The sequence below is a fragment of the Zootermopsis nevadensis genome, unplaced genomic scaffold, assembly GCF_977971745.1.
Source record: "Zootermopsis nevadensis isolate Lab colony 2312 unplaced genomic scaffold, Znev_1.0 Znev_ptg000007l, whole genome shotgun sequence".
NCBI classification, from domain to species: domain Eukaryota; kingdom Metazoa; phylum Arthropoda; class Insecta; order Blattodea; family Termopsidae; genus Zootermopsis; species Zootermopsis nevadensis.
Window position 1 is genome coordinate 16153674 of NW_028259139.1, and position 275596 is coordinate 16429269.

Consider the following 275596-nt stretch of genomic DNA (forward strand, 5'->3'; position numbering starts at 1 on the left):
AGGCAAGGCAAGGTAAGGCAAGGCAAGGCAAGGCAAGGTAAGGAAAGGCAAGGCTAAGGCAAGGCCAGACAATTCAATTCAAGGCAATTCAAGGCATGGCAAAGCAAGGCAGGGCGGGGCACGGCGGGGCAGGTCAGTGCAGGGCCGGGCAGGGCAGGACAAGGCAAGGCATGGCGTGGCAGGGCAGGGCAGGGCTAGGCATTGCAAGGGAAGGCAAGGCAAGGAAAGGCAAGGCAGGCCAGGGGAGGGCAAGGCAAGGGAAGGCAGGGCAAGGCTAGGTGTTGTTATTCAAGGCAAATCAAGGCAAGGTAGGGCAAGGCAGCGCAAGGCATGGCAAGACAGGGCAAGGCAGGGCAAGGCAGGGCAAGGCAGGGCAGGACAGGACAAGGCAAGGCAACGAAAGGTAAGGCAAGGCAAGTCAAGGAACGGCAAGACAGGGCATGGCACTGCAGGGCAGAGCAGGGCAGGCAGGGCAGGGCAGTTCAGGGCAAGGCAGTTCAAGGCAAGGAAAGGCATGATAAGCCAAAATAATGCAGGGCTGGAGATTGCAGGGCGTTGAAGGACAGGGCAAGACAAAGAGAGGCAAGGCAAGGCAAGGCAAGGCAAGGCAAAGCAGATCAAGGCAAATCTAGGCAGGGCAGGGCAGGGCAAGGCAAGGTAAGGCGTGGCAGGGAAAGGCAGGGCAAGGCAAGGCAAAGCAAGGCGGGTCAAGGAAAGGCAATGCAATGCAAAGCAATGCAAGGCAAGGCAAGGCAGGGCAAGACAGGGCAAGGCAAGGCAAGGCAAGGCGTCACTAGCCAAGGCAAGGCGTGACTAACCAAGACAAGGCAAGGCGTGTCTAGACAAGGAAAGGCGTGGCTAGGCAAGCCAAGTCGTCGCTAGGCAAGGCAAGGCGTTTCTAGGCAAGGCTAGGCGTGGCTAGGCAAGGCAAATCAAGGCAATTCAGGGCAAAGCAGGGCAAGGCAGGGCAAGGAAAGGCAAGGCAAAGTAAGGCAAGGCAAGTCAAGGCGTGGCTAGGCAAGGCAGTTCAAGGCGTTGCTAGGAAAGGCAAGGCAAGGCAAGGCGTGGCTAGGCAATTCAAGGCGTGACTAAGCAAGACAAGGCAAGACGTGACTAGGCAAGTCAAGGCTTGGCTAGGCAACACAAGGCGTAGCCAGGCAAGGCAATTCGTGGCTAGGCAAGGCCATGCGTGGTTAGGAAAGGCAAGGCCTGCCTAGGTAAGGCAAGGGAAGGCTAGGCAAGGCAAGGCAAGGCGTGGCTAAAAAAGGCAAGGTGTGGGTACGCAATTCAAGGCAAGGCGTGGTTAGGCAAGGCAAGGCAAGGCAAAGCAAGGCAAGACAAGGCAAGTCAAAGCAATGCAAAGCAAGGCAAGGCATGGCAAGGCTAGGCAAGGTAAGGTAAGGCAAGGCTAGGCAAGGAAAGCAAGGCAAGGCAAGGCAAGGCGTGGCTAAAAAAGGCAAGGTGTGGGTACGCAATTCAAGGCAAGGCGTGGTTAGGCAAGGCAAGGCAAGGCAAAGCAAGGCAAGACAAGGCAAGCCAAGGTAATGCACGACAAGGCAGGGCATGGCAGGGCAGAGCAGATCAAGGGAGGACAGGGCAGGGCAGGGCAGGGCAGGTCAGGGCAAATCAGGGCAAGGCAAGGGAAGGCATGGTAGGTCAAGGCAAGGCAAGGCAGGGGAGTGCAGGGCGGTGCAGGGCAGGGCAAGAAAAAAAAGATGCAACGCTAGTTAAGGAAGGGCAAAGAATGGCAATGCAAGGCAAGGCAGTGCAAGTCAAGGGAAGGAAAGCCAAGGCAAGACACATCAAAGAAAGGCATGGCAAAGCAGAGCGGGGCAGGGCAATGTTTGTCAGGGCAGGTCATTGCAGGGCAAGGCAAGGCAAGGCGTGGCAGGGCAGAGCAGGGCAAGGCAGGGCAAGGCATGGCCACGCAAGGCGGGACAAGGCAAGGCAAGGCAAGGCAGGCCAGGTCAGGGCAAGGCAAGGCAAGGCAGGGCAAGGCAAGGCAAGGCAGGGCGAGGGCAGGGCAGGGCATATAATTCAGGGCAAGGCAAGGCAAGGCAAGGAAGGCCAAGTAAATGAAAGGCAGGGTAAGTAAGGGCAATGCATGGCAAGGCAATGCAAGGCAAGGCAAGGCAAGTAAAGGCAAGGCAAGGCAAGGCAAGGCAAGCCAGGCCAGGCCAGGGCAAGGCAAGGCAAGGCAGGGCAAGGCAGGGCAAGGCAGGGCAAGGCAGGGCAAGGCAGGGCACGGCTAGGCAAGGTAAGGTAAGGCAAGGCAAGGCAAGGCAAGGCTAGGCAAGTCAACGCAAGTCAAGGCTAGGCAAGGTAAGGCAAGACAAGGCAATGCAAGGAAAGGCAATTCAAGGCAAGGCGTGGCTAGGCAAGGCAAGGCGTGGCTAATCAAGGCAAAGCGTGGCTAGGCAAGGGAAGGCTTGGCTCGGCAAGTCAAGGCGCGACTAGGCAAGGCAAGGCGTGGCTAGGCAAGGCAAGGCAAGAGGTATTTAAGCATGGCAAGGCAATGTAAGGCAAGGCAAGGAAATGCAAGACAAGGCAATGCAAGGCAAGGCAAGGCCAGACTAGGCAAGGTAAAGAAAGGCAAGGCAAGGCAAGGCCAGACAAGGCAAGGCAAGGCAGGACAGGGCAGTGCATGGCAGGGCAGGGCAGAGCAAGGGAGGTCAGGGCAGGGCAGGTCATGGCAAGGGAAGGCAAGGCAATGCAAGGCAAGGCAATCAAGGCAAGGCAAGGCAAGGCTAGGCAGAGCAGGGCAGGGCAAGTCAGGGTAGGGCAGGGCATTGCAGTGCAGGGCAGGGCAGGGAAGGCAAGGCAAGGCAGTGTAGGTCAGGGCAGGGCAGGGCAAGGCGTGGTTAGGAAAGGCAAGGCGTGGCTACGTAATCAAGGTTTGGCTACGCAAGGCAAGGCAAGGGAGGGCAAATCAAGGCAAGGCAGGGCAGGGCAGGGCAAAGCAGGGAAAGGCAAGGCAAGGCAAATCAAGGCAAGGCAAGGCAAGGCAAGGAAAGGAAAGGCAAGGCAGTAAAGCACAAGGCAGGGCAATGCAGGGCAGGTCAGTGCAGGGCTTGGCAGGTCAGAGGAGAGCAGAACATAGCAGGGTAGGGGAAGGCAGGGCAAGGCAAGGCAAGGCAAGGAAAGGCAAGGCAAGGCAAGGCAATGCAAGGCAAGGCAAGGCAAGATAAGGCAAGGCAGGGCAGTGCAGTGTAGGGCAAATCAGGGCAAGGCAAAGCAAGGCAAAGCAAGGAAGGGCAGGGCACTTCGGGGCAGGGCAGTGCAGGGTACGGCAGGGCAGGGCAGGGCAGAGCATGGCAGGGCAGGGCAGGTCAAGGCAGGGCAGTGAAGATCAGGGCAGGCGAGTGCAGTGCAGGTCAGGGCAGGAAATGTCAGGGAAGGGCAGGGAAGTCAGGGCAAGGCATAGCAAGGAAGGCAAAGTTAATGCAAGGCAGATGAGTGCAAATCAGGGCAAGGCAGGGCAAGGCAGGGAAAGACAGGGCAAGGCAAGGCAAGGCAAGTTGTGGCTAGGCAAGGCAAGGAGTGGCTAGGCAAGGTAAGGCGTGGCTAGGCAAGGCAGGGAAAACAGGGCAAGGCAAGGCAAGGCAAGGCAAGTTGTGGCTAGGCAAGGCACGGAGTTGCTAGGCAAGGTAAGGCGTGGCTAGGCGAGGCAAGGGGTGCCTAAGCAAGGCAATTCAAGGCAAGGCAAGGCAAGTCGTGGCTAGGCAAGGCAAGGTGTGGCTAGACAAGCCAAGTCGTTGCTATGTAACGCAAGGCGGGGCTAGGCAAGGCTAGTCGTGACTAGGCAACGCTAGGCATGGCTAGGCAAGGCAATTCAAGGCAAGGCAGCTGAAGGCAGTGCAAGGCAGGACAAGGCATGGCAAAGCAGGGCAAGGCAAGGCAAAGCAAGGCGTGGCTAGGCAAGGCAAGGGAAGTCGTGGCTAGGCAAGGCAAGGCTTGACTCGGCAAGACAAGTCAAGGCAAGGCGTGGATAGGAAAGGAAAGGCGTGGATAGGAAAGGCATGGCGTGGCTAGGAAAGGCAAGGAGAGGCTAGGCAAGGCAAGGCAAGTCGTGGCTTGACAAGGCAAGGCAAGGCGTGGCTAGGCAAGGAAGGTAAGTCTTTTCTAGGCAAGGCAAGGCAAGGCAAGGCAGGGCAAGGCAGGGCAAGGTAGAGCAGGGCAGGGCAATGCAAGGCTAGGCAAGGAAGGCCAAGGCAAGTCAAGGCAGAGCAGGGGAGAGCAGTGCGGAACAGGGACGAAAAGGCAGGGCAAGTCAAGGCAAAGCAGAGCAGAAGAGAGCAGGGCGGGGCAGACAGGGCAGTGCATTGCAAAGCGGCAAGGCAAGACAAATAAAGAAAGGCAAGGCAAGGCAAGGCAGGTCAAGGTAAGGCAAGGCATGGCAAGGCAAGGCAAGGCAAGGCAAGGCAAGGCAAGGAAATTCAGGGCATGGCATTGCAGAGCATGGAATGGCAGGTCAGGGAAGAGCAAGGGTGGGCAAATCAAGGCAAGGCAAGACAAGGCTGGGCAAGGCAGGGCAAGGGCAGTGCAGGGCATTGAAGGCTAGGCAAGGAAAGGCAATTAAGGCCAAGGCAAGGCAAGGCAGGGCAGGGGAGGGCCGGGCGGGGCAGGGCAAAGAAGACAACGAGGGGCAAAGCAAATTCAAGGCAAGGCAAGGTAAAGAAAAGCAATGCAAGGCAAGGCAATGCAAGGCAAGGCAAGGCAAGTCAAGGCAAAGCTAGGCAGAGCAAGACAGGGCAGGGCAAATCAGGTCAAAGCAAGGCAATGCAAAGCAGGGCAATGCTAGGAAAAGCAAGGCAAGGCAAGGCAAGGCAGGGCAGGGCAGGGCAAATCAGAGCAAGGCAAATCAAGGCAAGGAAAGGCCAGGCAAGTCAAGGCCAGACAAGGAAAGGCAATTCTTTGCTAGGCAAGGCAAGGCAAGGCGTCTCTACTCAAGGCTAGGTGTGTCTAGGCAAGACTAGGCGTGGCTAGGCAAGGCTAGGCGTGTTTAGGCATGGCAAGTCTAGGTGTGGCTAGGCAAGGCAAAATAAGGCAAGGTAGGTCAAGGCAGGGCAAGGCAGGAAAAGCAGGGCAAGGCTATACAGAGCAGGGCAGGTCAGGGTAGGGCAGGGCATGGCAGTGCAGGGCAGGGCAGTGTAAGGCAGCGCAATACATTGCAAGGCAAGGCAAGGCAAATAAAAAGTAAGGAAAGGCAAGGCAAGGCAAGGCAAGGCAAGGCAGAGCAGGGCAGGGCAAGACGTGGTTAAGAAAGGCAAGTTGTGGCTATTCAAGGCAAGGCGTGGCTAGGCAAGGCAAGGCAAGCGGTGTCTAGGCAAGGCAAGGCAAGGCGTGGCTAGGCAAGGTAAGGCAAGGTGTGGCTTGGCAGAGCAGGGCAGAGCAGGGCATGGCAGTGCAGGGTTAGGCAGTGCAAGGCATTGCAAATCAGGGCAGGGCAGGGTAGGGCAGTGTAGGTCATTGCAGGGCAGGGCAGGTCATGGCAGTGCAGGGTAAGGCAGTGCAAGTCAGGGAAAAACATAGTGAGGCAAGACAAGGCTAGGCAAGGAAGGGCAAGGAAGGGCATTGCAAGGCAAGGCAATGCAAGGAAAGTCAAGGCAAGGCATGGCAAGTCTAGGCAAGGCAAGGTAAGGCAAGGCAAGGAAAGGCCAGGCAAGACATGACGAGACAAGGCTTGGCAGGAAAAGGCAAGGCAAAGCAAGGCGAGTCTAGGCAAGGCAAGGGAAGGCGTGGCTAGGAAAGGCAAGGCTTGACTTGGCAAGACTAGTCAAGGCGTGGCTAGGCAAGGCAAGCCGTGGCTAGGCAAGGCAAGGCGTAGCTAGGCAAGGCAAGGCAAGGCTTAGGTAGGCAAGGCGTGGCAAGGAAAGGCGTGGCTAGGAAAGGCAAGGCGTGGCTAGGCAAGCCTGGCGTGGATAAAAAAGGCAAAGCGTGGCTAGGAAAGGCAAGGAGAGGCTAGGCAAAGTAAGGCTAGGCAGGGCAGGACAGGGCAGGACAAACCAGGTAAAGGTAAGCCTAGGCAAGGCAAGGCAAGGCATGGCAAGGCAGGGCAGGGCACAGCAGGGCAGGGCTGGTCATGGCATTGCAGGGAAAGGCATTGCAAGGCAGGGCGAGGCAGGTCAGGGCATGACAGAGCAGTGTAGGTCAGGGCAGGCCAGGGCAGGGCGGGGCAAGGCAGGGCAGTGTAGGTCAGGGCAGGGGAGTGCAGGGCAGGGAAGGGCAAGGCAGGTCAATTCAGGGCAAGGCATGGCAAGGCAGATCAGGGCAGGCCAAGGCAGGGCAAGGCAAGGCAAGGCATGGCAAGGCAAGGCGTGGCTAGGAATGGCAATGCGTGGCTACGCAAGGCAAGGCGTGATTAGGAAAGGCAAGGCGTGTCTAGGTATGGCTAGGTGAGGCTACGCAACGTAAGGCTAGGGAAAGCAAGGCAAGGCAAGGCAAGGCAGGGCAGGGCAGGGCAAAGCAGGGAAAGGCAAGGCAAGGCAAGGCAAAGAAGGCAAGGCAAGGCAAGGAAAGGAAAGGCAATGCAGGGCAGCACAAGGTAGGGCAATGCAGGGCAGGTCAGTGCAGGGCACGGCAGGTCAGAGCAGGGCAGGACAGAAAAGTGTAGGGGAAAGCAGGGCCAGGCAAGTCAAGGCAAGGAAATGCAAGGCAAGGCAAGGCAAGGCAAGATAAGGCAAGGCAAGTTAAGGCAAGGCAAGGCAGGCAGTGCAGGGTAGGGCAAATCAGGGCAAGGCAAGGCAAGGCAAAGCAAGGAAGGGCAGGGCTCGGCGGGGCAGGGCAGTGCAGGGCAAGGCAGGGCAAGAAGGGCAATTCAGGGCCAGACATGGCAAGGCTGGTCAGGGCAGGGCAGGGCAGGGCAGGAAATGGCAGGGAAGGGCATGGAAAGCAGGGCAAGGCAAGGCAATGCAAGGAAGGCAAAGGCAAGGCAAGGCAGGGGAGTGCAGGGCAGGGGAAGGCAAAGCAATGCAGGAAAAGGCAGGCTAACGCAAGGCAAGGCAAGGCAAGTTGTGGCTAGGCAAGGCAAGGCTTGGCTAGGCAAGGCAAAGCGTGGTTAGGCAAGGCAACGGGTGGCTAGGCAAGGCAATTCAAGGCAAGGCAAGGCAAGTCGTGGCTAGGCAAGGCAAGGTGTGGCTAGACAAGCCAAGTCGTTGCTATGTAAGGAAGGCAAGGCGTGGCTAGGCAAGTCTAGGCGTGACTAGGCAAGGAAAGGCGTGGCTAGGCAAAGCAAGTCGTCGCTAGGTAAGGCAAGGCGTGGCTAGGCAAGGCAAGGCATGGCTAGGCAAGGCAATTCAAAGCAGGGCAGGTCAAGGCAGGGCAAGGCAGGGCAAGGCAGGGCAAGGAAAGGCATGGCAAGACAAGGCATTTCTAGGCAATGCAAGGGAAGTCGTGGCTAGGCAAGGCAAGGCTTGTCTCGGCAAGACAAGGCAAGGCATGGCGTGGCTAGGAAAGTCAAGGCGTGACTTGGCAAGTCAAGGCGTGGATCGGAAAGGCATGGCGTGGCTAGGAAAGGCAGGGAGAGGCTAGTCAAATCAAGGCAAGTCGTGGCTAGACAAGGCAAGGCAAGGCGTGGCTAGGCAAGGAAGGCAAGTCTTTTCTAGGCAAGGCAAGGCAAGGTAAGGCAGGGCAAGTCAGGGCAAGGTAGAGCAGGGCAGGGCAATGCACGGCAAGGCAAGGCAGGCCAAGGCAAGTCAAGGCAGGGCAGGGGAGGGCAGGGCGGAACAATGAGGAAAAGGCAGGGCAAGTCAAGGCAAAGCAGAGCAGGGGAGAGCAGGGCGGGAAAGGCAGGGCAGTGTATTGAAAAGCGGCAAGGCAAGACAAATAAAGCCAGGCAGGGCAAGGCAAGGCAGTTCAAGGTAAGGCAAGGCATGGCAAGGCAAGGCAAGGCAAGGCCTGGCAAAGCAAGGCAAGGAAAGTCAGGGCAGGGCAAGGCAGGGCAGGGCAGGGCATGGCATTGCAGGGCATGGCATGGCAAGTCAGAGAAGAGCAAGGGAGGGCAAAGCAAGGCAAGGCAAGGCAAGGCAGGGCAAGGCAGGGCAAGGAAAGTGCAGGGCATTGAAGGCAAGGCAAGGCAATTCGTGGCTAGGCAAAGCAAGGCAAGGCGTGGCTAGGCAAGGCAAGGAGTGTCTAGGCAAGAATAGGCGTGGCTAGGCAAGGCAAGGCGTGTTTAGGCATGGCAAGTCTAGGTGTGGCTAGGCAAGGCAAATGAAGGCAAGGTAGGGCATGGCAGGGCAAGGCAGGGCAAGGCAGGGCAAGGCAAGTCAGTGCAAGGCAAGGCAATCAAGGCAAGGCAAGGCTAGGCAGGGCAGGGCAGGTCAGGGTAGGTCAGGGCAATGCAATGCAAGGCAATGCAAGTCAAGGCATGGCAAGGCAAGGCAAGGCATGGCATCGCAAAGCAAGGCAGGACAGGGCACGGCGGGACAGGGCAGTGCAAGGCAGGGCAAGGCAAGCCAGGGCGTGGCAGGGCAGGGCAGGGCAAGGCAGGGCAAGGCAAGGCAAGGCAAGGCAAGGCAAGGCAAGGCAAGGCAAATTAAGGCAAGGCAAAGCATGGCAAGGCAAGGCAGGGTAGGGCAGGGCAAGGCAGGGTAGGGCAGGGTAAGGCAGGGCAAGGCAGGCAACGCAGGGCAACGCAGGGCAAAGCAAGGCAAGGCAAGGCAATGCAAGGCAAGGCAAGGCAAGGTAAGGCAAGGCAAGGCAAGGCGTGACTAGGCAAGGCAAGGGGTGTCTATTCAAGGCAAGGTGTGGCTAGGCAAGGCATGGCGTGGCTATTCAAGGCAAGGCAATGCGTGGCTAGACAATGCAAGTCAAAGCGTGGCTAGGCAAGGCAAGGCAAGGGAAGGCAAGGCAAGGCAAGGCAAGGTGAGGCATGGCAAGGAAAGGTGAGGCAAGGCAAGGCAAGGCAAGGCAAGGCAAGGCAAGGCAAGGCTAGGAAAGGCATGGCGTGGCTAGGCAAGTAAAGGCGTGGTTAGGAAAGGCAAGGCGTGGCTAGGTAAGGCTAGGAGATGCTAGACAAGGCAAAGCAAGGCGTGGCTAGGCAAGGCAAGGCAAATCTTGGCTAGGCAAGGCAAGGCAAGGCAAGGTAAGGCAAGGCAGGGCAGGGCAGGGCAAGGCAGGGTAAGGCAAGGCAACCTAAGTAAAGTCAAGGCAGGGAAAAGCAGGGCAAGGGCAGGGCAGGGCAGGGCATGGCAAAGCAACTCAAGGTAATGTAAGGCAAGGCAAGGCAATGCAAGGCAAGGCAAGGCAAGTCGCGTCTAGGCAAGGCAAGGCGTGGCTAAGCAAGGCAAGGCAAAATGTGTCTAGGCAATGCAGATCAAGGAAAGGCAATGCAAGGCAATGCAAGGCAGGGCAGGGTAGGGCAAATCAGGGCAAGGCAAGGAAATTCAGGGCAATTCAGGGCAGGGCAGTGTAAGTCAGGGCAGGGCAGGGCAAGGCAGGGCAAGGCAAGGTAAGGCAAGGTATGGCATAGCAAGACAAGGCCGGGCAGGGAAGTGTGGGGCGGAGCAAGGCAGGGCAAAACATAGAGAGGCAAGACAAGGCAAGGCAAGGAAAGGCAATGCAAGGCAAGGCAATGAAAGGCAAGTCAAGGCAAAGTAAGGCAAAGCAAGGCAGGGCAGGGCAGAGCAGGCAGGGCAGGGCAGGGCAAGGCAGGTCAAGGCAGAGCAAGGCATTGCAAAGCAGGACAGGGCAGAGCAAGGCAGGGAAAAGCAAGTCAAGGCAAGGCAGGTCAAGGCAGGGCAAGGGCAGGGCAGGGCAAGGCAAGGCAAGGCAAGGCAAGGCAAGGCAGGCCAGGGCAAGGCAAGGCAAGGCAGGGCAAGGCAGGGCAAGGAAGGCCAATGACAGGAAAGGCAGGGTAAGTAAGAGCAATGTAGGGCAAGGCAATTCAAGGCAATGCAAGGCAAAGCAAGGCAAGGCAGGCCAGGCCAGGGCAAGGCAAGGCAAGGCAGGGCAAGGCAGGACAAGGAAGGGAAAGGCAAGGCAAGGCTTGGCAGGGCAGGGCAGGGCAGTGAGTGGCAAGGCAAGGCAAGGCAAGGCGTGGCTAAGCAAGGCAAATCAAGGCAAAACAGGGCAAGCAGGGCAATTCAGGGCAATGCAAGGCAAGGCAAAGCAATTCGTGACTAGGTAAAGAAAGGCAAGGTGTGGCTAGGCAAGGGAAGGCGTGGCTACTCAAGACAAGGCAAGGCGTGGCTAGGCAAAGCAAGGCGTGGCTATGCAAGGCAAGGCGTGGCTAGGAAAGGCGTGACTAGGAAAGGCAAGGAAAAGCTTGGCTAGGCAAGGCAAAGAAATGCATGGCTAGGAAAGGCAATGCGTGGCTAGGAAATGCTAGGAGACGCTAGGCAGGGCAACGCAGGGCAATGGCAGGGCAGAGCAGGGTAAGGGCAGGGCAGGGCAAGGCAGGGCAAGGCAGAGCAAGGCAGGGCAAGGCAGGTCAGGGCAGAGCAAAGCAGGGCAAGGCAAGGCAAGGCAAGGCAAGGCAGGCAAGCCAGGGCAAGAGCAGGGCAGGGCATTGAAGGCAGGGCAAGGCAAGGCAAGGCAAGGCAAGGAAGGCCAAGGCAAGGCAAATCAGATCATTGGAGGCCCGGGCGCGGCAGAGCAAAGAAGACAAAGACTGGCAAACAAAGGCAAGGCAAGGCAGGGTAAGGAAGGGCAATGCAAGGCAAGGCAATGCAAGGCAAGGCAAGACTAGGCAGGCAGGACAGGGTAGGACAAATCAGGGCAAGTCAAGAAAAGGCAAGGCAAGGCAGTGCAAGGCTAGACAAAGCAAGACAATTCAATTCAAGGCAGTTCAGGGCAGGAAAATCAGTGCAAGGCAAGTCAATACAAGGCAAGGCAAGGCAAGTCTAGGCAAGGCAAGGCTAGGCAGGGCAGGACAGGGCAAGGCAAGCCAGGTAAAGTAAGGTAAGGCAAGGCAAGGCAAGGAATGGCAAGGCAGGGCAGGGCAAAGCAGGGCAAAGCAGGGCAGGGCAGGGCAGGGCAGTTCAGGGCAAGGCAGTTCAAGGCAAGGAAATGCATGATAGGCCAAAATAATGCAGGGCAGGAGAGTGCAGGGCGGTGGAGGGCAGGGCAAGACAAAGAGAGGCAAGGCAAGGCAAGGCAAGGCAAAGCAAAGCAGATCAAGGCAAATCTAGGCAGGGCAGGGCAGAACAAGGCAAGGCAAGGCGTGGCAGGGCAAGGCAGGGCAAGGCAAATCAAAGCAAGGCGGGGCAAGGAAGGGCAATGCAATGCAAAGCAATGCAAGTCAAGGCAAGGCAAGGCAATTCAAGGCATGGCAAAGTAAGGCAGGGCGGGGCAAGGCAATTCAAGGCAGGTCAGGGCAGGGCAAAGCAGGGAAAGGCAAGGCAAGGCAAGGCAAGGCAAAGAAGGCAAGGCAAGGAAAGGAAAGGAAATGCAGGGCAGCACAAAGCAGGGCAATGCAGGGCAGGTCAGTGCAGGGCACGGCAGGTCAGAGCAGGGCAGGACAGAAAAGTGTAGGGGAAGTTAGGGCAAGGCAAGGCAAGGCAAGGAAAGGCAAGGCAAGGCAAGGCAAGGCAAGGCAATTCAAGGCAAGATAAGGCACGGCAAGGCAATGCAAGACAGGGCAGTGCAGGTTAGGGCAAATCAGGGCAAGGCAAGACAAAGCAAAGCAAAGAAGGGCAGGGCACGGCGGGGCAGGGCAGTGCAGGGCATGGTAGGGCAGGGCAGGGCAGGGCAGAACAGGGCAGGGCATTACAGGGCAGGGCAGGGCAAGGCAGGCCAGTGTAGGTCAGGGCAGTGCAGGGCAGAGCATGGCAGGGCAGGCAGGACAGGTCAAGGCAGGGCAGTGAAGATCAGGGCAGGGGAGTGCAGGGCAGTGCAGGGCAAGCAGGGCACTTCAGGGTCAGGCATGGCAAGGCAGGTCAGGGCAGGGCAGGGCAGGGCAGGAAATTTCAGGGAAGGGCAGGAAAGGCAGAGCAAGGGAAGGCAAGGCAAGGAAGGCAAAGGCAAGGCAAGGCAAGGCAGGGGAGTGCAGGGCAGGGCAAGGCAGGGCAAGGCAGGGCAAGGCAGGGAAAGGCAGTGCAAGGCAAGGCAAAGCAAGTTGTAGCTAGGCAAGTCAAGGCGTGGCTAGGCAAGGCAAGGCATGGCTAGGCAAGGCAAGGCGTGGCTAGGCAAGGCAAGGGGTGGCTAGGCAAGGCAATTGAAGGCAAGGCAAAGCAAGGCAAGTCGTGGCTTGGCAAGGCAAGGTGTGGATAGACAAGCAAAGTCGTCGCTATGTAAGGCAAGGCGTGAGTAGGCAAGGCTAGGCGTGACTAGGTAAGGAAAGGCGTGGCTAGGCAAAGAAAGTCGTCGCTAGGTAAGGCAAGGCGTTGCTAGGCAAGGCTAGGCATGGCTAGGCAAGGCAGTTCAAGGCAAGGCCGGGCAAGGCAGGGCAAGGCAGGGAAAGGCAGGGCAAGGCAAGGCATGGCAAGGCAAGACAAGGCGTGGCTAGGAAATGCAAGGGAAGTCGTGGCTACGCAAGGCAAGGCTTGACTCGTCAAGACAAGGCAAGGCAAGGCGTGGCTAGGATAGGCGTGGCTAGGAAAGGCAAGGCGTGGCTAGGCAATGCAAGGCGTGCATAGGAAAGGCAAGGCGTGGCTAGGAAAAACAAGGAGATTCTAGGCAAGGCAAGGCCATTCTTGACTAGACAACGCAAGGCAAGGAGTGTCTAGGCAAGAAAGTCAAGTCTTTTCTAATCAAGGCAAGGCAAGGCAAGGCAGGGCAAGGCATAGCAAGGCAGAGCAGGGCTGGGCAATGCAAGGCAAGGCAAGGCAGGGCAGGGGAGGGCAGGGCGGAACAGGGAGGAAAAGGCACGGCAAGTCAAGGCAAAGCAGAGCAGGGGAGAACAGGGCGGGGCAGGCAAGGCAGTGCGTTGCAAAGCGGCAAGGCAAGACAAATAAAGAAAGGCAAGGCAAGTCAAGGCAGGTCAAGGTAAGGCAAGGCATGGCAAGGCAAGGCACGGCAAGGCCTGGCAAGGAAAGGCAAGGAAAGGCAGGGCAGGGCAAGGAAGGGCAGGGCAGGGCATGGCATTGCAGGGCATAGCATGGCAGGTCAGGGAAGAGCAAGGGCGGGCATAGCAAGGCAAGGCAAGTCAAGGCAGGGCAAGGCAGGGCAAGGGCAGTGCAGGGCATTGAAGGCAAGGCAAGGCAAGGCAAGGCAATAAAGGCCAAGGCAAGACAAGGCAGGGCAGGGGAGGGCCGGGCGGGGCAAGGCAAAGAACTTAACGAGAGGCAAAGCAAAGTCAAGGCAAGGCAGGGTAAGGAAAAGCAATGCAAGGCAAGGCAATGCAAGGCAAGGCAAGGCAAGGCAAGGCAAGGCAAGGCTAGACAGAGCAGGACAGGGCAGGGCAAATCAGGGCAAGGCAAGGCAAGGCAGGGCAAGGCTAGGCAAAGCAAGGCAAGGCAACGCAAAGCAGGGCATGGCAGGGCAAATCAAGGCAAGGAAAGGCCAGGCAAGTCAAGGCCGGACAAGGCAAGGCAATTCCTGGCTTGGCAAGGCAAGGCAAGGCGTGGCTAGGCAAGGCAAGGAGTGTCTAGGCAAGGCAAGGCATGTTTAAGCATGGAAGTCTAGGTGTGGCTAGGCAAGGAAAATGAAGGCAAGATAGGGCAAGGCAGGGCAAGGCAGGGCAAGGCAGGGCAGGGCAAGGCAAGGCAGGGCAAGGCAAGGCAATCAAGGCAATGCAAGGCAAGGCAAGGCTAGGCAGGGCAGGGCAGGTCAGGGTAGGGCAGGGCATGGCAGTGCAGGGCAGGGCAGGGCAAGGCAGCGCAATACATTTCAAGGCAAGGCAAGGCAAAGAAAGTAAGGAAAGGCAAGGCAAGGCAAGGCCAGGCAAGGCAAGGCAGAGCAGGGCAGGGCAAGACGTGGTTAAGGAAGGCAAGTTGTAGCTAGGCAAGGCAAGGCGTGGCTAGGCAAGGCAAGGGGTGGCTAGGCAAGGCAAGGCAAGGCAAGGCAAGACGTGGCTAGTCAAGGCAAGGCAAGGTGTGGCTGGCAGGGCATGGCAGTGCAGGATAAGGCAGTGCAAGGCAGGGCAAGGCAGGGCAGGGTAGGGCAGGGCAGTGTAGGTCATTGCAGGGCATGTCAGGGTATGGCAGTGTAGGGTAAGTCAGTGCAAGGCAGGGCAAGGCAGGGCAGGGCAGGGCAGTGTAGGTCAGGGCAGGGCAGGGCAGAACAGGGCAGGGATGGGAAGGGCAGGGCAGGCAGGTCAAGGCAGGGCAAGTCAAAGCAAGGCAATGTAGGCCATGGCAAGGCAAGGCAGGGCAGGGGAGTGCAGGGCAGATTAGGGCAAGGCACGGCAATGCAGGTCAGTGCAGTTCAAGGCAGGGCAAGGAAAGGCAAGTCAAAGCAAAGCAGGGCAGAGCAGGGAAGGCAGGGAAAGGCAAGGCAAGGCAAGGAAGGCAAAAGCAAGGCAGGACAGTGGAGTGCCGGGCGGTGCAAGGAAAAGTAGACAAAGAGAGGCAAAGCAAAGTCATGGCTAGGCAGGGCAAGGAAGGGCAGAGCAGGGCAAGGCAGAGCAAAGCAGGGCATGGCAGGCAAGGCATTGCAACGCAGGTCAAACCAAGGCAAAGCAAGGCAATGCAAGGTAAGGCAAGGAAAATTAAGGAAGGCAAGGCAGGGCTTGGCTAGGCAAGGCATGGGGTGCCTAGGCAAGGCAAGGTGTGGCTAGGCAAGAAAGTCAAAGGCATGGCAGGACAGGGGAGGGCCGGGCGGTACAGGGAAAAAAGACAAAGAAAGGCAAAGCAAAGGTAAGGCAAGGCATGGCAAGGAAGGGCAGAGCAGGGCAAGGCAAGGCAAGACAGAGCATGGCAGGCAAATCAAGGCAAGGCAGGTCAGGGCACGGAAATTGCAGGGCAGGGAAGGCGTGACTAAGCAAGACAAGGCAAGGCGTGGCTAGAAAGGCAAGGCGTGGTTAGGCAAGGCAAGTCGTCGCTAGGAAAGGCAAGGCGTTTCTAGGCAAGGCTAGGCGTGGCTAGGCAAGGCAAATCAAGGCAATTCAGGGCAAGGCAGGGCAAAGCAGGGCAAGGCAGGGCATGGCAGGGCAAGGCAAGGAAAGGCGTGGCAGGGCAGGGCAGGGCTAGGCTAGGCAAGGCAAGGCAAGGCAAAGCAAGGCAAGGCAAAGCAAGGCAAGGCAAGGCAGGGCTCGGCAGGGCAGGGTAAGGCAGGGCAAGGCAGGGCAAGGCAAGGCAAGGCTTGTCAGGGCAGGGCAGGGCATTGTTGGTCAGGACATTGCAGTGCAGGGCATGGCAGTGGAGGGTAAGGCAGTGTAATTCAGGGCAAGGCTGGGCAGAGCAGGGCATGGTAGTGTAGGTCATGGCAGGGCAGGGCAGGGCATGGCAGTGCAGGGCAGGGCAGGGAAGGGCAAGGCAAGGCAAGGCAAAGTAGGCCATGCCAAGGCAAGGCAGGGCAGGGGAGTGCAGTGCGGAGCAAGGCAGGGCAATACAAGGCAAGACAATGCAAGGAAAGGCAAGACAAGGCAAGTAAATGTAAGGCAGGGCAGGGCTGGGCAGAGCATTTCAAAGCAGGGCAGGTCTTGGCAAGGCCGGGCAGTGTAGGTCAGGGAGGGCAGGGCAGGGCAGGCAGGGCAAGGCAGGGCAAGTCAAGGCAAGGCAATGTAAGTCATGGCAATGCAAGGCAGGGCAAGGGAGTGCAGGGCAGGGCAGGGAAAGGCACGGCAAGGCAGGTCAGGGCAATTCAAGGCAGGGCAATGCAAGGCAAGGCAAGGCAAGGCGGAGCAGGGCAGAGCAATTGCAAGGCAGGGAAGGGTAGGGCAGGGCAGTGCAGGGAAGGCAGGGCCGGGCAAGGCAAGGCAAGGTAGCGAAGGCAAGGCAGGACAGGGGAATGACGGGCGGTGCAGGGAAAAGAAGACAAAAGAGGCAAAGCAAAGGCAAGGCCAGGCAGGCAAGGAAGGGCAAGGCAGGGCAGGGCAGGGCAGAGCAGGGCAAGGCAGGGCAAGGCAGGCAAGACAGGGCAACGCAGGGCAGAGCAAGGCAAGGCAAGGCAATGCTAGGCAAGGCAAGGCAAGGTAAGGCAAGGCAAGGCAGGGCGTGGCTAGGCAAGGCAAGGGGTGTCTATTCAAAACAAGGTGTGGCTAGGCAAGGCAAGGCGTGGCTATTCAAGGCAAGGCAATGCGTGGCTAGACACTGCAAGTCAAAGCTTGGCTAGGCAAGGCAAGGCAAGGCATTCAAGGTGAGGCAAGGCAAGGAAAGGTGAGGCAAGGCAAGGCAAGGCGTAGCTAGGAAAGGCATGGCGTGACTAGGTAAGGAAAGGCGTGGTTAGGAAAGGCAAGGCGTGGCTAGGTATGTCTAGGAGATGCTAGACAAGGCAAAGCAAGGCGTGGCTAGGCAAGGCAAGGCAAATCTTGGCTAGGCAAGGCAAGGCAAAGCAAGGTAAGGCAAGGCAGGGCAGGGCAGGGCAAGGCAGGGTAAGGCAAGGCAACGTAAGGAAAGTCAAGGCAGGGAAAGGCAGGGCAAGGGCAGGGCAGTGCAGGGCAGTGCAAAGCAAGGCAAGGTAAGGTAAGGCAAGGCAAGGCAATGCAAGGCAAGGCAAAATGTGTCTAGGCAATGCAGATCAATGAAAGGCAATGCAAGGCAATGCAAGGCAGGGCAGGGAAGGGCAAATCAGGTCAAGGCAAGGCAAGGCAGGGCAGTTCAGGGCAGGGCAGTGTAGGTCAGGGCAGGGCAGGGCAAGGCAAGGTAAGGCAAGGTATGGCATGGCAAGACAAGGCCGGGCAGGGAAGTGTGGGGCGGAGCAAGGCAGGGCAAAACATAGAGAGGCAAAACAAGGCAAGGCAAGAAAGGGCAATGCAAGGCAAGACAGTGCAAGGCAAGTCAAGGCAAAGCAAGGCAAAGCAAGGCAGGGCAGGGCAGAGCAGGCAGGGCAGGGCAGGGCAGGGCAAGGCAAAGCAAGGCATGGCAAAGCAGGACAGGGCAGAGCAAGGCAGAGAAAGGCAAGTCAAGGCAAGGCAAGGTAAGGCATGGTAGGCCAAGGCAAGGCAAGGCAGGCAGGGGAGTTCAAGGCAGGGCAAGGCAAGGCAAGGCAAGGCAATGCAAGGCAAGGCAAGGCAAGGCAAGGCAAGGCAAGGCAAGGCGTGGTTAGGAAAGGCAAGGCGTGGCTAGGTAAGGCAATGTGAGGCTACGCAAGGCAAGCCAAGGCAAGGCAAGGCAAGGCAAGGCAGGGCATTGCAGGGCAAAGCAGGGAAAGACAAGGCAAGGCAAGGCAAAGCAAGGCAATGCAAGGCAAGGCAAGGCAAGGCAAGGCAAGGAAAGGAAAAGGAAGGCAGGGCAGCACAGGTCAGGTCAATGTAGGGCAGGTCATTGCAGGGCACGGCAGGTCAGAGCAGGGCAGGACAGAGCAGGGTAGGGCAAGGCAGGACAAGGCAAGTCAAGGCAAGGAAAGGATAGGCAAGGCAAGGCAAGTCAAGGCAAGATAAGGCAATGCAAGGCATTCAGGGCAGGGCAAAATTGCAAATCAGGGCAAGGCAATACAAGGCAGCGCAGTTCAGGTCAGGGCAGTGTAGGTCAGGGCAGAGCAGGGCAAGGCAGGGCAAGTCAAGGTCAGGCAAGGTATGCCATGGCAAGACAAGGCCGAGCAGGGGAGTGTGGGGCGGAGCAAGGCAGGGCAAAACGTAGAGAGGCAAAACAAGGCAAGGCAATTAAGGGCAAGGAAGGGCAATGCAAGGCAAGTCAAGGCAATGCAAGGAAAGGCAAGGCAGGGCAGGGCAGAGCAGGCAGGGCAGGGCAAGTCAAGGCAGGGCAAGGCAGAGCAAGGCATGGCCAAGCAAGTCATGGCAGAGCGAGGCAGGGCAAGGCAAGGCAAGGCAGGGCAAGGCAGGGCAAGAAAGGCCAAGGGCAAGGCAGGGCATATAAGGCAGGGCATTCAAGGCAAGGCAAGGAAGGCCAAGGAAAGGCAACGCAGGGTAAGGAAGGGCAATGCAAGTCAAGGCAATGCAAGGCAAGGCAAGGCAAGACAAGGCAAGGCAATGCAAGGGTAGGCAGGGCAGGACAGAGCAGGGCAAATCTGGGCATGTCAAGGCAAGGCAAGGCAAGGCAAGGCAGGCCAGAGGAGGGCAAGGCAAGGCAAGGCAGGGCAAGGCAGGGCAAGGCAGGGCAAGGCAGGGCAAGGCAGGGAAAGGCAAGGCAATGCTTGGCAGGGCAGGGCAGGGCAGGGCAGTGCTTGGCAAGGCAAGGCGTGGCTAAGCAAAGCAAATCATAGCAAAGCAGGGCAAGCAGGGCAATTCAGGGCAAGACAAGGCAAGGCAAGGCAAGGCAATGCAATTCAAGGCTTGGCAAGGAAAAGCAAGGCAGGGTAGGGCACGGCGGGGCAGGGCAGGAAAAGGCAGGGCAAGGCAAGGCAAGGCAGAGCAGGGGAGAGCAGAGCAAGGCAGGGCAAGGCAAGGCAAAGCAATTCGGGGCAAGGAAGAGCAATGCAATGCAAGGCAATGCAAGTCAAGGCATGTCAAGGCAAGGCAAGGCAAGGCAAGGCAAGACAAAGCAAAGCGTGGCTAGGCAAGTCAAGGCAAGGTGTGGCTAGGTAAAGCAAGGCGTGGCTAGGCAAGACAAGGTAAGGCGTGGCTAGATAAAGCAAGGCGTGTCTCGGCAAGGCAAGGAGAGGCTAGGCAAGGCAAGGCAAAGGCGTGGCTAGGCAAGGCAAAGCGAGGCAAGGAAGGGCAATGCAAGGCAAGGCAATGCAAATCAAGGCAAGGCAAGACAAAGCGTGGCTAGGCAAGGCAAAGCGGGGCAAGGAAGGGCAATGCAAATCAAGGCAGGGCAGGGCACGGCGTGGCATATCAGTGCAGGGCAGGTCAAGGGCAAGGCAAGGCAAGGCGTGGCAGGGCAGGGCAAGGCAGGGCAAGGCAAGGAAAGGCAAGGCAAGGCAAGGCAAAGCACGGCAAGGCAAGGCAAGGCAAGGCTAGGCGAGGCAGGGCAGGGCAGGTCAGGGCAAGGCAGGGCATGCTCTGCAAGGCAGGGCAAGGCAAGGCAAGTCGTGGCAGGGCAGGGTAGGGCAGGGCAGAGCAGGACGTGGCAAGGCCAGGCAAGGCAAGGCGTGGCTAACTAAGGCAAATAAAGGCAAAGTAGAGCAAGCAGGGCAAGGCAGGGCAAGGCAAGACTAGGGAAGGCCAGGTAAAACAAGGCGTGGCTAGGCAAGGCAAGGCAAGGTGTGGCTAGGCAAGGGAAATCTTGACTAGGCAAGACAAGGCAAGGCGTGGTTAGGCAAAGAAAGGCTTGGCTAATCAAGGCAAGGCGTTTCTAGGCAATGCGTGGCTAGGAAAGGCAAGTTGTGGCTAGGTAAGGCAAGGAGAGTCTAGACAAGGCAAAGCAAGGCGTGGCTCCAAAAGGCAAGGCAAGGTGTGGCTAGGCAAGATAAGGCAAAGCGTGGCTAGGCAAGGCAAGGCAAAGCAAGGCAGGGAAGGGCAGGGCAGACCAATTCAGGGCAAGGCAAGGCAAGGCAAGTCAAGGCATGGCAAGGCAAAGCAAGGCAGGGAGTGGCAAGGAAAGGCAAGGTTTGCCTAGGCAAAGCAAGGCTAAGCGAGGCTAGGCAAGGCGTGGCTAAGAAAGGCAAAGCGTAGCTAGGAAAGGAAAGGCGTTGATAGGAAAGGCAAGGCGTGGCTAGGCAAGGCAAGGCGTGGCTAGGCAAGGCAAGGCTAAGCGTGGCTAGGCTAGGCGTGGCTAAGAAAGGCAAGGCGTTTCTAGGAAAGGAAAGGCGTTGATAGGAAAGGCTAGGCGTGGCTAGACAAGGCAAATCAATGCAATTCAGGGCAAGGCAGGGCAAGGGAGGGCAAGGCAAAGTAAGGCAAGGCAAGTCAAGGCGTGGCTAGGCAAGGCAAGGCGTGGCTAGGCAAGGCAAAGCATGACTAGGCAAGACAAGGCAAGGCGTGGCTAGGCAAGGCAAGGCGTGGCTTTGCAAGGCAAGGAGTAGCTAGGCAAGGCAATTCGTGGCTAGGTAATTCAAGTCGTGGCTAGGCAAAGCAAGGCGTGGTTAGGAAAGGCAATGCGTGGCTAGGTAAGGCAAGGAGAGGCTAGGCAAGGCAAGGCGTGGCTAGACAAGGCAAGGCGTGGGTACGCAAGGCAAGGCAAGGCGTGGCTAGGCAAGGCAAGGCAAGGCAAAGCAAGGCACGATAAGGCAAGTCAGGGCAATGCAAGGCAAGGCAAGGCAAGGAAAATCTTGTCTAAGCAAGGAAAGGCAAGGCAAGGTAAGGCAAGGAGGGCAGGGCAGGGCAATGCATGGCAAGGCAAGGCAACGTGAGGCAAGTCAAGGCAGGGCAAATCAGATCAAGGGCATGGCTGGGCAGGGTAAGGGCAGGTCAGGGCAGGTCAGGGATTGCAGGGCAAGGCAGGGCAAAACAAGGTAAGACAAAGCAAGGCAAGGCATGGCAAGGCAAGGCAAGGTAAGGCAAGGCAAGGTAAGGTAATGTAAGGCAAGGCAAGGCAAGGCGCGTCTAGGCAATGCAAGGCGTGGGTAGGCAAGGCAAGGCAAGAGGTGTCTAGGCAAGGCAAGTCAAGGCAAGGAAATGCAAGGCAAGAAATGAAAGGCAATCAAAACAAGGCAAGGCAAGGCAAGGCTAGGCAGGTCAGGGCAAGTCAGGGTAGGGTTGCGCATTGAAGGGCAGGGCAGAGCAAGGCAGGGCAAAGCAGGGCAAGGCAGGGCAAGGCAAGGCAACACAATGCAAGGCAAGGCAAGGCAAGGCAAGGTAAGGAATGGAAAGGCAAGGCAAGGCCAGGCAAGGCAAGGCAAGGCAGGGAAGGGCAGGGCCTGGCAGGGCAGGGCAGGGCAGGGCACGGCAGGGCAAGGCAAGGCAACGAAAGGCAACTCAAGGCAAGGCAATGCACGACAAGGCATGGCATGGGACTTCAGGGCAGTGCAGGGGAGGGCAGGGAAGTTCAGGGCACGTCAGGGCAAATCAGGGCAAGGCAAGGGAAGGCATGGTAGGCCAAGGCAAGGCAAGGTGAGGCAATGCAAGGCAATTCAACGCGTGGCTAGGCAAGGCAACGCGTGGCTAGGCAAGGCAAGGCTAAGCGTGGCTAAGCAAGGCGTGGCTAAGAAAGGCAAGGCGTGGCTAGGCAAGGAAAGGCGTGGTTAGGAAAAGCAAGGCGTGGCTAGGTAAGGCAAGGAGAGGCTAGACAAAGCAATTCAAAGCGTGACTAGACAAGGTAAGGCATTGCGTAGCTAGGCAAGGCAAGGTAAGGCTTTGCTAGGAAAGGCAAGGCAAGTCAAGCAAGGCGTGTCTAGGCAAGGCAAGGCGTTTCTAGTCAAGGCAAGGCGTGACTAGGCAAGGCATGGATAGGAAAGGCAAGGCGTGGCTAGCAAAGGCAAGGTGAGGCTAGGCAAAGCAAGGCTATGCGTGGCTAGACAATGCAAGGCAAGGCGTGGCTACTGAAGGAAGGCAAAGCGTGGCTAGGCAAGGCAAGGCAAGGGAAGGCAAGGCAGGGCCAGGCAGGCCAAAGCAGGGCAGGGCAGGGCAATGCAAGGCAAGGCAAGGCAGACCAAGGAAAGTCTAGGCCGAGCAGGGGAGGGCAGGGCGGGACAGGGCAGGAAAAGGCAGCTCAAGGCAAAACAAGGAAAGTCAGAGGAGAGGAGATCAGGGCGGGTCAGGGCAGGGCATTGCAAGGCAAGGCGGCAAGGCAAGACAAATAAAGCAATGCAAGGAAAGGCAAGGCAATCCAAGTCAGGGCAAGGTAAGGCAAGGCAAGGCAAGGCAAGGCAAGGCATTTCATTGCCAAGGCATGGCAAGGCAAGGCAGGGCAAGGCTAGGCAGGGCAAAGCAGGACAAGGCAAGGCAAGGAAAGGCAAGGCAAGGCAAGGCGTGGCTAGGCAAAGCAAGGCATGGCTAGGCAAGGTAAGGCTTGACTCAGCAAGGTAAGGCTTGACTCAGCAAGGCAAGGCGCGTCTAGGCAAGGCAGGCGTGGCTAGGCAATTCAAGGCAAGAGTTGTCAAGGCAAAGCAAGGCAAGGCAAATCATGACAAGGAAATGCAATTCAAGGCAAGGCAAGGTTAGGCAGGGCAATGCAGGGCAATTCAAGGCAACGCAAGGCAAGGCAATTCAAGGCAAGGCAATTCAAGGCAAGGCAAGGCAAGGTAGGGAAAGGCAAGGCAAAGCAAGGCCAGACAAGCAAGTCAAGGCAGGGCAGGGTAGGGCAGGGCAGGGCACGGCAGGGCAGGGCAGAGCAAGGGAGGGTAGGGAAGGGCAGGGCAGTTCAGGGCAAATCAGGACAAGGCAAGGGAAGGGATGGTAGGCCAAAGCAAGGCAGGGTAGGGCAGGGGAGAGCAGGGTGGGACATGGCAGGAAAAGGCAGGTCAAGGCAAGGCAATGCAGAGAAGGGGAGAGCAGGGCGGGTCAGGGCAGGGCATTGCATTGCAAGGCGGCAAGGCAAGACAAATAAAGCAATTCAAGGCAAGGCAATGCAGGGCAAGGTAAGGCATTTTAAAGCAAGGCAAGGCAAGGCCTGGCAAGGCAAGGCATGGCAAGTCAGGGCAGGGCAAGGCAGAGCAGAGCAGGGCATGGCAGTGCAGATCAAGGCAGGGCAGGGCAAAACATGTCAGTGTAGGTCAGGGCAGGGCATGGCAGGGCGGGGCAGGGCAGGGCAGAGCTAGGCAGGGCAGGGCCGGGCAGGGCAGGGCAGGGCAAGACAATGCAAGGTAAGGTAGGCCATGACAAGGCAAGGCTGGGCAGGGGAGTGCAGGGCGGAGAAAGTCAGGGCAAGACAAAGAGATTCAAGGCAAGGCAAGGCAGAGCAAGCAAGGACAAGGCAAATCAAGGCAGGGCAGGGCAGGGCAGAGCAGGGCAGGGCAGGGCAGTGCAGGGCAGGGCAAGGCAAGGCAGTGTAGGTCAGGGCAGTGCAGGGCAGGGCAGAGCATGGCACGGCAGGGCAGGGCAAGACAAGGCAGGGCAGTGTAGATCAGGGCAGTAGTGTGCAGGGCAGGGCAGGGCAAGGCAGGTCAATTCAGGGCCAGGCATGGCAAGGCAGGTCAGGGCAGAGCAGGGCAGAGAAGGAAGGGCAAGGCAAGGAATTCAAAGGCAAGGAAAGGCAAAGCAGGGGAGTACAGGGCAGGGAAAGGCAGGGCAAAGCAGGGAAAGGCAGGGCAAAGCAAGGCAAGGCAAGTTTTGGCTAGGCATGGCAAGGCAAATTGTGGCTAGGCAAGGCAAGGTGTGGCTAAGCTGTGCAGGGCAGGGCAGGGCAGTTCTAGGCAGGGCAGGGCAAGGAAAGGAAGGGCAGGGTAGTGCAGGACGGAGCAAGGCAGGGCAAAACAAAGAAGGCAGGGTAAGGCAAGGCAAGTCGAGGCAATTCAAGGCAAAGCAAAGCAAGTCAAGGCAAGGCAAGGCTGGGCAGGGCAGGGCATGGCAGTGCAGGGCAAAGCATTGCAAGGCAGGGCAAGGCAGGGCAGAGCATGACATGTCAGTGTAGGTCAGGGCAAGGCATGGCAGGGCAGGGCAGAGCTGGTCAGAGCAGGGCCGGGCAGGGCAGGGCAGGGCAGGGCAAGACAATGCAAGGCAAGGCAAGGCAAGGTAGGCCATGACAAGGCAAGGCTGGGCAGGGGAGTGCAGGGCGGAGCAAGTCAGGGCAAGACAAAGAGATTCAAGGCAAGGCAGAGCAAACAAGGGCAAGGCAAGGCAAGGCAGGGCAGGGCCGGTCAGGGCAGGGCAGGGCAGGGCAGTGCAGGGCAGCGGATGGCAAGGCATTGTAGGTCAGGGCAGGGCAGGGCAGGGCAGAGCATGGCATGGCAGGGCATGACAGGTCAAGGCAGTGCAGTGTAGAACAGGGCAGGGAAGGCAGGGCAAGGCAAGGAATTCAAAGGCAAGGAAAGGCAAAGCTGGGTGTGCATTGCAGGTCAAGGCAGGGCAAGGCAGTGAAAGGCAGAGCAAATCAAGGCAAGGCATGTTGTGGCTAGGCAAGGCAAGGGGTGGCTAGGCAAGGCAAGGCAAGACGTGGCTAGGCAAGGCAAGATGTGGCTAGACAAAGAAATTCGTCGCTATGTAAGGCAAGACGTGGCTAGGCATTCTAGGCGTGACTAGGCAAGGCAAGTCGTTGCTAGGTAAGGCAAGGCTTGGCTAGGCAAGGATAGGCATGGCTAGGCAAAGCAAATCAAGGCAAGGCAGGGCAATGCAGGGCAAGGCAGGGCAAGGCAGGGCAAGGCAGGGCAAGGCAGGGCAAGGCAGTGCAAGGCAGGGCAAGGCAGGGCAAGGCAGAGCAAGGCAAGGCAAGGCAAGGTGTGGCTAAGAAAGGTGTGGCTAGGAAAGGCAAGGAGTGGCGGAAAACTCAGGGCAGGTCAAGGCAAGGCAGAGCAGGGGAGAGAAGGACGGGGCAGGGCAGGGCAGTGCATTGCAAAGTAGCAATGCAAGACAAATAAAGAAAGGCAAGGCAATTCAAGGCAGGTCAATGTAAGGCAAGGCAAGGCAAGATAAAGTAAGGCAATGCCTGGCAAGGCAAGGCAAGGCAGGGCAGGGAAAGGCAGGGCACTGCAGAACATGGCAGGGCATGGCAGTGCAGGGCAAGGCATTGCAAGGCAGAGCAGTGTAGGTCAGGGCAGGGCAGGGCAGTGTAGGTCAGGGCAGGGCTCGGCAGGGCAGGGCAGGGATAGGCACGGCAGTGCAAGGCAAGGCAGGGCAGGGCAAGGCAGTGAAAGGCAAGGCAAGACAAGGTAGGACATGGCAAGGCAAAGTAAGGCTGGGCAGTACAGGACGGAGCAAGGCAGGGCAAGACAAAGAGAGGCAAGGAAAGGCAAGGCAAGGCAGATAAAGGAAGGGCAGTGCAAGGCAAAGCAATGCAAGGCAAGGCAAGGCAATGTAAGATAAGTCAAGGCAAGGCAACGCAGGGCATGGCAGGGCAGGGCAGGGCAGAGCAGGGTAGGGCAGAGCAGGGCAGGGCAAAGCAAGGCAGAGCAATGTAGGTCAGGGTAGGGCAGGGCAGGGCAAGGCGTGGCAGTGTAGGTCAGGGCATAGAAGGGCAAGGCAGGGCAATTCAGGGCAAGGCATGGCAAGTCAGGTCAGGGCAGGGCAAGGCAGGATTAGGCAAGGCAAGGCGTGGCTAGGAAAGACAATGCGTGGCTAGGAAATGCATGGCGTGGTTAAGAAAGGCAAGGCGTGGCTAGGTTAGGCAAGGTGAGGCTACGCAAGGCAAAGCAGGGAAAGGCAAGTCAAGGCAAGGCAAGGCAAAGCAAGGCAAGGCAAGGCAAGGCAAAGCATGGCTAGACAAGGCAAGGCAAGATGTGGCTAGGCAAGGCAATTCAAATCTTTGCTAGGCAAGGCAAGGATAAGCAAGGTAAGGCAAGGCAAAGCAATGCAAGGCGTGACTAGGCAAGGCAAGGAAAGGAAAGTCAAGGAAGGGCAGCACAGGCCACGGCAATGCAGGGCAGGTCAGTGCAGGGTAGGGCAAGGCAGGACAAGACAAGGCAAGGCAAAGCAAGGCAAGGTAAGGCAAGGCAAGTCAAGGGAAAGCAAGGCAAGGCAAGATAAGGCAAGACAAATCAAGGCAAGGCAATGCAAGGCAGGGCAGGGCAGGGTAGGGAAAATCAGGGCAAGGCAAGGCAAGGCAGGGCGGGGCAGGGCAGGGCAGGGTAGTGTAGGTCAGGGCAGTGCAGGGAAGGCAGGGCAAGGCAAGGCAAGGAAGGCAAAGACAAGGCAGGACAGGGAAGGGCCGGGCGGTGCAGGGAAAAGAAGACAAAGAGATGCAAAGCAAAGGCAAGGCAAGGCAGGGCAAGGAAGGGCAAGACAGGGTAGTGCAGGGCAGGGCATGGCAGTGGAGAGCAAGGCTTTGCAAGGCAGGGCAAGGCAGGGCATGACAGGTCAGTGTAGGTCAGGCCAGGACAGGGCACGACAGGGGAGTGCAGGGCGGAGCAAGTCAGGGCAAGACAAAGGGAGGCAAGGCAAGGCAGAGCAAGGAAGGGCAATACAAGGCAAGGCAATGCAAGGCAAGTCAAGGCAAGGCAAGGCAAAACAAGGCAAGGCAGGGCAGGGCTGGGCAGGGCAGGGCATAGGAGGGCAGGGCAGGGCAGGGCAAGGCATTGCAAGGCGGGGAATGGCAGGGCAGGGCCGGGCATGGCAGGGCAGGGCAGGGCAGGGCTAGGCAGGGCAGGGCAAGGCAAGGAAGGGCAGGGTAGTGCAGGACGGAGCAAGGCATTGCAAAACAAAGAGAGGCAAGGCAAGGCAAGGCAGATAAAGGAAGGGCAATGCAAGGCAAAGCAATGCAAGGCAAGTCATGGCAAGGAAAGGCAAGGCAAATCAAGTCAAGGCAAGGCAAGGCTGGGCAGGGCAGGGCAGGGCAGAGCAGGGCAGGGCAGGGCAAGACAGGGCAATGTAGGTCAGGGCAGGGCAGGTTAGGGCAGGGCAAGGCAAGGCAGTGTAGGTCATGGTATGGGACAGCAGGGCAGGGAATGGGAAGGCAGGGCATTTCAGGGCAAGGCATGGCAAGTCAGGTCAGGGCAGGGCAAGGCAGGGCAAAGCAAGGCAAGGCAAGGCAAGGCGTGGCTATGAAAGACAATGCGTGGCTAAGAAATGCAAGGCATGGCAAGGCAAGGCAAAGCATGGCTAGACAAGGCAAGGCTAGGCGTGGCTAGGCAACGCAAGGCAAGGCAAGGCAAATCTTGGCTAGGCAAGGCAAGGCAAAGCAAGGTAAGACAAGGTATGCCATGGCAAATCAAGGCAGGCAGGGAAGTGTGGGGCGGAGCAAGACAAGGCAAGGAAGGGCATGGAAGGGCAATGCAAGGCAAGGCAATGCAAGGCAAGTCAATTCAAGGCAAGGCAGGGCAGGGCAGGGGAGTGCAGGGAGGAGCAAGGCTGGGCAAGACAAAAATAGACAACGCAAGGCAAAGCAGAGCAATAAAGGGCAATGAAAGACAAGGCAATGCAAGGCATGGCAAGGCAAGGAAAGGCAAGGCAGGGCAGGGCTGGGCAGAACAGAGCAGGGCAAGGCAGGGCAGGTCAGGGCAAATCAAGGCAAGGCAAGGGAAATCATGGTAGGCCAAGGCAATGCAAGGTGAGGCAAGGCAAGGCAAGGCGTATCTAGGCAAGGCAAGGCGTGGCTAGGCAAGGCAAGACTAAGCGTGGCTAAGCAAGGCATGGCTAGGAAAGGCAAGCCATGGCTAGGCAAGTAAAGGCGTGGTTAGGAAAGGCAAGGCGTGGCTAGGTTAGGCAAGGAGAGGCTAGACAAAGCAACGCAAGGCGTGGCTAGAAATTTCAAGGCAAGGCGTGGCTAGGCAAGGCAAGGAAAGGCTTGGCTAGGAAAGGCAAAGCAAGGCAAGGTAAGGCAAGGCAGGGCAGGGGAGGGCAAGGCAGGGGAAAACAAGGTAAGGCAAGGCAATGCAAGGCAATTAAGGCAAGGCAAGGCAAGTCAAGGCAAGGAAATGGAAGGCAAGGCAAGGCAAAGCAAAGCTAAACAAGGTAAGGTAAGGCAAGGCAAGTCAAGGCAAGAGTAGGCAAGGCAATGCAAGGCAAGGCTAGGCAAGGCAAGGCAAGGCAAGGCGTGGGTAGGCAAGGCACGGCGTAGCTAGACAAGGCAAGGCAAGGTGTGGCTAGGCAAGGCAATGCAAAGCGTGGCTAGGCAAGTCAATGCAAGGCAAGGGAAGGCAGGGCAGGGCAGGGCAAGGCAGGGCAAGGCAGGGCACTATAGGGCAAGGCAGGGCAAGGCAGCGCAAGGCAGGATAAGGCAGGGCAAGCCAAGGTAAGGCTAGGTGTGACTAGCCAAGGCAAGGCGTGACTAGGCAAGACAAGACAAGGCATGGCTATGCAAAACAAGGTGTGGCTAGGCAAGGCTAGTCGTCGCTAGGCTAGGCAAGGCGTTTCTAGTCAAGGCTAGGCGTCGCTAGGCTAGGCAAGGCAAGGCGTCATTGCCAAAACAAGACATGGCGTGACTTGGCAAGACAAGGCGTAGCTAGGCAAGGCAATTCGTGGCTAGGAAAGGCGTGGCTAGGAAATGCAAGTCGTGGCTAGGCAAGGCAAGGCAAGGCGTGGTTAGGAAAGGCAAGGCGTGGCTAGGTAAAGCAAGGTGAGGCTAGGCAAGGCAAGGCAAGGCGTGTCTAGACAAAGCAAGTCAAGGCGTTGCTAAGCAAGGCAAGGCAAGGCAAGTCTAGGCAAGGTAAGGTAAGGCAAGGCACGGCAACACAAGGCACTGTTAGGCAAGGCAAGGCAAAGCAAGGTAGGCCATGGCAAGGCAAGGCAGTCAGGGGAGTGCATGGCGGAGCAAGGCAGGGCAAGACAAAGAGAGGCAAGGAAAGGAAAGGCAATGCAGATCAAGGAAGGGAAATGCAAGGCAAAGCAATGCAAGGCAAGGCAAGGCAGGGCAGGGCAAAGCAGGGAAAGGCAAGGCAAGGCAAAACAAGGCTAGGTAAAGCAAGGCAACTCAAGGTAAGGCAAGGAAAGAAAACGCAAGGCAGGGCAGCACAGGTCAGGGCAATGCAGGGCAGGTCAGTGCAGGACACGGCAGGTCAGAGCAGGGCAGGACAGAGCAGGGTAGGGCAAAGCAGGGCAAGGCAAGGCAAGGAAAGACAAGGCAAGGCAAGGCAAGATAAAACAAGGCAAGGCAAGGCAAAGCAAGGCAAAGCAAGGCAGGGCAGGGCATCGTAGGGCAATACAGGGCAAGGCAAGGCAAGGCAGAGCAGTTCAGGGCAGGGCAGTGTAGGTCAGGACAGGGCAGGGCAGGGCATGGCAGTGCAAGGCAAGGTAAGGCAAGGTATGCCATGGCAAGACAAGACAGGGCAGGGGAGTGTGGGACGGAACAAGGCATTGCAAGACATAGAGAGGCAAGACAAGGGAAGGCAAGGAAGGGCAAGGAAGGGCAATGCAAGACAAGGCAATGCAAGGCAAGTCAAGGCAAGGCAAGGCAAGGCATGGCAGGGCAGGGTAGAGAAGAGCAGGGCAGCCAGAACAAGGCAGAGTAAATCAGAGCATGGCATGGCAAGGCAGGTCAGGGCAGAGCAAGGCAGAGCAAGGCAAGGCAAGACAAGGCAGGGCAAGGCAAGGCAAGGCAAGGAAGGCCAAAGAAATTCAAGGCAGGATAAGGAAGGTCAATGCAAGGCAAGGCAATGCAAGCCAAGGCAAGTCAAGGCTAGGCAAGGCAAGGCAAGGCAAGGCTAGGCACGGCAGGACAGGGCTGGGCAAATCAGGGCAATCAAGGCAAGGCAAGGCCAGGCACATCAAGGCTAGGTAAAGCAAGACTAGGCAAGGCAAGGCCAGGCAAGGCAAGGCAGGGCAAATCAGTTCAAGGCAAGTCAAGGCACGGCAAGGCAAGGCTAGTCTAGGCAAGGCAAGGTAAGGCAAGGCAAGGAAAGGCCAGGCAAGACAAGGCCAGACAAGGCAAGGCGAGGCGTGGATAGGCAAGGCAAGGCGTGGCTAGGCAAGATTAGTCGTGGCTAGGCAAGGCAAGGCGTGTCAATTCATGGCAAGACTAGTTGTGGCTAGTCAAGGCAATTCAAGGCAAGGTAGGGCAAGGCAGGTCAAGGCAGGGCAAGGCAGGGCATGGCAGGGCAAGGCAGGGCAAGGAAGGGCAAAGCAAGGCAATGCAAGGCAAGGCAATTAAAGCAAGGCAAGGCAAGGCAGGGCATGTCAAAGTAGGGCAGGGCGTGGCAGTGCAGGGAAGTGCAGGGCAAGGCAGGGCAAGACAGGGCAAGGCAAGGCAACGCAAGGTAAGGCAAGGCAAGGCAATTAATTCAAAGGCAAGGAAAAGCAGAGCAGGGGAGTGCAGGGCAGGGCAAGGCAGGGCAAGGCAGGGCAAGGCAGGGCAAAGCAGGGAAAGGCAGGGCAAGGCAAGGCAAGGCAAGATGTGGCTAGGCAAGGCAAGGCGTGGCTAGGCAAGGCAGGGGGTAGCTAGGCAAGGCAAGGCAAGGCAAGGCAAGGCAAGACGTAGCTAGGCAAGATAAAGTGTGGCTAGACAAGGCAATTCGACGCTAGGTAAGGCAAGGCGTGACTAGGCAAGGAAAGGCGTGGCTAGGCAAGGCAAGTCGTCGCTAAGGAAAGGCAAGGCGTGGCTAGGCAAGGATAGGCAGGGCAAGGAACGGCAAGGGAAGGCAAGGCAGGGCAAGGCAGGGCAAGGCAAGGCAAGGCAAGGCAAGGCGTGGCTAGGGAAGGCAAGGCAAGGCAGAGCTGGAAAAGGCAGGGCATGGCAGGGCATGGCAATGCAGGGCAAGGCATTGCAAGGCAGGGCAAAGCAGGGCAGGGCAGGGCAGGACAGGGCAGTGTAGGTCAGGGAAGGGCAGGGCAGGGTAGGGCAAGGCTAGGCAGGGCAAGGCAAGGCAGGGCAAGGCAAGGCAGGGCAAGGCAGGGCAGGGCAAGGCAAGGCAAGGCAAGGAAGGCAAATTCAAGGCAGGACAGGGAAGGGCCGGACGTTGCAGGGAAAAGAAGACAAAGAGAGGCAAAGCAAAGGCAAGGCAAGGCAAGGCAAGGAAGGGCAAGGCAGGGCAGGTCAGGGTAAGACAGGGCAAGGCAGGCAAGTCAGGGCAACGCAGGCAAAGCAAGGCAAGGCAAGGCAATGCAAGGAAAGTCAAGGCAAGTTAAGGCAAGCAAGGCAGGGCGTGGCTAGGCAAGGCAAGGGGTACCTAGGCAAGGCAAGGTGTGGCTAGACAAGGTAAGGCGTGACTAGGCAAGGCAAGGCAATGCGTGGCTAGACAAGGCATGTCAATGCGTGGCTAGGCAAGGCAAGGCAACGCAAGGGAAGGCAAGGCAAGGCAGTGTAGGTCATGGTATGGGACAGCAGGGCAGGGAATGGGAAGGCAGGGCATTTCAGGGCAAGGCATGGCAAGTCAGGTCAGGGCAGGGCAAGGCAGGGCAAAGCAAGGCAAGGCAAGGCAAGGCGTGGCTATGAAAGACAATGCGTGACTAAGAAATGCAAGGCATGGCAAGGCAAGGCAAAGCATGGCTAGACAAGGCAAGGCTAGGCGTGGCTAGGCAACGCAAGGCAAGGCAAGGCAAATCTTGGCTAGGCAAGGCAAGGCAAAGCAAGGTAAGACAAGGTATGCCATGGCAAATCAAGGCAGGCAGGGAAGTGTGGGGCGGAGCAAGACAAGGCAAGGAAGGGCATGGAAGGGCAATGCAAGGCAAGGCAATGCAAGGCAAGTCAATTCAAGGCAAGGCAGGGCAGGGCAGGGGAGTGCAGGGAGGAGCAAGGCTGGGCAAGACAAAAATAGACAACGCAAGGCAAAGCAGAGCAATAAAGGGCAATGAAAGACAAGGCAATGCAAGGCATGGCAAGGCAAGGAAAGGCAAGGCAGGGCAGGGCTGGGCAGAACAGAGCAGGGCAAGGCAGGGCAGGTCAGGGCAAATCAAGGCAAGGTAAGGGAAGTCATGGTAGGCCAAGGCAATGCAAGGTGAGGCAAGGCAAGGCAAGGCGTATCTAGGCAAGGCAAGGCGTGGCTAGGCAAGGCAAGACTAAGCGTGGCTAAGCAAGGCATGGCTAGGAAAGGCAAGCCATGGCTAGGCAAGTAAAGGCGTGGTTAGGAAAGGCAAGGCGTGGCTAGGTTAGGCAAGGAGAGGCTAGACAAAGCAACGCAAGGCGTGGCTAGAAATTTCAAGGCAAGGCGTGGCTAGGCAAGGCAAGGAAAGGCTTGGCTAGGAAAGGCAAAGCAAGGCAAGGTAAGGCAAGGCAGGGCAGGGGAGGGCAAGGCAGGGGAAAACAAGGTAAGGCAAGGCAATGCAAGGCAATTAAGGCAAGGCAAGGCAAGTCAAGGCAAGGAAATGGAAGGCAAGGCAAGGCAAAGCAAAGCTAAACAAGGTAAGGTAAGGCAAGGCAAGTCAAGGCAAGAGTAGGCAAGGCAATGCAAGGCAAGGCTAGGCAAGGCAAGGCAAGGCAAGGCGTGGGTAGGCAAGGCACGGCGTAGCTAGACAAGGCAAGGCAAGGTGTGGCTAGGCAAGGCAATGCAAAGCGTGGCTAGGCAAGTCAATGCAAGGCAAGGGAAGGCAGGGCAGGGCAGGGCAAGGCAGGGCAAGGCAGGGCACTATAGGGCAAGGCAGGGCAAGGCAGCGCAAGGCAGGATAAGGCAGGGCAAGCCAAGGTAAGGCTAGGTGTGACTAGCCAAGGCAAGGCGTGACTAGGCAAGACAAGACAAGGCATGGCTATGCAAAACAAGGTGTGGCTAGGCAAGGCTAGTCGTCGCTAGGCTAGGCAAGGCGTTTCTAGTCAAGGCTAGGCGTCGCTAGGCTAGGCAAGGCAAGGCGTCATTGCCAAAACAAGACATGGCGTGGCTAGGCAAGGCAAGGCGTGACTTGGCAAGACAAGGCGTAGCTAGGCAAGGCAATTCGTGGCTAGGAAAGGCGTGGCTAGGAAATGCAAGTCGTGGCTAGGCAAGGCAAGGCGTGGTTAGGAAAGGCAAGGCGTGGCTAGGTAAAGCAAGGTGAGGCTAGGCAAGGCAAGGCAAGGCGTGTCTAGACAAAGCAAGTCAAGGCGTTGCTAAGCAAGGCAAGGCAAGGCAAGTCTAGGCAAGGTAAGGTAAGGCAAGGCACGGCAACACAAGGCACGGTTAGGCAAGGCAAGGCAAAGCAAGGTAGGCCATGGCAAGGCAAGGCAGTCAGGGGAGTGCATGGCGGAGCAAGGCAGGGCAAGACAAAGAGAGGCAAGGAAAGGAAAGGCAATGCAGATCAAGGAAGGGAAATGCAAGGCAAAGCAATGCAAGGCAAGGCAAGGCAGGGCAGGGCAAAGCAGGGAAAGGCAAGGCAAGGCAAAGCAAGGCTAGGTAAAGCAAGGCAACTCAAGGTAAGGCAAGGAAAGAAAACGCAAGGCAGGGCAGCACAGGTCAGGGCAATGCAGGGCAGGTCAGTGCAGGACACGGCAGGTCAGAGCAGGGCAGGACAGAGCAGGGTAGGGCAAAGCAGGGCAAGGCAAGGCAAGGAAAGACAAGGCAAGGCAAGGCAAGATAAAACAAGGCAAGGCAAGGCAAAGCAAGGCAAAGCAAGGCAGGGCAGGGCATCGTAGGGCAATACAGGGCAAGGCAAGGCAAGGCAGAGCAGTTCAGGGCAGGGCAGTGTAGGTCAGGACAGGGCAGGGCAGGGCATGGCAGTGCAAGGCAAGGTAAGGCAAGGTATGCCATGGCAAGACAAGACAGGGCAGGGGAGTGTGGGACGGAACAAGGCATTGCAAGACATAGAGAGGCAAGACAAGGGAAGGCAAGGAGGGGCAAGGAAGGGCAATGCAAGACAAGGCAATGCAAGGCAAGTCAAGGCAAGGCAAGGCAAGGCAAGGCAGGGCAGGGTAGAGAAGAGCAGGGCAGCCAGAACAAGGCAGAGTAAATCAGAGCATGGCATGGCAAGGCAGGTCAGGGCAGAGCAAGGCAGAGCAAGGCAAGGCAAGACAAGGCAGGGCAAGGCAAGGCAAGGCAAGGAAGGCCAAAGAAATTCAAGGCAGGATAAGGAAGGTCAATGCAAGGCAAGGCAATGCAAGCCAAGGCAAGTCAAGGCTAGGCAAGGCAAGGCAAGGCAAGGCTAGGCACGGCAGGACAGGGCTGGGCAAATCAGGGCAATCAAGGCAAGGCAAGGCCAGGCACATCAAGGCTAGGTAAAGCAAGACTAGGCAAGGCAAGGCCAGGCAAGGCAAGGCAGGGCAAATCAGTTCAAGGCAAGTCAAGGCACGGCAAGGCAAGGCTAGTCTAGGCAAGGCAAGGTAAGGCAAGGCAAGGAAAGGCCAGGCAAGACAAGGCCAGACAAGGCAAGGCGAGGCGTGGATAGGCAAGGCAAGGCGTGGCTAGGCAAGATTAGTCGTGGCTAGGCAAGGCAAGGCGTGTCAATTCATGGCAAGACTAGTTGTGGCTAGTCAAGGCAATTCAAGGCAAGGTAGGGCAAGGCAGGTCAAGGCAGGGCAAGGCAGGGCATGGCAGGGCAAGGCAGGGCAAGGAAGGGCAAAGCAAGGCAATGCAAGGCAAGGCAATTAAAGCAAGGCAAGGCAAGGCAGGGCATGTCAAAGTAGGGCAGGGCGTGGCAGTGCAGGGAAGTGCAGGGCAAGGCAGGGCAAGACAGGGCAAGGCAAGGCAAGGCGCGTCTAGGCAATGCAAGGCGTGGGTAGGCAAGGCAAGGCAAGAGGTGTCTAGGCAAGGCAAGTCAAGGCAAGGAAATGCAAGGCAAGAAATGAAAGGCAATCAAAACAAGGCAAGGCAAGGCAAGGCTAGGCAGGTCAGGGCAAGTCAGGGTAGGGTTGCGCATTGAAGGGCAGGGCAGAGCAAGGCAGGGCAAAGCAGGGCAAGGCAGGGCAAGGCAAGGCAACACAATGCAAGGCAAGGCAAGGCAAGGCAAGGTAAGGAATGGAAAGGCAAGGCAAGGCCAGGCAAGGCAAGGCAAGGCAGGGAAGGGCAGGGCCTGGCAGGGCAGGGCAGGGCAGGGCACGGCAGGGCAAGGCAAGGCAACGAAAGGCAACTCAAGGCAAGGCAATGCACGACAAGGCATGGCATGGGACTTCAGGGCAGTGCAGGGGAGGGCAGGGAAGTTCAGGGCACGTCAGGGCAAATCAGGGCAAGGCAAGGGAAGGCATGGTAGGCCAAGGCAAGGCAAGGTGAGGCAATGCAAGGCAATTCAACGCGTGGCTAGGCAAGGCAACGCGTGGCTAGGCAAGGCAAGGCTAAGCGTGGCTAAGCAAGGCGTGGCTAAGAAAGGCAAGGCGTGGCTAGGCAAGGAAAGGCGTGGTTAGGAAAAGCAAGGCGTGGCTAGGTAAGGCAAGGAGAGGCTAGACAAAGCAATTCAAAGCGTGACTAGACAAGGTAAGGCATTGCGTAGCTAGGCAAGGCAAGGTAAGGCTTTGCTAGGAAAGGCAAGGCAAGTCAAGCAAGGCGTGTCTAGGCAAGGCAAGGCGTTTCTAGTCAAGGCAAGGCGTGACTAGGCAAGGCATGGATAGGAAAGGCAAGGCGTGGCTAGCAAAGGCAAGGTGAGGCTAGGCAAAGCAAGGCTATGCGTGGCTAGACAATGCAAGGCAAGGCGTGGCTACTGAAGGAAGGCAAAGCGTGGCTAGGCAAGGCAAGGCAAGGGAAGGCAAGGCAGGGCCAGGCAGGCCAAAGCAGGGCAGGGCAGGGCAATGCAAGGCAAGGCAAGGCAGACCAAGGAAAGTCTAGGCCGAGCAGGGGAGGGCAGGGCGGGACAGGGCAGGAAAAGGCAGCTCAAGGCAAAACAAGGAAAGTCAGAGGAGAGGAGATCAGGGCGGGTCAGGGCAGGGCATTGCAAGGCAAGGCGGCAAGGCAAGACAAATAAAGCAATGCAAGGAAAGGCAAGGCAATCCAAGTCAGGGCAAGGTAAGGCAAGGCAAGGCAAGGCAAGGCAAGGCATTTCATTGCCAAGGCATGGCAAGGCAAGGCAGGGCAAGGCTAGGCAGGGCAAAGCAGGACAAGGCAAGGCAAGGAAAGGCAAGGCAAGGCAAGGCGTGGCTAGGCAAAGCAAGGCATGGCTAGGCAAGGTAAGGCTTGACTCAGCAAGGTAAGGCTTGACTCAGCAAGGCAAGGCGCGTCTAGGCAAGGCAGGCGTGGCTAGGCAATTCAAGGCAAGAGTTGTCAAGGCAAAGCAAGGCAAGGCAAATCATGACAAGGAAATGCAATTCAAGGCAAGGCAAGGTTAGGCAGGGCAATGCAGGGCAATTCAAGGCAACGCAAGGCAAGGCAATTCAAGGCAAGGCAATTCAAGGCAAGGCAAGGCAAGGTAGGGAAAGGCAAGGCAAAGCAAGGCCAGACAAGCAAGTCAAGGCAGGGCAGGGTAGGGCAGGGCAGGGCACGGCAGGGCAGGGCAGAGCAAGGGAGGGTAGGGAAGGGCAGGGCAGTTCAGGGCAAATCAGGACAAGGCAAGGGAAGGGATGGTAGGCCAAAGCAAGGCAGGGTAGGGCAGGGGAGAGCAGGGTGGGACATGGCAGGAAAAGGCAGGTCAAGGCAAGGCAATGCAGAGAAGGGGAGAGCAGGGCGGGTCAGGGCAGGGCATTGCATTGCAAGGCGGCAAGGCAAGACAAATAAAGCAATTCAAGGCAAGGCAATGCAGGGCAAGGTAAGGCATTTTAAAGCAAGGCAAGGCAAGGCCTGGCAAGGCAAGGCATGGCAAGTCAGGGCAGGGCAAGGCAGAGCAGAGCAGGGCATGGCAGTGCAGATCAAGGCAGGGCAGGGCAAAACATGTCAGTGTAGGTCAGGGCAGGGCATGGCAGGGCGGGGCAGGGCAGGGCAGAGCTAGGCAGGGCAGGGCCGGGCAGGGCAGGGCAGGGCAAGACAATGCAAGGTAAGGTAGGCCATGACAAGGCAAGGCTGGGCAGGGGAGTGCAGGGCGGAGAAAGTCAGGGCAAGACAAAGAGATTCAAGGCAAGGCAAGGCAGAGCAAGCAAGGACAAGGCAAATCAAGGCAGGGCAGGGCAGGGCAGAGCAGGGCAGGGCAGGGCAGTGCAGGGCAGGGCAAGGCAAGGCAGTGTAGGTCAGGGCAGTGCAGGGCAGGGCAGAGCATGGCACGGCAGGGCAGGGCAAGACAAGGCAGGGCAGTGTAGATCAGGGCAGTAGTGTGCAGGGCAGGGCAGGGCAAGGCAGGTCAATTCAGGGCCAGGCATGGCAAGGCAGGTCAGGGCAGAGCAGGGCAGAGAAGGAAGGGCAAGGCAAGGAATTCAAAGGCAAGGAAAGGCAAAGCAGGGGAGTACAGGGCAGGGAAAGGCAGGGCAAAGCAGGGAAAGGCAGGGCAAAGCAAGGCAAGGCAAGTTTTGGCTAGGCATGGCAAGGCAAATTGTGGCTAGGCAAGGCAAGGTGTGGCTAAGCTGTGCAGGGCAGGGCAGGGCAGTTCTAGGCAGGGCAGGGCAAGGAAAGGAAGGGCAGGGTAGTGCAGGACGGAGCAAGGCAGGGCAAAACAAAGAAGGCAGGGTAAGGCAAGGCAAGTCGAGGCAATTCAAGGCAAAGCAAAGCAAGTCAAGGCAAGGCAAGGCTGGGCAGGGCAGGGCATGGCAGTGCAGGGCAAAGCATTGCAAGGCAGGGCAAGGCAGGGCAGAGCATGACATGTCAGTGTAGGTCAGGGCAAGGCATGGCAGGGCAGGGCAGAGCTGGTCAGAGCAGGGCCGGGCAGGGCAGGGCAGGGCAGGGCAAGACAATGCAAGGCAAGGCAAGGCAAGGTAGGCCATGACAAGGCAAGGCTGGGCAGGGGAGTGCAGGGCGGAGCAAGTCAGGGCAAGACAAAGAGATTCAAGGCAAGGCAGAGCAAACAAGGGCAAGGCAAGGCAAGGCAGGGCAGGGCCGGTCAGGGCAGGGCAGGGCAGGGCAGTGCAGGGCAGCGGATGGCAAGGCATTGTAGGTCAGGGCAGGGCAGGGCAGGGCAGAGCATGGCATGGCAGGGCATGACAGGTCAAGGCAGTGCAGTGTAGAACAGGGCAGGGAAGGCAGGGCAAGGCAAGGAATTCAAAGGCAAGGAAAGGCAAAGCTGGGTGTGCATTGCAGGTCAAGGCAGGGCAAGGCAGTGAAAGGCAGAGCAAATCAAGGCAAGGCATGTTGTGGCTAGGCAAGGCAAGGGGTGGCTAGGCAAGGCAAGGCAAGACGTGGCTAGGCAAGGCAAGATGTGGCTAGACAAAGAAATTCGTCGCTATGTAAGGCAAGACGTGGCTAGGCATTCTAGGCGTGACTAGGCAAGGCAAGTCGTTGCTAGGTAAGGCAAGGCTTGGCTAGGCAAGGATAGGCATGGCTAGGCAAAGCAAATCAAGGCAAGGCAGGGCAATGCAGGGCAAGGCAGGGCAAGGCAGGGCAAGGCAGGGCAAGGCAGGGCAAGGCAGTGCAAGGCAGGGCAAGGCAGGGCAAGGCAGAGCAAGGCAAGGCAAGGCAAGGTGTGGCTAAGAAAGGTGTGGCTAGGAAAGGCAAGGAGTGGCGGAAAACTCAGGGCAGGTCAAGGCAAGGCAGAGCAGGGGAGAGAAGGACGGGGCAGGGCAGGGCAGTGCATTGCAAAGTAGCAATGCAAGACAAATAAAGAAAGGCAAGGCAATTCAAGGCAGGTCAATGTAAGGCAAGGCAAGGCAAGATAAAGTAAGGCAATGCCTGGCAAGGCAAGGCAAGGCAGGGCAGGGAAAGGCAGGGCACTGCAGAACATGGCAGGGCATGGCAGTGCAGGGCAAGGCATTGCAAGGCAGAGCAGTGTAGGTCAGGGCAGGGCAGGGCAGTGTAGGTCAGGGCAGGGCTCGGCAGGGCAGGGCAGGGATAGGCACGGCAGTGCAAGGCAAGGCAGGGCAGGGCAAGGCAGTGAAAGGCAAGGCAAGACAAGGTAGGACATGGCAAGGCAAAGTAAGGCTGGGCAGTACAGGACGGAGCAAGGCAGGGCAAGACAAAGAGAGGCAAGGAAAGGCAAGGCAAGGCAGATAAAGGAAGGGCAGTGCAAGGCAAAGCAATGCAAGGCAAGGCAAGGCAATGTAAGATAAGTCAAGGCAAGGCAACGCAGGGCATGGCAGGGCAGGGCAGGGCAGAGCAGGGTAGGGCAGAGCAGGGCAGGGCAAAGCAAGGCAGAGCAATGTAGGTCAGGGTAGGGCAGGGCAGGGCAAGGCGTGGCAGTGTAGGTCAGGGCATAGAAGGGCAAGGCAGGGCAATTCAGGGCAAGGCATGGCAAGTCAGGTCAGGGCAGGGCAAGGCAGGATTAGGCAAGGCAAGGCGTGGCTAGGAAAGACAATGCGTGGCTAGGAAATGCATGGCGTGGTTAAGAAAGGCAAGGCGTGGCTAGGTTAGGCAAGGTGAGGCTACGCAAGGCAAAGCAGGGAAAGGCAAGTCAAGGCAAGGCAAGGCAAAGCAAGGCAAGGCAAGGCAAGGCAAAGCATGGCTAGACAAGGCAAGGCAAGATGTGGCTAGGCAAGGCAATTCAAATCTTTGCTAGGCAAGGCAAGGATAAGCAAGGTAAGGCAAGGCAAAGCAATGCAAGGCGTGACTAGGCAAGGCAAGGAAAGGAAAGTCAAGGAAGGGCAGCACAGGCCACGGCAATGCAGGGCAGGTCAGTGCAGGGTAGGGCAAGGCAGGACAAGACAAGGCAAGGCAAAGCAAGGCAAGGTAAGGCAAGGCAAGTCAAGGGAAAGCAAGGCAAGGCAAGATAAGGCAAGACAAATCAAGGCAAGGCAATGCAAGGCAGGGCAGGGCAGGGTAGGGAAAATCAGGGCAAGGCAAGGCAAGGCAGGGCGGGGCAGGGCAGGGCAGGGTAGTGTAGGTCAGGGCAGTGCAGGGAAGGCAGGGCAAGGCAAGGCAAGGAAGGCAAAGACAAGGCAGGACAGGGAAGGGCCGGGCGGTGCAGGGAAAAGAAGACAAAGAGATGCAAAGCAAAGGCAAGGCAAGGCAGGGCAAGGAAGGGCAAGACAGGGTAGTGCAGGGCAGGGCATGGCAGTGGAGAGCAAGGCTTTGCAAGGCAGGGCAAGGCAGGGCATGACAGGTCAGTGTAGGTCAGGCCAGGACAGGGCACGACAGGGGAGTGCAGGGCGGAGCAAGTCAGGGCAAGACAAAGGGAGGCAAGGCAAGGCAGAGCAAGGAAGGGCAATACAAGGCAAGGCAATGCAAGGCAAGTCAAGGCAAGGCAAGGCAAAACAAGGCAAGGCAGGGCAGGGCTGGGCAGGGCAGGGCATAGGAGGGCAGGGCAGGGCAGGGCAAGGCATTGCAAGGCGGGGAATGGCAGGGCAGGGCCGGGCATGGCAGGGCAGGGCAGGGCAGGGCTAGGCAGGGCAGGGCAAGGCAAGGAAGGGCAGGGTAGTGCAGGACGGAGCAAGGCATTGCAAAACAAAGAGAGGCAAGGCAAGGCAAGGCAGATAAAGGAAGGGCAATGCAAGGCAAAGCAATGCAAGGCAAGTCATGGCAAGGAAAGGCAAGGCAAATCAAGTCAAGGCAAGGCAAGGCTGGGCAGGGCAGGGCAGGGCAGAGCAGGGCAGGGCAGGGCAAGACAGGGCAATGTAGGTCAGGGCAGGGCAGGTTAGGGCAGGGCAAGGCAAGGCAGTGTAGGTCATGGTATGGGACAGCAGGGCAGGGAATGGGAAGGCAGGGCATTTCAGGGCAAGGCATGGCAAGTCAGGTCAGGGCAGGGCAAGGCAGGGCAAAGCAAGGCAAGGCAAGGCAAGGCGTGGCTATGAAAGACAATGCGTGGCTAAGAAATGCAAGGCATGGCAAGGCAAGGCAAAGCATGGCTAGACAAGGCAAGGCTAGGCGTGGCTAGGCAACGCAAGGCAAGGCAAGGCAAATCTTGGCTAGGCAAGGCAAGGCAAAGCAAGGTAAGACAAGGTATGCCATGGCAAATCAAGGCAGGCAGGGAAGTGTGGGGCGGAGCAAGACAAGGCAAGGAAGGGCATGGAAGGGCAATGCAAGGCAAGGCAATGCAAGGCAAGTCAATTCAAGGCAAGGCAGGGCAGGGCAGGGGAGTGCAGGGAGGAGCAAGGCTGGGCAAGACAAAAATAGACAACGCAAGGCAAAGCAGAGCAATAAAGGGCAATGAAAGACAAGGCAATGCAAGGCATGGCAAGGCAAGGAAAGGCAAGGCAGGGCAGGGCTGGGCAGAACAGAGCAGGGCAAGGCAGGGCAGGTCAGGGCAAATCAAGGCAAGGCAAGGGAAATCATGGTAGGCCAAGGCAATGCAAGGTGAGGCAAGGCAAGGCAAGGCGTATCTAGGCAAGGCAAGGCGTGGCTAGGCAAGGCAAGACTAAGCGTGGCTAAGCAAGGCATGGCTAGGAAAGGCAAGCCATGGCTAGGCAAGTAAAGGCGTGGTTAGGAAAGGCAAGGCGTGGCTAGGTTAGGCAAGGAGAGGCTAGACAAAGCAACGCAAGGCGTGGCTAGAAATTTCAAGGCAAGGCGTGGCTAGGCAAGGCAAGGAAAGGCTTGGCTAGGAAAGGCAAAGCAAGGCAAGGTAAGGCAAGGCAGGGCAGGGGAGGGCAAGGCAGGGGAAAACAAGGTAAGGCAAGGCAATGCAAGGCAATTAAGGCAAGGCAAGGCAAGTCAAGGCAAGGAAATGGAAGGCAAGGCAAGGCAAAGCAAAGCTAAACAAGGTAAGGTAAGGCAAGGCAAGTCAAGGCAAGAGTAGGCAAGGCAATGCAAGGCAAGGCTAGGCAAGGCAAGGCAAGGCAAGGCGTGGGTAGGCAAGGCACGGCGTAGCTAGACAAGGCAAGGCAAGGTGTGGCTAGGCAAGGCAATGCAAAGCGTGGCTAGGCAAGTCAATGCAAGGCAAGGGAAGGCAGGGCAGGGCAGGGCAAGGCAGGGCAAGGCAGGGCACTATAGGGCAAGGCAGGGCAAGGCAGCGCAAGGCAGGATAAGGCAGGGCAAGCCAAGGTAAGGCTAGGTGTGACTAGCCAAGGCAAGGCGTGACTAGGCAAGACAAGACAAGGCATGGCTATGCAAAACAAGGTGTGGCTAGGCAAGGCTAGTCGTCGCTAGGCTAGGCAAGGCGTTTCTAGTCAAGGCTAGGCGTCGCTAGGCTAGGCAAGGCAAGGCGTCATTGCCAAAACAAGACATGGCGTGACTTGGCAAGACAAGGCGTAGCTAGGCAAGGCAATTCGTGGCTAGGAAAGGCGTGGCTAGGAAATGCAAGTCGTGGCTAGGCAAGGCAAGGCAAGGCGTGGTTAGGAAAGGCAAGGCGTGGCTAGGTAAAGCAAGGTGAGGCTAGGCAAGGCAAGGCAAGGCGTGTCTAGACAAAGCAAGTCAAGGCGTTGCTAAGCAAGGCAAGGCAAGGCAAGTCTAGGCAAGGTAAGGTAAGGCAAGGCACGGCAACACAAGGCACTGTTAGGCAAGGCAAGGCAAAGCAAGGTAGGCCATGGCAAGGCAAGGCAGTCAGGGGAGTGCATGGCGGAGCAAGGCAGGGCAAGACAAAGAGAGGCAAGGAAAGGAAAGGCAATGCAGATCAAGGAAGGGAAATGCAAGGCAAAGCAATGCAAGGCAAGGCAAGGCAGGGCAGGGCAAAGCAGGGAAAGGCAAGGCAAGGCAAAACAAGGCTAGGTAAAGCAAGGCAACTCAAGGTAAGGCAAGGAAAGAAAACGCAAGGCAGGGCAGCACAGGTCAGGGCAATGCAGGGCAGGTCAGTGCAGGACACGGCAGGTCAGAGCAGGGCAGGACAGAGCAGGGTAGGGCAAAGCAGGGCAAGGCAAGGCAAGGAAAGACAAGGCAAGGCAAGGCAAGATAAAACAAGGCAAGGCAAGGCAAAGCAAGGCAAAGCAAGGCAGGGCAGGGCATCGTAGGGCAATACAGGGCAAGGCAAGGCAAGGCAGAGCAGTTCAGGGCAGGGCAGTGTAGGTCAGGACAGGGCAGGGCAGGGCATGGCAGTGCAAGGCAAGGTAAGGCAAGGTATGCCATGGCAAGACAAGACAGGGCAGGGGAGTGTGGGACGGAACAAGGCATTGCAAGACATAGAGAGGCAAGACAAGGGAAGGCAAGGAAGGGCAAGGAAGGGCAATGCAAGACAAGGCAATGCAAGGCAAGTCAAGGCAAGGCAAGGCAAGGCATGGCAGGGCAGGGTAGAGAAGAGCAGGGCAGCCAGAACAAGGCAGAGTAAATCAGAGCATGGCATGGCAAGGCAGGTCAGGGCAGAGCAAGGCAGAGCAAGGCAAGGCAAGACAAGGCAGGGCAAGGCAAGGCAAGGCAAGGAAGGCCAAAGAAATTCAAGGCAGGATAAGGAAGGTCAATGCAAGGCAAGGCAATGCAAGCCAAGGCAAGTCAAGGCTAGGCAAGGCAAGGCAAGGCAAGGCTAGGCACGGCAGGACAGGGCTGGGCAAATCAGGGCAATCAAGGCAAGGCAAGGCCAGGCACATCAAGGCTAGGTAAAGCAAGACTAGGCAAGGCAAGGCCAGGCAAGGCAAGGCAGGGCAAATCAGTTCAAGGCAAGTCAAGGCACGGCAAGGCAAGGCTAGTCTAGGCAAGGCAAGGTAAGGCAAGGCAAGGAAAGGCCAGGCAAGACAAGGCCAGACAAGGCAAGGCGAGGCGTGGATAGGCAAGGCAAGGCGTGGCTAGGCAAGATTAGTCGTGGCTAGGCAAGGCAAGGCGTGTCAATTCATGGCAAGACTAGTTGTGGCTAGTCAAGGCAATTCAAGGCAAGGTAGGGCAAGGCAGGTCAAGGCAGGGCAAGGCAGGGCATGGCAGGGCAAGGCAGGGCAAGGAAGGGCAAAGCAAGGCAATGCAAGGCAAGGCAATTAAAGCAAGGCAAGGCAAGGCAGGGCATGTCAAAGTAGGGCAGGGCGTGGCAGTGCAGGGAAGTGCAGGGCAAGGCAGGGCAAGACAGGGCAAGGCAAGGCAACGCAAGGTAAGGCAAGGCAAGGCAATTAATTCAAAGGCAAGGAAAAGCAGAGCAGGGGAGTGCAGGGCAGGGCAAGGCAGGGCAAGGCAGGGCAAGGCAGGGCAAAGCAGGGAAAGGCAGGGCAAGGCAAGGCAAGGCAAGATGTGGCTAGGCAAGGCAAGGCGTGGCTAGGCAAGGCAGGGGGTAGCTAGGCAAGGCAAGGCAAGGCAAGGCAAGGCAAGACGTAGCTAGGCAAGATAAAGTGTGGCTAGACAAGGCAATTCGACGCTAGGTAAGGCAAGGCGTGACTAGGCAAGGAAAGGCGTGGCTAGGCAAGGCAAGTCGTCGCTAAGGAAAGGCAAGGCGTGGCTAGGCAAGGATAGGCAGGGCAAGGAACGGCAAGGGAAGGCAAGGCAGGGCAAGGCAGGGCAAGGCAAGGCAAGGCAAGGCAAGGCGTGGCTAGGGAAGGCAAGGCAAGGCAGAGCTGGAAAAGGCAGGGCATGGCAGGGCATGGCAATGCAGGGCAAGGCATTGCAAGGCAGGGCAAAGCAGGGCAGGGCAGGGCAGGACAGGGCAGTGTAGGTCAGGGAAGGGCAGGGCAGGGTAGGGCAAGGCTAGGCAGGGCAAGGCAAGGCAGGGCAAGGCAAGGCAGGGCAAGGCAGGGCAGGGCAAGGCAAGGCAAGGCAAGGAAGGCAAATTCAAGGCAGGACAGGGAAGGGCCGGACGTTGCAGGGAAAAGAAGACAAAGAGAGGCAAAGCAAAGGCAAGGCAAGGCAAGGCAAGGAAGGGCAAGGCAGGGCAGGTCAGGGTAAGACAGGGCAAGGCAGGCAAGTCAGGGCAACGCAGGCAAAGCAAGGCAAGGCAAGGCAATGCAAGGAAAGTCAAGGCAAGTTAAGGCAAGCAAGGCAGGGCGTGGCTAGGCAAGGCAAGGGGTACCTAGGCAAGGCAAGGTGTGGCTAGACAAGGTAAGGCGTGACTAGGCAAGGCAAGGCAATGCGTGGCTAGACAAGGCATGTCAATGCGTGGCTAGGCAAGGCAAGGCAACGCAAGGGAAGGCAAGGCAAGGCAGTGTAGGTCATGGTATGGGACAGCAGGGCAGGGAATGGGAAGGCAGGGCATTTCAGGGCAAGGCATGGCAAGTCAGGTCAGGGCAGGGCAAGGCAGGGCAAAGCAAGGCAAGGCAAGGCAAGGCGTGGCTATGAAAGACAATGCGTGACTAAGAAATGCAAGGCATGGCAAGGCAAGGCAAAGCATGGCTAGACAAGGCAAGGCTAGGCGTGGCTAGGCAACGCAAGGCAAGGCAAGGCAAATCTTGGCTAGGCAAGGCAAGGCAAAGCAAGGTAAGACAAGGTATGCCATGGCAAATCAAGGCAGGCAGGGAAGTGTGGGGCGGAGCAAGACAAGGCAAGGAAGGGCATGGAAGGGCAATGCAAGGCAAGGCAATGCAAGGCAAGTCAATTCAAGGCAAGGCAGGGCAGGGCAGGGGAGTGCAGGGAGGAGCAAGGCTGGGCAAGACAAAAATAGACAACGCAAGGCAAAGCAGAGCAATAAAGGGCAATGAAAGACAAGGCAATGCAAGGCATGGCAAGGCAAGGAAAGGCAAGGCAGGGCAGGGCTGGGCAGAACAGAGCAGGGCAAGGCAGGGCAGGTCAGGGCAAATCAAGGCAAGGTAAGGGAAGTCATGGTAGGCCAAGGCAATGCAAGGTGAGGCAAGGCAAGGCAAGGCGTATCTAGGCAAGGCAAGGCGTGGCTAGGCAAGGCAAGACTAAGCGTGGCTAAGCAAGGCATGGCTAGGAAAGGCAAGCCATGGCTAGGCAAGTAAAGGCGTGGTTAGGAAAGGCAAGGCGTGGCTAGGTTAGGCAAGGAGAGGCTAGACAAAGCAACGCAAGGCGTGGCTAGAAATTTCAAGGCAAGGCGTGGCTAGGCAAGGCAAGGAAAGGCTTGGCTAGGAAAGGCAAAGCAAGGCAAGGTAAGGCAAGGCAGGGCAGGGGAGGGCAAGGCAGGGGAAAACAAGGTAAGGCAAGGCAATGCAAGGCAATTAAGGCAAGGCAAGGCAAGTCAAGGCAAGGAAATGGAAGGCAAGGCAAGGCAAAGCAAAGCTAAACAAGGTAAGGTAAGGCAAGGCAAGTCAAGGCAAGAGTAGGCAAGGCAATGCAAGGCAAGGCTAGGCAAGGCAAGGCAAGGCAAGGCGTGGGTAGGCAAGGCACGGCGTAGCTAGACAAGGCAAGGCAAGGTGTGGCTAGGCAAGGCAATGCAAAGCGTGGCTAGGCAAGTCAATGCAAGGCAAGGGAAGGCAGGGCAGGGCAGGGCAAGGCAGGGCAAGGCAGGGCACTATAGGGCAAGGCAGGGCAAGGCAGCGCAAGGCAGGATAAGGCAGGGCAAGCCAAGGTAAGGCTAGGTGTGACTAGCCAAGGCAAGGCGTGACTAGGCAAGACAAGACAAGGCATGGCTATGCAAAACAAGGTGTGGCTAGGCAAGGCTAGTCGTCGCTAGGCTAGGCAAGGCGTTTCTAGTCAAGGCTAGGCGTCGCTAGGCTAGGCAAGGCAAGGCGTCATTGCCAAAACAAGACATGGCGTGGCTAGGCAAGGCAAGGCGTGACTTGGCAAGACAAGGCGTAGCTAGGCAAGGCAATTCGTGGCTAGGAAAGGCGTGGCTAGGAAATGCAAGTCGTGGCTAGGCAAGGCAAGGCGTGGTTAGGAAAGGCAAGGCGTGGCTAGGTAAAGCAAGGTGAGGCTAGGCAAGGCAAGGCAAGGCGTGTCTAGACAAAGCAAGTCAAGGCGTTGCTAAGCAAGGCAAGGCAAGGCAAGTCTAGGCAAGGTAAGGTAAGGCAAGGCACGGCAACACAAGGCACGGTTAGGCAAGGCAAGGCAAAGCAAGGTAGGCCATGGCAAGGCAAGGCAGTCAGGGGAGTGCATGGCGGAGCAAGGCAGGGCAAGACAAAGAGAGGCAAGGAAAGGAAAGGCAATGCAGATCAAGGAAGGGAAATGCAAGGCAAAGCAATGCAAGGCAAGGCAAGGCAGGGCAGGGCAAAGCAGGGAAAGGCAAGGCAAGGCAAAGCAAGGCTAGGTAAAGCAAGGCAACTCAAGGTAAGGCAAGGAAAGAAAACGCAAGGCAGGGCAGCACAGGTCAGGGCAATGCAGGGCAGGTCAGTGCAGGACACGGCAGGTCAGAGCAGGGCAGGACAGAGCAGGGTAGGGCAAAGCAGGGCAAGGCAAGGCAAGGAAAGACAAGGCAAGGCAAGGCAAGATAAAACAAGGCAAGGCAAGGCAAAGCAAGGCAAAGCAAGGCAGGGCAGGGCATCGTAGGGCAATACAGGGCAAGGCAAGGCAAGGCAGAGCAGTTCAGGGCAGGGCAGTGTAGGTCAGGACAGGGCAGGGCAGGGCATGGCAGTGCAAGGCAAGGTAAGGCAAGGTATGCCATGGCAAGACAAGACAGGGCAGGGGAGTGTGGGACGGAACAAGGCATTGCAAGACATAGAGAGGCAAGACAAGGGAAGGCAAGGAGGGGCAAGGAAGGGCAATGCAAGACAAGGCAATGCAAGGCAAGTCAAGGCAAGGCAAGGCAAGGCAAGGCAGGGCAGGGTAGAGAAGAGCAGGGCAGCCAGAACAAGGCAGAGTAAATCAGAGCATGGCATGGCAAGGCAGGTCAGGGCAGAGCAAGGCAGAGCAAGGCAAGGCAAGACAAGGCAGGGCAAGGCAAGGCAAGGCAAGGAAGGCCAAAGAAATTCAAGGCAGGATAAGGAAGGTCAATGCAAGGCAAGGCAATGCAAGCCAAGGCAAGTCAAGGCTAGGCAAGGCAAGGCAAGGCAAGGCTAGGCACGGCAGGACAGGGCTGGGCAAATCAGGGCAATCAAGGCAAGGCAAGGCCAGGCACATCAAGGCTAGGTAAAGCAAGACTAGGCAAGGCAAGGCCAGGCAAGGCAAGGCAGGGCAAATCAGTTCAAGGCAAGTCAAGGCACGGCAAGGCAAGGCTAGTCTAGGCAAGGCAAGGTAAGGCAAGGCAAGGAAAGGCCAGGCAAGACAAGGCCAGACAAGGCAAGGCGAGGCGTGGATAGGCAAGGCAAGGCGTGGCTAGGCAAGATTAGTCGTGGCTAGGCAAGGCAAGGCGTGTCAATTCATGGCAAGACTAGTTGTGGCTAGTCAAGGCAATTCAAGGCAAGGTAGGGCAAGGCAGGTCAAGGCAGGGCAAGGCAGGGCATGGCAGGGCAAGGCAGGGCAAGGAAGGGCAAAGCAAGGCAATGCAAGGCAAGGCAATTAAAGCAAGGCAAGGCAAGGCAGGGCATGTCAAAGTAGGGCAGGGCGTGGCAGTGCAGGGAAGTGCAGGGCAAGGCAGGGCAAGACAGGGCAAGGCAAGGCAACGCAAGGTAAGGCAAGGCAAGGCAATTAATTCAAAGGCAAGGAAAAGCAGAGCAGGGGAGTGCAGGGCAGGGCAAGGCAGGGCAAGGCAGGGCAAGGCAGGGCAAAGCAGGGAAAGGCAGGGCAAGGCAAGGCAAGGCAAGATGTGGCTAGGCAAGGCAAGGCGTGGCTAGGCAAGGCAGGGGGTAGCTAGGCAAGGCAAGGCAAGGCAAGGCAAGGCAAGACGTGGCTAGGCAAGATAAAGTGTGGCTAGACAAGGCAATTCGACGCTAGGTAAGGCAAGGCGTGACTAGGCAAGGAAAGGCGTGGCTAGGCAAGGCAAGTCGTCGCTAAGGAAAGGCAAGGCGTGGCTAGGCAAGGATAGGCAGGGCAAGGAACGGCAAGGGAAGGCAAGGCAGGGCAAGGCAGGGCAAGGCAAGGCAAGGCAAGGCAAGGCGTGGCTAGGGAAGGCAAGGCAAGGCAGAGCTGGAAAAGGCAGGGCAGGGCAGGGCATGGCAATGCAGGGCAAGGCATTGCAAGGCAGGGCAAAGCAGGGCAGGGCAGGGCAGGACAGGGCAGTGTAGGTCAGGGAAGGGCAGGGCAGGGTAGGGCAAGGCTAGGCAGGGCAAGGCAAGGCAGGGCAAGGCAAGGCAGGGCAAGGCAGGGCAGGGCAAGGCAAGGCAAGGCAAGGAAGGCAAATTCAAGGCAGGACAGGGAAGGGCCGGACGTTGCAGGGAAAAGAAGACAAAGAGAGGCAAACAAAGGCAAGGCAAGGCAGGGCAAGGAAGGGCAAGGCAGGGCAGGTCAGGGTAAGACAGGGCAAGGCAGGCAAGTCAGGGCAACGCAGGCAAAGCAAGGCAAGGCAAGGCAATGCAAGGCAAGTCAAGGCAAGTTAAGGCAAGCAAGGCAGGGCGTGGCTAGGCAAGGCAAGGGGTACCTAGGCAAGGCAAGGTGTGGCTAGACAAGGTAAGGCGTGACTAGGCAAGGCAAGGCAATGCGTGGCTAGACAAGGCATGTCAATGCGTGGCTAGGCAAGGCAAGGCAACGCAAGGGAAGGCAAGGCAAGGCAAGGCAATTCTTCGCTAGGCAAGGCAGGGCTTGGCTAGGCAAGACTAGGCGTGGCTAGGCAAGGCAAGGCGTGTTTAGGCATGGCAAGGCTAGGTGTGGCTAGGCGAACAAATCAAGGCAAGGTAGGGCAAGGAAGAGCAGGGGAAGGAAGGACGGGGCAGGGCAGGGCAGTGCATTGTAAAGCGGCAAGGCAAGACAAATAAAGAAAGGCAAGGCAAGGCAAGGCAGGTCAAGGTAAGACAAGGCAAAGCAAGGCAAGGCAATGCAAAGCCTGGCAAGGCAAGGCAAGGCAAGGCAGGGCAGTGAAAGGCAGGGCAGGTCAGGTCTTTGCAGTGCAGGGTAAGGCATTGCAAGGCAGGGCAGTTCAGGGCAGGGCAGTGTAGGTCAGGGCAGTGCAGGGCAGGGCAGGGCAGAGCAGGGCTAGGCAGGGCAGGGCAAGGCAAGGCAGGGCAAGGCAGGGGAGGGCAAGGCATGGCAAGATAGGCCATGGCAAGGCAAGGCAGGGCAGGGTAGTGCAGGGTAAGGTAGGGCAAGTCAGTTCAAGGCAACGCAGGGCAAGGCAAGGCAAGGCATGGTAGGCCAAAACATTGCAGGGCAGGAGAGTGCAGAGCGGTGCAGGGCAGTGCAAGACAAAGAGAGGTAAGGCAAGGCAAGGCAAGGCGGGACAAGAAAGGGCAATGCAAGTCAAGGCAAAGCAAGGCAAGGCAAGGCAAGGCAAAGCAAGGCAGGGCAGGGCACGGCGAGGCAGGGCAGTGCAGGGCACGGCAGGGCAGAGCAGGGCAGGGCAGGGAAAGGCAAGGCAAGGCTTGGCAGGGCAGGGCAGGGCAAGGCAGGGCAAGGCAGTTCAAGCAAGGCAAAGCGGGGCAAGGCAAGGCAAGGCAAATCAACACGTGGCTAGGCAAGGCAAGGCAAGGTGTGGCTAGGCAAGGGAAGGCGTGACTAGGCAAGACAAGGCAAGGCGTGGCTAGGCAAACAAGGCGTGTCTAGGCAAGGCAAGGAGAGGCTAGGCAAGGCAAGGCATGGCAAGGCAAAGCAAGGCAAGGCAAGGCAGTGCAGGGCAGGGCAGGGCAAGGCACAGCAGGGCAGGGCAAGGCAGTGCAAGGCAAGGCAAGGCTTGGCGGGGCAGGGCAGCACAGGGCATGGTTAGGCAATGTAAGGCAAGGCAACGCAAGGCAAAGCACGGCAAGGCAATTCAAGGCAAGGCAGGTCAGGGCAGGTCAGGGCAAGATAGGGCATGCAGGGCAAGGCAGGGCAAACAATGCAAGTCGTGGCAGAGCAGGGCAGGGCAGGGCGTGGCAAGGCAAGGCAAGGCGTGGCTAAGCAAGGCAAATCAAGGCAAAGCAGGGCAAGCAGGGCAAGGCAGGTTAAGGCAAGGCAAGGCAAGGCCAGGTAAAGCAAGGCGTGGCTAGGCAAGGCAAGACAAGGTGTGGCTAGGCAAGGGAAGGCGTGAGTAGGCAAGACAAGAGAAGGCGTGGCTAGGCATAGCAAGGCGTGGCCAATCAAGGCAATGCGTGGCTAGACAAGGCGTGGCTAGTTAAGGCAAGGCCTTACTAGGTAAGGGAAGGCCTTGCTAGGTAAGGCAAGGTGAGTCTAGGCAAGGCAAGGCAAGGCAGTCGTGGCTCGAAAAGGCAAGGCAAGGCGTGGCTAGGCAAGGCAAGGCAAGGCGTGGCTAGGCAATTCAAGGCAAGGCTCGGCAGGACAGGGCAGAGCAGGGCAAGGCAGGGCAAGACAGGGCAAGGCAGGCAAGGCAGGCAAGGCAGGCAACGCAGGGAAAAGCAAGGCAAGGCAAGGCAATCAAATCAATTTAAGGAATGACAAGGCAAGGCAGGTCGTGGCTAGGAAAGGCAAGGGTTGCCTAGGCAAGGCAAGGCGTTTCTAGGAAAGGCAAGGCGTGGCTAGGCAAGGCAAAGCAAGGGAAGGAAAGGCAAGGCAAGGCAAGATGAGCCAAGGCAAGGCAAGGTGAGGCAAGGCAAGGCAAGGCAAGTCAAGGCAAACAAGGCGTGGATAGGCAAGGCAAAGCGTGGCTAGGCAAGCCAAAACTAAACGTGGCTAGGCAAGGCGTTTCTAGGAAAGGCAAGGCGTGGCTAGGCAAGGAAAGGCGTGGATAGGAAAGGCAAGGCGTGGCTAGGTAAAACAAGGAGAGGTTAGACAAAGCAAGTCAAGGCAAATTAAGGCAAGGCAGGGCAGCGCAGGGTAAGGTAGGGCAAGGCAAGGCAAAGTAAGGCAAGTCAAGGCAGGGCAAGGCAGCGCAAGGGCAGGGCAGTTCAGGGCATTGCAGCACAGGTCATGGAAGGCAGGGCAAGGCAGGGCAAAACAAGTTAAGGCAAGGGAAGGCAAGGCATGGCAAGGCAAGGCAAGGCAAGGCAAGGCAAGTCACGGCAAGGCAAGGCAATGCAAGGCAAGGCAAGGCAAGGCAAGGCTAGGCAAGGTAAGGTAAGGGAAGGCAAGGCAAGACAAGCCTAGGCAAGGCAAGGCAAGGCAAGGCGTGGCTAGGCAAGGCAAATCAAGGCATGGCAGGGCATGGCTTGGCAGGGCAAGGCAGGGCAGTGCAGGGCAATGCAAGGCAAGGCAAGACAGGCCAAGACAAGGCAAGGCAGGGCAGGGGAGAGCAGGGCGGGACATGGCAGGGAAATGCAGGGCAAGGCAAGGCAAGGCAGAGCAGGGGTGATCAGGGCGGGGCAAGGCAGGCAGTGCATTGCAAGGCGGCAAGACAAGACAAATTAACTAAGGCAAGGCAAGGCAGGGCAAGGTAAGGCAATTCAAAGCAGGGCAAGGCAAGGGCTAGCAAGGCAAGACATGGCAAGGCAGGGCAGGGCAATTCAGATCAGGGCAGGGCTTGGCAGTGCAGGGACGGCATTGCAAGGCAGGGAAAGGCTGGGCAGGTCATGACAGGTAAGTGCAGGTCAGGGTAGGGCAGGGCTGGGAAGGGCAGGGCAGGGCATGACAGGGAAGTGCAGGTCAGGGCAAGGCAGGGCTGGGAAGGGCAGGGCAGGGCAAGGCAAGGAAAGGCAAGTTAGGCCATGGCAAGACAAGTTAGTGCAGGGGAGTGCAGGGCTTAGCAAATCAGGGCAAGACAAAGAGAGGCAAGGCAAGGCAAGGCAAGGCAGACCAAGGAAGGGCATTACAAGGCAAGGCAGGGCAGGGCAGGGCAGAGCAGGGCAGGGCAGGGCATGTCAAGCAGGCCAGTGGTGATCAGGGCAGGGGTGTGCAGGGCAGGGCAGCTCAATGCAAACCAAGGCAAGGCAGGCAATGGGCAGTCAAGATAGGGCAAGGGGAGGGCAGGGCGGAACAGGGCAGGAAAACTCAGAGCAAGTCAAGGCAAGGCAGAGCAGTGGAAGGAAGGACGGGGCAGGGCAGGGCAGTGCATTGCAATGCGGCAAGGCAAGACAAATAAAGAAAGGCAAGGCAAGGCAAGGCAAAGCCTGGCAAGGCAAGGCAAGGCAAGGCAGGGCAGGAAAGGCAGGGCAGGGCAGGGCATTGCAGTGCAGGGCAAGGCATTGCAAGGCAGGGCAAGGCAGGGCAGGGCAGTGTATTGCAGGGCACGGCAGGACAGGGCAGGGCAGAGCAGAGCTTTATCAGGTTAGGGCAAGGCAAGACAGGACAAGGCAAGGCAGGGCAAGGCAAGACAAGGCAAGGTAGGCCCTGGCAAAGTAAGGCAGGCCAGTGTAGTGCAGGACGGAGCAAGGCAGGGCATGGCAAAGAGAGGCAAGGAAAGGCAAGGCAAGGCTGATTAAGGAAGGGCAATGCAAGGCAAAGCAATGCAAGCCAAGGCAAGGCAAAGCAAGGCAAGGCAAGGTAAGTCAAGGCAAGGCAAGGCAGTTCACTGCAAGGCAGAGCAGTGTAGGGCAAGGCAGGGTAATGTAGGTCAGGGCAGGGCAGGGCAGGGCCATTCATGGCAGTGTAGGTCAGGGCAGAGCAGGGCAAGGCAAGGCAAGGCAGGACAAGGCAGGCAACGCAGGGCAACGCAGGCAAAGCAAGGCAAAGCAAGGTAATGCAAAGCAAGTCAAGGCAAGTTAAGGCAAGGCATGTTAGGGCGTGGCTAGGCAAAGCAAGGGGTGCCTAGGCAAGGCAAGGTGTGGCTAGCCATGGCAAGTCAAGGCGTTGGTAAGCAAGGCAAGACAAGGCAAGGCAAGGCCAGGCAGTGCAAGGGCATGGCAGGGCATATAAAGCAGGGCAAGTCAAGGCAAGGCAAGGAAGGCCAAGGAAAGGCAAGGCTTGATAAGGAAGGGCAATGCAAGGCAAGGCAATGCAAAGCAAGTCAAGGCAAAGCTAGGCAAGGCAAGGCAAGGCAAGGCCAAGCAGGGCAGGACAGGGCTGAGAAGGGCAGGGCAGAACAAGGCAGTGTAAGGCAGAGCAAGGCAGGGCAAGGCAAGGCAAGGCAAGGCAAGGCAAGGCAAGGAAGGCCAAGGAAAGGCAAAGCAGGATTAGGAAGGGCAATGCAAGGCAAGGCAAGGCTAGGCAGTTCAGAGCAAGGCAAGGTGAGTCAAGGCAAGGCAAGGCAAGGTGTTTCTAGGCAAGGCAAGGTGTGGCTAGGCAATTCAAGGCAAGGCTAAGCGTTGCTAGGCAAGGAGTGGCTAGCAAAGGCAAGGCTTGGCTATTCGAGGAAAGGCGTGGAAAGGAAAGGCTAGGCGTGGCTAGGAAAGGCAATGAGAGCCTAGACAAGGCAAGGCAAGGCGTGGCTAGACAAGGCAAGGCAAGGCAAGCTAAGGCAAGGCAGGGCAGGGCATGGCAAGGCAGGGAAGGCATGGCAAGGTAAGGCAAGTCAAGGCAAGGCAAAGCAGGGCAAGGGCAGAGCAGGGCAAGGCAGGTCAGGGAAGGCAGGGCAAGGCAGGGCAAGGCAAGGCAAGGCAAGTAAAGGCACGGCAATTCAAGGCAATGCAAGGCAAAGCAATGCAAGGCAAGGCGTGGCTAGGCAAGGCAAGGCAAAGCGTGGCTAGTCAAGGCAAAGCAAGGCAAGGCAGGGAAGGGCAGGGCAGGGCAAGGCAATGCAATGCGTCACTAGCCAAGGCATGGCGTGACTAAGCAAGACAAGGCAAGGCGTGTCTAGAAAAGGCAAGGCGTGGCTAGGCAAGGCATGTCGTCGCTAGGCAAGGCAAGGCGTTTCTAGGCAAGGCTAGGCGTGGCTAGGCAAGGCAAGGCGAGGCTAGGCAAGGCAAGACGTGGCTAGGAAAGGCAAGGCGTGTCTAGGCAAGACAAGGCAAGGCGTGGCTAGGCAAGGCAAGGCGTGGCTAGACAAGGCAAGGCGTAGCTAGGCAAGGCAATTCGTGGCTAGGCAAGGCGTGGCTAGGTAAGGGAAAGAGACGCTAGGCAAGGCAAGGCAAGGCGTGGCTAGACAAGGCAGCGCTTGGGTACGCAAGGCAAAGCAAGGCGTGGCTAGGCAAAGCAAGGCAACTCAAAGCAAGGCAAGACAAGGCAAGTCAAGGTAATGCAAGGCAAGGCAAGGCTAGGCAAGATAAGGTAAGGCAAGGCAAGGCAAGGCAAGGCTAGGCAAGGCAAGGCAAGTCAAAGCTAATCAAGGCAAGGCAAGACAAGCCAAGGCAAGGAAAGGAAAGGCAAGGCAATTCGTGGCTAGGCAAGGCAAGGCGTGCCTAGGCAAAGCAAGGCAAGAGGTGTCTAGGCAAGGCAAGGCAAGGCAAGGAAATGCAAGGCAATTCAATGCAAGGCAAGGCAATCAAGACAAGGCAAGGCAAGGCTAGGCTAGGCAGGGCAGGGCAGGTCAGGGTAGGGCAGGGCAAGGCAGTGCAGGGCAGGGAAGGGCAAGGCTGGGCAAGGCAGGACAAGGCAAGGCAACGCAAGTCAAGGCAAAGCAAGGCAAGGCAAGGTAAGGAAAGGCAATTCAAGGCAAGGCCAGACAAGGCAAGACAAGGCAGGGCAGGGAAGTGTAGGGCAGGGCAGGGCAGGGCAATGCAAGGCAACGAAAGGCAATCCAAGGCAAGGCAATGCACGGCAAGGAAGGGCATGGCAGGGCAGGGCAGAGCAAGGGAGGTCAGGGCAGGGCAGTTCAGGGCAAAACAGGGCAAGGCAAGGGAAGGCATGGTAGGCCAAGTCAAGGCAGGGCAGGGGAGTGCAGGGCAGGGCAAGACAAAAATATGCAAGGCATGGCAAAGTATGGCAATGCAAGGCAAGGCAATGCAAGTCAAGTCAAGGCAAGCCAAGGCAAAAAAAAGCAAGGAAAGGCAAAGCAGGGCAGGGTGGGGCAGGGCACTGTAGGTCAGGGCAGGGCAGGGCAGGGCAAGGCAATGCAAGGCGTGGCAGGGCAGAGCAGGGCAAGGCAGGGCAATGCAAGGCAAAGCAAGGCGGGGCAAGGAAAGGCAATGCAATGCAAGGCAATGCAAGTCAAGGCAAGGCAACGCAAAGCAAGGCAGGGCAGGGCACGGCGGGGCAGGGCACGGCGGGGCAGGGCAGGGCAGGGCAGGGCAGGGCAATGCAAGGCAAGGCAAGGCAGACCAAGGCAAATCTAGGCTGGGCAGGGAAGGGCAAGGCAGGGCAAGGCAAGTCAAGTTAGGTCAGGGCAGGGAAAGACTCGGCTAAGGAAGGTAAGTTGTGGCTAGGCAAGGCAAGGCGTGGCTAGGTAAGGCAAGGCAAGGCAAAGCAAGGCGTGGCTAGGCAAGGCAAGGCAAGTTGTGGCTATACAAGTCAAGGCGTGGATAAGTAACGCAAGGCGTGGCTAGGCAAGGCAAGACGTGGCTAGGCAAGGAAAGGCGTGGCAAGGCAAGGCAAGGCGTGGCTAGGCAAGGCAAGGCGTGGTTAGGGAAGGCAAGTCATCGCTAGGTAAGGCAAAGCATGGCTAGACAAGGCTAGGCGTGGCTAGGCAAGGAAAGGCGTGGCTAGGCAAGGCAAGGCGTGGCTAGGCAAGGCAAGGCGTGGCTAGGCAAGGCAAGTCGTCGCTAGGTAAGGCAAGGCGTGGCTAGGCAAGGCTAGGCGTGGCTAGGCAAGGCAAATTAAGGCAAGTCAGGGCAAGGCAGGGCAAGGCAACGCAAGGCATGGTGTAGCTAATCAAGGCAAGGAAGGCGTGGCTAGGCAAGGCAAATCAAGGCATGGCAGGGCAAGGCATGGCAGGGCAAGGCAGGGCAAGGCAGGGCAGTGCAGGGCAATGCAAGGCAAGGCAAGGCAGCCCAAGGCAAGGCATGGCACTGCAGAGGAGGGTCAGGGCGGGACATGGCAGGAAAAGGAAGGGCAAGGAAGAGCAGGGAAGAGCAGGGCGGGGCAGTGCAGGGCAGTTAATTGCAAGGCGGCAAGGCAAGACAAATAAAGCAAGGCAAGGCAAAACAAGGCAGTTCAAGGTAAGGTAATTCAAGGCAAGGTAAGGCAAGGCAGAGCAAGAAAGGGCAATGCAAGGAAAGACAATGCAAGGCAAGGCAAGGCAAGGAAAGGCAAGGTAGGGCAGGGCTGGACAAAGCAGAGCAGGGCAGGGCAGGTCTTAGCAAGTCAGGGCAATGCAGGTCAGAGAGGGCAGGGCAGGGCGCTCAGGGCAAGGCAGGGCAAGTCAAGGCAAGGCAATGTAGGCCATTGCAAGGCAAGGCATTGCAGGGAAGTGCAGGGCAGGGCAGGGCAAGGCACGGCAAGGTAGGTCAGGGCAGTTCAATTCAGGGCAAGGCAAGGCAAGTCAAGTCAAGACAGGGCAGGGCAATTGCACGGCAGGGAAAGGCAGGGCAGGGCAGTGCAGCGAAGGCAGGGCAATTCAAGGCAAGGCAAGGAAGGCAAAGGCAAGGCAGGACAAGGGAGGGCCGGGCGGTGCATTGAAAAGAAGACAAAGAGGGGCAAAGCAAAGGCAAGGCAACGCAGAAAACGCAGGGCAAAGCTAGGCAAGGCAAGGCAATGCAAGGCAAGGCAAGGCAAGGAAATTCAAGGGAAGGCAGGGCGTGGCTAGGCAAGGCAAGGAAAGGAATGGTAGGCCAAGGCAAGGCAAGGTTAGGCAAGGCAAGGAAAATCAAGGAAAGGCGTGGCTAGGCAGGGCAAGGCGTGTCCAGGCAAGGCAAGGCTAAGCGTGGCTAAGGAAGGCGTGGCTATGAAAGGGAAGGCGTGGCTAGGCAAGGAAAGAAGAGGCTAGACAAAGCAAGGCGAGGCGTAGCTAAACAAGGCAAGGCAAGGCGTGGTTAGGCAAGGCAAGGCAAGGCTTGGTTAGGAGAGGCAAGGGAAGGCAATGAAGGCAGGGCAGGGCAGGGCAGGAAGGTCAGGGAAGGCAGGGCAAGGCAGGGCAAGACAAGGTAAGGCAAGACAAGGCAAGGCATGGCAAGGCAAGGCAATTCAAGGCAAAGCTAGGCAAGGTAAGGAAATTCAAGGCTAGGCAAGGCAAGGCATGTCAAGGCAATGCAAGGAAAGGCAAGGCAAGGCGTGGCTAAGAAAGGCAAGGCGTGGCTAAGCAAGGCAAGGCGTGGCTATGCAAGGTAAGCCTTGGCTCGGCAAGTCAAGGCGCGTTTAGGCAAGGCAAGGCGTGGCTAGGCAAGGCAAGGCAAGAGGTGTCTAAGCAAGGCAAGGCAATGTAAGGCAAGGCAAGGAAATGCAAGACAAGGCAATGCAAGGCAAGGCAATCAAGGCAAGGCAAGGCAAGGCAAGGATAGGCAAGGCTGGGCAGGTCAGGGTAGGGCAGGGCAGGGCAGTGCATGGCATTGCAGGGCAAGGCAGGGCAAGGCAAGGCAACGCAAGGCAACGCAAGGCAAGGCAAGGCGTGGCTAGGCAAGGCAAGGCGTAGCTAGACAAGGCAAGGGAAAGCGTGGCTAGGCAAGGCAAGGCAAAGCGTGACTAGGCAAGCCAAGGCAAGGCAAGGCAAGGCAGGGTAGGGCAGGGCAAGGCAGGGTAGTGTAGGTCAGGGCTGGGGAGTGAAGGGCAAAGAAGGGCAAGGCAGGGCATTTCAGGGCAAGGCATGGCAAGGCAAGTAAGGGCAGGCAAGGCAGAGCAAGGCAAGGCAAGGCATGGCAAGGCAAGGCGTGGCTAGGAAAGGCAATGCGTGGCTAGGCAAGGCAAGGCGTGTTTAGGAAATGCAGGCGTGGCTAGGTAAGGTAAGGTGAAGCAATGCAAGGCAAGGCAAAGCAAGGCAAGGCAAAGCAAGGCAGGGCAGGGCAGGGCAAAGCAGGGAAAGGCAAGGCAAGGCAAGGAAAGGAAAGGCAAGGCAGGGCAGCACAGGGCAGGGCAATGCAGGGCAGGTCAGTGCAGGGCACGGCAGGTCAGAGCAGGGCAGGACAGAGCATGGTAGGGCAAGGCAGGGCAAGGCAAGGCAAGGTAAGGAAAGGCAAGGCAAGGCAAGGAAAGGCCAGGCAAGGCAAGGCAAGGCAATTCAAGATAAGGCAAGGCCAGGCAAGGAAGGCAAGGTAGGGTAGGTCAGGGTAGGGCAAATTAGGGCAAAGCAAGGCAAGGCAGGGCAAAGCAGGGCAGTGTAGGTCAGGTCAGGCTAGGGCAAGGCAGAGCAAGGCAAGATAAGACAAGGTATGCCATGGCCATGCAAGGAAGGTCAGGGGAGTGTGGGGCGGAGCAAGGCAAGGTAAGGAAGGGCAAGGAAGGGCAATGCAAGGCATGGCAATGCAAGGCAAGACAAGGCAAGGCAAGGCACGGTAGGGCAGAGCAGGGCAGGGCAGGGCAGGTCAAAGCAGAGCAGGGCAGAGCAGGGCAGAGCAAGGCATGGCATGACAGGTCAGGGAAGAGCAAGTCAGGGCCAAGCAAGGCAAGGCAATTCAAGGCAGGGCAAGGCAGGGCAAGGCCAGTGAAGGGCATTGAAGGCAAGGCAAGGCAAAGCAAGGCAATTAAGGCCAAGGCAAGGGAAGGCAGGGCAGGAGAGAACAATGCAAGGCAAGGCAATGCAAGGCAAGGCATGGCAAGGCAAGGCAAATCAAGGCTAGGCAGAGCAGGACAGGGCAGGGCAAGTCAGGGCAAGGCAAGGCAAGGCAAAGCAAGGCATGGCAGAGCAGGGCAGGTCAGGGCAGAGTAAGAAAAGTCAGGGCAGGGCAGGGTAAGTCAAGGCAGGGCACGACAAAACAAGGCAGAGCAGGGCAGGGCAGGGTGGGGCAGGGCAAGGCATTTCAGGGCATGGCAAGGCAAGGCACGGCAAGGCAAGGCAGGGCAAGGAATGGCAGGGCAAGACGAGGCACAGAAAGGCAAGGCAAAGCAGGGTAGGCAAGGCAGGGGAGGGCAGGGCAGGGCAGGGCAAGGCAAGGCAGGACAGGGCAGAATAGGGCAGGGCAGTTAAGTGCAGGGCAGTGTAGGGCAGGTCAGGTCAGGGCAATGTAAGACTGGGCGTGGCAGGGCAGGGCAGTGCAGGGTAAGGCAAGGCAGAGCAAGGTAGGGCAGAGCAAGGCAAGGCAGAGCAGGGAAGGGCAGGGCAGCGCAGGACAGAACAGGGCACGGCAGGGCACGGCAGGGCAAGGAAGGGAAGTCAGGGCAAGGCTGGGCATGGCAGGGCAAGGCGAGGCAAGCCAAGGCAAGGAAAATCAGAGCAGGGCAGGGCAGGGCAGAGCAAGGCAGGGCAGGGCAGGGAAGGGCAGGGCAGTGCAGGTCAGGACAGGGCACGGCAGGGCAAGGAAGAGAAGTCAGGGCAAGGCTGGGCATGGCAGGGCAAGGCGAGGCAAGTCAAGGCAAGGAAAATCAGAGCAGGGCAGGGCAGGGCAGAGCAAGGCAGGGCAGGGCAGGCCATGACAGGGCAAAGCAAGGCAGAGCAAGACAAGGCATGGCGAGGCAGGGTAGGGCAGGGCAAGGCAAGGCATGGTAAGACAATTCAAGTCAAAGCATGGCAAGGCAAGGGATGGCAGTTCAGGGCAGGGCAGGGCAAGTCTAGGCAAGGCAAGGCAATGCAGGGCAGTTTAGGGCAGGGCATGGCAGGGCAGGGCAAGTCTATGCAAGGCAAGGCAAGGCAAGGCAAAGCAGTTTAGGCCAGGCCAAGGCATGGCAGGGCAGGGCAATTCTAGGCAAGGCAAGGCAAGGCAAGGCAGGGCAGCTTAGGGCAGGCCAAGGCATGGCAGGGCAGGGCAAGACATGGCAGGGCAAGGCAAGGCATGGTAAGACAAAGCAAGTCGAGGCATAGAAAGGAAAAGGAAGGCAGGGCAGAGCAGGGCTGAGCAGGGCAGGGCAAGGTAGGCCAAAGCAAGGCAGAACAAACAGATCAGGGCAGGATAAGGCAGGATAAGGCAGGGCAAGGCAAGGCTGGGAAGGGCAGGTTAGATCAGGGAAGGGGAGGGCTGGGCAGGGCAATGTAAGACAGGGCAGGGTAATGTAAGTTAAAGCAGGGAAGGCAGAGCAAGAGAGGGCAAGGCAAGGCAAGACAAAGCAGAGCGGGTCAGGGCAAGGCAGGGCAAGGCAATGCAGGGCAAGACAAGGCAGGGCAGGGTAAGGCAGGGCAAGGCAATGCAGCTCAGTGCAGTGTAGGTCTGGGCAAGGCAGGGCAAAGAAGAGTAGGACAAGGCAGGGCAGGGCAGGGTAGGACAGGGCAGGGATTGCAGCGCAGGGCAAGGCAAAGAAATGCAATACAATGAGTGGCCTTGTTCTACCTTGTCCTGCTTTGCCTTACTCTGCCCTCCTCTGTCCTGCCCTGCCCCGACCTCCCCTGCATTGACCTTCCCTGTGCTGCCCTGCCTTGCCTTTCCTTTCCTTGCCTTGCCTTGCCTTGCCTTGCCTTGCCCTGCCTTGCTCCGCCCACACTCCCCTGCCCTGCCTTGCCTTCCCATGGCCTACCTTGCCATGCCTTGTCTTGCCCTGCCCAGCCCTGCCCTTCCATGCCGTGCCCTGACCTGCCCTGACCTACAATGCCCTGCCCTGCTCTTTCCTGCCAGCCCTGCCTTGCCTTGCCTTCCATTGCCTTGCTTTATCTTGCCTTGCATTGTCTTGCCTTACCTTTCCTTTCCTTACCTTGCCTTGCCTTGCTCTGCCTTGCCCTGCCCTGCTCTATCCTGCCCTGCTCTGCCCTGCCGTTCCCTTCCCTGCATTGTCCTGCAATGCGCTGCTCTGCCTTGTCTTTCCTTTCCTTGCCTTGCCTTGCCTTGCCTTCCCTTGATTTGCCTTGCCTTGCCTTACTTTGCCTTGCCTAGCCCTGCTTTGCCCTTTCTTGCCTTGCCTTGCCTTGCCTTGCTTTGACTTTCCTTGCCTAGTCACGTCTTGCCTTGCCTTCTCTAGCCACGCCTTGCCTTGCCTTGCCTAGCCTCAACTTGACTTACCTAGCCACGCCTTGCCTTTCCTAACCACGCCTTGCCTTGCCCTGCCTTCCCTGCACTGCCCTGCCCTGCCCTTCCCTGGCCTGCAATTGACCTACTCTGCCCTGACTTACCTTGACTTGCCTTGCCTTGTCCTGCATTGAACTGCCCTGACATGCCTAGCCGTGCATTGCCCTGCCCTGCTCTGCCCAGCCATGCTCTGCCTTGCCTTTCCTTGCCTTACCTAGCCTTGCATTGCCTGGCCTTGCATTGCCCTGCCTTGACTGTTTGCCCTGACCTGCCCTTCCTGACCTACACTGCCCTGCCTTGCCAAGACCTGCCCTGCCCTGCCCTTCTCTGCTTTGCCCTGCTCTGCCCAGCCCTGCCCTGCCTTACCTTTCCTTTCCTTGCCTTGCCTTGCATTGCCCTTTCTTTATTTGCCTTGCCTTGCCTTGCCTCTCTTTGCCTTGCCCAGAATTGCTCCGCCCTGCACTCCCCTGCCCTGCCTTGCGTTGGCATGGCCTTCTTTGCCTTGCAATGCCTTGCCTTGCCTTGCTTTGCCTAGCCTTGCCCTGCCTTGCTTTGCCTTGCCTTGCCCTGACTTGCCCTGCCCTGTCCTGCTCTGCCTAGCCTTGATTTGCCTTGCCTTGCCTTGCCTTGCCTTGCATTGCCTTGCCTTGCATTGTTCTCTCCTGCCCTGCCTTCCCTTGCCTTGGCCTTAATTGCCTTGCTTTGCCTTGCCTTGCCTTCAATGCCCTTCACTGGCCTTGCCCTGCCTTGCCCTGCCTTGAATTGCCTTGCCTTGCTTGGCCCTGCCTTGCTCTTCCCTGACCTGTCATGCCATGCCTTGCTCTGCCCTGCTCTGCCCTGCTCTGCCTTGACCTGCCCTGCCCTGCCCTGTTCTGCCCTACCGTGCCTTGCCTTGCCTTGTCTTGCCTTGCATTGCCATGCCTTGCATTGCCCTTCCTTGCCCTTCCTTACCTTGCCTTGCTCCGCCCCACACTCCCCTGACCTTCCTTGCCTTGCCATGGCACACCTTGTCTTATCTTGCCTTGCTCTGCCTTGCCCTAGCCTGACCTGACCTACACTGCCCTGCTTTGCCCTGCCTTGCCTTGCTTTGCCCTAATTTGCCCTACCATGACCTACCCTACCTTGCCTTCCTTGCCTGGCCTTGCCTTATCTTGAATTGCCTTGCCTTGCATTGCCTGGCCTTTCCTTGCCTTGCCTTGCCTTTCCTTACCTTGCCTTGCCTTGCCCTGCCTTGCCCTACCATGCTCTGTCCTGCCCTGCTCTGACCTGCCGTGCCCTGCACTGACCTGCCCTGCATTGCCCTGCAGTGTGCTGCCCTGCCTTGCCTTTCCTTGCCTTGCCTTGTCTTGACTTTCCCTGCTTTGCCCTGCCCTGCCCTGCCTTGCTTTGCCTTGCCTTGCTTTGCCTTGCCTTGCATTGCTTCACCTTACCTTACCTAGCCACGCCTGCATTTCCTAAAGACGCCTTGCCTTGCCTAGCCACGCATTGCCTTTCCTAGCCACGCCTTGCCTTGCCATGCCTTGCCTTGCCTTGCCCTGCCTTGCCCTGCCCTTACTTGCCTTGCCATGCCTTGCCCTGAAATGCCCTGCCTTGCCCTTCTTTGCCCTTCACTCCCCTGCCCTGACCTACACTGCCCTGCCTTGCCCTGCCCTACCCTGCCTTGCCTTGCCTTGCCTTGGCTTGCCTAGCCACGCTTTGCCTTGCCTTGCCTAGCCACGCTTTGCCGTGCCTTGTCTAGCTACGCCTTGCCTTGCCTAGCCACGCCTTGCCTTGCCTTGCGTTGCCTTGCGTTGCCTTGCCTTGCCCTGCCTTGCCCTGCAATGCCATGCACTGCCCTGCCCTGCCCTACCCTGACCTGCCCAGCCTTGCATATCCTTGAATTGCCTTGCCTTGCCTTGATTGCCTTGCCTTGCATTGCCTTGTCTTGCATTTCCTTGCCTTGCCTTACATTGCCTTGCCTTGCTTAGACACCTCTTGCCTTGCCTTCCCTAGCCACGCCTTGCCTTGCCTAAACCCGCCTTGACTTGCCGAGCCAAGCCTTACCTTGCATAGCCACGCCTTGCCTTGCTTAGCCACGCCTTGCCTTTCTTAGCCACGCCTTGCCTTGCCTTTCCTTGCATTGCCTTGACAAGGCAAATCAAGGCTAGGCAGAGCAGGACAGGGCAGGGCAGGTCAGGGCAAGGCAGGGCAGTGTAAGTCAAGGCAGGGCAGGGCAGGGCAGGCAGGGCAAGGCAGGGCAAGTCAAGGCAAGTTAATGTAGGCCATGGCAAGGCAAAGCAAGGCGTGGCTAGGCAAGGCGAGGCAAGGTGTTGCTAGACAAAGGAATTCGTGTCCTGGCAAGACAAGGCAAGGCGTGGCTAGGCAAGGCAAGGCTTGACTAGGCAAGGCAAGGCGTGGCTAGGCAAGGCGTGGCTAGGTTAAGGCGTGGATAGGAAAAAGAGGGCGTGGCTAGCAAAGGCATGGAGAAGCTAGGCAACGCAAGGTAAGGCGTGGCTAAATAAGGCAAGGCGAGGCGTGTCTAGGCAAGGAAGGCAAAGCGTGACTAGGCAAGGCAATGCAAGGCAAGGCAGGGCAAGGCAGGGCAAGGCAGGGCAGGGCAGGGCAATGCAAGGCAAGAAAAGACAGGCAAAGGCAAGGCTAATTAGGACAGGGGATGGCAGGGCGGGACAGGGCAGGATAAAGCAGGGCAAGGCAAGGCAAGGCAGAGAAGGAGAGACCAGGGCGAGGCAGGGCAGGGCAGTGCAGGGCAAGGCGGCAAGGCAAGACAAATAAAGCAAGGCAAGGAAAGGCAAGGCAAGGCAAGGCAGGGCAAGGTAAGGCAAGGCAAGGCAAAGCAAGGCAAGGCAAGGCAAAGCAAGGCAAGGCAAGGCAAGGCTGGGCAGGGCAAGGCAGGACAGGGCAGGGAATGACAGTGCATTGCAAGGCAGTGCAAGGCAGGGCAAGGCAGGCTGGGCAGGGCAGGGCAGGTCATGGGAGGGCAGGGAAGTTCAGAGATGTTTAGTTCAGGGCAGGGCTGGGCAGGGCAAAGCTGGGCAGGGCAGGGCAAGGCAGGGCAAGGCAAGGCAAGGCAAGGTAGTCCATGGCAAGGCAAGGCAAGGCAGGGCAAGGTAAGGCAAGTCAAGGCAAAGCAAGGCAAGGCAAGGCAAGGCATGGCAAGGCAAGGCAAGGCAAGGCAAGGCATGGCAAGGCAAGGCAAGGCAGGCTGTGCAGGGCAGGGCAGGGCAGGGCATGGGAGGGCAGGGAAGGGCAGGGATGTTTAGGTCAGGGCAGGGCTGGGCAGGGCAAAGCTGGGCTGGGCATGGCAAGGCATGGCAAGACAGGGCAAGGAAAGGCAAGGCAATGCGTCACTAGCCAAGGAATGGCGTGACTAAGCAAGAGCCCTGCCCTGTCCTGCACTGTTCTCCCCTGCCTTGCAATTCCCTGCCTTGCCTTGTCTTGCCTAGCCTTGCCTTGCCTTTCTTGTCTTGCCTTACCTTGCCTTGCTTTGCCGTGCCTTGTCTTGCCTTGCTTTGCCTTTCCCTGTCAGGCAGCGCCCTGCATTTCCCTGCCCTGCCCTGCCCTTCCTTGGTCTGCCTTGCCTTGCTATATCTGCACGCCGATGTATGTTGATACAGAATTGAGAGCTTTTCATAGCTGAAAACAAAAAAAATGACAACACTTGCCTTGCCTTGCTTGTCTTGCTTAGCCACGCCTTGCCTTGCCTTGTCTAGCCACGCCTTGCCTTGCCTTGCCTAGCCTCTCCTTGCCTTTCCTAGCCACGCCTTGCCTTACCTAGCCTCTCCTTGCCTTACCTAGCCACGCCTTGCCTTTCCTAGCCACGCTTTGCTTTTCCTAGCCACGCCTTGCCTTGCCTTGCCTTGCATTGCATTGCCTTGCCTTGCATTGCAATTCCTTGCCCTGCGTTGCCTTTCCTTGGCCTTCCTTGCCTTGCCTTGCCTTGCCCTGCCTTATATGCCCTGCCCTGCCCTTGCCCTGCCTTGCCCTGCCTTGCCTTGCCTTGCCTTGCCCTGCCTTGCTCAGCCCTGACATGCTTTGCCATGCCTTAACTTGCCTTGCATCTCTTTGCCTTATCCTGCTCTGCACCGCCCTGCACTCACCTGCCCTGCCATGCCTTGGCCTACCATGCATTCCCTTGCCTTGCCCTGATTTGCTCTGCCCTGCCCTGCCCTGCCCTCCCTTGCTCTGCCCTACCCTGAAATGCACTGCCGTGCCGTGCATTGCCTTTCCTTGCCTTTCGTTGCCTTGCCTTGCCCTGCCCTGCCCTGCCCTATCCTGCCTTGCCTTGCCTTGTCTGGCCTTGCCTTAGCCTTGCCATTCCTTATCTTGCCTTGCCTTGCCTTGCCTTGCCTTGCGTTGCCTTACCTTGCCCTGCCTTGCCTGCCTTGCCTGCCCTGCCCTGCAATGCCCCGCCCTGCCCTACCCAAACCTGAACTGCCCTGCCTATCCTTGCCATGCCTTGCCTTGCCTTGATTGCCTTTCCTTGCATTGCCTTGTCTTGCATTTCCTTGGTTGCCTTACATTGCCTTGCCTTGCCTAAACACCTCTTGCCTTGCCTTGCCTAGCAACGCCTTGCCTTGCCTAGACGCGCCTTGACTTGCCGAGCCAAGCCTTACCTTGCCTAGCCACGCCTTGCCTTGCCTAGCCACGCCTTGCCTTTCCTAGCCACGCCTTGCCTTGCCTTGACTTTCCTTGAATTGCCTTGTCTTGCCTTGCCTTGCCTAGCCATGCCTTGCCTTGCCTAGCAACGCCTTGCCTTGCCTTGACTTTCCTTGAATTGCCTTGACTTGCCTTGCCCTGCCCTGCACTGCCATACCCTGACTTACCCTGACCTGCACTGCCCTGCCTAGCCTTGCCTTGCCTTGATTGCCTTGCCTTGCACTTCCTTGCCTTGCCCTGCCTTGCCCTACCTTGCCTTCATTTGCCTTGCCTAGCCACACCTAGACTTGCCATGCCTAAACACGCCTTGCCTTGCCTAGCCACGCCTAGTCTTGCCTAGACACACCTTGCCTTGCCTAGCCACGCCTTGCCTTGCTTTGTCTAGCCACGACTAGGCCTTGCCTTGCCTTCAATGCCCTGCACTGCCCTTGCCCTGCCTTGCCCTGCCTTGCCTTGCCTTGCCTTGCTTTGCCCTCCTTTGCTCTTCCCTGACCTGCCATGCCATGCCCTGCAATGCCATGCCCTGCCCTGCCCTGCCCTGCCCTGCCTTGCCCTGCACTGACTTTCCTTGCCTTGCCTTGCCAGGCCTTGCCTTGCCTTGCCTTGCCTTGCTTTGCCTTGAATTGCCATGCCTTGCCTTACCTTGACCTGCCTTGCCTTGCCCTGCCTTTCTTTATTTGTCTTGCCTTGCCGCTTTGCAATGCACTGCCCCGCCTTCCCCGCCCTGCTCTCCAATGCTCTGCTTTGCCTTGATTTGTCCTGCCTTTTCCTCCCTATTCCGCCCTGCCCTTCCCTGCCCTGCCTTGACTTGCCTTGGCCTGCCTTGCCTTGCCTTGCATTGCCCTGCCCTGCTCTGACTGCCGTGCCCTACACTGACCTGCCCTGTATTGCCCTGCCTTGTGTTGCCCTGCATTGCCTTTCCTTTCCTTGCCTTGCCTTGCCTTCTTTGCCTTGCCTTGCCTTGCCTTGCCTTGCCTTGCCTTTCCCTGCTTTCCCCTGTCCTGCCCTGCCTTGCCTTGCCTTGCCTTGCCTTGCCTTCCCTTGCCTTGCCTTGCGTAGCCTCACCTTGCCTTACCTAGACACGCCTTGACTTTAATAACCACGCCTTGCTTTGCCTAGCCCGCATTGCCTTGCATTGCCTTTCCTTGCCTTGCCTTGCCTTGCCTTTCCCTGCTTTGCCCTGCCCTGCCCTGCCTTGCTTTGCCTTGCCTTGCTTTGCCTTGCCTTGCATTGCTTCACCTTACCTTACCTAGCCACACCTGCATTTCCTAAAGACGCCTTGCCTTGCCTAGCCACGCATTGCCTTTCCTAGCCACGCCTTGCCTTGCCATGCCTTGCCTTGCTTTGCCCTGCCTTGCCCTGCCCTTACTTGCCTTGCCATGCCTTGCCTTGCCTTGCCCTACCTTGGACTGCCCTGATCTGCCTTGCCATGCCTTGCCCTGAATTGCCCTGACTTGCCCTTCCCTGCCCTGCACTCCCCTGCCCTGACCTACACTGCCCTGCCTTGCCGCGCCCTGCCCTGGAATGCCCTGACCGACACTGACCTGTCATGCCCTAACCTGCCTCGCCCTGCCTTGCAATGCCTTGCCCTGCAATGCCATGCCCTGCCCTGCCCTGCTTTGCCCTGCCCTGAATTGCCATGCCTTGCCTTGCTTTACTTTTACCTGGTTTGCCCTGCCCTGTCCTCCCCTGCCACGCCTTGCCTAGCTACGCCTTGCCTTGCCTTGCCTAGCTACGCCTTGCCTTGCCTAGCCACAGCTTGCCTTGCCTAGCCACGCTTTGACGAGTCTTGCCAAGTCAAGCCTTGCCTTTCCTAGCCACGCCTCCCCTTCCCTTGCCTTGCCACGCCTTGCTTTGCCTTGCCTTGAATGACTTTTCCTGCCTTGCCTTGTCTGGTCATGTCTTGCCTGGGCTTTCCTTACCTTGCCTTACCTTGCCTTGGCTGGACTTGCCTTGCCTTGCCTTGAATTGACTTGCCTTGCACTGATTTTCCTACCCTGAACTGCCTTGCCTTGCCTTGCCTTGTCTTGCTTTGTCTAGCCTTGCCCTGCCTTGCCTTGCCTTGTCTTGCCTTGCCCTGATTTGCCCTGCCCTGTACTGTTCTGCCTAGTCTTGCCTTGCCTTGCCTTGCCTTGCCTTGCCTTGCTTTGCCTTGCCTTGTATTGCCCTTCCTTACCCTGCCTTGCCTTGCCTTTGCTTTGCCCCTCATTGTCTTCTTTGCTCTGCCCCGCCCGGCCCTCCAATGACCTGCCTTGAATTGCCTTGGCCTTCCTTGCCTTGCCTTGCCTTGCCCTGCCTTCAATGCCCTGCCCTGCCCTTGCCCTGCCTTGCCTCCCTTGCCTTGGCTTGCATTGCCTTGCCCTGCCTTGCTCTGCCATGACCTGCCTTGCCCTGCTTTGCTCTGCCTTGCCCTGCCTTGCCCTGCCTTGCCCTGCCCTGCTCTTCCCTGCCCTTGTCCTGCCATACACTGAATAGCCTCTCCTAGCTTTTCCTAGCCACGAGTTGCCTTTCTTTGCCTAGTCACGAATTGCTTTGCCTTGCCTTGCCTTGCCATGCCCTGCCCTGAACTGCCTTGCCTTGCGTTGCCTTTCCTTGTCTTGCTTTGTCTAGCCTTGCCCTGCCTTGCCCTTATTTGCCCTGCCCTATCCTGCCCTGACTAGTATTGCCTTGCCTTGCCTTGCCTTGCCTTGCCTTGCCTTGCCTTGCTTTGCCTTGCCTTGCATTGCCCTTCCTTACCCTGCCTTGCCTTGCCTTCGCTTTGCCTTTCTTTGTCTTCTTTGCTCTGCCCCGCCCGGCCCTCCAATGACCTGCCTTGCCTTGCCTTGGAATTCCTTGCCTTGCCTTGCCTTGCCCTGCCTTCAATGCCCTGCCCTGCCCTTGCCCTGCCTTGTCTGCCTTGCCTTGCCTTGCCTTGCCTTGCCCTGCCTTGCTCTGCTCTGACCTGCCTTGCGTTGCCTTGCCCTGCCATGCACTGCCCTGCCCTGCCCTAACGTGACCTGTCCTACCCTGCCTAGCCTTGCCTTGCGTTGCCTTGCCATGATTGCCTTTGCCTTGCATTGCCTTGCCTTGCATTTCCTTGCCATGCTTTGCTTGCCTTGTCTTGCCTAGACACATCTTGCCTTGCCTTGCCTAGCCAAGCATTGCCTTGCCTAGACGCGCCTTGCCTTGCCGAGCCAAGCCTTACCTTGCCTAGTACGCCTTGCTTTCCCTAGCCACGCCTTGCCTTGCCTAGCCACGCCTTGCCTTGCATTGCCTTTCCTTGCCTTGCCTTGTCTTGCCTTGCCTTGCCTTACCGTGCCTTGCCTTGTCTAGCCACGCCTTGCCTAGCCTTGTCTAGCCTCTCCTTGCCTCACCTATCCACGCCTTGCCTTTCCTATCAACGCCTTTTCTTGCCTAGCCACGCCTTGCCTTTCCTAGCCACGCCTTGCCTAGCAACGCTTAGAATTGCTTTGCCTAGCCACGCCTTGCCTTGCCTAGCCACGCCTTGCCTTGCCTTGCCTTGCCTGACATTGCCTTGCCTTGCATCATCTTGCCTTGCCTTCCCTTGCCTAGCCACGCCTTGCCTTGCCTAATCACGCCTTGCCTTGCCTAGGCAAAGATTGCCTTTCCTAGCCACGCCCTGCCTTGCCTTGCCTTGCCTTAACTTGCCTTGATTGCCTTGCCTTGCCTTGCCTTGCCTTGCCTTGATTTGCCCTGCGCTGCCCTGCCTTGCCTGCCTTGATCTGCCTTGCCATGCCTTGCCCTGCTCTGCCCTGCTCTGCCTTGACCTTCCTTGACCTGCCTTGACTTGCTTTGCCTTGCCTTGCCTTGCCTTGCCCTGCCTTGCCCTACCCTGACCTGCATTTCCGTGCCTTGCCCTGCCCTGCCCTGCACTCCCCTGCCCTGCCTTGCCTTGCCATGAGCTTCATTGCCTTGCCTTGACTTGCCCTACCTTGCCCTGCCTGCCCTGCCCTGCCCTGCCATGTCCTACACTGACCTGCTTTGCCCTGACATGCCCTGCCCTGCTCTTCTCTGCCCTGCCCTGCTCTGCCCTACCCTGCCCTGCCTTGCCTTGCCTTGCCTTGCCTTACCTTGCCCTGCCTTGCCTTGCCTTGCCTTTCCTTGCCTTGCTTTATTTGTCTTGCTTGGCCGCCTTGCCCTGCACTACCCTGCCCTGCCACGCCCTGCTCTCCCCTGCTCTGCCTTGCCTTGCCTTGCCTTGCCCTGCCTTTTCCTGCCATGCCCCGCCGTGCACTACACTGCCTTGCTTTTCCTTGCCTTGCCTTGCCTCGCCTTGACTTGACTTGCATTGCTTTGCATTCCATTGCCCTTCCTTGCACCGCCTTGCGTTGCCTTGCTTCGCCCTGCCTTGCCCTGCTCTGCCCTGCCACGCCTTGCCTTGCTTGCCCTGACCTGCCCTGCACTGACCTGCACTGCCCTGCCCCGCCCTGCCCTGCTTTGCCTTGCCTTTCCTTGCCTTGACTTGCCTTGGCTTGCCTTGCCTTGACTTGCCTTCCCCGCCCTGCCATGCTTTGCTTTGCCTTTCATTGCCTTCCCTTGCTTTGGCTTGCCTTGTCTTGACTTGCATTGCCCAGCCTTGCATTGCCATTTCTTACCCTGCCTTGCGTCTCTTTGTCTTGCCCTGCCCTGCACCGCCCTGCACTCCCCTGCCCTGCCTAGCCTTGCCTTGCCTAGCCTCTCCTTGAATTTCCTAGCCACGCTTTGCCTTTCCTATCCACGCTTTGCCTTGCCTAGCCACGCCTTGCCTTTCCTAGCCACGCCTTTCCTTCCCACGCCTTGCATAGCTACGCATTGCCTTGCCTTGCCTAGCTACGCCTTGCCTTGCCTAGCCACGGCTTGCCTTGCCTAGCCACGGCTTGACTTGTCTTGCCGAGTCAAGCCTTGCCTTTCCTAGCCACGCCTTCCCTTGACTAGCCTAGCCACGCCTTGCTTTGTCTTGCCTTGCCTTGCCTTTTCCTGCCTTGCCTTGTCTGGTCATGTCTTGCCTGGCCTTTCCTTGCCTTGCCTTACCTTGCCTTGCCTTGAATTGACTTGCCTTGCACTGATTTGCCCTGCCCTGAACTGCCTTGCCTTGCCTTTCCTTGCCTTGTCTTGCTTTGTCTAGCCTTGCCTGCCTTGCCTTGCCTTGACTTGTCTTGCCCTGATTTGCCGTGCCCTATCCAGCCCTGCCTAGTATTGCCTTGCCTTGCCTTGCCTTACCTTGCCTTGCCTTGCCTTGCCTTGCCTTGCCTTGCCTTGCCTTGCATTGCCCTTCCTTACCCTGCCTGGCCTTGCCTTTGCTTTGCCCATCTTTGTCTTCTTTGCTCTGCCCCGCCCGGCTCTCCAATGACCTGCCTTGCCTTGCCTTGGCCTTCCTTGCCTTGCCTTGCCTTGCCCTTCCTTCAATGCCCTGACCTGCCATTGCCCTGACCTGCCTTGCCATGCCTTGCTCTGCTTGCCCTGCCTCACCCTTCCCTGCCCTGCCCTGCTCTGCCCTTCCCTTGCCCTGGCATGCCCAGCCTAGCCTCTCCTAGCCTTTCCTAGCCACGCCTTGCCTCTCCTCTCCACGCCTTGCCTTGCCGAGCCATGCCTTTTTTGCCTTGCCTAGCCACGCTTTTCCTTGCCTTGGCTAGCCACGCCTTGCCTTCCCTTGCCAAGCCTCTCCTTGCCTTACCTAGCCACGCCTTGCCTTTCCTAGCCACGCCTTCCCTAGCAAAGCCTTGCCTTGCTTAGCCACGCCTGCTTTGGCTAGACACGCCTTGCCTTGTCTTGCCTAGACACGCCTACCCTTGCCTAGCCTCACCTTGCCTTTCCTTGCCTAGCCACGCCTTGCTTTGCCTTGCCTTGCCTTGCCTTGCCTTGCCCTGAATTGCCCTGCTTGCCCTCCTATGCCTTGATTTGCCTTTCTTAGCCACGCCTTGCCTTGCCTTGCCTTGCCACGCACTGCCCTGCCTTGCCCTGCCAAGCATTGCCTTGCCTTTCCCTTCCTTGCCCAGCCCTGCCCTGCCTTGCCCTGCCTTGCCCTGCGTTGCTTTGCCTTGCCCTGCCTTGGCCTGCTTTGTCTTGCCTTGCCTTGCCTTGCCTTGCCTTGCCTTGCCATGCCTTGAATTGCATTGCCTTGCCTTGCATTGCCCTTACTTACCCTGCCTTGCCTTTCCTTGTCCTTCCTTGTCTTGCCTTGCCTTGCCCTGCCTTATATGCCCTGCTCTGCCCTGCCTTGCCTTGACTTACCTTTCCCTGCCTTGCTCTGCCTTGCCCTGCCTGCTCTGCCCTGCCCTGCCTTGCCTTGCCTTGCCTTGCCTTGACTTGCCTTGAATTGCCTTGCCTTGCATTGCCCTTCCTTGCCTAGCCTTGTCTTGCCTCTCTATGTTTTGCCTTGCCTTGCACTGCCTTACCCTGCACTGCCATGCCCTGCCCTGCCCTGCAATGACCTACACTGCCCTGCTCTGCCCTGCCCTGCCCTGGCCTGCCCTGCCCTGCTCTGCCTTGCCCTGCCTTTCACTGCCTTACCCTGCACTGCCATGCCCTCCCCTGCCCTGCCCTGCCAAGCCACAACTTGCCTTGCCTTGCCTTGCCTAGCCACGCCTTGCCTTGCCTTGCCTTGCCTTGCCTAGCCACCGCTTGCCTTGCCTTGCCTAGCCACGCCTTGCCTTGCCTAGCCACAACATGCTTTCCTTAACCACGTCTTGCCCTGCCCTGCTCTGCCTTGCCTTGCCTGGCCTTGCCTTGCCTTGCCTTTCCTTACTTTCCTTTGCCTTGCCTTGCCTTCCAATGTATTGCGCTGCCTTGCTCTGCCCTGCCCTGCACTGCCATGCCCTGACCTAACCCTGACCTGCCCTGCCCTGCCTAGCCTTGCCCTGCCTTGTCCTGCCTTGCCCAGCCTTGCCCTACCATACCTTCATTTGCCTTGCCTAACCACACCTAGACTTGCCATGCCTAAACACGCCTTGCCTTGCTTAGCCACGCCTAGTCTTGCCAAGACACTCCTTGCCTTGCCTAGAGAAGCCTTGCCTTGCCTTGCCTAGCCACCAATTGCCTTTCCTTGTCTGGCCTTGACTTGCCTGGACTTTCCTTGCCTTGAGTTGCCTTGCTTTGCCTTGCCATGCCTTGCCTTAACTTAACCTGCCTTGCCTTGCCTTGCCTTTCTTTATTTGTCTTGCTTTGCCGCTTTGCAATGCACTGCTCTGCCTGCCCCGCCCTGCTCTCCCCTGCTCTGCTTTGCCTTGACTTGCACTGCCTTTTCCTTCCTGTGCCGCACTGCCCTACCCTGCCCTGCCTTGACTTGCCTTGGCCTGCCTTGCCTTGCCTTGCATTGCCCTGCCCTGCTCTGCCTTGCCCTGCCTTGCCCTGCCTTGCCTTGCCTTGCCTTTCTTAGAAAAGACTTGCCTTCCTTGCCTAGCCACGCCTTGAATTGCCTTGTGTAGCCACGACTTGCCTTGCCTTGCCTAGCCTCTCCTTGCCTTTCCTAGCCACGCCATGCCTTTCCTATCCACGCCTTGCCTTGCCTAGCCACGCCTTTCCTAGCCACGCCTTGCCTTGCCTTGTCTTGCCGAGTCAAGACTTGCCTTGCCTAGCCACGACTTCCCTTGCATTGCCTAGCCACGTTTTGTCTTGCCTTGCCTTGCCTTGCCTTGCCCTGCCTTGCCTTGCCTTGCCCTGCCTTGCCTTGAATTGCCTTGCCTAGCCATGCCTAGCCTTGCCTAGCCCCGCCTTGCCTTACCTAGCGACGACTTGCTTTGCCTAGCCACGCCTTTCCTTGCCTAGTCACGCCTAGCCTTGCCTAGCCACGAATTGCTTTACATAGCGACGACTTGGCTTGTCTAGTCACACCTTGCCTTGCCTAGCCACGATTTGCCTTGCCTTGCCTTGCCTTGAATTGCCTTGCCTAGCCACCCCTTGCATTGCTCAGCCACGCCTTGCCTTGCCTAGGCACGCCTTGCCTTGAATAGCCACAACTTGCCTTGCATTGCCTTGCCTTGCCCTGCCTTTCCCTGCATTGACCTGCCTTCCCCTGCCCTGCACTCCCCTGCCTTGCCTTGTCTTTGCCTTCCTTGACTTGCCTTGGCTTGAACTGCCTTCACTGCTCTTCCCTGCCATTTTATGCCCTGCCCTGCCCTGCCCTGCCCTGCCTTGCCATGCTTGGCCCTAAATTTCCCTGCTTGCCCTGCAATACTCTACAGTCCCCTGAACTGATCTTCACTGCCCTGCCTTGACTTGCCTTGCCCTGCCTTGCCCTACCCTGCTCTGTCCTGCCCTGCTCTGACCTGCCGTGCCTTGCACTGATCTGCCCTGCATTGCCCTGCCTTGACCTGCCCTGCCTTGCCTTGACTTGCCAGGACTTGCCTTGCCTTGCCTTATTTTGACCTGCCTTGATTTGCCTTGCCTTGCCTTGCCTTGCCTTGCCTTTCTTTATATGTCTTGCCTTGCAGCTTTGCATTTCACTGCCCCGCCCTGCACTCCCTTGCTCTGCCTTGCCTTGCCTTGGACTGCCTTGCCTTGCCTAGCCTCTCCTTGCCTTTCCTAGAAACGCCTTGCCTTTCCTATCCACGCCTTGCCTTGCCTAGCTATGCCTTGCTTTGTCTTGCCTAGCCACGCTTTGCCTTACCTTGTCTAACCACGCCTTGCCTTGCCTAGCCTCTCCTTGTCTTACCTAGCCACGCCTTGCCTTTCCAAGCTACGCCTTGCCTAGCCACGCCTTGCCTTGCCTAGCCACGCCTTGCCTTGTCTTGCCTAGACATGCCTTCCCTTGCCTAGCCACATCTTGAATTGCCTTGCCTAGCCACGCCTTGTTTGCCTTGCCTTGCCTTGTCTTGTCTTGCCCTGAATTGCCCTGCTTGGCCTGCTTTGCCTTGATTTGCCTTGCTTAGCCACGCCTTGCCTTTCTTTGCCTCGCCACTCCCTGCCCTTCCCTGCCCTGCCAAGCATTGCCTTGCCTTGCCCTTCCTTGCCCTCCCTTGCCCTGCCTTGCCCTGCTCTGCCCTGCCTTGCCCTTACTTGCCCTGCCTTGCCTTGCCTTTGCTTTGCCTCTCTTTGTCTTCTTTTCCCTGCACCGCCCGGCCCTCCCCTGTCCTGCCTTGCCTTTGCCTTCCTTGCCTTGCCTTGCCTTGCCCTGCCTTCCCTGCACTGCCCTGCCCTGCCCTTCCCTGCCGTGCCCTGCCTTGCCTTGACTTGCCTGCCATGCCCTGCATTGCCCTGCAATGCCCTGCTCTGCCCTTCCTTGCCCTGCCTTGCCTTGCCTTTAGTTTGTCTCTCTTTGTCTTCTTTTCCCTGTACCTCCCGGCCCTCCCCTGTCCTACCTTGCCTTTGACTTCCTTGCCTAGCCACACCTTGCCTTGCCTAGGCACCAGATGCCTTGCCTAGTCACGCCTTGCCTTGCCTTGCCTTACCTTGCCTTGCCTTGCCTTGCATTGCCTTGCCTTGCCTTGCTTTGACTTGCGTTGCCCTGCCTTGCTTGTCTTGACTGCGATGCCCTGCCATGCCCTGCCTTGCCCTACTCTGCCCTTCCTTGCCCTGCGTTGCCTTGCCTTTGCTTTGCCTCTCTTTGCCTTCTTTTCCCTGCACCGCTCGGCCCTCCCCTGTCCTGCCTTGCCTTTGCCTACCTTGCCTTGCCTTGCCTTGCCCTGCCTTCCCTGCACTGCCCTGCCCTGCCCATCCCTGCCCTGCAATTTCCCTGCCCTTCCCTGAATTGCCTTGACTTGCCTTTCCTTGCCCTGCCTTGAACTACCCTGACCTGCCTTGCCGTGCCTTGCCCTTGCCTTCCCTGCACTCCCTTGCCCTTCCTTGCCTTGCCATGGCCTACATTGCCTTGCCTTGACTTGTCCTGCCCTGCCCTGACCTACACTGAACTGCCCTGCCCTGCCCTGCCCTGACTTGTCCTGCCTTGCCCTGCCTTACCCTGCACTGCCATGCCCTGCCCTGCCCTGAAATGACCTACACTGCCCTGCCCTGCCCTGCCCTGCCCTGCCTTGCCCTGCCTTGCACTGCCTTACCCTGCTCTGCCATGCCCTGCCCTGCCAAGTGAAACCTTGCCTTGCCTTGCCTAGCCATGCTTTGCCTTGCCTAGCCAACCCTTGCCTTGACTTGCCTAGCCACGCCTTGCATTGCCTAGCCACAACTTGCCTGCCTTAACCACGTCTTGCCCTGCCCTGCTCTGCCTTGCCTTGCCTAGCTTTGAATTGCCTTGCATTTCAAAGCATTCCTTTGCCTTGCCTTGCATTGTCTAGCAATGTATTGATCTGCCTTGCCCTGCCCTGCCTTGCACTGCTATGCTCTGCCCTACCCTGACCTGCCCTGCCCTTCCTAGTCTTGCCTTGAATTGCCCTGCCTTGCCCTGCCTTGCCCTGCCTTGCCCTGCCTTGCCCTACCTTGCCTTCATTTGCCTTGCCTAGCCAAACCTAGCCTTGCCATGCCTAAACACGCCTTGCCTTGCCTTGCCTAGCCACGCCTAGTCTTGCCTAGACACTCCTTGCCTTGCCTAGCCACGCCTTGCCTTGCCTTGACTAGCCACGAATTGCTTTGCCTTGTCTGGCCTTGACTTGCCTGGCCTTTCCTTGCCTTGATTTGCCTTGCTCTGATTTGCCCTGCCCTGCCCTGCCTTGCCTTGCCTTACCTTGCTTTGCCTAGCCTTGCCCTGCCTTGCCTTGCCTTGCCTTGACCTGCCCTGATTTGCACTGCCCTGTCCTGCTCTGCCTAGCATTGCTTTGCTTGCCTTTCCTTGCCTTGCCTTGCATTGCCTTGCCTTGCATTGCTTTTCCTTACCCTGCCTTGCCTTGCCTTTGCTTTGCCTCTCGTTGTCTTCTTTGCCCTGCCCCGACCGGCCCTCCCCTGCCCTGCCTTGCTTTGCCTTGGCCTTAATTGCCTTTCCCTGCCTTGCTCTGCCTTGCATTGCTTTGCCCTGCCTTGCTCTTCCCTGACCTGCTATGCCATGATTTGCTCTGCCTTGCCCTGCCTTGACCTGCCCTTCCCTGCCCTGCTCTGTACTGAACTGCTTTGCCTTGCCTTGCCTTGCATTGCCTTGCCTTGCATTGCCCTTCATTCACGTTCCTTGCCTTGCCTTGCTCCGCCCCACACTCCCATGCCCTGCCTTGCCTTGCCATAGCATAACTTGCCTTACCTTGCCTTACCCTGATTTGCCCTGCCCTGCCTTGACCTACTCTGCCGTGCCCTGCCCTGCCGTGCCCTGCCTTGCCTTGCCTTGCCCTGCCCTGTGCTGCCCTGAATTGCCTTTCCTTTCCTTTCCTTGCCTTGCCTTGCTATGCCATGCCTTGCCTTGCCTTGCATTGCTTTGCCTTGCCTTGCCTTGCCTTTCCCTGCTTTGTCCTGCCCTGCCCTGCCTTGCCTTGACTTTCCTTGCGTAGCCTCACTTTGCCTTACCTAGCCACGCATTGTCTTTCCTTAGCCACGCCTTGCCTTGCCCTGCCCTGACCTACCTTGCCATGATTTGCCCTGAATTGCTCTGCCTTGCCCTTCCCTGCCCTACAATCCCCTGCCCTGACCTACACTGCCATGTCTTGTCCTGCCCTGCCCTGCCCTGACCTGACCTGCACTGCCCTGCATTGCCCTGCCCTGCCCTGCTCTGCCCTTCCCTTCTTTGCCTTGCATTGCCTTGCCTTGTCTTGCCTTGCCTTGCATTATTTTTCCTTGAAATGCCCTTTCTTGATCTCCTTTGCCTTGCCTTTCCTTGCCTCTCTTTTTCTTGCCCTGCCTTGCTCCGCCCTGCACTACCCTGCTCTGCCTTCCCTTGCCATGGACTACCTTGCCTTGCCTTGCCCTGCCCTGCTTTGCCTTGCCCTGCCCTGCCCTGCCTAGCCCTGCCCTGCCCTGCCCTGGCCTGCCCTGGCCTGCCCTGCCCTGCCCTGACCTAAACTGTTCTGCCCTGCTTTGCACTGCCTTGCAAATCCCTGCCCTGCACTGCCATGCCCTGCTCTGCCCTGCCTTGACTTTCCTTGCCTTGCCTTGACAGGCCTTGCCTTGCCTTGCCTTACCATGCCTTGACTTACCTTGACCTTCCTTGCCTTGCCTTGCCTTTTTTATTTGTCTTGCGTTGCCGCTTTGCAATGCACTGCCCTGCCTACCCGCCCTGCTCTCCCCAGCTCTGCCTTGCCTTGACTTGCCCTGCCTTTTCCTCCCTATTCCACCCTGAACTCCCCTGCCCTGCCTTGACTTGCCTTGGCCTGCCTTGCCTTGCCTTGCATTGCCCTGCCATGCTCTGCCTTGCCCTGCCTTGCCTTGCCTTGCCATGAATTTCCTTGCCTAGAAAATACTTGCCTTCCTTGCCTAGCCGCGCCTTGCCTTGCCTTGTCTAGCCACGACTTGCCTTGCCTTGCCTAGCCACTCCTTGCCTTTCCTATCCACGGCTTGCTTTGCCTAGCCACGCCTTGGCTTTCCTACCCTCGCCTTTCCTACACACGCCTTGCCTTGCCTTGTCTTGCCGAGTCAAGCTTTACCTTGCCTAGCCACGACTTCCCTTGCCTTGCCTAGCCACGCCTTGCCTTGCCTTGCCTTGCCCTGCCTTGCCCTGCCTTGCCCTGCCTTGCCCTGCCTTGAGCTGCGTTGCCTTGAATTGCCTTGCCTAGCCATGCCTAGCCATGCCTAACCACGCCTTGCCTTAACTAGCGACGACTTGCTTTGCCTAGCCACGCCTTTCTTTGAATAGTCACGCCTTGCCTTGCCTAGCCACGCCTTGCCTTACATAGCAAAGACTTGGCTTGTCTAGCCACACCTTGCCTTGCCTAGCCACGACTTGACTTGCCTTGCCTTGCCTTGAATTGCCTTGCCTAGGCACCCCTTGCCTTGTCTAGCCACGCCTTACCTTGCCTAGCCACTCCTTGCCTTGCCTAGCCACAACTTGCTTTGCCTTGCCTTGCTTTGCCTTGCCTTACCTTGCCTTGCCCTGTCTTTCCCTTCCTTGCCCTGCTTTGCCCTGCCTTGCCCTGTTTTGCACACCCCTGCCTTGCATTGCCTTGCCTAGAAAAGCCTTGCCTTCTTTAAATAGCCATGGCTTGCCTTCCTTGCTTTGCCTTGCCTTGCCCTGCCTTCCCTGCCCTTCACTGACATTTCCTGCCCTGACCTACCCTGCCCTGCCCTGACCTGTTTTGCCATGCCTGGCCCCGAATTGCCCTGCTTGCCCTGCACTGCCCTGCACTCCCCTGCCCTGATCTTCACTGCCCTGCCTTGACCTGCCCTGCCCTGCCATGCTCTGCCTTGCCCTGCCCTGCTCTGACCTACACTGCCCTGCCCTGCCTGCCTTGCCGTACCCTGCACTGCCCTGCCCCGCCGTGCCCTGCCCTTCCTTGCTTTGCCTTGCTTTGCCTTGCCCTGATTTGCCCTACCCTGCACTGCCCTGCCTTGCCTTATTTTGCCTTGCCTTGCCTTGCCTTGCATTGCCTTGCCTTGCCTTGAATTGCCCTGCCCTGCTCTGCCTTGCCCTGCCTTGCCCTGCCTTGCAATGCCTTGCCTTGCCTTGCCTTGCCTAGAAAAGCCTTGCCTTCTTTAAATAGCCATGGCTTGCCTTGCCTTGTCTAGCCACGACTTGCCTTGCCTTGCCTAGCATCTCCTTGCCTTTCCTAGCCACGCCTTGCCTTTCCTATCCACGCCTTGCCTTGCCTAGCCACGCCTTGCCTTTCCTAGCCACGCCTTGCCTTACCTTGTCTTGCCGAGTCAAGCCTTACCTTTCCTAGCCACGACTACCCTTGCCTTGCCTAGCCACGCCTTGCCTTGCCTTGCTTTGCCCTGCCTTGCCCTGCCTTGCCCTGCCTTGCCCTGCCTTGCCCTGCCTTGCCCTGCCTTGCCCTGCCTTGCCCTGCCTTGCCATGCCTTGCCCTGCCTTGCCTTGATTTGCCTTGCCTAACCATTCCTAGCCTTGCCTAGGCACGCCTTGCCTTACCTAGCGACGACTTGCCTTGCCTAGCCACGCCTTTCCTTGCCTAGTCACGCCTAGCCTTGCCTAACCACGCCTTGCCTTACCTAGCGACGACTTGCCTTGTCTAGCCACACCTTGCCTTGCCAAGCCACGCCTTGCCTTAACTTGCCTTGTCTTGCCTAGCCATGCCTTGCCTTGCCTAGCCACGCCTTGCCTAGCCTAGCCACAACTTGCCTTGCCTTGCCATGCCTTCCTCTGCCTTTCCGTGCCTTGCCCTAACTTGCCCAACCTTTCCCTGAACTGCACTCCCCTGCCTTGCTTTGCCTTTGCCTTACTTGCCTTACCTTGCCCTGCCCTGCCTTCCTTGCCCTTTCCTGCCCTGCCCTAACCTGACCTGCCTTGCCATGCCTGGCCCTGAATTGCCCTGCCCTGCCCTGCACTCCCCTGCCCTGATATATACTGCCCTGCCTTGACCTGCCCTGCCCTGGCCTGCCATGCTCTGCCCTGCCCTGACCTACACTGCCTTGCCGTCCCTGTTCTACCGTGCCCTGCCCTGCTCCCCTGCCCTGCCGTTACCTGCACTGCCCGTCCCCGCCGTGCCTTGCCCTGCCATGCTTTGCCTTGCCTTGCCTTGCCCTGATTTGCCCTACCCTGCCCCGCCGTGCCTTGCCCTGCCTTGCCTTATCTTGCCTTGCCTTGCCTTGCATTGCCTTGCCTTGCCTTGCCTTTCCTTGCCTTGACTTGCCTTGCCCTGCCTTCCCCTACCCTGCTCTGTCCTGCTCTGCTATGACCTGCCAAGCCCTGCACTGACCTGCCCTGCTTTACCCCTTCCTTGTGCTGCCTTGCCTTGCCTTTCCTTTCCTTGCCTTGCCTTGCCTTGATTTGCATTGCCTTGCCTTGCCTTTCCCTGCTTTGCCCTGCCCTGCCCTGCCTTGCCTTGATTTGCCCTCCCTTGCCTTGCCTTGCGTAGCCTCACCTTGATTACCTAGCCACGCCTTGTCTTTCCTAACCACGCCTTGCCTTTCCTAACCACGCCTTGCCTTTATTAGCCACGCATTGCCTTTCCTAGCCACGTATTGCCTTGCCCTGCCCTGGCCTGCCCTGGCCTGCCCTGGCCTGCCCTGACCTAAACTGCCCTGTCATGCCCTGCCCTGCCTCGCCCTGCCTTGCAATGAATTGCCCTGCACTGCCATGCCCTGCCCTGCCCTGCCTTGCCCTGCCTTGCATTGCCACGCCTTTCCTTGCCTAGCCTCGCCTTGCCTTGCCTAGCCACGCCTTGCCTTGCCTAACCACGCTTTGAATTGTCTAGCCACACCTTCCCTTTACTTGCCTAGGAACGCCTTGTCTTGCCTTGCCTTGCCTAGCCACGCCTTGCCTTGCCTAGCCACAACTTGCTTTCGTTAGCCGAGTCTTGCCCTGCCCTGACCTGCCTTGCCTTGCCTTGCCCTGCCTTGCACTGCCTTGCCCTTTCCTGCCCTGCCTAGAGTTGCCTTGGTCTGCCTTGCCTTGCCTTGCATTGCCCTGCCCTGCCCTGACTTGCCCTGCCTTGCCCTGAATTGCCTTGCCTTGCCTTGCCTAGCAACGCTTTGCCTTTCTTGACTAGCCACGCCTTGCCTTGCTTTGTCTAGCCACGCCTTACCTTGCCTTGCCTAGCCTCTCCTTGCCTTGCCTAGCCACGCCTTGCCTTGCCTTGCCTTTCCTTGCATTGCCTTGTCTTGCCTAGAATTGCCTAGCCTTGACTTGCGTTGCCTTGCCTAGACTTGCCTTGCCTTGCCTTGAATTACCTTACATTGCCTAGCCTTGCCTTGCCTTGCCTTGCATTGCCTTGCCTTGCCTTGTCTTGCCTTGCATTGTCTTGCCTTACATTGCTTAGCCACGCCTTGCCTTGCATTGCTTACCCACGAATAGACTTGCCTTGTCTAGTTACGTCTTGCCTTGCCTTCCTAGCCTCTCCTTGCCTTACCTAGCCACGCCTTGCCTTTCCTAACCACGCCTTGCCTTGCCTAGCCACGTCTTGCATTTCCTAACCACGCCTTGCCTAGCCACGAATTGCCTTGCCTAGCTACGCCTTGCCTAGCCTAGCCACGCCTTACCTTGCATAGCCACGCCTTGCCTTGTCTTGCCTAGTCACGCCTGGCCTTGCCTAACCACGCCATGCCTTGCCTTGCCTTGCCTGCTTTGCCCTGCCTTGCTCTGCCTTGACTTGCCTTGCCTTGCCTTGACTTGCTTTGCTTGTCTTGCAATGTAATGTAATGTAAGGTAACGTAAGGTGATGTAATGTAAGGCAAATCAAGGCATGTGAAGTCAAGTAAAAGCAAGGCAAGGCAAGGCAAGGCAATGTTAGGCAAGGCCAGGCACGGCAAGGCAAGGGAAGGCAATGCAAGGAAATTTTAGGAGCGGCAAAAGAAGGCAAGGCAGGGCAAGTCAAGGCAAGGTAACGCAAGCCAAGTCAAGGCAATTCAAGACATAATATAACAACACACAAAATTGCATGTAACTTACATAATATTAAACGGACAAAAGTGCTACTTTTAACCATTGAATATCTAAAACCTAACATATATGTTTATAATAATTCGAAACAATTCCCTTCAACTTTATGAACCACCATTTGAGGCAATTTTTGGACGACGTGTTATGTAAGGGTAGACTAATGTTTTGAATTTTGCGTACTGAGCCGTGTGACAATAAATACTGTTTATATTTTAAAGTTTGTACGTTCATTTGAAAGGATGACGATGTTCAAAGAATATCATGCATGATTTCCTTAAAGAATAGTGTTTTATATAAAAGGGATTAATATGATAAGACTTCTTAAAACAACCGTCAAAACTCATGTCTGTCTCTAGACTACATTGCATTGTATATATTCACACTCATCTTTGTAACTTCGATAATCCTCGTCGAAGTCTAAGATAGCTGCACGCCAATATTGTTTGTATTTTAACGTTTGTACGTAATTTTGAAAGGAAAACTGTATTCGAGGTATATCATAATTGATCATCTCAAAAGAATAGTGTTTTTAATTTAAAACATGTATATGATAAGACGTCTTCTAACAACTATCAAATCCTATGTCGGTCTGTAAATAAAATTGCATGGTATATATTCACACATATCTTTGTAACTGCGATATTCTTCAACGTAACATATGGTCGCTGTGCGGCGATGTTCATTGATGCAGAATTGTGAGCTTTTTCAGATCAGAAAAAGGGAAAAATAACAACACACTAATTTGCCTGTAACTTAAATAATATTAAACGGATAAACTGTTTACTTGAAAGAAATGAATATCTAACCCTAATGTATATGTTTATAAAAATTGGAAACATTTCCCGTCGACATTACGAAACACCATTTCTGACAGTTTTTCGAAGATCTGAAATATACTGGTGAACTAATGTTTTGAATTTTTCGTTCTGAGCTGTGTCCACAAACTACTGTTTGTATTTTAACGTTTGTATGTTATCTTGAAAGGATTACATTGTTCAAGGAACATCATGCTTCTTTACCTTAAATGATTAGTGTTTTTAATATAATACATCAATACGATAAGACGACTTCATACAACCATCTTACGTAAGTCTGTCTGTAAATTACATTGCATCGTATATATTCACATAAATCTTTGTTTCTGTGATGTTTTATATTAAAAACACTTTTCATTTGAGGTAATTAAGCATGATGTACGTCGAACAAAGTAATCCTTTTTAAAATACATACAAACGTAAAAATCCATACAGTATTTAGTGGCACACAGATTAGAATTCAAAATTCAATTTTTAAGACCACCCTTAAAACACAAGAGCCCCAAAAACGGTTAAAAAGGGGTGGTTCATATATTTGTTGGGAAATGTTTCAAATTATAATAAACGTGTACATTAGGATTAGATATTCATTATTTTAAAGTAGCACATTTGTCCGATTAATATTACTTAAGTAACAGGTAGATATTGTGTTATCATATCTTGCGTTTTTAACTGTGAATATGACACAATTCTGTGACAACGAACATCGGCTTACTGCTATAACATAGTATGTGAGGGTCTATACCAACTACAAAGATTTGTGTTATTATAAATGATATTTACAGAGAGACTTAGGATATGTTGGTTGTTTCAAGTCGTATTATCATATACAAGTTTTATATTAAAACACTATTCATTTGAGCAAATCAAGGATGATATACCTCGAACATTGTTATCTTTTCAAAATTACAAACAAAAATAAAAATACAAAGAGTATTTTATGGTTATAGCTCAGAAAGCAAAAATCTATTCATTAGTCCAACCGCACTTTACAGGTCGTACAAAAACTGTCAGAAATGGAGGTAGTTAAAGTTGAAGGGAAATGTTCCAATTATTATAAACATATACATTACGGTTAGATATTCATTGCTTCACAGTACTACTTATGTCCGATTAATATTATTTCAGATACAGGCAGCTTAGTGTGTAGTAATATTAATCGTTTTCAGCTCTGTCTGTATAGCACACAATTCTGTATCATCAAACATCGGCTTCCAGCCACTACATAGTATGTAAGGGTCTATCGCAGCAACATAGATTTATGTGAATATATAGGATGCAATATAATTTACAGACAGACTTAGGTTTTGATGTTTGTATGAAGTCGTCTTATTGTATACATGTTCTATATTAAAAACACTAATCATTTGAGGTAATGAAGCATGATGTACGTAGAACAAAGTAATCCTTTTTAAAATTCATACAAACGTAAAAATACATACAGTATTTAGTGGCACACAGATTAGAATGCAAAATTCAATTTTTAATATTATCCGTGAATCACAAGACCCTTAAAAACGGTTAAAAAGTGATGGTTCTTAAATTTGTTGGGAAATGTATCAAAATATAATAAACGTGTAAATTAGGATTGGATATTCATTATTTTAAAATAGCACATTTGTCCGATTAATATTATTTAAGTTACACGCCGGTAAGTGTGAAATTATATTATGCGTTTTGAGCTCTTAAAAGTAAACAATTCTGTATCAACGAACATCGGCGTGCAGCGACCACAAGCAGCGACGAGGATAATCGCAGTTACAAAGATGTGTATAAATATATATGATGCAATGTTAATTACAGACAGACTTGAGTTTTTAAGGTTGTTTGAAAACGACTTATCACATAAATGTCTTATATAAAAAACATTATTCTTTTAAGTAAATAATTCATGATGAACTTCGAACTTCTTCATCCTTTCAAAGTTACGTACAAACGTGAAAATACAAACAGTATTTGTTGACACACTTCTCAGTACGCAAAATTCAAAACATTTGTCTTTCGTACATAACAGGTCGTCCAAAAATTGTCAGAAATGGAAGTTCATAAAGTTGAAAGAAATTGTTTCGAACTAGATATTCAATGGTTTAAAGTAGCACTTATGTTCGATTACTATTGTTTAAGTTACAGGGAGAATGTTGTGTTAACATATTATAAGTTTTAAGGTCTGATTGGCACACAATTATGTATCAACGACCATCGGCGCAAAGCAATCACATAGTATTTTGAAGAATATCGAAGTAATAAAGATATGTGTGATTATATATGATGCAATGAAATTTAAAGACTAAATTGAGTTTTTATGTTTGTTTGGAGACGTCTTATCATATATATATTTTATATTAGAAACAGTATTCTTTTGAGGTAATAAAATATGATGTTCTTCTAACAATGTTATCCTTTCAAAATTACATACAAACTTTAAAATACAAAGAGTTTTTAGTGGCACACAGTTCAGAATTCACAAATGAAAACATTATAACATCCGTATATTACAGGTCGTAAAAAACTGTTAGAAGTAGTGATTCAAAAAGTTGAAGGGAAATGTTTCCAATTATCATAAACATGTATATTTAAGATAAATATTCATTCCTTCAAAGTAGCACTTTTATCCGAATAATATTATTTAAGGAACAGGTAGATATTGTGTTATCATAACTTGCGTTTTCAACTGTGAATATGACACAATTCTGTGACAACGAACATCATCCTACTGCTATAACATAGTATGTGAGGGTCTATAGCAACTACAAAGATTTGTGTTATTATATATGATATTTACAGAGAGACTTAGGATTTGTTGGTTGTTTCAAGTCGTCTTATCATATACATGTTTTATATTAAAACACTATTCATTTGAGCAAATCAAGGATGATATACATCGAAAAATGTTATCCTTTCAAAATTAGAAAAAAAAATAAAAATACAAAGAGTATTTTATGGTTATAACTCAGAACGCAAAATTCAATACATTAGTTAACCCGAATGTTTCAGGTAGTCCAAAAACTGTCAGAAATGGTGTTTCATAATGTTGACGGGAAATGTTAACAATTTTTATAAACATATACATTAGGGTTAGATATACATTTCTTTTAATTAAAACTTTTTTCCATTTAATATTATTTAAGTTACAGGCAAATTAGGGTGTTGTCATTTTTCTCGTTTTCAGCTATGAAAAGCTCTCAATTCTGTATCAACGTACATCGGCGTGCAGATATAGCAAGGCAAGGCAGACCAAGGAAGGGCAGGGCAGGGCAGGGAAATGCAGGGCGCTGCCTGGCAAGAAAAGGCAAGGCAAGGCAAGACAAGGCACGGCAAAGCAAGGCAAGGCAAGGCAAGGCAAGGCTAGGCAAGACAAGGCAAGGCAGGGAAGGGCAAGGCAGGGGAGAACAGAGCAGGACAGGGCAGGGCAAAGCAGGGCATGGCAGAGCAGGGCAGGTCAGGGCAGAGTAAGAAAAGGCAGGGCAGGGCAGGGAAAGACAAGGCAGGGAACGACAAAACAAGGCAGAGCAGGGCAGGGCAGTTCAGGGCAGGGCAAAGTATTTCAGGGCATGGCAAGTCAAGGCACGGCAAGGCAAGGCAGGGCAAGGAATGGCAGGGCAAGACGAGGCACAAAAAGGCAAGGCAAAGCAGGGTAGGCAAGAAAGGGGAGGGCAGGGCAGGGCAGGGCAAGGCAAGGCAGGACAGGGCAGAATGGGGTAGGGCAGGGAAGTGCTGGGCAGAGTAGGGCAGGGCAGGGCAATGTAAGACTGGGCAGGGCAGGGCAGGGCAGTGCAGGGTAAGGCAAGGCAGTGCAAGGTAGGGCAGAGCAAGGCAAGGCAGTGCAGGGAAGGGCAGGGCAGCGCAGGACAAGACAGGGCACGGCAGGGCAAGGAAGGGAAGTCAGGGCAAGGCTGGGCATGAAAAGGCAAGGCGAGGCAAGTCAAGGCAAGGAAAATCAGAGCAGGGTAGGGCAGGGCAGAGCAAGGCAGGGCAGGGCAGCGAAAGGGCAGGACAGTGCAGGTCAAGACAGGGCACGGCAGGGCACGGCAGGGCAAGGAAGGGAAGTCAGGGCAAGGCTGGCCGTGGCAGGGCAAGGCGAGGCAAGTCAAGGCAAGGAAAATCAGAGCAGGGAAGGGCAGGGCAGAGCAAGGCAGGGAAGGGAAGGCCAGGACAGGGCAAAGCAAGGCAGAGCAGGACAAGGCAAGGCGTGGCAGGGTAGGGCAGGGCAAGGCATGGCAAAGCCTGGCAGGGCAGAGCAAAACAGGACAAGGCAAGGCATGGTAAGACAAGTCAAGTCAAAGCATGGCAAAGCAAGGGATGGCAGTTCAGGGCAGGGCAGGGCAAGTCTAGGCAAGGCAAGGCAATGCAGGGCAGTTTAGGGCAGAGCATGGCAGGGCAGGGCAAGTCTATGCAAGGCAAGGCAAGGCAAGGCAAAGCAGTTTAGGGCAGGCCAAGGCATGGCAGGGCAGGGCAAGTCTAGGCAAGGCAAGGCAAGGCAAGGCAGGGCAGTTTAGGGCAGTCCAAGGCATGGCAGGGCAGGGCAATGCATGGCAGGGCAAAGCAAGGCATGGTAAGACAAGGCAAGTCGAGGCATAGAAAGGAAAGGGAAGACAGGCCAGAGCAGCGAAGGGCAAGGTAGGCCAAAGCAAGGCAGAACAAGCAGATCAGGGCAGGCAAGGCAAGGCAGGGCAGGGCACGGCAGGGCACGGCATGGCAGGACAGGGCAGGATAAGGCAGGATAAGGCAGGGCAAGGCAAGGCTGGGAAAGGCAAGTTAGATCAGGGTTTGGGAGGGCAGGGCAGGGCAGGGCAATGTAAGACAGGGCAGGGCAATGTAAGACAGGGCAGGGCAATGTAAGACAGGGCAGGGCAATGTAAGTTAAAGCAGGGAAGGCAGAGCAAGGCAGGGCAAGGCAAGGCAAGACAAAGCAGAGCGGGTCAGGGCAAGGCAGGGCAAGGCAGGGCAAGGCAAGGCAGTACAAGACAAGGCAGGGCAGGGTAAGGCAGGGCAATGCAATGCAGCTCAGTGCAGGGTAGGTCTGGGCAAGGCAGGGCAGGGCAGGGTAGGACAGGGCAGGGATTGCAGCGCAGGGCAAGGCAAAGAAATGCAAGGCAAGGCGTGGCCTTGCCCTAACTTGTCCTGCTTGGCCTTACTCTGCCCTCCTCTGACCTGCCCTGCCATGACCTCCCCTGCATTGACCTTCCCTGTGCTGCCCTGCCTTGCCTTTCCTTTCTTCGCCTTGCCTTGCCTTGCCTTGCCCTGCCTTGCTCCGCCCACACTCCCCTGCCCTGCCTTGCCTTCCCATGGCCTACCTTGCCATGCCTTGTCTTGCCCTGCCCAGCCCTGCCCTGCCATGCCCTGAACTGACCTGCCCTGACCTACAATGCCCTGCCCAGCCCTGCCCTGCCATGCCCTGCCCTGACCTGCCCTGACCTACAAAGCCCTGCCCTGCCCTTTCCTGCCTGCCCTGCCTTGCCTTGCCTTACATTGCCTTACCTTATCGTGCCTTGCAATGTTTTGCCTTGCCTTTCCTTTCCTTACCTTGCCTTGCTCTGCCTTGCGCTGCCCTGCTCTATCCTGCCCTGCTCTGCCCTGCCGTGCCCTTCCCTGCATTGTCCTGCAATGTGCTGCTCTGCCTTGTCTTTCCTTTCCTTGCCTTGCCTTGCTTTGCTTTCCCTTGATTTGCCTTGCCTTGCCTTACTTTGCCTTGCCTTGCCCTGCTTTGCCCTTCCTTGCCCTGCCTTGCCTTCTCTAGCCACGCCTTGCCTTGCCTTGCCTAGCCTCACCTTGACTTACCTAGCCACGCCTTGCCTTTCCTAACCACGCCTTGCCTTGCCCTGCCTTCCCAGCACTGCCGTGCCCTGCCCTGCCTTGCCTTGACTTGCCTTGCCTTGTCCTGCCTTGAACTGCCCTGACATGCCTAGCCGTGCATTGCCCTGCCCTGCTCTGCCAAGTCGTGCTCTGCCTTGCCTTTCCTTGCCTTAACTTGCCTTGCATTGCATTGCCTTGCATTGCCCTGCCTTGCCTGTTTGCCCTGACCTGCCCTTCCTGACCTACACTGCTCTGCCTTGCCAAGACCTGCCCTGCCCTGCTCTGCCCTGCCCTGCTCTGCCCAGCCCTGAAATGCCTTGCCTTTCCTTTCCTTGCCTTGCCTTGCATTGCCCTTTATTGATTTGCCTTGCCTTGCCTTGCCTCTCTTTGCCTTGCCCAGACTTGCTCCGCCGTGCACTCCCCTGCCCTGCCTTGCGTTGGCATGGCCTACTTTGCCTTGCCTTGCCTTGCCCTGCCTTCCTTTGCCCTGCCCTGCCCAGCCCTGCGCTGCCCTGCCCTGTAATGACCTACATTGCCCTGCCCTATCCTGCCCTGCCCTGCCCAGCCTTGCCTTGCCATGCCTTGCTTTGCCTTGCTTTGCCTAGCCTTGCCCTGCCTTGCTTAGCCTTGCCTTGCCTTGCCCTGATTTGCCCTGCCCTGTCCTGCTCTGCCTAGCCTTGATTTGCTTTGCCTTGCCTTGCATTGCCCTCCCCTGCCCTGCCTTCCCTTGCCTTGGCCTTAATTGCCTTGCTTTGCCTTGCCTTGCCTTCAATGCCCTGCACTGCCCTTGCCCTACCTTGCCCTGCCTTGAATTGCCTTGCCTTGCTTGGCCCTGCCTTGCTCTTCCCTGACCTGTCATGCCATGCCTTGCTCTGCCCTGCTCTGCCTTGACCTGCCCTGCCCTGCCCTGCTCTGCCCTACCCTACCTTACCTTGCCTTACCTTGTCTTGCCTTGCATTGCCATGCCTTGCATTGCCCTTCCTTGCCCTTCTTTACCTTGCCTTGCTCCGCACCACACTCCCCTGCCCTTCCTTGTCTTGCCATGGCATACCTTGTGTTATCTTGCCTTGCTCTGCCTTGCCTTACTCTGACCTGACCTACACTGCCTTGCTCTGCCCTGCCTTGCCTTGCTTTGCACTAATTTGCCCTACCCTGACCTACCCTACCTTGCCTTCCTTGCCTTGCCTTGCCTTATCTTGAATTGCCTTGCCTTGCCTTGCTTTGCCTTGCCTTGCCTTGCCTTTCCTTTCCTTTCCTTGCCTTGCCTTGCCTTGCCTTTCCCTGCTTTGCCCTGCCCTGCCCTGCCTTGCTTTGCCTTGCCTTGCTTTGCCTTGCCCTGCGTTGCTTCACCTTGCCTTACCTAGCCACGCCTGCATTTCCTAAACACGCCTTGCCTTGCCTAGCCACGCATTGCCTTTCCTAGCCACGCCTTGCCTTGCCATGCCTTGCCTTGCCTTGCCCGGCCTTGCCCTGCCCTGACCTGCCTTGCCATGCCTTGCCCTGAATTGCTCTGCCTTGCCCTTCTTTGCCCTTCACTCCACTGACCTGACCTACACTGCCCTGCCTTGCCCTGCCCTGCCTTGCCTTGACTTGCCTAGCCACGCTTTGACTTGCCTTGCCTAGCCACGCCTTGCCTTGCCTTGTCTAGCTACGAGTTGCCTTGCCTAGCCACGCTTTCCTTGCCTTGCCTTGCCTTGCGTTGCCTTGCGTTGCCCTGCCTTGCCCAGCCTTGCCCTGCAATGCCATGCACTGCCCTGCCCTGCCCTATCCTGACCTGCCCTGCCTTGCCTATCCTTGCCTTGCCTTGCCTTGCCTTGTCTTGCATTTCCTTCCTTGCCTTACATTGCCTTGCCTTGCTTTGACACCTCTTGCCTTGCCTTGTCTAGCCACGCCTTGCCTTGCCTAAACGCGCCTTGACTTGCCTAGCCAAGCCTTACCTTGCATAGCCACGCCTTGACTTGCCTAGCCACGCCTTGCCTTTCCTAGACACGCCTTGCCTTGCCTTTCCTTTCATTGCCTTTTCATGCCTTGCCTTGCCTAGCCTTGAATATCCTTACCTTGCCTTGCCTTGCCTTGCCTTACCGTGTCTTGCCCTGCCTTGCCCTGCCTTCCCTGACCTTCCTGCCCTGCCCTGCCCTGCCTTGCCTTCCCTTGCCTTTTCTAGCCAAGCCTTGCCTTGCCTTGCCTTGACTTGCATTGCCTTGCATTGCATTGCCTTTCCTTGCCCCGCCTTGCTTTGCCTTGCATTGCCCTGCCTTGCCCTGCTCTGCCCTGCCACGCCTTGCCTTGCCTTGACCTGCCCTGCCCTGCCCTGACCTACAGTGCCCTTCCCCGCCCTACCCTGCTTTGGCTTGCCTTTCCTTGCCTTTTTTTGCCTTGGCTTGCCTTGCCTTGACTTGCATTGCCTTGCCTTGCATTGCCATAATTCGCCATGCCTTGCATATTTTTGTCTTGCCCCGCCCTGCACTCCCATGCCCTGCCTTGCCTTGGCCTACCATGCCTTCCCTTGCCTTGCCCTGATTTGCAATGCCCTGCCCTGCCCTGACCTCCCTTGCTCTGCCCTGCCCTGCCATGCCCTGCCTTGCCGTGCATTGCCTTGCCTTGCCTTGATTTTCGTAGCCTTGCCTTGACCTGCCCTGCCCTGCCCTAACCTGCCCTGCCCTGCCTTGTCTTGCCTTGTCTGGCCTTGCCTTGAATTGCCTTTCCTTACCTTGATTTGCCTTGCTTTGCCTTGTCTTGCGTTGCCTTGCCTTGCTCTGCCTTGCCCAGCCTTGCCCTGCCCTGCCCTGCACTGCCTTGCCCTTCCCTACCCTGACCTGCCCTGCCCTGCCTAGCCTTGCCTTGCCTTGGCTTGCCTTGATTGCCTTGCCTTGCATTGAATTGCCTTGCATTTCCTTGCCTTGCCTTGCCTTGCCTAGACACCTCTTACTTTTCCTTGCCTAGCCACGCCTTGCCTTGCCTAGACGCGCCTTGCCTTGCCGAGCCAAGCCTTAAATTGCATAGCCACGCCTTGTTTTGCCTAGGCACGCCTTGCCATGCCTAGCCACGAATTGCCTTTCCTTTCCTTTCCTTGCCTTGCCTTGTCTTGCCTTGATTAGCTTTGACTTGCCTTGCCTTGCCTAGCCTTGCTTTGCCTTGCCTTGCCTTGCCTTACCTTATCTTGCCTAGCCTTGCCTTGCCTTGCATTACCTTGACTTGCCTTGTCTTGCCTTGCTTTGCCTTGCCTTGCTTTGCCTAGCCACGCCTTGCCTTGCCATGCGTACCCAAGCGCTGCCTTGTCTAGCCACGCCTTGCCTTGCCTTGCCTAGTCTCTCCTTCCCTTACAAAGCCACGCCTTGCCTTTCCTAACCACGCCTTGAGTTGCCTAGCCACGACTTGCATTTGCTACCCACGCCTTGCCTAGCCACGAATTGCCTTGCCTAGCTACGCCTTGCCTTGCCTAGCCACGACTTTGCTTTGCTTAGCCACGCCTTGCCTTGTCTTGCCTAGACACGCCTTGCCTTGCCTAGCCACGTCTTGCCTTGCCTAGCCTCGCCTTGCCTTGCCTTGCCTAGCCACGCCTTGACTTGCCTTGCCTTACCTTGCCTTGCCCTACCTTGCCCTGAATTGCCTTGATTTAACTTGCCTAGCCACGCCTAGCCTTGCCTAGAAACGCCTTGCCTTGCCTAGCGACGACATGCCTTGCCTAGCCACGCCTTGCCTTTTCTAGACACGCCTTGCCTTGTCTTGCTTAGTCACGCCATGCCATGGCTAGTGACGCATTGCCTTGCCTTGCCTTGCCCTGTCTTGCCCTGCCTTGCCATGCCCAGCTCAGCTTTGCCCTGCCCAGCCCTGCCCTGACCTAAACATCCCTGCCCTTCCCTGCCCTCCCATGCCCTGCCCTGCCCTGCATAGCCTGCCTTGCCCTGCCTTGCACTGCCTTGCTCTGCACTGTCATTCCCTGCCCTGTCCTGCCTTGCCCTGCCCAGGCTTTCCTTGCCTTGCCTTGCCATGCCTTCCCTTGCCTTGCCTTGCTTTGCCTTGCCTTGCCTTACCTTGCCCTGCCTTGCCTTGCCTTGCCATGGACTAACATGAATTGCCTTGCCTTGCATTGCCCTGCCTTGCCCTGCCCTGCACAGCTTTGCCCTGCCCAGCCCTGCCCTGACCTAAAGATCCCTGCGCTTCCCTGCCCTCCCATGCCCTGCCCTGCCCTGCCCAGCCTGCCTTGCCCTGCCTTGCACTGCCTTGCCCTGCACTGTCATTCCCTGCCTTGTCCTGCCTTGCCCTGCCCAGCCTTGCCTTGCCTTCCCTTGCCATGCCTTGCCTTGCCTTGCCTTGCTTTACCTTGCCTTGCCTTACCTTGCCCTGCCTTGCCTTGCCTTGCCTTTCCTTGCCTTGCTTTATTTGTCTTGCCTTGCCGCCTTGCCCTGCACTGCCCTGCCCTGCCTCGCCCTGGTCTCTCCTTCTCTTCCTTGCCTAGTTTTGCCCTGTTCTTTTCCTGCCTTACCCTGCCTTGCCTTGCATTGTTTTGCCTTGCCCTGCCTTGCTCTGCCCTGCCCTGCCCTGCTCTGCCCTGCTCTGCCCTGCCCTGTCTTGCCTTGCCTTGCTTTGCCTTGCCTTGCTTTGCCTTGACTTGCCTTGCATTGCATTGCCTTGCCTTGCATTGCCCTTCCTTGCCCTGCCTTGCCTTGCCTTGTCTTGCCTCTCTTTGTCTTGCCCTGCCTTGCTCCGCCCTACACTCCCCTGCCCCGCCCTGTCCAGACCTGCCCTGCCCTGCCCTGCAGTAACCTACACTGCCCTGCCCTTCCCTGACCTGCCCTGCCTTGCCTTGACCTGCCCTGATTTGCCATACCCTGCCCTGCCCTGCCCTGCCTTGCCTTGCCTTGCCTTGCCTTGCCTTGCCTTGCCTTGCCATATCTTGCTTTGCCTTGCCTTGTCTTTCCTTGCCTTTCCTTGCCTTGCATTGATTTGCCTTGCCTTGCCTTGACTAGCTTTGCTTTGCCTTGCCTTGCTTTGCCTTGCCTTGTCTTTCCTTGCCTTGCCTTGCCTTGCCGTGCCCTGCTCTGTCCTGCCCTGCACTGCCCTGCCGTGCCCTGCCATGACCTGCCCTGCATTGCCCTGCCCTGTGCTGCCCTGCCTTGCCTTTCCTTTCCTTGCTTGGTTTTGCCTTGCCTTACCTTGCCTTTCCCTGCTTTGCCCTGCCCTGCTCTGCTTTGACTTGCCTTGCCTTGCCTTGCCTTGCCTTGTCTTGCGTTGTGTAGCCTCACCTTGCCTTACCTAGCCACGCCTTGCCTTTCCTAACCACGCCTTGCCTTGCCTAGCCACGCATTGCCTTTCCTAGCCACGCCTTGCCTAGCCACGAATTGCCTTGCCTAGTCACGCCTTGCCTTGCCTTGCCATGCCTTGCCATGTCTTGCCTGATTTGCCCTGCCTTGCCCTGCCTTGACTTGCCTTGCCTTGCCTTGACATGCCTTGCTTGTCTTGCAATGTAATGTAATGTAAGGTTACGTAAAGGTAATATAATATAAGGCAAATTAAGGCATGTGAAGGCAAGTGAAGGGAAGGCAAGGCAGGGTAAGGAAGGGCAATGCAAGGCAAGGCAATGCAATGCAAGGCAAGTCAAGGCAAGGCAAGGCAAGGCAAGGCAAGGCAAAGCAAGGTGTGGCAAGGCAAGGCTGGGTAGGGCAGGGCAGGATAGGGCAGGGCAATGTAGGTCAGGGCAGGGCAGGGCAGCGCAGGGCTGGGCAGGGCAGCGCAAAGCAACGCAGGGCAAGGCAAGACAAGGCAAAGTAGGGCAGGCAGGAAAGGGCAGGGCATTGTAGGTCAGGGCAGGTCAGGGCAGGGCATGGCAGGGCAGGGCTGAGCAGGGCAAGACAAGGCATGGCAAGGTAGGCCATGGGAAGGCAAGGCAGGGCAGGGGAGTGTGGGCGGAGCAAGGCAGGGTAAGGCAAGGCAAGGCAAGGCAAGGAAAGTTAAGGCAAGGCAGGTTAGCACAGGGAAGGTCAATGCAGGGGAGGTCATGGCAAAGCAGGACAAGGTAGGGCAAGGCCACGCCTTGCCTTGCATTTCTTTGGCTTGCCCTGCGCTGCAATCCCTGCCCTGTCCTACCCTTCCCTGCTCTGCCTTGTCTAACCCTTCTTCGCCCTGCCTTGCCCAGACCTACCCTGCACTGAGCTGCATTGCCTTGACCTGCCTTACCCTGCCCTGCCTTGTCTTGCCCTGCCTTGCCTTGCCCTGCCTTGCCCTGACCCGCTCTGCTTTGTCTTTCCTTGCCTTGCCCTGCCATGCTCTGCCTTCCCTGCTTTAACTTACATTGCCCTGCCCTGTCTTACATTGCCCTGCCCTGCCCTCCCCTTCCCTGATCTAACCTGCCTTTCCCAGCCTTGCCTATCCTGCCTTATATTGCCCTGTCCTGCCATGCCGTGCCCTGCCGTGCCCTGCCCTTCATTGCCTTACCTGCCCTGATCTGCTTGTTCTGCCTTGCTTTGGCCTACCTTGCCCTGCCCTGCTCTGCCCTGCCTTCCCTTTCCTTTCTATTCCTCGACTTGCCTTGTCTTACCATGCCTTGCCTTGCCCTTCCATGCCTTGCCCTGCCCTGCCATGCCTTGGCCTGCCCTAAACTGCCCTGCCTTGCCTTGCCTTGCCTTGCCTAGACTTGCCCTGCCCTGCCATGCCTTGGCCTGCCCTAAACTGCTTTGCCTTGCCTTACCTTGCCTTGCATAGATTTGCCCTGCCCTGCCATGCCCTGCCCTAAACTGCCCTGCATTGCCTTGCCTTGCCTAAACTTGCCCTGCAATGCCCTGAACTGCCATCCCTTGCCTTGCCTTGCTTTGACTTGACTTGTCTTACCATGCCTTGCCTTGTCCTGCCCTGCTCTGCCCTGCCAGGCCTTGCCATGCCTTGCCCTGCCCTACCCTGCCTCGCCTTGCCTTGTTTTGCTCTGCCTTGCTTTGCCTTGTCCTGGCCTGCCCTGCCCTGCCTTGCTCTGCCCTGCCCTGCTCTGCTCTGATTTTCCTTGCCTTGACTTGCCTCGCCTTGCCCTGCCATGCCCAGCCTTGCCCTGACTTCCCTACCTTGCCCTGCCGTGCCCTGCCGTGCCCTGTCCTGACCTGCACTGCCCTGCCCTTCCCTGCCCTGCCCTGCCTTGCTCTGCCCTGCCCTACCCTGCTCTGATTTTCCTTGCCTTGACTTGCCCCGCCTTGCCCTGCCATGCCCAGCCTTTCCCTGACTTCCCTTCCTTGCCCTGCCGTGCCCTGTCTTGTCCTGCGCTGCCCTGCCTTTCCCTGATCTGCCTTGCCTTGCTCTGCCTTACCTTGCACTGCCTTGCCTTACCCTGCACTGCCCTGCCCTGCCCCGCCCAGACTTACATTGCCCTGACCTGACCTGCCCTACTTTGCCCAGCACTTCCCTGCCCTGCCCTATTCTGCACTGTCCTGCCTTGCTGTGCCCTGCCCTGCCCTGCCCTCCCCTGCCTTGCCTACCCTGATTTGCCTTGCCTTTCTGTGCCTCGTCTTGCCCTGCCATTCCTTGCCCTGTCTTGCCTTGCCGTACCTTGCCTTGCCCTGCCCTGCCCTGCCCTGCCCTGCCCTGCTCTGCCTTGTTTTGTCGTGTCCTGCCTTGACTTAGACTGCCCTGCCCTGCCTTTTCTTACTCTGCCCTGACCTGCCCTGCTCTGCCATGCCCTGCTTTGCCCTGTCCTGTCCTGCTCTGCTCTCCCCTGCCTTGCCCTTCCCTGCCTTGCCTTGTCTTGCCTAGCCTTGCCTTGCCTTGCCTTGAATTGCCTTGCCTTGCCTTGCCTTGTTTTGCCGTGCCTTGTCTTGCCTTGCCTTGCCTTTAACTGACAGGCAGCGCCTTGCATTTCCCTGCCCTGCCCTGCCCTTCCTTGGTCTGCCTTGCCTTGCTATATCTGCACGCCGATGTACGTTGATACAGAATTGAGAGCTTTTCATAGCTGAAAACAAAAAAAATGACAACACACTAATTTGCCTGTATCTTAAATAATATTGAACTGAAAAAAGTTTTAATTAAAAGAAATGTATATCTAAACCTAATGTATGTGTTTATAAAAATTGTTAACATTTCCCGTCAACATTATGAAACACCATTTCTGACAGTTTTTGGACTACCTGAAATATAGGTGTGGACTAATGTATTGAATTCTGCGTTCTGAGTTATAACCATAAAATACTCTTTGTATTTTTATTTTTGTTTCTAATTTTGAAAGGATAACATTGTTCGAGGTATATCATCCTTGATTTGCTCAAATGAATAGTGTTTAATGTAAAACATGTATATGATAAGACGACTTGAAACAACCAACAAATCCTAAGTCTCTCTGTAAATATCATATATAATAACACAAATCTTTGTAGTTGCTATAGACCCTCACATTCTATGTTATAGCAGTAGGCCGATGTTCGTTGTCACAGAATTGTGTCATATTCACAGTTGAAAACGCAAGATATGATTACACAATATCTATCTGTTACTTAAATAATATTATTCGGACAAAAGTGCTACTTTAAAGGAATGAATATTTATCTTAAATATACATGTTAATGATAATTGGAAACATTTCCCTTCAACTTTATGAACCACTACTTCTAACAGTTTTTTACGACCTGTAATATACGGATGTTCTAATGCTTTCATATGTTAATTCTGAACTGTGTGCTACTAAAAACTCTTTGTATTTTAACATAGTTTTGATAGTTGTTATATGTCATCTTATCTTACACATGTTTTATATTAAAAACAATATTCTTTTGAGATAATCAACAATGATATACCTCGAATATAGATTTCCTTTCAAGATTAAGTTCAAACGTTAAGATACAAACAGTATTTAGTGGCACACGGCTCAGAAAGCAAAAATCTATTCATTAGTCCAACCGCACTTTACAGGTCGTACAAAAACTGTCAGAAATGGAGGTAGTTAAAGTTGAAGGGAAATGTTCCAATTATTATAAACACATACATTACGGTTAGATATTCATTGCTTCACAGTACTACTTATGTCCGATTAATATTATTTCAGATACAGGCATCTTAGTGTGTAATAATATTAATCGTTTTCAGCTCTTTCTGTATAGCACACTATCTGTATAATCAAACATATATTATGCGTTTTGAGCTCTTAAAAGTAAACAATTCTGAATCAACGAACATCGGCGTGCAGCGACCACAGACATCGACGAGGATAATCGCAGTTACAAAGATGTGTGTGAATATATACGATGCAATGTTATCTACAGACAGACTTGAGTTTTGACGGTTGTTTGGAGACGACTTATCACATAAATGTCTTATATAAAAAACATTATTATTTTAAGTAAATAATGCATGATGATCTTCGAACATATTCATCCTTTCAAAGATACATACAAACGTGAAAATACAAAAAGAATATATTGACACACGGCTCAGTACACAAAATTAAAAACATTTGTTTTTCGTACATAACAGGTCGTCCAAAAATTGTCAGAAAAGTTAGTTTATGAAGTTAAAGGGAATTTTTTCGAACTATTATAAACATATACGTTAGGGTTTCATAGTCAATCGTATAAAGTAGCACTTATGTTCGATTAATATTGTTTAAGATACAGGGAGAATGTTGTGTTAACATATTATGCGTTTAAGCTCTGAATAGCTCACAATTCAGTATCAACGAACATCGGCGTGCAGCGACCACAGGCATCGACGAGGATAATCGCAGTTACAAAGATGTGTGTGAATATATATGATGCAATGTTAATTACAGAGAGACTTGAGTTATGACGGTTGTTTGAAGACGACTTATCACATAAATGTCTTATATAAATAACATTATTCTTTTAAGTAAATAATGCATGATGTTCTTCGAACTTCTTCATCCTTTCAAAGTAACGTACAAACGTGAAAATACATCAGTATTTGTTGACACACGGCTCAGTACGCAAAATTCAAAACATTTGTATTTCGTAGATAACAGGTCGTCCAAAAATTGTCAGAAATGGTAGTTCATAAAGTTGAAGGGAATTGTTTCGAACTAGATAGTCAATGGTTTAAAGTAGCACTTATGTTCGATTACTATTGTTTAAGTTACAGGGAGAATGTTTTTGTAAACATATTATGTTTTTTAAGGTCTGATTGGCACACAATTCTCTATCAACGACCATAGGCGCACACAATCACATAGTATTTTGAAGAATATCGAAACAATAAAGATATGTGTGATTATATACGATGCAATGAAATTTTAAGACTAATTTGAGTTTTGATGTTTGTTTGGAGACGTCTTAACATATATATATTTTATATTAGAGACAGTATTCTTTTGAGCTAATAAAATATGATGTTCCTCTAAAAATGTTATCCCTTCAAAATTACATACAAACGTTAAAATACAAATAGTTTTTAGTGGCACACAGTTCAGAATTAACATATGAAAGCATTAGCACATCCGTATATTACAGGTCGTAAAAAACTATTAGAAGTAGTGGTTCATAAAGTTGAAGGGAAATGTTTCCAATTATCATAAACATGTATATTTAAGATAAATATTCATTCCTTTAAAGTAGCACTTTTGTCCGAATAATATTATTTAAGTAACAGATAGATATTGTGTAATCATATCTTGCGTTTTCAACTGTGAATATGACACAATTCTGTGACAACGAACATCGGCCTACTGCTATAACATAGTATGTGAGGGTCTATAGCAACTACAAAGATTTGTGTTATTATATATGATATTTACAGAGAGACTTAGGATTTGTTGGTTGTTTCAAGTCGTCTTATCATATACATGTTTTACATTAAACACTATTCATTTGAGCAAATCAAGGATGATATACCTGGAACAATGTTATCCTTTCAAAATTAGAAACAAAAATAAAAATACAAAGAGTATTTTATGGTTATAACTCAGAACGCAGAATTCAATACATTAGTCCACACCTATATTTCAGGTAGTCCAAAAACTGTCAGAAATGGTGTTTCATAATGTTGACGGGAAATGTTAACAATTTTTATAAACACATACATTAGGTTTAGATATACATTTCTTTTAATTAAAACTTTTTTCCGTTCAATATTATTTAAGATACAGGCAAATTAGTGTGTTGTCATTTTTTTTGTTTTCAGCTATGAAAAGCTCTCAATTCTGTATCAACGTACATCGGCGTGCAGATATAGCAAGGCAAGGCAGACCAAGGAAGGGCAGGGGAGGGCAGGGAAATGCAAGGCGCTGCCTGTCATTTAAAGGCAAGGCAAGGCAAGACAAGGCACGGCAAAGCAAGGCAAGGCAAGGCAAGGCAAGGCAAGGCAAGGCTGGGCAAGACAAGGCATGGCAGTGAAGGGCATGGCAGGGGAGAGCAGAGCAGGACAGGGCAGGGCAAATCAGGGCATGGCAGAGCAGGGCAGGTCAGGGCAGAGTAAGAAAAGGCAGGGCATTGCAGGGTAAGTCAAGGCAGGGCACGACAAAACAAGGCAGAGCAGGGCAGGGCAGGGCAGGGCAGGGCAAGGCATTTCAGGGCAGGGAAAGGCAAGGCACGGCAAGGCAAGGCTGGGCAAGGAATGGCAGGGCAAGAAGTTTCACAGAAAGGCAAGGCAAAGCAGGGAAGGCAAGGCAGGGAAGGGCAGGGCAGGGCAAGGCAAGGCAGGACAGGGCAGAATAGGGCAGGGCAGGGAAGTGCTGGGCAGAGTAGGGCAGGTCAGGTCAGGGCAATGTAAGACTGGGCGGGGCAGGACAGGGCAGTGCAGGGTAGGGCAAGGCAGTGCAAGGTAGGGCAGAGCAAGGCAAGGCAGAGCAGGGAAGGGCAGGGCAGCGCAGGACAGGACAGGGCACGGCAGGGCACGGCAGGGCAAGGAAGGAAAGTCAGGGCAAGGCAGGGGAAGGCAAGGCAACGCAAGTCAAGGCAAAGCAAGGCAAGGCAAGGTAAGGAAAGGCAATTCAAGGCAAGGTAAGGAAAGGCAATTCAAGGCAAGGCCAGACAAGGCAAGACAAGGCAGGGCATGGCAGGTTAGGGCAGGGCAGGTCAGGGTAAGGCAAGGCAACGAAAGGCAAGGCAAGGCAAGGTAATGCACGGCAAGGCAGGGCATGGCAGGGCAGGGCAGAGCAAGGGAGGTCAGGGCAGGGCAGGTCAGGGCAAATCAGGGCAAGGCAAGGGAAGGCATGGTAGGCCAAGGCAAGGCAGGGCAGGGCAAGAGAAAAATATGCAAGGCATGGCAAGGTATGGCAATTCAAGGCAAGGCAATGCAAGCCAAGGCAAGGCAAGACAAGGCAAAAAAAGGCAAGGAAAGGAAAGGTAAAGCAGAGCAGGGCAGGGCACGGCACTGTAGGTCAGGGCAGGGCAAGGCAAGGCAAGGCGTGGCAGGGCAGGTCAGGGCAGGGAAAGACTCGGATAAGTAAGGCAAGTTGTGGCTAGGCAAGGCAAGGCGTGGCTAGGCAAGGCAAGGCAAGGCAAGGCGTGGCTAAGCAAAGCAAGGCAAGTTGTGGCTAGACAAGTCAAGGCGTGGATAAGCAAGGCAAGGCGTGGCTAGGCAAGGCAAGACGTGGCTAGGCAAGGAAAGGCGTGGCAAGGCAAGGCAAGGCGTGGCTAGGCAAGGCGTGGTTAGGCAAGGCAAGTCGTCGCTAGGTAAGGCAAAGCATGGCTAGACAATGCTAGGCGTGGCTAGGCAATGAAAGGCGTGGCTAGGCAAGGCAAGGCGTGGCTAGGCAAGGCAAGGCGTGGCTAGGCAAGACTAGGCGTGGCTAGGCAAGGCAAATTAAGGCAAGTCAGGGCAAGGCAGGGCAAGGCAACGCATTCAAGGTGTAGCTAGGCAAGACAAGTAAAGGCGTGGCTAGGCAAGGCAAATCAAGGCATGGCAGGGCAAGGCAGGGCAATTCAGGGAAAGGCAGGGCAAGGCAGGGCAGTGCAGGGTAATCCAAGGCAAGGAAAGGCAGGCCAAGGCAAGGCATGGCACTGCAGGGGAGGGTCAGGGCGGGACATGGCAGGAAAAGGCAGGGCAAGGCAGAGCAGGGAAGAGCAGGGCGGGGCAGGGCAGGGCAGTGCATTGCAAGGCGGCAAGGCAAGACAAATAAAGGAAGGCAAGGCAAGGCAAGGCAAAACAAGGCAGTTCAAGGTAAGGTAATTCAAGGCAAGGTAAGGCAAGGCAGAGCAAGAAAGGGCAATTCAAGGCAAGACAATGCAAGGCAAGGCAAGGCAAGTAAAGGCAAGGTAGGGCAGGGCTGGACAAAGCAGAGCAGGGCAGGGCAGATCTTGGCAAATCAGGTCAATGTAGGTCAGGGAGGGCAGGGCAGGGCGCTCAGGGCAAGGCAGGGCAAGTCAAGGCAAGGCAATGTAGGACATTGCTAGGCAAGGCAGGGCAGGGGAGTGCAGGGCAGGGCAGGGCAAGGCACGGCAAGGTAGGTCAGGGTAGTTCAAGGCAGGGCAAGGCAAGGCAAGTCAAGGCAAGGCAGGGCAGGGCAGAGTAATTGCACGGCAGGGAAAGGCAGGGCAGGGCAGTGCAGCGAAGACAGGGCAAGGTAAGGCAAGGCAAGGAAGGCAAAGGCAAGGCAGGACAGGGGAGGGCCGGGCGGTGCAGGGAAAAGAAGACAAATAGGGGCAAAGCAAATGCAAGGCAAGGCAGGGCAACGCAGGGCAAAGCAAGGCAAAGCAAAGCAATGCAAGGCAAGGCAAAGCAAGGAAATTCAAGGCAAGGCAGGGCGTGGCTAGGCAAGGCAATAGGTGCCTATGCAAGGCAAGGGAAAGCATGGTAGGCCAAGGCAAGGCAAGGTGAGGCAAGGCAAGGCAAGGCAAGGCGTGGCTAGGCAAGGCAAGGCGTGGCCAGGCAAGGCAAGGCTAAGCGTGGCTAAGGAAGGCGTGGCTAGGAAAGGGAAGGCGTGGCTAGGCAAGTTAAGGAGAGGCTAGACAAAGCAAGGCGAGGCGTAGCTAGACAAGGAAAGGCAAGGCGTGGTTAGGCAAGGCAAGGCAAGGCTTGGCTAGAATAGGCAAGGGAAGGCAAGGCAGGGCAGAGCAGGGCAGGGCAGGAAGGTCAGGGAAGGCAGGGCAAGGCAGGGCAAGACAAGGTAAAGCAAGGCAAGGCAAGGCATGGCAAGGCAAGGCAAAGCAAGGCAAGGCAAGGCAAGGTAAGGATATTCAAGTCTAGGCAAGGCAAGGCATGACAAGGCAATGCAAGGAAAGGCAAGGCAAGGCGTGGCTAGGAAAGGCAAGGCATGGCTAGGAAATTCAAGGCGTGGCTATGCAAGGTAAGGCTTGGCTCGGCAAGTCAAGGCGCGTTTAGGCAAGGCAAGGCGTGGCTAGGCAAGGCAAGGCAAGAGGTGTCTAAGCAAGGCAAGGCAATGTAAAGCAAGGAAGGAAATGCAAGACAAGGCAAGGCAAGGCAAGGCAAGGATAGGCAAGGCAGGGCAGGTCAGGATAGGGCAGGGCAGGGCAGTGCATGGCATTGCAGGGCAAGGCAGGGCAAGGCAAGGCAACGCAAGGCAACGCAAGGCAAGGCAAGGCGTGGCTAGGCAAGGCAACTCGTAGCTAGACAAGGCAAGGCAAAGCGTGGCTAGGCAAGTAAAGGCAAGGCAAGGCAAGGCAGGGCATTGCAGGGCAAGGCAGTGCAGTGTAGGTCAGGGCAGCGGAGTGCAGGGCAAAGAAGGGCAAGGAAGGGCAATTCAGGGCAAGGCATGTCAAGGCAGGTCAGGGCAGGGCAAGGCAGGGCAAGGCAAGGCAAGGCATGGCAAGGAAAGGCGTTGCTAGGAAAGGCAATGCGTGGCTAGGCAATTCAAGGCGTTTTTAGGAAATGCAGGCGTGGCTAGGTAAGGCAAGGTGAAGCAACACAAGGCAAGGCAAAGCAAGGCAAGGCAAAGCAAGGCAGGGCAGGGCAGGGCAAAGCAGGGAAAGGCAAGGCAAGGCAAGGAAAGGAAAGGCAAGGCAGGGCAGCACAGGGCAGGGCAATGCAGGGCAGGTCAGTGCTGGGCACGGCAGGTCAGAGCAGGGCAGGACAGAGCAGGGTAGGGCAAGGCAGGGCAAGGCAAGGCAAGGTAAGGAAAGGCAAGGCAAGGTAAGGCAATGCAAGGCAAGAAAAGGAAAGGCCAGGCAAGGCAAGGCAATTGAAGATAAGGCAAGGCAAGTCAAGGAAGGCAAGGTAGGGTAGGTCAGGGTAGGGCAAATTAGGGCAAAGCAAGGCAAGGCAGGGCAGGGCAGGGCAGTGTAGGTCAGGTCAGGGTAGGGCAAGGCAGAGCAAGGCAAGATAAGACAAGGTATGCCATGGCAAGGCAAGGAAGAGCAGGGGAGTGTGGGGCGGAGCAAGGCAAGGTAAGGAAGGGCAAGGAAGGGCAATGCAAGGCAAGACAAGGCAAGGCAAGGCAAGGCAAGGCAGGGTAGGGCAGAGCAGGGCAGGGCAGGGCAGGTCAAGGCAGAGCAGGGCAGAGCAAGGCATGGCATGACAGGTCAGGGAAGATCAAGGCAGGGCCAACAAGGCAAGGCAATTCAAGGCAGGGAAGGCATGGCAAGGGCAGTGCAGGGCACTTAAGGCAAGGCAAGGCAAAGCAAGGCAATTAAGGCCAAGGCAAGGGAAAGCAGGGCAGGGGAGGGCAATGCAAGGCAAGGCAATGCAAGGCAAGGCAAGGCAAGGCAAGGCAAATCAAGGCTAGGCAGAGCAGGACAGGGCAGGGTAAATCAGGGCAAGGCAACTCAAGGCAAAGCAAGGCAGGGCAAGGCTAGGCAAAGCAAGGCAAGGCAAGGCATGGCAAGGCAAGGCTGGTCAGGGCAGGGCAGGATAGGGCAGGGCAATATAGGTCAGGGCAGGGCAGGGCAGCGCAGGGCTGGGCAGGGCAGGGCAAAGCAAGGCAGGGCAAGTCAAGGCAAGGCAAAGTAGGCCATGCCAACGCAAGGCAGGGCAGGGGAGTGCAGGACGGAGAAAGTCTGGGCAAGGCAAAGAGAGGCAAGGAAAGGCTAGACAAATCAAGAAAGGGCATTGCAAGGCAAGGCAAGGAAAGGAAAGGCAAGGCAGGTCAGGGCTGGGCAGAGCAGGGCAGGGCAGAGCAGGGCAGGGCAGGTCTTGGCAAGGCAGGGCAGTGTAGGTCAGGAATGGCAGGTCAGGGCAAACAGGCAAGGCAGGGCAATGTAAGGCAAGGCAATGCAAGGCAAGGTAAGGCAAGGAAAGGCAAGGCAGGGTAGGTCAATTGCAGGCCAGGGAAGGGCAGGGCAGGGCAGTGCAGGGAAGGCAGGGTAAGGCAAGGCGTGGTTAGGAAAGGCAAGACGTGACTAGGCAAGGAAAGTCAAAGCAAGGCAAGGCAGGGCAAGGAAGGGCAAAGCAGGGCAAGGCAAGGAAAAGTAAGGGAAGGCAAGGCAAATCAAGGGAAGGCAAGGCAAGGCAAGGCAAGGCAAGGAAAGGAAAGACAAGGCAGAGCAGCACATTGCAGGACAATGCAGGGAAGGGCACGGCAGGGCAGAGCAGGGCAGGATAGAGCAGGGTAGGGCAAGGCAGAGCAAGGCGAGATAAGGCAAGGCAATGTAAGTCAAGGCAGGGCTGGCACTAAAGGGCAGGGCAGGGCATTGTAGGTCAGGGCTGGGCAGGGCAAGACAAGGCATTGCAAGGTAGGCCATGGGAAGGCAAGGCAGGGCAGGGGAGTGTGGGCGGAGCAAGGCAGGGTAAGGCAAGGCAAGGCAAGGAAAAGAAAGGCAAGGCAGGGCAGCACAGGGAAGGTCAATGCAGGTAAGGTCATGGCAAAGCAGGACAAGGTAGGGCAAGGCCACGCCTTGCCTTGCATTTCGTTGCTTTGCCCTGCGCTGCAATCCCTGCCCTGTCCTACCCTGCCCTGCTCTGCCTTGTCTAACCCTTCTTTGCCCTGACTTGCCCAAACCTACCCTGCACTGAGCTGCATTGCCTTGCCCTGCCTTACCCTGCCCTGCCTTGCCTTGCTCTGCCTTCCCTGCTTTAACTTACATTGCCTTGATCTGTCTTACATTGCCCTGCCCTCCCCTACCCTGATCTAACCTGCCTTTCCCAGCCTTGCCTTGCCCTGCCTTATCCTGCCTTATCTTGCCCTGTCCTGCCATGCCGTGCCCTGCCCTACCTTGCCTTGCCTACCCTGATCTGCTTGTTCTGACTTGCTTTGGCCTACCTTGCCCTGCCCTGCTCTGCCCTGCCTTCCCTTTCCTTTCTATGCCTCGACTTGCCTTGTCTTACCATGCCTTGCTTTGCCCTTCCATGCCTTGCCCTGCCCTGCCATGCCTTGGCCTGGCCTAAACTGCTTTGCCTTGCTTTGCCTTGCCTTGCATAGACTTGCCCTGCCCTAACATGCCCTGCCCTAAACTGCCCTGCATTGCCTTGCCTTGCCATGCTTTGACTTGACTTGTCTTACCATGCCTTGCTTTGTCCTGCCCTGCTCTGCCTGCCAGGCTTGCCATGCCTTGCCCTGCCCTACCCTGACTCTCCTTGCCTTGTTTTGCTCTGCCTTGCTTTGCCCTGTCCTGGCCTGCAATGCCCTGTCTTGCTCTGCCCTGCCCTGCCATGCTCTGATTTTCCTTGCCTTGACTTGCCTCGCCTTGCCCTGCCATGCCAAGCCTTGCCCTGACTTCCCTTCCTTGCTCTGCCGTGACCTGCCCTGCCCTGTCCTGACCTGCGCTGCCCTGCCCTTCCCTGCCCTGCCCTGCCTTGCTCTGCCCTGCCCTACCCTGCTCTGATTTTCCTTGCCATGACTTGCCTCACCTCGCCCTGCCATGCCCAGCCTTGCCCTGCTTTGCCCTGCCCTGTCCTGCTCTGCTCTCCCCTGCCTTGTCCTTCCCTGCCTTGCCTTGTCTTGCCTAGCCTTGCCTTGCCTTGCCTAGCCTTGCTTTGCCGTGCCTTGTCTTGCCTTGCCTTGCCTTTCCCTGCCAGGCAGCGCCCTGCATTTCCCTGCCCTGCCCTGCCCTTCCTTGGTCTGCCTTGCCTTGCTATATCTGCACGCCGGTGTACGTTGATACAGAATTGAGAGCTTTTCATAGCTGAAAACAAGAAAAATGACAACACACTAATTTGCCTGTATCTTAAATAATATTGAACGGGAAAAAGGTTTAATTAAAAGAAATGTATATCTAAACCTAATGTATATGTTTATAAAAATTGTTAACATTTCCCGTCAACATTATGAAACACCATTTCTGACAGTTTTTGGACTACCTGAAATATTCGGGTGGACTAATGTATTGAATTTTGCGTTCTGAGCTATAACCATAAAATACTCTTTGTATTTTTATTTTTGTTTCTAATTTTGAAAGGATAACATTGTTCGAGGTATATCTTCCTTGATTTGCTCAAATGAATAGTGTTTTAATATAAAACATGTATATGATAAGACGACTTGAAACAACCAACAAATCCTAAGTCTCTCTGTAAATATCATATATAATAACACAAATCTTTGTAGTTGCTATAGACCCTCACATACTATGTTATAGCAGTAGGCCGATGTTCGTTGTCACAGAATTGTGTCATATTCACAGTTGAAAACGCAAGATATGATTACACAATATCTATCTGTTACTTAAATAATATTATTCGGACAAAAGTGCTACTTTAAAGGAATGAATATTTATCTTAAATATACATGTTTATGATAATTGGAAACATTTCCCTTCAACTTTATGAACCTGTAATATACGGATGTTCTAATGCTTTCATATGTTAATTCTGAACTGTGTGCCACTAAAAACTATTTGTATTTTAACGTTTGTATGTAATTTTGAAGGGTTAACATTGTTAGAGGAACATCATATTTTATTACCTCAAAAGAATACTGTTTCTAATATAAAATATATATATGTTAAGACGTCTCCAAACAAACATCAAAACTCAAATTAGTCTTTAAAATTCATTGCATCGTATATAATCACACATATCTTAATTACTTCGATATTCTTCAAAATACTATGTGATTGTGTGCGCCGATGGTCGTTGATACAGAATTGTGTGCCAATCAGACCTTAAAACACATAATATGTTAACAAAAACATTCTCCCTGTAACTTAAACAATAGTAATCGAACATAAGTGCTACTTTAAACCATTGACTATCTAGTTCGAAACAATTACCTTCAACTTTATGAACTACGATTTCTGATAATTTTTGGACGACCTGGTATGTACGAAAGACAAATGTTTTGAATTTTGCGTACTGAGCCGTGTGTCAACAAATACTGTTTGTATTTTCACGTTTGTAAGTTACTTGGAAATGATGAAGAAGTTCGAAGAACATCATGCATTATTTACTTAAAAGAATAATGTTTTTTATATAAGACATTTATGTGATAAGTCGTCTTCAAACAACCGTCATATCTCAAGTCTGTCTGTAATTAACATTGCATCATATATATTCACACACATCTTTGTAACAGCGATATTCTTCAACGTAACATGTGGTCGCTGTGCGGCGACGTTCTTTGATACAGAATTGTGAACTTTTCAGAGCTGAAAATCAGTAAAATGTTAACATACACATTTTCCTTTAACTTAAATGATATTAAACGAAAAAGGTTTTACATAAAAGAAATGTATATCTAAACCTAATGTATATGTTTATAAAAATTGAAAACATTTCCCGATAACATTATGAAACACAATATCTGATATTTTATCGAAGACCTGAAATATACGGGAGGTCCAATGTGCTGAATTTTGCGTTCGAACTTTGTCCCTTAATACGGTTTGTATTTTAACGTTTGTATGTAATTTTGGAAGGATACCATTGTTCGAGGTATTTAATTTTTATTAACTCAAAAGAATAGTGTTTTTAATATAAAATATGCATACGATAAGACGTCTTCAAACAAACATCAAAACTCAAATTAGTCTGTAAATTTCATAGCATCGTATATAATCACATATATCTTTGTAACAGCTATATTTTGAAACGTAACATGTGGTCGCTGTGCGACGAAGTTCGTTGATACAAAATTTTGAGCTTTTCATAGTTAAAAACGAAAAAAATGACAACTCTCTAATTTGAATGTAACTTAAATAATATTAAACGGAAAAAAGTTTTAATCAAAAGAAATGTATTTCTAACCCTAATATATATGTTTATAAAAATTATTAACATTTCCCGTCAACTTTATGAAACACCATTTCTGACAGTTTTTGGACTAACTGTATTATTCGGGAGGACTAATGTATAGAATTTTGCGTTCTTAACTGTATCTACAAAATACTCTTTGTATTTTAACTATTGTTTGTAATTATGAAAGGTAACATTGTGCGGGGTTATTCTTTCTTGATTTGCTCAAATGAATAGATTTTTACGATAAAATATATATATGATAAGACAACATCAAACAACCAACAAATCCTAAGTCTCTCTGTAAATATCATATATATTAACACAAATCTTTGTAGTTGCAATAAACCCTCACGAACTATGTCATAGCAGTAAACCGAAGTTCGTTGACACAGAATTGTGTGCTATTCAGTGTTGAAAACGCATGTTTGGATAACACACTATCTTCCTGTTACTTAAATAATATTAATCGGACAAAAGTGCTATTTGAAAGAAATGAATATCTATCTTAAATATACATGTTTATAATAATTGGAAATATTCCCTTCAACTTTATGAACCGGTACTTCTAACAGTTTTATACGTCCTGTAATGTACGGTTGGTCTAATATTTTGATTAGTCAATTCTGTACTGTATGCCACTAAATACTGTTTGTAGTTTAACGTTTATATGCAATTTTAAAAGGATAACATTGTTAGAGTTACTTCATGTTTTATTACAACAAAAGAATAGAGTTCTTAATATAAAATATATATATGATAAGACGTATTCAAACACACATCAAAACTCAAATTAGTCTGTAAATTTCATTGCATCGTATATAATCACACATATCTTTATTACGGCGATATTCTTCTACATACTATGTGGTTGCTGTGAGGCGATGTTCGATCATACAGAATTGTGAGCTATTCAGTGCTTAAAACGCATAATATGTTAACACAACATTCTCCCTGAAACTTAAACAATATTAATCGAACATAAGTGCTACTTTAAACCATTGAATATCTAGTTCAAAACAATTTTTTTAAACTTTATGATCTAACATTTCTGACAATTTTTGCAAGACCTGTTATGTACGAAAGACAAATATTTTGAATTTTGCGTACTGAATCGTGTGTCAACAAATACTGTTTGTATTTTCACGTTTGTACGTAACTTTGAAAGGATGAAGAAGTTCGAAGAACATCATGAATTATTTACTTTAGAAGAATAATGTTTTTTTATATAAGACATTTATGTGATAAGTCGTCTTCAAACAACCGTCAAAAATCAAGTCTGTCAGTATCTAACATTGCATCGTATATATTCACACACATCTTTGTAACTACGATTATCCTCGTCGATGTCTGTGGTCGCTGTACGCCGATTTTCGTTGATACAGAATTGTGAACTTTTAACAGCTCAAAACGCACTTCACACTAACCGGCGTGTAACTTAAATAATATTATTCGGACAAATGTGCTACTTTAAAATAATGAATATCTAATCCTAATGTACACGTTTATTATAATTTGAAACATTACCCAACAAATTTATGAACTACCACATTATAACCGTTTTTGGGGCGCTTGTGATTTAAGGGTGGTCATAAAAATTGAATTTTGCATTCTAAATTGTGTGCAACTAAATACTGTATGTATTATTACGTATGCATGTATTTTAAAAAGGAATACTTTGTTCGACGTACATCATTCTTAATTACCTCAAATGAAAAGTGCTTTTCATATAAAACTTCGCAGGAACAAAGATTTATGTGAATATATACAATGCAATGTAATTTACAGACAGACTTACGTAAGATGGTTGTATGAAGTCGTCTTATCGTATTGATGTTTTATATTAAAAACACTAATCATTTAAGGTAAAGAAGCTTGATGTACCTTGAACAATGTAATCCTTTCACAATTACATACAAACGTTAAAATACAAACAGTATTTTGTGCACACAGCTCAGAACGAAAAATTCAAAACATTAATCCACCAGTATATTTCAGATCTTCCAAAAACTGTCAGAAATGGTTTTTCAAAATGTTGACGAGAAATATTTACAATTTTTATAAACATATACATTAGGGTTAGATATTCATTTCTTTCAAGTAAACCGTTTATCCGTTTAATATTATTTAAGTTACAGGCAAATTAGAGTAATGTTATTTTTCCCTTTTCAGCTCTGAAAAGCTCACAATTCTGTATCAAAGAACGTCGCCGCACAGCGATAAGATATCTTATCCTTTCAAAATTACATACAAACGTTAAAATACAAATAGTTTTTAGTTACACACAGTTCAGAATTAACATATGAAAGCATTAGAACATCCGTATATTACAGGTCGTAAAAAACTGTTAGAAGTAGTGGTTCATAAAGTTGAAGGGAAATGTTTCCAATTATCATAAACATGTATATTTAAGATAAATATTCATTCCTTTAAAGTAGCACTTTTGTCCGAATAATATTATTTAAGTAACAGATAGATATTGTGTAATCATATCTTGCGTTTTCAACTGTGAATATGACACAATTCTGTGACAACGAACATCGGCCTACTGCTACAACATAGTATGTGAGGGTCTATAGCAACTACAAAGATTGTGTTATTATATATGATATTTACAGAGAGAATTAGGATTTGTTGGTTGTTTCAAGTCGTCTTATCATATACATGTTTTATATTAAAACACTATTCATTTGAGCAAATCAAGGATGATATACCTCGAACAATGATATCCTATCAAAATTAGAACCAAAAATAAAAATACAAAGAGTATTTTATGGTTATAGATCAGAACGCAAAATTCAATACATTAGTCCACCCGAATATTTCAGGTAGTCCAAAAACTGTCAGAAATGGTGTTTCATAATGATGACGGGAAATGTTAACAATTTTTATAAACAAATATATTAGGTTTAGATATACATTTCTTTTAATTAAAACTCTTTTCCGTTTAATATTATTTAAGATACAGGCAAATTAGTGTGTTGTCATTTTTCTTGTTTTCAGCTATGAAAAGCTCTCAATTCTGTATCAACGTACATCGGCGTGCAGATATAGCAAGGCAAGGCAGACCAAGGAAGGGCAGGGCAGGGCAGGGATATGCAGGGCGCTGCATGACAGGGAAAGGCAAGGCAAGGCAAGACAAGGCACGGCAAAGCAAGGCAAGGCAAGGCAAGGCAAGGCAAGGCAAGGCTAGGCAAGACAAGGCAAGGCAGGGAAGGGCAAGACAGGGGAGAGCAGAGCAGGACAGGGCAGGGCAAATCAGGGCATGGCAGAGCAGGGCAGGTCAGGGCAGAGTATGAAAAGGCAGGGCAGGGCAGGGTAAGTCAAGGCAGGGCACGACAAAACAAGGCAGAGCAAGGCAGGGCAGGGCAGGGCAGGGCAAGGCATTTCAGGGCATGGCAAGGCAAGGCACGGCAAGGCAAGGCAGGTCAAGGAATGGCAGGGCAAGACGAGGCACAGAAAGGCAAAGCAAAGCAGGGTAGGCAAGGCAGGGGAGGGCAGGGCAGGGCAGGGCAAGGCAAGGCAGGACAGGGCAGAATAGGGCAGGGCAGGGAAGTGCTGGGCAGTGTAGGGCAGGTCAGGTCAGGGCAATGTAAGACTGGGCGTGGCAGGGCAGGGAAGTGCAGGGTAAGGCAAGGCAGTGCAAGGTAGGGCAGAGCAAGGCAAGGCAGAGCAGGGAAGGGCAGGGCAGCGCAGGACAGGACAGGGCAAGGCAGGGCACGGCAAGGCACGGCAGGGCAAGGAAGGGAAGTCAGGGCAAGGCTGGGCATGGCAGGGCAAGGCGAGGCTAGCCAAGGCAAGGAAAATCAGAGCAGGGCAGGGCAGGGTAGAGCAAGGCAGGGCAGGGCAGGGAAGGGCAGGGCAGTGCGTGTCAGGACAGGGCATGGCAGGGCACGGCAGGGCAAGGAAGGGAAGTCAGGGCAAGGCTGGGCATGGCAGGGCAAGGCGAGGCAAGTCAAGGCAAGGAAAATCAGAGCAGGGCAGGGCAGGGCAGAGCAAGGCAGGGCAGGGCAGGCCAGGACAGGGCAAAGCAAGGCAGAGCAAGACAAGGCATGGCGAGGCAGGGTAGGGCAGGGCAAGGCAAGGCATGGTAAGACAAGTCAAGTCAAAGCATGGCAAGGCAAGGGATGGCAGTTCAGGGCAGGGCAGGGCAAGTCTAGGCAAGGCAAGGCAATGCAGGGCAGTTTAGGGCAGGGCTTGGCAGGGCAGGGCAAGTCTATGCAAGGCAAGGCAAGGCAAGGCAAGGCAAAGCAGTTTAGGGCAGGCCAAGGCATGGCAGGGCAGGGCAAGTCTAGACAAGGCAAGGCAAGGCAAGGCAGGGCAGTTTAGGGCAGGCCAAGGCATGGCAGGGCAGGGCAAGTCATGGCAGGGCAAGGCAAGGCATGGTAAGACAAGGCAAGTCGAGGCATAGAAAGGAAAGGGAAGGCAGGGCAGAGCAGGGCAGGGCAAGGTAGGCCAAATCAAGGCAGAACAAACAGATCAGGGCAGGCAAGGCAAGGCACTGCACAGCACGGCATCGCAGGACAGGGCAGGATAAGGCAGGATAAGGCAGGGCAAGGCAAGGCTGGGAAGGGCAGGTTAGATCAGGGTAGGGGAGGGCAGGGCAGGGCAATTTAAGACAGGGCAGGGCAATTTAAGACAGGGCAGGGCAATGTAAGTTAAAGCTGGGAAGGCAGAGCAAGAGAGGGAAAGGCAAGGCAAGGCAGGGCAAGACAGGGGAGAGCAGAGCAGGACAGGGCAGGGCAAATCAGGGCATGGCAGAGCAGGGCAGGTCAGGGCAGAGTATGAAAAGGCAGGGCAGGGCAGGGTAAGTCAAGGCAGGGCACGACAAAACAAGGCAGAGCAGGGCAGGGCAGGGCAGGGCAGGGCAAGGCATTTCAGGGCATGGCAAGGCAAGGCACGGCAAGGCAAGGCAGGTCAAGGAATGGCAGGGCAAGACGAGGCACAGAAAGGCAAAGCAAAGCAGGGTAGGCAAGGCAGGGGAGGGCAGGGCAGGGCAGGGCAAGGCAAGGCAGGACAGAGCAGAATAGGGCAGGGCAGGGAAGTGCTGGGCAGTGTAGGGCAGGTCAGGTCAGGGCAATGTAAGACTGGGCGTGGCAGGGCAGGGAAGTGCAGGGTAAGGCAAGGCAGTGCAAGGTAGGGCAGAGCAAGGCAAGGCAGAGCAGGGAAGGGCAGGGCAGCGCAGGACAGGACAGGGCAAGGCAGGGCACGGCAAGGCACGGCAGGGCAAGGAAGGGAAGTCAGGGCAAGGCTGGGCATGGCAGGGCAAGGCGAGGCTAGCCAAGGCAAGGAAAATCAGAGCAGGGCAGGGCAGGGTAGAGCAAGGCAGGGCAGGGCAGGGAAGGGCAGGGCAGTGCGTGTCAGGACAGGGCATGGCAGGGCACGGCAGGGCAAGGAAGGGAAGTCAGGGCAAGGCTGGGCATGGCAGGGCAAGGCGAGGCAAGTCAAGGCAAGGAAAATCAGAGCAGGGCAGGGCAGGGCAGAGCAAGGCAGGGCAGGGCAGGCCAGGACAGGGCAAAGCAAGGCAGAGCAAGACAAGGCATGGCGAGGCAGGGTAGGGCAGGGCAAGGCAAGGCATGGTAAGACAAGTCAAGTCAAAGCATGGCAAGGCAAGGGATGGCAGTTCAGGGCAGGGCAGGGCAAGTCTAGGCAAGGCAAGGCAATGCAGGGCAGTTTAGGGCAGGGCTTGGCAGGGCAGGGCAAGTCTATGCAAGGCAAGGCAAGGCAAGGCAAGGCAAAGCAGTTTAGGGCAGGCCAAGGCATGGCAGGGCAGGGCAAGTCTAGACAAAGCAAGGCAAGGCAAGGCAGGGCAGTTTAGGGCAGGCCAAGGCATGGCAGGGCAGGGCAAGTCATGGCAGGGCAAGGCAAGGCATGGTAAGACAAGGCAAGTCGAGGCATAGAAAGGAAAGGGAAGGCAGGGCAGAGCAGGGCAGGGCAAGGTAGGCCAAATCAAGGCAGAACAAACAGATCAGGGCAGGCAAGGCAAGGCACTGCACAGCACGGCATCGCAGGACAGGGCAGGATAAGGCAGGATAAGGCAGGGCAAGGCAAGGCTGGGAAGGGCAGGTTAGATCAGGGTAGGGGAGGGCAGGGCAGGGCAATTTAAGACAGGGCAGGGCAATGTAAGTTAAAGCTGGGAAGGCAGAGCAAGAGAGGGAAAGGCAAGGCAAGGCAGGGCAAGACAAGGCAGGGCAGGGTAAGGCAGTGCAAGGCAATGCAGCTCAGTGCAGGGTAGGTCTGGGCAAGGCAGGGCAAAGAAGAGTAGGACAAGGCAGGGCAGGGCAGGGTAGGACAGGGCAGGGATTGCAGCGCAGGGCAAGGCAAAGAAATGAAATACAAGGCGTGGCCTTGTTCTACCTTGTCCTGCTCTGCCCTCCTCTTTCCTGCCCTGCCCTGACCTCCCCTGCATTGACCTTCCCTGTGCTGCCCTGCCTTGCCTTTCTTTTCCTTGCCTTGCCTTGCCTTGCCTTGCCCTGCCTTGCTCCGCCCACACTCCCTTGCCCTGCCTTGCCATCCCATGGCCTACCTTGCCATGCCATATCTTGCCCTGCCCAGCCCTGCCCTGCCATGCCGTGCCCTGACCTGCCCTGACCTACAATGCCCTGCCCTGCTCTTTCCTGCCTGCCCTGCCTTGCCTTGCCTTGAATGCCTTGCATTGCCTTGCTTTACCTTGCCTTGCATTGTCTTGCCTTGCCTTTCCTTTCCTTACCTTGCCTTGCCTTGCTCTGCCTTGCCCTGCCCTGCTCTATCCTGCCCTGCTCTGCACTGCCGTTCCCTTCCCTGCATTGTCCTGCAATGTATTGCTCTGCCTTGACTTTCCTTTCCGTGCCTTGCCTTGCCTTGCCTTGCCTTGCCGTCCCTTGATTTGCCTAGCCTTGCGTTACTTTGCCTTGCCTTGCCCTGCTTTGCCCTTTCTTGCCTTGCCTTGCCTTGCCTTGCTTTAACTTTCCTTGCCTAGTCACATCTTGCCTTGCCTTCTCTAGCCGCGCCTTGCCTTGCCTTGCCTAGCCTCAACTTGACTTACCTAGCCACGCCTTGCCTTTCCTAACCACGCCTTGCCTTTCCCTGCCTTCCCTGCACTGCCCTGCCCTGCCCTTCCCTGGCCTGCAATTGACCTACTCTGCCCTGCCTTGCCTTGACTTGCCTTGCCTTGTCCTACATTGAACTGCCTTGACATGCCTAGCCGTGCATTGCCCTGCCCTGCTCTGCCCAGCCATGCTCTGCCTTGCCTTTCCTTGCCTTACCTAGCCTTGCATTGCCTTGCCTTGCATTGCCCTGCCTTGCCTGTTTGCCCTGACCTGCCCTTCCTGAACTACACTGCCCTGCCTTGCCAAGACCTGCCCTGCCCTGCCCTGCTCTGCCCTGCCCTGCTCTGCCCAGCCCTGCCCTGCCTTACCTTTACTTTCCTTGCCTTGCCTTGCATTGCCCTATCTTTATTTGCCTTGCCTTGCCTTGCCTTGCCTCTCTTTGCCTTGCCCAGAATTGCTCCGCCCTGCACTCCCCTGCCCAGCCTTGCGTTGGCATGGCCTACTTTGCCTTGCCTTGCCTTGCCCTGCTTTGCTTTGCCCTGCCCTGCCCAGCCCTGCGCTGCCCTGCCCTGCCCTGACCTACATTGCCCTGCCCTATCCTGCCCTGAAATGCCCAGCCTTACCTTTCCATGCCTTGCCTTGCCTTGCTTTGCCTAGCCTTGCCCTGCCTTGCTTTGCCTTGCCTTGCCTTGCCCTGATTTGCCCTGCCCTGTCCTGCTCTGCCTAGCCTTGACTTGCCTTGCCTTGCCTTGCCTTGCCTTGCTTTGCCCTCCCCTGCCCTGCCTTCCCTTATCTTGGCCTTAATTGCCTTGCTTTGCCTTGCCTTGCCTTCAATGCCCTGCACTGCCCTTGCCCTGCCTTGCCCTGCCTTGAATTGCCTCGCCTTGCTTGGCCCTGCCTTGCTCTTCCCTGACCTGTCATGCCATGCCTTGCTCTACCCTGCTCTGCCTTGACCTGCCCTGCCCTGCCCTGCTCTGCCCTACCGTGCCTTGCCTTGCCTTGCCTTGCCTTGCCTTGCATTGCCATGCCTTGCATTGCCCTTCCTTGCCCTTCCTTACCTTGCCTTGATCCGCCCCACAATCCCCTGCCCTTCCTTGCCTTGCCATGGCATACCTTGTCTTATCTTGCCTTGCTCTGCCTTGCCCTAGCCTGACCTGACCTACACTGCCCTGCTTTGCCCTGCCTTGCCTTGCTTTGCCCTAATTTGCCCTACCCTGACCTACCCTACCTTGCCTTCCTTGCCTGGCCTTGCCTTATCTTGAATTGTCTTGCCTTGCCTTGCCTTGCCTTGCCTTTCCTTACCTTGCCTTGCCTTGCCCTGCCTTGCCCTACCATGCTCTGTCCTGCCCTGCTCTGAACTGCCGTGCCCTGCACTGACCTGCCCTGCATTGCCCTGCCCTGTGCTGCCCTGCCTTGCCTTTCCTTTCCTTGCCTTGCCTTGCCTTTCCCTGCTTTGCCCTGCACTGCCCTGCCTTGCTTTGCCTTGCCTTGCATTGCTTCACCTTGCCTTACCTAGCCACGCCTGCATTTCCTAAACACGCCTTGCCTTGCCTACCCACGCATTGCCTTTCCTAGCCACGCCTTGCCTTGCCATGCCTTGCCTTGCCTTGCCTTGCCTTGCCCTGCCCTTACTTGCCTTGCCATGCCTTGCCCTGAATTGCCCTGCCTTGCCCTGCCTTGCCCTGTTTTGCCCTGACTTACCCTACCTTGCCTTGAATTGCCTTGACTAGCCACACCTAGCCTTGCCATGCCTACACGCTTTGCCTTGCCTAGCCACGTCAAGTCTTGCCTATCCACGCCTTGCCTTGCCTTGCCTTACCTTGCCTTGCCTAGACTAGCCTTGCCTTGCCTTGCTTTGCCTAGCCTTGCCGTGCCTGGCCTTGTCTTGCCTTGCCTTGCCCTGATTTGCCCAGCCCTGTCCTTCCCTGCCTAGCCTTGCCTTGCCTTGCTTTGCCTAGCCTTGCCTTGCCTTGCATTACCTTGCCTTGCATTGCCCTTCCTAATCATGCATTGTCTTTCCTGGCCTTCCTTGCCTTGCCTTGCCTTGCCTTGCCCTGCCTTGCTCTGCCTTACAGTGCCTTGTTCTGCCCTGCCCCTCTCAGCCCTGTTCTGCCCTGCCTGGCCTTGCCTTGCCTTGCCTTGCCTAGCTTTGCCTTGACTTGCTTTGCATTGCCTTGCCTTGCATTGCCCTTCCTTATCAAGCCTTGCCTTTCCTTGGCCTTCCTTGCCTTGCCTTGACTTGCCCTGCTTTATATGCCCTGCCATGCCCTTGCACTGCCTAGCCTTGCCTTGCCTTGTCTTGCCTTGCTTACCAACGCCTTGACTTGCCATGGCTAGCCACACCTTGCCTTGCCTAGGCACCCCTTGCTATGCCTAGCCACGCCCTAACTTGCCTTGCCTTAACTTGCCTTGACTTGCCTTGCATTACCTTGCCTTGCCTTGCTTTGCCTGCTTTGCCCTGCGTTGCCTGCCTTGTCCTGCCTTGCCTTGCCCTGCTCTGCCCTGACCTACACTGCCATGACTGGCCCTGCCCTGCCCTGCCCTGCCCTGACCTACATTACCCTGCCTTGCCCTACACTGCCCTGCTCTGCTTTGCCGTGAACTGCCTTGCCTTGCCTTGACTTACCTTGCCTTGCCTTGCTTTGCCTTGCCTTGCCTTGCATTGCTTTGCCTTGCATTGCCCTTCCTTAATCAGCCTTGCCTTGCCTTTCCTTGCCTCTCTTTGCCAAGCCCTGCCTTGCTCCGTCCTGCACTACACTGCCCTGCCTTGCTTTGCCATGGCCTACCTTGCCTTGTCTTGCCTTGCCCTGCCTTGCCTTGTCCTGCCTTGCCTTGCCCTACCCTGATAAAGCTCTGCTCTGCCCTGACCTGTCCTGCCCTGCCCTGCCCTACACTGCCCTGCCCTTCCCTGCCCTGCCTTGCCCTGCCTTGCAATGCCTTGCACTGCACTGTAATGCCCTGAACTGCCCTGCCTTTCCCTGCCCTGCCTTGCCTTGCCTTGCCTTGCCAGGCTTTGCCTTGCCTTGCCTTGCCTTTCTTTATTTGTCTTGCCTTGCCACATTGCAATGCACTGCCTTGCCCTGCCCCGTCCTTCCTTCCCCTGCTCTGCCTTGCCTTGACTTGCCCTGAGTTTTCCTGCCCTGTACCGCCCTGCCCTCCCCTGCCCTATCTTGACTGCCCTTTGCCTGCCTTGCCTTGGTTTGCATTGAGCTGCCCTGCCCTGCACACCTTTGCCCTGATCACCACTGCCCTGCTTTACATGCCCTGCCCTGCCCTGCTCTGCCCTGCCCTGCCCTGCCTTGCCTTGTAATGCCCTTCCTTGCTCTGCCTTGCCTTGCCTTGCCTCTCTTTGTCTTGCCCTGATTTGTTCCGCCCTGCACTCCCCTGCACTAACTTGTCTTGCCATGGCCTAACTTGCTTTCCTTGCCCTGCCCTGCCCTGCCCTTCCCAGCCCTGCCCTGCCCTGACCTGCACTTACCTGTCATGCCCTGCCCTGCCCTTCCCAGCCCTGCCCTGCCCTGACATGCACTTACCTGTCATGCCCTGCCCAGACTTTCCCTGCCTTGCAATGCCGTCACTGCACTGCCAAGCCCTGCACTGCTCTGAATTGCCCTGCCCTGCCTTGCCATGCCTTGCCTTGCTAGCCCTTGCCTTGCCTTGCTTTGAATTGCCTTACCTTGCCCTGCCTTGCCTTGCCTTAGTTAATTTGCCTGCCTTGCCCCGCCGTGCTCTCCCCTGCTCTGCCTTGCCTTGCCTTGCCCTGCATTTTCCTGCCATGTCCCGCTCTGCTCTCCCCTGCCCTGCTTTGCCTTGCCTTGGCCTGTCTTGCCTTGCCTTGCATTACCCTGCACTGCCCTGCCTTGCCCTGCCTTGCCCTGCCAAGCCATGCCCTGCCATGCCTTGATTTGCCTTGCCTAGCCACGCCTTCCCTTGCCTTGCCTAGCCAAATCTTGCCTTGCCTTGCGTTGCCTTGCACTTCTTTGCCCTGCTTTGCATTGATTTGCCTTGCCTAGCCACGCCTAGCCTTGCCTAGCCAGGCCTTGTTTTACCTCGCGACGACTTGCCTTGCCTAGAAACGCCTTGCCTTGGTTAGCCACGCCTTGCCCTGTCTTGCCTAGCCACGCCTATCCTTGCCTAGCTACGCCTAACCTTGTCTAGCCACGCTTTACCTTACCTAGCGATGACTTGCTTTGCGTAACCACGCCTTGACTTGCCTATCCACGCCTTGCCTTGCCTTGCCACGCCTTTTCTTGCCTAGCCACGCTTTGCCTTACCTAGCCACGCCTTGCCTTGCCTATCCACGCCTTGCCTTTTCTAGCCAAACCTTGCCTTGCCTTGCCTAGCCACGCCTTGCCTTGCCTTGCCCTGCCTAGGCACCCCTTGCCTTGCCTTGCCTAGCCGCGCTATGTCTTGCCTAGCCACGCTTTGCCTTGCCTAGCCACAACTTGCCTTCCTTAACCGAGTCTTGCCCTGCCCTGCCCTGCCTTGCCTTGCCTTGCCTTGCCTTGCCTTGGCTTGCCTTGCCTTGCCCTTAATTGCCCTGCCCTGCCTTGCATTGCTTTGCCTTGACTTGCCCTGCCCCGTCTTGCCCCTCCCTACCCTGCCTAGATTTGCCTTGGTTTGCCTTGCCTTGCCTTGCCTTGCGTTGCCTTGCCTTGCCCTGTCTTGCCCTGCCTTGCCCTGCCCTGCCCTGCCATGCCCTGCCCTTGCCTGAACTGCCCTGCCCTGCCTAGCCTTGCCTTGCCTTGCCTTGCCTTGCCTTGCCTTGATTGCCTTGCCTTGCATTGCTTTGCTTTGCCCTGCCTTGCCCTCCCTTGCCCTACCTTGCTCTGCCTTGCCCTGACTTGCCATGCCTTGCCCTACCTTGTCTTGATTTGCCTTGCCTAGCCACACCATGCCTTGCCATGCCTAAACACGCCTTGCCTTGCCCTGCCTTGCTTTGCCCTGCCCTGCTCATCCCTGCCTTTCCCTGCCTTGCAATACTTTGCCCTGCACTGCCATGCCCTGCCCTTCCCTGCCTTGCCCTGCCCTGCCTTGCCAGGCCTTGCCTTGCCTTGCCTTGCCTTACCTTGACCTGCCTTGCATTGCCTTGCTTTGCCTTGCCTTTCTTTATTTGTCTTGCGTTGCCGTTTTGCAATGCACTGCCCTGCCCTGCATCGCCATGCTCTCCCCTGCTCCACCTTGCCCTGCCTTGCCCTACCTTGCCCTGAATTACCTTAATTTGCCTTGCCAAGCCACGCCTTGCCTTGCCTAGAAACGCCTTGCTTTGCCTAGCGACGACTTGCCTTGCCTAGCCACACCTTGCCTTGCCTAGATACGCCTTGCCTTGTCTTGCCTATTCACGCTTTGTCTTGGCTAGTCACGCCTAGCCTTTACTTGGCTTGCCCTGCCTTGCCCTGCACTGCCCTGCCTTGCCTTGCCTTGCCTACCCACGCTTTGCCTTGCCTTGTCTAGCCACGTCTTGCCTTGCCTTGTCTAGCTACGCCTTGCTTTGCCTAGCCACGCCTTCCCTTGCCTTGCGTTTCCTTGCCTTGCCTTGTCTTGCCTTGCCTTGCCTAGCTTTGCCTTGTCTTGCATAGTTAATACTTGCCTTGCTTAGCCACGTCTTGCCCTGCCCTGCCTTGCCTTGCCTTGCCTTGCCCTGATTTGGCCTGTCCTGCCCTGCCTTCCCTTGCTTTGCTTTGCCTTCCCTTGCCTTGCCTTGCCTTGACATGCCCTTTCTTGCTCTTCCATGCCCTACCTTGCCTTGCCTTGCCTAGCCACGCCTTGCCTTGAAATGTCTAGCCACGCCTTGCCTTGCATTGCCTACCTTCTCCTTACCTAACCTAGCGAAGCCTTGCATAGCAACGCCTTGCCTTGCCTAACCACGCCTTACTTTGCCTATCTACGCCTTGCCTTGCCTTGCTTAGAAACGCCTTCCCTTGCCTAGCCACACGTTGCCTTGCCTTGCCCTGACTTGCCCTGCTTGCCCTGCTTTGCCTTGATTTGCCTTGCTTAGCCAAGCCTTGCCTTGCCTTGCCTTGCCTTGCCTAGCCTTGTCTTGCCTTGCCTTCCCTTACCTTACCTTGCCTAGCCTTGCCTTGCCTTGCCTTGCCTTGCTTTGCATTGCCTTGCCTTGCCGTGACTTGCCTTGCCTTGCCTTGCCTTGCCTTGCCTTGCCTTGCCTTGCCTTGCCATGCCTTGCCTTCCCTTGTCTTAACTTGTTTTGCCCTGCCTTGCCCTGCCTTCCATGACCTGTGCTGCAATGCCCTGAACTGCCCTGCCCTTGCCCTGCCTTGACTTGCCTTGACTTGCCTTGCTAGTCTTGCAATGTAATGTAATGTAAGGTAACGTAAGGTGATGTAATGTAAGGCAAATCGAGGCATTTGAAGGCAAGTGAAAGCAAGGCAAGGCAAGACAAGGCAATGTTAGGTAAGGCAAGGCACGGCAAGGCAAGGGAAGGCAATGCAAGGAAATATTAGGCGCGGCAAACGATGGCAACGCAAGGCAAGGCAAGGCAAGGCAAGTCAAGGCAAGGCAAGGCAAGCCAAGGCATGGCAATTCAAGACATAACTTAACAACACACTAATCTGCATGTAACTTACATAATATTAAACGGACAAAAGTGCTACTTTTAAAAATTGAATATCTAAACCTAACGTATATGTTTATAATAATTCGAAACAATTCCCTTTAACTGTATGAACCACCATTTGAGGCAATTTTTGGACGACGTGTTATGTAAGGGTAGACTAATGTTTTGAAATTTGCGTTCTGAGCCGTGTGACAATAAATACTGTTGATATTTTAAAGTTTGTACTTTAATTTGATAGGATGACGTTGTTCAAAGAATATCGTGCAAGATTTCCTTAAAGAATAGTGTTTTTTATATACGGGATTAATATGATAAGACGTCTTAAAACAACCGTCAAAACTCAAGTCTGTCTCTAGATAACATTTCATCGTATATATTCACTTTTATCTTTTTAACTTCGATAATCCTCGTCGAAGTCTGTGATGGCTGCACGCCGATATTGTTTGTATTTTAATGTTTGTACGTAATTTTGAAAGGAAAACTATATTCGAGGTTTATCATACTTGATCATCTCAAAATAAGAAGTGTTTTTAATTTAAAACATGTATATGATAAGACGACTTCTAACAACTATCAAATCCTATGTCAGTCTGTAAATAAAATTGCATGGTATATATTCACACATATCTTTGTAACTGCGATATTCTTCAACGTAACATATGGTCGCTGTGCGGCGATGTTCATTGATGCAGAATTGTGAGCTTTTCAGAGCTGATAAAGGGAAAAATAACAACACACTAATTTGCCTGTAACTTAAATAATATTAAACGGTTAAACGGTTTACTTGAAGGAAATGAATATCTAATCCTAATGTATATGTTTATAAAAATTGGAAACATTTCCCGTCAATATTACGAAACACCATTTCTAACAGTTTTTGGAAGATATGAAATATACTGGTGGACTAATATTTTGAATTTTTCGTTCTGAGCTGTGTCCACCAAATACTGTTTGTATTTTAACGTTTGTATGTAATCTTGAAAGGATTACATTGTTCAAGGTATATCATTCTTTTTTACCTTAAATGATTAGTGTTTTTAATATAAAACATCAATATGATAAGACGACTTCATACAACCATCTTACGTAAGTCTGTCTGTAAATTACATTGCATCGTATATATTCACATAAATGTTTGTTCCTGCGATGTTTTATATTATAAACACTTTTCATTTGAGGTAATTAAGCATGATGTACGTCGAACAAAGTAATCCTTTTTAAAATACATGCAAACGTAAAAATACATACAGTATTTAGTGACACACAGATTAGAATGCAAAATTCAATTTTTAAGACCACCCTTAAATCACAAGAGACAAAAAACGGTTAAAAAGTGGTGGATCATAAATTTATTGGGAAATGTTTCAAATTATAATAAACGTGTACATTAGGATAAGATATTCATTATATTAAAGTAGCACATTTGTCCGATTAATATTATTTAAGTTACACGCCGGTTAGTGTGAAGTTATATTATGCGTTTTGAGCTCTTAAAAGTACACAATTCTGTATCAACGAAAATCGGCGTGCAGCGACCACAGACATCGACGAGGATTATCGAAGTTAAAAAGATAAAAGTGAATATATACGATGAAATGTTATCTACAGACAGACTTGAGTTTTGATGGTTGTTTGAAGACGACTTATCACATAAATGTCTTATATAAAAAACATTATTCTTTTAAGTAAATAATGCATGATGTTCTTCGAACATCTTCATCCTTTCAAAGATACGTACAAACGTGAAAATACAAACAGTATTTATTGATACACGGCTCAGTACACAAAATTAAAAACATTTTTCTTTCGTACATAACAGGTCGTCCAAAAATTGTAAGAAAAGTTAGTTCATGAAGTTGAATGGAAAAGTTTCGAACTATTATTAACATATACATTAGGGTTAGATAGTCAATGATTTAAAGTAGCACTTATGTTCGATTAATATTGCTTAAGTTACAGGGAGAATGTTGTGTTAACATATTATGCGTTTAAGCTCTGAATAGCTCACAATTCAGTATCAACGAACATCGGCGTGCAGCGACTACAGGCAGAGACGAGGATAATCGCAGTTACAAAGATGTGTGTGAATTATACGATGCAATGTTAGATACAGACAGACTTGAGATTTGACGGTTGTTTGAAGATGACTTATCACATAAATGTTTTATATAATAAACATTATTCTTTTAAGTAAATAATGCATGATGTTGTTCGAACTTCTTCATCCTTTCAAAGTTACGTACAAACGTGAAAATACAAACAGTATTTGTTGACACACGGCTCAGTACACAAAATTCAAAATATTTGTTTTTCGTACATAACAGGACGTCCAAAAATTTTCGGAAATGGTAGTTCATAAAGTTGAAGGGAATTGTTTTGAACTAGATAGTCAATGGTTTAAAGTAGCACTTATGTTCGATTACTATTGTTTAAGTTACAGGGAGAATGTTGTGTTAACATATTATGCGTTTTAAGGTCTGATTGGCACACAATTCTGTATCAACGACCATCGGCGCACAGCATTCACATAGTATTTTGAAGAATATCGATGTAATAAAGATATATGTGATTATATACGATGCAATGATATTTAAAGTCTAATTTGAGTTATGATGTTTGTTTGGAGTTGTCTTATCATATAATATTTTATATTAGAAACAGTATTCCTTTGAGGTAATAAAATATGATGTACCTCTAACAATGTTATCCTTTAAAAATTACATACAAACGTTAAAATACAAAGAGTTTTTAGTGGCACACAGTTAAGAATTCATAAATCAAACATTAGAACATCCGTACTTTAAAGGTCGTAAAAAACTGTTAGAAGTAGTGGTTCATAAAGTTGAAGGGAAATGTTTCCAATTATCATAAACATGTATATTTAAGATAAATATTCATTCCTTTAAAGTTGCACTTTTGTCCGAATAATATTATTTAAGTAACAAGTGGATATTGTGTTATCATAACTTGCGTTTTCAACTGTGAATATGACACAATTCTGTGACAACGAACATCGGCCTACTGCTATATCATAGTATGTGAGGGTCTATAGCAACTACAAAGATTTGTGTTATTATATATGATATTTACAGAGAGACTTAGGATTTGTTGGTTGATTCAAATCGTCTTATCATATACATGTTTTATATTAAAACACTATTCATTTGAGCAAATCAAGGATGATATACCTCGAACAATGTTATCCTTTCAAAATTACAAAAAAAATAAAAATACAAAGAGTATTTTATGGTTATAGCTCAGAACGCAAAATTCAATACATTAGTCCACCTGAATAATTGAGGTAGTACAAAAACTGTAAGAAATGGTGTTTCATAATGTTGACGGGAAATGTTAACAATTTTTATAAACATATAAATTAGGGTTAGATATACATTTCTTTTAATTAAAACTTTTTTCCGTTTAATATTATTTAATTTGCAGGCAAATTAGTGTGTTGTCATTTTTCTCGTTTTCAGCTATGAAAAGCTCTCAATTCTGAATCAACGAACAAGGCAACACTGCGACCACATGTTACGTTGGAGAATATAGATGTTACAAAGATATGTTGATTATTTATGATGCATTGAAATTTACAGAATAATTTTAGTTTGTTTGTTTGAAGATGTCTTATCATATACATATTTTATATTAAAAACACTATTCTTTTAAGTAATAAAAATGACGTACCTCGAACAAAGTTATTTTTTTAAAATTATATATAAACGTTAAAATACAAACAGTGTTTTGTGGACACTGCTCAGAACGCAAAATTCAAAACATTAGTCCACCCGAATATTTTAAGTCTTCCAAAAATTTCGGAAATGGTGTTTCATAATGCCTACGGGAAATGTTTCCAATTTTTATAAACATATACTTTAAGGTTAGATATACATTTAATTTAAGTAAAACTTTTCTCCGTTTAATATTATTCAAGTTACAGGCAAATTAGTGTGTTGTCATTTTACTGGTTTTTAGCTCTGAAAAGCACACAATTCTGTATCAACGTACATCGGCGTGCAGATATAGCAAGGCAAGGCAGACCAAGGAAGGGCAGGGCAGGGCAGGGAAATGCAGGGCGCTGCCTGGCAGGGAAAGGAAAGGCAAGGCAAGACATATCTAGGCAAGGCAAGGCAAGGCAAGGCAAGGCAAGACAAGGCAAGGCAAGACAAGGCACGGCAAAGCAAGGCAAGGAAAGGCAAGGCAAGGCAAGGCTAGGCACGACAAGGCAAGGCAGGGAAGGGCAAGCCAGGGGAGAGCAGAGCAGGACAGGGCAGGGCAAAGCAGGGCATGGCAGGGCAGGGCAGGTCAGGGCTGAGTAAGAAAAGGCAGGGCAGGGCAGGGTAAATCAAGGCAGGGAACGACAAAACAATTCAGAGCAGGGCAGGGCAGGGTAGGGCAAGGCATTTCAGGGCAAGGCAAGGCACAGAAAGGCAAGGCAAAGCAGGTAAGGCAAGGCAGGGGAGGGCAGGGCAGGCCAAGGCAAGGAAAGGCAAGGCAAGACAAGGCAAGGCAGGGCAGTGAAGGGCAGGTCAGGGCAGGGCTGGGCAGGGCAGATCAGGGCAGGTCAGGGCAGGGCATGGTAAGGAATTGCAGGACAGTCAGGGCAAGGCAGGGCAGAGCACGGCAGAGTACTTCAAGGCAGGGCAAGGCAGTGAAGGGTAGGGAAGGGCATTTCAGGGTAGGGCACCGCAAGGCAAGGCTAGGCAGGGCAATGAAAGCCACGGCAAGGCAAGGCAAGACAAGGCAAGGCAAGGCAGGCAGTACAGGGAAGGGCAACGCAAGGAAAGGCACAGCAGAGCAGTGCAGGGCACAGCATGGCATTTCAGGGCAGGGTGGGGCAGGGCAGGGCAATCAAGGCAAAACTAGGCAAGGCAAGGCAAAGCAAGTCAGGGCAGAGCAGGGCAGGGCAGGGCAGGGCAGTGCAAAGGAGGATAGGGCAGGGCACGGAATGGCAGGGCAGGGCAGGCAGGGCAGAGCAAGGCAAGGCAGAGCAGGGAACGGCAGGGCAGCGCAGGTCAGGACAGGGCACGGCAGGGCACGGCAGGTCAAGGAAGGGAAGCCAGGGCAAGCCTGGGCATGGCAGGCAAGGCGAGGCAAGAAAAGGCAAGGAAAATCAGAGCAGGGCAGGGCAGGCCAGGGCAGGGCAGAGCAAGGCACGACAAGGCAAAGCAGGGTAGGGCAGGGCACGGCATGGCAAGGCCTGGTAAGAAAAGTCAAGTCAAGGCATGGCAAGGCAAGGGATGGCAGTTCAAGGCAGTGAAGAGCAAGTCTAGTTAAGGCAAGGCAAGGCAAGGCAGGGCAGTTTAGGGCAGGGCATGGCAGGGCAGGGCAAGTCTAGGCAAGGTAAAGCAAGGCAGGGAAGTTTAGGGCAGGACAAGGCATGGCAGGGCAGGGCAAGTCTAGGCAAGGCAATACAAGGCAAGGCAGGGCAGTTTAGGGCAGGCCAACGCATGGCAGGTCAGGGCAAGGCAAGGCATGGTAAGACAAGGCAAATCGAGGCATAGCAAGGAAAGGGAAGGCAGAGCAGAACAGGGCAGGGCAAGCAGGACAAGGCAAGGCAGGACAAGGCAGATCAGGGCAGGCAAGGCAAGGCAGGGCAGGGCAGGGCAGGGCAAGGCAAGGCAGGGAATTGCAAGTTTGATCAGTGTAGGGGAGGGCTAAGCAGGGCAGGGCAATGTAGGACAGGGCACTGTAAGTTAAAGCAGGGAAGGCAGAGCAAGGCCGGGCAAGGCAAGGCAAGAAAAGGCAGAGCAGGTCAGGGCAAGGTAGGGCAAGCAAGGCAGGGCAAGGCAAGGCAGGGCAGGGCAAGGCAGGGAAAGGCAATGCAGCTCAGTGCAGGGCAGGTAATTGCAAGGCAGTGCGTGGAAGGGCTAGACAAGGCAGGGCAAAGCAGGGTAGGACAGGGCAGGGATTGCAGCGCAGGGCAAGGGAAAGAAAGGTTAGGCAAGGCGTGGCCTTGCCCTGCCTAGCCCTGGTCTGCCTTACTTTGCTCTGCTTTGCCCTGCCCCACCCTGACATCCCCTGCAATGACCTGCACTGTGCTGCCCTACTTTGACTTTCCTTTCCTTTCCTTGCCTTGCCTTGCCTAGACTCTAATTAACTTACCTAGCCACGCTTTGCCTAGCTACGCCTTGCCTTGCTTAGCCACGCCTTGCCTTGACTTGTATTGCCTACCCACGCCTTGCCTTACTTTGCCTTGCTTTGCTTTGACTTGCTTTGACCTGCCTTGCCCTGACTGGCCCTTCTTTGCCTTTGTTTGCCTTGCCTAGCCACGTCTTGCCTAGTCACACCCTGCCCTGCCCGGCCCTGCCTTGCCTTCAGTTGCCCTGCTATGGCCTGCCTTGCCTTGTTTTGCTTTGCCTTGACTTCCTTTGCCTTGCCTTGCCTTGCCTTGCCCTGCCTTGCCCTGCCCTGAGTTGCCACGCTCTTCCTTGCCTTGCCCTGCCCTACCCTTTCCTGCCCTGCCCTGCCCGGCCTTGCACTGCCCTGCTCCGCCGTGCCCTCCCCTTCCTTGCATTGCCTTGCCTTGCCTTTCCTTGCCTTGCCTTGACTTGCATTGCTTTGCATTGCATTGCCCTTCCTGGCCCCGCCTTGCTTTGTCTTGCCTTGCCCTGCCTTGCCCTGTTCTGCCCTGCCACGCCTTGCCTTGCTTTACCCTGCCCTGCCCTGCCTAGATTTGCATTGATCTGCCTTGCCTTGCCTTGCCTTGCCCTGCCTTGCCTTGAACTGCCCTGCCCTGTCCTGCCCTGCACTGCCCTGCCCTGACATGCCCTGTCTTGCCGTTCCTTGCCTTGCCATGCCTTACCTTTCGTTGCCTTGACTTGTCTTGTCCTGCCCTGCCCTGACTTGCCTTGCCTTGCCTTGCCTGGCCTTTCCTTGCCTTGCCTTTCCTTACCTTCCTTTGCCTTACATTGCCTTGCCTTGCCTTGCCTTACCTTGCGTTGCCTTGCCTTGCCCTGTCTTGCCCTGCCTTGCCCTGAACTTCCCTGCACTGCCACGCCCTGCCCTACTTTGATATGCCCTGCCTTGCCTTGCCTTGCCTTAATTGCCTTGCCTTGCATTGCCTTGCTTTGCCCTTCCTTGCCCTGCCTTGCCCTGCCATGCCCTGCCTTGCCCTGCCTTGACCTGCCTTGCCCTACCTTGCCTTGAATTGCCTTGACTAGCCACAACTAGTCTTGCCATGAATTAACACGCCTTGCCTTGCCTAGCCACGCCTTGCCTTGCCTTGTCTGGCCTTGTCTTGCCTGGCCTTTCCTTGCCTTGCCTTACCTTGCCTTGCCTAGACTAGCCTTGCTTTGCCGTGCCTTCACTTGCCTTGAACTGATTTGCCCTGCCTTGCCTTGCCTGGCCTTGCCTTGCCTACTCTTGCTTTGCCTAGATTTGATGTGCCTGGCCTTGCCTTGCCTTGATTGCCCTGATTTGCCCTGCCCTGTCCTGCCCTGCCTAGCCTTGCCTTGCCTTGCCTTGCCTAGCCTTGCCTTGCCTTGGCTTGCATTGCCTTGCCTTGCATTGAACTTTCTTATCCTGTCTTGACTTTCTTTGGCCTGCCTTGCCTTGCCTTGCCTTGCCCTGCCTTGTCTTGCCTTGCCTTGCCCTGCCTTGCCCTGCCCTGACCTGCCTTGCCATGCCATGCTCTGCCTTATTCTGCCTTGTTCTGCCCTGCCCTGCCCTTCTCTACCCTGCCCTGCCTTGCCTTGCCTTGCCTTGCCTTGACTTGCCTTGCATTGCCTTGTCTTGCATTGCCCTTCCTTGCCCTTCCTTGCCTTCCCTTGTCTTGCCTCTCTATGTCTTTCAATGCCTTGCTCCGTCCCACACTCCCCTGCCCTGTCTTGTCTTGCCATGGCATACCTTGCCTTACCTTGCCTTGCACTGCCTTGCCCTGCCCTGCCCTGTCCTGACCTACACTGCCCTGCCCTGAACTGCTCTGACTTGCCTTGCCTTGCCCTGATTTGCCCTACGATGCCCTGCCCTGCCTTGCTCTGCCTTGCCTTGCCTTGCCTTGCCTTGCCTTATCTTGCCTTGCCTTGCCTTGCCTTTCCTTGCCTTGCCTTGCCCTGCTTTGCCCTACCCTGCTCTGTCCTGCCCTGCTCTGACCTGCCGTGTCCTGCACTGACCTGCCCTGCATTGCCCTGACCTGTGCTTCCCTGCCTTTCGTTTTCTTTCCTTGCCTTACCTTGAGTTGCCTTGCCTTGCCTAGCCTTGCTTTGCCTTGCCTTTCCTTTCCCTGCTTTGCCCTGCCCTGCCCTGCCTTGCCTTGCCTTGCATTGGTTTGCCTTGCATTTCCCTTCCTTGATCTGCATTGCCTTTCCTTTCCTTGCCTCTCTTTGTCTTGCCCTGCCTTGCTCCGCCATGCACTCCCCTGCCTGCCTTGCCTTGCCATGGCCTACCTTGCTTTGCCTTGCCTTGCCTAGCCGTGCCTTGTGTTGCCTTGCCTTGCCTTACCTTACCTTGCATAGAGTTTCCTTGCCTTGCCTTGCTTAGCAACGCCTTGACTTGCCTTGTCTAGACACGCCTTGCCTTGCCTTGCCTAGCCTCACCTTGCTTTACCTAGCCACGCCTTGCCTTTCCTAACCACGCCTTGCCTTGCCTAGCCACGACTTGCATTTCCTAGCCACGCCTTGCCTAGACACTAATTGCCTTGCCTAGCTACGCCTTGACTTGCATAGTCACGCCTTGCCTTGCCTAGCAACGCCATGTCTTGTCTTGCCAATGACGCCTTGCCTTGCCTAGCCTAGCCACGCCTAGCCTTGACTAGAAACGCCTTGCCTAGCCTAGCGACAACTAGCCTTGCCTAGGCACACCTTGTTTTGCATAGCCATGCCTTGTCTTGTCTTGCCTAGTCACGCCTTGCCTTGGCTAGTCACACCTAGCCTTACCTTGGCTTGCCCTGCTTTATCCTGCCTTGCGCTGCCTTGCCCTGCCTTGCTCTACAGTGCCCTGCCTTGCCCTGCCTTGCCCTGCCCTGCCCTGCCTTCTCTTGCCTTTCATTGATTTGCCTAGCCACGCTTTGCCTTGCCTTGCCTAGCCACACCTTGCCTTGCCTTGTCTAGCTACGACTTGCCTTGTCTAGCCACGCCTTGCCTTGCCTAGACTTGCCTTGCATTGCCTTGCCTACTCTTGCCTTGATTTGCCTTGCCTTACCTTACCTTGTTTAGCTTTGCTTTGCCTTGCCTTGCCTTCCATTTCCTTGCCTTGACTTGCCTTGCCTTGCCTTGCCTTAATTGCCTTGCATTGCCTTGCCTTACCTTGTTTTGCCCTGCCTTGCCCTCCCCTGTCCTGCCTTGCCTTTCCTTGCCTTGCTTTGACTTTCCTAGCCAAGCCTTTCCTTGCCTTGCCTAGCCACGCCTTGCCTTGACTTTTCTAGCCACGCCTTGCCTTTCCTAACCACGCCTTTACTTGCCTAGCCATGGCTTGCCTTTCCTAGCCATGCCTTGCTTAGCCACGCTTAGCCTTGCCTTGCCTAGCCACGCCTTGCCTTGCCTAGATACGGCTTGCCTTGCCTTGCCTTGCCTTGCCTTGCCTCACCTTGCCTTGCCTTGGCCTACCATGATTTCCCTTGCCTTGCCCTGATTTGCCCTGACCTGCCCTGCCTTGCCCTGCCCTGTTCTGCCCAGACCTCCCCTGCCTTTCCTTTCCTTGCCTTGCCTTGCATTGCCTTGTCTTTCATTGCCCTTTCTTGCTCTGCCTTGCCTTGCGTTGTCTATTTTTGTCTTGCCCAGCCTTGCTCCTCGCTGCACTCCCCTGCCCTGAACTTCCCAGCCCTGCCCTGAACTGCCTTGCCTTGCCTTGCCTTGCCTTGCCTTGACTTGCATTGCATTGCCTTGCCTTGCATTGCCTTGCCTTGCATTGCCCTTCCATGCCCTTCCTTGCCTAGTCTTGCTCCGCCCCACACTTCCCTGCCTGCCTTGCTTTGAAATGACATACCTTGTCTTACCTTGCTTTGCCTTGCCTTGCCTTGCCTAGCCAAGATTTGCCTTGCCTTGCCTTGCGTTGCCTAGCCACGCCTAGCCTTGCCTTGTCTAGCCATGCTTTGCCTTGCCTTGCCTTGCCTTGACTTTCCTTTCCCTCCTTTGCCCTGCCCTGCTCTGCCTTGCATTGCCTTGCCTTGAGTAGCCTCACCTTGCCTTATCTATCCACGCCTTGCCTTTCCTAACACTGCCTTGCATTTCTTAGCCACGCATTGTCTTTCATAGCCACGCCTTGCCTTGCCTTGCCTTGCCTTGCTTTGCCCTGCCTTGCCCTGCCCTGACCTGACTTGCCATGCCTTGCCCTGAACTGCCCTGCCTTGCCAATCCCTGCCCTGCTCTCCCATACCCTAACCTACACTGCCTTGCCTTGCCCTGCACTGCCCTGACCGACACTGCCCTGCCCTGCCCTGCCCCGCCCTGCCTTGCCTTGCCCTGATTTTCCCTACCCTGCCCTGCCCTGCCTTGCCTTGCCTTGCCTTGATTTGCCTTGCCTTATTTGCCTTGCCTTGCCTTCCCTTGCCTTGCCTTGCCTTACCTTGCCTTGCTTTGCCTTGCCTTTTTTTGCCTTGCCTTGCCTTGTCCTGCCTTGCCCTACCCTGCACTGACCTGCCCTGCATTGCCGTGCCCTGTGCTGCCCTTCCTTGACTTTCCTTTCCTTGCCTTGCCTAGTCACGCCATGCATTGCCTTGCCTTGCCTTGCTTTGCCTTGCCTTGCCTTGACTTGCCTTTCACTGCTTTGCCTTGCGTAGCCTCACCTTGCCTAACCTAGCCACGCCTTGCCTTTCTTAACCACGCCATGCATTTCCTAGCCACGCATTGTCTTTCCGATCCACGCCTTGCCTTGCCTAATCCTGCCTTGCCCTGCCCTGACCTGACTTGCCATGCCTTGCCCTGAATTTCCCTGCCTTGCCCTTCTATGCCCTGACCTACACTGCCATGCCTTGCCCTGCCCTGCCCTTCCCTGACCCACATTGCTCTGCCTTGCTTTGCCCTGCCCTGCTCTGCCCTGCCCTGCTCTGCCCTGCCCTGCCCTGCCATGCCCTGCGTTGCCTTGTCTTGACTTACATTACCTTGCCTTGCCTTGCCTTGCATTGCTTTGGCTTGCATTGCCCTTCCTTTATCTGCCTTGCCTTGCCTTTCCTTGCCTCTTTTTGTCTTGCCCTGCCTTTTCCGTCCTGTACTGCCCAGCCCTGCTTTGCCTTGCCATGGCCTACCTTGCCTTGCCTTGCCTTTCACTGCCTTGCCTTGCCCTGCCTTGCCTTGCCCTGCCGTGCCTAGCCGTGCCCTACCCTGCCGAGCCCTGCCCTGACCTACACTGCCCTGCCCTGCCCTGACCTACACTGCTCTGCCTTGCAATGCCTTGCCCTGCACTGATATGCCCTGCCATGTTCTGCAGTGCCCTGCTCTGCCTTGCCTTGACTTGCCCTGAGTTTTCCTGCTCTGTCCCGTCCTGCCCTCCCCTGCCCTGCCTTGAATTCCCTTGGCCTTCCTTGCCTTGGTTTGCAATGCCCTGCCCTGCCTTGCCCTGTCTTGACCTTCCTTGCCCTGACTTGCCTTGCCTTGCCTTGCCTAACCACGGCTTGCCTTCCTTGCCAAGCCACTCCTTGCCTTGCCTTGTCTAGCCACGACTTGCCTTGCCTTGCCTAGCCTCTCCTTGCCTTTCCTAGCAACGCCTTGCCTTTACTATCCACGCCTTGCTTTGCCTAGCCACTCCTTGCCTTTCCTAGCCACACCTTTCTTAGCCACGCCTTGCCTTGCCTTGCCTTGCTCTGCCTTGCCCTGCCTTGCCCTGCCTTGCCCTGCCTTGCCTTGATTTGCTTTGCCTAGCCATGCCTATCCTTGCCTAGCCAAGCCTTGCCTTACCTAGCAACGACTTGCCTTGCCTAGTCACGCCTAGCCTTGCCTAGCCACGCCTTGCCTTACATAGCGACGAATTTCTTTGTCTAGCAACACCTTGCCTTGCCTAGGCACGTCTTGCCTTGCCTTGCCTAGCCACCCCTTGCCTTGCCTAGCCACAACATGCGTTGCCTTGATTTGCCCTGCCTTTCACTGCCTTGCCCTGCCTTGACCTGCCCTACACCCCCAGCTTTGCCTTTCCTTGCCTTTGAATTCCTTGCCTTGCCCTGCCTTCCCTGCCCTGTTCTACACTGCATTGCCTTGACCTGTCATGCCCTGCCATGCCATGCTCTGCAGTGCTCTGCCCTGCCCTGACCTACACTGCCTTGCTTTCCCCTGCCCTGCACTGCCCTGCCCTGCCCTGCCCTGCCCGGCCTTGCCCTGCCTTGCCTTGCCTTGCCCTTCTTGCTCTGCCTTGCCTTGAATCTCTTTGTCTTGCCCTGACTTGCTCCGCCCTGCACTCCCCTGCCCAGCCTTGCCTTGTCATGGCTTACCTTGCCTTGCCTTGCCTTGCATTGTCTTGCCCTGCCCTGCCCTGCCCGGCCCTGCCCTGACCAGCTCTGCCCTGCCCTGCCCTGCCCTGCCATGCCCTGCCCTGACCTACACTGACATGTCATGCCCTGCCCTGCCTTGCAATGTCTTGCCCTGCACTGCCATGCACTGCCATGCACTGCCCTGCCCAGCCTTGCCTTGCCTTGACTTGCTTTGCTTTGCCTTGCCTTGCCTTGACTTGCCTTGCATTGCTTTGAATTGCATTGCCCTTCCTTTATCTGCCTTGCCTTGCCTTACCCTGCCTTCTTTGTTTTGCCCTGCCTTGCTCCGTCCTGCACTACCCTGCCCTTCCTTGCCTTGCCCTGCCCTGCCTAGAAGTGCCCTGCCCTGCCCTGCACAGCTTAGCCACACCTTGCCTTGCCTAGCCACAATTTGCCTTGACATGCCTAGCCACAACTTGCCTTGACTTGCTTTGCCCTGCCTTTCCCTGCTTTGCCCTGCCTTTCCCTGCCCTGTACTCCCCTGCTTTGCCTTTACTTGCCTTTGAATTCCTTTCCTTGCCCTGCCTTCACTGCCCTGCTCTGCCCTGACCTGCCTTGCCATGCCTGTCCCTGAATTGCCCTGCCTTGCCCTGCCCTGCCCTGCACTCCACTGCCCTGATCTACACAGCCCTGCCTTGCCTTGCCCTGCCTTGCACTGCCATGCCCTGCCCTGCTCTGCCCTGCCCTGCCCTGCCTTGATTTGCCTTGTCCTTGCTTGCTCTGCCTTGCCTTGCCTTGCCTTGAATCTCTTTGTCTTGCCCTGACTTGCTCCGCCCTGCACTCCCCTGCCCAGCCTTGCCTTGTCATAGCCTACCTTGCCTTGCCTTGCCTTGCATTGTCTTGCCCTGCCCTGCACTGCCCGGCCCTGCCCTGCCTAGCTCTGCCCTGCCCTGCCCTGCCCTGCCATGCCCTGCCCTTACCTACACTGACATGTCATGCCCTGCCCTGCCTTGCCCTGCCTTGCAATGCCTTGCCCTGCACTGCCATGCCCTGCCCTGCTCTGCCTTGCCCTGCCCTGACTTGCCATGCCTTGCCTTGCGAGGCATTGCCTTGCTTTAAAATGTCTTACCTTGACCTGCACTGCCCTGCCCTGCCCCGCCCTGCTCTCCCCTGCTCTGCCTTGCCTCTTTCTTGCCTTGCCCTGCCTTTTCCTGCCCCTTCTTGCCCTGCCCTCCCCTGCCCTGCCTAGCCTTTCCTTGGTCTGCCTTAACTTGCTTTGCATTACCCTGCACTGCCCTGCCTTGCCTTGTCTTGCTTTGCCTAGCCTTGCCCTGACTTGCCTTTCCTTGCCTTGCCTTGCCCAGATTTGCCCTGCTCTGTCGTGCCCTGCCTAGCCTTGCCTTGCCTTGCCTTGCCTTGCCTTGCCTTGCATTGCCTTGCCTTGCATTGCAATTCCTTACCCTGCGTTGCCTTTCCTTGGCCTTCCTTGCCTTGCCTTGCCTTGCCCTGCCTTATATGCCCTGCCCTGCTCTTGTCCTGCCTTGCCCTGCCTTGCCTTGCCTTGCCTTGCCCTGCCTTGCTCTGCCCTGACCTGCTTTGCCCTGCCTTAACTTGCCTTGCATCTCTTTGTCTTACCCTGCTCTGCACCGCTCTGCACTCCCCTGCCCTGCCATGCCTTGGCCTACCATGCATTCCCTTGCCTTGCCCTGATTTGCTCTGCCCTGCCCTGCCCTGCCCTGCCCTCCCTTGCTCTGCCCTACCCTGAAATGCACTGCCGTGCCGTGCATTGCCTTGCCTTGCCTTTCGTTGCCTTGCCTTGCCCAGCCCAGCCCTGCCCTGCCCTATCCTGCCTTGCCTTGCCTTGTCTGGCCTTGCCTTAGCCTTGCCTTTCCTAACCTTGCCTTGCCTTGCCTTGCCTTGCCTTGCCTTGTCTTGCGTTGCCTTACCTTGCCCTGCCTTGCCCTGCCTTGCCCTGCCCTGCCCTGCACTGCCCCGCCCTGCCCTACTCAAAACTGAACTGCCCTGCCTATCCTTGCCATGCCTTGCCTTGCCTTGATTGCCTTGCCTTGCATTGCCTTGTCTTGCATTTCCTTGGTTGCCTTACATTACCTTGCCTTGCCTAAACACCTCTTGCCTAGCCTTGCCTAGCAACGCCTTACCTTGCCTAGACGCGCTTTGAATTGCCGAGCCAAGCCTTACCTTGCCTAGTCAAGCCTTGCCTTGCCTAGCCACGCCTTGCCTTGCCTAGCAACGCCTTGCCTTGCCTTGACTTTCCTTGAATTGCCTTGTCTTGCCTTGCTTTGCCTAGCCACGCCTTGCCTTGCCTAGCAACGCCTTGCCTTGCCTTGACTTTCCTTGAATTGCCTTGACTTGCCTTGCCTTGCCTTGCCTTGCCTTGCCTTGCCTTGCCTTGCTTACCCACGCCTAGCCTTGCCTTGTCTAGCCACGCCTTGCCTTGCCTTACCTAGCCACGCCTTGCCTTTCCTAACCACGCCTTGCCATGCCTAGCCACGACTTGCATTTCCTAGCCACGCCTTGCCTAGCAACGAATTGCCTTGCCTAGCTACGCCTTGCCTTGCCTATCCACGCCTTGCATTGCCTAGCCACGCCTTGCCTTGCCTTGCCTAGCCACGCCTTGACTTGAATTACCTTACCCTGCCTTGCCCTCTCTTGCCCTGCCTTGCCCTGCTTTGCCCTGCCTTGCCCTGCCTTGCCCTGAATTGCCTTGATTTGCCTTGCCTAGCCACGAATAGCCTTGCCTAGAAACGCCTTGCCTTTCCTAGCGACGACTTGCCTTGCCTAGCCACGCCTTGACTTGTCTAGTCACGCCTTGCCTTGTCTTGCTTAGTCACGAATTGCCTTGGCTAGTGACGCCTTGCCTTGCCTTGCCTTGCCCTGTCTTGCCCTGCCTTGCTCTGCCTTCCCATTCATTGCCCTGCCCTGCCCTGCCTTGCCTTGCCTAGCAACGCCTTGAATTGCCTTGTCTAGCCACGCCTTGCCTTGCCATGTCTAGCCTCTCCTTGCCAAACCTAGCCACGCCTTGTCTTTACTATCCACGCCTTTCCTTGCCTAGCCACGTTATGCCTTTCCTAACCACGCCTTGACTAGCCACGCATAGCCTTGCCTTGCCTAGCCACGCCTTGCCTTGCCAAGCCACGCCTTGCCTTGCCTTGCTTTGCCTTGGCTTACCTCACCTTGCCTTGCCTTGCCTCACCTTTCCTTGCCTTGCCTTGCCTTCCCTTGCCTTGCCTTGCCTAGCCAATCATTGACTTGCATTGTCTATCCACGCATTGCCTTGCCTTGCCTAGCCACGCCTTGCCTTGCCTAGAAACACCTTCCCTTGCCTAGGCACCCTTTGCCTTGCCTAGCCACGACCTGCCTTGCCTTGCCTTACCTTGCCTTGCCTTGCCTTGCATTGCTTTGCCTTGCCTTGCTTTGACCTGCGTTGCCCTGCCTTGCCTGCCTTGCCCTGCCTTGCCCTGCCTTGCCCTGCACTGCCCTGCCTTGCTCTGCCCTGCCTTACTCTTCCTTGCCCTGCCTTGCCTTGCCTTTGCTTTGCCTCTCTTTGTCTTCTTCTCCCTGCACCGAACGGCCCTCCCGTGTCCTGATTTGCCTTTGCCTTCCTTGCCTTACCTTTCCTGCCCTGCCTTCCTTGCACTGCCTGGCCCTACCCTTCCCTGCCCTGCAATTTCCCTGCCCTGCCCTGCCTTGCCTTGACTTGCCTGCCATGACCTGCCTTGCCCTGCCTTGCCCTGCTCTGCACTTCCTTGCCCTGCCTTGCCTTGCCTTGCCTTGCCTTGCCCTGCCTTGTCTTGTCTTGCCTTGAATTGCATTGCCTTGCCTTGCATTGCCCTTACTTACCCTGCCTTGCCTTTCCTTGGCCTTCCTTGACTTGCCTTGCCCTGCCCTGCCTTATTAGCCCTGCCCTGCCCTTGCCCTGCTTTGCCCTGCCTTGCCTTGAATTGCCTTGCCCTGCCTTGCTCTGCCCTGACCTGCTTTGCCATGCCTTGCTCTGCCTTGCCCTGCCTTGCCCTGCCCTGCCCTGCCTGCACTGCCCTGCCTTGCCTTGCCTTGCCTTGCTTTGACTTGCCTTGCATTGCCTTGCATTGCAATGCCCTTCCTTACCCTTCCTTGCCTAGTCTTGTCTTGCCTCTCTATGTTTTTACTGCCTTGCACTGCCTTACCCTGCACTGCCCTGCCCTGCCCTGCCCTGCCTTGCCTTGCCTTGCACTGCCTTACTCTGCACTGCCATGACCTGCCCTGCCCTGCTCTGCCAAGCCACACCTTGCCTTGCCTTGCCTAGCCATGCCTTGCCTTGCCTTGCTTTGCCTTGCCTAGCCACCGCTTGCCTTGCCTTGCCTTGCCTAGCCACGCCTTGCCTTACCTAGCCACAGCTTGCCTTCCTTAACCACGTCTTGCCCTGCACTGCTCTGCCTTGCCTTGCCTGGCCTTGCCTTGCCTTGCCTTTCCTTACTTTCCTTTGCCTTGCCTTGCCCTGCAATGTATTGCGCTGCCTTGCCCTGCCCTGCCCTGCACTGCCATTCCCTACCCTAACCTGACCAGCCCTGCACTGCCTAAACTTGCCCTGCCTTCCCTGCCTTTCCCTTCCTTGCCCTGCCTTGCCTTGCCTTGCCTTGCCTTGCCCTGGCCTGGCCTGCATTGCCTTGCCTTGCCTTGCCTTGCCTTGCCTTGCCTTGCCTTGCCTGCCTTGCATTGCCTTGCCTTGCCTTGCCATGCATTGCCTTGCCTTGCATTGCCCTTACTTACCCTGCCTTTCCTTTCCTTGGCTTCCTTGCCTTGCCTTGCCTTGCCCTGCCTTGCCTTGCCTTGCCCTGGCCTGGCCTGCCTTGCCTTGCCTTGCCTTTCCTTGCCTTGCCCCGCCTTGCTTTGCCATTCCTTGCCCTGCCTTGCCCTGCTCTGCCCTGCCACGCCTTGCCTTGCCTTGCCCTGCCCTGCCCTGCCCTGACAAACACTGCCCTGCCCCGCTCTGCTCTGCTTTGCCTTGCTTTTCTTTGATTTGTCTTGCCTTGGCTTTCCTTGCCTTGACTTGCACTGCATTGCCTTGCATTGCCATTCCTTGCCCTGCCTTATCTTGCCTTGCATCTTTTTGTCTTGCCCTGCCCTGCACCGCCCTGCACTCCCCTGCCTTGCCTTGCCTTGGCCTACCATGCCTTCCCTTGCTTTGCTCTGATTTACCCTGACCTGCCCTGCCCTGTCCTCCCTTGATCTGCTCTGCCCTACCATGCCCTGCCTTGCCCTGCATTAAATTGTCTTGCCTTGCTTTTCGTTGCCTTGCCTTGCCCTGCCCTGCCCTGCCCTGCCCTGCCCTGCCTTGCTTTGCCTTGTCTGGCCTTGCCTTGACTTGCCTTTCTTTACCTTGCCTTGACTTGCCTTGCCTTGCCATGCCTTGCGTTGCCTTGCCCTGCCCTGCACTGCCCTGCCCTGCCCTAACGTGACCTGACCTTCCCTGCCTAGCCTTGCCTTGCGTTGCTTTGCCTTGCATTGCCTTGCCTTGCATTTCCTTGCCATGCTTTGCTTGCCTTGTCTTGCCTAGACACCTCTTGCCTTGCCTTGCCACGGCTTTCCTTGCCTAGCCACGGCTTGCCTTGCCTAGCCACGCCTTGACTTGTCTTGCCGAGTCAAGCCTTGCCTTTCCTAGCCACGCCTTCCCTTGACTTGCCTAGCCACGCCTTGCTTTGTCTTGCCTTGCCTTGCCTTTTCCTACCTTGCCTTGTCTGGTCATGTCTTGCCTGGCCTTTCCTTGACTTGCCTTACCTTGCCTTGACTAGACTTTCCTTGCCTTGCCTTGAATTGACTTGCCATGCACTTATTTGCCCTGCCCTGAACTGCCTTGCCTTGCCTTGCCTTGCCTTGTCTTGCTTTGTCTAGCCTTGCCCTGCCTTGCCTTGCCTTGACTTGCCTTGCCCTGATTTGCCCTGCCCTATCCTGCCCTGCCTAGTATTGCCTTGCCTTGCCTTGCCTTGCCTTACCTTGCCTTGCCTTGCCTTGCCTTGCCTTGCCTTGCGTTGCCTTGCCTTGTATTGCACTTCCTTACCCTGCCTGGCCTTGCCTTTGCTTTGCCCCTGTTTGTCTTCTTTGCTCTGCCCCGCCCGGCTCTCCAATGACCTGCCTTGCCTTGCCTTGTCATTCCTTGCCTTGCCTTGCCTTGCCTGCCTTCAATGCCCTGCCCTGCCCTTGCCCTGACCTGCCTTGCCATGCCTTGCTCTGCCTTGCCCTGCTTTACCCTGCCCTGCCCTGCCGTGCTCTGCCCTTCCCTTGCCCTGGCATGCCCAGCCTAGCCTCTCCTAGCCTTTCCTAGCCACGCCTTGCCTTTCCTATCCACGCCTTGCCTTGCCTAACCATGCCTTTTTTGCCTTGCCTAGCCACGCTTTTCCTTGCCTTGTCTAGCCACGCCTTGCCTTCCCTTGCCTAGCCTCTCCTTGCCTTACCTAGCCACGCCTTGCATTTCCTAGCCACGCCTTCCCTAGCATAGCCTTGCCTTGCTTAGCCACGCCTGCTTTGGCTAGACACGCCTTGCCTTGTCTTGCCTAGACACGCCTACCCTTGCCTAGCCTCACCTTGCCTTTCCTTGCCTAGCCACGCCTTGCTTTGCCTTGCCTTGCCTTGCCTTGCCTTGAACTGAATTGCCCTGCTTGCCCTCCTTTGCCTTGATTTGCCTTGCTTAGCCACACCTTGCCTTGCATTGCTTTGCCACGCACTGCCCTGCCTTGCCCTGCCAAGCATTGCCTTCCCTTTCCCTTCCTTGCCCTGCCCTGCCCTGCCTTGCCCTGCCTTGCCCTGCGTTGCTTTGCCTTGCCCTGCCCTGGCCTGCTTATTCTTGCCTTGCCTTGCCTTGCCTTGCCTTGCATTGCCTTGCCTTGCCATGCCTTGAATTGCATTGCCTTGCCTTGCATTGCCCTTACTTACACTGCCTTGCCTTTCCTTGTCCTTCCTTGTCTTGCCTTGCCTTGCCCTGCCTTATATGCCCTGCCCTGACCTTGCCCTGCCTTGCCCTGCCTTGCCTTGACTTGCCTATCCCTGCCTTGCTCTGCCCTGACCTGCTTTGCCATGAGTTGTTCTGCCTTGCCCTGCCTGCTCTGCCCTGCCCTGCCTTGCCTTGCCTTGCCTTGCCTTGACTTGCCTTGCTTTGCCTTGCCTTGCATTGCCCTTCCTTGCCCTTCCTTGCCTAGCCTTGTCTTGCCTCTCTATGTTTTGCCCTGCCTTGCACTGCCTTACCGTGCACTGCCATGCCCTGCTCTGCCCTGCCCTGCCAAGCCACACCTTGCCTTGCCTTGCATTGCTTAGCCATGCCTTGCCTTGCCTTGCTTTGCCTTGCCTAGCCACCGCTTGCCTCGCCTTGCCTAGCTACGCCTTGCCTTGCCTAGCCACAACATGCTTTCCTTAACAACGTCTTGCCCTGCCCTGCTCTGCCTTGCCTTGCCTGGCCTTGCCTTGCCTTGCCTTTCCTTACTTTCCTTTGCCTTGCCTTGCCTTCCAATGTATTGCGCTGCCTTGCCCTGCCCTGCCCTGCACTGCCATGCCCTGCCCTACCCTGACCTGCCCTGCCCTGCCTAGCCTGCTCTGCCCTGCCCTGCCTTGCCTTGCCTTGACTTGCTTTGACTTGCCTTGCATTGCCTTGCCTTGCAATGCCCTTCCTTGCCCTTCCTTGCCTAGAATGTCTTGCCTCTCTATGTTTTGCCCTGCCTTGCTCCGCCCGACACTTAACTGCCCGGCCTTGTCTTCCATGCCATACCTTGCCTTAACTTGCCTTGCCCTGACTTGCCCTGTCCTGCCCTAACCTACACTGCCCTGCCCTGAACTGCCCTGCCTTGCCTTGCCTTGACCTGATTTGCCCTACCCTTTCCTGCCCTGACTTGCCTTGCCTTTCCTTGCCTTTACTTGCCTTGAGTTGCCTTGCCCTGCCTTGCCCTGCCCTGCTCTGACCTGCCCTGCTCTGACCTGCCGTGCCTTGCACTCACCTGCCCTGCATTGCCCTGCCTTGACCTGCCCTGCCTTGCCTAGCCTTGACTTGCCAGGACTTGCCTTGCATTGCCTTGCCTTGCCTTACTTTGACCTGCCTTGATTTGCCTTGCCTTGCCTTGCCATTCTTTATTTGTGTTGCCTTGCAGCTTTGCAATTCACTGCCCTGCCCTGCCCCGCCCTGCTCTCACCTGCTTTGCCTTGGCTTGCCTTGCCCTGTCTTTTCCTGCCCTGTCCCTCCCTGCCCTCCCTTGCCTTGCCTTGCCTTGGCCTGCCTTGCCTTGCCTTGCAATGCCCTGCCCTGCCCTGCCTTGCCTTGCCTTGCCTTGAATAGCCACAACTTGCCTTCCTTGCCTTGCCACGCCTTGCCTTGCCTTGTCTAGCCACGCCTTGCCTTGCCTTGCCTAGTTATGCCTTGCTTTTACTTGCCTAGCCACGATTTGCCTTGCCTTGTCTAACCACGCCTTGCTTTGCTTTGCCTAGCCTCTCCTTGTCTTACGTAGCCACGCCTTGCCTTTCCTAGCCACGCCTTGCCTAGCCACGCCTTGCCTTGCCTAGCCACGCCTTGCCTTGTCTTGCCTAGACATGCCTTCCCTTGCCTAGCCACACCTTGCCTTGCCTTGCCTAGCCACGCCTTGTTTGCTTTGCCTTGCCTTGCATTGCCTTGCCCTGAATTGCCCTGCTTGGCCTGCTTTGCTTTGATTTGCCTTGCTTAGCCACGCCTTGCCTTGCTTTGCCTCGCCACTCCCTGCTCTGCCCTGTCCTGCCAAGCATTGCCTTGCCTTGCCCTGCCTTGCCCTCCCTTGCCCAGCCTTGCCCTGCTCTGCCCTGCCTTGCCCTTACTTGCCCTGCCTTGCCTTGCCTTTGCTTTGCCTCTCTTTGTCTTCTTTTCCCTGAACCGCCCGGCCCTCCCCTGTCTTGCTTTGCCTTTGCCTTCCTTGCCTTGACTTGCCTGCCATGCCCTGCCTTGCCCTGCCTTGCCCTGCTCTGTCCTTCCTTGCCCTGCCTTGCCTTGCCTTTGGTTTGTCCATCTTTGTCTTCTTTTCCCTGTACCGCCCGGCTCTCCCCTGTCCTGCCTTGCCTTGCCTTTGGTTTGTCTCTCTTTGTCTTCTTTTCCCTGTACCGCCCGGCCCTCTCCTGTCCTGCCTTGCCTTTGCCTTCCTTGCCTACCCACACCTTGCCTTGCCTAGGCACCCCATGCCTTGCCTAGTCACGCCCTGCCTTGCCTTGGTTTACCTTGCCTTGCCTTAACTTGCATTGCCTTGCCTTGCCCTGCCTTGCCCTACTCTGCTCTTCCTTGCCCTGCCTTGCCTTGCCATTGTTTAGCCTCTCTTTGCCTTCTTTTCCCTGCACCGCTCGGCCCTCCTTTGTCCTGCCTTGCCTTTGCCTTCCTTGCCTTGCCTTGCCTTGCCCTGCCTTAACTGCACTGCCCTGCCCTACCCATCATTGCCCTACAATTTCCCTGCCCTTCCCTGCCTTGCCTTGACTTGCCTTTCCTTGCCCTGCCTTGAACTACCCTGACCTGCCTTGCCGTGCCTTGCCCTTGCCTGCCCTGCACTCCCCTGCCCTTCCTTGCCTTGCCATGGCCTACATTGCCTTGCCTTGACTTGCCCTGCCCTGCCCTGACCTACACTGCCCTGCCCTGCCCTGCCCTGCCCTGCCCTGACTTGTCCTGCCTTGCCCTGCCTTACCCTGCACTGCCATGCCCTGCCCTGCCCTGCAATGACCTACACTGCCCTGCCCTGCCTTACCCTGCTCTGCCATGCCCTGCCCTGCCAAGCCAAACCTTGCCTTGCCTTGCCTAGCCACGCCTTGCCTTGCTTAGCCAACACTTGCCTTGACTTGCCTAGCCACGCCTTGCCTTGCCTAGCCACAACTTGCCTTCCTTAACCACGTCTTTCCCTGCCCTGCTCTGCCTTGCCTTGCCTAGCCTTGCCTTGCCTTGCATTTCCTTACATTCCTTTGCCTTGCCTTGCCTTGCCTATCAATGTATTGCCCTGCCTTGCCCTGCCCTCCCCTGCACTGCCATGCTCTGCCCTACCCTGACCTGCCCTGCCCTTCCTAGTCTTGCCTTGCCTTGCCCTGCCTTGCCCTGCCTTGCCCTACCTTGCCTTCATTTGCCTTGCCTATCCAAACCTTGCCTTGCCATGCCTAAACACGCCTTGCCTTGCCTAGCCACGCCTAGTCTTGCCTAGACACTCCTTGCCTTGCCTAGCCACGCCTTGCCTTGCCTTGACTAGCCACGAATTGCTTTGCCTTGTCTGGCCTTGACTTGCCTGGCCTTTCTTGACTTGATTTGCCTTGCTCTGATTTGCCCTGCCCTGCCCTGCCCTGCCTTTCCTTGCCTTACCTTGCTTTGCCTAGCCTTGCCCTGCCTTGCGTTGTCTTGCCTTGCCTTGCCCTGATTTGCCCTGCCCTGTCCTGCTCTGCCTAGCATTCCTTGCCTTGCCTTGCATTGCCTTGCCTTGCATTGCTTTTCCTTACCCTGCCTTGCCTTGCCTTTGCTTTGCCTCTCGTTGTCTTCTTTGCCCTGCCCCGAACGGCCCTCCCCTGCCCTGCCTTGCCTTGCCTTGGACTTAATTGCCTTGAACTGCCTTGCCCTGCCTTGCCTTGCTTTGGCCTGCCTTGCTCTTCCCTGACCTGGTATGCCATGCCTTGCTCTGCTTTGCCCTGCCTTGACCTGCTCTGCCCTGCCTTGCTCTGTACTGAACTGCCTTGCCTTGCATTGCATTGCCTTGCATTGCCCTTCCTTGCACGTTCTTTGCCTTGCCTTGCTCCGCCCCACACTCCCCTGCCCTGCCTTGCCTTGCCATAGCATGACTTGCCTTACCTTGCCTTACCCTGATTTGCCTTGCCCTGCCCTGACCTACACTGCCGTGCCCTGCCCTGCCGTTCCCTGCCTTGCCTTGCCTTGCCCTGCCCTGTGCTGCCCTGCCTTGCCTTTCCTTTCCTTTCCTTGCCTTGCCTTGCCATGCCATGCCTTGCCTTGCCTTGCCTTGCATTGCCTTGCCTTGCCTTGCCTTTCCCTGCTTTGCCCTGCCCTACCCTGCCTTGCCTTGACTTGCCTTGCGTAGCCTCACCTTGCCTTACCTAGCCACGCCTTGCCTTTCCTAACCACGCCTTGCCTTGCCACGGATTGTCTTTCCTAGCCACGCCTTGCCTTGCCCTGCCCTGACCTACCTTGAGAGGATTTGCCCTGAATTGCTCTGCCTTGCCCTTCCCTGCCCTACAATCCCCTGCCCTGACATACACTGCCATGCCTTGTCCTTCCCTGCACTGCCCTGACCTGACCTACACTGCCCTGCCTTGCCCTGCCCTGGCCTGCTCTGCCCTTACCTGCTTTGCCTTGCATTGCCTTGCCTTGTCTTGCCTTGCCTTGCCTTGCATTATTTTGCCTTGCAATGTCGTTTCTTGATCTCGTTTGCCTTGCCTTTCCTTGCCTCTCTTTTTCTTGCCCTGCCTTGCTCCGCCCTGAACTACTCTGCCCTGCCTTCCCTTGCCATTGACTACCTTGCCTTGCCTTGCCCTGCCCTGCCTTGCCTTGCCCTGCCCTGCCTAGCCCTGCCCTGACCTGCCCTGGCCTGCCCTGCCCTGCCCTGACCTAAACTGTTCTGCCCTGCTTTGCCCTGCCTTGCAATGCGATGCCCTGCACTGCCATGCCCTGCTCTGCCCTGCCTTGCCTTTCCTTGCCTTGCCTTGATAGGCCTTGACTTGCCTTGCCTTGCCTTGCCTTGCCTTGCCATGCCTTGACTTACCTTGACCTGCCTTGACTTGCCTAGCCTTTCTTTATTTGTCTTGCCTTGCCGCTTTGAAATGCACTGCCCTGCCTACCCGTCCTGCTCTCCCCAGCTCTGCCTTGCCTTGACTTGCCCTGCCTTTTCCTCCCTGTTCCGCCCTGACCTCCCCTGCCCTGCCTTGACTTGCCTTGGCCTGCCTTGCCTTGCCTTGCATTGCACTGCCCTGATCTGCCTTGCCCTGCCTTGCCCTGCCTTCCCATGCCTTTACTTGCCTAGAAAATACTTGCCTTCCTTGCCTAGCCACGCCTTGCCTTGCCTTGTCTAGCCACGACTTGCCTTGCCTTGCCTAGCCTCTCCTTGCTTTTCCTAGCCACGCCTTGCCTTTCCTATCCACGGCTTGCTTTGCCTAGCCACGCCTTGGCTTTCCTACCCTCGCCTTTCCTACCCACGCCTTTCCTTGCCTTGTCTTGCCGAGTCAAACCTTGCCTTGCCTAGCCACGACTTCCCTTGCCTTGAATAGCCACGCCTTGCCTTGCCTTGCCTTGCCTTGCCTTGCCCTGCCTTGCCCTGCCTTGCCCTGCTTTGCCCTGCCTTGAGATGCGTTGCCTTGAATTGCCTTGCCTAGCCATGCCTAGCCTTGCCTAACCACGCCTTGCCTTAACTAGCGACGACTTGCTTTGCCTAGCCACGCCTTTCCTTGCCTAGTCAAACCTAGCCTTGCCTAGCCACGCCTTGCCTTACATAGCAACGACTTGGCTTGTCTAGCCACACCTTGCCTTGCCTAGCCACGACTTGACTTGCCTTGCCTTGCCTTGCCTTGAATTGCCTTGCCTAGGCACCCTTTGCCTTCTCTAGCTACGCCTTACCTTGCCTAGCCACTCCTTGCCTTGCCTAGCCACAACTTGCCTTGATTGCCTTGCCTTGCCTTGCCCTGTCTTTCCCTGCCTTGCCCTGCCTTGCCCTGTTTTGCACTCCCCTGCCTTGCATTGCCTTTGCCTTCCTTGCTTTGCCTTGCCTTGCCCTGCCTTCCCTGCCCTTCCCTAACATTTCCTGCCCTGACCTACCCTGCCCTGCCCTGACCTGTTTTGCCATGCCTGGCCCTGAATTACCCTGCTTGCCCTGCACTGCCCTGCACTCCCCTGCCCTGATCTTCACTGCCCTGCCTTGACCTGCCCTGCCCTGCCATGCTCTGCCCTGCCCTGCCCTGCCCTGACCTACACTGCCCTGCCCTGCCCTGCCGTACCCTGCACTGCCCTGCCAAGCCGTGCCCTGCCCTTCCTTGCTTTGCCTTGCTTTGCCTTGCCCTGATTTGCCCTACCCTGCACTGGCCTGCCTTGCCTTATTTTGCCTTGCCTTGCCTTGCCCTGCCTTTTCCTGCCCTGTCCCGCCCTGCCCTCCCCTGCCCTGCCCTGCTCTGCCTTGCCCTGCCTTGCCCTGCCTTGTCCTGCCTTGCCCTGCCTTGCCTTGCCTTTCTAGAAAAGCCTTGCCTTTCTTGCCTAGCCACGGCTTGCCTTGCCTTGTCTAGCCACGACTTGCCTTGCCTTGCCTAGCCTCTCCTTGCCTTTCCTAGCCACGCCTTGCATTTCCTATCCACGCCTTGCCTTGCCTAGCCACGCTTTGCCTTTCCTAGCCACGCCTTGCCTTACCTTGTCTTGCCGAGTCAAGCCTTACCTTTCCTAGCCACGACTTCAATTGCCTTGCCTAGCCACGCCTTGCCTTGCTTTGCTTTGCCTTGCCCTGCCTTGCCCTGCCTTGCCCTGCCTTGCCCTGCATTGCCCTGCCTTGCCATGCCTTGCCCTGCCTTAACTTGATTTGCCTTGCCTAACCATGCCTAGCCTTGCCTAGGCACGCCTTGCCTTACCTAGCGACGACTTGCCTTGCCTAGCCACGCCTTTCCTTGCCTAGTCACGCTTACCCTTGCCTAACCACGCCTTGCCTTAACTAGCGACGACTTGCCTTGTCTAGCCACACCTTGCCTTGCCTAGCCACGCCTTGCCTTAACTTGCCTTGCCTTGCCTAGCCACGCCTTGCCTTGCCTAGCCACGCCTTGCCTAGCCTAGCCACAACTTGCCTTGCCTTGCCATGCCTTCCTCTGCCTTTCCATGACTTGCCCTGCCTTGCCCAGCCTTTCCCTGAACTGCACTCCCCTGCCTTACCTTGCCTTGCCTTGCCTTTGCCTTACGTGCCTTACCTTGCCATGCCCTGCCATTCTTGCCCTTTCCTGCCCTGACCTGCCCTGCCTTGCCTTGATTTGCCCTCCCTTGCATTGCCTTGCGTAGCCTCACCTTGATTACCTAGCCACGCCTTGCCTTTCCTAACCACGCCGTGCCTTTCCTAACCACGCCTTGCCTTGCCTAGCCACGCATTGTCTTTCCTAGCCAAGTATTGCCTTGCCCTGCCCTGGCCTGCCCTGACCTAAACTGCCCTGTCATGCCCTGCCCTGCCTCGCCCTGCCTTGCAATGAATTGCCCTGCACTGCCATGCCCTGCCCTGCCCTGCCTTGCCCTGCCTTGCCTTGCATTGCCACGCCTTTCCTTGCCTAGCCACGCCTTGCCTTGCCTAGCCACGCCTTGCCTTGAATATCCACGCCTTAAATTGTCTAGCCACACCTTGCCTTTCCTTGCCTAGCCACGCCTTGCCTTGCCTTGCCTTGCCTAGCCACGCCTTGCCTTGCCTAGCCACAACTTGTCTTCGTTAGCCGAGTCTTGCCCTGCCCTGACCTGCCTTGCCTTGCCTTGCCCTGCCTTGCCCTTTCCTGCCCTGCCTTGAGTTGCCTTGGTCTGCCTTGCCTTGCCTTGCATTGCCCTGCCCTGCCCTGACTTGCCCTGAATTGCCTTGCCTTGCCTTGCCTAGCAACGCTTTGCCTTTCTTGCCTAGCCACGCCTTGCCTTTCTTTGTCTAGCCACGCCTTGCCTTGCCTTGCCTAGCCTCTCCTTGCCTTGCCTAGCCACGCCTTGCCTTGCCTTGCCTTTCCTTGCATTGCCTTGTCTTGCCTTGCCTTGCCTAGCCTTGACTTGCGTTGCCTTGCCTAGCCTTGCCTTGCCTTGCCTTGAATTACCTTACCTTGCCTAGCCTTGCCTTGCCTTGCCTTGCCTTGCATTGCCTTGCCTTGCCTTGTCTTGCCTTGCATTGTCTTGCCTTGCATTGCTTAGCCACGCCTTGCCTTGCCTTGCTTACCCACGCCTAGACTTGCCTTGTCTAGTTACGCCTTGCCTTGCCTTCCTAGCCTCTCCTTGCCTTACCTAGCCACGCCTTGCCTTGACTTGCCTAGTCACGCCTTGCCTTGCCTAGCCACGCCTTGCCTTGCCTTGCCTTGCCTGCTTTGCCCTGCCTTGCTCTGCCTTGACTTGCCTTGCCTTGCCTTGCCTTGCCTTGCCTTGCCTTGACTTGCCTTGCTTGTCTTGCAATGTAATGTAATGTAAGGTAAAGTAAGGTGATGTAATGTAAGGCAAATCAAGGCATGTGAAGGCAAGTAAAGGCAAGGCAAGGCAAGGCAAGGCAATGTTAGGCAAGGCCAGGCACGGCAAGGCAAGGGAAGGCAATGCAAGGAAATTTTAGGAGCGGCAAAAGAAGGCAAGGTAAGGCAAGTCAAGGCAAGGTAAGGCAGGCCAAGGCAAGGTAATTCAAGACATAATATAACAACACACAAAATTGCATGTAACTTACATAATATTAAACGGACAAAAGTGCTACTTTTAACCATTGAATATCTAAAACCTAACGTATTCCCTTCAACTTTATGAACCACCATTTGAGGCAATTTTTGGACGTCGTGTTATGTAAGGGTAGACTAATGTTTTGAATTTTGCGTACTGAGTCGTGTGACAATAAATACTGTTTATATTTTAAAGTTTATGCGTTCATTTGAAAGGATGACGATGTTCAAAGAATATCATGCATGATTAACTTAAAGAATAGTGTTTTATATAAAAGGGATTAATATGATATGACTTCTCAAAACAACCGTCAAAACTCATGTCTGTCTCTAGACTACATTGCATTGTATATATTCACACTCATCTTTGTAACTTCGATAATCCTCGTCGAAGTCTGTGATAGCTGCACGCCAATATTGTTTGTATTTTAACGTTTGTACGTAATTTTGAAAGGAAAACTGTATTCGAGGAATATCATAATTGATCATCTCAAAAGAATAGTGTTTTTAATTTAAAAGATGTATATGATAAGACGTCTTCTAACAACTATCAAATCCTATGTCGGTCTGTAAATGAAATTGCATGGTATATATTCACACATATCTTTGTAACTGCGATATTCTTCAACGTAACATATGGTCGCTGTGCGGCGATGTTCATTGATGCAGAATTGTGAGCTTTTTCAGATCTGAAAAAGGGAAAAATAACAACACACTAATTTGCCTGTAACTTAAATAATATTAAACGGATAAACGGTTTACTAGAAAGAAATGAATATCTAACCCTAATGTATATGTTTATAAAAATTGGAAACATTTCCCGTCGACATTACGAAACACCATTTCTGACAGTTTTGGAAGATCTGAACTATACTGGTGAACTAATGTTTTGAATTTTTCGTTCTGAACTGTGTCCACAAAATACTGTTTGTATTACATCAATACGATAAGACGACTTCATACAACCATCTTACGTAAGTCTGTCTGTAAATTACATTGCATCGTATATATTCACATAAATCTTTGTTTCTGTGATGTTTTATATTAAAAACACTTTTCATTTGAGGTAATTAAGAATGATGTACGTCTAACAAGTAATCCTTTTTAAAAAACATGTAAACGTAAAAATACAGGGCAGGGCAGGGCAGGGCAGGGCAGGGCAGGGCAAGGCATTTCAGGGCATGGCAAGGCAAGGCACGGCAAGGCAAGGCAGGGCAAGGAATGGCAGGGCAAGACGAGGCACAGAAAGGCAAGGCAAAGCAGGGTAGGCAAGGCAGGGGAGGGCAGGGCAGGGCAAGGCGAGGCAGGTCAAGGCAAGGAAAATCAGAGCAGGGAAGGGCAGGGAAGGGCAGGCCAGGACAGGGCAAAGCAAGGCAGAGCAAGACAAGGCAAGGCGATGCAGGGTAGGTCAGGGCAAGGCATGGCAAAGCCTGGCAGGGCAGAGCAGGGCAGGACAAGGCAAGGCATGGTAAGACAAGTCAAGTCAAAGCATGGCAAAGCAAGGGATGGCAGTTCAGGGCAGGGCAGGGCAAGTCTAGGCAAGGCAGGGCAATGCAGGGCAGTTTAGGGCAGAGCATGGCAGGGCAGGGCAAGTCTATGCAAGGCAAGGCAAGGCAAGGCAGGGCAGTTTAGGGCAGGCCAAGGCATGGCAGGGCAGGGCAAGGCATGGCAGGGCAAGGCAAGGCATGGTAAGACAAGGCAAGTCGAGGCATAGAAAGGAAAGGGAAGGCAGGGCAGAGCAGGGCTGGGCAAGGTAGGCTAAAGCAAGGCAGAACAAGCAGATAAGGGCAGGCAAGGCAAGGCAGTTCAGGGCACGGCAGGGCATGGCATGGCAGGACAGGGCAGGATAAGGCAGGATAAGGCAGGGCAAGGCAAGGCTGGGAAAGGCAGGTTAGATCAGGGTAGGGGAGGGGAGGGCAGGGCAGGGCAGGGAGGGCAATGTAAGACTGGGCAGGGCAATGTAAGTTAAAGCAGGGAAGGCAGAGCAAGGCAGGGCAAGGCAAGGCAAGACAAAGCAGAGCGGGTCAGGGCAAGGCAAGGCAGGGCAAGACAAGTCAGGGCAGGGTAAGGCAGGGCAAGGCAATGCAGCTCAGTGCAGAGTAGGTCTGGGCAAGGCAGGGCAAAGAAGGGTTAGACAAGGCAGGGCAGGGCAGGGTAGGACAGGGCAGGGATTGCAGCGCAGGGCAAGGCAAAGAAATGCAAGGCAAGGCGTGGCCTTGCCCTACCTAGTCCTGCTTGACCTTACTCTGCCCTCCTCTGACCTGCCCTGCCCTGACCTCCCCTGCATTGACCTTCCCTGTGCTGCCCTGCCTTGCCTTTCCTTCCTTTGCCTTACCTTGCCTTGCTTTGCCTTGCCTTGCCTTGCTCCGCCCACACTCCCCTGCCCTGCCTTGCCTTCCCATGGCCTACCTTGCCATGCCTTGTCTTGCCCTGCCCAGCACTGCCCTGCCATGCCCTGTCCTGACCTGCCCTGACCTACAATGCCCTGCCCAGCACTGCCATGCCATGCCCTGCCCTGACCTGCCCTGACCTACAATGCCCTGCCCTGCCCTTTCCTGCCTGCCCTGCCTTGACTTGCCTTACATTGCCTTGCCTTATCTTGCCTTGCAATGTCTTGCCTTGCCTTTCCTTTCCTTACCTTGCCTTGCCTTGCTCTGCCTTGCCTGCCCTGCTCTATCCTGCCCTGCTCTGCCCTGCCGTGCCCTTCCCTGCATTGTCCTGCAATGTGCTGCTCTGCCTTGTCTTTCCTTTGCTTGCCTTGTCTTGAATTCCCTTGATTTCCCTTGCCTTGCCTTACTCTGCCTTGCCTTGCCCTGCTTTGACCTTCCTTGCCCCGCCTTGCCTTGCCTTGCTTTCACTTTCCTTGCCTAGTCACGTCTTGCCTTGCCTTCTCTAGTCACGCCTTGCCTTGCCTTGCCTAGCCTCACCTTGACTTACCTAGCCACGCCTTGCCTTTCCTAACCACGCTTTGCCTTGCCCTGCCTTCCCAGCACTGCCCTGCCCTGCCCTATCCTGGCCTGCAATTGACCTACCCTGCCCTGCCTTGCCTTGACTTGCCTTGCCTTGTCCTGCCTTGAACTGCCCTGACATGCCTAGCCGTGCATTGCCCTGCCCTGCTCTGCCCAGCCGTGCTCTGCCTTGCCTTTCCTTGCCTTACCTTGGCTTGCATTGCCTTGCCTTGCATTGCCCTGCCTTTCCTGTTTGCCCTGACCTGCCCTTCCTGACCTACATTGCTCTGCCTTGCCAAGACCTGCTCTGCCCTGCCCTGCTCTGCCCTGCCCTGCTCTGCCCAGCCCTGACCTGCCTTGCCTTTCCTTTCCTTGCCTTGCCTTGCATTGCACTTTCTTGATTTGCCTTGCCTTGCCTTGCCTCTCTTTGCCTTGCCCAGACTTGCTCCGCCCTGCACTCCCCTGCCCTGCCTTGCGTTGGCATGGCCTACTTTGCCTTGCCTTGCCTTGCCCTGCTTTGCTTTGCCCTGCCCTGCCCAGCCCTGCGCTGCCCTGCACTGCCCTGACCTACACTGCCCTGCCCTATCCTGCCCTGCCCTGCCAGCCTTGCCTTGCCATGCCTTGCCTTGCCTTGCCTAGCCACGCCTAGCCTTGCCTAGCCACGCCTTGCCTTACCTAGCGACGACTTGCCTTACCTAGCCACGCCTTGCCTTGCCTTGCCTAGCCACGCCTTGCCTTGCCTAGCCACGCCTTTCCTTGCCTAGCCACGCCTAGCATTGTCTAGCCATGCTTTGCCTTACTTAGCGACGACTTGCCTTGCCTAACCACGCCTTGCCTTGCCTAGCCACGCCTTGCCTTGTGTTGCCTAGCCACGTCTTGCCTTGCCTAGCCACGCCTTGCCTTACTTATCCACGCCTTGACTTGTCTAGCCACAACTTGCCTTGCCTTGCCTAGCCACGTCTTGCCTTGCCTTGCCTTGCTTAGCCACGCCTTGCCTTGCCTAGCCACAACTTGCCTTCCTTAGCCGAGTCTTTCCCTGCCCAGACCTGCCTTGGCTTGCCTTGCCCTGCCTTGCCTTTCCCTGCCCAGCCTAGAGTTGCCTTGGTCTGCCTTGCCTTGCCTTGCATTGAACTGCCCTGCCCTACACAGCCCTGCCCCGCCGTGCCCTGCCCTGCCTTGCTTTGCGTTGCGTTGCCTTGCCTTGCCTTGACTTGCATTGCCTTGCATTGCTTTGCTTTTCCTTGCCACGCCTTGCTTTGCCTTGCATTGCCCTACCTTGCCTTGCCCTGCCCTGCCCTGCCCTGACCTACAGTGCCCTGCCCCGCCCTGCCCTGCTTTGCCTTGCCTTTTCTTGCCTTTTTTTGCCTTGGCTTGCCTTGCCTTGACTTGCATTGCCTTGCGTTGCATTGCCATACTTTGCCATGCCTTGCATATTTTTGTCTTACCCTGCCCTGCACTCCCATGCCCTGCCTTGCCTTGGCCTATCATGCCTTCCCTTGCCCTGATTTGCACCGACCTGCATTACCCTGACTTCTCTTGCTCTGACCTGCCCTGGCATGCCTTGCCTTGCCGTGCATTGCCTTGCCTTGCCTTTCGTTGTCTTGCCTTGCCCTGCCTGCCCTGCTCTAACCTGCCCTGCCCTGCCTTGTCTTGCCTTGTCTGGCCTTGCCTTGAATTGCTTTTCCTTTCCTTGCCTTGCCTTGCTTTGCCTTGACTTGCGTTGCTTTGCCTTGCCCTGCCATGCCCAGCCTTGCCCTGCCCTGCCCTGCCTAGCCTTGCCTTGCCTTGGCTTGACTTGATTGCCTTGCCTTGCATTGAATTGCCTTGCATTTCCTTGCCTTGCCTAGACACCTCTTGCCTTGCCTTGCCTAGCCACGCCTTGCCTCGCCTAGACGCGCCTTGCCTTGCCGAGCCAAGGCTTACATTGCCTAGCCACGCCTTGCTTTGCCTAGGCACGCCTTGCCATGCCTAGCCACGAATTGCCTTGCCTTTCCTTTCCTTGTCTTGCCTTGCCTTGATTAGCTTTGACTTGTCTTGCCTTGCATAGCCTTGCCTTGCCTTGCCTTGACTTACCTTATATTGCCTAGCCTTGCCTTGCCTTGCATTACCTTGACTTGCCTTGTCTTGCCTTGCTTTGAATGCCTTGCTTTGCCTAGCCACGCCTTGCCTTGCCTTGCCTAGCCTCTCCTTTCCTTACATAGCCACGCCTTGCCTTTCCTAACCACGCCTTGAGTTGCCTAGCCACGACTTTGATTTGCTACCCACGCCTTGCCTAGCCACGAATTGCCTTGCCTAGCTACGCCTTGCCTTTCCTAGCCACGACTTTGTTTTGCCTAGCCACGCCTTGCCTTGTCTTGCCTAGACACGCCTTGCCTTGCCTAGGCACGTCTTGCCTTACCTAGCCTCGCCTTGCCTTGCCTTGCCTAGCCACGCCTTGACTCGCCTTGCCTTACCTTGCCTCGCCCTGCCTTGCCCTGCCTTGCCCTGAATTGCCTTGATTTAACTTGCCTAGCCACGCCTAGCCTTGCCTAGAAACGCCTTGCCTTGCCTAGCGACGACATGCTTTGCCTAGCCACGCCTTTCCTTTTCTAGACACTCCTTTCTTTGTCTTGCTTAGTCACGCCATGCCTTGGATAGTGACGCATTGCCTTGCCTTGCCTTGCCCTGTCTTGCCATGCCTTGCCATGCCCAGCCCAGCTTTGCCCTGCCCAGCCCTGCCCTGACCTAAACATCCCTGCCCTTCCCTTCCCTCCCATGCCCTGCCCTGCCCTGCCCTGCACAGCCTGCCTTGCCCTGCCTTGCACTGCCTTGCCCTGCACTGCCATTCCCTACTCTGTCCTGCCTTGCCCTGCCCAGCCTTGCTTTGCCTTGCCTTGCCATGCCTTGCCTTGCCTTGCCTTGCTTTGCCTTGCCTTGCCTTACCTTGCCCTGCCTTGCATTGCCTTGCCATGGACTACCTTGCCTTGCCTTGCCTTGCCCTGCCTTGCCCTGCCCTGCCCAGCTTTGCCCTGCTTAGCCCTGCCCTGACCTAAACATCCCTGCACTTCCCTGCCCTCCCATGCCATGCCCTGCCCTGCCCAGCCTGCCTTGCCCTGCCTTGCACTGCCTTGCCCTGCACTGTCATTTCCTGCCCTGTCCTGCCTTGCCCTGCCCAGCCTTGCCTTGCCTTCCCTTGCCATGCCTTGCCTTGCCTTGCCTTGCTTTGCCTTGCCTTGCCTTGCTTTGCCTTGAATTGCCTTACCTTGCCCTGCCTTGCCTTGCCTTGCCTTGCCTTGCCTTGCTTTATTTGTCTTGCTTTGCCGCCTTGCCCTGCACTGCCCTGCCCTGCCTCGCACTGGTCTCTCCTTCTCTGCCTTGCCTTGCCTTGCCCTGCTTTTTCCTGCCCTGTCCCGCCCTGCCATCCCCTGTCCTAATTAGCCTTGCCTTTGCCTGTCTTTTCTTGCCTTGCATTGCCCTGCCCTGCCCTGCCTTGCCCTGCCTTGCCCTGCCTTGCCTTGCCTTGCCTTGCCTTGCCTTGCCTAGTCACGCTTTGCCTTCCTTGCATAGACACGCCTTGCCTTGCCTTATCTAGCCACGCCTGACCTTGCGTTGCCTAGACTCTCCTTGCCTTTGCTAGCCACGCCTTGTTTTTCCTATCCACGCCTTGCCTTAACTTGCCCTGCCTTGCCATGCCTTGCCCTGCAATGCCCTGCCTTACCTTGCCTTGCTTTGCCTTGCCTTGCTTTGCCTTGCCTTGCTTTGCCTTGCCCTGCAATGCCATGCCCTGCCCTGCCCTGCTTTGACCTGCCCTGAATTGCCATGCCTTGCCTTGCCTTGCCTTGCTTTACCTTTACCTGGTTTGCCCTGCCCTGTCCTGCCCTGCCTAGCCTTGCCTTGCCTAGCCTCTCCTTGCCTTTCCTATCGACGCTTTGCCTTTCCTAGCCACGCCTTTCCTTGCCACGCCTTGCCTAGCTACGCCTTGCCTTGCCTTGCCTAGCTACGCCTTGCCTTGCCTAGGCACAGCTAGCCTTGCCTAGCCACGCCTTGACGAGTCTTGCCAAGTCAAGCCTTGCCTTTCCTAGCCACGCCTTTTCTTGCCTTGCTTTGCCACGCCTTGCTTTGCCTTGCCTTGCCTTGCCTTTTCCTGCCTTGCCTTGTCTGGAATTATCTTGCCTGGCCTTTCCTTGCCTTGCCTTACCTTGGCTTGCCTGGACTTGCCTTGCCTTACCTTGAATTAACTTGCCTTGCACTGATTTTCCTGCCCTGAACTGCCTTGCCTTGCCTTGCCTTGTCTTGCTTTGCCTAGCCTTGCCCTGCCTTGCCTTGCCTTGTCTTGCCTTGCCCTGATTTGCCCTGCCCTGTCCTGCCCTGCCTAGTCTTGCCTTGCCTTGCCTTGCCTTGCCTTGCATTGCCTTGCATTGCATTGCCCTTCCTTACCCTGCCTTGCCTTGCCTTTGCTTTGCCCCTCTTTGTCTTCTGTGCTCTGCCCCGCCCGGCCCTCCAATGACCTGCCTTGCCTTGCCTTGGCCTTCCTTGCCTTGCCTTGCCTTGTCCTGCCTTCAATGCCCTGCCCTGCCCTTGCCCTGCCTTGCCTGCCTTGGCTTGGCTTGCATTGCCTTGCCCTGCCTTGCTCTGCCCTGACCTGCCTTGCCCTGCCCTGCTCTGCCCTGCCCTTGCGCTGCCATGCCCTGCCTAGCTTCTCCTAGCCTTTCCTAGCCACGCCTTGCCTTTCCTATCCACGCCTTGCCTTGCCTAGCCATGCCTTTCTTTGCCTTGCCTAGCCAAGCTTTTCCTTGCCTTGTCTAGACACGCCTTGCTTTCCCTTGCCTAGCCTCTCCTTTCTTAACTAGCCACGCCTTGCCTTTCCTAGCCAGGCCATGCCTAGCGACGCCTTGCCTTGCCTAGCCACGCCTTGCTATGCCTAGCCACGCCTTGCCTTGTCTTGCCTAGACACGCCTTTCCATGCATAGCCACACCTTGCCTTTCTTTGCCTAGCCACGAATTGCTTTGCCTTGCCTTGCTTTGCCATGCCCTGCCCTGAACTGCCTTGCCTTGCCTTGCCTTTCCTTGTCTTGCTTTGTCTAGCCTTGCCCTGCCTTGCCTTGATTTGCCTTGCCTTGCCCTGATTTGCCCTGCCCTATCCTGCCCTGCCTAGTATTGCCTTGCCTTGCCTTGCCTTGCCTTGCCTTGCATTGCCCTTCCTTACCCAGCCTTGCCTTGCCTTTGCTTTGCCCCTCTTTGTCTTCTTTGCTCTGCCCCGCTCGGCCCTCCAATGACCTGCCTTGCCTTGCCTTGGCCTTCCTTGCCTTGCCTTGCCTTGCCCTGCCTTCAATGCCCTGCTCTGCCCTTGCCCTGCCTTGACTGTCTTGCCTTGCCTTGCCTTGCCTTGCCTTGCCCTGCCTTGCTCTGCTCTGACCTGCCTTGCCATGCCTTGCACTGCCTTGCCCTGCTTTGCCCTGCCCTGCCCTGCCCTGCTCTGCCCTTCCCTTGCCCTGGCATGCCCTGCCTAGCCTCTCCTAGCATTTCCTAGCCACGCCTTGCCTTTCCTATCCACGCCTTGCCTAGCCATGCCTTTCTTTGCCTTGCCTAGCCACGCTTTTCCTGGCCTTTTCTAGCCACGCCTTGCCTTCCCTTGCCTAGCCTCTCCTTGCCTTACCTAGCCACGCCTTGCCTTTCCTAGCCACGCCTTGCCTAACCACGCCTTGCCTTGCTTAGCCACGCCTGCTTTGCCTAGTCACGCCTTGCCTTGTCTTGCCTAGACACGCCTACCCTTGCCTAGCCACACCTTGCCTTTCCTTGCCTAGCCACGCCTTGCCTTGCCATGCCTTGCCTTGCCTTGCCCTGCCTTGGCCTGCCCTGATCTGCCTTGCCATGCCTTGCCCTGAATTGCCCTGCCTTGCTCTTCCCTGCCCTGCACTCTCCTGCACTGACCTACACTGCCCTGACTTGCCCCGCCCTGCCCTGGCCTGCCCTGACCTACACTGACCTGTCATGCCCTAACCTGCCTCGCCCTGCCTTGCCTTGCCTTGCCCTGCAATGCTATGCCCTGCCCTGCCCTGCTTTGCTCTGCCCTAAATTGCCATGCCTTGCCTTGCCTTGCCTTGCTTTACCTTTACCTGGTTTGCCCTGCCCTGTCCTGCCCTGCCTAGCCTTGCCTTGCCTAGCCTCTCCTTGCCTTTCCTATCGACGCCTTGCCTTTCCTTGCCACGCCTTTCCTTGCCACGCCTTGCCTAGCTACGCCTTGCTTTGCCTTGCCTAGCTACGCCTTGCTTTGCCTAGGCACAGCTTGCCTTGCCTAGCCACGCCTTGACGAGTCTTGCCAAGTCAAGCCTTGCCTTTCCTAGCCACGCCTTCCCTTGCCTTGCTTTGCCACGCCTTGCTTTGCCTTGCCTTGCCTTGCCTTTTCCTGCCTTGCCTTGTCTGGAATTGTCTTGCCTGGCCTTTCCTTGCCTTGCCTTACCTTGGCTTGCCTGGACTTGCCTTGCCTTGCCTTGAATTAACTTGCCTTGCACTGATTTTCCTGCCCTGAACTGCCTTGCCTTGCCTTGCCTTGTCTTGCTTTGTCTAGCCTTGCCCTGCCTTGCCTAGCCCTGCCTTGCCTTGCCCTGATTTGCCCTGCCATATCCTGCCCTGCCTAGTATTGCCTTGCCTTGCCTTGCCTTGCATTGCCCTTCCTTACCCAGCCTTGCCTTGCCTTTGCTTTGCCCCTCTTTGTCTTCTTTGCTCTGCCCCGTTCGGCCCTCCAATGACCTGCCTTGCCTTGCCTTGCCCTGCCTTCAATGCCCTGCCCTGCCCTTGCCCTGCCTTGTCTGTCTTGCCTAGCCTTGCCCTGCCTAGCTCTGCTCTGACCTGCCTTGCCATGCCTTGCACTGCCTTGCCCTGCTTTGCCCTGCCCTGCCCTGCCCTGCTCTGCCATTCCCTTGCCCTGGCATGCCCTGCCTACCCTCTCCTAGCATTTCCTAGCCACGCCTTGATTTTCCTATCCACGCCTTGCCTTGCCTAGCCATGCCTTTCTTTGCCTTGCCTAGCCACGCTTTTCCTGGCCTTTTCTAGCAACGCCTTGCCTTCCCTTGCCTAGCCTCTCCTTGCCTTACCTAGCCACGCCTTGCCTTTCCTAGCCACGCCTTGCCTAACCACGCCTTGCCTTGCTTAGCCACGCCTGCTTTGCCTAGCCACGCCTTGCCTTGTCTTGCCTAGACACGCCTACCCTTGCCTAGCCACACCTTGCCTTTCCTTGCGTAGCCACGCCTTGCCTTGCCTTGCCTTGCCTTGCCTTGCCCTGCCTTGCCCTGCCTTGCCCTGCCTTGCCTTGCCTTGCCCTGCCCTGGAGTGCCTTGCCTTGCCTTGCCTTACTTTGCCTTGCCCTGCCTTGCCTTGCCTTGCCTTGAATTGCATTGCCTTGCCTTGCATTGCCCTTACGTACACTGCCTTGCCTTTCCTTGGCCTTCCTTGCCTCGCCTTGCCCTGCCCTGCCTTATTAGCCCTGCCCTGCCCTTGCCCTGCTTTGCCCTGCCTTGCCTTGAATTGCCTTGCCCTGCCTTGCTCTGCCCTGACCTGCTTTGCCATGCCTTGCTCTGCCTTGCCCTGCCTTGCCCTGCCCTGCTCTGCCTGCTCTGCCCTGCCCTGCCTTGCCTTGCCTTGCCTTGCTTTGACTTGCCTTGCATTGCCTTGCCTTGCAATGCCCTTCCTTGCCCTTCCTTGCCTAGCCTTGTCTTGCCTCTCTATGTTTTTCCCTGCCTTGCACTGCCTTACCCTGCACAGCCATGTCCTGCCTGCCCTGCAATGACCTACACTGCCCTGCGATGCCCTGCCCTGCCGTGCCCTGCCTTGCACTGCCTTACCCTGCACTGCCATTCCCTGCCCTGCCCTGCCCTGCCAAGCCACACCTTGTCTTGCCTTGTCTAGCCACGCCTTGCCTTGCCTAGCCACCGCTTGCCTTGCCTTGCCTAGCCACGCCTTGCCTTGTCTAACCACAACTTGCCTTCCTTAACCACGTCTTGCCCTGCCCTGCTCTGCCTTGCCTTGCCTGGCCTTGCCTTGCCTTTCCTTTCCTTACTTTCCTTTGCCTTGCCTTGCCCTGCAATGTATTGCGCTGCCTTGCCCTGCCCTGCCCTGCACTGCCATTCCCTGCCCTAACCTGACCAGCCCTGCACTGCCTAACCTTGCCCTGCCTTCCCTGCCTTTCCCTTCCTTGCCCTGCCTTGCCCTGCCCTTGCCCTGCCATGCCCTGCCTAGCCTCTCCTAGCCTTTCCTAGCCACGCCTTGCCTTTACTATCCACGCCTTGCCTTGCCTAGCCATGCCTTTCTTTGCCTTGCCTAGCCAAGCTTTTCCTTGCCTTGTCTAGCCACGCCTTGCTTTCCCTTGCCTAGCCTCTCCTTTCTTACCTAGCCACGCTTGCCTTTCCTAGCCACGCCTTGCCTAGCGACGCCTTGCCTTGCCTAGCCACGCCTTGCTATGCCTAGCCACGCCTTGCCTTGTCTTGCCTAGACACGCCTTTCCTTGCCTAGCCACACCTTGCCTTTCTTTGCCTAGCCACGAATTGCTTTGCCTTGCCTTGCCTCTCCTTGCCCTGCCCTGAAATGCCTTGCCTTGCCTTGCCATTCCTTGTCTTGCTTTGTCTAGCCTTGCCCTGCCTTGCCTTGCCTTGCCTTGCCTTGCCCTGATTTGCCCTGCCCTATCCTGCCCTGCCTAGTATTGCCTTGCCTTGCCTTGCCTTGCCTTGCCTTGCATTGCCCTTCCTTACCCAGCCTTTCCTAGCCTTTGCTTTGCCCCTCTTTGTCTTCTTTGCTCTGCAACGCTCGGCCCTCCAATGACCTGCCTTGCCTTGCCTTGGCATTCCTTGCCTTGCCTTGCCTTGCCCTGCCTTCAATGCCCTGCCCTGCCCTTGCCCTGCCTTGTCTGCCTTGCCTTGCCTTGCCTTGCCATGCCCTGCCTTGCTCTGCTCTGACCTGCCTTGCCATGCCTTGCACTGCCTTGCCCTGCTTTGCCCTGCCCTGCCCTGCCCTGCTCTGCCCTTCCCTTGCCCTGGCATGCCCTGCCTAGCCTCTCCTAGCATTTCCTAGCCACGCCTTGCCTTTCCTATCCACGTCTTGCCTTGCCTAGCCATGCCTTCCTTTGCCTTGCCTAGCCACGCTTTTCCTGGCCTTTTCTAGCCACGCCTTGCCTTCCCTTGCCTAGCCTCTCCTTGCCTTACCTAGCCACGCCTTGCCTTTCCTAGCCACGCCTTGCCTAACCACGCCTTGCCTTGCTTAGCCACGCCTGCTTTGCCTAGCCACGCCTTGCCTTGTCTTGCCTAGACACGCCTACACTTGCCTAGCCACACCTTGCCTTTCCTTGCCTGGCCACGCCTTGCCTTGCCTTGCCTTGCCTTGCCTTGCCCTGCCTTGCACTGCCTTGCCTTGCCTTGCCCTGCCCTGGAGTGCCTTCTCTTGCCTTGCCTTGCCTTGCCTTGCCCTGCCTTGCCTTGCCTTGCCTTGAATTGCATTGCCTTGCCTTGCATTGCCCTTACTTACCCTGCCTTGCCTTTCCTTGGCCTTCCTTGCCTTGACTTGCCCTGCCCTTCCTTATTAGCCCTGCCCTGCCCTTGCCCTGCTTTACCCTGCCTTGCCTTGAATTGCCTTGCCCTGCCTTGCTCTGCCCTGACCTGCTTTGCCATGTCTTGCTCTGCCTTGCCCTGCCTTGCCCTGCTCTGCCCTGCCTGCTGTGCCCTGCCCTGCCTTGCCTTGCCTTGCCTTGCTTTGACTTGCCTTGCAATGAACTTCCTTGCCCTTCCTTGCCTAGCCTTGTCTTGCCTCTCTATGTTTTTCCCTGCCTTGCACTGCCTTACCCTGCACTGCCATGTCCTGCCTGCCCTGCAATGACCTACACTGCACTGCCCTGCCCTGCCCTGCCTTGCCCTGCCTTGCACTGAATTACCCTGCACTGCCATGCCCTGCCCTGCCCTGCCCTGCCAAGCCACACATTGCCTTGCCTTACCTAGCCACGCCTTGCCTTGCCTTGCCTTGCCTTGCCTAGCCACCGCTTGCCTTGCCTTGCCTAGCCACGCCTTGCCTTGCCTAGCCACAACTTGCCTTCCTTAACTACGTCTTGCCCTGCCCTGCTCTGCCTTGCCTTGCCTGGCCTTGCCTTGCCTTGCCTTTCCTTACTTTCCTTTGCCTTGCCTTGCCCTGCAATGTATTGCGCTGCCTTGCCCTGCCCTGCCCTGCACTGCCATTCCCTGCCCTAACCTGACCAGCCCTGCACTGCCTAACCTTGCCCTGCCTTCCCTGCCTTTCCCTTCCTTGCCCTGCCTTGCCCTGCCCTGCCTTGCCTTGCCCTGGCCTGGCCTGCCTTGCCTTGGCTTGCCTTGCCTTGCCTTGCCTTGCATTGCCTTGCCTTGCCTTGCCATGCATTGCCTTGCCTTGCATTGCCCTTACTTTCCCTGCCTTTCCTTTCCTTGGCTTCCTTTCCTTGCCTTGCCTTGCCCTGCCTTGCCCTGGCCTGGCCTTCATTGCCTTGCCTTGCCTTGCCTTGCCTTGCCCCGCTTTGCTTTGCCATTCCTTGCCCTGCCTTGCCCTGCTCTGCCCTGCCACGCCTTGCCTTGACTTGCCCTGCCCTGCCCTGCCCTGATAAACACTGCCCTGCCCCGCTCTGCTCTGCTTTGCCTTGCTTTTCTTTGATTTGTCTTGCCTTGGCTTTCCTTGCCTTGACTTGCACTGCGTTGCCTTGCATTGCCATTCCTTGCCCTGCCTTATCTTGCCTTGCATCTTTTTGTCTTGCCCTGCCCTGCACCGCCCTGCACTCCCCTGCCTTGCCTTGCCTTGGCCTACCATGCCTTCCCTTGCTTTGCTCTGATTTACCCTGACCTGCCCTGCCCTGCCCTGTCCTCCTTGATCTGCTCTGCCCTGCCATGCCCTGCCTTGCCGTACATTAAATTGGCTTGCCTTGCCTTTCGTTGCCTTGCCTTGCCCTGCCCTGCCCTGCCCTGCCCTGCCCTGCCCTGCCCTGCCCTGCCCTGCCTTGCTTTGCCTTGTCTGGCCTTGTCTTGACTTGCCTTTCTTTACCTTTCCTTGCCTTGCCTTGCCATGCCTTGCGTTGCCTTGCCCTGCCCTGCACTGCCCTGCCCTGCCCTAACGTGACCTGACCTTCCCTGCCTAGCCTTGCCTTGCGTTGCCTTGCCTTGATTGCCTTTGCCTTGCATTGCCTTGCCTTGCATTTCCTTGCATTTTCTTGCCTAGACACCTCTTGCCTTGCCTTGCCACGGCTTGCCTTGCCTAGCCACGGCTTGCCTTGCCTAGCCACGCCTTGACTTGTCTTGCCTCACCTTGCCTTGCCTTGCCTTGCCTCACCTTGCCTTGCCTTGCCTTGCCTTCCCTTGCCTTGCCTTGCCTAGCCAATCATTGACTTGCCTTTTCTATCCACGCATTGCCTTGCCTTGCCTAGCCACGCCTTGCCTTGCCTAGAAACACCTTGCCTTGCCTAGGCACCCCTTGCCTTGCCTAGCCACGACCTGCCTTGCCTTACCTTGCCTTGCATTGCTTTGCCTTGCCTTGCTTTGACCTGCGTTGCCCTGCCTTGCCTGCCTTGCCCTGCCTTGCCCTGCCTTGCCCTGCACTGCCCTGCCTTGCTCTGCCCTGCCTTACTCTTCCTTGCCCTGCCTTGCCTTGCCTTTGCTTTGCCTCTCTTTGTCTTCTTCTCCCTGCACCGAACGGCCCTCCCATGTCCTGATTTGCCTTTGCCTTCCTTGCCTTGCCTTTCCTTGCCCTGCCTTCCTTGCACTGCCCTGCCCTACCCTTCCCTGCCCTGCAATTTCCCTGCCCTGCCCTGCCTTGCCTTGAATTGCCTGCCATGACCTGCCTTGCCCTGCCTAGCCCTGCTCTGCACTTCCTTGCCCTGCCTTGCCTTCCCTTTGCTTTGCTTCTCTTTGTTTTCTTTTCCCTGCACCGCCCGGCCCTCCCCTGTTTTGCCTTGATTTTGCTTTTTGCCTTGCCTTGCCTTGCCCTGCTTTTCCCTGCCCTGCAATTTCCCTGCCCTGCCCTGCCTTGCCTTGACTTGCCTTTCTTTGCCCTGCCTTGAACTGCTCTGACCTGCCTTGCCGTGCCTTGCCCTAATCTGCCCTGCACTCCCCTGCCCTGCCTTACCTTGCAATGGCCTACATTGCCTTGCTTTGACTTGTCCTGCCTTGCCATCCCTGACCTGCCCTTCCCATCCCTGGCCTGCTCTGCCCTGCCCTGCTCTGACCTACACTGCCCTGCCCTGACCTGCCCTGCCCTGCCCTGCCTTGCCCTGCCTTGCACTGCCTTACCCTGCACTGCTATGCCCTGCCGTGCCCTGCAATGACCTACACTGCCTTGCCCTGCTCTGCCCTGCCTTGCCCTGCCTTGCACTACCTTACCCTGCACTGCCATGCCCTGCCCTGTCCTGCCCTGCCAAACCACACCTTGCTTTGCCTTGCCTAGCCACGCCTTGCCTTGCCTTGCCTTGCCTAGCCACCCCTTGCCTTGCCTTGCCTATCCACGCCTTGCCTTGTCTAGCCACAACTTGCCTTCCTTAACCACGGCTTGCCCTGCCCTGCTCTGCCTTGCCTTGCCTGGCCTTGCCTGGCCTTGCCTTGCCTTTCCTTACTTTCCTTTGCCTTGCCTTGCCTTGCAATATATTGCGCTGCCTTGGCCTGCCCTGCCCTGCACTGCCATGCCCTGACCTACCCTGACCTGCACTGCCCTGCCTAGCCTTGCCTTGCCTTGATTGCCTTGTCTTGCACTGCCTTGCCTTGCCCTGCCATGCCCTGCCTTGCCCTACCTTGCCTTCATTTGTCTTCTCTAGCCACACCTAGACTTGCCATGCCTAAACACGCCTTGCCTTGCCTAGCCACGCCTAGTCTTGCCTAGACACACCTTGCCTTGCCTAGCCACGCCTTGCCTTGCTTTGTCTAGCCACGAATAGGCCTTGCCTTGCCTTCAATGACCTGCACTGCTTTTGCCCTGCCTTGCCCTGCTTTGCCTTGCCCTGCCTTACTTTACCCTCCTTTGCTCTTCCCTGAACTACCATGCCATGCCCTGCAATGACATGCCCTGCCCAGCCCTGCCTTGCCCTGCCCTGACTTTCCTTGCCTTGCCTTGCCTTGCCTTGCCTTGCCTTGCCATGCCTTGCCTTACCTTGACTTGCCTTGTCTTGCCCTGCCTTTCTTTATTTGTCTTGCCTTGCCGCTTTGCAATGCACTGCCCCGCCTTCCCCGCCCTGCTCTCCACTGCTCTGCTTTGCCTTGACTTGCCCTGCCTTTTCCTCCCTGATCCGCCCTGCCCTCCCCTGCCCTGTCTTGACTTGCCTTGACCTGCCTTGCCTTGCCTTGCATTGCCCTGCCCTGCTCTGACCTGCCGTGCCCTGCACTGACCTGCCCTGCATTGCCCTGCCTTGTGCTGCCCTGCATTGCCTTTCCTTTCCTTGCCTTGCCTTGCCTTCTTTGAGTTGCCTTGCCTTGCCTTGCCTTGCCTTGTCTTTCCCTGCTTTGCCCTGCCCTGCCCTGCCTTGAGTTGCTTTGCCTTGCCTTCCCTTGCCTTGCCTTGCGTGGCCTCACCTTGCCTTACCTAGACACGCCTTGCCTCTCCTAACCACGCCTTGCCTTGCCTAGAAACGCATTGCCTTTGCTAGCCACGCCTTGCCTTGCCATGCATTGCCTTGCCTTGCCCTGCCTTGGCCTGCCCTGATCTGCCTTGCCATGCCTTGCCCTGAATTGCCCTGCCTTGCCCTTCCCTGCCCTTCACTCCCCTGCCCTGACCTACACTGCCCTGCCTTGCCCCGCCCTGCCCTGGCCTGCCCTGACCTACACTGACCTGTCATGCCCTAACCTGCCTCGCCCTGCCTTGCCTTGCCTTGCCCTGCAATGCCATTCCCTGCCCTGCCCTGCTTTGCCCTGCCCTGAATTGCCATGCCTTGCCTTGCCTTGCCTTGCTTTACCTTTACCTGGTTTGCCCTGAACTGTCCTGCCCTGCCTAGCCTTGCCTTGCCTAGCCTCTCCTTGCCTTTCCTATCGACGCCTTGCCTTTCCTAGCCACGCCTTTCCTTGTCACGCCTTGCCTAGCTACGCCTTGCCTTGCCTTGCCTAGCTACGCCTTGCCTTGCCTAGGCACAGCTTGCCTTGCCTAGCCACGCCTTGACGAGTCTCTGCCAAGTCAAGCCTTGCCTTTCCTAGCCACGCCTTCCCTTGCCTTGCTTTGCCACGCCTTGCTTTGCCTTGCCTTGCCTTGCCTTTTCCTGCCTTGCCTTGTCTGGAATTTTCTTGCCTGGCCTTTCCTTGCCTTGCCTTACCTTGGCTTGCCTGGACTTGCCTTGCCTTGCCTTGAATTAACTTGCCTTGCACTGATTTTCCTGCCCTGAACTGCCTTGCCTTGCCTTGCCTTGTCTTGCTTTGTCTAGCCTTGCGCTGCCTTGCCTTGCCTTGTCTTGCCTTGCCCTGATTTGCCATGCCCTGTCCTGCCCTGCCTAGTCTTGCCTTGCCTTGCCTTGCCTTGCTTTGCCTTGCATTGCCTTGCATTGCATTGCAATTCATTACCCTGCCTTGCCTTGCCTTTGCTTTGCCCCTCTTTGTCTTCTTTGCTCTGCCCCGCCCGGCCCTCCAATGACCTGCCTTGCCTTGCCTTGGCCTTCCTTGCCTTGCCTTGCCTTGCCCTGCCTTCAATGCCCTGCCCTTGCCCTGCCTTGCCTGCCTTGCCTTGGCTTGAATTGCCTTGCCCTGCCTTGCTCTGGCCTGACCTGCACTGCCATGCTCTGCCCTACCCTGACCTGCCCTGCCCTTCCTAGTCTTGCCTTGCCTTGCCCTGCCTTGCCCTGCCTTGCCCTACCTTGCCTTCATTTGCCTTGCCTATCCAAACCTTTCCTTGCCATGCCTAAACACGCCTTGCCTTGCCTAGCCACGCCTAGTCTTGCCTAGACACTCCTTGCCTTGCCTAGCCACGCCTTGCCTTGCCTTGACTAGCCACGAATTGCTTTGCCTTGTCTGGCCTTGACTTGCCTGGCCTTTCTTGACTTGATTTGCCTTGCTCTGATTTGCCCTGCCCTGCCCTGCCTTTCCTTGCCTTACCTTGCTTTGCCTAGCCTTGCCCTGCCTTGCCTTGTCTTGCCTTGCCTTGCCCTGATTTGCCCTGCCCTGTCCTGCTCTGCCTAGCATTCCTTGCCTTGCCTTGCATTGCCTTGCCTTGCATTGCTTTTCCTTACCCTGCCTTGCCTTGCCTTTGCTTTGCCTCTCGTTGTCTTCTTTGCCCTGCCCCGAACGGCCCTCCCCTGCCCTGCCTTGCCTTGCCTTGGACTTAATTGCCTTGCCCTGCCTTGCCCTGCCTTGCCTTGCTTTGGCCTGCCTTGCTCTTCCCTGACCTGGTATGCCATGCCTTGCTCTGCCTTGCCCTGCCTTGACCTGCTCTGCCCTGCCTTGCTCTGTATTGAAATGCCTTGCCTTGCTTTGCCTTGCATTGCCTTGCCTTGTATTGCCCTTCCTTGCACGTTCCTTGCCTTGCCTTGCTCCGCCCCACACTCCCCTGCCCTGCCTTGCCTTGCCATAGCATAACTTGCCTTACCTTGCCTTACCCTGATTTGCCTTGCCCTGCCCTGACCTACACTGCCGTGCCCTGCCCTGCCGTTCCCTGCCTTGCCTTGCCTTGCCCTGCCCTGTGCTGCCCTGCCTTGCCTTTCCTTTCCTTTCCTTGCCTTGCTTGCCATGCCATGCCTTGCCTTGCCTTGCCTTGCTTTGCCTTGCCTTGGCTTGCCTTTCCCTGCTTTGCCCTGCCCTGCCCTGCCTTGCCTTGACTTGCCTTGCGTAGCCTCACCTTGCCTTACCTAGCCACGCCTTGCCTTTCCTAACCACGCCTTGCCTTGCCACGCATTGTCTTTCCTAGCCACGCCTTGCCTTGCCCTGCCCTGACCTACCTTGCCATGATTTGCCCTGAATTGCTCTGCCTTGCTCTTCCCTGCCCTACAATCCCCTGCCCTGACATACACTGCCATGCCTTGTCCTTCACTGCACTGCCCTGACCTGACCTACACTGCCCTGCCTTGCCCTGCCCTGGCCTGCTCTTCCCTTACCTGCTTTGCCTTGCATTGCCTTGCCTTGTCTTGCCTTGCCTTGCCTTGCATTATTTTGCCTTGCAATGCCGTTTCTTGATCTACTTTGCCTTGCCTTTCCTTGCCTCTCTTTTTCTTGCCCTGCCTTGCTCCGCCCTGAACTACTCTGCCCTGCCTTCCCTTGCCATGGACTACCTTGCCTTGCCTTGCCCTGCCCTGCCTTGCCTTGCCCTGCCCTGCCTAGCCCTGCCCTGACCTGCCCTGGCCTGCCCTGCCCTGCCCTGACCTAAACTCTTCTGCCCTGCTTTGCCCTGCCTTGCAATGCGCTGCCCTGCACTGCCATGCCCTGCTCTGCCCTGCCTTGCCTTTCCTTGCCTTGCCTTAACAGGCCTTGACTTGCCTTGCCTTGCCTTGCCTTGCCTTGCCATGCCTTGACTTATCTTGACCTGCCTTGACTTGCCTTGCCTTTCTTTATTTGTCTTGCCTTGCCGCTTTGCAATGCACTGCCCTGCCTACCCGTCCTGCTCTCCCCAGCTCTGCCTTGCCTTGACTTGCCCTGCCTTTTCCTCCCTGTTCCTTCCTGACCTCCCCTGACCTGCCTTGAATTGCCTTGGCCTGCCTTGCCTTGCCTTGCATTGCCCTGCCCTGATCTGCCTTGCCCTGCCTTGCCCTGCCTTCCCATGCCTTTACTTGCCTAGAAAATACTTGCCTTCCTTGCCTAGCCACGCCTTGCCTTGCCTTGTCTAGCCACGACTTGCCTTGCCTTGCCTAGAATCTCCTTGCTTTTCCTAGCCACGCCTTGCCTTTCCTATCCACGGCTTGCTTTGCCTAGCCACGCCTTGGCTTTCCTACCCTCGCCTTTCCTACCCACGCCTTTCCTTGCCTTGTCTTGCCGAGTCAAACCTTGCCTTGCCTAGCCACGACTTCCCTTGCCTTGAATAGCCACGCCTTGCCTTGCCTTGCCTTGCCCTGCCTTGCCCTGCTTTGCCCTGCCTTGAGCTGCGTTGCCTTGAATTGCCTTGCCTAGCCATGCCTATCATTGCCTAACCACGCCTTGCCTTAACTAGCGACGACTTGCTTTGCCTAGCCACGCCTTTCCTTGCCTAGTCAAACCTAGCCTTGCCTAGTCACGCCTTGCCTTACATAGCAACGACTTGGCTTGTCTAGCCACACCTTGCCTTGCCTAGCCACGACTTGACTTGCCTTGCCTTGCCTTGCCTTGAATTGCCTTGCCTAGGCACCCTTTGCCTTGTCTAGCCACGCCTTAACTTGCCTAGCCACTCCTTGCCTTGCCTAGCCACAACTTGCCTTGATTGCCTTGCCTTGCCTTGCCCTGTCTTTCCCTGCCTTGCCCTGCCTTGCCCTGTCTTGCACTCCCCTGCCTTGCATTGCCTTTGCCTTCCTTGCTTTGCCTTCAATTGCCCTGCCTTCCCTGCCCTTCCCTGACATTTCCTGCCCTGACCTACCCTGCCCTGCCCTGACCTGTTTTGCCATGCCTGGCCCTGAATTACCCTGCTTCCCCTGCACTGCCCTGCACTCCCCTGCCCTGATCTTCACTGCCCTGCCTTGACCTGACCTGCCCTGCCATGCTCTGCCCTGCCCTGCCCTGCCCTGACCTACACTGCCCTGCCCTGCCCTGCCGTACCCTGCACTGCCCTGCCAAGCCGTGCCCTGCCCTTCCTTGCTTTGCCTTGCTTTGCCTTGCCCTGATTTGCCCTACCCTGCACTGGCCTGCCTTGCCTTATTTTGCCTTGCCTTGCCTTGCCCTGCCTTTTCCTGCCCTGTCCCGCCCTGCCCTCCCCTGCTCTGCCCTGCTCTGCCTTGCCCTGCCTTGCCCTGCCTTGTCCTGCCTTGCCCTGCCTTGCCTTGCCTTGCCTAGAAAAGCCTTGCCTTCCTTGCCTAGCCACGGCTTGCCTTGCCTTGTTTAGCCACGACTTGCCTTGCCTTGCCTAGCCTCTCCTTGCCTTTCCTAGCCACGCCTTGCATTTCCTATCCACGCCTTGCCTTGCCTAGCCACGCTTTGCCTTTCCTAGCCACGCCTTGCCTTGCCTTGTCTTGCCGAGTCAAGCCTTACATTTCCTAGCCACGAATTCCCTTGCCTAGCCTAGCCACGCCTTGCCTTGCTTTGCCTTGCCTTGCCCTGCCTTCCCCTGTCTTGCCCTGCCTTGCCCTGCCTTGCCATGCCTTGCCCTGTCTTAACTTGATTTGCCTTGCCTAACCATGCCTAGCCTTGCCTAGGCACGCCTTGCCTTACCTAGCGACGACTTGCCTTGCCTAGCCACGCCTTTCCTTGCCTAGTCACACCTACCCTTGCCTAACCACGCCTTGACTTAACTAGCGACGACTTGCCTTGTCTAGCCACACCTTGCCTTGCCTAGCCACGCCTTGCCTTAACTTGCCTTGCCTTGCCTAGCCACGCCTTGCCTCGCCTAGCCACGCCTTGCCTAGCCTAACCACAACTTGCCTTGCCTTGCCATGCCTTCCTCTGCCTTTCCATGACTTGCCCTGCCTTGCCCAGCCTTTCCCTGAACTGCACTCCCCTGCCTTACCTTGCCTTGCCTTGCCTTTGCCTTACGTGCCTTACCTTGCCCTGCCCTGCCTTTCTTGCCCTTTCCTGCCCTGACCTGCCCTGCCTTGCCTTGATTTGCCCTCCCTTGCCTTGCCTTGCGTAGCCTCACCTTGATTACCTAGCCACGCCTTGCCTTTCCTAACCACGCCGTGCCTTTCCTAACCACGCCTTGCCTTGCCTAGCCACGCATTGCATTTCCTAGCCAGGTATTGCCTTGCCCTGCCCTGGCCTGCCCTGACCTAAACTGCCCTGTCATGCCCTGCCCTGCCTCGCCCTGCCTTGCAATGAATTGCCCTGCACTGCCATGCCTTGCCCTGCCCTGCCTTGCCCTGCCTTGCCTTGCATTGCCACGCCTTTCCTTGCCTAGCCACGCCTTGCCTTGCCTAGCCACGCCTTGCCTTGCCTATCCACGCCTTGAATTGTCTAGCCACACCTTGCCTTTCCTTGCCTAGCCACGCCTTGCCTTGCCTTGCCTTGCCTAGCCACGCCTTGCCTTGCCTAGCCACAACTTGCCTTCGTTAGCCGAGTCTTGCCCTGCCCTGACCTGCCTTGCCTTGCCTTGCCCTGCCTTGCCCTTTCCTGCCCTGCCTTGAGTTGCCTTGGTCTGCCTTGCCTTGCCTTGCATTGCCCTGCCCTGCCCTGACTTGCCCTGAATTGCCTTGCCTTGCCTTGCCTAGCAACGCTTTGCCTTTCTTGCCTAGCCACGCCTTGCCTTTCTTTGTCTAGCCACGCCTTGCCTTGCCTTGCCTAGCCTCTCCTTGCCTTGCCTAGCCACGCCTTGCCTTGCCTTGCCTTTCCTTGCATTGCCTTGTCTTGCCTTGCCTTGCCTAGCCTTGACTTGCGTTGCCTTGCCTTGCCTTGCCTTGAATTACCTTACCTTGCCTAGCCTTGCCTTGCCTTGCCTTGCCTTGCATTGCCTTGCCTTGCCTTGTCTTGCCTTGCATTGTCTTGCCTTGCATTGCTTAGCCACGCCTTGCCTTGCCTTGCTTACCCACGCCTAGACTTGCCTTGTCTAGTTACGCCTTGCCTTGCCTTCCTAGCCTCTCCTTGCCTTACCTAGCCACGCCTTGCCTTTCCTAACCACGCCTTGCTTTGCCTAGCCACGACTTGCATTTCCTAACCACACCTTGCCTAGCCACGAATTGCCTTGCCTAGCTACGCCTTGCCTAGCCTAGCCACGCCTTGCCTTGCCTTGCCTTGCCTGCTTTGCCCTGCCTTGCTCTGCCTTGACTTGCCTTGCCTTGCCTTGCCTTGACTTGCCTTGCTTGTCTTGCAATGTAATGTAATGTAAGGTAAAGTAAGGTGATGTAATGTAAGGCAAATCAAGGCATGTGAAGGCAAGTAAAGGCAAGGCAAGGCAAGGCAAGGCAATGTTAGGCAAGGCCAGGCACGGCAAGGCAAGGGAAGGCAATGCAAGGAAATTTTAGGAGCGGCAAAAGAAGGCAAGGTAAGGCAAGTCATGGCAAGGTAAGGCAGGCCAAGGCAAGGTAATTCAAGACATAATATAACAACACACAAAATTGCATGTAACTTACATAATATTAAACGGACAAAAGTGCTACTTTTAACCATTGAATATCTAAAACCTAACGTATATGTTTATAATAATTCGAAACAATTCTCTTCAACTTTATGAACCACCATTTGAGGCAATTTTTGGACGTTGTGTTATGTAAGGGTAGACTAATGTTTTGAATTTTGCGTACTGAGTCGTGTGACAATAAATACTGTTTATATTTTAAAGTTTGTACGTTCATTTGAAAGGATGACGATGTTCAAAGGATATCATGCATGATTTCCTTAAAGAATAGTGTTTTATATAAAAGGGATTAATATGATATGACTTCTTAAAACAACCGTCAAAACTCATGTCTGTCTCTAGACTACATTGCATTGTATATATTCACACTCATCTTTGTAACTTCGATAATCCTCGTCGAAGTCTGTGATAGCTGCACGCCAATATTGTTTGTATTTTAACGTTTGTACGTAATTATGAAAGGAAAACTGTATTCGAGGAATATCATAATTGATCATCTCAAAAGAATAGTGTTTTTAATTTAAAAGATGTATATGATAAGACGTCTTCTAACAACTATCAAATCCTATGTCGGTCTGTAAATGAAATTGCATGGTATATATTCACACATATCTTTGTAACTGCGATATTCTTCAACGTAACATATGGTCGCTGTGCGGCGATGTTCATTGATGCAGAATTGTGAGCTTTTTCAGATCTGAAAAAGGGAAAAATAACAACACACTAATTTGCCTGTAACTTAAATAATATTAAACGGATAAACGGTTTACTAGAAAGAAATGAATATCTAACCCTAATGTATATGTTTATAAAAATTGGAAACATTTCCCGTCGACATTACGAAACACCATTTCTGACAGTTTTGGAAGATCTGAACTATACTGGTGAACTAATGTTTTGAATTTTTCGTTCTGAGCTGTGTCCACAAAATACTGTTTGTATTACATCAATACGATAAGACGACTTCATACAACCATCTTACGTAAGTCTGTCTGTAAATTACATTGCATCGTATATATTCACATAAATCTTTGTTTCTGTGATGTTTTATATTAAAAACACTTTTCATTTGAGGTAATTAAGCATGATGTACGTCTAACAAGTAATCCTTTTTAAAAAACATGTAAACGTAAAAATACAGGGCAGGGCAGGGCAGGGCAGGGCAGGGCAGGGCAAGGCATTTCAGGGCATGGCAAGGCAAGGCACGGCAAGGCAAGGCAGGGCAAGGAATGGCAGGGCAAGACGAGGCACAGAAAGGCAAGGCAAAGCAGGGTAGGCAAGGCAGGGGAGGGCAGGGCAGGGCAAGGCGAGGCAGGTCAAGGCAAGGAAAATCAGAGCAGGGAAGGGCAGGGAAGGGCAGGCCAGGACAGGGCAAAGCAAGGCAGAGCAAGACAAGGCAAGGCGATGCAGGGTAGGTCAGGGCAAGGCATGGCAAAGCCTGGCAGGGCAGAGCAGGGCAGGACAAGGCAAGGCATGGTAAGACAAGTCAAGTCAAAGCATGGCAAAGCAAGGGATGGCAGTTCAGGGCAGGGCAGGGCAAGTCTAGGCAAGGCAAGGCAATGCAGGGCGTTTAGGGCAGAGCATGGCAGGGCAGGGCAAGTCTATGCAAGGCAAGGCAAGGCAAGGCAGGGCAGTTTAGGGCAGGCCAAGGCATGGCAGGGCAGGGCAAGGCATGGCAGGGCAAGGCAAGGCATGGTAAGACAAGGCAAGTCGAGGCATAGAAAGGAAAGGGAAGGCAGGGCAGAGCAGGGCTGGGCAAGGTAGGCCAAAGCAAGGCAGAACAAGCAGATAAGGGCAGGCAAGGCAAGGCATTTCAGGGCACGGTAGGGCATGGCATGGCAGGACAGGGCAGGATAAGGCAGGATAAGGCAGGGCAAGGCAAGGCTGGGAAAGGCAGGTTAGATCAGGGTAGGGGAGGGGAGGGCAGGGCAGGTCAGGGCAGGGCAATGTAAGACTGGGCAGGGCAATGTAAGTTAAAGCAGGGAAGGCAGAGCAAGGCAGGGCAAGGCAAGGCAAGACAAAGCAGAGCGGGTCAGGGCAAGGCAGGGCAAGGCAAGGCAGGGCAAGACAAGGCAGGGCAGGGTAAGGCAGGGCAAGGCAATACAGCTCAGTGCAGAGTAGGTCTGGGCAAGGCAGGGCAAAGAAGGGTTAGACAAGGCAGGGCAGGGCAGGGTAGGACAGGGCAGGGATTGCAGCGCAGGGCAAGGCAAAGAAATGCAAGGCAAGGCGTGGCCTTGCCCTACCTTGTCCTGCTTGACCTTACTCTGCCCTCCTCTGACCTGCCCTGCCCTGACCTCCCCTGCATTGACCTTCCCTGTGCTGCCCTGCCTTGCCTTTCCTTCCTTTGCCTTACCTTGCCTTGCTTTGCCTTGCCTTGCCTTGCTTCGCCCACACTCCCCTGCCCTTCCTTGCCTTCCCATGGCCTACCTTGCCATGCCTTGTCTTGCCCTGCCCAGCCCTGCCCTGCCATGCCCTGTCCTGACCTGCCCTGACCTACAATGCCCTGCCCAGCCCTGCCCTGCCATGCCCTGCCCTGACCTGCCCTGACGTACAATGCCCTGCCCTGCCCTTTCCTGCCTGCCCTGCCTTGACTTGCCTTACATTGCCTTGACTTATCTTGCCTTGCAATGTCTTGCCTTGCCTTGCCTTGCCTTGCCTTGCCTTGCCTTGCCTTGCCTTGCCTTGCCTTGCATTGCCTTGCCTTGCCTTGCCATGCATTGCCTTGCCTTGCATTGCCCTTACTTACCCTGCCTTTCCTTTCCTTGGCTTCCTTTCCTTGCCTTGCCTTGCCCTGCCTTGCCCTGGCCTGGCCTTCCTTGCCTTGCCTTGCATTGCCTTGCCTTGCCCCGCTTTGCTTTGCCATTCCTTGCCCTGCCTTGCCCTGCTCTGCCCTGCCACGCCTTGCCTTGCCTTGCCCTGCCCTGCCCTGCCCTGACAAACACTGTCCTGCCCCGCTCTGCTCTGCTTTGCCTTGCTTTTCTTTGATTTGTCTTGCCTTGGCTTTCCTTGCCTTGACTTGCACTGCGTTGCCTTGCATTGCCATTCCTTGCCCTGCCTTATCTTGCCTTGCATCTTTTTGTCTTGCCCTGCCCTGCACCGCCCTGCACTCCCCTGCCTTGCCTTGCCTTGGCCTACCATGCCTTCCCTTGCTTTGCTCTGATTTACCCTGACCTGCCCTGCCCTGCCCTGTCCTCCCTTGATCTGCTCTGTCCTGCCATGCCCTGCCTTGCCGTGCATTAAATTGGCTTGCCTTGCCTTTCGTTGCCTTGCCTTGCCCTGCCCTGTCCTGCCCTGCCCTGCCCTGCCTTGCTTTGCCTTGTCTGGCCTTGCCTTGATTTGCCTTTCTTTACCTTGCCTTGCCTTGCCTTGCCATGCCTTGCGTTGCCTTGCCCTGCCCTGCACTGCCCTGCCCTGCCCTAACGTGACCTGACCTTCCCTGCCTAGCCTTGCCTTGCGTTGCCTTGCCTTGATTGCCTTTGCCTTGCATTGCCTTGCCTTGCATTTCCTTGCATTTTCTTGCCTAGACACCTCTTGCCTTGCCTTGCCACGGCTTGCCTTGCCTAGCCACGGCTTGCCTTTTCTATCCACGCATTGCCTTGCCTTGCCTAGCCACGCCTTGCCTTGCCTAGAAACACCTTGCCTTGCCTAGGCACCCCTTGCCTTGCCTAGCCACGACCTGCCTTGCCTTGCCTTACCTTGCCTTGCCTTGCCTTGCATTGCTTTGCCTTGCCTTGCTTTGACCTGCGTTGCCCTGCCTTGCCTGCGTTGCCCTGCCTTGCCCTGCCTTGCCCTGCACTGCCCTGCCTTGCTCTGCCCTGCCTTACTCTTCCTTGCCCTGCCTTGCCTTGCCTTTGCTTTGCCTCTCTTTGTCTTCTTCTCCCTGCACCGAACGGCCCTCCCATGTCCTGATTTGCCTTTGCCTTACTTGCCTTGCCTTTCCTTGCCCTGCCTTCTTTGCACTGCCCTGCCCTACCCTTCCCTGCCCTGCAATTTCCCTGCCCTGCCCTGCCTTGCCTTGACTTGCCTGCCATGTCCTGCCTTGCCCTGCCTTGTCCTGCTCTGCACTTCCTTGCCCTGCCTTGCCTTGCCTTTGCTTTGCTTCTCTTTGTTTTCTTTCCCTGCACCGCCCGGCCCTCCCCTGTTTTGCCTTGATTTTGCCTTTTTTGCCTTGCCTTGCCTTGCCCAGCTTTTCCCTGCCCTGCAATTTCCCTGCCCTGCCCTGCCTTGCCTTGACTTGCCTTTCTTTGCCCTGCCTTGAACTGCCCTGACCTGCCTTGCCGTGACTTGCCCTAATCTGCCCTGCACTCCCCTGCCCTGCCTTACCTTGCAATGGCCTACATTGCCTTGCTTTGACTTGTCCTGCCTTGCCCTCCCTGACCTGCCCTTCCCATCCCTGGCCTGCTCTGCCCTGCTTTGCTCTGACCTACACTACCCTGCCCTGACCTGCCCTGCCCTGCCCTGCCCTGCCTTGCCCTGCCGTGCACTGCCTTACCCTGCACTGCTATGCCCTGCCGTGCCCTGCAATGACCTACACTGCCCTGCCCTGCCCTGCCTTGCCCTGCCTTGCACTACCGTACCCTGCACTGCCATGCCCTGCCCTGTCCTGCCCTGCCAAACCACACCTTGCTTTGCCTTGCCTAGCCACGCCTTGCCTTGCCTTGCCTTGCCTAGCCACCCCTTGCCTTGCCTTGCCTATCCACGCCTTGCCTTGCCTAGCCACAACTTGCCTTCCTTAACCACGGCTTGCCCTGACCTGCTCTGCCTTGCCTTGCCTGGCCTTGCCTGGCCTTGCCTTGCCTTTCCTTACTTTCCTTTGCCTTGCCTTGCCTTGCAATATATTGCGCTGCCTTGGCCTGCCCTGAACTGCACTGCCATGCCCTGACCTACCCTGACCTGCACTGCCCTGCCTAGCCTTGCCTTGCCTTGATTGCCTTGCCTTGAACTGCCTTCCCTTGCCCTGCCTTGCCCTGCCTTGCCCTACCTTGCCTTCATTTGTCTTGTCTAGCCACACCTAGACTTGCCATGCCTAAACACGCCTTGCCTTGCCTAGCCACGCCTAGTCTTGCCTAGACACACCTTGCCTTGCCTAGCCACGCCTTGCCTTGCTTTGTCTAGTCACGAATAGGCCTTGCCTTGCCTTCAATGACCTGCACTGCTTTTGCCCTGCCTTGCCCTGCTTTGCCTTGCCTTGCCTTACTTTACCCTCCTTTGCTCTTCCCTGACCTGCCATGCCATGCCCTGCAATGACATGCCCTGCCCTGCCCTGCCTTGCCCTGCCCTGACTTTCCTTGCCTTGCCTTGCCTTGCCTTGCCATGCCTTGCCTTACCTTGACATGCCTTGTCTTGCCCTGCCTTTCTTTATTTGTCTTGCCTTGCCGCTTTGCAATGCACTGCCCAGCCTTCCCCGCCCTGCTCTCCACTGCTCTGCTTTGCCTTGACTTGCCCTGCCTTTTCCTCCCTGATCCGCCCTGCCCTCCCCTGCCCTGTCTTGACTTGCCTTGACCTGCCTTGCCTTGCCTTGCATTGCCCTGCCCTGCTCTGACCTGCCGTGCCCTGCACTGACCTGCCCTGCATTGCCCTGCCTTGTGCTGCCCTGCATTGCCTTTCCTTTCCTTGCCTTGCCTTGCCTTCTTTGAGTTGCCTTGCCTTGCCTTGCCTTGCCTTGCCTTTCCCTGCTTTGCCCTGCCCTGCCCTGCCTTGAGTTGCCTTGCCTTGCCTTCCCTTGCCTTGCCTTGCGTGGCCTCACCTTGCCTTACCTAGACACGCCTTGCCTCTCCTAACCACGCCTTGCCTTGCCTAGAAACGCATTGCCTTTGCTAGCCACGCCTTGCCTTGCCATGCCTTGCCTTGCCTTGCCCTGCCTTGGCCTGCCCTGATCTGCCTTGCCATGCCTTGCCCTGAATTGCCCTGCCTTGCCCTTCCCTGCCCTGCACTCCCCTGCCCTGACCTACACTGCTCTGCCTTGCCCCGCCCTGCCCTGGCCTGCCCTGACCTACACTGACCTGTCATGCCCTAACCTGCCTCGCCCTGCCTTGCCTTGCCTTGCCCTGCAATGCCATGCCCTGCCCTGCCCTGCTTTGCCCTGCCCTGAATTGCCATGCCTTGCCTTGTATAGCCTTGCTTTACCTTTACCTGGTTTGCCCTGCCCTGTCCTGCCCTTCCTAGCCTTGCCTTGCCTAGCCTCTCCTTGCCTTTCCTATCGACGCCTTGCCTTTCCTAGCCACGCCTTTCCTTGCCACGCCTTGCCTAGCTACGCCTTGCCTTGCCTTGCCTAGCTACGCCTTGCCTTGCCTAGGCACAGCTTGCCTTGCCTAGCCACGCCTTGACGAGTCTTGCCAAGTCAAGCCTTACCTTTCCTAGCCACGCCTTCCCTTGCCTTGCTTTGCCACGCCTTGCTTTGCCTTGCCTTGCCTTTTCCTGCCTTGCCTTGTCTGGAATTTTCTTGCCTGGCCTTTCCTGGCCTTGCCTTACCTTGGCTTGCCTGGACTTGCCTTGCCTTGCCTTGAATTAACTTGACTTGCACTGATTTTCCTGCCCTGAACTGCCTTGCCTTGCCTTGCCTTGTCTTGCTTTGTCTAGCCTTGCGCTGCCTTGCCTTGCCTTGTCTTGCCTTGCCCTGATTTGCCCTGCCCTGTCCTGCCCTGCCTAGTCTTGCCTTGCCTTGCCTTGCCTTGCTTTGCCTTGCATTGCCTTGCATTGCATTGCCCTTCCTTACCCTGCCTTGCCTTGCCTTTGCTTTGCCCCTCTTTGTCTTCTTTGCTCTGCCCCGTCCGGCCCTCCAATGACCTGCCTTGCCTTGCCTTGGCCTTCCATGCCTTGCCTTGCCTTGCCCTGCCTTCAATGCCCTGCCCTTGCCCTGCCTTGCCTGCCTTGCCTTGGCTTGCATTGACTTGCCCTGCCTTGCTCTGCCCTGACCTGCCTTGCCCTGCCCTGCTCTGCCCTGCCCTTTCCCTGCCATGCCCTGGCTAGCCTCTCCTAGACTTTCCTAGCCACGCCTTGCCTTTCCTATCCACGCCTCGCCTTGTCTAGCCACGCCTTGCTTTCCCTTGCCTAGCCTCTCCTTTCTTACCTAGCCTCTCCTTTCTTACCTAGCCACGCCTTGCCTTTCCTAGCCACGCCTTGCCTAGCGACCCCTTGCCTTGCCTAGCCACGCCTTGCTATGCCTAGCCACGCCTTGCCTTGTCTTGCATAGACACGCCTTTCCTTGCCAAGCCACACCTTGCCTTTCTTTGCCTAGCCACGAATTGCTTTGCCTTGCCTTGCCTTGCCATGCCCTGCCCTGAACTGCCTTGCCTTGCCTTGCCTTTCCTTGTCTTGCTTTGTCTAGCCTTGCCCTGCCTTGCCTTGCCTTGCCTTGCCTTGCCCTGATTTGCCCTGCCCTATCCTGCCCTGCCTAGTATTGTCTTGCCTTGCCTTGCCTTGCCTTGCCTTGCCTTGCCTTGCATTGCCCTTCCTTACCCAGCCTTGCCTTGCCTTTGCTTTGCCCCTCTTTGTCTTCTTTGCTCTGCCCCGCTCGGCCCTCCAATGACCTGCCTTGCCTTGCCTTGGCCTTCCATGCCTTGCCTTGCCTTGCCCTGCCTTCAATGCCCTGCCCTGCTCTTGCCCTGTCTTTTCTGCCTTGCCTTGCCTTGCCTTGCCTTGCCTTGCCTTGAATTGCCTTGCCCTGCCCTGCACCGCCCTGCACTCCCCTTCCTTGCCTTGCCTTGGCCTACCATGCCTTCCCTTGCTTTGCTCTGATTTACCCTGACCTGCCCTGCCCTGCCCTGTCCTCCCTTGATCTGCTCTGATCTACCATGCCCTGACTTGCCCTGCATTAATTTGGCTTGCCTTGCTTTTCGTTGCCTTGCCTTGCCCTGCCCTGCCCTGCCCTGCCCTGCCCTGCCTTGCTTTGCCTTGTCTGGCCTTGCCTTGACTTGCCTTTCTTTACCTTGCCTTGCCTTACCTTTCCTTGCCATGCCTTGCGTTGCCTTGCCCTGCCCTGCACTGCCCTGCCCTGCCCTAACGTGACCTGACCTTCCCTGCCTAGCCTTGCCTTGCGTTGCTTTGCCTTGATTGCCTTTGCCTTGCATTGCCTTGCCTTGAATTTCCTTGCCATGCTTTGCTTGCCTTGTCTTGCCTAGACACCTCTTGCCTTGCCTTGCCACGGCTTTCCTTGCCTAGCCACGGCTTGCCTTGCCTAGCCACGCCTTGACTTGTCTTGCCGAGTCAAGCCTTGCCTTTCCTAGCCACGCCTTCCCTTGACTTGCCTAGCCACGCCTTGCTTTGTCTTGCCTTGCTTTGCCTTTTCCTGCCTTGCCTTGACTAGACTTTCCTTGCCTTGCCTTGAATTGACTTGCCATGCACTTATTTGCAGTGCCCTGAACTGCCTTAACTTGCCTTGCCTTGCCTTGTCTTGCTTTGTCTAGCCTTGCTCTGCCTTCCCTTGCCTTGACTTGCCTTGCCCTGATTTGCCCTGCCCTATCCTGCCCTGCCTAGTATTGCCTTGCCTTGCCTTGCCTTACCTTGCCTTGCCTTGCCTTGCCTTGCCTTGCCTTGCCTTGTATTGCACTTCCTTACCCTGCCTGGCCTTGCCTTTGCTTTGCCCCTCTTTGTCTTCTTTGCTCTGCCCCGCCCGGCTCTCCAATGACCTGCCTTGCCTTGCCTTGTTCTTCCTTGCCTTGCCTTGCCTTGCCTGCCTTCAATGCCCTGCCCTGCCCTTGCCCTGACCTGCCTTGCCATGCCTTGCTCTGCCTTGCCCAGCTTTACCCTGCCCTGCCCTGCCCTGCTCTGCCCTTCCCTTGCCCTGGCATGCCCAGCCTAGCCTCTCCTAGCCTTTCCTAGCCACGCCTTGCCTTTCCTATCCACGCCTTGCCTTGCCTAGCCATGCCTTTTTTGCCTTGCCTAGCCACGCTTTTCCTTGCCTTGTCTAGCCACGCCTTGCCTTCCCTTGCCTAGCCTCTCCTTGCCTTACCTAGCCAAGCCTTGCATTTCCTAGCCACGCCTTCCCTAGCATAGCCTTGCCTTGCTTAGCCACGCCTGCTTTGGCTAGACACGCCTTGCCTTGTCTTGCCTAGACACGCCTACCCTTGCCTAGCCTCACCTTGCCTTTCCTTGCCTAGCCACGCCTTGTTTTGCCTTGCCTTGCCTTGCCTTGCCTTGCCCTGAATTGCCCTGCTTGCCCTCCTTTGCCTTGATTTGCCTTGCTTAGCCACACCTTGCCTTGCATTGCTTTGCCACGCACTGCCCTGCCTTGCCCTGCCAAGCATTGCCTTCCCTTTCCCTTCCTTGCCCTGCCCTGCCCTGCCTTGCCCTGCCTTGCCCTGCGTTGCTTTGCCTTGCCCTGCCCTGGCCTGCTTAGTCTTGCCTTGCTTTGCCTTGCCTTGCCTTGCATTGCCTTGCCTTGCCATGCCTTGAATTGCATTGCCTTGCCTTGCATTGCCCTTAATTACACTGCCTTGCCTTTCCTTGTCCTTCCTTGTCTTGCCTTGCCTTGCCCTGCCTTATATGCCCTGCCCTGACCTTGCCCTGCCTTGCCCTGCCTTGCCTTGACTTGCCTATCCCTGCCTTGCTCTGCCCTGACCTGCTTTGCCATGAGTTGTTCTGCCTTGCCCTGCCTGCTCTGCCCTGCCCTGCCTTGCCTTGCCTTGCCTTGCCTTGACTTGCCTTGCTTTGCCTTGCCTTGCATTGCCCTTCCTTGCCCTTCCTTGCCTAGCCTTGTCTTGCCTCTCTATGTTTTGCCCTGCCTTGCACTGCCTTACCATGCACTGCCATGCCCTGCCCTGCCCTGCAATGACCTACTCTGCCCTGCCCTGCCCTGCTCTGCCTTGCCCTGCCTTGCACTGCCTTACCGTGCACTGCCATGCCCTGCTCTGCCCTGCCCTGCCAAGCCACACCTTGCCTTGCCTTGCATTGCCTAGCCATGCCTTGCCTTGCCTTGCTTTGCCTTGCCTAGCCACAACATGCTTTCCTTAACAACGTCTTGCCCTGCCCTGCTCTGCCTTGCCTTGCCTGGCCTTGCCTTGCCTTGCCTTTCCTTACTTTCCTTTGCCTTGCATTGCCTTCCAATGTATTGCGCTGCCTTACCCTGCCCTGCCCTGCACTGCCATGCCCTGAACTACCCTGAGCTGCCCTGCCTTGCCTTGCCTTACTTTGACCTGCCTTGATTTGCCTTGCCTTGCCTTGCCATTCTTTATTTGTGTTGCCTTGCAGCTTTGCAATTCACTGCCCTGCCCTGCCCCGCCCTGCTCTCACCTGCTTTGCCTTGGCTTGCCTTGCCCTGTCTTTTCCTGCCCTGTCCCTCCCTGCCCTCCCTTGCCTTGCCTTGCCTTGGCCTGCCTTGCCTTGCCTTGCATTGCCCTGCCCTGCCCTGCCTTGCCTTGCCTTGCCTTGAATAGCCACAACTTGCCTTCCTTGCTTTGCCACGCCTTGCCTTGCCTTGTCTAGCCACGCCTTGCCTTGCCTTGCCTAGCTATGCCTTGCTTTTACTTGCCTAGCCACGATTTGCCTTGCCTTGTCTAACCACGCCTTGCTTTGCTTTGCCTAGCCTCTCCTTGTCTTACGTAGCCACGCCTTGCCTTTCCTAGCCACGCCTTGCCTAGCCACGCCTTGCCTTGCCTAGCCACGCCTTGCCTTGTCTTGCCTAGCCACGCCTTGTTTGCTTTGCCTTGCCTTGCCTTGCCTTGCCCTGAATTGCCCTGCTTGGCCTGCTTTGCTTTGATTTGCCTTGCTTAGCCACGCCTTGCCTTGCTTTGCCTCGCCACTCCCTGCCCTGCCCTGTCCTGCCAAGCATTGCCTTGCCTTGCCCTGCCTTGCCCTCCCTTGCCCAGCCTTGCCCTGCTCTGCCCTGCCTTGCCCTTACTTGCCCTGCCTTGCCTTGCCTTTGATTTGCCTCTCTTTGTCTTATTTTCCCTGCACCGCCCGGCCCTCCCCTGTCTTGCTTTGCCTTTGCCTTCCTTGCCTTGACTTGCCTGCCATGCCCTGCCTTGCCCTGCCTTGCCCTGCTCTGTCCTTAATTGCCCTGCATTGCCTTGCCTTTGGTTTGTCCATCTTTGTCTTCTTTTCCCTGTAGCGCCCGGCTCTCCCCTGTCCTGCCTTGCCTTGCCTTTGGTTTGTCTCTCTTTGTCTTCTTTTCCCTGTACCGCCCGGCTCTCTCCTGTCCTGCCTTGCCTTTGCCTTCCTTGCCTACCCACACCTTGCCTTGCCTAGGCACCCCATGCCTTGCCTAGTCACGCCCTGCCTTGCCTTGCCTTACCTTGCCTTGCCTTAACTTGCATTGCCTTGCCTTGCCCTGCCTTGCCCTACTCTGCCCTTCCTTGCCCTGCCTTGCCTTGCCTTTGTTTTGCCTCTCTTTGCCTTCTTTTCCCTGCACCGCTCGGCCCTCCTTTGTCCTGCCTTGCCTTTGCCTTCCTTGCCTTGCCTTGCCTTGCCCTGCCTTAACTGCACTGCCCTGCCCTACCCATCATTGCCCTACAATTTCCCTGCCCTTCCCTGCCTTGCCTTGACTTGCCTTTCCTTGCCCTGCCTTGAACTACCCTGACCTGCCTTGCCGTGCCTTGCCCTTGCCTGCCCTGCACTCCCCTGCCCTTCCTTGCCTTGCCATGGCCTACATTGCCTTGCCTTGACTTGCCCTGCCCTGCCCTGACCTACACTGAACTGCCCTGCCCTGCCCTGCCCTGCCCTGACTTGTCCTGCCTTGCCCTGCCTTACCCTGCATTGCCATGCCCTGCCCTGCCCTGCAATGACCTACACTGCCCTGCCCTGCCTTGCCCTGCCTTGCTCTGCCTTACCCTGCTCTGCCATGCCCTGCCCTGCCAAGCCAAACCTTGCCTTGCCTTGCCTAGCCACGCCTTGCCTTGCTTAGCCAACACTTGCCTTGACTTGCCTAGCCACGCCTTGCCTTGCCTAGCCACAACTTGCCTTCCTTAACCACGTCTTTCCCTGCCCTGCTCTGCCTTGCCTTGCCTAGCCTTGCCTTGCCTTGCATTTCCTTACATTCCTTTGCCTTGCCTTGCCTTGCCTATCAATGTATTGCCCTGCCTTGCCCTGCCCTCCCCTGCACTGCCATGCTCTGCCCTACCCTGACCTGCCCTGCCCTTCCTAGTCTTGCCTTGCCTTGCCCTGCCTTGCCCTGCCTTGCCCTACCTTGCCTTCATTTGCCTTGCCTATCCAAACCTTGCCTTGCCATGCCTAAACACGCCTTGCCTTGCCTAGCCACGCCTAGTCTTGCCTAGACACTCCTTGCCTTGCCTAGCCACGCCTTGCCTTGCCTTGACTAGCCACGAATTGCTTTGCCTTGTCTGGCCTTGACTTGCCTGGCCTTTCTTGACTTGATTTGCCTTGCTCTGATTTGCCCTGCCCTGCCCTGCCTTTCCTTGCCTTACCTTGCTTTGCCTAGCCTTGCCCTGCCTTGCCTTGTCTTGCCTTGCCTTGCCCTGATTTGCCCTGCCCTGTCCTGCTCTGCCTAGCATTCCTTGCCTTGCCTTGCATTGTCTTGCCTTGCATTGCTTTTCCTTACCCTGCCTTGCCTTGCCTTTGCTTTGCCTCTCGTCGTCTTCTTTGCCCTGCCCCGAACGGCCCTCCCCTGCCCTGCCTTGCCTTGCCTTGGACTTAATTGCCTTGCCCTGCCTTGCCCTGCCTTGCCTTGCTTTGGCCTGCCTTGCTCTTCCCTGACCTGGTATGCCATGCCTTGCTCTGCCTTGCCCTGCCTTGACCTGCTCTGCCCTGCCTTGCTCTGTATTGAACTGCCTTGCCTTGCCTTGCCTTGCATTGCCTTGCCTTGCATTGCCCTTCCTTGCACGTAACTTGCCTTGCCTTGCTCCGCCCCACACTCAACTGCCCTGCCTTGCCTTGCCATAGCATAACTTGCCTTACCTTGCCTTACCCTGATTTGCCTTGCTCTGCCCTGACCTACACTGCCGTGCCCTGCCCTGCCGTTCCCTGCCTTGCCTTGCCTTGCCCTGCCCTGTGCTGCCCTGCCTTGCCTTTCCTTTCATTTCCTTGCCTTGCCTTGCCATGCCATGCCTTGCCTTGCTTTGCCTTGCCTTGCCTTGCCTTTCCCTGCTTTGCCCTGCCCTGCCCTGCCTTGCCTTGACTTGCCTTGCGTAGCCTCACCTTGCCTTACCTAGCCACGCCTTGCCTTTCCTAACCACGCCTTGCCTCGCCACGCATTGTCTTTCCTAGCCACGCCTTGCCTTGCCCTGCCCTGACCTACCTTGCCATGATTTGCCCTGAATTGCTCTGCCTTGCCCTTCCCTGCCCTACAATCCCCTGCCCTGACATACACTGCCATGCCTTGTCCTTCCCTGCACTTTCCTGACCTGACCTACACTGCCCTGCCTTGCCCTGCCCTGGCCTGCTCTGCCCTTACCTGCTTTGCCTTGCATTGCCTTGCCTTGTCTTGCCTTGCCTTGCCTTGCATTATTTTGCCTTGCAATGCCGTTTCTTGATCTCCTTTGCCTTGCCTTTCCTTGCCTCTCTTTTTCTTGCCCTGCCTTGCTCCGCCCTGAACTACTCTGCCCTGCCTTCCCTTGCCATGGACTACCTTGCCTTGCCTTGCCCTGCCCTGCCTTGCTTTGCCCTGCCCTGCCTAGCCGTGCCCTGACCTGCCCTGGCCTGCCCTGCCCTGCCCTGACCTAAACTGTTCTGCCCTGCTTTGCCCTTCCTTGCAATGCGCTGCCCTGCACTGCCATGCCCTGCTCTGCCCTGCCTTGCCTTTCCTTGCCTTGCCTTGACAGGCCTTGACTTGCCTTGCCTTGCCTTGCCTTGCCTTGCCATGCCTTGACTTATCTTGACCTGCCTTGACTTGCCTTGCCTTTCTTTATTTGTCTTGCCTTGCCGCTTTGCAATGCACTGCCCTGCCTACCCGTCCTGCTCTCCCCAGCTCTGCCTTGCCTTGACTTGCCCTGCCTTTTCCTCCCTGTTCCGCCCTGACCTCCCCTGCCCTGCCTCGACTTGCCTTGGCCTGTCTTGCCTTGCCTTGCATTGCCCTGCCCTGATCTGCCTTGCCCTGCCTTGCCCTGCCTTCCCATGCCTTTCCTTGCCTAGAAAATACTTGCCTTCCTTGCCTAGCCACGCCTTGCCTTGCCTTGTATAGCCACGACTTGCCTTGCCTTGCCTAGCCTCTCCTTGCTTTTCCTAGCCACGCCTTGCCTTTCCTATCCACGGCTTGCTTTGCCTAGCCACGCCTTGGCTTTCCTACCGTCGCCTTTCCTACACACGCCTTTCCTTGCCTTGTCTTGCCGAGTCAAACCTTGCCTTGCCTAGCCACGACTTCCCTTGCCTTGAATAGCCACGCCTTGACTTGCCTTGCCTTGCCTTGCCTTGCCCTGCCTTGCCCTGCTTTGCCCTGCCTTGAGCTGCGTTGCCTTGAATTGCCTTGCCTAGCCATGTCTAGCCTTGCCTAACCACGCCTTGCCTTAACTAGCGACGACTTGCTTTGCCTAGCCAAGCCTTTCCTTGCCTAGTCAAACCTAGCCTTGCCTAGCCACGCCTTGCCTTACATAGCAACGACTTGGCTTGTCTAGCCACACCTTGCCTTGCCTAGCCACGACTTGACTTGCCTTGCCTTGCCTTGCCTTGAATTGCCTTGCCTAGGCACCCTTTGCCTTGTCTAGCCACGCCTTACCTTGCCTAGCCACTCCTTGCCTTGCCTAGCCACAACTTGCCTTGATTGCCTTGCCTTGCCTTGCCCTGTCTTTCCCTGCCTTGCCCTGCCTTGCCCTGTTTTGCACTCCCCTGACTTGCATTGCCTTTGCCTTCCTTGCTTTGCCTTGCCTTGCCCTGCCTTCCCTGACATTTCCTGCCCTGACCTACCCTGCCCTGCCCTGACCTGTTTTGCCATGCCTGGCCCTGAATTACCCTGCTTGCCCTGCACTGCCCTGCACTCCCCTGCCCTGATCTTCACTGCCCTGCCTTGACCTGCCCTGCCCTGCCATGCTCTGCCCTGCCCTGCCCTGCCCTGACCTACACTGCCCTGCCCTGCCCTGCCGTACCCTGCACTGCCCTGCCAAGCCGTGCCCTGCCCTTCCTTGCTTTGCCTTGCTTTGCTTTGCCCTGATTTGCCCTACCCTGCACTGGCCTGCCTTGCCTTATTTTGCCTTGCCTTGCCTTGCCCTGCCTTTTCCTGCCCTGTCCCGCCCCGCCCTCCCTGCCCTGCCCTGCTCTGCCTTGCCCTGCCTTGCCCTGCCTTGTCCTGCCTTGCCCTGCCTTGCCTTGCCTTGCCTAGAAAAGCCTTGCCTTCCTTGCCTAGCCACGGCTTGCCTTGCCTTGTCTAGCCACGACTTGCCTTGCCTTGCCTAGCCTCTCCTTGCCTTTCCTAGCCACGCCTTGCATTTCCTATCCACGCCTTGCCTTGCCTAGCCACGCTTTGCCTTTCCTAGCCACGCCTTGCCTTGCCTTGTCTTGCCGAGTCAAGCCTTACCTTTCCTAGCCACGACTTCCCTTGCATAGCCTAGCCACGCCTTGCCTTGCTTTGCCTTGCCTTGCCCTGCCTTGCCCTGCCTTGCCCTGCCTTGCCCTACCTTGCCATGCCTTGCCCTGCCTTAACTTGATTTGCCTTGCCTAACCATGCCTAGCCTTGCCTAGGCACGCCTTGCCTTACCTAGCGACGACTTGCCTTGCCTAGCCACGCCTTTCCTTGCCTAGTCACGCCTACCCTTGCCTAACCACGCCTTGCCTTAACTAGAGACGACTTGCCTTGTCTAGCCACACCTTGCTTTGCCTAGCCACGCCTTGCCTTAACTTGCCTTGCCTTGCCTAGCCACGCCTTGCCTTGCCTAGCCACGCCTTGCCTAGCCTAGCCACAACTTGCCTTGCCTTGCCATGCCTTCCTCTGCCTTTCCATGACTTGCCCTGCCTTGCCCAGCCTTTCCCTGAACTGCACTCCCCTGCCTTACCTTGCCTTGCCTTGCCTTTGCCTTACGTGCCTTACCTTGCCCTGCCCTGCCTTTCTTGCCCTTTAGTGCCCTGACCTGCCCTGCCTTGCCTTGATTTGCCCTCCCTTGCCTTGCCTTGCGTAGCCTCACCTTGATTACCTAGCCACGCCTTGCCTTTCCTAACCACGCCGTGCCTTTCCTAACCACGCCTTGCCTTGCCTAGCCACGCATTGCCTTTCCTAGCCAAGTATTGCCTTGCTCTGCCCTGGCCTGCCCTGACCTAAACTGCCCTGTCATGCCCTGCCCTGCCTCGCCCTGCCTTGCAATGAATTGCCCTGCACTGCCATGCCCTGCCCTGCCCTGCCTTGCCTTGCATTGCCACGCCTTTCCTTGCCTAGCCACGCCTTGCCTTGCCTAGCCACGCCTTGCCTTGCCTATCCACGCCTTGAATTGTCTAGCCACACTTTTCCTTTCCTTGCCTAGCCACGCCTTGCCTTGCCTTGCCTAGCCGCGCCTTGCCTTGCCTAGCCACAACTTTCCTTCGTTAGCCGAGTCTTGCCCTGCCCTGACCTGCCTTGCCTTGCCTTGCCCTGCCTTGCCCTGCCTTGCCCTTTCCTGCCCTGCCTTGAGTTGCCTTGGTCTGCCTTGCCTTGCCTTGCATTGCCCTGCCCTGCCCTGACTTGCCCTGAATTGCCTTGCCTTGCCTTGCCAAGCAACGCTTTGCCTTTCTTGCCTAGCCACGCCTTGCCTTGCTTTGTCTAGCCACGCCTTGCCTTGCCTTGCCTAGCCTCTTCTTGCCTTGCCTAGCCACGCCTTGCCTTGCCTTGCCTTTCCTTGCATTGCCTTGTCTTGCCTTGCCTAGCCTTGACTTGCGTTGCCTTGCCTAGCCTTGCCTTGCCTTGCCTTGAATTACCTTACCTTGCCTAGCCTTGCCTTGCCTTGCCTTGCCTTGCATTGCCTTGCCTTGCCTTGTCTTGCCTTGCATTGTCTTGCCTTGCATTGCTTAGCCACGCCTTGCCTTGCCTTGCTTACCCAAGCCTAGACTTGCCTTGTCTAGTTACGCCTTGCCTTGCCTTCCTAGCCTCTCCTTGCCTTACCTAGCCACACCTTGCCTTTCCTAACCACGCCTTGCCTTGCCTAGCCACGACTTGCATTTCCTAACCACACCTTGCCTAGCCACGAATTGCCTTGCCTAGCTACGCCTTGCCTAGCCTAGCCACGTCTTACCTTGCATAGCCACGCCTTGCCTTGACTTGCCTAGTCACGCCTTGCCTTGCCTAGCCACGCCTTGCCTTGCCTTGCCTTGCCTGCTTTGCCCTGCCTTGCTCTGCCTTGACTTGCCTTGTCTTGCCTTGCCTTGACTTGCCTTGCTTGTCTTGCAATGTAATGTAATGTAAGGTAAAGTAAGGTGATGTAATGTAAGGCAAATCAAGGCATGTGAAGGCAAGTAAAGGCAAGGCAAGGCAAGGCAAGGCAATGTTAGGCAAGGCCAGGCACGGCAAGGCAAGGGAAGGCAATGCAAGGAAATTTTAGGAGCGGCAAAAGAAGGCAAGGTAAGGCAAGTCAAGGCAAGGTAAGGCAGGCCAAGGCAAGGTAATTCAAGACATAATATAACAACACACAAAATTGCATGTAACTTACATAATATTAAACGGACAAAAGTGCTACTTTTAACCATTGAATATCTAAAACCTAACGTATATGTTTATAATAATTCGAAACAATTCCCTTCAACTTTATGAACCACCATTTGAGGCAATTTTTGGACGTTGTGTTATGTAAGGGTAGACAAATGTTTTGAATTTTGCGTACTGAGTCGTGTGACAATAAATACTGTTTATATTTTAAAGTTTGTGCGTTCATTTGAAAGGATGACGATGTTCAAAGAATATCATGCATGATTTCCTTAAAGAATAGTGTTTTATATAAAAGGGATTAATATGATATGACTTCTCAAAACAACCGTCAAAACTCATGTCTGTCTCTAGACTACATTGCATTGTATATATTCACACTCATCTTTGTAACTTCGATAATCCTCGTCGAAGTCTGTGATAGCTGCACGCCAATATTGTTTGTATTTTAACGTTTGTACGTAATTTTGAAAGGAAAACTGTATTCCAGGAATATCATAATTGATCATCTCAAAAGAATAGTGTTTTTAATTTAAAAGATGTATATGATAAGACGTCTTCTAACAACTATCAAATCCTATGTCGGTCTGTAAATGAAATTGCATGGTATATATTCACACATATCTTTGTAACTGCGATATTCTTCAACGTAACATATGGTCGTTGTGCGGCGATGTTCATTGATGCAGAATTGTGAGCTTTTTCAGATCTGAAAAAGGGAAAAATAACAACACACTAATTTGCCTGTAACTTAAATAATATTAAACGGATAAACGGTTTACTAGAAAGAAATGAATATCTAACCCTAATGTATATGTTTATAAAAATTGGAAACATTTCCCGTCGACATTACGAACCACCATTTCTGACAGTTTTTGGAAGATCTGAACTATACTGGTGAACTAATGTTTGAATTTTTCGTTCTGAGCTGTGTCCACAAAATACTGTTTGTATTACATCAATACGATAAGACGACTTCATACAACCATCTTACGTAAGTCTGTCTGTAAATTACATTGCATCGTATATATTCACATAAATCTTTGTTTCTGTGATGTTTTATATTAAAAACACTTTTCATTTGAGGTAATTAAGCATGATGTACGTCTAACAAGAAATCCTTTTTAAAAAACATGTAAACGTAAAAATACAGGGCAGGGCAGGGCAGGGCAGGGCAGGGCAAGGCATTTCAGGGCATGGCAAGGCAAGGCACGGCAAGGCAAGGCAGGGCAAGGAATGGCAGGGCAAGACGAGGCACAGAAAGGCAAGGCAAAGCAGGGTAGGCAAGGCAGGGGAGGGCAGGGCAAGGCGAGGCAAGTCAAGGCAAGGAAAATCAGAGCAGGGAAGGGCAGGGAAGGGCAGGCCAGGACAGGGCAAAGCAAGGCAGAGCAAGACAAGGCAAGGCGATGCAGGGTAGGTCAGGGCAAGGCATGGCAAAGCCTGGCAGGGCAGAGCAGGGCAGGACAAGGCAAGGCATGGTAAGACAAGTCAAGTCAAAGCATGGCAAAGCAAGGGATGGCAGTTCAGGGCAGGGCAGGGCAAGTCTAGGCAAGGCAAGGCAATGCAGGGCAGTTTAGGGCAGAGCATGGCAGGGCAGGGCAAGTCTATGCAAGGCAAGGCAAGGCAAGGCAGGGCAGTTTAGGGCAGGCCAAGGCATGGCAGGGCAGGGCAAGGCATGGCAGGGCAAGGCAAGGCATGGTAAGACAAGGCAAGTCGAGGCATAGAAAGGAAAGGGAAGGCAGGGCAGAGCAGGGCTGGGCAAGGTAGGCCAAAGCAAGGCAGAACAAGCAGATAACTGCAGGCAAGGCAAGGCAGTTCAGGGCACGGCAGGGCATGGCATGGCAGGACAGGGCAGGATAAGGCAGGATAAGGCAGGGCAAGGCAAGGCTGGGAAAGGCAGGTTAGATCAGGGTAGGGGAGGGGAGGGCAGGGCAGGGCAGGGCAGGGCAATGTAAGACTGGGCAGGGCAATGTAAGTTAAAGCAGGGAAGGCAGAGCAAGGCAGGGCAAGGCAAGGCAAGACAAAGCAGAGCGGGTCAGGGCAAGGCAGGGCAAGGCAAGGCAGGGCAAGACAAGGCAGGGCAGGGTAAGGCAGGGCAAGGCAATGCAGCTCAGTGCAGAGTAGGTCTGGGCAAGGCAGGGCAAAGAAGGGTTAGACAAGGCAGGGCATGGCAGGGTAGGACAGGGCAGGGATTGCAGCGCAGGGCAAGGCAAAGAAATGCAAGGCAAGGCGTGGCCTTGCCCTACATTGTCCTGCTTGACCTTACTCTGCCCTCCTCTGACCTGCCCTGCCCTGACCTCCCCTGCATTGACCTTCCCTGTGCTGCCCTGCCTTGCCTTTCCTTCCTTTGCCTTACCTTGCCTTGCTTTGCCTTGCCTTGCCTTGCTCCGCCCACACTCCCCTGCCCTGCCTTGCCTTCCCATGGCCTACCTTGCCATGCCTTGTCTTGCCCTGCCCAGCTCTGCCCTGCCATGCCCTGTCCTGACCTGCCCTGACCTACAATGCCCTGCCCAGCCCTGCCCTGCCATGCCCTGCCCTGACCTGCCCTGACCTACAATGCCCTGCCCTGCCCTTTCCTGCCTGCCCTGCCTTGACTTGCCTTACATTGCCTTGCCTTATCTTGCCTTGCAATGTCTTGCCTTGCCTTTCTTTTCCTTACCTTGCCTTGCCTTGCTCTGCCTTGCCTGCCCTGCTCTATCCTGCCCTGCTCTGCCCTGCCGTGCCCTTCCCTGCATTGTCCTGCAATGTGCTGCTCTGCCTTGTCTTTCCTTTGCTTGCCTTGTCTTGCCTTCCCTTGATTAGCCTTGCCTTGCCTTACTTTGCCTTGCCTTGCCCTGCTTTGACCTTCCTTGCCCCGCCTTGCCTTGCTTTGCTTTCACTTTCCTTGCCTAGTCACGTCTTGCCTTGCCTTCTCTAGCCACGCCTTGCCTTGCCTTGCCTAGCCTCACCTTGACTTACCTAGCCACGCCTTGCCTTTCCTAACCACGCTTTGCCTTGCCCTGCCTTCCCAGCACTGCCCTGCCCTGCCCTATCCTCGCCTGCAATTGACCTACCCTGCCCTGCCTTGCCTTGACTTGCCTTGCCTTGTCCTGCCTTGAACTGCCCTGACATGCCTAGCCGTGCATTGCCCTGCCCTGCTCTGCCCAGCCGTGCTCTGCCTTGCCTTTCCTTGCCTTACCTTGGCTTGCATTGCCTTGCCTTGCATTGCCCTGCCTTTCCTGTTTGCCCTGACCTGCCCTTCCTGACCTACATTGCTCTGCCTTGCCAAGACCTGCCCTGCCCTGCCCTGCTCTGCCCTGCCCTGCTCTGCCCAGCCCTGACCTGCCTTGCCTTTCCTCTCCTTGCCTTGCCTTGCATTGCCCTTTCTTGATTTGCCTTGCCTTGCCTTGCCTCTCTTTGCCTTGCCCAGACTTGCTCCGCCCTGCACTCCCCTGCCCTGCCTTGCGTTGGCATGGCCTACTTTGCCTTGCCTTGCCTTGCCCTGCTTTGCTTTGCCCTGCCCTGCCCAGCCCAGCGCTGACCTGCACTGCCCTGACCTACACTGACCTGCCCTATCCTGCCCTGCCCTGCCCAGCCTTGCCTTGCCATGCCTTGCCTTGCCTTGCTTTGCCTAGCCTTTCCCTGCCTTGTTTTGCCTTGCATTACCTTGCCTTGCATTGCCCTCCCCTGCCTTGCCTTCCTTTGCCTTGGCCTTAATTGCCTTGCTTTGCTTTGCCTTGAATTCAATGCCCTGCACTGCCCTTGTCCTGCCTTGCCCTGCCTAGAATTGCCTTGCCTTGCTTGGTTCTGCCTTGCTCTTCAATGACCTGTCATGCCATGCCTTGCTCTGCCCTGCTCTGCCTTGACCTGCCCTGCCCTGCCCTGCTCTACCCTACCCTGCCTTGCCTTCCCTCACCTTGCCTTGCCTTGGCCTACCATGCCTTCCCTTGCCTTGCATAGGTACCTATTGCCTTGCCTAGCCACGCCCTGCCTTCCCTTGAATTTCCTTGCCTTGCCTTGCCTTGCATTGCCTTGCCTTGCCTTGACTTGCCCTGCCTTGCCCTGAGCGCCCTGCCCTGCCCTCCCTGACCTACATTGCCCTAATTTGCCAAGATCTGCCCTGCCCTGGTCTGCTTTGTCCAGCCCTGCCCTACCTTGACTTTCCTTGCCTTGCCTTGCCTTTCCTTGCATTGTCTTGCCTTGCATTGCCCTATCTTGCTCTGCCTTGCCTTACCTTGCCTTGAATTACCTTACCTTGAACTGACTTGTTTTGCCTTGCCTTGCCTTGCCTTGCTTTATTTGTCTTGCCTTGCCGCCTTGCAATGCAATGCCCTGCTCTGCCCTGCCCTGCTCTTCCCTGCTCTGCCTTGCCCTGCCTTTCCTGCCATGTCCCGCCCTGACTCTCCCCTGCAGTGACATGACTTGCCTTGGCCTGCCTTGCATTGCCTTGCATTGCCCTTCCTTGCCCTGCCTTGCCCTGCCTTGAACTGCCTTGCCCTGCCATGCCTTGCCCTGCCATGCCTTGATTTGCCTTGCCTAGCCACGCCTTCCCTTGCCTTGCCTAGCTACACATTGCCTTGCGTTGCCTTGCCCTGCCTTGCCCTGACTTGCCTTAATTTGCCTTGCCTAGCCACGCCTAGCCTTGCCTAGCCACGCCTTGCCTTACCTAGCTACGACTTGCCTTACCTAGCCACGCCTTGCCTTGCCTTGCCTAGCCACGCCTTGCCTTGCCTAGCCACGCCTTTCCTTGCCTAGCCACGCCTAGCATTGTCTAGCCATGCTTTGCCTTACTTAGCGACGACTTGCCTTGCCTAACCACGCCTTGCCTTGCCTAGCCACGCCTTGCCTTGTGTTGCCTAGCCACGTCTTGCCTTGCCTAGCCACGCCTTGCCTTACTTATCCACGCCTTGACTTGTCTAGCCACAACTTGCCTTGCCTTGCCTAGCCACGTCTTGCCTTGCCTTGCCTTGCTTAGCCACGCCTTGCCTTGCCTAGCCACAACTTGCCTTCCTTAGCCGAGTCTTTCCCTGCCCAGACCTGCCTTGGCTTGCTTTGCCCTGCCTTGCCCTTCCCTGCACAGCCTAGAGTTGCCTTGGTCTGCCTTGCCTTGCCTTGCATTGAACTGCCCTGCCCTACACTGCCCTGCCCCGCCGTGCCCTGCCCTGCCTTGCTTTGCGTTGCGTTGCCTTGCCTTGCCTTGTCTTGCATTGCCTTGCATTGCTTTGCTTTTCCTTGCCACGCCTTGCTTTGCCTTGCATTGCCCTACCTTGCCCTGCTCTGCCCTGCCACGCCTTGCCTTGCCTTGCCCTGCCCTGCCCTGCCCTGACCTACAGTGCCCTGCCCCGCCCTGCCCTGCTTTGCCTTGCCTTTTCTTGCCTTTTTTTGCCTTGGCTTGCCTTGCCTTGACTTGCATTGCCTTGCGTTGCATTGCCATACTTTGCCATGCCTTGCATATTTTTGTCTTACCCTGCCCTGCACTCCCATGCCCTGCCTTGCCTTGGCCTATCATGCCTTCCCTTGCCCTGATTTGCACTGACCTGCCCTACCCTGACTTCCCTTGCTCTGACCTGCCCTGGCATGCCCTGCCTTGCCGTGCATTGCCTTGCCTTGCCTTTCGTTGTCTTGCCTTGCCCTGCCCTGCCCTAACTTGCCCTGCCCTGCCTTGTCTTGCCTTGTTTGGCCTTGCCTTGAATTGCCTTTCCTTTCCTTGCCTTGCCTTGCTTTGCCTTGACTTGCGTTGCTTTGCCTTGCCCTGCCATGCCCAGCCTTGCCCTGCCCTGCCCTGCACTGCCTTGCCCTGCAGTACCCTGACCTGCCCTGCCCTGCCTAGCCTTGCCTTGCCTTGGCTTGACTTGATTGCCTTGCCTTGCATTGAATTGCCTTGCATTTCCTTGCCTTGCCTTGCCTTGCCTAGACACCTCTTGCCTTGCCTTGCCTAGCCACGCCTTGCCTCGCCTAGACGCGCCTTGCCTTGCCAAGCCAAGGCTTACATTGCCTAGCCACGCCTTGCTTTGCCTAGGCACGCCTTGCCATGCCTAGCCACGAATTACCTTGCCTTTCCTTTCCTTGTCTTGCCTTGCCTTGATTAGCTTTGACTTGCCTTGCCTTGCCTAGCCTTGCCTTGCCTTGCCTTGCCTTACCTTATCTTGCCTAGCCTTGCCTTGCCTTGCATTACCTTGACTTGCCTTGTCTTGCCTTGCTTTGAATGCCTTGCTTTGCCTAGCCACGCCTTGCCTTGCCTTGCCTAGCCTCTCCTTTCCTTACATAGCCACGCCTTGCCTTTCCTAATCACGCCTTGAGTTGCCTAGCCACGACTTTGATTTGCTCCCCACGCCTTGCCTAGCCACGAATTGCCTTGCCTAGCTACGCCTTGCCTTTCCTAGCCACGACTTTGCTTTGCCTAGCCACGCCTTGCCTTGTCTTGCCTAGACACGCCTTGCCTTGCCTAGGCACGTCTTGCCTTACCTAGCCTCGCCTTGCCTTGCCTTGCCTTGCCACGCCTTGACTCGCCTTGCCTTACCTTGCCTCGCCCTGCCTTGCCCTGCCTTGCCCTGAATTGCCTTGATTTAACTTGCCTAGCCACGCCTAGCCTTGCCTAGAAACGCCATGCCTTGCCTAGCGACGACATGCCTTGCCTAGCCACGCCTTTCCTTTTCTAGACACTCCTTTCTTTGTCTTGCTTAGTCACGCCATGCCTTGGCTAGTGACGCATTGCCTTGCCTTGCCTTGCCCTGTCTTGCCATGCCTTGCCATGCCCAGCCCAGCTTTGCCCTGCCCTGACCTAAACATCCCTGCCCTTCCCTTCCCTCCCATGCCCTGCCCTGCCCTGCCCTGCACAGCCTGCCTTGCCCTGCCTTGCACTGCCTTGCCCTGCACTGCCATTCCCTGCTCTGTCCTGCCTTGCCCTGCCCAGCCTTGCCTTGCCTTGCCTTGCCATGCCTTGCCTTGCCTTGCCTTGCTTTGCCTTGCCTTGCCTTACCTTGCCCTGCCTTGCCTTGCCTTGCCATGGACTACCTTGCCTTGCCTTGCCTTGCCCTGCCTTGCCCTGCCCTGCCCAGCTTTGCCCTGCCCAGCCCTGCCCTGACCTAAACATCCCTGCCCTTCCCTGCCCTCCCATGCCATGCCCTGCCCTGCCCAGCCTGCCTTGCCCTGCCTTGCACTGCCTTGCCCTGCACTGTCATTTCCTGCCCTGTCCTGCCTTGCCCTGCTTAGCCTTGCCTTGCCTTCCCTTGCCATGCCTTGCCTTGCCTTGCCTTGCTTTGCCTTGCCTTGCCTTGCTTTGCCTTGCCTTGCCTTACCTTGCCCTGCCTTGCCTTGCCTTGCCTTTCCTTGCCTTGCTTTTTTTGTCTTGCCTTGCCGCCTTGCCCTGCACTGCCCTGCCCTGCCTCGCACTGGTCTCTCCTTCTCTGCCTTGCCTTGCCTTGCCCTGCTTTTTCCTGCCCTGTCCCGCCCTGCCATCCCCTGTCCTAATTAGCCTTGCCTTTGCCTGTCTTTTCTTGCCTTGCATTGCCCTGCCCTGCCCTGCCTTGCCCTGCCTTGCCCTGCCTTGCCTTGCCTTGCCTTGCCTTGCCTAGTAACGCTTTGCCTTCCTTGCCTAGACACGCCTTGCTTTGCCTTATCTAGCCACGCCTTACCTTGCGTTGCCTAGATTCTCCTTGCCTTTGCTAGCCACGCCTTGTTTTTCCTATCCACGCCTTGCCTTGCCTAGCCACGCCTTGCCTAGCCACGCCTTGCCTTGCCTTGCCCTACCTTGCCCTGCCTTGCCCTGCCCTGCCCTGCCTTACCTTGCCTTCCTTTGCCTTGCCTTGCTTTGCCTTGCCCTGCAATGCCATGCCCTGCCCTGCCCTGCTTTGACCTGCCCTGAATTGCCATGCCTTGCCTTGCCTTGCCTTGCTTTACCTTTACCTGGTTTGCCCTGCCCTGTACTGCCCTGCCTAGCCTTGCCTTGCCTAGCCTTTCCTTGCCTTTCCTATCGACGCTTTGCCTTTCCTAGCCACGCCTTTCCTTGCCACGCCTTGCCTAGCTACGCTTTGCCTTGCCTTGCCTAGCTACGCCTTGCCTTGCCTAGGCACAGCTAGCCTTGCCTAGCCACGCCTTGACGAGTCTTGCCAAGTCAAGCCTTGCCTTTCCTAGCCACGCCTTTTCTTGCCTTGCTTTGCCACGCCTTGCTTTGCCTTGCCTTGCCTTGCCTTTTCCTGCCTTGCCTTGTCTGGAATTGTCTTGCCTGGACTTTCCTTGCCTTGCCTTACCTTGGCTTGCCTGGACTTGCCTTGCCTTGCCTTGAATTAACTTGCCTTGCACTGATTTTCCTGCCCTGAACTGCCTTGCCTTGCCTTGCCTTGTTTTGCTTTGTCTAGCCTTGCCCTGCCTTGCCTTGCCTTGTCTTGCCTTGCCCTGATTTGCCCTGCCCTGTCCTGCCCTGCCTAGTCTTGCCTTGCCTTGCCTTGCCTTGCATTGCCTTGCATTGCATTGCCCTTCCTTACCCTGCCTTGCCTTGCCTTTGCTTTGCCCCTCTTTGTCTTCTTTGCTCTGCCCCGCCCGGCCCTCCAATGACCTGCCTTGCCTTGCCTTGGCCTTCCTTGCCTTGCCTTGCCTTGCCCTGCCCTGCCCTTGCCCTGCCTTGCCTGCCTTGGCTTGGCTTGCATTGCCTTGCCCTGCCTTGCTCTGCCCTGACCTGCCTTGCCCTGCCCTGCTCTGCCCTGCCCTTGCGCTGGTATGCCCTGCCTAGCTTCTCCTAGCCTTTCCTAGCCACGCCTTGCCTTTCCTATCCACGCCTTGCCTTGCCTAGCCATGCCTTTCTTTGCCTTGCCTAGCCAAGCATTTCCTTGCCTTGTCTAGCCACGCCTTGCTTTCCCTTGCCTAGCCTTTCCTTTCTTACCTAGCCCAGCCTTGCCTTTCCTAGCCACGCCATGCCTAGCGACGCCTTGCCTTGCCTAGCCACGCCTTGCTATGCCTAGCCACGCCTTGCCTTGTCTTGCCTAGCCACATCTTGCCTTTCTTTGCCTAGCCACGAATTGCTTTGCCTTGCCTTGCCTTGCCATGCCCTGCCCTGAACTGCCTTGCCTTGCCTTGCCTTTCCTTGTCTTGCTTTGTCTAGCCTTGCCCTGCCTTGCCTTGATTTGCCTTGCCTTGCCCTGATTTGCCCTGCTCTATCCTGCCCTGCCTAATATTGCCTTGCCTTGCCTTGCCTTGCCTTGCATTGCCCTTCCTTACCCAGCTTTGCCTTGCCTTTGCTTTGCCCCTCTTTGTCTTCTTTGCTCTGCCCCGCTCGGCCCTCCAATGACCTGCCTTGCCTTGCCTTGGCCTTCCTTGCCTTGACTTGCCTTGCCCTGCCTTCAATGACCTGCTCTGCCCTTGCCCTGCCTTGACTGTCTTGCCTTGCCTTGCCTTGCCTTGCCTTGCCCTGCCTTGCTCTGCTCTGACCTGCCTTGCCATGCCTTGCACTGCCTTGCCCTGCTTTGCCCTGCCCTGCCCTGCCCTGCTCTGCCCTTCCCTTGCCCTGGCATGCCCTGCCTAGCCTCTCCTAGCATTTCCTAGCCACGCCTTGCCTTTCCTATCCACGCCTTGCCTAGCCATGCCTTTCTTTGCCTTGCCTAGCCACGCTTTTCCTGGCCTTTTCTAGCCACGCCTTGCCTTCCCTTGCCTAGCCTCTCCTTGCCTTACCTAGCCACGCCTTGCCTTTCCTAGCCACGCCTTGCCTAACCACGCCTTGCCTTGCTTAGCCACGCCTGCTTTGCCTAGCCACGCCTTGCCTTGTCTTACCTAGACACGCCTACCCTTGCCTAGCCACTCCTTGCCTTTCCTTGCCTAGCCACGCCTTGCCTTGCCATGCCTTGCCTTGCCTTGCCCTGCCTTGGCCTGCCCTGATCTGCCTTGCCATGCCTTGCCCTGAATTGCCCTGCCTTGCTCTTCCCTGCCCTGCACTCTCCTGCCCTGACCTACACTGCCCTGACTTGCCCCGCCCTGCCCTGGCCTGCCCTGACCTACACTGACCTGTCATGCCCTAACATGCCTCGCCCTGCCTTGCCTTGCCTTGCCCTGCAATGCCATGCCCTGCCCTGCCCTGCTTTGCCCTGCCCTGAATTGCCATGCCTTGCCTTGCCTTGCCTTGCTTTACCTTTGCCTGGTTTGCCCTGCCCTGTCCTGCCCTGCCTAGCCTTGCCTTGCCTAGCCTCTCCTTGCCTTTCTTATCGACGCCTTGCCTTTCCTAGCCACGCCTTTTCTTGCCACGCCTTGAATTGCCTTGCCTTGCCTTGCCTAGCCACCGCTTGCCTTGCCTTGCCTAGCCACGCCTTGCATTGCCTAGCCACAACTTGCCTTCCTTAACCACGTCTTGCCCTGCCCTGCTCTGCCTTGCCTTGCCTGGCCTTGCCTTGCCTTGCCTTACCTTACTTTCCATTGCCTTGCCTTGCCCTGCAATGTATTGCGCTGCCTTGCCCTGCTCTGCCCTGCACTGCCATTCCCTGCCCTAACCTGACCAGCCCTGCACTGCCTAACCTTGCCCTGCCTTCCCTGCCTTTCCCTTCCTTGCCCTGCCTTGCCCTGCCTTGGCTTGCCTTGCCCTGGGCTGGCCTGCCTTGCCTTGCCTTGCCTTGCCTTGCCTTGCATTGCCTTGCCTTGCCTTGCCATGCATTGCCTTGCCTTGCATTGCCCTTACTTACCCTGCCTTTCCTTTCCTTGGCTTCCTTTCCTTGCCTTGCCTTGCCCTGCCTTGCCCTGGCCTGGCCTGCCTTGCCTTGCCTTGCCTTGCCTTGCCTTGCCCCGCTTTGCTTTGCCATTCCTTGCCCTGCCTTGCCCTGCTCTGCCCTGCCACGCCTTGCCTTGCCTTGCCCTGCCCTGCCCTGCCCTGACAAACACTGTCCTGCCCCGCTCTGCTCTGCTTTGCCTTGCTTTTCTTTGATTTGTCTTGCCTTGGCTTTCCTTGCCTTGACTTGCACTGCGTTGCCTTGCATTGCCATTCCTTGCCCTGCCTTATCTTGCCTTGCATCTTTTTGTCTTGCCCTGCCCTGCACCGCCCTGCGCTCCCCTGCCTTGCCTTGCCTTGGCCTACCATGCCTTCCCTTGCTTTGCTCTGATTTACCCTGACCTGCCCTGCCCTGCCCTGTCCTCCCTTGATCTGCTCTGCCCTGCCATGCCCTGCCTTGCCGTGCATTAAATTGGCTTGCCTTGCCTTTCGTTGCCTTGCCTTGCCCTGCCCTGCCCTGCCCTGCCCTGCCCTGCCCTGCCCTGCCTTGCTTTGCCTTGTCTGGCCTTGCCTTGATTTGCCTTTCTTTACCTTGCCTTGCCTTGCCTTGCCATGCCTTGCGTTGCCTTGCCCTGCCCTGCACTGCCCTGCCCTGCCCTAACGTGACCTGACCTTCCCTGCCTAGCATTGCCTTGCGTTGCCTTGCCTTGATTGTCTTTGCCTTGCATTGCCTTGCCTTGCATTTCCTTGCATTGTCTTGCCTAGACACCTCTTGCTTTGCCTTGCCACGGCTTGCCTTGCCTAGCCACGGCTTGCCTTGCCTAGCCACGCCTTGACTTGTCTTGCTTCACCTTGCCTTGCCTTCCCATGCCTCACCTTGCCTTGCCTTGCCTTGCCTTCCCTTGCCTTGCCTTGCCTAGCCAATCATTGACTTGCCTTTTCTATCCACGCATTGCCTTGCCTTGCCTAGCCACGCCTTGCCTTGCCTAGAAACACCTTGCCTTGCCTAGGCACCCCTTGCCTTGCCTAGCCACGACCTGCCTTGCCTTGCCTTACCTTGCCTTGCCTTGCCTTGCATTGCTTTGCCTTGCCTTGCTTTGAACTGCGTCGCCCTGCCTTGCCTGCCTTGCCCTGCCTTACCCTGCCTTGCCCTGCCTTGCCCTGCACTGCCCTGCCTTGCTCTGCCTTGCCTTACTCTTCCTTGCCCTGCCTTGCCTTGCCTTTGCTTTGCCTCTCTTTGTCTTCCTCTCCCTGCACCGAACGGCCCTCCCGTGTCCTGATTTGCCTTTGCCTTCCTTGCCTTGCCTTTCCTTGCCCTGCCTTCCTTGCACTGCCCTTCCCTACCCTTCCCTGCCCTGCAATTTCCCGGCCCTGCCCTGCCTTGCCTTGACTTGCCTGCCATGACCTGCCTTGCCCTGCCTTGCCCTGCTCTGCACTTCCTTGCCCTGCCTTGCCCTGCCTTTGCTTTGCTTCTCTTTGTCTTCTTTTCCCTGCACCGCCCGGCCCTCCCCTGTTTTGCCTTGATTTTGCCTTTTTTGCCTTGCCTTGCCTTGCCCTGCTTTTCCCTGCCCTGCAATTTCCCTGGCCTGCCCTGCCTTGTTTTGACTTGCCTTTCTTTGCCCTGCCTTGAACTGCCCTGACCTGCCTTGCCGTGCCTTGCCCTAATCTGAACTGCACTCCCCTGCCCTGCCTTGCCTTGCAATGGCCTACATTGCCTTGCTTTGACTTGTCCTGCCTTGCCCTCTCTGACCTGCCCTTCCCATCCCTGGCCTGCTCTGCCCTGCCCTGCTCTGACCTACACTGCCCTGCCCTGCCCTGCCCTGCCCTGCCCTGCCCTGCCTTGCACTGCCTTACCCTGCACTGCTATGCCCTGCCCTGCCCTGCAATGACCTACACTGCCCTGCCCTGCACTGCCCTGCCTTGCCCTGCCTTGCACTACCTTACCCTGCACTGCCATGCCCTGCACTGTCCTGCCTTGCCAAACCACACCTTGCTTTGCCTTGCCTAGCCACGCCTTGCCTTGCCTTGCCTAGCCACCCCTTGCCTTGCCTTGCCTAGCCACGCCTTGCCTTGCCTAGCCACAACTTACCTTCCTTAACCACGGCTTGCCCTGCCCTGCTCTGCCTTGCCTTGCCTGGCCTTGCCTTGCCTTTCCTTACTTTCCTTTGCCTTGCCTTGCAATATATTGCGCTGCCTTGGCCTGCCCTGCCCTGCACTGCCATGCCCTGACCTACCCTGACCTGCACTGCCCTGCCTAGCCTTGCCTTGCCTTGATTGCCTTGCCTTGCACTTCCTTGCCTTGCCCTGCCTTGCCCTGCCTTGCCCTACCTAGCCTTCATTTGCCTTGCCTAGCCACACCTAGACTTGCCATGCCTAAACACGCCTTGCCTTGCCTAGCCACGCCTAGTCTTGCCTAGACACACCTTGCCTTGCCTAGCCACGCCTTGCCTTGCTTTGTCTAGCCACGAATAGGCCTTGCCTTGCCTTCAATGACCTGCACTGCTCTTGCCCTGCCTTTCCCTGCTTTGCCTTGCCTTGCTTTACTTTACCCTCCTTTGCTCTTCCCTGACCTGCCATGCCATGCCCTGCAATGACATGCCCTGCCCTGCCCTGCCTTGCCCTGCCCTGACTTTCCTTGCCTTGCCTTGCCTTGCCTTGCCATGCCTTGCCTTACCTTGACTTGCCTTGCCTTGCCCTGCCTTTCTTTTTTTGTATTGCTTTGCTGCTTTGCAATGCACTGCCCCGCCTTCCCCGCCCTGCTCTCCACTGCTCTGCTTTGCCTTGACTTGCCCTGCCTTTTCCTCCCTCATCCGCCCTGCCCTCCCCTGCCCTGCCTTGACTTGCCTTGGCCTGCCTTGCCTTGCCTTGCATTGCCCTGCCCTGCTCTGACCTGCCGTGCCCTGCACTGACCTGCCCTGCATAGCCCTGCCTTGTGCTGCCCTGCATTGCCTTTCCTTTCCTTGCCTTGCCTTGCCTTCTTTGCCTTGCCTTGCCTTGCCTTGCCTTGCCTTGCCTTGCCTTTCCCTTCTTTGCCCTGCCCTGCCCTGCCTTGCCTTCCCTTGCCTTGCCTTGCGTAGCCTCACTTTGCCTTACCTAGACACGCCTTGCCTCTCCTAACCACGCCTTGCCTTGCCTAGCCACGCATTGCCTTTGCTAGCCACGCCTTGCCTTGCCATGCCTTGCCATGCCTTGCCCTGCCTTGGCCTGCCCTGATCTGCCTTGCCATGCCTTGCCCTGAATTGCCCTGCCTTGCATTTCCCTGCCCTGCAATCCCCTGCCCTGACCTACACTGACCTGTCATGCCCTAACCTGCCTCGCCCTGCCTTGCCTTCCCTTGCCCTGCAATGCCATGCCCTGCCCTGCCCTGCTTTGCCCTGCCCTGAATTGCCATGCCTTGCCTTGCCTTGCCTTGCTTTACCTTTACCTGGTTTGCCCTGCCCTGTCCTGCCCTGCCTAGCCTTGCCTTGCCTAGCCTCTCCTTGCCTTTCCTATCGACGCTTTGCCTTTCCTAGCCACGCCTTTCCTTGCCACGCCTTGCCTAGCTACGCCTTGCCTTGCCTTGCCTAGCTACGCCTTGCCTTGCCTAGGCACAGCTAGCCTTGCCTAGCCACGCCTTGACGAGTCTTGCCAAGTCAAGCCTTGCCTTTCCTAGCCACGCCTTTTCTTGCCTTGCTTTGCCACGCCTTGCTTTGCCTTGCCTTGCCTTGCCTTTTCCTGCCTTGCCTTGTCTGGAATTGTCTTGCCTGGCCTTTCCTTGCCTTGCCTTACCTTGGCTTGCCTGGACTTGCCTTGCCTTGCCTTGTATTAACTTGCCTTGCACTGATTTTCCTGCCCTGAACTTCCTTGCCTTGCCTTGCCTTGTCTTGCTTTGTCTAGCCTTTCCCTGCCTTGCCTTGCCTTGTCTTGCCTTGCCCTGATTTGCCCTGCCCTGTCCTGCCCTGCCTAGTCTTGCCTTGCCTTGCCTTGCATTGCCTTGCATTGCATTGCCCTTCCTTACCCTGCCTTGCCTTGCCTTTGCTTTGCCCCTCTTTGTCTTCTTTGCTCTGCCCCGCCCGGCCCTCCAATGACCTGCCTTGCCTTGCCTTGGCCTTCCTTGCCTTGCCTTGCCTTGCCCTGCCTTCAATGCCCTGCCCTGCCTTTGCCCTGCCTTGCCTGCCTTGCCTTGGCTTGCATTGCCTTGCCCTGCCTTGCTCTGCCCTGACCTGCCTTGCCCTGCCCTGCTCTGCCCTTCCCTTGCCCTGCCATGCCCTGCCTAGCTTCTCCTAGCCTTTCCTAGCCACGCCTTGCATTTCCTATCCACGCCTTGCCTTGCCTAGCCATGCCTTTCTTTGCCTTGCCTAGCCAAGCTTTTCCTTGCCTTGTCTAGCCACGCCTTGCTTTCCCTTGCCTAGCCTCTCCTTTCTTACCTAGCCACGCCTTGCCTTTCCTAGCCACGCCTTGCCTAGCGACGCCTTGCCTTGCCTAGCCACGCCTTGCTATGATTAGCCACGCCTTGCCTTGTCTTGCCTAGACGCGCCTTTCCTTGCCTAGCCACACCTTGCCTTTCTTTGCCTAGCCACGAATTGCTTTGCCTTGCCTTGCCTTGCCATGCCCTGCCCTGAACTGCCTTGCCTTGCCTTGCCTTTCATTGTCTTGCTTTGTCTAGCCTTGCCCTGCCTTGCCTTGCCTTGCCTTGCCTTGCCCTGATTTGCCCTGCCCTATCCTGCCCTGCCTAGTATTGCCTTGCCTTGCCTTGCCTTGCCTTGCCTTGCATTGCCCTTCCTTACCCAGCCTTTCCTAGCCTTTGCTTTGCCCCTCTTTGTCTTCTTTGCTCTGCCCCGCTCGGCCCTCCAATGACCTGCATTGCCTTGCCTTGGCCTTCCTTGCCTTGCCTTGCCTTGCCCTGCCTTCAATGCCCTGCCCTGCCCTTGCCCTGCCTTGTCTGCCTTGCCTTGCCTTGCCTTGCCTTGCCCTGCCTTGCTCTGCTCTAACCTGCCTTGCCATGCCTTGCACTGCCTTGCCCTGCTTTGCCCTGCTCTGCCCTTCCCTTGCCCTGGCATGCCCTGCCTAGCCTCTCCTAGCATTTCCTAGCCACGCCTTGCCTTTCCTATCCACGCCTTGCCTTGCCTAGCCATGCCTTTCTTTGCCTTGCCTAGCCACGCTTTTCCTGGCCTTTTCTAGCCACGCCTTGCCTTCCCTTGCCTAGCTTCTCCTTGCCTTACCTAGCAACGCCTTGCCTTTCCTAGCCACGCCTTGCCTAACCACGCCTTACCTTGCTTAGCCACGCCTGCTTTGCCTAGCCACGCCTTGCCTTGTCTTGACTAGACACGCCTACCCTTGCCTAGCCTCACCTTGCCTTTCCTTGCCTAGCCACGCCTTGCCTTGCCATGCCTTGCCTTGCCTTGCCCTGCCTTGGCCTGCCCTGATCTGCCTTGCCATGCCTTGCCCTGAATTGCCCTGCCTTGCCCTTCCCTGCCCTGCACTCTCCTGCTCTGACCTACACTGCCCTGACTTGCCCCGTCCTGCCCTGGCCTGCCCTGACCTACACTGACCTGTCATGCCCTAACCTTCCTCGCCCTGCCTTGCCTTGCCTTGCCCTGCAATGCCATGCCCTGCCCTGCCCTGTTTTGCTCTGCCCTAAATTGCCATGCCTTGCCTTGCCTTGCCTTGCTTTACTTTTACCTGGTTTGCAATGCCCTGTCCTGCCCTGCCTAGCCTTGCCTTGCCTAGCCTCTCCTTGCCTTTCCTATCGACGCCTTGCCTTTCCAAGCCACGCCTTTCCTTGCCACGCCTTGCCTAGCTACGCCTTGCTTTGCCTTGCCTAGCTACGCCTTGCCTTGCCTAGGCACAGCTTGCCTTGCCTAGCCACGCCTTGACGAGTCTTGCCAAGTCAAGCCTTGCCTTTCCTAGCCACGCCTTCCCTTGCCTTGCTTTGCCACGCTTTGCTTTGCCTTGCCTTGCCTTGCCTTTTCCTGCCTTGCCTTGTCTGGAATTGTCTTGCCTGGCCTTTCCTTGCCTTGCCTTACCTTGGCTTGCCTGGACTTGCCTTGCCTTGCCTTGAATTAACTTGCCTTGCACTGATTTTCCTGCCCTGAACTGCCTTGCCTTGCCTTGCCTTGTCTTGCTTTGTCTAGCCTTTCCCTGCCTTGCCTTACCTTGACTTGCCTTGCCCTGATTTGCCCTGCCCTGACCTGCCCTGCCTAGTCTTGCCTTGCCTTGCCTTGCCTTGCCTTGCCTTGCATTGCCTTGCATTGCATTGCCCTTCCTTACCCTGCCTTGCCTTGCCTTTGCTTTGCCCCTCTTTGTCTTCTTTGCTCTGCCCCGCCCGGCCCTCCAATGACCTGCCTTGCCTTGCCTTGGCCTTCCTTGCCTTGCCTTGCCTTGCCCTGCCTTCAATGCCCTGCCCTGCCCTTGCCCTGCCTTGCCTGCCTTGCCTTGGCTTGCATTGCCTTGCCCTGCCTTGCCCTGCCTTGCTCTGCCCTGACCTGCCTTGAATTGCCTTGCTCTGCCTTGCCCTGCCTTGCCCTGCCTTGACCTGCCCTGCCCTTCCCTCCTCTGCCCTGCCCTTGCTCTGTCATGCCCTGCCTAGCCTCTCCTAGCCTTTCCTAGCCACGCCTTGCCTTTCCTATCCACGCCTTGCCTTGCTTAGCCATGCCTTTCTTTGCCTTGCCTAGCCACGCTTTTCCTTGCCTTGTCTAGCCACGCCTTGCTTTCCCTTGCCTAGCCTCTCCTTTCTTACCTAGTCACGCCTTGCCTTTCCTAGCCACGCCTTGCCTAGCGACGCCTTGCCTTGCCTAGCCACGCTTTGCTATGCCTAGCCACGCCTTGTCTTGTCTTGCCTAGACACGCCTTTCCTTGCCTAGCCACACCTTGCCTTTCTTTGCCTAGCCACGAATTGCTTTGCCTTGCCTTGCCTTGCCATGCCCTGCCCTGAACTGCCTTGCCTTGCCTTGCCTTTCCTTGTCTTGCTTTGTCTAGCCTTGCCCTGCCTTGCCTTGCCCTGCCTTGCCTTGCCCTGATTTGCCCTGCCATATCCTGCCCTGCCTAGTATTGCCTTGCCTTGCCTTGCCTTGCCTTGCCTTGCATTGCCCTTCCTTACCCAGCCTTGCCTTGCCTTTGCTTTGCCCTTCTTTGTCTTCTTTGCTCTGCCCCGTTCGGCCCTCCAATGACCTGCCTTGCTTTGACTTGGCCTTCCTTGCCTTGCCTTGCCTTGCCCCGCCTTCAATGCCCTGCCCTGCCCTTGCCCTGCCTTGTCTGCCTTGCCTTGCCTTGCCCTGCCTAGCTCTGCTCTGACCTGCCTTGCCATGCCTTGCACTGCCTTGCCCTGCTTTGCCCTGCCCTGCCCTGCCCTGCTCTGCCATTCCCTTGCCCTGGCATGCCCTGCCTACCCTCTCCTAGCATTTCCTAGCCACGCCTTGCTTTTCCTATCCACGCCTTGCCTTGCCTTGCCCTGCCTTCAATGCCCTGCCCTTGCCCTGCCTTGCCTGCCTTGCCTTGGCTTGCATTGCCTTGCCCTGCCTTGCTCTGCCCTGACCTGCCTTGCCCTGCCCTGCTCTGACCTGCCCTTGCCCTGCCATGCCCTGGCTAGCCTCTCCTAGACTTTCCTAGCCACGCCTTGCCTTTCCTATCCACGCCTTGCCTTGCCTAGCCATGCCTTTCTTTGCCTTGCCTAGCCACGCTTTTCCTTGCCTTGTCTAGCCACGCCTTGCTTTCCCTTGCCTAGCCTCTCCTTTCTTACCTAGCCACGCCTTGCCTTTCCTAGCCACGCTATGCCTAGCGACCCCTTGCCTTGCCTAGCCACGCCTTGCTATGCCTAGCCACGCCTTGCCTTGTCTTGCATAGACACGCCTTTCCTTGCCTAGCCACACCTTGCCTTTCTTTGCCTAGCCACGAATTGCTTTGCCTTGCCTTGCCTTGCCATGCCCTGCCCTGAACTGCCTTGCCTCGCCTTGCCTTTCCTTGTCTTGCTTTGTCTAGCCTTGCCCTGCCTTGGCTTGCCTTGCCTTGCCTTGCCCTGATTTGCCCTGCCCTATCCTGCCCTGCCTAGTATTGTCTTGCCTTGCCTTGCCTTGCCTTGCCTTGCCTTGCATTGCCCTTCCTTACCCAGCCTTGCCTTGCCTTTGCTTTGCCCCTCTTTGTCTTCTTTGCTCTGCCCCGCTCGGCCCTCCAATGACCTGCCTTGCCTTGCCTTGGCCTTCCTTGCCTTGCCTTGCCTTGCCCTGCCTTCAATGCCCTGCCCTGCTCTTGCCCTGTCTTGTCTGCCTTGCCTTGCCTTGCCTTGCCTTGCCTTGCATTGCCCTTCCTTACCCAGCCTTGCCTTGCCTTTGTTTGCCCCTCTTTGTCTTCTTTGCTCTGCCCCGCTCGGCCCTCCAATGACCTGCCTTGCCTTGCCTTGGCCTTCCTTGCCACTCCTTGCCCTGCCTTATCTTGCCTTTGCATCTTTTTGTCTTGCCCTGCCCTGCACCGCCCTGCACTCCCCTGCCTTGCCTTGCCTTGGCCTACCATGCCTTCCCTTGCTTTCCTCTGATTTACCCTGACCTGCCCTGCCCTGCCCTGTCCTCCCTTGATCTGCTCTGCCCTACCATGCCCTGCCTTGCCCTGCATTAATTTGGCTTGCCTTGCTTTTCGTTGCCTTGCCGTGCCCTGCCCTGCCCTGCCCTGCCCTGACCTGCCTTGCTTTGCCTTGTCTGGAATTGCCTTGACTTGCCTTTCTTTACCTTGCCTTGCCTTACCTTTCCTTGCCATGCCTTGCGTTGCCTTGCCCTGCCCTGCACTGCCCTGCCCTGCCCTAACGTGATCTGACCTTCCCTGCCTAGCCTTGCCTTGCGTTGCTTTGCCTTGATTGCCTTTGCCTTGCATTGCCTTGCCTTGCATTTCCTTGCCATGCTTTGCTTGCCTTGTCTTGCCTAGACACCTCTTGCCTTGCCTTGCCACGGCTTTCCTTGCCTAGCCACGGCTTGCCTTGCCTAGCCACGCCTTGACTTGTCTTGCCGAGTCAAGCCTTGCCTTTCCTAGCCACGCCTTCCCTTGACTTGCCTAGCCACGCCTTGCTTTGTCTTGCCTTGCCTTGCCTTTTCCTGCCTTGCCTTGTTTGGTCATGTCTTGCCTGGCCTTTCCTTGACTTGCCTTACCTTGCCTTGACTAGACTTTCCTTGTCTTGTCTTGAATTGACTTGCCATGCACTTATTTGCCCTGCCCTGAACTGCTTTGCCTTGCCTTGCCTTGCCTTGTCTTGCTTTGTCTAGCCTTGCCCTGCCTTGCCTTGCCTTGACTTGCCTTGCCCTGATTTGCCCTGCCCTATCCTGCCCTGCCTAGTATTGCCTTGCCTTGCCTTGCCTTGCCTTACCTTGCCTTGCCTTGCCTTGCCTTGCCTTGCCTTGCCTTGTATTGCACTTCCTTACCCTGCCTGGCCTTGCCTTTGCTTTGCCCCTCTTTGTCTTCTTTGCTCTGCCCCGCCCGGCTCTCCAATGACCTGCCTTGCCTTGCCTTGTCCTTTCTTGCCTTGCCTTGCCTTGCCTGAATTCAATGCCCTGCCCTGCCCTTGCCGTGACCTGCCTTGCCATGCCTTCTTCTGCCTTGCCCTGCTTTACCCTGCCCTGCCTGCCCTGCTCTGCCCTTCCCTTGCCCTGGCATTCCCAGCCTAGCCTCTCCTAGCCTTTCCTAGCCACGCCTTGCCTTTCCTATCCACGCCTTGCCTTGCCTAGCCATGCCTTTTTTGCCTTGCCTAGCCACGCTTTTCCTTGCCTTGTCTAGCCACGCCTTGCCTTCCCTTGCCTAGCTTCTCCTTGCCTTACCTAGCCAAGCCTTGCATTTCCTAGCCACGCCTTCCCTAGCATAGCCTTGCCTTGCTTAGCCACGCCTGCTTTGGCTAGACACGCCTTGCCTTGTCTTGCCTAGACACGCCTACCCTTGCCTAGCCTCACCTTGCCTTTCCTTGCCTAGCCACGCCTTGTTTTGCCTTGCCTTGCCTTGCCTTGCCTTGCCCTGAATTGCCCTGCTTGCCCTCCTTTGCCTTGATTTGCCTTGCTTAGCCACACCTTGCCTTGCATTGCTTTGCCACGCACTGCCCTGCCTTGCCCTGCCAAGCATTGCCTTCCCTTTCCCTTCCTTGCCCTGCCCTGCCCTGCCTTGCCCTGCCTTGCCCTGCGTTGCTTTGCCTTGCCCTGCCCTGGCCTGCTTAGTCTTGCCTTGCCTTGCCTTGCCTTGCATTGCCTTGCCTTGCCATGACTTGAATTGCATTGCCTTGCCTTGCATTGCCCTTACTTACACTGCTTTGCCTTTCCTTGTCCTTCCGTGTCTTGCCTTGCCTTGCCCTGCCTTATATGCCCTGCCCTGACCTTGCCCTGCCTTGCCCTTTCTTGCCTTGACTTGCCTATCCCTGCCTTGCTCTGCCCTGACCTGCTTTGCCATGAGTTGTTCTGAATGCCCTGCCTGCTCTGCCCTGCCCTGCCTTGCCTTGCCTTGCCTTGCCTTGACTTGCCTTGCTTTGCCTTGCCTTGCATTGCCCTTCCTTGCCCTTCCTTGCCTAGCCTTGTCTTGCCTCTCTATGTTTTGCCCTGCCTTGCACTGCCTTACCATGCACTGCCATGCCCTGCCCTGCCCTGCAATGACCTACTCTGCCCTGCCCTGCCCTGCTCTGCCTTGCCCTGCCTTGCACTGCCTTACCGTGCACTGCCATGCCCTGCTCTGCCCTGCCCTGCCAAGCCACACCTTGCCTTGCCTTGCATTGCCTAGCCATGCCTTGCCTTGCCTTGCTTTGCCTTGCCTAGCCACCGCTTGCCTCGCCTTGCCTAGCCACAACATGCTTTCCTTAACAACGTCTTGCCCTGCCCTGCTCTGCCTTGCCTTGCCTGGCCTTGCCTTGCCTTGCCTTTCCTTACTTTCCTTTACCTTGTCTTGCCTTCCAATGTATTGCGCTGCCTTGCCCTGCCCTGCCCTGCACTGCCATGCCCTGCCCTACCCTGACCTGCCCTGCCCTGCCTAGCCTGCTCTGCCCTGCCCTGCCTTGCCTTGCCTTGACTTGCTTTGACTTGCCTTGCATTGCCTTGCCTTGCAATGCCCTTCCTTGCCCTTCCTTGCCTAGAATGTCTTGCCTCTCTATGTTTTGCCCTGCCTTGCTCCGCCCGACACTTAACTGCCCGGCCTTGTCTTCCATGCCATACCTTGCCTTAACTTGCCTTGCCCTGCCTTGCCCTGCCCTGCCCTAACCTACACTGCCCTGCCCTGAACTGCCCTGCCTTGCCTTGCCTTGACCTGATTTGCCCTATCCTTTCCTGCCCTGACTTGCTTTGCCTTTCCTTGCCTTTACTTGCCTTGAATTGCCTTGCCCTGGCTTGCCCTGCCCTGCTCTGTCCTGCTCTGCTCTGACCTGCCGTGCCTTGCACTGACCTGCCCTGCATTGCCCTGCCTTGTCCTGCCCTGCCTTGCCTAGCCTTGACTTGCCTTACTTTGACCTGCCTTGATTTGCCTTGCCTTGCCTTGCCATTCTTTATTTGTGTTGCCTTGCAGCTTTGTAATTCACTGCCCTGCCCTGCCCCGACCTGCTCTCACCTGCTTTGCCTTGGCTTGCCTTGCCCTGTCTTTTCCTGCCCTGTCCCTCCCTGCCCTCCCTCGCCTTGCCTTGCCTTGGCCTGCCTTGCCTTGCCTTGCATTGCCCTGCCCTGCCCTGCCTTGCCTTGCCTTGAATAGCCACAACTTGCCTTCCTTGCTTTGCCACGCCTTGCCTTGCCTTGTCTAGCCACGCCTTGCCTTGCCTTGCCTAGCTATGCCTTGCTTTTACTTGCCTAGCCACGATTTGCCTTGCCTTGTCTAACCACGCCTTGCTTTGCTTTGCCTAGCCTCTCCTTGTCTTACGTAGCCACGCCTTGCCTTTCCTAGCCACGCCTTGCCTAGCCACGCCTTGCCTTGCCTAGCCACGCCTTGCCTTGTCTTGCCTAGACATGCCTTCCCTTGCCTAGACACACCTTGCCTTGCCTTGCCTAGCCACGCCTTGTTTGCTTTGCCTTGCCTTGCCTTGCCTTGCCCTGAATTGCCCTGCTTGGCCTGCTTTGCTTTGATTTGCCTTGCTCAGCCACGCCTTGCCTTGCTTTGCCTCGCCACTCCCTGCCCTGCCCTGTCCTGCCAAGCATTGCCTTGCCTTGCCCTGCCTTGCCCTCCCTTGCCCAGCCCTGCCCTGCTCTGCCCTGCCTTGCCCTTACTTGCCCTGCCTTGCCTTGCCTTTGCTTTGCCTCTCTTTGTCTTCTTTTCCCTGCACCGCCCGGCCCTCCCCTGTCTTGCTTTGCCTTTGCCTTCCTTGCCTTGCCCTGCCTTGCCCTGCTCTGTCCTTCCTTGCCCTGCCTTGCCTTGCCTTTGGTTTGTCCATCTTTGTCTTCTTTTCCCTGTACCGACCGGCTCTCCCCTGTCCTGACTTGCCTTGCCTTTGGTTTGTCTCTCTTTGTCTTCTTTTCCCTGTACCGCCCGGCCCTCTCCTGTCCTGCCTTGCCTTTGCCTTCCTTGCCTACCCACACCTTGCCTTGCCTAGGCACCCCATGCCTTGCCTAGTCACGCCCTGCCTTGCCTTGCCTTACCTTGCCTTGCCTTAACTTGCATTGCCTTGCCTTGCCCTGCCTTGCCCTACTCTGCCCTTCCTTGCCCTGCCTTGCCTTGCCTTTGTTTTGCCTCTCTTTGCCTTCAATTCCCTGCACCCCTCGGCCCTCCTTTGTCCTGCCTTGCCTTTGCCTTCCTTGCCTTGCCTTGCCTTGCCCTGCCTTAACTGCACTGCCCTGCCCTACCCATCATTGCCCTACAATTTCCCTGCCCTTCCCTGCCTTGCCTTGACGTGCCTTTCTTTGCCCTGCCTTGAACTACCCTGACCTGCCTTGCCATGCCTTGCCCTTGCCTGCCCTGCACTCCCCTGCCCTTCCTTGCCTTGCCATGGCCTACATTGCCTTGCCTTGACTTGCCCTGCCCTGCCCTGACCTACACTGAACTGCCCTGCCCTGCCCTGCCCTGCCCTGACTTGTCCTGCCTTGCCCTGCCTTACCCTGCACTGCCATGCCCTGCCCTACCCTGCAATGACCTACACTGCCCTGCCCTGCCTTGCCCTGCCTTGCTCTGCCTTACCCTGCTCTGCCATGCCCTGCCCTGCCAAGCCAAACCTTGCCTTGCCTTGCCTAGCCACGCCTTGCCTTGCTTAGCCAACACTTGCCTTGACTTGCCTAGCCACGCCTTGCCTTGCCTAGCCACAACTTGCCTTCCTTAACCACGTCTTTCCCTGCCCTGCTCTGCCTTGCCTTGCCTAGCCTTGCCTTGCCTTGCATTTCCTTACATTCCTTTGCCTTGCCTTGCCTTGCCTATCAATGTATTGCCCTGCCTTGCCCTGCCCTCCCCTGCACTGCCATGCTCTGCCCTACCCTGACCTGCCCTGCCCTTCCTAGTCTTGCCTTGCCTTGCCCTGCCTTGCCCTGCCTTGCCCTGCCTTGCCCTACCTTGCCTTCATTTGCCTTGCCTATCCAAACCTTGCCTTGCCATGCCTAAACACGCCTTGCCTTGCCTAGCCACGCCTAGTCTTGCCTAGACACTCCTTGCCTTGCCTAGCCACGCCTTGCCTTGCCTTTACTAGCCACGAATTGCTTTGCCTTGTCTGGCCTTGACTTGCCTGGCCTTTCTTGATTTGATTTGCCTTGCTCTGATTTGCCCTGCCCTGCCCTGCCTTTCCTTGATTTACCTTGCTTTGCCTAGCCTTGCCCTGCCTTGCCTTGTCTTGCCTTGCCTTGCCCTGATTTGCCCTGCCCTGTCCTGCTCTGCCTAGCATTCCTTGCCTTGCCTTGCATTGCCTTGCCTTGCATTGCTTTTCCTTACCCTGCCTTGCCTTGACTTTGCTTTGCCTCTCGTTGTCTTCTTTGCCCTGCCCCGAACGGCCCTCCCCTGCCCTGCCTTGCCTTGCCTTGGACTTAATTGCCTTGCCCTGCCTTGCCTTGCTTTGGCCTGCCTTGCTCTTCCCTGACCTGGTATGCCATGCCTTGCTCTGCCTTGCCCTGCCTTGACCTGCTCTGCCCTGCCTTGCTCTGTATTGAACTGCCTTGCCTTGCCTTGCCTTGCATTGCCTTGCCTTGCATTGCCCTTCCTTGCACGTTCCTTGCCTTGCCTTGCTCCGCCCCACACTCCCCTGCAATGCCTTGCCTTGCCATAGCATAACTTGCCTTACCTTGCCTTACCCTGATTTGCCTTGCTCTGCCCTGACCTACACTGCCGTGCCCTGCCCTGCCGTTCCCTGCCTTGCCTTGCCTTGCCCTGCCCTGTGCTGCCCTGCCTTGCCTTTCCTTTCCTTTCCTTGCCTTGCCTTGCCATGCCATGCCTTGCCTTGCCTTGCCTTGCTTTGCCTTGCTTTGCCTTGCCTTGCCTTGCCTTTCCCTGCTTTGCCCTGCCCTGCCCTGCCTTGCCTTGACTTGCCTTGCGTAGCCTCACCTTGCCTTACCTAGCCACGCCTTGCCTTTCCTAACCACGCCTTGCCTTGCCACGCATTGTCTTTCCTAGCCACGCCTTGCCTTGCCCTGCCCTGACCTACCTTGCCATGATTTGCCATGAATTACTCTGCCTTGCCCTTCCCTGCCCTACAATCCCCTGCCCTGACATACACTGCCATGCCTTGTCCTTCACTGCACTGCCCTGACCTGACCTACACTGCCCTGACTTGCCCTGCCCTGGCCTGCTCTGCCATTACCTGCTTTGCCTTGCATTGCCTTGCCTTGTCTTGCCTTGCCTTGCCTTGCATTATTTTGCCTTGCAATGCCGTTTCTTGATCTCCTTTGCCTTGCCTTTCCTTGCCTCTCTTTTTCTTGCCCTGCCTTGCTCCGCCCTGAACTACTCTGCCCTGCCTTCCCTTGCCATGGACTACCTTGCCTTGCCTTGCCCTGCCCTGCCTTGCCTTGCCCTGCCCTGCCTAGCCCTGCCCTGACCTGCCCTGGCCTGCCCTGCCCTGCCCTGACCTAAACTGTTCTGCCCTGCTTTGCCCTGCCTTGCAATGCGCTGCACTGCACTGCCATGCCCTGCTCTGCCCTGCCTTGCCTTTCCTTGCCTTGCCTTGACAGGCCTTGACTTGCCTTGCCTTGCCTTGCCTTGCCTTGCCATGCCTTGACTTATCTTGACCTGCCTTGACTTGCCTTGCCTTTCTTTATTTGTCTTGCCTTGCCGCTTTGCAATGCACTGCCCTGCCTACCCGTCCTGCTCTCCCCAGCTCTGCCTTGCCTTTACTTGCCCTGCCTTTTCCTCCCTGTTCCGCCCTGACCTCCCCTGCCCTGCCTTGACTTGCCTTGGCCTGCCTTGCCTTGCTTGCATTGCCCTGCCCTGATCTGCCTTGCCCTGCCTTGCCCTGCCTTCCCATGCCTTTCCTTGCCTAGAAAATACTTGCCTTCCTTGCCTAGCCACGCCTTGCCTTGCCTTGTCTAGCCACGACTTGCCTTGCCTTGCCTAGCCTCTCCTTGCTTTTCCTAGCCACGCCTTGCCTTTCCTATCCACGGCTTGCTTTGCCTAGCCACGCCTTGGCTTTCCTACCTTCGCCTTTCCTACCCACGCCTTTCCTTGCCTTGTCTTGCCGAGTCAAACCTTGCCTTGCCTAGCCACGACTTCCCTTGCCTTGAATAGCCACGCCTTGCCTTGCCTTGCCTTGCCTTGCCTTGCCCTGCCTTCCCTGCTTTGCCCTGCCTTCAGCTGCGTTGCCTTGAATTGCCTTGCCTAGCCATGCCTAGCCTTGCCTAACCACGCCTTGCCTTAACTAGCGACGACTTGCTTTGCCTAGCCACGCCATTCCTTGCCTAGTCAAACCTAGCCTTGCCTAGCCACGCCTTGCCTTACATAGCAACGACTTGGCTTGTCTAGCCACACCTTGCCTTGCCTAGCCACGACTTGACTTGCCTTGCCTTGCCTTGCCTTGAATTGCCTTGCCTAGGCACCCTTTGCCTTGTCTAGCCACGCCTTACCTTGCCTAGCCACTCCTTGCCTTGCCTAGCCACAACTTGCCTTGATTGCCTTGCCTTGCCTTGCCCTGTCTTTCCCTGCCTTGCCCTGCCTTGCCCTGTTTTGCACTCCCCTGACTTGCATTGCCTTTGCCTTCCTTGCTTTGCCTTGCCTTGCCCTGCCTTCCCTGACATTTCCTGCCCTGACCTACCCTGCCCTGCCCTGACCTGTTTTGCCATGCCTGGCCCTGAATTACCCTGCTTGCCCTGCACTGCCCTGCACTCCCCTGCCCTGATCTTCACTGCCCTGCCTTGACCTGCCCTGCCCTGCCATGCTCTGCCCTGCCCTGCCCTGCCCTGACCTACACTGCCCTGCCCTGCCCTGCCGTACCCTGCACTGCCCTGCCAAGCCGTGCCCTGCCCTTCCTTGCTTTGCCTTGCTTTGCCTTGCCCTGATTTGCCCTACCCTGCACTGGCCTGCCTTGCCTTATTTTGCCTTGCCTTGCCTTGCCCTGCCTTTTCCTGCCCTGTCCCGCCCTGCCCTCCCCTGCCCTGCCCTGCTCTGCCTTACCCTGCCTTGCCCTGCCTTGTCCTGCCTTGCCCTGCCTTGCCTTGCCTTGCCTAGAAAAGCCTTGCCTTCCTTGCCTAGCCACGGCTTGCCTTGCCTTGTCTAGCCACGACTTGCCTTGCCTTGCCTAGCCTCTCCTTGCCTTTCCTAGCCACGCCTTGCATTTCCTATTTACGCCTTGCCTTGCCTAGCCACGCTTTGCCTTTCCTAGCCACGCCTTGCCTTGCCTTGTCTTGCCGAGTCAAGCCTTACCTTTCCTAGCCACGACTTCCCTTGCCTAGCCTAGCCACGCCTTGCCTTGCTTTGCCTTGCCTTGCCCTGCCTTGCCCTGCCTTGCCCTGCCTTGCCATGCCTTGCCCTGCCTTAACTTGATTTGCCTTGCCTAACCATGCCTAGCCTTGCCTAGGCACGCCTTGCCTTACCTAGCGACGACTTGCCTTGCCTAGCCACGCCTTTCCTTGCCTAGTCACGCCTACCCTTGCCTAACCACGCCTTGCCTTAACTAGCGACGACTTGCCTTGTCTAGCCACACCTTGCCTTGCCTAGCCACGCCTTGCCTTAACTTGCCTTGCCTTGCCTAGCCACGCCTTGCCTTGCCTAGCCACGCCTTGCCTAGCCTAGCCACAACTTGCCTTGCCTTGCCATGCCTTCCTCTGCCTTTCCATGACTTGCCCTCCCTTGCCCAGCCTTTCCCTGAACTGCACTCCCCTGCCTTACCTTGCCTTGCCTTGCCTTTGCCTTACGTGCCTTACCTTGCCCTGCCCTGCCTTTCTTGCCCTTTCCTGCCCTGACCTGCCCTGCCTTGCCTTGATTTGCCCTCCCTTGCCTTGCCTTGCGTAGCCTCACCTTGATTACCTAGCCACGCCTTGCCTTTCCTAACCACGCCGTGCCTTTCCTAACCACGCCTTGCCTTGCCTAGCCACGCATTGCCTTTCCTAGCCAAGTATTGCCTTGCCCTGCCCTGGCCTGCCCTGACCTAAACTGCCCTGTCATGCCCTGCCCTGCCTCGCCCTGCCTTGCAATGAATTGCCCTGCACTGCCATGCCCTGCCCTGCCCTGCCTTGCCCTGCCTTGCCTTGCATTGCCACGCCTTTCCTTGCCTAGCCACGCCTTGCCTTGCCTAGCCACGCCTTGCCTTGCCTATCCACGCCTTGAATTGTCTAGCCACACCTTGCCTTTCCTTGCCTAGCCACGCCTTGCCTTGCCTTGCCTTGCCTAGCCACGCCTTGCCTTGCCTAGCCACAACTTGCCTTCGTTAGCCGAGTCTTGCCCTGCCCTGACCTGCCTTGCCTTGCCTTGCCCTGCCTTGCCCTGCCTTGCCCTTTCCTGCCCTGCCTTGAGTTGCCTTGGTCTACCTTGCCTTGCCTTGCATTGCCCTGCCCTGCCCTGACTTGCCCTGAATTGCCTTGCCTTGCCTTGCCAAGCAACGCTTTGCCTTTCTTGCCTAGCCACGCCTTGCCTTGCTTTGTCTAGCCACGCCTTGCCTTGCCTTGCCTAGCCTCTCCTTGCCTTGCCTAGCCACGCCTTGCCTTGCCTAGCCTTGACTTGCGTTGCCTTGCCTAGCCTTGCCTTGAATTGCCTTGAATTAACTTACCTTGCCTAGCCTTGCCTTGCCTTGCCTTGCCTTGCATTGCCTTGCCTTGCCTTGTCTTGCCTTGCATTGTCTTGCCTTGCCTTGCGTAGCCTCACCTTGATTACCTAGCCACGCCTTGCCTTTCCTAACCACGCCGTGCCTTTCCTAACCACGCCTTGCCTTGCCTAGCCACGACTTGCATTTCCTAACCACACCTTGCCTAGCCACGAATTGCCTTGCCTAGCTACGCCTTGCCTAGCCTAGCCACGTCTTACCTTGCATAGCCACGCCTTGCCTTGACTTGCCTAGTCACGCCTTGCCTTGCCTAGCCACGCCTTGCCTTGCCTTGCCTTGCCTGCTTTGCCCTGCCTTGCTCTGCCTTGACTTGCCTTGCCTTGCCTTGACTTGCCTTGCTTGTCTTGCAATGTAATGTAATGTAAGGTAAAGTAAGGTGATGTAATGTAAGGCAAATCAAGGCATGTGAAGGCAAGTAAAGGCAAGGCAAGGCAAGGCAAGGCAATGTTAGGCAAGGCCAGGCACGGCAAGGCAAGGGAAGGCAATGCAAGGAAATTTTAGGAGCGGCAAAGAAGGCAAGGTAAGGCAAGTCAAGGCAAGGTAAGGCAGGCCAAGGCAAGGTAATTCAATACATAATATAACAACACACAAAATTGCATGTAACTTACATAATATTAAACGGACAAAAGTGCTACTTTTAACCATTGAATATCTAAAACCTAACGTATATGTTTATAATAATTCGAAACAATTCCCTTCAACTTTATGAACCACCATTTGAGGCAATTTTTGGACGTTGTGTTATGTAAGGGTAGACTAATGTTTTGAAATTTGCGTACTGAGTCGTGTGACAATAAATACTGTTTATATTTTAAAGTTTGTGCGTTCATTTGAAAGGATGACGATGTTCAAAGAATATCATGCATGATTTCCTTAAAGAATAGTGTTTTATATAAAAGGGATTAATATGATATGACTTCTCAAAACAACCGTCAAAACTCATGTCTGTCTCTAGACTACATTGCATTGTATATATTCACACTCATCTTTGTAACTTCGATAATCCTCGTCGAAGTCTGTGATAGCTGCACGCCAATATTGTTTGTATTTTAACGTTTGTACGTAATTTTGAAAGGAAAACTGTATTCGAGGAATATCATAATTGATCATCTCAAAAGAATAGTGTTTTTAATTTAAAAGATGTATATGATAAGACGTCTTCTAACAACTATCAAATCCTATGTCGGTCTGTAAATGAAATTGCATGGTATATATTCACACATATCTTTGTAACTGCGACATTCTTCAACGTAACATATGGTCGCTGTGCGGCGATGTTCATTGATGCAGAATTGTGTGCTTTTTCAGATCTGAAAAAGGGAAAAATAACAACACACTAATTTGCCTGTAACTTAAATAATATTAAACGGATAAACGGTTTACTAGAAAGAAATGAATATCTAACCCTAATGTATATGTTTATAAAAATTGGAAACATTTCCCGTCGACATTACGAAACACCATTTCTGACAGTTTTTGGAAGATCTGAACTATACTGGTGAACTAATGTTTGAATTTTTCGTTCTGAGCTATGTCCACAAAATACTGTTTGTATTACATCAATACGATAAGACGACTTCATACAACCATCTTACGTAAGTCTGTCTGTAAATTACATTGCATCGTATATATTCACATAAATCTTTGTTTCTGTGATGTTTTATATTAAAAACACTTTTCATTTGAGGTAATTAAGCATGATGTACGTCTAACAAGTAATCCTTTATAAAAAACATGTAAACGTAAAAATACAGGGCAGGGCAGGGCAGGGCAAGGCATTTCAGGGCATGGCAAGGCAAGGCACGGCAAGGCAAGGCAGGGCAAGGAATGGCAGGGCAAGACGAGGCACAGAAAGGCAAGGCAAAGCAGGGTAGGCAAGGCAGGGGAGGGCAGGGCAGGGCAAGGCGAGGCAAGTCAAGGCAAGGAAAATCAGAGCAGGGAAGGGCAGGGAAGGGCAGGCCAGGACAGGGCAAAGCAAGGCAGAGCAAGACAAGGCAAGGCGAGGCAGGGTAGGTCAGGGCAAGGCATGGCAAAGCCTGGCAGGGCAGAGCAGGGCAGGACAAAGCAAGGCATGGTAAGACAAGTCAAGTCAAAGCTTGGCAAAGCAAGGGATGGCAGTTCAGGGCAGGGCAGGGCAAGTCTAGGCAAGGCAAGGCAATGCAGGGCAGTTTAGGGCAGAGCATGGCAGGGCAGGGCAAGTCTATGCAAGGCAAGGCAAGGCAGGGAAGTTTAGGGCAGGCCAAGGCATGGCAGGGCAGGGCAAGGCATGGCAGGGCAAGGCAAGGCATGGTAAGACAAGGCAAGTCGAGGCATAGAAAGGAAAGGGAAGGCAGGGCAGAGCAGGGCTGGGCAAGGTAGGCCAAAGCAAGGCACAACAAGCAGATAAGGGCAGGCAAGGCAAGGCAGTTCAGGGCACGGCAGGGCATGGCATGGCAGGACAGGGCAGGATAAGGCAGGATAAGGCAGGGCAAGGCAAGGCTGGGAAAGGCAGGTTAGATCAGGGTAGGGGAGGGGAGGGCAGGGCAGGGCAGGGCAGGGCAATGTATGACTGGGCAGGGCAATGTAAGTTAAAGCAGGGAAGGCAGAGCAAGGCAGGGCAAGGCAAGGCAAGACAAAGCAGAGCGGGTCAGGGCAAGGCAGGGCAAGGCAAGGCAGGGCAAGACAAGGCAGGGCAGGGTAAGGCAGGGCAAGGCAATGCAGCTCAGTGCAGAGTAGGTCTGGGCAAGGCAGGGCAAAGAAGCGTTAGACAAGGCAGGGCAGGGCAGGGTAGGACAGGGCAGGGATTGCAGCGCAGGGCAAGGCAAAGAAATGCAAGGCAAGGCGTGGCCTTGCCCATACCTTGTCCTGCTTGACCTTACTCTGCCCTCCTATGACCTGCCCTGCCCTGACCTCCCCTGCATTGACCTTCCCTGTGCTGCCCTGCCTTGCCTTTCCTTCCTTTGCCTTACCTTGCATTGCTTTGCCTTGCCTTGCCTTGCTCCGCCCACACTCCCCTGCCCTGCCTTGCCTTCCCATGGCCTACCTTGCCATGCCTTGCCTTGCCCTGCCCAGCCCTGCCCTGCCATGCCCTGTCCTGACCTGCCCTGACCTACAATGCCCTGCCCAGCCCTGCCCTGCCATGCCCTGTCCTGACCTGCCCTGACCTACAATGCCCTGCCCTGCCCTTTCCTGCCTGCCCTGCCTTGACTTGTCTTACATTGCCTTGCCTTATCTTGCCTTGTAATGTCTTGCCTTGCCTTTCCTTTCCTTACCTTGCCTTGCCTTGCTCTGCCTTGCCTGCCCTGCTCTATCCTGCCCTGCTCTGCCCTGCCGTGCCCTTCCCTGCATTGTCCTGCAACGTGCTGCTCTGCCTTGTCTTTCCTTTGCTTGCCTTGTCTTGCCTTCCCTTGATTTGCCTTGCCTTGCCTTACTTTGCCTTGCCTTGCCCTGCTTTGACCTTCCTTGCCCCGCCTTGCCTTGCCTTGCTTTCACTTTCCTTGCCTAGTCACGTCTTGCCTTGCCTTCTCTAGCCACGCCTTGCCTTGCCTTGCCTAACCTCACCTTGACTTACCTAGCCACGCCTTGCCTTTCCTAACCACGCTTTGCCTTGCCCTGCCTTCCCAGCACTGCCCTGCCCTGCCCTATCCTGGCCTGCAATTGACCTACCCTGCCCTGCCTTGACTTGACTTGCCTTGCCTTGTCCTGCCTTGAACTGCCCTGACATGCCTAGCCGTGCATTGCCCTGCCCTGCTCTGCCCAGCCGTGCTCTGCCTTGCCTTTCCTTGCCTTACCTTGGCTTGCATTGCCTTGCCTTGCATTGCCCTGCCTTTCCTGTTTGCCCTGACCTGCCCTTCCTGACCTACATTGCTCTGCCCTTGCCAAGACCTGCCCTGCCCTGCCCTGCTCTGCCCTGCCCTGCTCTGCCCAGAACTGATCTGCCTTGCCTTTCCTTTCCTTGCCTTGCCTTGCATTGCCCTTTCTTGATTTGCCTTGCCTTGCCTTGCCTCTCTTTGCCTTGCCCAGACTTGCTCCGCCCTGCACTCCCCTGCCCTGCCTTGCGTTGGCATGGCCTACTTTGCCTTGCCTTGCCTTGCCCTGCTTTGCTTTGCCCTGCCCTGCCCAGCCCTGCGCTGCCCTGCACTGCCCAGAACCTACACTGCCCTGCCCTATCCTGCCCTGCCCTGCCCAGCCTTGCCTTGCCATGCCTTGCCTTGCCTTGCTTTGCCTAGCCTTGCCCTGCCTTGCTTTGCCTTGCATTACCTTGCCTTGCATTGCCCTCCCCTGCCTTGCCTTCCTTTGCCTTGGCCTTAATTGCCTTGCTTTGCCTTGCCTTGAATTCAATGCCCTGCACTGCCCTTGTCCTGCCTTGCCCTGCCTTGAATTGCCTTGCCTTGCTTGGTTCTGCCTTGCTCTTCAATGACCTGTCATGCCATGCCTTGCTCTGCCCTGCTCTGCCTTTACCTGCCCTTCCCTGCCCTGCTCTACCCTACCCTGCCTTGCCTTGCCTTGCCTTGTCTTGCCTTCCATTGCCATGCCTTGCATTGCCCTTCCTTGCCCTTTCTAACCTTGCCTTGCTCCGCCCCACACTCCCCTGCCCTTCCTTGCCTTGCCATGGCATACCTTCACTTATCTTGCCTTATTCTGCCTTACCCTACCCTGACCTGACCTACACTGCCCTGCCCTGCCCTGCCCTGCCTTGCCTTACTTTGCACTAATTTGCCCTACCCTGACATACCCTAACTTGCCTTCCTTGCCTTGCCTTGCCTTATCTTGAATTGCATTTCCTTGCCTTGCCTTGCCTTGCCTTGCCTTGCCTGGCCTTTCCTTGCCTTGCTTTGCCTTGCCTTGCCTTTCCTTACCTTGTCTTGCCTTGCCCTGCCTTGCTCTACCCTGCTCTGTCCTGCCCTGCTCTGACCTGCCGTGCCCTGCACTGACCTGCCCTGCATTGCCCTGCCCTGTGCTGCCCTGCCTTGCCTTTCCTTTCCTTGCCTTGCCTTGCCTTGCCTTTCCCTGCTTTGCCCTGAACTGCCCTGCCTTGCTTTGCCTTGCCTTGCTTTGCCTTGCCTTGCTTTGCCTTGCCTTGCTTTGCCTTGCCCTGCGTTGCTTCACCTTGCCTTACCTAGCCACGCCTGCATTTCCTAAACACGCCTTGCCTTGCCTAGCCATACATTGCCTTTCCTAGCCTCGAATTTCCTTGCCATCCCTTGCCTTGCCTTGCCCTGCCTTGCCCTGCCCTGACCTGCCTTGCCATGCCTTGCCCTGAATTGCTCTGCCTTGCCCTTCTTTGCCCTTTACTCCCCTGCCCTGACCTACACTGCCCTGCCTTGCCCTGCCCTGTCCTGACTTGCCTTGCCTTTGCCTTGACTTGCCTAGCCACGCCTTGCCTTGCCTAGCCACGCCTTCCCTTGCTTTGTCTAGCTACGAGTTGCCTTGCCTAGCCACTCTTTGCCTTGCCTTGCGTTGCCTTGCGTTGCCTTGCCTTGACCTGCATTGAACTGCAATGCCATGCACTGCCCTTCCCTGCCCTAAACTGACCTGCCTTTCCTTGCCTATCCTTGCCTTACCTTGCCTTGCCTTGATTGCCTTGCCTTGCATTGCCTTGTCTTGCATTTCCTTCCTTGCCTTACATTGCTTTGCCTTGCTTAGACACCTCTTGCCTTGCCTTGCCTAGCCACGCCTTGTCTTGCCTAAACGCGCCTTGACTTGCCGAGCCAAGCCTTACCTTGCATAGCCACGCCTTGACTTGCCTAGCCACGCCTAGCCTTTCCTAGCAACACCTTGCCTTGCCTTGCCTTTCCTTGCATTGCCTTGTAATGCCTTGCCTTGCCTAGCCTTGAATATTCTTACCTTGCCTTGCCTTGCCTTGCTTTGCCTTGCCTTGCCATGCCTTGCCTTGCCTTGCCTTACCTTGTCTTGCCCTGCCTTGCCCTGCCTTCCCTGACCTTCCTGCCCTGCCCTGCCCTGCCTTTCCTTCCCTTGCCTTTTCTAGCTAAGCCTTGACTTGCCTTGCCTAACCACGCCTTGCCTTTCCTTGCCTAGCCACGCCTTCCCTTTCCTAGCCACGCCTTCCTTAGCCACGCATAGCCTTGCCTTGCCTGCCCACGCCTTGCCCTGAAGAGCCACGCCTTGCCTTGCCTTGCCTTGCCTTGCCTTGCCTTGCCTTGCATAGGCACCTATTGCCTTGCCTAGACACGCCCTGCCTTCCCTTGAATTTCCTTGCCTTGCCTTGCCTTGCATTGCCTTGCCTTGCCTTGACTTGCCCTGCCTTGCCCTGAGCGCCCTGCCCTGCCCTCCCTGAACTACATTGCTTTAATTTGCCAAGATCTGCCCTGCCCTGGTCTGCTTTGTCCAGCCCTGCCCTACCTTGACTTTCCTTGCCTTGCCTTGCCTTTCCTTGCATTGTCTTGCCTTGCATTGCCCTATCTTGCTCTGCCTTGCCTTACCTTGCCTTGAATTACCTTACCTTGAACTGACTTGTTTTGCCTTGCCTTGCCTTGCTTTGCTTTATTTGTCTTGCCTTGCCGCCTTGCAATGCAATGCCATGCCCTGCCCCGCCCTGCTCTTCCCTGCTCTGCCTTGCCCTGCCTTTCCTGCCATGTCCCGCCCTGACCCTCCCCTGTAGTGACATGACTTGCCTTGGCCTGCCTTGCATTGCCTTGCATTGCCCTTCCTTGCCCTGCCTTGCCCTGCCTTGAACTGCCTTGCCCTGCCATAACTTGCCCTGCCATGCCTTGATTTGCCTTGCCTAGCCACGCCTTCCCTTGCCTTGCCTAGCTACACCGTGCCTTGCGTTGCCTTGCCCTGCCTTGCCCTGACTAGCCTTAATTTGCCTTGCCTAGCCACGCCTAGCCTTGCCTAGCCACGCCTTGCCTTACCTAGCTACGACTTGCCTTACCTAGCCACGCATTGCCTTGCCTTGCCTAGCCACGCCTTGCCTTGCCTAGCCACGCCTTTCCTTGCCTAGCCACGCCTAGCATTGTCTAGCCATGCTTTGCCTTACTTAGCGACGACTTGCCTTGCCTAACCACGCCTTGCCTTGCCTAGCCACGCCTTGCCTTGTGTTGCCTAGCCACGTCTTGCCTTGCCTAGCCACGCCTTGCCTTACTTATCCACGCCTTGACTTGTCTAGCCACAACTTGCCTTGCCTTGCCTAGCCACGTCTTGCCTTGCCTTGCCTTGCTTAGCCACGCCTTGCCTTGCCTAGCCACAACTTGCCTTCCTTAGCCGAGTCTTTCCCTGCCCAGACCTGCCTTGGCTTGCCTTGCCCTGCCTTGCCCTTCCCTGCCCAGCCTAGATTTGCCTTGGTCTGCCTTGCCTTGCCTTGCATTGAACTGCCCTGCCCTACACTGCCCTGCCCCGCCGTGCCCTGCCCTGCCTTGCTTTGCGATGCCTTGCCTTGCCTTGCCTTGACTTGCATTGCCTTGTATTGCTTTGCTTTTCCTTGCCTTGACTTGCATTGCCTTGCGTTGCATTGCCATACTTTGCCATGCCTTGCATATTTTTGTCTTACCCTGCCCTGCACTCCCATGCCCTGCCTTGCCTTGGCCTATCATGCCTTCCCTTGCCCTGATTTGCACTGACCTGCCCTTCCCTGACTTTCCTTGCTCTGACCTGCCCTGGCATGCCCTGCCTTGCCGTGCATTGCCTTGCCTTGCCTTTCGTTGTCTTGCCTTGCCCTGCCCTGCCCTGCCCTAACCTGCCCTGCCCTGCCTTGTCTTGCCTTGTCTGGCCTTGCCTTGAATTGCCTTTCCTTTCCTTGCCTTGCCTTGCTTTGCCTTGACTTGCGTTGCTTTGCCTTGCCCTGCCATGCCCAGCCTTGCCCTGCCCTGCCCTGCACTGCCTTGCCCTGCAGTACCCTGACCTGCCCTGCCCTGCCTAGCCTTGCCTTGCCTTGGCTTGACTTGATTGCCTTGCCTTGCATTGAATTGCCTTGCATTTCCTTGCCTTGCCTTGCCTTGCCTAGACACCTCTTGCCTTGCCTTGCCTAGCCACGCCTTGCCTCGCCTAGACGCGCCTTGCCTTGCCGAGCCAAGGCTTACATTGCCTAGCCACGCCTTGCTTTGCCTAGGCACGCCTTGCCATGCCTAACCACGAATTGCCTTGCCTTTCCTTTCCTTGTCTTGCCTTGCCTTGATTAGCTTTGACTTGCCTTGCCTTGCCTAGCCTTCCCTTGCCTTGCCTTGCCTTACCTTATCTTGCCTAGCCTTGCCTTGCCTTGCATTACCTTGACTTGACTTGTCTTGCCTTGCTTTGAATGCCTTGCTTTGCCTAGCCACGCCTTGCCTTGCCTTGCGTACCCAAGCGCTGCCTTGTCTAGCCACGCCTTGCCTTGCCTTGCCTAGCCTCTCCTTTCCTTACATAGCCACGCCTTGCCTTTCCTAACCACGCCTTGAGTTGCCTAGCCACGACTTTGATTTGCTACCCACGCCTTGCCTAGCCACGAATTGCCTTGCCTAGCTACGCCTTGCCTTTCCTAGCCACGACTTTGCTTTGCCTAGCCACGCCTTGCCTTGTCTTGCCTAGACACGCCTTGCCTTGCCTAGGCACGTCTTGCCTTACCTAGCCTCGCCTTGCCTTGCCTTGCCTAGCCACGCCTTGACTCGCCTTGCCTTACCTTGCCTTGCCCTGCCTTGACCTGCCTTGCCCTGAATTGCCTTGATTTAACTTGCCTAGCCACGCCTAGCCTTGCCTAGAAACGCCTTGCCTTGCCTAGCGACGACATGCCTTGCCTAGCCACGCCTTGCTTTTTCTAGACACTCCTTTCTTTGTCTTGCTTAGTCACGCCATGCCTTGGCTAGTGACGCATTGCCTTGCCTTGCCTTGCCCTGTCTTGCCATGCCTTGCCATGCCCAGCCCAGCTTTGCCCTGCCCAGCCCTGCCTGACCTAAACATCCCTGCCCTTCCCTTCCCTCCCATGCCCTGCCCTGCCCTGCCCTGCACAGCCTGCCTTGCCCTGCCTTGCACTGCCTTGCCCTGCACTGCCATTCCCTGCTCTGTCCTGCCTTGCCCTGCCCAGCCTTGCCTTGCCTTGCCTTGCCATGCCTTGCCTTGCCTTGCCTTGCTTTGCCTTGCCTTGCCTTACCTTGCCCTGCCTTGCCTTGCCTTGCCATGGACTACCTTGCCTTGCCTTGCCTTGCCCTGCCTTACCCTGCCCTGCCCAGCTTTGCCCTGCCCAGCCCTGCCCTGACCTAAACATCCCTGCCCTTCCCTGCCCTCCCATGCCATGCCCTGCCCTGCCCAGCCTGCCTTGCCCTGCCTTGCACTGCCTTGCCCTGCACTGTCATTTCCTGCCCTGTCCTGCTTTGCCCTGCCCAGCCTTGCCTTGCCTTCCCTTGCCATGCCTTGCCTTGCCTTGCCTTGCTTTGCCTTGCCTTGCCTTGCTTTGCCTTGCCTTTGCCTTACCTTGCCCTGCCTTGCCTTGCCATGCCTTTCCTTGCCTTGCTTTATTTGTCTTGCCTTGCCGCCTTGCCCTGCACTGCCCTGCCCTGCCTCGCACTGGTCTCTCCTTTTCTGCCTTGCCTTTCCTTGCCCTGCTTTTTCCTGCCCTGTCCCGCCCTGCCATCCCCTGTCCTAATTAGCCTTGCCTTTGCCTGTCTTTTCTTGCCTTGCATTGCCCTGCCCTGCCCTGCCTTGCCCTGCCTTGCCCTGCCTTGCCTTGCCTTGCCTTGCCTTGCCTAGTCACGCTTTGCCTTCCTTGCCTAGACACGCCTTGCCTTGCCTTATCTAGCCACGCCTTACCTTGCGTTGCCTAGCCTCTCCTTGCCTTTGCTAGCCACGCCTTGTTTTTCCTATCCACGCCTTGCCTTGCCTAGCCACGCCTTGCCTAGCCACGCCTTGCCTTGCCTTGCCCTGCCTTGCCCTGCCTTGCCCTGCCCTGCCCTGCCTTACCTTGCCTTGCTTTGCCTTGCCTTGCTTTGCCTTGCCCTGCAATGCCATGCCCTGCCCTGCCCTGCTTTGACCTGCCCTGAATTGCCATGCCTTGCCTAGCCTTGTCTTGCCTCTCTATGTTTTTCCCTGCCTTGCACTGCCTTACCCTGCACTGCCATGTCCTGCCTGCCCTGCAATGACCTACACTGCCCTGCCCTGCCCTGCCCTGCCTTGCCCTGCCTTGCACTGCCTTACCCTGCACTGCCATGCCCTGCCTAGCCCTGCCCTGCCAAGCCACACCTTGCCTTGCCTTACCTAGCCACGCCTTGAATTGCCTTGCCTTGCCTTGCCTAGCCACCGCTTGCCTTGCCTTGCCTAGCCACGCCTTGCCTTGCCTAGCCACAACTTGCCTTCCTTAACCACGTCTTGCCCTGCCCTGCTCTGCCTTGCCTTGCCTGGCCTTGCCTTGCCTTGCCTTTCCTTACTTTCCTTTGCCTTCCCTTGCCCTGCAATGTATTGCGCTCCCTTGCCCTGCTCTGCCCTGCACTGCCATTCCCTGCCCTAACCTGACCAGCCCTGCCCTGCCTAGTCTTGCCTTGCCTTGCTTTGCCTTGCATTGCCTTGCATTGCATTGCCCTTCCTTACCCTGCCTTGCCTTGCCTTTGCTTTGCCCCTCTTTGTCTTCTTTGCTCTGCCCCGCCCGGCCCTCCAATGACCTGCCTTGCCTTGCCTTGGCCTTCCTTGCCTTGCCTTGCCTTGCCCTGCCTTCAATGCCCTGCCCTTGCCCTGCCTTGCCTGCCTTGCCTTGGATTGCATTGCCTTGCCCTGCCCTGCTCTGCCCTGCACTTGCCCTGCCATGCCCTGCCTCGCCTCTCCTAGCCTTTCCTAGCCACGCCTTGCCTTTCCTATCCACGTTTTGCCTTGCCTAGCCATGCCTTTCTTTGCCTTGCCTAGCCACGCTTTTCCTTGCCTTGTCTAGCCACGCCTTGCTTTCCCTTGCCTAGCCTCTCCTTTCTTACCTAGCCACGCCTTGCCTTTCCTAGCCACGCCTTGCCTAGCGACGCCTTGCCTTGCCTAGCCACGACTTGCTATGCCTAGCCACGCCTTGCCTTGTCTTGCCTAGACACGCCTTTCCTTGCCTAGCCACACCTTGCCTTTCTTTGCCTAGCCACGAATTGCTTTGCCTTGCCTTGCCTTGCCATGCCCTGCCCTGAAGTGCTTTGCCTTGCCTTGCCTTTCCTTGTCTTGCTTTGTCTAGCCATGCCCTGCCTTGCCTTGCCTTGCCTTGCCCTGATTTGCCCTGCCCTATCCTGCCCTGCCTAGTATTGCCTTGCCTTGCCTAGCCATGCCTTCCTTTGCCTTGCCTAGCCACGCTTTTCCTGGCCTTTTCTAGCCACGCCTTGCCTTACTTTGCCTAGCCTCTCCTTGCCTTACCTAGCCACGCCTTGCCTTTCCTAGCCACGCCTTGCCTAACCACGCCTTGCCTTTCTTAGCCACGCCTGCTTTGCCTAGCCACGCCTTGCCTTGTCTTGCCTAGACACGCCTACCCTTGCCTAGCCACACCTTAGCTTTCCTTGCCTAGCCACGCCTTGCCTTGCCTTGCCTTGCCTTGCCTTGCCCTGCCTTGCCCTGCCTTGCCCTGCCTTGCCTTGCCTTGCCCTGCCCTGGAGTGCCTTGCCTTGCCTTGCCTTGCCTTGCCCTGCCGTGCCTTGTCAAGCCTTGAATTGCATTGCCTTGCCTTGCATTGCCCTTACTTAACCTGCCTTGCCTTTCCTTGGCCTTCCTTGCCTTGCCTTGCCCTGCCCTGCCTTATTAGCCCTGCCCTGCCCTTGCCCTGCTTTGCCCTGCCTTGCCTTGAATTGCCTTGCCCTGACTTGCTCTGCCCTGACCTGCTTTGCCATGCCTTGCTCTGCCTTGCCCTGCCTTGCCCTGCCCTGCCCTGCCTGCACTGCCCTGCCCTGCCTTGCCTTGCCTTGCCTTGCTTTGACTTGCCTTGCATTGCCTTGCCTTGCAATGCCCTTCCTTACCCTTCCTTGCCTAGTCTTGTCTTGCCTCTCTATGTTTTTCCCTGCCTTGCACTGCCTTACCCTGCACTGCCATGTCCTGCCTGCCCTGCAATGACCTACACTGCCCTGCCCTGCCCTGCCCTGCCTTGCCCTGCCTTGCACTGCCTTACCCTGCACTGCCATGACCTGCCCTGCCCTGCTCTGCCAAGCCACACATTGCCTTGCCTTGCCTAGCCACGCCTTGCCTTGCCTAGCCACGCCTTGCCTTGCCTTGCCTTGCCTTGCCTAGCCACACCTTGCCTTGCCTAGCCACAGCTTGCCTTCCTTAACCACGTCTTGCCCTGCCCTGCTCTGCCTTGCCTTGCCTGTCCTTGCCTTGCCTTGCCTTTCCTTTCTTTCCTTTGCCTTGCCTTGCCCTGTAATTTATTGCGCTGCCTTGCCCTGCCCTGCCCTGCACTGCCATTCCCTGCCCTAACCTGACCAGCCCTGCACTGCCTAACCTTGCCCTGCCTTCCCTGCCTTTCCCTTCCTTGCCCTGCCTTGCCCTGCCTTGCCTTGCCTTGCCCTGGCCTGGCCTGCCTTGCCTTGCCTTGCCTTGCCTTGCCTTGCCTTGCATTGCCTTGCCTTGCCTTGCCATGCATTGCCTTGCCTTGCATTGACCTTACGTACCCTACCTTTCCTTTCCTTGGCTTCCTTGCCTTGCCTTGCCTTGCCCTGCCTTGCCTTGCCTTGCCCTGGCCTGGCCTGCCTTGCCTTGCCTTGCCTTGCCTTGCCTTGCCTTGCCCCGCCTTGCTTTGCCATTCCTTGCCCTGCCTTGCCCTGCTCTGCCCTGCCACGCCTTGCCTTCCCTTGCCCTGACCTGCCCTGCCCTGACAAACACTGCCCTGCCCCGCTCTGCTCTGCTTTGCTTTGCCTTGCTTTTCTTTGATTTGTCTTGCCTTGGCTTTCCTTGCCTTGACTTGCACTGCGTTGCCTTGCATTGCCATTCCTTGCCCTGCCTTATCTTGCCTTGCATCTTTTTGTCTTGCCCTGCCCTGCACCGCCCTGCACTCCCCTGCCTTGCCTTGCCTTGGCCTACCATGCCTTCCCATGCTCTGATTTACCCTGACCTGCCCTGCCCTGCCCTGTCCTCCCTTGATCTGCTCTGCCCTGCCATGCCCTGCCTTGCCCTGCATTAAATTGGCTTGCCTTGCTTTTCGTTGCCTTGCCTTGCCCTGCCCTGCCCTGCCCTGCCCTGCCTTGCTTTGCCTTGTCTGGCCTTGCCTTGACTTGCCTTTCTTTACCTTGCCTTGCCTTGCCTTGCCTTGCCATGCCTTGCGTTGCCTTGTCCTGCCCTGCACTGCCCTGCCCTGCCCTAACGTGACCTGACCTTCCCTGCCTAGCCTTGCCTTGCGTTGCTTTGCCTTGATTGCCTTTGCCTTGCATTGCCTTGCCTTGCATTTCCTTGCCATGCTTTGCTTGCCTTGTCTTGCCTAGACACCTCTTACCTTGCCTTGCCACGGCTTGCCTTGCCTAGCCACGGCTTGCCTTGAATAGCCACGCCCTGACTTGTCTTGCCGAGTCAAGCCTTGCCTTTCCTAGCCACGCCTTCCCTTGACTTGCCTAGCCACGCCTTGCTTTGTCTTGCCTTGCCTTGCCTTTTCCTGCCTTGCCTTGTCTGGTCATGTCTTGCCTGGCCTTTCCTTGACTTGCCTTACCTTGCCTTGCCTAGACTTACCTTGCCTTGCCTTGAATTGACTTGCCATGCACTTATTTGCCCTGCCCTGAACTGCCTTGCCTTGCCTTGCCTTGCCTTGTCTTGCTTTGTCTAGCCTTGCCCTGCCTTGCCTTGCCTTGACTTGCCTTGCCCTGATTTGCCCTGCCCTATCCTGCCCTGCCTAGTATTGCTTTGCCTTGCCTTGCCTTGCCTTACCTTGCCTTGCCTTGCCTTGCCTTGCCTTGCCTTGCCTTGCATTGCACTTCCTTACCCTGCCTGGCCTTGCCTTTGCTTTGCCCCTCTTCGTCTTCTTTGCTCTGCCCCGCCCGGCTCTCCAATGACCTGCCTTGCCTTGCCTTGTCCTTCCTTGCCTTGCCTTGCCTTGCCTGCCTTCAATGCCCTGCCCTGCCCTTGCCCTGACCTGCCGTGCCATGCCTTGCTCTGCCTTGCCCTGCTTTACCCTGCCCTGCCCTGCCCTGCTCTGCCCTTCCCTTGCCCTGGCATGCCAAGCCTAGCCTCTCCTAGCCTTTCCTAGCCACGCCTTGCCTTGCCTATCCACGCCTTGCCTTGCCTAGCCATGCCTTTTTTGCCTTGCCTAGCCACGATTTTCCTTGCCTTGTCTAGCCACGCCTTGTCTTCCCTTGCCTAGCCTCTCCTTGTTTTACCTAGCCACGCCTTGCATTTCCTAGCCACGCCTTCCCTAGCATAGCCTTGCCTTGCTTAGCCACGCCTGCTTTGGCTAGACACGCCTTGCCTTGTCTTGCCTAGACACGCCTACCCTTGCCTAGCCTCACCTTGCCTTTCCTTGCCTAGCCACGCCTTGCTTTGCCTTGCCTTGCCTTGCCTTGCCTTGCCCTGAATTGACCTGCTTGCCCTCCTTTGCCTTGATTTGCCTTGCTTAGAAACGCCTTGCCTTGCATTGCTTTGCCACGCACTGCCTTGCCTTGCCCTGCCAAGCATTTCCTTCCCTTTCCCTTCCTTGCCCTGCGCTGCCCTGCCTTGCCCTGCCTTGCCCTGCGTTGCTTTGCCTTGCCCTGCCCTGGCCTGCTTAGTCTTGCCTTGAATTGCCTTGCCTTGCCTTGCCTTGCCTTGCCTTGCCTTGCCATGCCTTGAATTGCATTGCCTTGCCTTGCATTGCCCTTACTTACACTGCCTTGCCTTTCCTTGTCCTTCCTTGTCTTGCCTTGCCTTGCCCTGCCTTATATGCCATGCCCTGACCTTGCCCTGACTTGCCCTGCCTTGCCTTGAGTTGCCTATCCCTGCCTTGCTCTGCCCTGACCTGCTTTGCCATGAGTTGTTCTGCCTTGCCCTGCCTGCTCTGCCCTGCCCTGCCTTGCCTTGCCTTGCCTTGCCTTGACTTGCCTTGCTTTGCCTTGCCTTGCATTGCCCTTCCTTGCCCTTCCTTGCCTAGCCTTGTCTTGCCTCTCTATGTTTTGCCCTGCCTTGCACTGCCTTACCCTGCACTGCCATGCCCTGCCCTGCCCTGCAATGACCTACTCTGCCCTGCCCTGCCCTGCCCTGCCCTGCCTTGCCCTGCCTTGCACTGCCTTACCGTGCACTGCCATGCCCTGCCCTGCCCTGCCCTGCCAAGCCACACCTTGCCTTGCCTTGCATTGCCTAGCCATGCCTTGCCTTGCCTTGCTTTGCCTTGCCTAGCCACCGCTTGCCTCGCCTTGCCTAGCCACGCCTTGCCTTGCCTAGCCACAAAATGCTTTCCTTAACCACGTCTTGCCCTGCCCTGCTCTGCCTTGCTTTGCCTGGCCTTGCCTTGCCTTGCCTTTCCTTACTTTCCTTTGCCTTGCCTTGCCTGCCAATGTATTGCGCTGCCTTGCCCTGCCCTGCCCTGCACTGCCATGCCCTGCCCTACCCTGACCTGCCCTGCCCTGCCTAGCCTGCTCTACCCTGCCCTGCCTTGCCTTGCCTTGCCTTGCTTTGACTTGCCTTGCATTGCCTTGCCTTGCAATGCCCTTCCTTGCCCTTCCTTGCCTAGAATGTCTTGCCTCTCTATGTTTTGCCCTTACTTGCTCCGCCCGACACTTAACTGCCCGGCCTTGTCTTCCATGCCATACCTTGCTTTACCTTGCCTTGCCCTGCCTTGCCCTGCCCTGCCCTAACCTACAATGCCCTGCCCTGAAAGGCCCTGCCTTGCCTTGCCTTGACCTGATTTGCCCTACCCTTTCCTGCCTTGACTGCCTTGCCTTGCCTTGCCTTGTCTTGCCTTGCCCTGCCTTGCTCTGCTCTGACCTGCCTTGCCATGCCTTGCACTGCCTTGCCCTGCCTTGCCCTGACCTGCTCTGTCCTGCCCTGCTCTGACCTGCCGTGCCTTGCACTGACCTGCCCTGCATTGCCCTGCCTTGACCTGCCCTGCCTTGCCTAGCCTTGACTTGCCAGGACTTGCCTTGCATTGCCTTGCCTTGCCTTACTTTGACCTGCCTTGATTTGCCTTGCCTTGCCTTGCCATTCTTTATTTGTGTTGCCTTGCAGCTTTGCAATTCACTGTCCTGCCCTGCCCCGCCCTGCTCTCACCTGCTTTGCCTTGGCTTGCCTTGCCCTGTCTTTCCTGCCCTGTCCCTCCCTGCCCTCCCTTGCCTTGCCTTTCCTTGGCCTGCCTTGCCTTGCCTTGCATTGCCCTGCCCTACCCTGCCTTGCCTTGCCTTGCCTTGAATAGCCACAACTTGCCTTCCTTGCCTTGCCACGCCTTGCCTTGCCTTGTCTAGCCACGCCTTGCCTTGCCTTGCCTAGCTATGCCTTGCTTTGCCTTGCCTAGCCACTATTTGCCTTGCCTTGTCTAACCACGCCTTGCCTTGCTTTGCCTAGCCTCTCCTTGTCTTACGTAGCCACGCCTTGCCTTTCCTAGCCACGCCTTACCTAGCCACGCCTTGCCTTGCCTAGCCACGCCTTGCCTTGTCTTGCCTAGACATGCCTTCCCTTGCCTAGCCACACCTTGCCTTGCCTTGCCTAGCCACACCTTGTTAGCTTTGCCTTGCCTTGCCTTGCCTTGCCCTGAATTGCCCTGCTTGGCCTGCTTTGCTTTGATTTGCCTTGCTTAGCCACGCCTTGCCTTGATTTGCCTCGCCACTCCCTGCCCTGCACTGTCCTGCCAAGCATTGCCTTGCCTTGCCCTGCCTTGCCCTCCCTTGCCCAGCCTTGCCCTGCTCTGCCCTGCAATGCCGTTTCTTGATCTCCTTTGCCTTGCTCCGCCCTGAACTACTCTGCCCTGCCTTCCCTTGCCATGGACTACCTTGCCTTGCCTTGCCCTGCCCTGCCTTGCCTTGCCCTGCCCTGAATAGCCCTGCCCTGACCTGCCCTGGCCTGCCCTGCCCTGCCCTGACCTAAACTGTTCTGCCCTGCTTTGCCCTGCCTTGCAATGCGCTGCCCTGCACTGCCATGCCCTGCTCTGCCCTGCCTTGCCTTTCCTTGCCTTGCCTTGACAGGCCTTGACTTGCCTTGCCTTGCCTTGCCTTGCCTTGCCATGCCTTGACTTACCTTGACCTACCTTGACTTGCCTTGCCTTTCTTTATTTGTCTTGCCTTGCCGCTTTGCAATGAACTGCCCTGCCTACCCGTCCTGCTCTCCCCAGCTCTGCCTTGCCTTGACTTGCCCTGCCTTTTCCTCCCTGTTCCGCCCTGACCTCCCCTGCCCTGCCTTGACTTGCCTTGGCCTGCCTTACCTTGCCTTGCATTGCCCTGAACTGCTCTGCCTTGCCCTGCCTTGCCCTGCCTTCCCATGCCTTTCCTTGCCTAGAAAAAACTTGCCTTCCTTGCCTAGCCACGCCTTGCCTTGCCTTGTCTAGCCACGACTTGCCTTGCCTTGCCTAGCCTTTCCTTGCCTTTCCTAGCCACGCCTTGCCTTTCCTATCCACGGCTTGCTTTGCCTATCCACGCCTTGGCTTTCCTACCCTCGCCTTTCCTACCCACGCCTTTCCTTGCCTTGTCTTGCCGAGTCAAGCCTTGCCTTGCCTAGCCACGACTTCCCTTGAATTGAATAGCCACGCCTTGCCTTGCCTTGCCTTGCCTTGCCCTGCCTTGCCCTGCTTTGCCCTGCCTTGAGCTGCGTTGCCTTGAATTGCCTTGCCTAGCCATGCCTAGCCTTGCCTAACTACGCCTTGCCTTATCTAGCGACGACTTGCTTTGCCTAGCCACGCCTTTCCTTGCCTAGTCACACCTATCCTTGCCTAGCCACGCCTTGCCTTACATAGCAACGACTTGGCTTGTCTAGCCACACCTTGCCTTGCCTAGCCACGACTTGACTTGACTTGCCTTGCCTTGAATTGCCTTGCCTAGGCACCCCTTGCCTTGTCTAGCCACGCCTTACCTTGCCTAGCCACTCCTTGCCTTGCCTAGCCACAACTTGCCTTGATTGCCTTGCCTTGCCTTGCCTGCCTTCCCCTGCCCTGCACTCCCCTGCCTTGCCCTGTTTTGCACTCCCCTGCCTTGCATTGCCTTTGCCTTCCTTGCTTTGCCTTGCCTTGCCCTGCCTTCCCTGCCCTTCCCTGACATTTCCTGCCCTGACCTGCCTGCCCTGCCCTGACCTGTTTTGCCATGCCTGGCCCTGAATTACCATGCTTGCCCTGCACTGCCCTGCACTCCCCTGCCCTGATCTTCACTGCCCTGCCTTGACCTGCCCTGCCCTGCCATGCTCTGCCCTGCCCTGCCCTGCCCTGACCTACACTGCCCTGCCCTGCCCTGCCGTACCCTGCACTGCCCTGCCCTGCCCTGCCCTTCCTTGCTTTGCCTTGCTTTGCCTTACCCTGATTTGCCCTACCCCGCACTGCCCTGCCTTGCCTTATTTTGCCTTGCCTTGCCTTGCCCTGCTTTTCCTGCCCTGTCCCGCCCTGCCCTCTCCTGCCCTGCACTGCTCTGCCTTGCCCTGCCTTGCCCTGCCTTGTCCTGCCTTGCCCTGCCTTGCCTTGCCTTGCCTAGAAAAGCCTTGCCTTCCTTGCCTAGCCACGGCTTGCCTTGCCTTGTCTAGCCACGACTTGCTTTGCCTTGCCTAGCCTCTCCTTGCCTTTCCTAGCCACGCCTTGCCTTTCCAATCCACGCCTTGCCTTGCCTAGCCACGCTTTGCCTTTCCTAGCCACGCCTTGCCTTGCCTTGTCTTGCCGAGTCAAGCCTTACCTTTCCTAGCCACGACTTCCCTTGCCATGCCTAGCCACGCCTTGCCTTGCTTTGCCTTGCCTTGCCCTGCCTTGCCCTGCCTTGCCCTGCCTTGCCATGCCTTGCCCTGCCTTAACTTGATTTGCCTTGCCTAACCATGCCTAGCCTTGCCTAGGCACGCTTTGCCTTACCTAGCGACGACATGCCTTGCCTAGCCACGCCTTTCCTTGCCTAGTCACGCCTACCCTTGCCTAACCACGCCTTGCCGTACCTAGCGACGACTTGCCTTGTCTAGCCACACCTTGCCTTGCCTAGCCACGCCTTGCCTTAACTTGCCTTGCCTTGCCTAGCTTCGCCTTGCCTTGCCTAGCCACGCCTTGCCCAGCCTAGCCACAACTTGCCTTGCCTTGCCATGCCTTCCTCTGCCTTTCCATGACTTGCCCTGCCTTGCCCAGCCTTTCCCTGAACTGCACTCCCCTGCCTTGCCTTGCCTTGCCTTGCCATTGCCTTACGTGCCTTACCTTGCCCTGCCCTGCCTTTCTTGCCCTTTCCTGCCCTGCCCTGCCCTGCCTTGCCTTGATTTGCCATCCCTTGCCTTGCCTTGCGTAGCCTCACCTTGATTACCTAGCCACGCCTTTCCTTTCCTAACCACGCCTTGCCTTTCCTAACCACGCCTTGCCTTGCCTAGCCACGCATTGCCTTTCCTAGCCACGTATTGCCTTGCCCTGCCCTGGCCTGCCCTGACCTAAACTGCCCTGTCATGCCCTGCCCTGCCTCGCCCTGCTTTGCAATGAATTGCCCTGCACTGCCATGCCCTGCCCTGCCCTGCCTTGCCCTGCCTTGCCTTGCATTGCCACGCCTTTCCTTGCCTAGCCACGCCTTGCCTTGCCTATCCACGCCTTGAATTGTCTAGCCACACCTTGCCTTTCCTTGCCTAGCCACGCCTTGCCTTGCCTTGCCTAGCCACGCCTTGTTTTGCCTAGCCACAACTTGCCTTCGTTAGCCGAGTCTTGCCCTGCCCTGACCTGCCTTGCTTTGCCTTGCCCTGCCTTGCCCTGCCTTGCCCTTTCCTGCCCTGCCTTGAGTTGCCTTGGTCTGCCTTGCCTTGCCTTGCATTGCCCTGCCCTGCCCTGACTTGCCCTGAATTGCCTTGCCTTGCCTTGCCAAGCAACGCTTTGCCTTTCTTGCCTAGCCACGCCTTGCCTAGCTTTGTCTAGTCACGCCTTGCCTTGCCTTGCCTAGCCTCTCCTTGCCTTGCCTAGCCACGCCTTGCCTTGCCTTGCCTTGCCTTTCCTTGCATTGCCTTGTCTTGCCTTGCCTTGCCTAGCCTTGACTTGCGTTGCCTTGCCTAGCCTTGCCTTGCCTTGCCTTGAATTACCTTACCTTGCCTAGCCTTGCCTTGCCTTGCCTTGCCTTGCATTGCCTTGACTTGCCTTCTCTTGCCTTGCAATGTCTTGCCTTGCATTGCTTAGCCACGCCTTGCCTTGCCTTGCTTACCCACGCCTAGACTTGCCTTGTCTAGTTACGCCTTGCCTTGCCTTCCTAGCCTCTCCTTGCCTTACCTAGCCACGCCTTGCCTTTCCTAACCACGCCTTGCCTTGCCTAGCCACGACTTGCATTTCCTAACCACACCTTGCCTAGCCACGAATTGCCTTGCCTAGCTACGCCTTGCCTAGCCTAGCCACGTCTTACCTTGCATAGCCACGCCTTGCCTTGACTTGCCTAGTCACGCCTTGCCTTGCCTAGCCACGCCTTGCCTTGCCTTGCCTTGCCTGCTTTGCCCTGCCTTGCTCTGCCTTGACTTGCCTTGCCTTGCCTTGCCTTGACTTGCCTTGCTTGTCTTGCAATGTAATGTAATGTAAGGTAAAGTAAGGTGATGTAATGTAAGGCAAATCAAGGCATGTGAAGGCAAGTAAAGGCAAGGCAAGGCAAGGCAAGGCAATGTTAGGCAAGGCCAGGCACGGCAAGGCAAGGGAAGGCAATGCAAGGAAATTTTAGGAGCGGCAAAAGAAGGCAAGGTAAGGCAAGTCAAGGCAAGGTAAGGCAGGCCAAGGCAAGGTAATTCAAGACATAATATAACAACACACAAAATTGCATGTAACTTACATAATATTAAACGGACAAAAGTGCTACTTTTAACCATTGAATATCTAAAACCTAACGTATATGTTTATAATAATTCGAAACAATTCCCTTCAACTTTATGAACCACCATTTGAGGCCATTTTTGGACGACGTGTTATGTAAGGGTAGACTAATGTTTTGAATTTTGCGTACTGAGTCGTGTGACAATAAATACTGTTTATATTTTAAAGTTTGTGCGTTCATTTGAAAGGATGACGATGTTAAAAGAATATCATGCATGATTTCCTTAAAGAATAGTGTTTTATATAAAAGGGATTAATATGATATGACTTCTTAAAACAACCGTCAAAACTCATGTCTGTCTCTAGACTACATTGCATTGTATATATTCACACTCATCTTTGTAACTTCGATAATCCTCGTCGAAGTCTGTGATAGCTGCACGCCAATATTGTTTGTATTTTAACGTTTGTATGTAATTTTGAAAGGAAAACTGTATTCGAGGAATATCATAATTGATCATCTCAAAAGAATAGTGTTTTTAATTTAAAACATGTATATGATAAGACGTCTTCTAACAACTATCAAATCCTATGTCGGTCTGTAAATGAAATTGCATGGTATATATTCACACATATCTTTGTAACTGCGATATTCTTCAACGTAACATATGGTCGCTGTGCGGCGATGTTCATTGATGCAGAATTGTGAGCTTTTTCAGATCTGAAAAAGGAAAAAATAACAACACACTAATTTGCCTGTAACTTAAATAATATTAAACGGATAAACGGTTTACTAGAAAGAAATGAATATCTAACCCTAATGTATGTTTATAAAAATTGGAAACATTTCCCGTCGACATTACGAAACACCATTTCTGACAGTTTTTGGAAGATCTGAACTATACTGGTGAACTAAGGTTTTGAATTTTTCGTTCTGAGCTGTGTCCACAAAATACTGTTTGTATTTTAACGTTTGTATGTTATCTTGAAAGGATTACATTGTTCAAGGTACATCATGCTTTTTTACCTTAAATGATTAGTGTTTTTAATATAATACATCAATAAGATAAGACGACTTCATACAACCATCTTACGTAAGTCTGCCTGTAAATTACATTGCATCGTATATATTCACATAAATCTTTGTTTCTGTGATGTTTTATATTAAAAACACTTTTCATTTGAGGTAATTAAGCATGATGTACGTCTAACAAGTAATCCTTTTTAAAAAACATGTAAACGTAAAAATACAGGGCAGGGCAGGGCAGGGCAAGGCATTTCAGGGCATGGCAAGGCAAGGCACGGCAAGGCAAGGCAGGGCAAGGAATGCCAGGGCAAGACGAGGCACAGAAAGGCAAGGCAAAGCAGGGTAGGCAAAGCAGGGTAGGGCAGGGCAGGGCAAGGCGAGGCAAGGCAAGGCAAGGAAAATCAGAGCAGGGAAGGGCAGGGAAGGGCAGGCCAGGACAGGGCAAAGCAAGGCAGAGCAAGACAAGGCAAGGCGAGGCAGGGTAGGTCAGGGCAAGGCATGGCAAAGCCTGGCAGGGCAGAGCAGGGCAGGACAAGGCAAGGCATGGTAAGACAAGTCAAGTCAAAGCATGGCAAAGCAAGGGATGGCAGTTCAGGGCAGGGCAGGGCAAGTCTAGGCAAGGCAAGGCAATGCAGGGCAGTTTAGGGCAGAGCATGGCAGGGCAGGGCAAGTCTATGCAAGGCAAGGCAAGGCAAGGCAGGGCAGTTTAGGGCAGGCCAAGGCATGGCAGGGCAGGTCAAGGCATGGCAGGGCAAGGCAAGGCATGGTAAGACAAGGCAAGTCGAGGCATAGAAAGGAAAGGGAAGGCAGGGCAGAGCAAGGCTGGGCAAGGTAGGCCAAAGCAAGGCAGAACAGGCAGATAAGGGCAGGCAAGGCAAGGCAGTTCAGGGCACGGCAGGGCATGGCATGGCAGGACAGGGCAGGATAAGGCAGGATAAGGCAGGGCAAGGCAAGGCTGGGAAAGGCAGGTTGGATCAGGGTAGGGGAGGGGAGGGCAGGGCAGGGCAGGGCAGAGCAATGTCAGACTGGGCAGGGCAATGTAAGTTAAAGCATTGAAGGCAGAGCAAGGCAGGGCAAGGCAAGGCAAGACAAAGCAGAGCGGGTCAGGGCAAGGCAGATCAAGGCAAGGCAGGGCAAGACAAGGCAGGGCAGGGTAAGGCAGGGCAATGCAATGCAGCTCAGTGCAGAGTAGGTCTGGGCAAGGCAGGGCAAAGAAGGGTTAGACAAGGCAGGGTAGGACAGGGCAGGGATTGCAGCGCAGGACAAGGCAAAGAAATGCAAGGCAAGGCGTAGCCTTGCCCTACCTTGTCCTGCTTGAACTTACTCTGCCCTCCTCTGACCTGACCTGCCCTGACCTCCCCTGCATTGATCTTCCCTGTGCTGCCCTGCCTTGCCTTTCCTTCCTTTGCCTTACCTTGCCTTGCTTTGCCTTGCCCTGCCTTGCTCCGCCCACACTCCCCTGCCCTGCCTTGCCTTCCCATGGCCTACCTTGCCATGCTTTCTCTTGCCCTGCCCAGCCCTGCCCTGCCATGCCCTGTCCTGACCTGCCCTGACCTACAATGCCCTGCCCAGCCCTGCCCTGCCATGCCCTGCCCTGACCTGCCCTGACCTACAATGCCCTGCCCTGCCCTTTCCTGCCTGCCCTGCCTTGCCTTGCCTTACATTGCCTTGCCTTATCTTGCCTTGCAATGTCTTGCCTTGCCTTTCCTTTCCTTACCTTGCCTTGCCTTGCTCTGCCTTGCCTGCCCTGCTCTATCCTGCCCTGCTCTGCCCTGCCGTGCCCTTCCCTGCATTGTCCTGCAATGTGCTGCTCTGCCTTGTCTTTCCTATGCTTGCCTTGTCTTGCCTTCCCTTGATTTGCCTTGCCTTGCCTTACTTTGCCTTGCCTTGCCCTGTTTTGACCTTCCTTGCCCCGCCTTGCCTTGCCTTGCTTTCACTTTCCTTGCCTAGTCACGTCTTGCCTTGCCTTCTCTAGCCACGCTTTGCCTTGCCTTGCCTAGCCTCACCTTGACTTACCTAGCCACGCCTTGCCTTTCCTAACCACGCTTTGCCTTGCCCTGCCTTCCCAGCACTGCCCTGCCCTGCCCTACCCTGGCCTGCAATTGACCTACCCTGCCCTGCCTTGCCTTGACTTGCCTTGCCTTGTCCTGCCTTGAACTGCCCTGACATGCCTAGCCGTGCATTGCCCTGCCCTGCTCTGCCCAGCCGTGCTCTGTCTTGCCTTTCCTTGCCTTACCTTGGCTTGCATTGCCTTGCCTTGCATTGCCCTGCCTTTCCTGTTTGCCCTGACCTGCCCTTCCTGACCTACACTGCTCTGCCTTGCCAAGACCTGCCCTGCCCTGCCCTGCTCTGCCCTGCCCTGCTCTGCCCAGCCCTGACCTGCCTTGCCTTTCCTTTCCTTGCCTTGCCTTGCATTGCCCTTACTTGATTTGCCTTGCCTTGCCTTGCCTCTCTTTGCCTTGCCCGGACTTGCTCCACCCTGCACTCCCCTGCCCTGCCTTGCGTTGGCATGGCCTACTTTGCCTTGCCTTGCCTTGCCCTGCTTTGCTTTGCCCTGCCCTGTCCAGCCCTGCGCTGCCCTGCACTGCCCTGACCTACACTGCCCTGCCCTCTCCTGCCCTGCCCTGCCCAGCATTGCCTTGCCATGCCTTGCATTGCCTTGCTTTGCCTAGCCTTGCCCTGCCTTGCTTTGCCTTGCATTACCTTGCCTTGCATTGCCCTCCCCTGGCTTGCCTTCCTTTGCCTTGGCCTTAATTGCCTTGCTTTGCCTTGCCTTGAATTCAATGCCCTGCACTGCCCTTGTCCTGCCTTGCCCTGCCTTGAATTGCCTTGCCTTGCTTGGTTCTGCCTTGCTCTTCCCTGACCTGTCATGCCATGCCTTGCTCTGCCCTGCTCTGCCTTAAACTACCCTGCCCTGCTCTGCTCTACCCTACCCTGCCTTGCCTTGCCTTGCCTTGCCTTGTTTTGCCTTCCATTGCAATGCCTTGCATTGCCCTTCCTTGCCCTTCCTTACCTTGCCTTGCTCCGCCCCACACTCCCCTGCACTTCCTTGCCTTGCCATGGCATACCTTCACTTATCTTGCCTTGCTCTGCCTTGCCCTACCCTGACCTGACCTACACTGCCCTGCCCTGCGCTGCCCTGCCCTGCCCTGCCTTGCCTTGCTTTGCACTAATTTGCCCTACCCTGACCTACCCTACCTTGCCTTCCTTGCCTTGCCTTGCCTTATCTTGAATTGCCTTGCCTTGCCTTGCCTTGCCTTGTCTTGCCTGGCCTTTCCTTGCCTTGCCTTGCCTTGCCTTGCATTGCCTTTCCTTACCTTGACTTGCCTTGCCCTGCCTTGCTCTACCCTGCTCTGTCCTGCCCTGCTCTGACCTGCCGTGCCCTGCACTGACCTGCCCTGCATTGCCCTGCCCTGTGCTGCCCTGCCTTGCCTTTCCTTTCCTTGCCTTGCCTTGCCTTGCCTTTCCCTGCTTTGCCCTGCCCTGCTCTGCCTTGCTTTGCCTTGCCTTGCTTTGCCTTGCCTTGCTTTGCCTTGCCCTGCATTGCTTCACCTTGCCTTACCTAGCCACGCCTGCATTTCCTAAACACGCCTTGCCTTGCCTAGCCACGCATTGCCTTTCCTAGCCTCGCCTTGCATGGCCATGCCTTGCCTTGCCTTGCCCTGCCTTGCCCTGCCCTGACCTGCCTTGCCATGCCTTGCCCTGAATTGCTCTGCCTTGCCCTTCTTTGCCCTTTACTCCCCTGCCCTGACCTACACTGCCCTGCCTTGCCCTGCCCTGCCCTGACTTGCCTTGCCTTTGCCTTGACTTGCCTAGCCACGCTATGCCTTGCCTTGCCTAGGCACGCCTTCGCTTGCCTTGTCAGCTACGAGTTGCCTTGCCTAGCCACTCTTTGCCTTGCCTTGCCTTGCCTTGCGTTGCCTTGCGTTGCCTTGCCTTGCCCTGCATTGCCCTGCAATGCCATGCACTGCCCTGCCCTGCCCTAAACTGACCTGCCCTTCCTTGCCTATCCTTGCCTTACCTTGCCTTGCCTTGATTGCCTTGCCTTGCATTGCCTTGTCTTGCATTTCCTTCCTTGCCTTACATTGCTTTGCCTTGCTTAGACACCTCTTGCCTTGCCTTGCCTAGCCACGCCTTGCCTTGCCTAAACGCGCCTTGACTTGCCGAGCCAAGCCTTAAATTGCATAGCCACGCCTTGACTTGCCTAGCCACGCCTAGCCTTTCCTAGCAACACCTTGCCTTGCCTTGCCTTTCCTTGCATTGCCTTGTCATGCCTTGCCTTGCGTAGCCTTGAATATCCTTACCTTGCCTTGCCTTGCCTTGCCTTGCTTTGCCTTGCCTTGCCATGCCTTGCCTTGCCTTGCCTTACCTTGTCTTGCACTGCCTTGCCCTGCCTTCCCTGACCTTCCTGCCCTGCCCTGCCCTGCCCTGCCTTGCCTTCCCTTGCCTTTTCTAGCCAATCCTTGCCTTGCCTTGCCTAACCACGCCTTGCCTTGCCTTGTCTAGCTACGCCTCGCCTTGCTTTGTCTAGCCTCTCCTTTCCTTGCCTAGCCACGCCTTCCCTTTCCTAGCCACGCCTTCCTTAGCCACGCTTAGCCTTGCCTTGATTGGCCACGCCTTGCCCTGCCGAGCCACGCCTTCCCTTGCCTTGCCTTGCCTTGCCTCACCTTGCCTTGCCTTGGCCTACCATGCCTTCCCTTGCCTTGCATAGGCACCTATTGCCTTGCCTAGCCACGCCCTGCCTTCCCTTGAATTTCCTTGCCTTGCCTTGCCTTGCATTTGCTTGCCTTGCCTTGACTTGCCCTGCCTTGCCCTGAGCGCCCTGCCCTGCCCTCCCTGACCTACATTGCCCTAATTTGCCAAGATCTGCCCTGCCCTGGTCTGCTTTGTCCAGCCCTGCCCTACCTTGACTTTCCTTGCCTTGCCTTGCCTTTCCTTGCATTGTCTTGCCTTGCATTGCCCTATCTTGCTCTGCCTTGCCTTACCTTGCCTTGAATTACCTTACCTTGAACTGACTTGTTTTGCCTTGCCTTGCCTTGCCTTGCTTTATTTGTCTTGCCTTGCCGCCTTGCAATGCAATGCCCTGCCCTGCTCCGCCCTGCTCTTCCCTGCTCTGCCTTGCCCTGCCTTTCCTGCCATGTCCCGCCCTGACCCTCCCCTGCAGTGACATGACTTGCCTTGGCCTGCCTTGCATTGCCTTGCATTGCCCTTCCTTTCCCTGCCTTGCCCTGCCTTGAACTGCCTTGCCCTGCCATACCTTGCCCTGCTATGCCTTGATTTGCCTTGCCTAGCCACGCCTTCCCTTGCCTTGCCTAGCTACACCTTGCCTTGCGTTGCCTTACCCTACCTTAAACTGACTTGCCGTAATTTGCCTTTCCTAGCCACGCCTAGCCTTGCCTAGCCACGCCTTGCCTTACCTAGCGACGACTTGCCTTACCTAGCCACGCCTTGCCTTGCCTAGCCACGCCTTGAATTGCCTAGCCACGCCTTTCCTTGCCTAGCCACGCCTAGCATTGTCTAGCCATGCTTTGCCTTACTTAGCTACGACTTGCCTTGCCTAACCACGCCTTGCCTTGCCTAGCCACGCCTTGCCTTGTCTTGCCTAGCCACGTCTTGCCTTGCCAAGCCACGCCTTGCCTTACTTATCCACGCCTTGACTTGTCTAGCCACAACTTGCCTTGCCTTGCCTAGCCACGTCTTGCCTTGCCTTGCCTTGCTTAGCCACGCCTTGCCTTGCCTAGCCACAAATTGCCTTCCTTAGCCGAGTATTTCCCTGCCCAGACCTGCCTTGGCTTGCCTTGCCCTGCCTTGCCCTTCCCTGCCCAGCCTAGAGTTGCCTTGGTCTGCCTTGCCTTGCCTTGCATTGAACTGCCCTGCCCTACACTGCCCTGACCCGCCGTGCCCTGCCCTGCCTTGCTTTGCGTTGCCGTGCCTTGCCTTGCCTTGACTTGCATTGCCTTGCATTGTTTTGCTTTTCCTTGCCACGCCTTACTTTGCCTTGCATTGCCCTGCTTTGCCCTGCTCTGCCCTGCCACGCCTTGCCTTGCCTTGCCCTGCCCTGCCCTGCCCTGACCTACAGTGCCATGCCCCGCCCTACCCTGCTTTGCCTTGCCTTTAATTGCCTTTTTTTGCCTTGGCTTGCCTGGCCTTGACTTGCATTGCCTTGCCTTGCATTGCCATACTTTGCCATGCCTTGCATATTTTTGTCTTACCCTGCCCTGCACTCCCATGCTCTGTCTTGCCTTGGCCTATCATGCCTTCCCTTGCCCTGATTTGCACTGACCTGCCCTACCCTGACTTCCCTTGCTCTGACCTGCCCTGGCATGCCCTGCCTTGCCGTGCATTGCCTTGCCTTGCAAGGCCTTGCCCTTCTTTCCCCTTCACTCCCCTGCCCTGACCTACACTGCACTGCCTTGCCCTGCCCTGCCCAGCCTTGCCTTGACTTGCCTAGCCACGCTTTGCCTTGCCTTGCCTAGCCACGCCTTGCCTTGCCTTGTCTAGCTACGAGTTGCCTTGCCTAGCCACGCCTTGCCTTGCCTTGCGTTGCCTTGCGTTGCCTTGCCTTGCCCTGCCTTGCCCTGCAATGCCATGCACTGCCCTGCCCTGCCCTACCTTGACCTGCCCTGCCTTGCCTATCCTTGCCTTGCCTTGCCTTGCCTTGTCTTGCATTTCCTTCCTTGCCTTACATTGCCTTGCCTTGCTTAGACACCTCTTGCCTTGCCTTGCCTAGCCACGCCTTGCCTTGCCTAAACGCGCCTTGACTTGCCGAGCCAAGCCTTACCTTGCATAGCCACGCCTTGACTTGCCTAGCCACGCCTTGACTTGCCTAGCCACGCCTTGCCTTTCCTAGCCACGCCTTGCCTTGCCTTGCCTTTCCTTGCATTGCCTTGTCATGCCTTGCCTTGCCTAGACTTGAATATCCTTTCCTTGCCTTGCCTTGCTTTGCCTTGCCTTGCCATGCCTTGCCTTGCCTTGCCTTACCTTGTCTTGCCCTGCCTTGCCCTGCCTTCCCTGACCTTCCTGCCCTGCCCTGCTCTGCCCTGCCTTGCCTTCCCTTGCCTTTTCTAGCCAAGCCTTGCCTTGCCTTGCCTAACCACGTCTTGCCTTGCCTTGTCTACCTACGCCTCGCCTTGCTTTGTCTAGCCTCTCCATTCCTTGCCTAGCCACGCCTTCCCTTTCCTAGCCACGCTTTCCTTAGCCACGCTTAGCCTTGCCTTGCCTGGCCACGCCTTGCCCTGCCTAGCCACGCCTTGCCTTGCCTTGCCTCACCTTGCCTTGCCTTGGCCTACCATGCCTTCCGTTGCCTTGCATAGGCACCTATTGCCTTGCCTAGCCACGCCCTGCCTTGCCTTGAATTTCCTTGCCTTGCCTTGCCTTGCCTTGCATTGCCTTGCTTTGCCTTGCTTTGCCCTGCGTTGCCCTGCCTTGCCTTGCCTTTGCTTTGCCCCTATTTGTCTTCTTTTCCCTGCACCGCCCGGCCCTCCCCTGTCCTGCCTTGAATTTGCCTTCCTTGCCTTGCCTTGCCTTGCCCTGCCTTCGCTGCACTGCCCTGCCCTGCCTTTCCCTGCCGTGCAATTGCCCTGCCCTGCCCTGCCTTGCCTTGACTTGCCATGCCTTGCCCTGCCTTGAACTGCCCTGACCTACCTTGCCGTGCTTTGCCCTGCCCTGCCCTGCACTCCCCTGCCCTGCCTTGCCTAGCAATGGCCTACATTGCCTTGCCTTGACTTGCCCTGCCTTGCCCTGAGCGCCCTGAACTGCCCTCCCTGACCTACATTGCCCTGACTTGCTAAGATCTGCCCTGCCCTGCTCTGCTTTGTCCAGCCCTGCCCTTCCTTGCCTTTCCTTGCCTTGCCTTGCCTTGCATTGCCCTTTCTTACTCTGCCTTGTCTTACCTTGCCTTGAATTACCTTACCTTGAACTGCCTCGTTTTGCCTTGCCTTGCCTTGCCTTCCTTTATTTGTCTTGCCTTGCCGCCTTGCAATGCACTGCCCTGCCCTGCCCCGCCCTGCTCTTCCCTACTCTGCCTTGCCCTGCCTTTTCCTGCCATGTCCCGCCCTGACCCTCCCCTGCAGTGCCATGCCTTGCCTTGGCCTGCCTTTCCTTGCCTTGCATTACCCTGCACTGCCCTGCCTTGCCCTGCCTTTCCCTGCCTTGCCCTGCCATGCCTTGATTTGCCTTGCCTAGCCACGCCTTCCCTTGCCTTGCCTAGCTACACCTTGCCTTGCGTTGCCTTGCCCTGCCTTGCCCTGACTTGCCTTAATTTGCCTTGCCTAGCCACGCCTAGCCTTGCCTAGCCACGCCTTGCCTTCCTAGCCACGCCTTGCCTTGCCTAGCCACGCCTTTCATTGCCTAGCCACGCCTAGCATTGTCTAGCCATGCTTTGCCTTACCTAGCGACGACTTGCCTTGCCTAACCACGCCTTGCCTTGCCTAGCCACGCCTTGCCTTGCCTTGCCACGCCTTTCCTTGCCTAGCCACGTCTTGCCTTGACTAGCCACGCTTTGCCTTACTTATCCACGCCTTGACTTGTCTAGCCACAACTTGCCTTGCTTTGCCTAGCCACGCCTTGCCTTGCCTTGCCTTGCCTTGCCTAGCCACGCCTTGCCTTGCCTAGCCACAACTTGCCTTCCTTAGTACAGTCTTTCCCTGCCCTGAACTGCCTTGACTTGCCATGCCCTGCCTTGCCCTTCCCTGCCCACCCTAGAGTTGCCTTGGTCTGCCTTTCCTTGCCTTGCATTGCACTGCCCTGCCCTGCACTGCCCTGCCCCGCCGTGCCCTGCCCTGCCTTCCTTTTCGTTGCCTTGCCTTGCCTTTCCTTGCCCCGCCTTGCTTTGCCTTGCATTGCCCTGCCTTGCCCTGCTCTGCCCTGTCACGCCTTGCCATGCCTTGCCCTGCTCTGCCCTGTCACGCCTTGCCATGCCTTGCCCTGCCCTGACCTACAGTGCCCTGCCCTGCCCTGCCCTGCTTTACATTTCCTTTCCTTGCCTTTTTTTGCCTTGCCTTGACTTGCATTGCCTTGCCTTGCATTGACATACCTTGCCATGCCTTGCATATTTTTGTCTTGCCCTGCCCTGCACTCCCCTGCCCTGCCTTGCCTTGGCCTACCATGCCTTCCCTTGCCTTGACCTGATTTGCCCTGACCTGCCCTGCCCTGTCCTCCCTTGCTCTGCCCTGCCCTGCCTTGCCCTACCTTGCCGTGCATTGCCCTGCCTTGCCTTGCGTTTCGTTGCCTTGCCTTGCCCTGACCTGCCCTGCCCTAACCTGCCCTGCCCTGCCTTGTCTTGCCTTGTCTGCCCTTGCCTTGAATTGCCTTTCCTTACCTTGCCTTGCCTTGCTTTGCCTTGACTTGCGTTGCCTTGCCTTGCCCTGCCTTGCCCAGCCTTGCCCTGCCCTGCCCTGCATTGGCTTGCCCTGCCCTATCCTGACCTGCCCTGCCCTGCCTAGCCTTGCCTTGCCTTACCTTGCCTTGATTGTCTTGCCTTGCATTGAATTGCCTTGCATTTCCTTGCCTTGCCTTGCCTTGCCTAGACACCTCTTGCCTTGCCCTGCCTAGCCACGCTTTGCCTTGCCTAGACGCGCCTTGCCTTCCCGAGCCAAGCCTTAAATTGCCTAGCCACGCCTTACTTTGCCTAGGCACGCCTTGCCTTGCCTAGCCACGAATTGCCTTGCCTTTCCTTTCCTTGCCTTGCCTTGTCTTGCATTGCCTTGATCTGCTTTGACTTGCCTTGCCTTGCCTAGCCTTGCCTTGACTTGCCTTGCATTACCTTGACTTGCCTTGTCTTGTTTTGCTTTGCCTTGCCTTGCTTTGCCTAGCCACGCCTTGCCTTGCCTTGCGTACCCAAGCGTTGCCTTGTCTAGCCACGCCTTGATTGCCTTGCCTAGCCTCTCCTTCCCTTACATAGCCACGCCTTGCCTTTCCTAACCACGCCTTGAGTTGCCTAGCCACGACTTGCAATTCCTACCCACGCCTTGCCTAGCCACGAATTGCTTTGCCTAGCTACGCCTTGCCTTGCCTAGCCACGCCTTGCCTAGCCTTGCCTTGCCACGCTTTGCCTTGTCTTGCCTAGACACGCCTTGCCTTGCCTAGCCAAGTCTTGCCTTGCCTAGCCTCGCCTTGCCTTGCCTTACCTTGCCTTGCCCTGCCTTGCCCTGCCTTGCCCTGAATTGCCTTGATTTGCCATGCCTAGCCACGCCTAGCCTTGCCTAGAAGCGCCTTGCCTTGACTAGCGACGACATGCCTTGCCTAGCCAAGCCTTGCCTTTTCTAGATACGCCTTCCTTTGTCTTGCTTAGTCACGCCATGCCTTGGCTAGTGACGCATTGTCTTGCCTTGCCTTGCCCTGTCTTGCCCTGCCTTGCCATGCCCAGCCCAGCTTTGCCCTGCCCAGCCCTGCCCTGACCTAAACATCCCTGCCCTTCCCTGCTCTCCCATGCCCTGCCCTGCCCTGCCCTGCCCAGCCTGCCTTGCACTGCCTTGCCCTGCACTGTCATTCCCTGCCCTGTCCTGCCTTGCCCTGCCCAGCCTTGCCTTGCCTTGCTTTGCCTTGGCTTGCCTTACCTTGCCCTGCCTTGCCTTGCCTTGCCATGGACTACCTTGCCTTGCCTTGCCTTGCCCTGCATTGCCCTGCCCTGCCCAGCTTTGCCCTGTCCAGCCCTGCCCTGACCTAAACATCCCTGCCCTTCCCTGCCCTCCCATGAACTGCCCTGCCCTGCCCAGCCTGCCTTGCCCTGCCTTGCACTGCCTTGCCTTGCACTGTCATTCCCTGCCCTGTCCTGCCTTGCCCTGCCCAGCCTTGCCTTGCCTTCCCTTGCCATGCCTTGCCTTGCCTTGCCTTGCCTTGCTTTGCCTTGCCTTGCTTTACCTTGCCCTGCCTTGCCTTGCCTTGCCTTTCCTTGCCTTGCTTTATTTGTCTTGCCTTGCCGCCTTGCCCTGCACTGCCCTGCCCTGCCTCGCCCTGGTCTCTCCTTCTCTGCCTTGCCTTGCCTTGTCCTGCTTTTTCCTGCCCTGTCCCGCCCTGCCATCCCCTGTCCTAATTAGCCTTGCCTTTGCCTGTCTTTTCTTGCCTTGCATTGCCCTGCCCTGCCCTGCCTTGCCCTGCCTTGCCCTGCCTTGCCTTGCCTTGCCTTGCCTAGTCACGTTTTGCCTTCCTTTCCTAGCCACGCCTTGCCTTGCCTTGTCTAGCCACGCCTTGCCTTGCGTTGCCTAGCCTCTCCTTGCCTTTGCTAGCCACGCCTTCTTTTTCCTATCCACGCCTTGCCTTGCCTAGCCACGCCTTGCCTAGCCACGCCTTGCCTAGCCACGCCTTGCCTTGCCTAGTCAAGCCTTGCCTTGCCTAGCCACGCCTTGCCTTGTCTTGCCTAGACACGAATTCCCTTCCCTAGCCACACCTTGCCTCGCCTTGCCTAGCCACGCCTTGCTTTGCCTTGCCATGGCCTACATTGCCTTGCCTTGACTTGCCCTGCCTTGCCCTACCTGCCCTGCCCTGCCCTGCCCTGACCTACACTGCCCTGCCCTGCCCTACCCTGCTCTACCCTGCCCTGCCCTGCCTTTCCTTGCCTTGCCTTGCCTTACCTTGCCCTGCCTTGCCTTGCCTTGCATTGCCTTGCCTTGCATTTCCTTGCCTTGCTTTATTTGTCTTGCCTTGCTGCCTTGTCCTGCACTGCCCTGCATTGCCCCGCCCTGTTCTCCCCTTCACTGCCTTGCCTTGCCTTGCCTTGCCCTGCCTTTTCCTGCCCTGTCCCGCCCTGCCCTATCCTGTCCTACCTAGCCTTGCCTTGGCCTGTCTCTTCTTGCCTTGCATTGCTCTGCCCTGCTCTGCCTTGCCCTGCCTTGGCTTGCGTTGCCTTGCCATGTCACGCTTTGCCTTCCTTGCCTAGCCACGCCTTGCCTTGCCTTGTTTAGCCAAGCCTTGCCTTTGCTAGCCACGCCATGCCTTTCCTATCCACGCCTTGCCTTGCCTAGCCACGCCTTGCCTTGCCTAGTCAAGCCTTGCCTTCCCTAGCCACGCCTTGCCTTGTCTTGCCTTGACACGCATTCCCTTGCCTAGCCACACCTTGCCTCGCCTTGCTTAGCCACGCCTTGCTTTGCCTTGCCTTGCCTTGCCTTGCCTTGCCCTGACTTGCCCTGCTTGCCCTGCTTTGCCTTAATTTACCTTGCTTAGCCACGCCTTGCCTTGCCTTGCCTAGCCACGCCCTGCCCTGCCCTGCCCTGCCAAGCCTAGCCTTGCCTTGCCCTGAATTGCCCAGAGTTGCCCTGCCCTGCCCTGCCCTGCTCTGCCTTGCCTTGCCTTGCTTTGCATTGCCTTGCTTTGTCTTGCACTGCCTTGCCCTGCCCTGCCTTGCCACGCCTTGCCTTGCCTTGCCTGCCATGCCCTGCCTTGCACTGCCCTGCCCCACCGTGCCCTGCCCTGCCTTACTTTGCTTTGTCTTGTCTTGCCTTAACTTGCATTGCCTTCCCTGCCCTGCCCTGCCCTGCCCTGCCCTTGCCCTGCTCTGCCTTGCAATGCCTTGCTCTGACTTGCCCTGCCCTGCCCTGCCGTGCCCTGCCCTGCTCTGCCCTGCTCAGCCCTGCCCTGCCTTGCCTTGCCTTGCTTTGCCTTGCCTTGCCTTGCCTTGACTTGCCTTGCATTGCATTGCCTTGCCTTGCATTGCCCTTCCTTACCCTGCCTTGCCTTCCTTTCACTTGCCTTCACATGCCTTGATTTGCCTTATATTACATTACCTTACGTAACCTTACATTACATTACATTGCAAGACAAGCAAGGCATGTCAAGGCAAGGCAAGGCAAGTCAAGGCAGGGCAAGGCAGGGCAAATCAGGCAATTCAAGGCAAGGCATGGCAAGGCAAGGCAAGGCGTGACTAGGCAAGGCAATTCGTGGCTTGGCAAGGCGTGGCTAGGAAAGGCAATGCGTGGCTAGGCAAGGCAAGGCGTGGTTAGGAAAGGCAAGGCGTGGCTAGGTAAGCCAAGGTGAGGCTACGCAACGCAAGACAAGGCAAGGCAAGGCAAGGCAAGGCAAGTCAAGGCAAGGCAAAGCAAGGCAAGGCAAAGGAAAGCTAGTCAAAGCAAGGCAAGGCAAATCAATGCAAGGCAAGGAAAGGCAAGGAAAAACAAGGCAAGGCAAAGCAAGATATGGCAAGGCAAGGCAAGGCAAGGCAAGGCAAGGCAAGGCAAGGCAGGGCAGGGCAGGGCAGGGTAGGGCAAATCAGGGCTAGTCAGGGCAAGGCAGGGCAGGGCATAGAAGGGCAGGGCAGTGTAGGTTACTGCATGGCAGGGCAGAGCAGGGCAGGTCTGGACAGGGCGGGGCAGGGGAGTGTAGGGCGGAGCAAGGTAGGGCAAGACAAAAAGAGAGGCAAGACAAGGCAAGGCAAGGCAGGGCTAGGAAGGGCAATGTAAGGCAAGGCAATGCAATGCAAGGCAAGTCAAGGCAAAGCAAGGCAAGGCAAAGCAAGGCAAGGCAAGACAGGGCAGGGCAGAGCAGGGCAGAGCAGGGAAGGGCAGGGCAGAGCAAGGCAGGGCAAGGCAAAACAATGCAAGGCAAGGGAGGGTAAGGCAGGAAAAGAACAGGGCAGGGCAGGGCAGGGAAGGCAATGCAAGTTAAGGCAAGGCAAGACAAGGCAAAGTAAGGCAGGGCAGGGCACGGAGGGGCAGGGCAGTGCAAGGCAGGGCATGGCAAGGCAAAGTAAGGAAAGGCAAGGCAAGGCAAGGCAAAGTAAGGAAAGGCAAGGCAAGGCAAGGCAAGGCAAAGCAAGGCAAGGAAAGGCCAGGCAAGGCAAGGCAAGGCAAGGCAAGGAAAGGCAAAGCAAGGCAAGGAAAGGCCAGACAAGGCAAGGCAAGGCAAGGCAATTCAAGATAAGGCAAGGCAAGGCAAGGAAGGCAAGGTAGGGTAGGTCAGGGTAGGGCCAATTAGTGCAAAGCAAGGCAAGGCAGGGCAGGGCAAGGCAGTGTAGGTCAGGTCAGGGTAGGGCAAGGCAGAGCAAGGCAAGATAAGACAAGGTATGCCATGGCAAGGCAAGGAAGGGCAGGGGAGTGTGGGGCAGAGCAAGGCAAGGTAAAGTAGGGCAAGGAAGGGCAATGCAAGGCATGGCAATGCAAGGCAAGACAAGGCAAGGCAAGGCAAGGCAAGGCAGGGTAGGGCAGAGCAGGGCAGGGCAGGGCAGGTCAAGGCAGAGCAGGGCAGAGCAAGGCATGGCATGACAGATCAGGGAAGAGCAAGGCAGGGCCAAGCAAGGCAAGGCAATTCAAGGCAGGGCAAGGCAGGGCAAGGGCAGTGCAGGGCATTGAAGGCAAGGCAAGGCAAAGCAAGGCAATTAAGGCCAAGGCAAGGGAAGGCAGGGCAGGGGAGGGCAATGCAATGCAAGGCAAGGCAAAGCAAATCAAGGCTAGGCAGAGCAGGACAGGGCAGGGCAAATCAGGGCAATGCAAGGCAAGGCAAAGCAAGGCAGGGCAAGGCTAGGCAAAGCAAGGCAAGGCAAAGCATGGCAAGGCAAGGCTGGGCAGGGCAGGGCAGGATAGGGCAGGGCAATGTAGGTCAGGACAGGGCAGGGCAGCGCAGGGCTGGGCAGGGCAGGGCAAAGGAAGGCAGGGCAAGGCAAGGCAAGGCAAAGTAGGCCATGCCAACGCAAGGCAGGGCAGGGGAGTGCACGGCGGATCAAGTCTGGGCAAGGTAAAGAGAGGCAAGGCAAGGCAAATCAATAAAGGGCAATGCAAGGCAAGGCAAGGAAAGGAAAGGCAAGGCAGGTCAGGGCTGGGCAGAGCAGGGCAGGGCAGAGCAGGGCAGGGCAGAGCAGGTCTTGGCAAGGCAGAGCAATGTAGGTCAGGAAGGGCAGGTCAGGGCAAACAGGCAAGGCAGGTCAATGCAAGGCAAGGCAATGCAAGGCAAGGTAAGGCAAGGAAAGGCAAGGCAGAGCACGACTGAGCAGAACAGGGCAGGGCAATGCACGGCTAGGCATGTCAGGGCAGTTCAAGGCAGGACAAGGCAAGGCAAGTCAAGGCAAGGCAGGGCAGGGTAGGTCAATTGCAGGCCAGGGAAGGGCAGGGCAGGGCAGTGCTGGGAAGGCAGGGCAAGGCAAGGCGTGGTTAGGAAAGGCAAGGCGTGGCTAGGTAAGTCAAGGTGAGGCTAGGCAAGGCAAGGCAAGGCGTGGCTAGAGAAGGCAAGGCAAGACGTGACTAGGCAAGGAAAGTCAAAGCAAGGCAAGGCAAGGAAGGGCAAAGCAGGGCAAGGCAAGGCAAAGTAAGGCAAGGCAAGGCAAATCAAGGGAAGGCAAGGCAAGGCAAGGCAAGGAAAGGAAAGACAAGGCAGAGCAGCACATTGCAGGACAATGCAGGGAAGGGCACGGCAGGGAAGAGCAGGGCAGGATAGAGCAGGGCAGGGCAAGACAGAGCAAGGCAAGGTAAGGAAAGGAAAGGCAAGGCAAAACATTGCAAGGCAAGATAAGGCAAGGCAATGTAAGGCAAGGCAAGGCGGGGCAGGCAGGAAAGGGCAGGGCAGGTCTTTGTACGTCAGGGCAGGTCAGGGCAGGGCATGGCAGGGCAGGGCTGGGAAGGGCATTGTAGGTCGGGGCAGGTCAGGTCAGGGCATGGCAGGGCAGGGCAAGGTAGGCCATGGGAAGGCAAGGCATGGCAGGGGAGTGTGGGCGGAGCAAGGCAGGGCAATTCAAGGCAAGGCAAGGCAAGGCAAAGAAAGGAAAGGCAAGGCAGAGCAGCACAGGGAAGGTCAATGCAGGGAAGATCAGGGCAGGGCAGGTCAGAAGAGGGCAGAGTAAGACCAAGCAGGACAAGTTAGGGCAAGGCCACGCCTTGCCTTGCATTTCTTTGCCTTGCCCTGCGCTGCAATCCCTGCCTGTCCTGCCCTGCCCTGCCTTGTCTAACTCTTCTTTGCTCTGCCTTGCCCAGACCTACCCTGCACTGAGCTGCATTGCCTTGCCCTGCCTTACCCTGCCCTGCCTTCTCTTGCCCTGCCTTGCCTTGCCCTGCCTTGCCCTGACCCGCTCTGCTTTGTCTTGCCTTGCCTTGCCCTGCCTTGCTCTACCTTCCCTGCTTTAACTTACATTGCCCTGCCCTGCCTTACATTGCCCTGCCCTGTCTTACATTGCCCTGCCCTGCCCTGCCCTCCCCTACCCTGATCTAACCTGCCTTTCCCAGCCTTGTCTTGCCCTGCCTTATCCTGCCTTATCCTGCCCTGTCCTGCCATGCCGTGCCCTGCCGTGCCCTGCCCTGCCTTGCCTTGCGTGCCCTGATGTGCTTGTTCTGCCTTGCTTTGGCCTACCTTGCCCTTCCCTGCTCTGCCCTGCCTTCCCTTTCCTTTCTATGCCTCGACTTGCCTTGTCTTACCATGCCTTGCCTTGCCCTGCCATGCCTTGCCCTGCCCTGCCATGCCTTGGCCTGCCCTAAACTGCCCTGCCTTGCCTTGCCTTGCCTTGCTTAGACTTGCCCTGCCCTGCCATGAATTGGCCTGCCCTAAACTGCTTTGCCATGCCTTGCCTTGCCTTGCATAGACTTGCCCTGCCCTGCCATGCTCTGCCCTAAACTGCCCTGCATTGCCTTGCCTTGCCTAGACTTGCCCTGCCCTGCCCTGAACTGCCATCCCTTGCTTTGCCATGCTTTGAATTGACTTGTCTTACCATGCCTTGCCCTGCCCTACCCTGCCTCGCCTTGCCTTGTCTTGCTCTGCCTTGCTTTGCCCTGTCCTGGCCTGCCCTTCCCTGCCTTGCTCTGCCCTGCCCTTCCCTGCTCTTATTTTCCTTGCCTTGACTTGCCTCGCCTTGCCCTGCCATGGCCAGCCTTGCCCTGACTTCCCTTTCTTGCCCTGCCGTGAACTGCCGTGCCCTGTCTTGACCTGCATTGTCCTACCCTTCGCTTCCCTGCCCTGCCTTGCTCTGCCCAGCCCTACCCTGCTCTGATTTTCCTTGCCTTGACTTGCCTCGCCTTGCCCTTTCATGCCCAGCCTTGCCCTGACTTCCCTTCCTTACCCTGCCGTGCCCTGCCGTGCCCTGTCTTGTCCTGCGCTGCCCTGCCCTTCCCTGCTCTGCCTTGCCTTGCTCTGCCCTACCTTGCACTGCCTTGCCTTACCCTGCACTGCCCTGCCCTGCCCTGCCCAGTCTTACATTGCCCTGACCTGACCTGCCCTACTCTGCCCAGCACTTCCCTGCCCTACCCTATTCTGCCCTGTCCTGCCTTGCCTTGCCCTGCCCTGCCCTGCCCTCCCCTGCCCTGCCTACCCTGATTTGCCTTGCCTTTTTGTGCCTCGTCTTGCATTGCCATTCCTTGCCCTGCCTTGCCTTGCCGTGCCTTGCCTTGCCATGCCCTGAAATGCCTTGCCCTGCCCTGCCCTGCCCTGCCCTGCTCTACGTTGTTTTGTCGTTCCCTGCCTTGACTTACCCTGCCCTGCCCTGCCTTTTCTTACTCTGCCCTGACCTGCCCTGCTCTGCCATGCTCTGCTTTGCCCTGCCCTGTCCTGCTCTGTTCTCCCCTGCCTTGCCCTTCCCTGCCTTGCCTTGTCTTGCCTAGCCTTGCCTTGCCTTGCCTTGCCTTGCCTTGCCTTGCCTTGCTTTGCCATGCCTTGTCTTGCCTTGCCTTGCCTTGCCTTTCCTTGCCAGGCAGCGCCCTGCATTTCCCTGCCCTGCCCTGCCCTTCCTTGGTCTGCCTTGCCTAGCTATATCTGCACGCCGATGTACGTTGATACAGAATTAAGAGCTTTTCATGGCTGAAAACAAGAAAAATGACACACACTAATTTGCCTGTATCTTAAATAATATTGAACGGAAAAAAGTTTTAATTAAAAGAAATGTATATCTAAACCTAATGAATATGTTTATAAAAATTGTTAACATTTCCCGTCAACATTATGAAACACCATTTCTGACAGTTTTTGGTCTACCTGAAATATTCGGGTGGACTAATGTATTGAATTTTGCGTTCTGAGCTATAACCATAAAATACTCTTTGTATTTTTATTTTTGTTTCTAATTTTGAAAGGATAACAATGTTCGAGGTATATCATTATTGATTTGCTCAAATGAATAGTGTTTTAATATAAAACATGTATATGATAAGACGACTTGAAACAACCAACAAATCCTAAGTCTCTCTGTAAATATCATATATAATTACACAAATCTTTGTAGTTGCTATAGACCCTCACATAGTATGTTATTGCAGTAGGCCGATGTTCGTTGTCACAGAATTGTGTCATATTCACAGTTGAAAACGCAAGATATGATTACACAATATCTATCTGTTACGTAAATAATATTATTCGGACAAAAGTGCTACTTTAAAGGAATGAATATTTATCTTAAATATACATGTTTATGATAATTGGAAACATTTCCCTTCAACTTTATGAACCACTACTTCTAACAGTTTTTTACGACCTGTAATATACGGATGTTCTAATGCTTTCATATGTTAATTCTGAACTTTGTGCCACTAAAAACTATTTGTATTTTAAAGTTTGTATGTAATTTTGAAGGGATAACATTGTTAGAGGAACATCATATTTTATTACCCAAAAGAATACTGTTTCTAATATAAAATATCTATATGTTAAGACGTCTCCAAACAAACATCAAAACTCAAATTAGTCTTTAAATTTCATTGCATCGTATATAATCACACATATCTTTATTACTTCGATATTCTTAAAAATACTATGTGATTGCTGTGCGCCGATGGTCGTTGATACATAATTGTGTGCCAATCAGACCTTAAAACTTATAATATGTTAACACAACATTCTCCCTGTAACTTAAACAATATTAATCGAACATAAGTGCTACTTTAAACTATTGAATATCTATTTCGTAACAATTCCCTTCAACTTCATGAACTAACATTTCTGACAATTTTTGGACGACCTGTTATGTACGAAAGACAAATGTTTTTAATTTTGTGTACTGAGCCGTGTGTCAATACATACTGTTTGTATTTTCACGTTTGTATGTATCTTTGAAAGGATGAATATTTTCGAAGATCATCATGCATTATTTACTTAAAATAATAATGTTTTTTTTATAAGACATTTATGTGATAAGTCGTCTTCAAACAACCGTCAAAACTCAAGTCTGTCTGTAGATAACATTGCAACGTATATATTCACACACATTTTTGTAACTGCGATTATCCTCGTCGATGTCTGTGGTCGCTGCACGCCGATTTTCTTTGATACAGAATTGTGTACTTTTAAGAGCTCAAAACGCATAATATAACTTCACACTAACCGGCGAGTAACTTAAAAAATATTAATCGTACAAATGTGCTACTTTAAAATAATGAATATCTAATTCTAATGTACACGTTTATTATAATTTGAAACATTTCCCAACAAATTTATAATCCACCACTTTTTAACCGTTTTTGGGGATCTAGTGATTTAAGGGTGGTCTTAAAAATAAAATTTTGCATTCTAATCTGTGTGCCACTAAATACTGTATGTATTTTTACGTTTACATGTTTTTTAAAAAGGATTACTTGTTAGACGTACATCATGCTTATTTACCTCAAATGAAAAGTGTTTTTAATATAAAACATCGCAGGAACAAAGATTTATGTGAATATTTACGATGCATTGTAATTTACAGACAGACTTACGTAAGACGGTTGTAAGAAGTCGTCTTATCGTATTGATGTTTTATATTAAAAACACTAATCATTTAAGGTAAAGAAGCATGATGTACCTTTAACAATGTAATCCTTTCAAGATTACATACAAACGTTAAAATACAAACAGTATTTTGTGGACACAGCTCAGAACGAAAAATTCAAAACATTAGTCCACCAGTATATTTCAGATCTTCCAAAAACTGTCAGAAATGGTGTTTCGTAATGTTGACGGGAAATGTTTCCAATTTTTATAAACATATACATTAGGGTTAGATATTCATTTCTTTCAAGTAAACCGTTTATCCGTTTAATATTATTTAAATTACAGGCAAATTAGAGTATTGTTATGTTTCCCTTATCATATTAATCCCTTATATAAAAACACTATTCTTTAAGGAAATCATGCATGATATACTTTGAACATCGTCATCCTTTCAAATTAACGTACAAACTTTAAAATATAAACAGTATTTATTTTCACACGTCTCAGTCCGCAAAATTCAGAACATTAGTCTACCCTTACTTAACACGTCGTCCAGAAATTTCCTCAAATGGTGGTTCATAAAGTTGAAGGGAATTGTTTCGAAATGTAATAAACATATACGTTAGGTTTAGATATTCAATGGTTAAAAGTAGCACTTTTTCCGTTTAATATTATTTAAGTTACATGCAGATTAGTGTGTTGTTATATTATGTCTTGAATTGCCTTGCTTTGGCTTGCCTTGCCATGCCTTGACTTGCCTTGCCTTGCCTTCTTTTGCCGCGCCTAAAATTTCCTTGCATTGCCTAACATTGCCTTGCCTTGGCTTGTCTTCACATGCCTTGATTTGAATTACATTACATTACATTACGTTACCTTACATTACATGACATTGCAAGACAAGCAAGGCAAGTCAAGTCAAGGCAAGGCAAGGCAAGTCAAGGCAGGGCAAGGCAGGGCAAAGCAGGCAAGGCAAGGCAAGGCAAGTCATGGCAAGGCAAGGCAAGGCAAGGCGTGTCTAGGCAAGGCAAAACGTTTCTAGGCAAGGCAAGGCGTGACTAGGCAAGGCGTGGCTAGGAAAGGCAATGCGTGGCTAGCCAAGGCAAGGCGTTTCTAGGCAAGGCAAATCGTGGTTAGGCAAGGCGTGGTTAGGAAAGGCAAGGCGTGGCTAGGTAAGGCAAGTTGAGGCTACGCAAGGCAAGGCAAGGCAAGGCAAGGCAAAGCAGAGCAGGGCAGGGCAAAGCAGGGAAAGGCAAGGCAAGGCAAGACAAGGCAAAGCAAGGAAAGGAAAGGCAAGGCAGGGCAGCACAGGGCAGGGCAATGCAGGGCAGGTCATGGCAGGGCCTGGCAGGGGCAGTGCAGGGCAGGACAGAGCAGGACAGTGCAAGGCAAGGCAAGGCATGGAAAGGCAAGGCAAGGCAAGGCAAGGCTAGGCAAGGCAAGGCAAGGCTAGGCAAGGCAAGGCAAAGAAAGGCAAGGCAAGGCAAGATAAGGCAAGGCAAGGCAAGGCAAGGCAAGGCAATGCAAGGAAGGGCAGGGCAGAGTATGGCAAATCAGGGCAAGGCAAGGCAAGGCAGGGCAGGGCAGGGCAGAGCAGGGCAGTGTAGGTCAGGGCAGGGCAGAGCAGGGCAGTGTAGGTCAGGGCAGGGCAGGGCAAGGCAGGGCAAGGCAGGGTAATGCAAGGCAAGGCAAAGCAAAGCGCGGCTAGGCAAGGCAAGGCAAGGTGTGGCTAGGCAAGGGAAGGCGTGACTAGGCAAGACAAGGCAAAGCAAGGCGTGGCAAGGCAAGGCAAAGCAAGGCGTGGCTAGGCAAGGAGAGGCTAGGCAAGGCAAGGCGTGGATAGTCAAGGCAAGGAGAATCTAGGCAACGCAAATCATGGCGTGGCTAGACAAGGCAAGGCAAGTCTTGGCTAGGCAAGGAAGGCAAAGAGTGGCTAGGCAAGGCAAGGCAAGGCAAGGCAGGGCAAGGCAGAGCAAATCAGGGCAGGGCAGGGCAATGCAAAGCAAGTCGTGGCAGGGCAGAGCAGGGCAAGGCAAGGAAAAGCAAGGCGGGGCAAGGAAGGGCAATGAAAGGCAAAGCAATGCAAGTCAAGGCAAGGCAAGGCAAGGCAAGGCAAAGCAAGGCAGGGCAGGGCACGGCGGGGCAGGTCAGTGCAGGGCAAAGCAGGGCAAGGCAAGGCAGGGCGTGGCAGGACAGGGCAGGTCAAAGCAGTGCAAGGCAAGGCAAGGCAAGGCAAGGCAAAGCAAGGCAAGGCAAGGCAAGGCAGGGCAGTTCAGTTCAAGGCAATTCAAGGCAACACAAGGCAGGGCAAGGCAGGAAAAGGCAGGAAAAGGCAGGGCAATGCAAGGCAATGCTTGGCAGGGCAGGGCAGTGCAGTGCGTGGCAAGGCGTGGCTATACAAGGCAAATAAAGGCAAAGCAGGGCAAGCAGGGCAATTCAGGGCAAGGCAAGGCAAGGCAAGGCAAGGCAAATCAAGGCGTGGCTAGGCAAGGGAAGGCAAGGTGTGGCTAGGCAAGGCAAGGCAAGGTGTGGATAGGCAAATGAAGGTGATGCTAGGCAAGGCAAGTCGTGGCTAGGCAAGGCGTGGCTAGGAAAGGCTAGGCGTGGCTAGTTAAGGCAAAGAGAGGCTAGATAAGGCAAGGCAAGGCGTCGCTAGACAAGGCAAGGCAAAGCGTGGTTAGGCAAGGCAAAGAAAGGCGTGGCTAGGCAAGTCAAGGCCTGGATAGGAAAGGCAAGGCGTGGCTAGGAAAGGCAAGGAGAGGCTAGGCAAGGCAATTCAAGGCGTGGCCAGACAAGGCAAGGCAAGGCAAGGCAAGGCTAGGCAAGGCAGGGCAAGGCAGGGCAAGGCAGGGCAAGGCAGGGCAAGGCAGGGCAGAGCAGGGCAATGCAAGGCAAGGCAAGGCAGGCCAAGGCAAGTCAAGGCAGGGCAGGGCACGGCGGGGAAGGGCAGTGCAAGGCAGGGCGAGGCAAGGCAAGGTGTGGCTAGGCAAGGCAAAAAAGACATGGCTAGGCAAGGCTAGGCGTGGATAGAAAAGGCAAGGTGTGGCTAGGAAAGGCTAGGAGAGGCTAGGCTGGGCATGCCAGGGCAAGGGAAGGGCAGAGAAGGGCAGGGCAGGGAAGGGTAAGGCAGGGCAAGGCAGAGCAATGCTTGGCAAGGCAGGTCAGGGCAAGGGCAGGGCAGGGCATTGAAGGCAGGGCAATTCAAGGCAAGTCAAGGAAGGCCAAGGCAAGGCAAGGCAGGTCATTGGAGAGCCGGGCGGGGCAGAGCAAAGAAGACAAAGAGGGGCAAAGCAAAGGCAAGGCCAGGCAGGGTAAGGAAGGGTAATGCAAGGCAAGGCAAGGCAAGGCAAGGCAAGGTAAGGCAAGGCAAGGCAAGGCAATACTAGGCAGGGCAGGATAGGGCAGGGCAAATCAGGGCAAGACAAGTCAAGGCAAGGCAAGGCAGGGCAAGGCTAGACAAAGCAAGACAAGGCAAGGAAAGGCAAGGCAAGGCAGTTCAGGGCAGGGCAAATCAGTGCAAGGCAAGTCAATTCAAGGCAAGACAAGGAAAGTCTAGGCAAGGCAAGGTAAGGCAAGGGAAGGAAAGGCCAGGCAAGACATGACCAGACAAGGCAAGGCAGGAAAAGGCAAGGCAAGGCAAGACAAAGCAAGGCGTGGCTAGGCAAGTCAAGGGAAGGCGTGGCTAGGAAAGGCAAGGCTTGACTCGGCAAGACAAGTCAAGGCGTGGCTAGGCAAGGCAAGCCGTGGCTAGGCAAGGCAAGGCGTAGCTAGGCAAGGCAAGGCAATGCGTAGCTATGCAAGGCGTGGCAAGGAAAGGCGTGGCTAGGAAAGGCAAGGCAAGGCAGAGCAGGGGAGTGCAGGGCGGTGCAGGGCAGGGCAAGACAAAGAGACGCAAGGCAAGTTAAGGCAGGGCAATAAAAACCAAGGAAGGAAAAGCAAGGCAGGGTAGGGCACGGCGGGGCAGGGTAGGAAAAGCCAGGGCAAGGCAAGGCAAGGCAAGGCAGAGCAGGGGAGAGCAGGTCGTGGCAGGGCAGGGCAGTGCAGAGCAAGGCGGCCAAGCAAGACAAATAAAGCAAGGCAAGGAAAGGCAAGACAAGGTAAGGCAGGGCATGGTAAGGCAAGGCAAGGCAAGGCTAGGCAAGGCAAAACAAGGCATGGCAAGGCAAGGCAAGGCAAGGCTGGGCAGGGCAAGGCAGGACGGGGCAGGGCAAGACAGGGCAGGGCAGTACAGGGTAGGGCAGGGCAGGGCAGTGTAGGTCAGGGCAGGGCAGGGTAGGGCAGCGCTGGCAAGGGCAGGGTAGGGCAAGGCAGGGCAAGGCAAGGCAAGGCAAGATAGTTCATGGCAAGGCAAGGCAGAGCAGGGGAGTGCAGGGCAGAGCAAGGCACGTCAAGACAAAGAGAGGCAAAGCAAGGCAAGGCAGAGCAAGGAAGGGCAATGCAAAGCAAGGCAATGCAAGGCAAGGCAAGGCAAGGCAAGGCAGGGCAGGGCAGGGCAGAGCAGAGCAGGGCAGGGCAGAGAAGAGCAGGGCAGGGCATGTCAGGGCAAAGCAGGGCAGTGTAGGACAGGGCATGGCAGGGCAGGGCAGGCAGGGCATGTTAGGGCAAGTCAAGGCAAGGCAATGTAGGCCTAGGCAAGGCAAGGCAGGGCAGGGGAGTTCAGGGCAGGGCAGGGCAAGGCACGGAAATGCAGGTCAGGGTAGGGCAAGGCAGGGCAAGGCAAGGCAAGGGAAGGCAAGGCAAGGCAAGGAAGGCAAAGGCAAGTCAGGGCAGGGGAGGGCCGGGCGGTGGAGGGAAAACAAGACAGAGAGAGGCAAAGCAAAGCAAGGCAAGGCAGGTCAAGGAAGGGCAAGGCAGTGCAGGGCAGAGCAGTGCAAGGCATGGCAAGGCAGATCAAGGCAGGCAAGGCAGGGCAACGCATTAAAATCAAGGAAAGGCAAGGCAAGGCAATGAAATCAAGTTAAGGCAAGGCAAGGCAAGGCAGGGCGTGGCTAGGAAAGGCAAGGGTTGCCTAGACAAGGCAAGGCGTGGCTAGGCAAGGCAAGGCGTGGCTAGGCAAGGCAAGGCAAGGCAAAGTGAGGCAAGGCAGGGCAAGGCAAGGCGTGGCTAGGCAAGGCAAGGCGTGGCTAGGCAAAGCAATTCTAAGCGTCGCTAGGCAAGGCGTGGCTAGGAAAGGCAAGGCGTAGCTAGGCAAGAAAAGGCGTTGATAGGAAAGGCAAGGCGTGGCTAGGTAAGGCAAGGAGAGGCTAGAGAAGGCAAGGCAATTCGTGGCTAGACAAGGAAAGGCAAGGCAAGGTAAGGCAAGGCAGGGGAGTGCAGGGCAAGGCAGGACAAGGCAAGGCAAGGTAAGACAAGTCAAGGCAGTGCAATGCTGGGCAAGGTCAGGTCAGTGCAGGGCAGGGCAGGTCAGGGAAAGCAGGGCAAGACAGGGCAAAACAAGGTAAGGCAAGGCAAGGCAACGCTAGTCAAGGTAAGGTAAGGCAAGGCAAGACAAGACAAAGCTAGGCAAGGCAAGGCAAGACAAGGCAAGGCAAGGAAAGGCAATGCAAGGCAAGGCGTGTCTATTCAAGGCAAGGCAAAGCGTGGCTAGGCAAGGCAAGGCAAGGCAAGGCAATGCAGGGCAGGGCAGGGCAAGGCATGGCAAGGCAGGGCAAGGCATTGCAAGACAGCTCAAGGCAAAGCAAGGCAAGGCGTCACTAGCCAAGGCAAGGCGTGACTAACAAAGACAAGGCAAGGCGTGTCTAGACAAGGCAAGGCGTGGCTAGGCAAGGCAAGTCGTCGCTAAGCAAGGAAAGGCGTTTCTAGGCAAAGCTAGGCGTGGCTAGGCAAGGCAAATCAAGGTAATTCAGGGCAAAGCAGGGCAAGGCAGGGCAAGGCAGGGCATGGCAATGTAAGGCAAGGCAAGTCAAGGCGTGGCTAGGCAAGGCAAGGCAAGGCGTGGCTAGGCAAGGCAAGGCGTGGCTAGGCAAGGCAAGGCGTGACTAGGCAAGACGTGACTAGGCAAGGCAAGGCTTGGCTAGGCAACACAAGGCGTAGCTAGGCAAGGCAATTCGTGGCGAGGCAAGGCCATGCGTGGTTAGGAAAGGCAAGGCGTGCCTAGGTAAGGCAAGGGGAGGCTAGGCAAGGCAAGGCAAGGCGTGGCTAGACAAGGCAAGGTGTGGGTACGCAAGTCAAGGCAAGGCGTGGGTAGGAAAGACAAGGCAAGGCAAGGCAAGGCAAGGCTAGGCTAGGTTAGGTAAGGCAAGGCAAGGCAAGGCCAGGCAAAACAAGACAAGTCAAGGCTAGGCAAGGCAAGGCAAGACAAGGCAATGCAAAGAAAGGCAAGGCAAGGCGTGGCTAGGAAAGGCAAGTTGTGGCTAGGCAATGCAAGGCGTGGCTAGGCAAGGCAAGGCAAGAGGTGTTAGGCAAGGCAAGGCAATGTAAGGCAATACAAGGAAATGCAAAACAAGGCAATGCAATCAAGGCAAGGAAAGGCGAGGCAAGGCTAGGCAGGCAGGGCAGGTCAGGTTAGGGCAGGGCAGGGCAGTGCAGTGCAGGGCAGGGCAAAGCAGGTCAAGGCAAGGCAACGCATGGCAAGGCAAGTCAAGGATAAGCAAGGCCCGACAAGCCAAGGCAAGGCAGGACAGGGCAGGGCTGGACAGGGCAAAGCAAGGCAAGGCAAGGCAACGAAAGGCAAGGCAATGCACATCACGGCAGTGCATGGCAGGGCAGGGCAGAGTAAGGGAGGGCAAAGAAGGGCAGATCAAGTCAGAGCAAATCAGGGCATGGCAAGAGAAGGCATGGTAGGCCAAGTCAAGGCAGGGCAGGGGAGTGCAGGGCGGTGCAGGGCAGGGCAAGACAAAGAGATGCAAAGCAAGTTAAGGCAGGGCAAGTAATGGCAATGCAAGGCAAGGCAGTGCAAGTCAAGGCAAGGAAAGAAAAGGCAAGACAAATCAAAGAAAGGCAAGGCAAAGCAGAGCAGGGCGGGGCAGGGCAGTGTTTTTCAGGGCAGGTCAGGGCAGGGAAAGGCAAGGCAAGGCGAGGCAGGGCAGAGCAGGGCAAGGCAGGGCAAGGCATGGCAAGGCATGGCGGGCCAAGGCAAGGCGGGCCAAGGCAATGCAAGGCAAGGCAAGGCAAGGCAGGCCAGGTCAGGGCAAGGCAAGGCAAGGCAGGGCAAGGCAAGGCAAGGCAGGGCAAGGGCAGGGCAAGGCAGGGCAAGGCAAGGCAAGGTAAGGCAAGTCAAGGCAGTGCAATGCAGGGCAAGGTCAGGGCAGTGCAGGGCAGGGCAGGTCAGGGAAGGTTGGGCAAGACAGGGCAAAACAAGGTAAGGCAAGGCAAAGCAACGCTAGTCAAGGTAAGGTAAGGCAAGGCAAGACAAGGCTAGGCAAAGCAAGGCAAGACAAGGCAAGGCAAGGAAAGGCAATGCAAGGCAAGGCGTTGATATTCAAGGCAAGGCAAAGCGTGGCTAGGCAAGGCAAGGCAAGGCAAGGCAATGCAGGGCAGGGCAGGGCAGGGCAAGGCATGGCAAGGCAGAGCAAGGCATTGCAAGACAGGGCAAGGCAAGGCAAGGCAAGGCAAGGCAAGGCGTCACTAGCCAAGGCAAGGCGTGACTAACCAAGACAAGGCAAGGCGTGTCTAGACAAGGCAAGGCGTGGCTAGGCAAGGCAAGTCGTCGCTAGGCAAGGAAAGGCGTTTCTAGGAAAGGCTAGGCGTGGCTAGGCAAGGCAAATCAAGGCAAATCAGGGCAAAGCAGGGCAAAGCAGGGCAAGGCAGCTCAAGGCAAAGTAAGGCATTGCAAGTCAAGGCGTGGCTAGGCAAGGCAAGGCAAGGCGTGGCTAGGCAAGGCAAGGCAAGGCAAGGCGTGGCTAGGCAAGGCAAGGCGTGACTATGCAAGGTAAATTAAGGCAAAGCAGGGCAAGCAGGTCAAGTCAGGGCAAGGCAAGGCAAGGCAAGGCAAGGCAAAGCAAGGCGTGGCTAAGCAAGGCGAGGCAAGGTGTGGCTAGGCAAGGGAATGCGTGTCTAGGGAAGACAAGGCAAGGCGTGGCTAGGCAAAACAAAGGCTTGACTAGGCAAGGCAAGGCGTGGCTTGGCAAGGCAAGGCGTGGATAGGAAAGGCAAGGCGTGGCTAGCAAAGGCAAGGCTTGGCTAGACAAGGCAAGGCGTGGCTAGGCAAGGAAGGCAAAGCGTGTCTAGGCAAGGCAACGCAAGTCAAGGCAGGGCAAGGCAGAGCAGGGCAGAGCAATGCAAGGCAAGAAGAGACAGGCCAAGGCAAGGCTAGGTAGGACAGGGGAGGGCAGTGCGGGACAGGGCAGGAAAAGGCAGGGCAAGGCAAGGCAAGGCAAGGCAGTGAAGGGGAGAGCAGGGCGGGGCAATGCAGGGCAGTGCAGGGCAAGGCGGCAAGGCAAGACAAATAAAGCAAGGCAAGGAAATGCAAGGCAAGGCAAGGCAGGGCAAGGTAAGGCAAGGCAAGACAAGACAAGGAAAGGAAGGGCAGGGCAGTGTAGAGCAGGTTAGGGCAGGGCAGGTCAGGGCAAGGCAGGGCAGTGTAAGTCAGGGCAGGGCAGGGCAGGGCAGGCAGGGCAAGGCAGGGCAAGTCAAGGCAAGTTAATGTAGGCCATGGCAAGGCAAAGCAAGGCGTGGCTAGGCAAGGCGAGGCAAGGTGTGGCTAGACAAGGGAATTCGTGTCTTGGCAAGACAAGGCAAGGCGTGGCTAGGCAAGGCAAGGCTTGACTAGGCAAGGCAAGGCGTGGCTAGGCAAGGCGTGGCTAGGCAAGGCAAGGCGTGGATAGGAAAAACAAGGCGTGGCTAGCAAAAGCAAGGAGAGGCTAGGCAACGCAAGGTAAGGCGTGGCTAGATAAGGCAAGGCAAGGCGTGTCTAGGCAAGGAAGGCAAAGTGTGACTAGGCAAGGCAAGGCAAGGCAAGGCAAGGCAGGGCAAGGCAGGGCAAGGCAGGGCAGGGCAGGGCAATGCAAGGCAAGAAAAACAGGCAAAGGCAAGGCTAATTAGGACAGGGGATGGCAGGGCGGGACAGGGCAGGAAAAAGCAGGGCAAGGCAAGGCAAGGCAGAGAAGGAGAGACCAGTGCGAGGCAAGGCAGGGCAGTGCAGGGCAAGGCGGCAAGGCAAGACAAATAAAGCAAGGCAAGGAAAGGCAAGGCAAGGCAAGGCAGGGCAAGGTAAGGCAAGGCAAGGCAAAGCAAGGCAAGGCAAGGCAAAGCAAGGGAAGGCAAGGCAAGGCATGGCAAGGGAAGGCAAGGCAAGGCTGGGCAGGGCAAGGCAGGACAGGGCAGGAAATGACAGTGCAGGGCAAGGCAGTGCAAGGCAGGGCAAGGCAGGCTGGGCAGGGCAGGGCATGGCATGGGAGGGCAGGGAAGGGCAGGGATGTTTAGGTCAGGGCAGGGCTGGGCAGGGCAAACCTGGGCAGGGCAGAGCAAGGCAGGGCAAGGCAAGGCAAGGCAAGGTAGTCCATGGCAAGGCAAGGCAAGGCAGGCAAGGTAAGGCAAGGCAAGGCAAAGCAAGGGAAGGCAAGGCAAGGCATGGCAAGGCAAGGCAAGGCAAGGCTGGGCAGGGCAAGGCAGGACAGAGCAGGGAATGGCAGTGCAGGGCAAGGCAGTGCAAGGCAGGGCAAGGCAGGCTGTGCAGGGCAGGGCAGGGCAGGGCATGGGAGGGCAGGGAAGGGCAGGGATGTTTAGGTCAGGGCAGGGCTGGGCAGGGCAAAGCTGGGCTGGGCATGGCAAGGCATGGCAAGACAGGGCAAGGCAAGGCAAGGCAATGCGTCACTAGCCAAGGCATGGCGTGAATAAGCAAGACAAAGAAAGGCGTGTCTAGAAAAGGCAAGGCGTGGCTAGGCAAGGCATGTCGTCGCTAGGCAAGGCGAGGCGTTTCTAGGCAAGGCTAGGCGTGGCTAGGCAAGTTAAATCAAGGCAATTCAGGGCAAGGCAGGGCAAGGCAGGGCAAGGCAAGGTAAGGCAAGGCGAGTCAAGGCGGGGCTAGGCAAGGCAAGGCAAGGCGAGGCTAGATAAGGCAAGACGTGCCTAGGCAAGGCAAGGCGTGTCTGGGCAAGACAAGGCAAGGCGTGGCTAGGCAAAGCAAAGTCGTGGCTAGGAAAGGCAAGGCGTAGCTAGGCAAGGCAATTCGTGGCTAGGCAAGGCGTGGGTAGCAAATCAAAGTCGTGGCTAGGCAACTCAAGGCGTGGTTAGGAAAGGCAAGGCGTGGCTATGTAAGGAAAGGAGAGGCTAGGCAGGGCAAGGCAAGGCGTTGCTAGACAAGGCAGCGCTTGGGTACGCAAGGCAAGGCAAGGCGTGGCTAGGCAAGGCAAGGCATTCAAAGCAAGGCAAGACAAGGCAAGTCAAGGTAATGCAAGGCAAGGCAAGGCTAGGCAAGATAAGGTAAGGCAAGGCAAGGCAAGGCAAGGCTAGGCAAGGCAAGGCAAGTCAAAGCTAATCAAGGCAAGGCAAGAAAAGGCAAGGCAAGGAAAGGAAAGGCAAGGCAAGGCATGTGAAGGCAAGTAAAGGCAAGGCAAGGCAAGGCAAGGCAATGTTAGGCAAGGCCAGGCACGGCAAGGCAAGGGAAGGCAATGCAAGGAAATTTTAGGAGCGGCAAAAGAAGGCAAGGTAAGGCAAGTCAAGGCAAGGTAAGGCAAGCCAAGGCAAGGTAATTCAAGACATAATATAACAACACACAAAATTGCATGTAACTTACATAATATTAAACGGACAAAAGTGCTACTTTTAACCATTGAATATCTAAAACCTAACGTATATGTTTATAATAATTCGAAACAATTCCCTTCAACTTTATGAACCACCATTTGAGGCAATTTTTGGACGTTGTGTTATGTAAGGGTAGACTAATGTTTTGAATTTTGCGTACTGAGTCGTGTGACAATAAATACTGTTTATATTTTAAAGTTTGTACGTTCATTTGAAAGGATGACGATATTCAAAGAATATCATGCATGATTTCCTTAAAGAATAGTGTTTTATATAAAAGGGATTAATATGATATGACTTCTTAAAACAACCGTCAAAACTCATGTCTGTCTCTAGACTACATTGCATTGTATATATTCACACTCATCTTTGTAACTTCGATAATCCTCGTCGAAGTCTGTGATAGCTGCACGCCAATATTGTTTGTATTTTAACGTTTGTACGTAATTTTGAAAGGAAAACTGTATTCGAGGTATATCATAATTGATCATCTCAAAAGAATAGTGTTTTTAATTTAAAACATGTATATGATCAGACGTCTTCTAACAACTATCAAATCCTATGTCGGTCTGTAAATAAAATTGCATGGTATATATTCACACATATTTTTGTAACTGCGATATTCTTCAACGTAACATATGGTCGCTGTGCGGCGATGTTCATTGATGCAGAATTGTGAGCTTTTTCAGATCTGAAAAAGGCAAAAATAACAACACACTAATTTGCCTGTAACTTAAATAATATTAAACGGATAAACGGTTTACTTGAAAGAAATGAATATCTAACCCTAATGTATATGTTTATAAAAATTGGAAACATTTCCCGTCGACATTACGAAACACCATTTCTGACAGTTTTTGGAAAATCTGAAATATACTGGTGAACTAATGTTTTGAATTTTTCGTTCTGAGCTGTGTCCACAAAATACTGTTTGTATTTTAACGTTTGTATGTTATCTTGAAAGGATTACATTGTTCAAGGTACATCATGCTTCTTTACCTTAAATGATTAGTGTTTTTAATATAATACATCAATACGATAAGACGACTTCATACAACCATCTTACGTAAGTCTGTCTGTAAATTACATTGCATCGTATATATTCATATATATCTTTGTTTCTGTGATGTTTTATATTAAAAACACTTTTCATTTGAGGTAATTAAGCATGATGTAAGTCGAACAAAGTAATCCTTTTTAAAATACATACAAACGTAAAAATCCATACAGTATTTAGTGGCACACAGATTAGAATGCAAAATTCAATTTTTAAGACCACCCTTAAATCACAAGAGCCCCAAAAACGGTTAAAAAAAGGTGGTTCATAAATTTATTGGGAAATGTTTCAAATTATAATAAACGTGTACATTAGGATTAGATATTCATTATTTTAAAGTAGCACATTTGTCCGATTAATATTATTTAAGTTACACGCCGGTTAGTGTGAAGTTATATTATGCGTTTTGAGCTCTTAAAAGTACACAATTCTGTATCAAAGAAAATCGGCTTGCAGCGACCACAGACATCGACGAGGATAATCGCAGTTACAAAAATGTGTGTGAATATATAGGATGCAATGTTATCTTCAGACAGACTTGAGTTTTGACGGTTGTTTGAAGACGATTATCACATAAATGTCTTTTATAAAAAAAATATTCTTTTAAGTAAATAATGCATGTTGTTTTTCGAACATCTTAATCCTTTCGAGGATACGTACAAACGTGAAAATACAAACAGTATTTATTGACACACGGCTGAGTACACAAAATTAAAAACATTTTTCTTTCGTACAAAACAGGTCGTCCAAAAAGTGTCTTAAAAGTTAGTTCATGAAGTTGAATGGAATTGTTTCGAACTATTATTAACATATACGTTAAGGTTACATAGTCAATGATTTAAAGTAGCACTTATGTTCGATTAATATTGTTTAAGTTACAGGGAGAATGTTGTGTTAACATATTATGCGATTAAGCTCTGAATAGCTCACAATTCAGTATCAACGAACATCGGCGTGCTGCGACCACAGGCAGCGACGAGGATAATCGCAGTTACAAAGATGTGTGTTAATATATACGATGCAATTTTATCTACAGACAGACTTGAGTTTTGAAGGTTGTTTGAAGACGACTTAATTCATAAATGTCTTATATAAAAAACATTATTCTTTTAAGTAAATAATTCATGATGTTCTTCGAACTTCTTCATCCTTTCAAAGTTACGAACAAACGTGAAAATACAAACAGTATTTGTTGACACACGGCTCAGTACGCAAAATTCAAAACATTTGTCTTTCGTACATAATTGGTCTTCCAAAAATTATCAGAAATGTTAGATCATAAAGTTGAAGGGAATTGTTTCGAACTATTATAAACATAAACGTTAGGGTTAGATAGTCAATGGTTTAAAGTAGCACTTATTTTCGATTAATATTGTTTAAGTTACAGGGAGAATGTTGTGTTAACATATTATGCGTTTTAAGCTCTGAATAGCTCACAATTCTATATGATCGAACAACGGCTCCCAGCAACCACATAGTATGTTGAAGAATATCGCAGTAATTAAGATATGTGTGATTATATACGATGCAATGAAATTTAAAGACTAATTTGAGTTTTGATGTGTGTTTGAAGACGTCGTATCATATATATATTTTATAGTAAGAACTCTATTCTTTTGAGGTAATAAAACATGAAGTAACTCTAACAATGTTATTCTTTTAAAATTGAATATAAACGTTAAACTACAAACAGTATTTAGTGGCACACAGTACAGAATTGACAAATCAAAACATTAGATCAACCGTATATTACAGGTCGTAAAAAACTGTTAGAAATACCGGTTCATAAAGTTGAAGGGAAATATTTCCAATTATTATAAACATGTATATTTAAGATAGATATTCATTTCTTTAAAATAGCACTTTTGTCCGATTAATGTTATTTAAGTAACAGGAAGATAGTGTGTTATCATAACATGCGTTTTCAACACTGAATAGCACACAATACTGTGTCAACGAACTTCGGTTTTTTGCTATGACATAGTTTATGAGGATGTATCGCAACTACAAATTTTGTGTTAATATATATGATATTTACAGAGAGACTTAGGATTTGTTGGTTGTTTGAAGTGGTCTTATCATATATATATTTTATAGTAAAACACTATTCATTTGAGCAAATCAAGGATGATATTCCTCGAACAATGTTATCCTTTCAAAATTAGAAACAAAAATAAAAATACAAAGATTATTTTATGGTTATAGCTCAGAACGCAAAATTCAATACATTAGTCCACCCGAATATTTCAGGTAGACCAAAAACTGTCAAAAATGGTGTTTCATCATGTTGACGGGAAATGTTAACAATTGTTATAAACATATACATTCGGTTTAGATATACATTTCTTTTAATTAAAACATTTTTCGTTCAATATTATTTAAGATACAGGCAAATTAGTGTGTTGTCATTTTTCTTGTATTCAGCTATGAAAAGCCCTCAATTCTGTATCAACGTACATCGGCGTGCAGATATAGATAGGCAAGGCAGACCAAGGAAGGACAGGGCAGGGCAGGGAAATGCAGGGCGCTGCCTGGCAGGGAAAGGCAAGGCAAAGCAAGACAAGGCACAGCAAAGCAAGGCAAGGCAAGGCATGGAAAGGCAAGGCAAGGCTAGGCAAGACAAGGCAAGGCAGGGAAGGTCAAGGCAGGGGAGAGCAAAGCAGGACAGGGCAGGGCAAAGCAGGGCATGGCAGAGCAGGGCAGGTCAGGGCAGAGTAAGAAAAGGCAGAGCAGGGCAGGGCAAGGCAAGGCAGGGCTGGGCAGGGCAAGGCATTTCAGGGCAGGGCAAGGCAAGGCACGGCAAGGCAAGGCATGGCAAGGCACGGCAAGGCAAGGCATGGCAAGGAATGGCAGGGCAAGACGAGGCACAGAAAGGCAAAGCAAAGCAGGGTAGGCAAGGCAGGGGAGGGCAGGGCAGGGCAGGGCAAGGCAAGGCAGGACAGGGCAGAATAGGGCAGGGCAGGGAAGTGATGGGCAGAGTAGGGCAGGTCAGGTCAGGGCAATGTAAGACTGGGCGGGGCAGGGCAGGACAGTGCAGGGTAAGGCAAGGCAGTGCAAGGTAGGGCAGAGCAAGGCAAGGCAGAGGAGGGAAGGGCAGGGCAGCGCAGGACAGGATAGGGCACGGCAGGGCAAGGAAGGGAAGTCAGGGCAAGGCTGGGCATGGCAGTGCAAGGCGAGGCAAGTCAAGGCAAGGAAAATCAGAGCAGGGCAGGGCAGAGCAATGCAGGGCAGGGCAGGGAAGGGCAGATCAGTGCAGGTCAGGACAGGGCACGGCAGGGCACGGTTGGGCAAGGAAGGGAAGTCAGGGCAAGACTGGGCATATCAGGGCAAGGCGAGGCATGTCAAGGCAAGGAAAATCAGAGCAGGGCAAGGCAGGGCAGAGCAAGGCAGGGCATGGCAGGCCAGGAAAGGGCAAAGCAAGGCAGAGCAAGACAAGGCAAGGCGAGGCAGGGTAGGGCAGGGCAAGGCATGGCAAGGCCTGGCAGGGCAGAGCAGGGCAGGACAAGGCAAGGCATGGTAAGACAAGTCAAGTCAAAGCATGGCAAGGCAAGGGATGGCAGTTCAGGGCAGGGCAGGGCAAGTCTAGGCAAGGCAAGGCAATGCAGGGCAGATTAGGGCAGGGCATGGCAGGGCAGGGCAAGTCTATGCAA